Source organism: Panthera onca, chromosome B4, assembly GCF_046562875.1.
Source record: "Panthera onca isolate mPanOnc1 chromosome B4, mPanOnc1 haplotype 2, whole genome shotgun sequence".
In the NCBI taxonomy this organism is placed as follows: Eukaryota; Metazoa; Chordata; class Mammalia; order Carnivora; family Felidae; genus Panthera; species Panthera onca.
Window position 1 is genome coordinate 32,294 of NC_138345.1, and position 243,793 is coordinate 276,086.

Sequence of the window (243,793 nt, forward strand, 5' to 3'; positions counted from 1 at the left end):
TAAGCCGACCTCTAACCCTAAACCTACACTTCAGCTGCACCGTCCCAAGGGCCCTCACATCAGCCCTCGAAGGAGATCACAAGACCGGAATTGCTGCGGCCCTGGCGACCCACCTGGACCGAATCCTAGCCCTAGCTAAGGCTGTCTCCCCATGGGGACCCAATACCAACGTCTGACAAACCCACAAGCCTGGAGTCCAGAAGCGGTGCAAGCTCACTCAGCATTGAACCTGGAAGCTCACCATGTCGGTTCCCAGGCCCGCCTGGAGCTGCCCGAGAGGATTCCTGAGGCCTTCCCGACCAGGGGCCCATCGACTTAACTGGCCTTGGCAGCCAAAGATTGATCCTGACCGGCACCCTCCCTTGTGCCCTCAACTCAGCCCTTCGGGGAGACCAATACAATGCTTTGGGTTCAGAGCCTGGAGCCTCCTGGGACACAACCCTAACCCTAACCTGACCCTGAACCGGAACCCTCCACTGAAACCTAAGCCGGCCTCAAACACTAACCCTCCACTTGAGCCGCCCCGTCGCATGGGCCCTCACTTCAGCCCTCGAGGGAGTCCGCAAGACTGGAGTCGCTTCGGCCCTGGCGACCTCCCTGTACTGAAGCATAACCCTACCTAAGGCTCTCTCCCCATGGGGACCCAATATGAATGATTGACACCATGCACCTGGGGTTCAGAAGTGGTGCAGGCTCACGCGGCATGGAACCTAGAAGCTCACCATGTCGTTTCCCAGGCCCGGCTGCTGCTGCCCAAGAGGATTCCTGAGTCTACGTGACCAGCAGCCTAAGGAGTTGTGTGGGCTTGGAAGCAAAAAGCTAATCCTGACCGGCACCCTCCCTTGTGCCCTTAACTCAGACCTTCGGGGAGACAACTGCACTGCTGTGGGTTCACTGCCTGGAACCTCCTGGGACCTAACCCTAACCGTAACCCTGCCCGTAACCGGGAACCTCAACCGAAACCTAACCCGATCTCCAACCCTACAACTACAGTTGGCCCGCACCGTCGCATGGGCCCTCACTGCAGCTGACCAGGGAGATCATGAGACGGGAGTCGCTTTGGCCATGGCGACGTCCCTGGTTCCATCCCTAACCATTCCTAAGGCTCGACTCCCATGGAGACCGAATACCAAAGTCTGACAACACCACGCGCCTGGGGTCTAGAAGTGTTACAGGCTCACCCCCCCATAGAACCTGGAAGCTCACCATGTCATTCCCAAGCCCGGCTACAGCTGCTCGAGAGGATTCCTGAGGCCTACCAGACCAAATGCCCATAAGAGTATGGCCTTGGAAGCCAAAGACTACTCCTGACTGGCAACCTCCCTTGTGCCATCAACACAGCCCTTTGTGCATACAACTGCACTGCTGTGGGTTCAGGACCTGGAACCTCCTCTGACACAATCCTAACCCTAAACTTACCCCTAGCCAGGATCCTCCACCGAAACCTAACCCTAACTCCACCGCTAACCCTACACTTCACCCGCACTGTCACACGGGCCCTCACTTCAGCCTTCAAAGTTGATCACGAGACTTGAGTCCCTTTGGCCCTGGCGACGTCCCTGGACCAAACCCTAACCCTAGCTAAGACTCTCTCCTAACCCTAACCCTAATCCTAACCATAACCCTCAACATAACCCTAAACCTAACCCTATCCGCTAACCCCTAACCCTAGCCCTAACCATAACCATAACCCTAACCCTAATCCTAAACCCACATGTCAGGGGATCTAGAATCTTGGAACAGGGCCGTGTCAGATGAAATCATCACACAGTAGCAGACTCTTTTGGATTCATGCATCTGCCGAAATCCCAGCCCTAAACTATCCAAGTGCTCATATTCCCCCTGAAGTATGTTGGATTTGGAGAAGCAGTTAATGCTCAGACTGATTTGTCTTTACCTTCAATGTCTGTAACACTGCTTAACTGAGCAAGCATCTCCAGTCTATTAATGCTTTTAATTTACTCTTCAGTAAATCACATACTCCAAACTAATCCTAGATTAATCACACTACTGTTCCAGGCAAGAAGAGATGACAGGAATATATTTCGAATTTAGTTCATGTGTATTTTTATAAGAATCAGCGCTTGAGAGACAAATTTCCCAACTGAGATTGACCTCCAGCTGTCAGTCAAAGTAAAAGTTTGTTGTTGCTGGCGCTCATTTCTAGGGAAGGAGAGTTTGGGTGATGATGGGTAAGATGTACTTCTGGCAGAAGTCTTTGCATTACTCCAGTAAAAGGGGCTCCTTTCCCAGGGAAAGAGCTCATTTTTCCAAGTTTTTTGGAAAGAGATTTAGATCAGCAAATTGTAGCCTTTCCCAGACCAATTACTCTCTGACAGTCCTCACAACTCTCTGTATTTGTACTCTGCATGCCCTGTTGTCACAGTCTCTTCTTTCCACTTCTTCACTGATAAGCCTCAGAAGGGTCCCCCAGCAGCTGAGCTGCTGAGATCTCATGGGTGAGAGCAGATGAGAACCTACTGCCTTCTTGTATCAAAATAACTCTACTATTAAAAACAGGTTTTTATCTTTACCATAAATGAGTGGATTTGAAATCCCATCAAATGAGCACACAGCTGTGATTTCACACTAATCGATACTAAGGGCTGATGTCCTGTACAAATTCATGTTCACAGAAATATCAGTCCACTCTGCATTTCTACATCACCTACAGTCTTCATCACAAATGCTCAGTTATATTTTGTATTTTTCCTTTGATGCTTATTCCTATACATCACACTGTACTGACCAGTTTAAACCACTACATCCTCCATATTATCAACATAAGTATAACAAAGAAATCTTTAACATAGTATCATGTCCACTCACCAAATGATCAAATTATCAATAGTTAAACATTTTAAACCTGTTAAACTTCCTTGACAATTGTTTCCAAGTAAAGATCATTGTTAGGAGGCTCCTAGATGTACCAGCTTGCAAAGCGCCATCAGGCACATGTCAGGTTGCTACATCATCAGAACCAAGGCTGTATTTTTTTTTTGTTTATTTATTTATTTTGAGAGAGAGAGAGAAGAGCACAAGTGAGGGAGGGGAAAAGAGAGGGGAAGATAAAATCCCAAGCAGGCTCTGCACTGCCAGCACAGAGCCCAATGCATGGCTCAAAATAACAAGCCATGAGATCATGACCTAAGCCAAAACAAAGAGCCAAAGACTTAACTGACTACCCCCAGGTACCCCAAGGATGTCAGTTTTTAGAGAATGCAGGGTTTTGTTCCTTTTTCAATTTCTGCAAACTTATTTCATTTTGTTAGTCTTAATGTCCAAATGACCCATATTGTCTTCACTTTTCTAATGTATGACTTAGATTAGATTATTTCTTGGAAGTTCAATGTCAAATATTTCTCATTTTATTTATTTAAAAAAATTTTTTTATTTTATTTATTTTCTGAGAGAGAGAGAGCATACTGAAGGGGAGGGGCAGAGAGAAAGGGGGAGAGAGAATCCCAAGCAGACTCCACATCATCAGCACAGAGCCTAATGTGGGGCTCGAACCCACAAACTGTGAGATCATGACCAAAGCCGAATCAAGAGTTGGACGCTTGGGGCGCCTGGGTGGCGCAGTCGGTTAAGCGTCCGACTTCAGCCAGGTCACGATCTCGCGGTCTGTGAGTTCGAGCCCCGCGTCAGGCTCTGGGCTGATGGCTCGGAGCCTGGAGCCTGTTTCCAATTCTGTGTGTCTCCCTCTCTCTCTGCCCCTCCCCCGTTCATGCTCTGTCTCTCTCTGTCCCAAAAAAAAAAAAAAAAAAAAAGTTGAAAAAAAAAAAAAAAAAAGAGTTGGACGCTTAACCAACTGAGCCACCCAGTTGCCCCTATATTTCTCATTTTAATAGTTCCTTTATTTCTTTAACCTCCAATCATAAAATGTCCTTCTCTTGGGGCGCCTGGGTGGCGCAGTCGGTTAAGCGTCCGACTTCAGCCAGGTCACGATCTCGCGGTCCGTGAGTTCGAGCCCCGCGTCAGGCTCTGGGCTGATGGCTCGGAGCCTGGAGCCTGTTTCCGATTCTGTGTCTCCCTCTCTCTCTGCCCCTCCCCCGTTCATGCTCTGTCTCTCTCTGTCCCAAAAATAAATAAAAAACGTTGAAAAAAAAATTAAAAAAAAAAAATTAAAAAAAAAAAAAAAGAAAAAAAAAAATGTCCTTCTCTTGTCACACATACGAGTTGTTCTAGTTGTACATATGCCATCATGATGTGTCCTTTTTTTCTCTTTGGTCTCCAATAGGTTAGGTTAAGACTTGGCTCAGAGCATCCTATCCTGGTCCAAGTTTCTATGTTATATGTAACTGGTTGAGGAGGCATCAAGGCCGTATTCGTAGGTGCTTGTATCTTAGGTATGGCCAAAGGTCTAAGCCATATAAGGCTATTTTGATTCCATTCCACCAACACATCCTTAGGTACATGTTTTCCTTCTGTCATAGGGGACTTTCTATGGCCTATAGGCTTGCTCCATTCTCTCTCTTGGTACTGGGGAACTGCAAAAGGGTGGTAAGCTAATGTCATATTTCCTTCTTCAAGTGCCAATACTCCAATTTTACAATGACCCAAGAAATCACAGTCATTAGGATGTGTAGTATCTACCTCACTTCTGGCCAGGTTGTGTAGCATCTCAGACAGCAGGATAGCCCCCAAGATTAGAGCTGTTCTAAGAGTATTCCCCATATCAACCAATCTTAACTGTAACAGGTGTCAGTCTATAGTTACAGAAACATCTTTCATGTCATTTTTTTTAGTATTTTGTTATTTTTAGTGATTTCTCCAGCTGTTTTATGTTGAATTTCCATTACTTTGTTTACTTTCATGTGAAATCCTATTATATTTTATAATAAATTGCTAAATCTATCCATCTATGCCCAAAGATGACAAAGCTGCCGTGATACGTATATTATTGATATTGTTTGATTTCAAATCTGTTTTTGGCATAGATGGTAAGGTTGGAATGAATGAAGTTGGATAAAACTTAGCACATTTGGGGTATCTATATCTGTCTAGAAAAACCTGCATATTAAACTTTAAGTCATAGGCTACGATTGTGGCTCCCAATAAAATCGTGGGAAGTTTTGTTAAGAGAAAATCCCATACTGTTGGGGTAGAAATCTGTGGTGTAAGATTAAATACTGATATGTACCACCAAGTATAATATGTTTTATATGCTAAGTTTCTTGTGTGTCCTCTGTACCTATTATAAGCTGTGCATTTTCTGTTAAAGTCTGAATATAGTGTCCATTGATCTATAGGCCATGATCTAATCAGTGACTGTTGGATTGCAAGCTCCTTGGGAGCTTCCTAGATGTAGTCTGAAACCAGCCCTTGTTTGAACGGCAGGGAGAGACCAAAGAAAGAGGCAGACCACCCCAGATTGTTGGGTGGCAGGTTTAAGAAGCATGGAAACTTATATACATGGCTTGTATTGGCAGCAGGAGAAAGAATAGATATCCACACCTCCCTGTCCCTTCTTAGTGGTTTATATAGAGGCCATAAAGAAGTTCAGTCACCTATGCCATCCAGACAGTCTCAACACCACATCACTATCTCAAGACCATATCATTGGAGCAACCTCTTGGAGCAAGGAAGGAAAGTGAACCCAATTTCCAAGGACAGGGAAGGGGTAATTGCCTGGATCCAAGTCACAGCAAGTGGTGGTCATGTCATCTCAAAGACCTTTTCTTACACACCCTCATGACTGGCTCTTACAATCTCATGTGAATCTCTCTTCTGCAATGTGCCCTGACTGGTCAGGAAAGAGTTTCACTAGCATGGAGATGGTTCCTGTGGCAGCTATCTGGATGTGTTGGAGGCAGATGCCACAGCAATTATATAGGCACATGAAAGAGAAAGCACAGGGGCGCCTGGGTGGCGCAGTCGGTTAAGCGTCCGACTTCAGCCAGGTCACGATCTCGCGGTCCGTGAGTTCGAGCCCCGCGTCAGGCTCTGGGCTGATGGCTCGGAGCCTGGAGCCTGTTTCCGATTCTGTGTCTCCCTCTCTCTCTGCCCCTCCCCCGTTCATGCTCTGTCTCTCTCTGTCCCAAAAATAAAAAATAAAAATAAATAAAAAAAAAAAAAAAAAAAGAAAGAGAAAGCACAAATTAAGACAATGATTCTGGAAATGAGCAACAATTTTTCCACCAAGAGGTCCATGATCCCAACCACTGATTTATTAAATCCTCATGGCTAGGGTCATATCACTCAGGGCATTCCCTTGTTTCACCATGTAATTTAAGAAACATAATACATTATAAGACTCATCTAATGAGTATGAACACACAACATTCTGTTTGGATAATGGCACAGGTGCCTTCTTGCAAGGCAGCAATGATATCCAAGTCTATCAAATTTTAGAGGACAGCTTTTCCCGTTAGAGATTTTTTTCATTGTTCAGTAGGGACAAGACTTTTTGCTATCTCTCAAGGCTCACTGACTGAATATAGTAAGGGCTATATGTGCTCCAATGCCTGCAAAGCCAATTTAACCAACAAAGAGAGCAGCCTAATTATTGTACCAGTCAAAGACACGGTGTGTCCATCTGGCCTTAAGGATAGAGAAGTTGTCAATTGTTGTTTCCACGGGGCAGATTCTCCCCATGCCCAGGAAAACCCCAGGGTACAATGGCCCAGACACTCAGGTGGAGGCCATGGCCAAAGATTTTTGCCACAAATCCATGAGGCCCTATTCTAGAGAGAGCAGCTGCCCACATACCCAACAGTTGATTTCTTTGTCAGGCATATGAGCTGACCCACTGTAGAAAGGTTTAGCCTGCAGGTGCCCATACTGTGACTGAACACCAGAGGATCAGCAGAGTCTAAGGTCAAAAAGAAAGGTAATAAGTAGGAAATTGAATACAGAGGTCTTACCCTACTACAAGAATGACACTTGCAGCCTGATCTTTAGATGTTAATATGGCTGCACGTTTAAGAATTTGAGAAGTTTGTGCCTGCCAACCATGCTGGCCATGGTAGACAGCCCTATAAGGTTTGAGGAAAGTGACTGTGGGTGGGACATGGTGGACCAGGACCCCCACCACCTCCCTTTTTTTTTCAATGGTGTATGTTCCATTCTGGTTCAGTACACTTAATTAGGTCCAACTGCAGCAGGACAGCGGGGTCCCATTTCCAACTCCCAGGGGTGCAAAAAAACTCGCCCATCATATCAGGCTTTTCCATTGCAAATTCTGGTGCATAACTCCTTTCCAGGATGTGACAGGACTTGCTGTTCTCAGCAGCATAGCATATTGATTTTCAGTGAGAATCAGGGCATAGGCTGTGAAGCCACAACTTCCATACAATTACAGTGTTGTGTGCCTAAGCTGGGGCTTTCTGTCTGGCATTAGGTGGAACAGACCCTACTGACTTATTAGTGTATCCAGCCAAGGTGGTTTTACCTGTTAGTAATGCAGCCGGCTGTTTTAATATTCCATTTTTCCTATCAACACTACTGCTTATAGGTTATGGGGGAGATAGAACTTCTATTCACTGCCATGTGCTGTTCCCCAATCTTGCACTTTATGATATTTGAATTGTGAAGCCCCCATCCACTATCTATTCAGTGAGTATATCCATACGTGACACTCAGCTGTTCTGGTCTCCTAGTGTCTGCAGCCTGGTTTGCACAGCGTGCACAGGAGAAAGCTTGGGTTAGCCAAATGTAGTGTTCACTCAAAAAACAAACAAAAAAAAAAGCATATCTAGAATCTTTGCTAAGAAGGAGGAGGCTACTCTATTCAATCCGCCAAGCTCATCTCAGCTGAGAACCTCAGTGGATGACCCCAGACTCCTTTGGCAGTTGCCTTGGGTATTGTTTGGAATGTACAGGACATGGTGTTCCTGTGTTAACCCAGTCGCTGTACCTCAAGGGCAATCCAGCATCCGTGGCAAAAAGCTATCCCCTCCAGGCACTGCAATGGTTACTCTGTCTATGCCCCAATCTGCTGTATCTACTGAAGATTCCATTGTTAGGGCTCAGTCTCAGCTTGGGCATTTGATTCCTGATTGCCAGAGGCTGTCAGTGCCTTATGAGCCAGGATATGAAAAACAGTGAGGACCACCTCAGTCTCTTGAAGATGTCTTTCCACATATCCTAACCCCACAAAAGCTTATTTATGTTTATCCACCTCTCAACTTCCCACTGTACAAGCCATAGGGTTCATCACCTTAGGACAGCCCTACTGTCAGTGCAATAGGTTACAGGCCAGGGCTCTTGAGTGACTGACCACCAGCTAAGCAGCTCTGAGTTCAACCCCGGCTGAAAAGGCTGTTGTGGTGTGTTTGTGTTTCCATCCAGATGGTGTCAGTGTTGGCTAGATGGACAGTGCTATGCAGGTGGTGGATTGCATTGACTACACCCATCTATACACTAGGCATCAGCCAGAATTTCCCCACTCCCCCTCCACAGGCTACAGGGATGCCTTGGGAAGAGGAGCCAGGATATCTGGAGGGTCTACATACTCTACAGTACCTACTAGCACTCACATTAATAGATCCAGTAGGCGGGTGGACAGAATGCTCCTCTGCTGCAAATAGGCATGGCACATAGTACCAATGGGGGTTTCATCCATGACAGAGGTGGGTTGGTGGTGCACATTGTCACTCCACCCCTTGACAGGCAGGGAAGTTCTCACCACAAGGTTCTCTTTTCCTTAGTAATCAGCTCTACCTCAGTGGGCGCTGTGCATACTGCAGCAATCTGGCACTCTATGGGGGTATATCACTTTTTTTCCCTTCCAGAGCTGAGCCCAAAATCCTATGAGTACTCTCTCCTCTTGTTTCTGCCACATGGTCAGTCCATATCATCTGGAGTCACAGACACCTCTAATTCAAATGGTAGTTCTGCTTGGGAGATGCCCAGTGCTGTTATTTCCTTCACTAGTAGTTTTGCTCCTCAAAGGTGTTTGCTGTTCTGATCCCCAGTCCCACACATACCCTTTCTTTCTCAGGTGATATAAGGAACAGAAACGCTGTGCCTAGTGAGGAATATAAGCCCTCCAAAGTCCCCAAATCCCTATGAAGTCTTGCACTTTGTTCACATTCTTAACACTTGGGAGGGATTGCACATTATCAATCACAGCTTTTGGGACAACATAGTCTTGAATGACCAGACAGTTCCCAACCAGTTACAACAGTACCTGGGCCTTGAATTTTCAGGGGGTTCATTGCCCATCCTTCTCCCTCACAGATGTCCCAAAAAAGCTTGTAGGTTGTCCTGCAGCAGAGGCAATCTTCACATGTTAACATTTTATAATCAAGGTTATGGGCCCGTTTTACTGATGTGGGAAAGGAAAACAGGGACAGTCTCAGTCTATTATCCCATGACTCATGGTGAGTCTATGCAGGTAACCCTGGGGAAGCAGTTAAAATGTCTATTGTTGCCCCTCCTACATGAAGGCAAATTGATGTGAGTCAGTAACCAGACATATACTGAAAAAAGCATTTGCTAAGTCCAGCCGAACATGGTATACTACTGGTACCATGGCTAAAGTAGCTAAGATGGTGTCGGTGTTCAGCACAGCCTCGTGGATCAGGGGAACTACCTTGTTCAATTCTTGGAAGTCCACTGTCATCCATCATGAGCCATCTACTTTTTTACCAGCCATACTGGGCCATGAAAACTACTATGAGCCCACTCAGTGCAGCTCATGGATGGTTTCACCTACCTCCTATGTTCCCTCAGACAATTTCTATTGTTTGACAGTTACCATTCTTCACAGAAATGGCAGGTGTACTGGCTCCCAGTTCCCGTTTCCCCTTAGCCCTGGTTTGATTACTCTCACCCAGAGGTAGAATTCATCAATATAGACTTGCAGAGTTGCACTTAGGAGGATGTCAGTGGCCCATATGTTCTCTGGTTTGGAGAGATAAATGCCATATGTTCTTGGAGTGGATGGTAGGGAATGCCATATTTTCAGTGTCAGAGGACCTTCCTGAGAATAACTGCTTGCACTTCATAACCATCAATGGCATTAAGGAGGCCAGAACACCTGTGAAAGTCACCATGTATTAGAGACTTTCAGCTCCAGTATCTACCAGGGCAGTCAACTTTTGTTTCTTTCCAGAAGCCCAATGAATACTGAGATCAACATGAGGCCTCTGATGGCTTCCAGTGGCCCTCACCTGGTGGCAATCTTGGCCTGTATTCTGTACCCAGGAAAGGAAGGCACCCAGCCTGCATAGGACTATATCCCTGAGGGTGTTTCTGGAGGAGGTGAGGCATCAGGGATGGTAGGGGTAGATGGGGTAAATCTCAATTGCTGTACAGTTTTTCAGGCTTTTTACAGATTGACCAGCACAGTGTTGGCCTGTCCGTCTATATGTTTTGGGTAGGGAAGGGTACTTACGGCAATGTGGTCAAGCCACATTTAACTCAGGGTTATTTTTACCACATGCTTTACAGCCAATTGTGATAGACTTTTGGCTGTGTGTTTGATTTTAGAGGGAGAAAGAGAGTGCAAACAGGGGAGAAGGGCAGAGGGGAAGGGAGGGGGAGAAAGAGAGAGAATATCCTAAGCAACCTCCACACTCAGCATGGAGCCTGATGCAGAGCTCAATCCCACGACCCTGGGATCGTGACCTGAGCCAAAATCAAGACTCAGACACTTAACCAACTAAACCACCCAGGTGCTCAGACTTTTGGCTTTTTTAGCTTCCTCTCTGTCTTAGGTCTTTCCCATCGCCTGTACCCTTTCCTGGTATTTGTCAATTTTGCCCAGATCAGCAAGGCATTGCACAATATCATAAATGTCTTCTCCCACAACTGGGCTCAGCATGGATATCAACATCCCATAGCAGGTCCTGTGGGCAGACTGGAGAATCTTGGCTTTCATTGCTGCAGTGAATGTGGCTTTATCATGTCCTTTAAAGATAGGAATGTATGCCTGAAGATGGAGGCTGGGTTCACCTCGTCCTGCTGATCACTTAGATTCCACTACGTCTGCCTAAATAACCCAGAAAACCGCCAGAAGATTAGCAGAACAGACTCTCTGGAGCCAAGGGTAGACAAGAGGCCCACGGAGGAGAGTAGGAAGGGCAGAGAGGTGGTACGTGCTATACGGACTGGCAGGAGGGAGCCAGGGAAGTGGAGGGGCAGCCTGCCCAGCAAGGCAGAGCTCCCGAGTCTGGCTTGCAAAAGCAGAGGGGCCAGACTCCATGAGTTCTGACAGCCAGTGGGACTTAACATCTGGAATGTTAAAAGTCAACAGTTCTGCTCTCGGAGAGTGGGGAAGGCAAAAGGGCACGAGGAGGGAGAGTCGCTGAGCCCCAGAAGACAGAGCTCAGGTTGGGGGGAACAAAGGCGCTGCAAGCGCCATATCCCTCTCCCATCCCGCAGCTGAAATCCCAAAGGGAACCAGTTCCCATCACTGAAATTGCTTGCACCTCGCAAATACCAAACACTGCTTCTGTGGATCCATCCCTCCGACGGGTCTGCCTGCCTCCCTCCCGGTGCTGCAGGGCCCCTCCCACAGGGGACCACTGATGGCAAAGCAAGCTAAGCCTGCCCCTCCCGCCCCTGTGCACCTTGCGGATACACCCCGGCTAATCTGCCAGATCCCATCGAAGCAGCACCACAAGCCTGGCAGTGTGCAAGTAGCCCAGACAGGGGCCACACCACTCCATAGTGAGTCCTGCCCCTGGGAGAGGGAAGAAAAGGTACATACCAGCCTGACTGTGGCCCCGCCCACCAACACAAGTTACTCCTGACAGCACAGGGGAAGTGCTCTGCAGTTGGGAACCACCACAGGGACTACCCAAAATGACAAAACGGAAGAAGTCTCCTCAAAAGAAACTCCAGGAAGTAGCAGCAGCTAACAAATTGATCAAAAATGATTTAAGCAATACAACGGAACAAGAATTTACAATAATAGTCATAAAATAAATCACTGGGCTTGAAAAAAGCATAGAGGACAGCAGAGAATCTATTGCTACAGAGATCAAGGGACTAAGCAATAGTCATGAGGAGCTAAAAAATGCTATAAATGAGGTGCAAAATAAAATGGAGGTGGCCATAGCATGGATTGAAGAGGCAGAGGAGAGAATAGGTGAATTAGAAGATAAAATTATGGAAAAAGAGGAATCTGAGAAAAAGAGAGATAAAAAAAAATCCAGAAGTATGAGGGGAAAATTAGAGAACTAAGTGATGCAATCAAACGGAACAATATCTGTATAATAGGAATTCCAGAAGAGAAAGAGCAAGAGAAAGGGGCTGAAGGTGTACTTGAACAAATCATAGCTGAGAAATTCCCTGATCTGGGGAAGGAAAAAGGCATTGAAATCCAAGAGGCACAGAAGACTCCCTTCAGATGTAACTTGAATAGATCTTCTGCATGGCATATCATAGTGAAACTGGCAAAATACAAGGATAAAGAGAAAATTCTGAAAGCAGCTAGGGGTAAACAGGCTCTAACTTATAAAGGGAGACCCATAAGACTAGTGGCAGACCTATCTACTGAAACTTGGCAGGCAGGAAAGGAACGGCAGGAAATCTTCAATGTGATGAACAGAAAAAATATGCAGCCAAGAATCCTTTATCCAGTAAGTCTGTCATTCAGAATAGAAGGAGAGATAAAGGTCTTCCCAAACAAACAAAAACTGAAGGAATTCATCACCACTACAAGCCCTACAAGAGATCCCAAGGAGGATTCTGTGAATGAAATGTTGAGAGGACCTCAAAGTACCAGAGACATCACTACAAGCATGAAACCTACAGACATCACAACGACTCTAAACCCATGTCTTTCAATAATAACACTGAATGTAAATGGACTAAATGCTCCAACCAAAAGACATAGGGTATCAGAATGGATGTAAAAAATAAGACCCATCAATTTGCTGTCTACAAGATACTCATTTTAGACCTGAGGACACCTTCAGATTGAAAGTGAGGGGATGAAGAACTATCTAATATGCTATTGGAAGTCAAAAGAAAGCTGGAGTAGCCATACTTATATCAGACAACCTAGACTTTAAATTAAAGGCTGTAACAAGAGATGAAGAAGGGCATTATATAATAATTACAGGGTCTATCCATCAGGAAGAGCTAACAATTATAAATGTCTATGCGCCGATACGGGAGTCCCCAAATATATAAAACCATTAATCACAAACATAAGCAACCTTATTGATAGGAATGTGGTAATTGCAGGGGACTTTAGTACTCCACTTACAACAATGGATAGATCATCTAGACACAGGATCAATAAAGAAACAAGGGCCCTGAATGATACATTGGATCAGATGGACTTGACAGATATATTTAGAACTCTGCATCCCGAAGCAACAGAATATACTTTCTTCTCGAGTGCACATGGAACATTCTCCAAGATAGATCACATACTGGTCACAAAATAGCCCTTCATAAGTATAAAAGAATTGAGATCATACCATGCATACTTTCAGACGACAATGCTATGAAACTTGAAATCAACGACAGGAAAAAGTCTGGAAAACCGCCAAAAGCATAGAGGTTAATAAAGCATGGAGGTTACTAAAGATGAATGGGTCACCCAGGCAATTAGAGAAGAAATTTAAAAATATATGGAAACAAATGAAAATGAAAATACAACAGTCCAAACCTTTTGGGATGCAGTGAAGGTAGTACTGAGAGGAAAATGCGTTGCAATCCAGGCCTATCTCAAGAAACAAGAAAAATCCCAAATACAAAATCTAACAGCACACCTAAAGGAACTAGAAGCAGAAGAGCAAAGATACCCCAAACCCAGCAGAAGAAGAGAAATAATAAAGATAAGAGCAGAAATAGACAATATAGTATCTTAAAAAACTGTAGAGCAGATCAATGAAACCAAGAATTGGTTTTTCAAAAAAATAAACAAAATTGATAAACCTCTAGCCAGGCTTATCAAAAAGAAAAGAGAGATGACCCAAATAGATAAAATCATGAATGAAAATGGAATTATTACAACCAATCCCTCAGAAATACAAGCAATTATCAGGGAATACTATAAAAAATTATATACCAACAAACTGGACAACCTGAAAGAAATGGACAAATTCCTAAACACCCACACAAGTCCAAAACTCAAACAGGAAGAAATAGAAAAATTGAACGGACCCATACCTAGTGAAGAAATTGAATCAGTTATCAAAAATCTCCCAAAAAATAAGAGTCCAGGACCAGATGGCTTCCCTGGGGAATTCTACCAGACATTTAAAGCAGAGATAATACCTATCCTTCTCAAACTTTTCCAAAAAATAGAAAGGGAAGGAAAACTTCCAGACTCATTCTATGACACCAGCATTATTTTGATTCCTAAACCAGACAGAGACCTAGCAAAAAAAGAGAACTATAGGCCAATATCCCTGATGAATATGGATGCAAAAATTCTCAACAAGATACTAGCAAATCGAATTCAACAGCATATAAAAAGAATTAGTCACCATGATCAAGTGGGATTCATTACTGGGCTGTAGGGCTGGTTCAGTATTCGCAAATCAATCAATGTGATGCATCACAATAAAGGAAAAGAAAAGAACCATATGATCCTGTCAATAGATGCAGAAAAAGCATTTGACAAAATTCAGCATCCTTTCTTAATAAAAACCCTCAAGAAAGTTGGGATAGAAGGGACATACTTCAACACCATAAAAGCCATTTATGAAAAGCCCACAGCTAATATCATCCTCAATGGGGAAAAACTGAGAGCTTTCCCCCTGAGATCAGGAACATGACAGGGATGTCCACTCTCACCACTGTTGTTTAGCATAGTGTTGGAAGTGCTAGCATCAGCAATCAGACAACAAAAGGAAATCAAAGGCATCAAAATTGGCAAAGATGAAGTCAAGGTTTCACTTTCTGCAGATGACATGATATTATACAAGGAAAACCCAATAGATTCCACCAAAAGTCTACTAGAACTGATACATCAATTCAGCAAAGTCGCAGAATACAAAATCAATGTACAGAAACCAGCTGCATTCTTATACACTAATAATGAAGCAACAGAAAGACAAATAAAGAAACTGATCCCATTCACAGTTCCACCAAGAATCATAAAATACCTAGGAATAAACCTAACCAGAGATGTAAAAGATCTGTATGCTGAAAACTATAGAAAGCTTATGAAGGAAATTGAAGAAGATACAATGAAATGGAAAAACATTCCTTCCCTCTCTGTAACCTTTTTCCCCCTTCCCCTCCCACTCTGGTCTTCTGTTAAGTTTCTCAGGATCCACATAGGAGTGAAAACATATGGTATTTGTCTTTCTCTGTATGACTTATTTCACTTAGCATAACACTCTCTAGTTCCATCCACGTTGCTACAAATGGCCAGATTTCATTCTTTCTCAATCCAAGTCCTATTCCACTGTATATATAAACCACAACTTCTTTATCCATTCATCAGTTGATGGACATTTAGGCTCTTTCCATAATTGGGCTATTGTTGAAAGTGCTCCTATAAACATTGGGGTACAAGTGGCCCTGTGCATCAGCACTCCTGTATCCCTTGGGTAAATTCCTAGCAGTGCTATTCCTGGGTCATAGGGTAGATCTATTTTTAATTTTTTGAGGAACCTCCACACTGTTTTCCAGAGTGGCTGCAACAGTTTGCATTCCCGCCAACAGTGCAAGAGGGTTCCCGTTTTTCCACATCCTCTCCAGCATCTATAGTCTCCTGATTTGTTCACTTTAGCCACTCTGGCGTAAGGTGGTATCTGTGTGGTTTTGATTTGTATTTCCCTGATGAGGAGTGACGTTGAGCATATTTTCAGGTGTCAGTTGGCCATCTGGATATCTTCTTTAGAAAAGTGTCTATTCATATCTTCTGCCCATTTCTTCACTGGATTGTTTGTTTTTTGGGTGTTGAGAATGGTGAGTTCTTTATAAATTTTGAATACTAGCCCTTTGTCCGATATGTCATTTGCAAATATCTTTTCCCATTCCATCAGTTGCCCTTTAGTTTTGTTGATAGTTTCCTTTGCAGTGCAGAAGCTTTTTATCTTCATGAGGTCCCAATAGTTCATTTTTGCTTTTAACTCCCTTGCCTTTGGGGATGTGTCAAGTAAGAAATTGCTGCAGCTGAGGTCAGAGAGGTTTTGTCTTGCTTTCTCCCCTAGGGTTTTGATGGTTTCCTGTCTCACATTCAGGTCCTGTATCCATTTTGAGTTTATTTCTGTGAATGGTGTAAGAAAGTGGTCTAGTTTCATTCTTCTGCATGTTGTTGTCCAGTTCTCCCAGCACCATTTGTTAAAGAGACTGTTTTTCCATTGGATAATCTTTACTGCTTTGTCAAAGATGAGTTGGCCATACGTTTGTGGGTCTAGTTCTGGGGTTTCTATTCTATTCCATTGGTCTATGTGTCTGTTTTTGTGCCAATACCATGCTGTCTTCATGATCACAGCTTTGTAGTAGAGGCCAAAGTCTGGGATTGTAATGCCTCCCACTTTGGTCTTTTCCTCAATATTACTTTGGCTATTCGGGGTCTTTTGTGGTTCCATACAAATTTTAGGATTGCTTGTTCTAAGGAAGCTTGTTTAGGATTGCTTGTTCTAAGTAAGCTTGTTTAGGAAGCTTGTTCACCAGCTTCGAGAAGAATGCTGGTGTAATTTTGGTTGGGATTGCATTGAATGTGTAGATAGCTTTGGGTAGTATTGACATTTTAACAATACTTATTCTTCCAATCCATAAGCATGGAATGTTTTTCCATTTCTTTGTATCTTCTTCAATTTCCTTCATAAGCTTTCTATAGTTTTCAGCATACAGATCTTTTACATCTCTGGTTAGGTTTATTCCTAGGTATTTTATGATTCTTGGTGGAACTGTGAATGGGATCAGTTTCTTTATTTGTCTTTATGTTGCTTCATTATTAGTGTATAAGAATGCAACTGGTTTCTGTACATTGATTTTGTATTCTGCGACTTTGCTGAATTGATGTATCAGTTCTCGTAGACTTTTGGTGGAGTCTATTGGGTTTTCTATTGGAGTTAACAGATATAGACAGAACAACCCATCCCAAAATAGCAGAATACACATTCATTTCAAGTGTACATGGAACATTCTCTGGAATTGATCACATATTAGGCCACAAATCAAGTCTCAGTAAACTTAAGAAGATTAAAATCTTATCAAGCATCTTTTCCAACCACAACCATTACAAAACTAGAAATCACACACAAAAAAATGAAAAACCACAAACACATAGAGGCTAAACAACAGGCTACTGAACAACAGATGGGTCAATGAAGAGATCAAAGAGAATTTTTTTTAATGCCTGGAGACAAATGAAAATGGAAACACAATAGTCCAAAATATTTGGTACATAGCAAAAGCTGTTCTTAAGAGGGAAATTTAGAGTGATACAGGCCTATCCCTTAGAAACAAGAAAAATATCAAATAAGCAAACTAACCTTACACCTAAAGAAACTAGAAAAGTAAGAACAAAGACAAAAGCTAGTAGAAAGAAGGAAATAATAATAATCAGAGTGGAAAGAAATGAAATAGACTTAAAAAATAGAAATGATCAATGAAACCAGGAGTTGGTTCTTTGAAAAGAAAAATAAAACTGATAAACCTTTAGCTAATTCATAAAAAAACAAGAGATCTCAAATAAACAAAATGCTAACTGACATAGAAGTAAAAACTGACACCACATCAATAAGAGAATTATAAAAGATTAATATGAAAAATTATATGCTAACAAATTGGACAACCTAGAATTAATTCCTAGCAACATACAATCTTCCAAAAGATTGGAAAAAACTGATTACTACTGACAAAATTAAATTGTTAATTAAAAAAGTTTCCTGGGGTGCCTTGGTGGCTCAGTCAGCTGAGCATCTCACTCTTGATTTGGGCTCAGGTCATAATCCCAGGGACACGGGATCGAGCCCTTTGTCAGGCTCCATGCTGACAGTGTGGAGCCTGCTTAGGCTTCTCTCTCTCTCTCTCTCTCTCTCTCTCTCTCTCTCTCTCTCTTTCTCTCTCTCTCCCCCCCCTTTCCCTCTCTCTATCCTTCTGTCCCCTTCCCAGAGCTTGTGTGCTCTCTCTCTCTCAAATTAAAAAAAATCTTAAAAAAATAAAATAAAATAAAGCCTTAAAAAAAAACAACTCCCAACAAACAAATGTCCAGGATCAGGTGGCTTCACATTTAAAGAAGAGTTAATAACTATTCTTCTCAAATTAATTCAAAATAGAAAAGGAGAACTTCCAAATTTATTCTACAAGGCCAGTGTTACCCTGATACCAAAACCGAAGGCACAAAAGACAGAAAGACAGAAAGAAAGACAGAAAGAAAGGAAGAGAAAAGAAAAGAAAAACTACAGGTCAATATCCCTGATAAACATAGATGTGAAAACCCTCCTCTGTAAGCTACTTACAAACCAAATTCACCAATACATTAAAGGATTATTCACCCAAGATGTGGTTTATATATATACAATGGAATACTACACGGCAATAAGAAAGAATGAAATCTGGCCATTTGCAGCATCATGGATGGAACTGGAGGATATTATGCTAAGTGAAATAAGTCAATCAGAGAAAGACAGATACCATATGTTTTCACTCATATGTGGATCTTGAGAAACTTAGCAGAAGACCATGGGGGAGGGGGAGGGGGGAAAAGTTACAAACAGAGAGGGAGGGAGGCAAACCATAAGAGACTCTTAAATACAGAGAATTGAGGGTTGATGGGGGGTGGCGTAAAGGGGAAAGTGGGTGATGGGCATTGAGGAGGGCACTTGTTGGAAAGGGCACTGGGTGTTGTATAGAAGCCAATTTGACAATAAATTTTTTTAAAGGATTATTCATCAGAATCTAGTGTAATTTATTCCAGAGATTAAAGGATGACTCAATATCTGTAAATCAATCAAGGTGATACATCACATTAACAAAACAAAGAATTAAAATCATATGACCATCTCAATAGGTGCAGAAAAAAAGCATTAGATAATACTTGTTCATGATAAAACTCTCAACAAAGTAGTATTAGAGGAAACATATCAAAACATGATAAAGGTCATATATGGCAAACCCACAGCACACATCACAGTCCATGGTAAAAAATGGAAAGTTTTCCCTTTAAGATCAGGAACTACGCTCTTGGCATTTTTATTCAACATGATACTGGAAGACCAACTGTGACCCCCAGACAAGGAAATAAGATAAAAGACATCCAAATTGGTAAGGAAGAAGTAAAACTCACTACTTGCACATGACATGATACTATATATAGAAAATCCTAAAGACTCCACCAAGAATCTATGACAATAAGTGAATTCAGTAAAGTAGTTGGATATCAAAATAATATAAAGAAATCTACACTTCTATGCATGGATGTCAAAGAAGTAAAAATAGAAATTACGAAAACAATCTCATTTACAATTATACCAAAAAGAATAAAATGCCTAGGAATAAATTTAAATGAGGCAGTGAAAGATTTATATTCTAAAATTACAAAACAATGATGAAATAAGTTGAAGAAAACATAAAGAAATGGAAAGATAAACTGAGCTCATGGAATGAAAAAATTAATGTATTTAAAATGTTCATACTATGCAAAGCAATCTACAGATTCAAGGCAATCTCTATCAAAATACCAATACTATTTTTCACAAAAGTAAAACAAGTAATCCTGTGGATTTGTAAGGAACCAAATAGTCAACACTATGGAGATTCCTCAAAAAGTTAAAAATAGAACTATCCTATGATCCAGCTATAGCACTACTAGGTATTTAGTCAAAGGATACAAAAATACAGATTCACAGCAGTACACACACCCTGATGTTTACAGCGGCATTATCAACAATAGCCAAACTATGGAAAGAGCCCAAATGTCCATCGACTGATGAATGGCTAAAGAAGACATGATATATATATATATACACACACACACACACACAATGGAATATTACTCAGCCATCAAAAACAATGAAATCGTGCCATTTGCAATGAGGTGGATGGAGCTAGAGTGTATTATGCTAAGCAAAGTAAGTCAGAGAAAGACAAATATATGATTACATTCATATGTGGAATTTAGAAATCAAAACAGATGAACACAGGGAAAGAGGAAAAAAAGAGAGGGAAGCAAAGCATAAGAGTCTCTTTTTTTTCTTTTTTTAATATAATTTATTGTCAAGTTGGCTAACATACAGTGTATACAGTGTGCTCTTGGTTTTGGGGGTAGATTTCCATGATTCATCACTTACATACAACACCCAGTGCTCATGCCAACAAGTGCTCTCTTCAATGCCCATCACCCATTTTCCCCTCCTCCCTGCCCCCCATCAACTCTCAGTTTGTTCTCTGTATTTAAGAGTCTCTTACGGTCTGCTTCCCTCCCTCTGTTTGTAACTTTTTTCCCCCTTCCCTTCCCCAATGGTCTTCCATTAAGTTTCTAAAGTTCCACATATGAGTGAAAACGTATGGTATCTTTCTCCGACTGACTTATTTCACTTAGCATAATACCCTCCAGTTCCATCCAGGTTGCTGCAAATGGCCAGATTTCATTCTTTCTCATTGCCAAGTAGTATTCCATTATATATTATAAACCACATCTTCTTTACCCATTCATCAGTTGATAGACATTTAGGCTCTTTCCATAATTTGGCTATTGTTGAAAGTGCTGCTATAAACATTGGAGTACATGTGCCCCTATGAATCAGCACTCCTGTATCCTTTGGATAAATTCCTAGTGCTGCTGTTGCTGAGTCATAGGGTAGTTCTATTTTTAATTTTTTGAGGAACCTCCACACTGTTTTCCAGAGAGGCTGCACCAGTTTGCATTCCCACCAACATTTCAATAGGGCTCCCATTTCTCATCCTCACCAGCATCTGTTGTTTCCTCAGTTGTTAATTTTAGTCACTCTGACTGGTATGAAGTTGTATCTCAGTGTGATTTTGATTTGTGTTTCCCTGATGATAAGTGATGTTGACCATCATTTCATGTGTCTGTTGGCCATCTGGATGTCTTTGGAAAAATGTCTGTTCATGTCTTCTGCTCATTTCTTCACTGGATTATTTGGTTTTTGGGTGTTGAGTTTGGTGAGTTCTTTATAGATTTTGGATATATGTCATTTGTAAATATCCCATTCCATTGGTTGACTTTTAGTTTTGATGATTGTTTCCTTTGCAATGCAGAAACTTTTTATCTTCATGAGATGCCAATAGTTCATTTTCGCTTTTAATTCCCTTGCTTTTGGAGACGTCAAGCAAGAAGTTCCTGCAACTGAGGTCAAAGTTGTTGTTGCCTATTTTCTCCTCTAGGGTTTTGATGGTTTCCTGTCTCACAGTTAGTTCTTTCATCCATTTTGAGTGTCTTTTTGTGTATGGTGTAAGAAAGTGGCCTAGTTTCATTCTTCTCCATGTTGCTATCCAGTTTTTCCATCACCATTTGCTCAAGAGACTGTCTTTTTTCCATTGGATACTCTTTCCTGCTTTGTCAAAGATTAGTTTGCCATACACTTGTGGGTCCAATTCTGGGTTCTATATTCTATTCCATTGGTCTATGTGTCTGTTTTTGTGCCAATACCATAATGTCTTGATGATTACAGCTTTGTAGTAGAGCTAAAGTCTGGGATTGTGATGCCTCCCACTTTCATTTTCTTTTCAACATTATTTTGGCTACTTGGGGTATTTTGGGGTTCTATACAAATTTTATTATTGTTTATTCTAGCTTTGAGAATAATGCTGGTGCAATTTTTATTGGGATTGCACTGAATGTGTAGATTGCTTTAGGTAGTATTGACATTTTAACAATATTTGCTCTTTCAATCCATGAGCATGGAATGTGTTTCTATTTCTTTCTGTCTTCTATTCCCTTCCTAAGTTTTCTATAGTTGTCAGCATACAGATCTTTTACATCTTTGGTTAGGTTTATTCCTAGGTATTTTATGGTTCTTGGTGCAATTGTAAATGGAATCGATTTCTTGATTTCTCTTTCTGTTGCTTCATTATTGGTATAACAAATTTCTGTACATTTTTTTTTGGTACCCTGTGACTTTGCTGAATTCATGTATCAGTTCTAGCAGCTTTTTAGTGGAGTCTTTCAGGTTTTCCATGCAGAGTATCATGTCATCTGCAAAAAGTGAAAGTTTGACTTCTTCTTTTCCAATTTGGTTGCCTTTTATTTCATTTTGTTGTCTGACTGCTGAGGCTAGGACTTCCAACACTATGTTAAACAACAGCAGTGAGAGTGGACATCCCTGTCATGTTCCAATCTCAGGAGGAAAGCTCTTAGTTTTTCCCCATTGAGGATGATATTAGCTGTGAGCTTTTCATATATGGCTTTTATGATGTTAAGGTATGTTCCTTCTATCCCAACTTTCTTGAGGGTTTTTATCAAGAAAGGATGCTGTATTCTGTCAAATGCTTTTTCTGTATCTAGTGGCAGGATCATATAGTTCTTATCCTTTATTTTATTAATGTGATGCATCACATTGATTGATTTGCAAATAATGAACCAGCCCTCCAGCCAGGATGAATCCCACTTGATCATGGTGAATAATTCTTTTTATATGCTGTTGAATTTTATTTGCTAGTATCTTGTTAAGAATTTTTGCATCCATGTTCATCAGGGATATTGGCCTATAATTCTCCTTTTTATGGGGTCTCTGTCTGGTTTGGGAATCAAGGTAATGCAGGCTTCATAGAATGAGTCCAGAAGCTTTCCTCCCATTTTTATTTTTTAGGACAGCTTGAGAAGGATAGGTACTAAATCTGCCTTAAATGTCTGGTAGATTTTCCCTGGGAAGCAATCTGTCTCAGGACTCTTATTTGTTGGGAGATTTTTGATAACTGATTCAATTTCTTCGCTAGTTATGAGTATGTTCAAATTTTCTATTTCTTCCCATTTGAGTTTTGGTAGTGTGTGGGTATCTATGAATTTGTCCATTTCCCCCAGGTTGTCCAGTTTGTTGGAATATAACTTTTCATAGTATTCTCTGATAATTATTTGTATTTCTGAGGGGTTGGTTGTGATGTGTCCAATTTCATTAATGATTTTATCTATTTGGGTCCTCTCTCTTTACTTTTTGAGAAGTTTGGCTAGGGGTTTATCAATTTTGTTTATTTTTTCAAAAAACCAACTCTTGGTTTCACTGATCTGTCCTACTGAATTTTTGGATTCTATATTGTTTATTTCTGCTCTGATATTTATTATTTCTCTTCTTCTGCTGGCTTTGAGGTTTCTTTGCTGTTCTGCTTCTAGTTCCTTTAGGTGTGCTGTTAGATTTTGTATTTGGGATTCTTCTTGTTTCTTGAGGTAGGCCTGGATTGCAATGTATTTTCCTCTCAGGACTGCCTTTGCTGAATCCCAAAGGGTTTGGATTGTCATGTTTTCATTTTAATTTGCCTCCATGTATTTTTTAATTTCTTCTTTAATTGCATGGTTGACCCATTCATTCTTTAGTAGAATGTTCTTTAACCTCCATGTATTTGGAGGTTTTTTTTAACTTTTTTCCTATGGTTGATTTCAAGTTTCATAGAATTGTGATCTGAAAATGTGCATGGGTATGAACTCAGTTCTTTTATGTTTATTGAAGTCTGTTTTGTGACCCAGTATGTGATCTATCTTAAAGAATGTTCCACGTGCACTCGAGAAGAATGTGTATTCTGCTGCTTTTGGATGAAAAGTTATAAATACATCTGTCAAGTCCATCTGATCCAGCGTGTCATTCATGGTCATTGTTTCTTTATTGGTTTTCTGCCTAGATAATCTGTCCATTGTTGTAAGTGGAGTATTAAAGTCACTTGCAATTACTGTATTCTTATCAATAGGATTGCTTATGTTTGTGATTGATTTATATATTTGGGTGCTTTCAAATTGGGTGCATAAACATTTATAATTGTTGGCTCTTCTTGATGTATAGACTCTGTAATTATGATATAATGCCTTTCTTCATCTCGTTACAACCTTTAATTTAAAGTCTATTTTGTCTGATATAAGTATGGCTACTCCAGCTTTCTTTTGACTTCCAGCAGCATGATAGATAGTTCTCCATCCCCTCACTTTCAATCTGAAGGTGTCCTCAAGTCTAAAATGAGTCTCTTGTAGACAGCAAATTGATGGGTCTTGTTTTTTTAATCCATTCTGATACCCTATGTCTTTTGGTTGGAGCATTTAGTCCATTTACATTCAGTGTTATTATTGAAAGACATGGGTTTAGAGTCATTGTGATGTCTGTAGGTTTCATGCTTGTGGTGATGTCTCTGGTCCTTTGTAGTCCTTGCAACATTCCACTCACAAAGTCCCACTTAGGATCTCTTGTAGGGCTAGTTTAGTGGTCATGAACTCCTTCAGTTTTTGTTTGCTTGGGAAAACCTTTATTTGTCCTTCTATTCTGAATGACAGCCTCGCTGGATAAAGGATTCTTGGCTGCACATTTTTCCTACTCAACATATTGAACATTTCCTGCCACTCCCTCTGGTCTGCCAAGTTTCAGTGGACAGGTCTGCTACTATCCTTATGTGTCTACCCTTGGAGGTTAAGGCCCGTTTGTCCCTAGCTGCTTTCAAAATCCTCTCTTTATCTTTGTATTTTGCCAGTTTCACTCTGACATGTCATGGAGAAGATCAATTCCTATTATGTCTAAAGGGAGTTCTCTGTGCTTCCTGGATTTCAACGTCCGCTTCCTTCCCCAGATTGGGGAAGTTCTCAGCTATGATTTGTTCAAGTACACCTTCCACCCCTTTCTCTCTGTCTTCTTCTTCTGGAGCTCCTATGACACAGGCATTATTACATTTCATTGAATCACTTAATTCTCTAAGTCTCCCGTTGTGGTCTAGAAATTTTTTTTAGTTTTTTTCTCAGTTTCATCTTATTCTATGATTTTATCTTCTATTTTACTTATTCTCCCCTCTGCCTCTTCAATCCTCATTGTAAACACATCCAGTTCATTTCGCACTTCATTTACAACATTTCTTAATTCATCACGACTACTTTTTAGTTCCTTGATCTCTTCAGCAATAGATTCTCTGCTGCCTTCTATGCTTTTTTCAAGCCCAGCATTAATCTTATGACTATTATTCTAAATTCTTGATCAGATATATTGTTTATATCTGTTTTGAGCAATTATTTAGCTATCATTTCTTCCTGGAATTTATTTTGAGGAGAATTCTTCCATTTCATCATTTTGGCTAGTTTTCTGTCCTTTATGTTTTAAAAGCTTGTTATGTGTTCTGCACCTGCAAGCACTACTATATTAAAGAGGTGTCATACACTGTACAGGGCCTGGCCCTTCAGGAGATGTTTTTTGGAGTGTGTTACGTGCTCTCTGTTGTTGTAACTCTGGTTGCTTTATCTCCCTACTCGTAGTGATGGTTTCGACCCTCCACCAGTTGTGCTTTGATTTGTTCATTGAAATAACTCTGGGGGAAAAATGTTTAAAAGGGGTGGGCAATGGTGGTGGAAGAGGTCTTATCCCATACAAAGAGAGAAATGACAGGGGCAGGGGAAAAAAATAAAAGAAAAGAAAATTGACCACGTGGAGAAACTATTCAGCTTTATACAGAGAGAGAGAGGTAAATAAAGAAATATAGAACAGGTGTAAAGAGAACAGATTAAATATATCTGCTTAAACAAACTGACAACCAGAATAACCAGATTAGAGAAGGAAAGAAATAAAAATGAGAAAAAATATATATATTTATATTTATATTTATATTTATATTTATATTTATATTTATGGAGAATTATATTTTTATATATGGAGAATTTTCCAAGAACTAAATCAGAAAATGCAAAACCACTAGGTGCCTTGGAACTGGTGGTGTGCTGGTCTGGAGGAGGGGCTGTCTGTTTGGTCAATGTCAATCTTGTTCAGGTAGATACACAGCTATCTGGCATGAAGGGGCGTAGTGTAGGCAGGTCCCACCTCCACTGTGGCCCCTTGTCCTTTCTCTGAAGCCCTACCTTGTTGGTATGGGGAGAAAATGGTGACACTCCAGTCTCTCCTCCCCGGACTGGGTGTCCCAAACTACTCTGTTCAGGCTGACCTCACAGTGCTGTGCGGGTGTGAGCTAGCTGTTTTGGTTTTTGTTTTTTGTTATTTGTTTTCTGCTCCACTGTCTCCAGCACCTCCCTGGCACTCATCTGGAATTCAAACACTCGTCTTAAAGGATCCTGCTCTGCACTCCCCAGTACCAGGGAAGTGCTGCACGCTGCCAATAAAGGGCCTCTGGCTGGTGGGTGCAGGCAAGGATCTTTGTCCTTGGAACAGCTATATACTTTCTTCCCACAGCACTCAAGGGAGGGGATTGCTTTCTCCCACTGCAGACTGTGCCTCTGAACTAGTTACCGAGCCTGGGGCTGGCTCCCCAGGTGCATGAACAGGGCAGCTGGCCCCAGTCTGGAGAAAGCTCTGCAGTTAAAAATTGGATCTTTCTCCATTTTTTTTCCAATCCCCATCTGTGGTTTTTCTCTTGTCCAAATACAATCCTACACTTTCACAGCCTCTCTTTCTCTTCCTTTTGTCTCTCCACAGAAGTGGATCCCTCCCCTCTGTGTCTATGACACCCATTTTATCTCTCCCAGTTGGCAGTCACACACCTATAGCCTGCCAGGTTGTCTCTGTGGACCCCTGGAGACGTGTCTGTGTTACTCTGCAGCCTGGACTCTTGGAATTCCAAGTCCTCTGGCCTCAACACTTCTGTGTTTGAGGGATGAGGGAACTTCAGGTCCCCCTACTTCTCTGCCATGTTGGAATCTCCCCCCTGGAGTCTCTTAATGATAGAGAACACGTGGAAGGTTGATGGAGGGAGGTGGGGGGTAGATGGGCTAGATGGGTGTTGGACATTAAGGAGGGCACTTGTTATTTTGAGCACTGAGTATTGTAGGTAAGTGATGAATCACTGAATTCTACTCCTGAAACCAATATTGCACTGTATGTTAACTAACCAGAATTTAAATAAAAATTTGAGGAAAAAAAAGAAAACAAATAACCAAAGGAGTCTTGAGAAAGAACAAAGTTGGACATATCACAATCTCAAATTTCAAGATATATTACAAAACTATAGTAATCAAAGCAGTAGGTAACTTGCACAAAAATAGATACATGCATCAATGGAACAGGACAGACAGCAAGTGTCTCTACACCAGAAAGTCAAGGGTTATTCAACATACTAAAACCAAGCAAGCTATACACCACAATAATTGTTTAAATGAAAATGAGATCATATACATTGATGCAGAAAATGCTCTAAACAAAATCCAATGCCAGTTCATGATATATACACTCAAGAAAGTAGGAATAAAAAGTAATGTGTGCAATAAACCTACATCAAACCTCATGTTCAATTTTGAAGACTGAAAGGTTTACTCTGAAATCAGGAACAAGGCTAAGATGCTGGCTTTCAACTGTTACTCAATATTATGCTGAAAGTTCTACCCAGAACAATGAGACAAGAAAAATGGTGTCCACAAGTGAAAGGAAAAAGTAGATCTAGGTCTATTCAGAGACCAGAGATGACATCATCTTATATATAGAACTTCCTAAAGAATCATCAAAAAAATGATTAGAGATAGTCAACTAAGTCAACAGTTACAGAACAAAATATTGATACACAAAAATCTCTCCTATCTGTATACACTAGCAATGAATCATCTGAAGAGGAATTTAAGGAAACAATTTTATTTCAGGTAATGCCAATGTTAATAAAATACTTAGGAATAGATGTAATTAAGGTGCAAGACTTATACACTGAAAACTGTAATACACTGCTGAAAGAAATTAGAGGAAACATAAATAAATGTGAAGATATCCATAGTGATAAAAAGATTTACTATTGCTAGGGATTCCCAGCTAGTTCAGTTAGTAGAGCGTGCAACTCTTGATTTCAGGGTCGTGAGTTCAAGCCCCACATTTGGCGTAGAGCCTACTTTAAAATAAATAAACAAAACATTTTTTACAAAGATTTACTATTGCTAAGTGGAAATAGTACACAATACAATTTGCAGATTCAATGTGATTACCAGGAAAATTCATTAAGGCTCTGGGAAGAATGCACAAATTAATCCTAAAAGTCATGGAATTTCAAGGGACCACAAGATAGCCAAAACAGTCTTGGAGAAGAAAATCAAAGATGGAAGTTCATACTTTCCAATTTCAAATCTTAATACAAATTCAAAGTAATAAAATAAAATAAAATCTTAATACAAATTCAAAGTAATAAAATATCTTTACTGTCATAAAGATAATACATACAGATCAGTGGGACTTAATCAAGATCCCAGAAATAAGCTCTTCATTTATGGTCAACTGAATTTTGGCAAGGACGACAACATTACACTGCAGAAAGTATGGTCTTCTCAACAAATGGTGCTACACAACTGACTATCCATGTGCAGAAGAATAAAATTGGACATTTACCTCACACAACATACAAAAATTAACTCAAAATAGATTAAAGGCTTAAATGTAAAAGGTAAATATAAACTCTAGAAGAATCAAATGAGGATAAATCTTCATGACCTTGGATTTAGCAGTGCTCTTAGATCTGAAGTCACAATCAAGAAAAGAAAAAATAAAGAAATTTAATGTCATCAAAATTAGACACTTGGTATGTCACAGGATGCTATCCTGAAAGTGAAAAGACAGCCCACAGAATGGGAGAAAGTATTCTCATGTTATTTATCTGATAAGAGTCTGTTATACAGAATATGTAAAGAGCTTTTATAACTCATCAACAAAGACAACCCAATTTTAAAAACAGATGAAGGACTTGGATAGGCCTTTCCCCAGAAAAGACCAACAAATGGTCAATAGCACATGAAAAGATGTGAAACACCATTAGCCATAATGAAATGAAGTTTTAAACAACAGTGATATATACCCTTTTATACATGCTAGAATTGTTATAATCAAGAAAACTAAAAATAACAAATGTTTGCAAAGATGCTGAGTAATCGGAACCTTTAAATCTTGCTTGTGGAAATGTAAAATGGTGCACTCTATGTGTAAAATAGTTTGGCATTCCCTCAAAAAGATAAAAATAGATTTACCATATGGTTCAACAACTCTACTCCTAGATGTATACTCCCCCCGACAAAGTTGAAAAGAGTTACTAAAAAAAAAAAAGTGCACAAATATTCACAGCAGTAGTGTTCACAGTCCTCCAAATGTCCCCCAACAGGTGAATGGATAAACAAAATGAGGTAGATCCATAAATGGCAAAATTATTCTGCTATATAAAGGCATCTGTGGAAAACAATATGGGTGGCACCTAAAAAAAAATTATACACAAACCCACTCCAGCATCTATACCCAAATAAATTTAAAGCAAAGACTTGAGCAGATATGCATGTACCCTTACTCATAGTAGCATTTTTCACAACAGCCAAAAAGGTGGAAGCAACCCAAGTGTTGGCTGTTTTCACAACAGCCAAAAACGGGGAAGCAACCCTTCCCCCGCTGGGTCCCATGAACACCAACACCCCTCCCGCCCCCCGCCAGCGTCCCCGCTCTGGGGACGCTTTCTCCTTTCTCCTCACCTGCTCCTCCTACGGCGGGTCCTGAGGAGGCCGGGTTCTTGTCCCTGTGGACGCGATCCCACGTCCTCTCGAAGTCTCCACAGCGGGTCCTGAGGAGACCGGATTCCTGTCCCTGTGGACGTGGGCCCATGTCCCCCCAAGCCTCCACAGTGGGGCCTGTGGAAACTGGGTTCCTGTCCCTGTGTCAGCAGCCCCACATCCCTTCAAATCCTCCACAGCGGATCCTGAAGAGACCAGGTTCTTGTCCCTGTGGACGTGGCCCCAAGTCCTCCCAAATCCTCCACAGCGGGTCCTGAGGAGTCTGTTTGCAGCTGGTGGAGATGTGAGGCCCACCTTCCCCCAAGCCTCCACAGCGGGCCCATAGAGGCCGTGTTCCTGTCCCTGTGGGCATGGCCCCACGTCCCCCAAGCCCCAGAGAGGACTTCCCAAGTCCTTGGAAGGCTGAGCAGCTGGGGGAGAGCCGGGAGACCAGGGGCCAAGTGCGCATGCGCCACACGGGGGTGGGGACGGGGTTCGGCGCCCCCTGCGGGCAGTGCAGGTGATGCAGGACATGCTGGGCCTGTGTTTCAGTGGAGGCGCTGACCCCACCCTGGGCCCAACGGAATCCATTAAATTTTGGAAATTCAAACCGAAATGGAGCCCAATATCCCCTGACTTCTCCACAAATAGTTAAGGAGCAGTTAATTGGAAAGTGTATGAAATGAAATTAAATGTAGGCACAAAGTTTATAATCTTCTATTGCAAAACTGTAGATAAATTCAGAATTAAAACTATCAAAGTTATCTAAAAGAAATCATGAAAGAGAATCTATGTGACCTTGGGTTCAGTGATGGGTTTTAACACACAACACTAAAAAGCAATCTATAAGAGAAAAAAATTAGTAACATGAACTTTATAAAACTTGTACTCTGTGAAAGACCTTGTATAGAGAACCAAAAGGCAAGCCACAAACTTGGAGGAAATGTTTGCAAAATACATATCTGATAAGAAATTTGTATTCAAACTATACCAAAAACTCTCAGGACTCAACAGTAAGAAAACAACCTGGGTGAAAATGGGTAAGATCTCAACAGACCCCTGGACAAAGAAGATATACAGATAGTAAATAAGAATACAAAACTATACTCTACATCCTCTATCATTAGGAAATTACAAATCAAAACAACAGTGAGATAGTGCTGCACACCTGGTAGAAATGCTAAACTCCAAAAACAAGAACACCAGTTGCTGGATGGACAGGAACGATAGGAACACTCCTTCATGCTGGAGGTGCATGTGCAGCCACTGTAGAGGGCATTTTGGCTAAATAAGTCCCACCTTAGGATCCAACATTCATGCTTCTAGTATTTAAACAACTGTTTTGAAAAACAATTTGCAAACAAAAACTCACGTGCAGTTATGCACTGCAGCTGTATTCATAATGGTTAAACACTTAAAGAAGTCAGGATATCCTTTAATAGATGAATGCATAAGCAAATGGGGGTACATCCATGTGAAAGAAGCAGAATATGCCACCCTAAAATATGCTTCTCTGGCACAAGGATTATTTGGGGATCATTAATTTTAAGAAACTGCAGACACAGGGAATCTCTGAAAACTGAGTAGAAATTGCCCTTTGGTGAGCAAAATTTGCATTTATAAAGGAAAGCACCATTTGTAAGGGTGTCTCCCTTTCTACCAGGAATAAAGGAATGAGTAAATCTCAATACTGTTATCAAAGGAGAAAGCGCAAACTTAAATCTGTGTAACAACCATACATACCCTAGTTTACTGTGATTGGCCTGATGACCTCCCTTAACTGGCCTTCCCACCACCCAAACTCTTTTTGTCTTTGGCCAAAGATGGCCTGCGAGGTGATAGCTGGGCCATTTGGGGAAGTTACTCATCTTTCCTGAGTATCTCCCATCTATACAGGACATATACATGTAATTAAGCTTCTGTTTGGTTTTCTCCTGTTAATCTTCTATTGCAAGAAGGAGTCTCAACCAAGAGGCTAAAAGAGTAGAGGGAACATTATCTTATAAAGTATGGTAGCTAACAGTTTGGAAATCACCACATCTGTAATCTGGAATGGAGTGATGAATTACATAAATGGCAGGTAGTAGGAGTCATGTTTCTCATGGCTACAGTGGAAAGTAACAGATTAGCAAAGGGAGAAGATCACAAAACCTGTGTGGTGGTGGACCAGGTTGGAGACATCAGCATAAACTCATCTTTAGCTTAATATGGAAACAGACAATTCCCCATAGAAATTTTATAATTAGGTGTGTTTACATGCACATATAGGTAGGAATACATGCATATATTTCCTTGCATTGTCTGCTGAGCACATTTAGCTACCACATGTAAGACTTTAATACCATTCTGTAATAGAAGGGACCAGGGCTCTTTGAAGATATTGCTGATACTAGGACTAAGACAATAAATATAGGAGCCAGGATAATCTCAAAGTAACAGAAAGTAAGAAGGTACCAAGAAAAAAAAAAACACAAAGATGGAAATATGTCAAAGATAAACAGGAGCTGATGAAAAGTGCTCTCAGTAGCCAAAGCAGGAATGAACCTGTGGCGAAATATTGTAGTGCTGAAGTATAACCAACAGCCTAAAATAACTACGCAGGTGTCCACACTGCTAAAAATAAAAGATTTGTTAAAAAGGAAACTGTAGGCCCAAAATGGAGTCACTTGTGCTAAGAGACCCCAGTCAGCAAGCCAAGACTTAGTACTTAACCTAACTGGAATTTCACACACACGCCCCATGTAACCTTTAACCAGTCAACCTAGAAAGTGTACTGAATGGCTCCTTCTGGTCCCCTTAGGAAAGTGACCTTGCCTAAAACAATGCTTCCTTTGCTAAAAATTTCCTTTTTCCATTCCTTCTCTGATTTAAAAATCCTTCTCCTCCCTGCAGTTCAAAGGAACTCCTTTCTATTTCCTAGATGGGATGCTGCTGATTCATCAAATTGTTCAATAAAGCCAATGTAATCTCTTAAATCACTCAGTTGCATTTTTATTTACAAATTACATAGGATTTTGTTTGTTTGTTTGGTTGTTTGGTTGTTTGTTTACAAATGGGATTGACTAGACCTCTCCTATGCAGAATTCTGAACAACAGATGTAGACAGTCATCCATCAAGGAGGTGCAGGTAACTCCCCTCTTCTAAAGTGTGGGCTCCACACCGTGTCTTCTGGCTCATGAAGACACACCATATGCACATATGGGAAAAGAGTAACTCACGGTGGGGAAGCCTGAAGAACACTGCCTCAGCCGGTGGTCAACATGAACACGGACAGTGACAAGTGGCCTCCAGACCATGTTCCCTTGATGTAAAGTGAGGACAGAGCATTTTACTTCTGTGATCTGCTTCCTTAAAACCCATAACCCCAGTCTAATCATGAGGAAAACACCAAGTAAATCCCAATGTGTAACTTTCTACAAAACACCTCCAAAGTCATTGAAGAGACTGTCACAGCCAAGAAGAGCCTACAGAGACATGATGACCATATGTCATGTGGTGCCCTGCGTGGGATCCTGGAGCAGGAAAACGTAGAAGAGAGGGAACCTGAATAAAATAAGAACTTTAATTAATAATAATAAACCAATATTTGTTCATTAATTGTGACAATTCTGAAGAAAAATAGAGTAGAAATTAAAGGTCAAATAAGAGAAACCTATTGCATCAGACCGAAAGCCTCAGGCAACTGGGTGATTTCATAGTAAAAATACATATTAACAAAACTGACCCTTAAATAAGGGAGAAACATTAGCCATCCAAGTGTTGCAGGGAGTATGGCCAGAGTGGCAAAAGATGAGTCCGCAAACAAAGTGCTTTTAAGTGAAGGTCCTCATACTCGAGTTGGAATGAGGCCCCGACTCCAGAATGAAGCTTCTTTTTATTAGGATAATTGCTAAAGACTACGTGCATAAAGTCAACTAAACAAGCGTGTTAATCAGTCTAATGATTTAGCTTTTCAAGGTTGAATTTCAAGTTATTTGGTTTCTATAACACTAGGAAGGGTCAGGTGTGAAGGAGGATCCGGCCTTGGACAATGTTAATGGCTCTAGGCGATCCTTACCAGCCTCAGCCACATTCAGCTTTGTAAACATGTCCTAAGGCCTTGCACCTTCTCCAGCCCTTCCCTTTTGAAGTATTTTCCTTTGATGCTTCTCTCCTGCATCTCCCACATCCAAGGACCTCTTCCTCCTGCTGGTTCTCCTCTCAATGCTTCTGGGGTTTTCCTCTCCAGGTACAGAGAAGGAATAGGGACAGAGCTGTTCTACAAGTCCCCTGAGACCTGACCCCACCTGCTGTCTTCATCTCCCCAGCCATGGCCCCCAGTGAGAACACTGCACAGAGTGTCTCAGGGATCGTTAATTCTGATGTGTCAGCCAGCACTTTTTGGATGGTAAGGGACTGGACACACTTACTGAAGCACAGTAAATTACTATTTGTTAATATGGTGGAAATAGGATCACCTAGGTGACTCAGTCCGCTAAGTGTCTGACTTTTGATTTAGGCTCAGGTCATGATCTCATCATTTGTGGGTTCAAGCCCCATGGGCTCTGCGCTAACAGTGTGGAGCCTACTTGGGATTCTCTCTCTTTCCTTCACTCTCTGCCCTGTCCTTGCTCACTCGTGCTCGCTCTCTCTCAAAATAAATACATAACCTTAACAATATGGTGGAAATAAATTAATGCTTGCAAGTGGCAAGTTAAGAGTCGATTTGGACCCAGCAGATCCAGGGGCTCATACTCTCACAGTGAGACCTGAACCCTCTCCAATCCTCCATCCTTCTAAGTTTGTTTGGGGCGGCCCCATTCATAGGCACAGTCTCTCTCACTGTATCTGGGACCTCTAGCAACTCCAGGCTGACACCCACTCACCATCCATTCTACTGGGAAGGGTTTCTCTTTCCTTTGGGATCCATGAAAAGTCATGGCTTTCATTGTCTTTGGCCTGGCTTGGGTCACATCCTCATCCCTGAAGTCATCAGAGCACCCAGAGGATGGAGCATGGGGTTGGCTGGACTTGGATCATACACCCATCATCGAGGTGTATGGGATGTGGGGGCTGCCCTCTGGAGTTGTTGTTATGGGAGGCAGGTGAGATGTAGTCCCCAAAGGCAAGCAGAAGTGTGGACTTGGACCTGAGAACAGATGCCATGTTGGGAAAACAGCAGATTCCACATCACTGATGGCCGACTGCACAGCTGTGGAACCTGAAGCCCAAGGAAGGAAGGATTTCACTTAGGGTCAGGGGCTGCAGCCACCCACCCACCCACCCAGTGCTCTTGCTGTCCTCCCACGATTGCAAAAAGCAATTGTAATTACTGAAAAAGCAACTTTGCTGTTGGTAGGAAACTCAAGGCTCCTGCCTCAGGCATTGGGTCCTCAGATCTCAGAGGCTAGAAGCCACACAGACTTCATTCATGTCGCCAGGAGGAGATAGCCCAGGAGTCACACAGTAATTACCCATCCCCAAAGAACAAACTGGCTCATTTTCCACTCTCTTCTCCTTTACAAAGAGCAGAGAACAAATGAGAGGCTGGTAAGGAAATTCTTGCTCAATAAAGTAGATGGAGTCACATGGAATCTGCCGTAAAACAGAATCCATACTTGGCTGGCTTTCTGGAGGCCACGGGACTGGGTATATGGCTCTCAGAGGCCATGCAGCCTCAGTGAGAACCTGCCCACTGAGAGTCACAGGGGCTATGATTTCTTCAATTTTCAATGAGTATGAGTGTTAAAGATTTATTACAACCAGAGGACCAAAGGATTGCAGGGCTACACTCTGCTCTATGGTTGTTGTGGCCATAGCCACATTCATAGTTTGGAGGATTATTACCTGTCTAAACAGGCTGAGAGGCTGAGGAAGGAGGAACTTGTCTCAATCACATGTCTGCTAGGAATGGAAACGTCACAAGAGACTGTCTATGCTGCCTGGTAGCTATTCAATTACCTAGCAGTACAGGCAGCTTAGTACTTGGCCACGGAAATTGAAGGGCCCAGGGTGGCCTCAGCTGGAGGGCTATGGATGCCTTCCTGGGTGGTCACAGACCAAAGGCTATCCTGTTTGACACCACACTGTCTACTGCTGCCCACTAGGATGGGACAAAGGATCCAGCAGGTCTCAGGAGGTCACCACCAGCACTCATGAAGACAACACCCAGGGGCTGGCAGGTGGCTGCATCTGGTCTTCTCTCCATCCACATGTGTCCACTGAGTGGAGTGCTCTCACATGTGTCCAGGCTAAGGTGGCACCTGGGATGCACAGGCACAATGAGAACCACCATGAAAAGATAGGAGAGCATGGAGAAACTATGCAGGACCTCTGAGTCATTGCAAAACTCTAGACAGAGGTTGAATTAAATTTGAAACAGTCAATGAAAACAGTGGATATTCCACTCTTCCTCATTCAGACTCCAGGAATGGAGGTTACAGGGAAAAAATTGCGACCCCTGACTCATGTGTGACCACAGCCAATTTGAGTCCATCACAGAAGCCTCAGAGAAATGAAGAGAGGAGGATGGGGGCCAGTTATACTTAATCCTCACCCTCATCCTATAACCCCTAACCCCTAGCCCTAAACCTTCCAAAGCCCTAACTATAAACCCTAACCCTACCTCTGACCCTAAACCTTACCATAGCATTCATTCACATATCTTACCATGATATCCACATGTCCCTTCCTTTGCCTACAAGGGATAAAATGGTCCTTTTAAGACTCTGGGACAATTCCCCTCCTTCAATGACACCTGGTTTGGTGGGCATCTCATCACCTTTGTCCAGTTTGTTATGATCTGAGGCATTGTACACAACAAAAGGCACAATTGGGTCCAACTTGGTGTTTTTTCCACACATACCCCAAATATCTTCACCTTGTGTGTTTTCATAAAATGCAAACACTACATGACACTTTTTAAAAAGTGTTGACACTTTTTAACACTGTGCTTAGCAGTTTTTGGCACATGGAAAACATTCTTCTTTAAACAGTGTTTAAATACTCTGTTTCACAAGTTAGGTGCTGGACTAAATGTGTATAACCTTGACTCTTTGAAACACGGTGTTTAGTACTGTGTGGTGCAAATACCACTTTGTAATGCTTAAACTCTGTCTTTAATAAAGTTAGGTGGTAGAGAGGTTAAGTGTAGTTTCAACTCTTTGAAACACTGTTTAGCATTGTGTACTGGATTTAGCATTGTATTTGGAAATAAATCTTTAAACTTTGTGTTTAACAACAGAAAGAGGAGATAGACTGAATGTAATATTGACTCTTTGGAAAGTAGTGTTCATCAGTGTGTGATGCATGCAGAACATTCTCCCGTGAGTTGTGTTTCAATTCTTTGTCACATTCAGGATGATAGTGACTGAAAATAATGTAGTTTGATTGAAACCCTGTGTTGACCGTAACGTGGGATATTTAATATACACAACTGTGATACATTTCTAAACTCCTTGTGTAAGTAGGCATATGAGTGACAGTATAATATTGACTTGGAAACACAATGTTTAACTGTATGTGGCAGATGCAATTCATTTGTCAATTGTGTATATTTAAACACTGTGTAACCAACTGGTCGCATGAGTGATTGAGTATAATGTTTACTCTTTGGAATGCTGGGCCTAGCAGTGTGTGGAGCATATAATTTCTTCTGTGATACATGCTTACATTATCAGAATTATGAGCATGAGTAGTAAACACAATGTTTGCTTTTGAAATGTTGTTTAGCAGTAGTTGCTTCCACTAATAGTACTTCTGGGATACATGTTTAAATCTGTATTGGACAGAGGTAAGTATATTATTGACAGTATAATGTTGACTCTTTGAAATACTATCTTCTGGGGTGCCTGGGTGAATCAGTCGGTTGAGTGTCCGACTTAGGCTCAGGTCATGATCTCGCAGTTCATGGGTTCAAGCCGTGCATCGGGCTCCGTGCTGACAGCTCAGAGCCTGGATCCTACTTTGGATTCTGTGTCTCCCTCTCTCTCTGCCCCTCCCCTGCTCCTACTCTGTCTCTGTCTCTCTCTCTCAAAAATAAATAAATATTAAAATTTTTTCTTAAAAAAGAAAGACTATATTCAGCACTGTGTAGTGCAAGTAACACAGTCTTTGTAATATATATTTAAAACATATGATGAGTGTTTTTTCCTTGGGCTTCTTTCAAAATTTTTTCTTTGTCTTTGGTTTTCTGAATTTTGATCATGATAATCTTAGGTATAAATTTTTGGTATTTAACCTTCTTAGTATTCTTTTAGCTTCCTGGATCTGTGGTGTAGTGTCTGATACAGAGTCAATTGTGTCCCACTGAATTCTATATTGAAGTCCTAACTACCAGTACCTGGAAAAGACATCTTATTTGGAAACAGGTTCATTGCAGACGTAATTAGTTAGGATGAGATAATACTGCAATAAAGTGAGTCTCTAATCCAATATGATGGGTGTCCTTTTTAAAGGAGAAAATTTTGATAGTGACAAAGAAGGAGAATGCAGTGTGAGGATGAACACACCATTGTGATGATACCTCTACAAGCCAAGGCATGACAAGGGTTGCCAGAGAACCACCAGAAGCTACAGGAGAGGCTTGGAACAGACTTTTTCTCACAGCCTTCAAAGGCAACCCATACTACTCACACCTTGTTCTCAGACTTCTAGACTGAGAAACTACACAGTATTTTTCTGTTGTTTAAGCCACACAATTTGTGGTACTTTCTTGTTGCTGCTGCTGTTATTGTTGTTGTTTTTAAACATTTCTTCCAATTTATTTTTTAGATATAAGTGACATATCCAACATGGGAATTTTTTTTCAACAATTAGATGTAGTCTTCTATTTTTTCATTTTCAAATTTTTATTTAAATTATAGTTGGTTAATACACAGTGCAATATTTGTTTCTGGAGTAAAATCCAGTGATTCATCACTTACATACAACACCCAGTGCTCATCCCAGCAAGTGCCTTCCTTAGTACCCATCACCAATCTAGCCCATCCTCCACCCTCCTCCCCTCCAGCAACCCTCAGTTTGTTCTCTATCATTAAGAGTCTCTTATGGTTTGTTTCCCTCTCTACTCTTCCCCCCCCCCCTTCCCCTATGTTCATCTGTTTTGCTTCTTAAATTCCACACAAGAGTGAAATCATATGGTATTTGTCTTTCTCTAATTGACTTATTTTGCTTAGCATAATACATTCTAGCTCCATCCATGTCATTGTAAATGGCAAGATTTATTTAATTGTTTTTAATGGCTGAGTAATATCCCATTGTACATGTATATACCACATCTTCCTGACCCATTCATCAGTCAATGGACATTTGGTCTCTTTCCATAGTTTGGCTATTGTTGATAGAGCTGCAGTAAACATCCAGGTGTGTGTATCCCTTTGAGTCTGTACCTTTGTATCCTTTGGGTAAATACCTAGTAGTGTAACTGCTGGGTCGTAGGTTAGTTCTATTTTTAACTTTTTGAGGAACCTCCATACTGTTTTACACAGTGTCTAACAAGTTTGCATTCCCACCAACAGTGTCAAAGGATTCCCCTTTTCTCTGCAACTTTGCCAACACCTGTTGTTTCCTGAGTTGTTAATTTTAGCCATTTTGACAGGTGTGAGGTGGTATCTCATCGTGGTTTTGATTTGTATTTCCCTGATGATAAGTGATGTTGAGCATTTTTTCATGTCTGTTAGCCATCTGGATGTCTTCTTTGGGAAAAAAATGTATTCATGTCTTCTGCCCATTTCTTCACTGGATTATTTGTTTTCTGGGTGTGGAGTTTTATAAGATATTGCTATATTTTGGATACAAACCCTTTATTTCACATGTCATTTGCAAATATCTTCTCCCATCCTGAAGGTTGCCTTTTAGTTTCATTAATTGTTTCCATCACTGTGAAGAAGCTTTTTATCTTTTCTTTAAATTTTTAAATGTTTATTTATTTTTGACACAGAGAGAGACAGAGCATGAATGAGGGAGGGTCAGAGAGAGAGGGAGACACAGAATCTGAAGCAGGCTCCAAGGCTCCGAGCTGTCAGCACAGAGCCCAACATGGGGCTTGAACTCACAGACCGTGAGATCATGACCTGAGCCAAAGTCAGAAGCTCAACTGACTAGGCCACCCAGGTGCCCCGAAGAAGCTTTTCATCTTGATGAAGTCCCAATAGTTCATTTTTGCTTCTGTTGCCCTTGCCTCTGGTGATGTGTCCAGTTAGAATTTTCTCTGGCCGAGGTCAAAGTGGTTGTTGCCTGTGTTCTTCTCTAGGATTTTGATGATTTCTGATCTCATATTTAGGTCTTTCATCTATTTTGAATTTATTTTTTCTATATGGCATAGGAAAATGGGCCAGTTTCATTCTTCATGTTGCTGTCCTGTGGTATTTTGTTACAGTAGACCTAGCAAACTAATACAGTGACTATAACTAAATCTGGAAAATTCTCAATCAATTAGAAGCATTACCTTAAAATATTTATTTGACTTCTTTTTCTCTTCTCTTTCTGGTGTTTCCACTGAGTGTATATTACACCTTCCAAAATTGTTCCATGGTTCTTGGATATTCTCCTCTGCCTTTTTAATTCTTTTGTCTTTTTCATCTCAATTTTGAAACTTTCTATTAACTAATCTTCTGACTCATGATTCTCTCCTTAGCTTAGTTCAGCCTGTTAGCCCATCAAAGCCATTCTTCACTTCTCTTACAGTGTTTCCTTCCTCCTGCTAGGTGAACAGTTAGGTTATTGATTTGAGATCTTTCTCATTATTTTAAGGTAGAGGCTTACAACTATAAATTTTTCTCTAAGTATTGGTTTCACTCCATCCCATAAGTTCTGATATATTGTACTTTCATTATAATTAATCTCTATCACCAGGAAGATTTTGAAGTAGCAAGAGAGCACAATCCATCTTTTTATGTTCTCCCACGGTCAGACTCTTAACTCTATCATTCGGCCAGAAGTGAAATCACCATTTAATTCCACTGAGTAAAGAACTTCCTGGAGGAGGGGAAAGCACAAACCTCTTTCAAAGAGTCGTGTTATGTTAGGGGCACACCAAAAATGATTGAGTGCTTTCTGCACAGGATGGGGTAGAATAAATGAAGCAGTATACAAGTTTGACATATTGTGATATCCAGTTCAGTACTTACCAAAGGACTAAACTTCAACAACTTCAAAAAACTAAAAATAGAACTACCCTATGACCCAGCAATTTCACTACTAGGCATTTATCCAAGGGAAGGACTAAACTTCAACAGACTCAGCATCTAAGTGCACACAGCCTGACTGTCTTTCACTATTGTGAACATCTCCATAGCACAAGCAAAGTGTCCCTCCAAGAGCATAGACTCCCAGTACATGTGTCAGCGTTACAGTGTTCCAGGAAGAGGTTTGCTGAGTTCTTTGACTTTAATGATTTACTATCAGAGAAAATCAAAGCTAGCAAATACTGGAATTTCCTGTGCATGGGAAAGCTAAGCAATATCATCAAGAGGTTAGTGTCAGGCTACAGACATAACTGACTGAAAGCCAACCTATGCAAGACTTTGGAGGATACAAACGTGTTCTTCCACTGAGTATAAACTGCTACCTTCTACAATACTGTATGAATACATAGAATTAATAGGATTTTGAAGAATGACTGCCAAGTGAATGGTCACTATACATAAATATTTATCACATACATGTGTGTTAATTGAAGTACAAAATAACAAATACTAGTTCCTGATCTGACTATGGGGATAGTACCATTTATTATCTGCATTCTAAAGTCAATATCCAGTTGAAGCTAATGGAATAAAGTGCTACTGGAAAATACTGCTGCTGCTCAAGGTCAAAGTCATTCTTCCTTTATGACTGGGTATCTCTATTCAATAGCATTTATTTTAATTGTTAAAGACCACAGTGAAAATCTGGAGGGAAAAGTAACATTGTTTTTTGTTTAGCATAAGCATAGGATTTTAATATTTACAAATTTCCCCCATATATCATCTCATTTATGACTTAGATATTTACAGATATATCTTCTGAGAAAATTTTAATTTATCAAGGCAAATATCTCACATCAGATAAATGGCAGTTGTTAAATTAATGGTAAGTCAAGGCAAGGAGGTCAGAAAAGTGTTAATGGGAAGATGAGTCATCTACTTATGATAATGATTTCCATAGTGTTTTAGTATCACCTTCCTCAGTCACTTCCTAGCTCACTGTACTATACTATCTTATTTTCTTCACATCACTTACCATCATCTCAAATTGTATTTCCTATCTTTCTCCATGTCTCTTTTCTGTTTTCCCCTGCTAGCATGCAGCCTCCATGAGTATAGAACTCTTGCTTATTTTGTTCACCACCCTGCCTCAATAACCTAGGACAGCAATGGTCACATAGATGGTGTTTTCCAAAACGAGCCTCAAAATTTGGAGTTGTGGATATGACTTTTGGACTGCCCTCTCCCTGTTTTGAAAATGGTATATCAACATAGCAGAGAATTAACTAGAAAAATCCAAACATATTCACGATCTTCAATCTCCTTGTGCAATATGCACAGCCAACTCAAAACAGAAAGTTAGTCTACTTTCTATAGCTTCAGATTAAGAATCAGCATATTACGTAGTACGCACTAGATTGAGGTCAAAAAAGTTAATTTACCTCTTGGCTCTGGCACCTTCTTACTATGTAAATTTGGAAAAAGCAGTTACAGCTTCTGTGCCTCAGTTCCCTAGGGTACCAACACCTGTGTGATCTTTTTTCAATGTCATCTTTTTTCATTGTTTTTTAACTTGGTTGTTTCTACCCAGTAGGTTTATCAAGACCATTCACAACAGACTTAAACAGTATAAAAATATAAAAATGCTTATGATTTACAAGCTTAAATGGAAAAAACTTTTCTTTTGATCTTTGAGTTTTCATTGCAATCCATCTGGTCTCTGTGCCACAAACTCAAATGACAGACAACTCTTTATTCATAAGGGAGCACATTCAGTTGAGCTGCAATGTTGTCCAAGTTCTACATCAAGTGATTCCACCATAACTGTTCGGTGTTCCCTAAAGTGTGAACCTCAGTTACCTGCCCAGGATCTACCTGAATTTTCTCATTAGAGAAGAAGATGCCTGATCCTACCCTGAAATTAGAGTTACAATGCACTAACCAGTGAGGCGGGTTTTACAGTTTTCATGGTAAAAGAAGAAAGGTTTATAGTACATCCAACACTAAACTTCATTAAAATCCCTTTTAGACTGTTGTTTTTCTGAAATTCATCTCCTTCCTTCATCGCCTGTCTTCTTCTTCCCTTCCATTTCCCCCTCCCCCCACAATGCTTCCAAAACCACTCTCAGGCCTGGACACTTTCACCTCCAGCCCTTGGTTTCTGTGACCTCTCAGCCTAACAGAAGTCTGATGACGAGCTGACAGCACTGGAGGGAGAAATTCAAAGACCACGTACTGTCCCTCACCATGTCAGCCAAGAGACCCCTTCCACCCTGAAGTAGCTTCTCTATTTCCTCCCATAAAAACAGGGCAGGAGAAGGAAGGTTATGGTGTGCATTTTGCTAGGAAATAGCACTTTCTTCCAAACATCACACCAGCATTATATCATTGAATCTCATTGGCATGAGCCAGGGAGACCCCAACAGGCCCTGACAGATCTCTCTCAGACCACTTGACAGAAGCAATGTCTGAGCACAGAAATGAAGCACTTGTGATCTCAGTCTGCAAAGTCTCACTGATTTTAGGAGATCTGCTAGTCTCACTAAGAAAGGTAGATCATGGGGGTGCCTGACTGGCTCAGTCAATAGAACATGCAACTCTTGATCTGTGGGTTGTGAGTTCAAGCCCCACCTTGAGCATAAGCTTAATTTAAAAACAAACAAACAAAAAACAAACAAACAAGGGGATTGCAAACTATAAGATCCATCCAGGCTAACTTCTCGAAATGAAGACAGGTGGTTCTGATGGGAATGATGTCTTCACTTGTGCAACTTTACCCCCAACTCTCTCACAAGTGCATCTGCACAAAATTTTATAAAAGCACCTTTTCACTATACTTTATGCTACTTCAGTCAGTTTTTTTTAATGTGCAGATACACAGTGAACACCTGAAAGTAAATCTTAAGACATCAGGATGCAGGTTATTAGGACTTGGAATGGTTTCCTGAGTAAATGATATTGATTTTTAAAGTAGTTTTTAGGGAAAAGCAGAGTGCAAAAACAAGAAGATGAGGGTGTTGTGCCACAAAATAAAAGACACACTGACCCTAAACCAGTGAATTAATTTCTATTTAACCACAAAACAAAATTTTCCATTAAAATTATAATTTTCAGGTATTTTCAATAGACTTGTTAATTTTTTAGTCATAGCTGAAATCATTTTTAAGAAAATTATTTCATTTTGGTATAAGGTCTTAAAAAATAAGATGGGAAAATATTAGCCTAAGAGCCAGCAGTGTGGTTCAGCCATTAGCTTCTTCTTTGGTGGCGAAGAGAATCAGACAAGACACCCTTGATCAGCCACTCTAAATGTTTATAATGCAAAGACATTTGGGAAACAGCCCAGACTCTGTCCAGCATATCTGCCTCAGGGAACTTGGATGACCTGGGGACCATGACTAAGGCCTGGAGGACTTCACTAATAACCACTCACCCAAACTGTCACTGGTTTTGATTAGAAAATCTGGGAAATTTGGGTGATTTCTATTCTCAGATTTTATCATATGGACCTAATCCAAGTTTATTCCATAAGTCTAAAGAAAATGAAATACTATTTGGAGCAGGGAGACTAAAAACCCAAAGAAAACACTTTTGACTCAAAATGTGTATTGGTATAATTATTGACCATATCTCTGAACCCTGTTTAATCTTCTCAACATTGAAGAAATAGCTTCATGGGAATGCAAGCTGGTGCAGCCACTCGGGAAAACAGTATGGAGGTTCCTCAAAAAACTAAAAATAGAACTACCCTATGACCCAGCAATTTCACTACTAGGCATTTATCCAAGGGAAACAGGTGTGCTGTTTCAAAGGGACACATGCACCCCCGTGTTTGCAGCAGCACTATGAACAATAGCCAAAGTATGGAAAGAGCCCAAATGCCATCGACGGATGAGTGGATAAAGAAGATGTGGTATATACATATAATGGAGTATTACTTGGCAATCAAAAAGAATGAAATCTTGCCTTTTGCAACTACGTGGATGGAACTGGAAGGTATTATGCTAAGTGAAATTAGTCAGTCAGAGAAAGACAAAAATCATATGACTTCACTCGTATGAGGACTGTAAGAGACAAAACAGATGAACATACGGGAAGGGAAACAAGAATAATATAAAAACAGGGAGGGGGACAAAACAGAAGAGACTCATAAATATGGAAAACAAACTGAGGGTTACGGGAGGGGTTGTGGGAGGGGCAGATGGGCTAAATGGGTAAGGGGCACTAAGGAATCTACTCCTGAAATCATTGTTGCACTGTATACTAACTAATTTGGATGTAAATTTAAAAAAAATAAAAAATTAAATTAAAAAAGAAGAAATAGCTTCAATATATAAGTAGTGTCTAAAATGGTAATTTAATTCTTTAATATTTATGATATGTCAAGCATTTTTAGATTGAGACAGTTTAATATACAGTATTACTAAGTGAGTTAAGAATAATGTTATACAAAATCTTCAATTTTAGTATGAACACCTTTAGCACTTTATGAAAAACACACACACATACACATCTTAATGAAGGGTGTGAGACAGAGTTTTTTTCTAAATAACTAAACAAGGGCTGCCTGGATGGCTCAGTCGTTAAGCGTCCGACTTCGGCTCAGGTCACGATCTCGCGGTCCGTGAGTTCGAGCCCCGCGTCAGGCTCTGTGCTGACTGCTCAGAGCCTGGAGCCTGTTTCAGTTTCTGTGTCTCCCTCTCTCTCTGACCCTCTCCCGTTCATGCTCTGTCTCTCTCTGTCTCAAAAATAAATAAACGTTAAAAAAAAGTTTTTTTAAATTTAAAAAAAATAAATAAACAATAATGGAAAATTAGAAACTTTGTAAATTACTCATATTTTGGAAGCATTTAGTATATAAAACATCCAGTTTATAACCTGGCAAAGAGAATAACCCATGTCAAAGTAAAGACACATTAGTATTATGGGGTTTTTTTATTTTTTTTAATGTTTGTTTATTTTTGAGAGAGAGGCAAAGTGTGAGTGGGGAGGGGCAAAGAGAGAGACACACACAGAATCCGAAGCAGGTTCCAGGCTCTGAGCTGTCAGTACAGAACCCAACATGGGGCTCGAACTCACATACTGCAAGATCATGACCTGAGCTGAAGTCAGACACTTAATTGACTGAGCCACCCAGGTGCCCCTAGTACTATGTTTTAATGCTCTTTAAAAATCTGCATGTTTAGAGCAAGCAAAAAAACTTGTTACTGCAAGATAGAAACTGTTTTTAAGACTCTTTGATAATAATATTAAAGCATTAAACTACTGCAAGAGGAGATATATTTTCCAGTTTCACAAGAAAAATATTTCATGATCTGATTTATACAGAAAGAAAGAATTAGTCTTAAAATTTAGTTTTTTATTTACTTCTTCACACTGCTCATCAAAACATTGGACTCAGGGGTGCGTGGGTGGCACAGTCAATTAAGTGTCTGACTCCTGATTTCAGCTCAGGTCATGATCTCATGGTTGGTGAGTTCGAGCCTTAAATTGGGCTCTGTGCTGACAGCACAAATGGGATTTTTTCTCTCCCTCTGACTCTCTCTTTTCTCTCTCTCTCTCTCTCAAAATATAAATAAATAAACTTTAAAAATTTTTCAAATAAAAAGAAAAGCATTGGAGTCATGTTCAACATGACATAAAAATAAAAGTTTCCTGAAATGTTTCACTAAAAATCTCATTTTAATTGCTACTTTCATAATTGGCAACCACTTATTTCTTGAAACATTTAATGTGAAGAAGCACTATCTTGGACACATGTTTATGAGAGAGAAGCAGCATTAAAATAAAATTTACCTGAAGACATTAATAGTTACAGTGGCCTCATTTTAAGATACCTCAAAATGATGGTTCTGCATGCAATACACAAGAAGATGGTTCTTTTATATCCCTGCTATTTGTGTCATATGTATGCAGTACTGAAAGTATTGATTCATGACCTGTAGGTCTTTAGAGGAAGTACATTTAATAACTACTTTCCTGGATTTTTAGTCTTCAAAAGCAATTGCAAAGAACTTCACTGTTTTCTGGCCTAATGGTCTTACTCTAAATAAGTCAGCTGTGTCTAGATCCTGTAAATAAGTGGTTTTTGCTTCCAGACACTATATACTAAATATCTTCACTCCTTTATTCACTGAGACATAAATTTTGCATTTACTGTTTGCCAAGCACATTTAATGACAACTAAGATACAGTCTGTGTCCTTAAGGAGATTATAGACTCAACCCAGAGACAGGCATATAAACAAATAACTTTAATACATTAATTAAAGTTGTGTAGTGGAGTCCTAAAATGTGTCTTCTATCTACATTGATTGCATCAGCTCACTGGTTTGTAATTCATATGGGTCTATTGTCACCCAATAGACAGATGTCTAGCTCAGTGGTGTTGCATTACAGTAAGAATCAATTAAGTCACAGATGAACTCAAATCCTAACCTAAAAATTTTTTTTAAATATCTAATCTAAAAGTTATCATTAATTATTCATTAATTACTGGTATTAATCACTATTTAATAATGTTAATTAATCATTAATTAATCAATTATCATTAATTACTTTAAATATACACAGGCTTTAAATATTCTCTCCAATCTAAAAACAGGAATTGACAATATGGAAAAAAAAAAAAGATGATGCAAGTATAGGCTGGCTACAAGAGACTCACTTAGATCTAAAGACAGAAACAGGTTGAAATTAAAAGTTTGAGAAAAAGGGGCGCCTGGGTGGCTCAGTTGGTTAAGCATCTGACTTCGGCTCAGGTCATGATCTCACACTCCATGAGTTCACGCCCCGCATCGGGCTCTGTGCTGACAGCTCACAGCCTGAAGCCTGCTTCAGATTCTGTGTCTCCCTCTCTCTCTGCCCCTTCCCTGCTCATGCTCTGTCTCTCTGTCTCAAAAATAAATAAAAACATTAAAAAATTTTTTAAGTATGAGAAAAGATAGTCCATGAAAATCGTAACCAAAAGATGGCAGGGTGGCTATATTAATATCAGACTAAATAGTCTTTAGATCCAAGAAGATTACAAGAAACAAAGAAGGACTTATGTATTAATAAAAGGTTCAATACACCAAGAAGAAATAACAATTGCAAACATGAATGCTCCGAATGACAGACCATCAAAATATATGAAGCAAAAACTAGCAGAACTGAGGGGAGAAATAGTTCTACAATGATGGTTAGAGACCTCACTGCCCCACTCACAACAATGGACAGAACAACCAGACAGAAAGAAGACAGGGAAGGAAATAGATGCCTTAACACACAAAAAAAAATTCATAATAGTGTTATTTACAGTAAGTAAAATTTGGAAGCAACCCAAATGTCCACCCACAGATGAAAAGAAAACCAAAATGTGGTGTGTGTGTGTGTGTGTGTGTGTGTATAGATGAAAATTTTTAACCTTAAAAAGAAAGAAAATTCTGCAATATTGTACAACATGGATCAACCTTGAGGACATGATCCTAAGTGAGATAAGCAAGTCACAAAGATAAATGGTATGTGACTCTATGCCCATGACATACTTAGGGTAGTGAAAATCATATTGACAGAACCTAAATGGTTGTTGCCAAGGGTTGGAGGGCGGGGAGAATGGAAAGTATTGTTTAATAGGTAGAAAGTATTGTTTAATAGTTTTCAGTTTAACAAGATGAAGACTTATGGTGATGAATGGTGGTGGTGGTTACACAACAATGTGAATGTATTTAATACCACTGAGCTGTACACTTAAAAAGTGTTAAGGGGCACCTGGGTGGCTCAGTCAGTTAAGCATCCAACTCTCGATTTTGGCTCAGGTCATGATCTTGCAGTTCCTGAGCTCCATGGCAGGCTCTGCATGGTTAGTGCAGAGCCTGCCTGGGATTTTCTCTCCCTCCTTCTCTCTGCTCTTCCCCTGCTTGTGCTCTTGCTCTCTCAAAATAAATACACATTAAATTTTTTAAAAAGTGTTAAGATGGTAATAGTACGTTATATGCATTTTTAACACAACAACAACAAAAAAGAAAAAGTTAGCTTAGTAGTATTATCACAAGTACAGTTATAATTTGCTGTATAACTTTGGGCAAACAAATGTTTGTATATACTTTGTATGAAAAATAAAATATTTTTACCAAGTCAGATAAAGGGCATTCTGGGAAAATGTCTATAACAACTTTAACAAGTAAAGACAAATAGAAATCAGCAGTGTTCAAAATGGGATAAAAAAGAATGAGAGCATAAATCAATGAAAATATCAGTAGGAAATCAATAGAAAAAAATGAACAAAGCCAAAAGTTGGGTTTTTTTGAAATAGCAATAAAAATGATAAGCCTCCAGCCAGGCTAACTAAGAAAAAAAGTGAGAAGACAAAAATTACTAATATGAATAAAACAAGAGACAACGCTACAGATCACATAGACATTAGACAGATAATAAAGGAATACTTAGGTAATTCTTTGCCCACAAATTTGATAAACAGGAAGAAAGATTTTAAGAATATAAGATTCATCTATGCTGCCTACAAAATCTCATTTCAGAACTAAAGACACACAAAGACTGACAGTGAAGGGATAAAAAAAAGATTTCCCACAAAAATGGAAATAAGAAGTAAGCTGGGGTAGCAGCACTTATATGAGACAAATTTACTTTGAAACAAACACTATAATAAGAGACAAAAAGAGCATTACATCAGGATAAAGGGATCAATCCAGCAAGAGAATATAGCAATTACAAATATCTATGCATCCAACATAGGAGCACCTAAATATATAAAGCAAATATTAACAGACACATTGAAGAAAAGTGACAGCAATACAATAATAATATGAGATTTTAACATCTCATTTGTATCAATGAATAGATCATTATGACAGAAAATCAGTAAGGTAACAATGGCTTTCAACAACACATTTGATGAGATGGACTTAACAGATATATATAACAGATATATAAAGAACACTTCAACCAAAAACATCAGAATACATATTCTTTTCAAATGCATATAAAACATTCGCCATAATACATCACTTGTTAGGTAGGCCATTAAACAACTCTCAATAAATTTTAAATTTTGAAATTGTATCAAGCATCTTTTCTAATCACATTATGAAATTAGAGATCAATTACAAGAAAAGAATGTGGAAAACACAAAAACACATGAAGGCTAAGCACCATGCTACTAAATAACCAATGGATTAACAACAACAACAAAAATCAAAGAGAAAATAATAAAATACCTTGCAAGAAATGAAGATGCAAACACAACATTCCAAAGTGTTTTGACTCTCTCTCTCTCTCTCTCAAAAAATAAATAAATAAACATTAACAAAAAAAATTCACAAGGGTGCCTAGGTGGCTCAGTAGGTTAAGTATATGACTTTGGCTCAGGTCAAGATCTCACGGCCTATGAATTTAAGTCCAGCAACAGGCTCTGTGTTGATGGCATAGAGCCTACTTGGGATTCTCTTTCCCTCTCTCTCTGCCCCTCCCCCTTCTCAAAATAAATAAACTTTTTAAAAATGACTTTAAGAGAGAGGGATAAAAGGGGGACCTGGCTGGCTCAGTCCGTGGAGTGTGTGAACCTTGATCTCAGGGTTGTGAGTTCAGACCCTACATTGGATATAGAGATTACTTAAAAAATAAAAATAAAATAAAGACAGCTAGAGAGTCTTAGGAAATTGCTACATGTGGAGGAAAAGTTAGATAAGCATAGTTTAATGATACTAAAATTTGTAGGAAGAGTGCTTAACAGATACCTGGACATGATATTGTTTTAGATTTGTTCTGACTTTTCTATTACCTGGTTTAAAGTAAACACACTGCTCGCCTGGTGTCACCAATTCACTGTCAAAAATGCACTAACAAGTGACACATGCCTGCATCGTAATAAATTCCTTAAACTCCGGAGGACTTTGGACACTTGAAAGAATAGGAAAGTAAGAACTGATCAGAATGAAGGAAGCCGAGCCCCTCCCATAGTCCGTGAGGTCTCGACTCTTTGCTTTACTGTCCCTCTTACACAAAGGAATCAAGTTGATGATTTAACAATTGCTTAAATTTTAAATGATCAGTTTCAACCTTCACTGCACTTGAAAACCATACTGTCTTTAGTACATTTCCTTTGTCAGTCAAGCTGGTTCAGCCAGTTTCTCACTATTCGTAATCCAGGAAGGTCCACATAAAAACTGTCCTACTGCTGATATGTGTGTACCCAGGTACACGTTCAAATGTTTATCATCAAGGGTGAGTGATGCCCAAGGAGACAGAACAAGGGAAAGCAGGCACTATGAAAATTAACACAGTAAGTGTTGCCTATGAATATAGGGTAAAATATTAAATATGACAGCAGATAAAGTTAGTGTCTCAAGGAAATACAAGAAAAACAACCTGAATAGGGCAAAAATACACTAAAATGTAACAAGACTGACCATGTGTTAGTAATTAATTGTTAAAGTTGGATAATAATACATGGCAGTGAATCATTCCATTCCCTTGACTTTTGTTTATGTTTAAAATTTTCCATAATGAAAAAAAGAGGGGGGAAATCATTTTAAAAAAAAAGTCCAATTTGTGTTTTTTAAAGACCTTCTTTAAACAACTAAATAAAACTTTAGAACAGTGGTTAGAATGCATATAAAAACATTGCATTTGTGGATAAGCTTCCTAGGGAAAGATAATACAACACAGAGCATTGAATTAATGCCAGTGAAGAAAAGGCCACCAATTAACCAAGAACAGGTTGTGACTCTAACAAAATGGCTCAGCTCGGCCATTTTTGTGTGTCATGTTAAGCTTTTAACCAGATAAATGAGAAACTTCATTCGGGAACATTAGCATGTTGGTTTAAACACACACAGAAACACACACACACTATCCAGTCCCCAAAACAAGAGAAAGAGGATTCTCTTGAAACTGTAACGTATAAGCAAGCGGTTTGAGATAAATGTTTTGAGAAAGTTGGTTTGTGTACTAAGCCCGTTATTTCTTAAAACAGAGTGCTAAGAAACAATAAATGTTTCTAAAAAACAAATATGGTATCAATTCAAAGACAAAAGGGAGGTTCTTGTTAAAATGATTTATTGAATCCAATCTTTTGAAAATACACTCAAAGTGAAAACAATAGTGAAGTCTGGAAGAACAAACCGGGCTTAATACTTAATAGTTTTTGTTAGTAAAATCACATTAGTGGAGGGTAGAGGAAACCTTAGTACATATTATCCACTATTTGATCTAATATAAAATATATACAGTGCCTCAGGAAATTATGTCTGAAAATTCAATCTGCAGGGCACATGGGTGGCTCAGTGGGTTAAGCGGCCAACTTCAGCTCAGGTCACAATCTCACAGTTTGTGAGTTCAAGCCCTGTGTGAGGTCTGTGCTGATGGCTCAGAGACTGGAGCCTGCTTTGGATTCTGTGTCTCCCTCTCTCTCCTCCCCACCCCAGCTTGTGCTCTCTCTCTTTCTCTCTCTCTCAAAAATAAATAAATAAACAATTTAAAAAAAGAAAAGAAAATTGAATCTGCATTAGGGACTAGCTCTTCAGTGAAGTCCCTAAGCTGAATAGCAAATGTGAGTTGCTAAAGAAAATTATGATAAAGAGTTTTTGACATTAGGAAGACAATAAAAATGACGAGCGTGCTTATTTTGTTCCCTTGGATTCTCTTTCGAATGACAAAAGCACAAATTCCCAAGCATACTACCCACCTGGTCTTTGTTACTTTGCTCCCAATTTCTGATCACTTCCCCTCTCTTTAGTACCCCTGGGCCCTGTCTCTAACCTAACATCCAATTCTTATCTGAATTTTTGTCCCCTGAATCAACGCTGTCAACTCCTTAAATCTTGTTTAGCATAAAACAAAAGGTTTATTTAAACCATCTGTCTGATAAATTTTTTATTTTTTTTTAACGTTTATTTATTTTTGAGACAGAGAAAGAGCATGAACGGGGGAGGGTCACAGAGAGAGGGAGACACAGAATCTGAAACAGGCTCCAGGCTCTGAGCTGTCAGTACAGAGCCCCACGCGGGGCTCGAACCCACGGACCGTGAGATCATGACCTGAGCCGAAGTCGGACGCTTAACCGACAGAGCCACCCAGGCGCCCCTGATAAATTTTTTAAAGACCCCTAATTTAGAAGGGAGAAAAGCACTCTTAAGCAACAAAATAATTCAGTGATTTTCACAAAGAAGCTTAAAAGAAAACTTAGGAGTATGCCTGAGTGCTTATTTTTTCAGCTTTACTGAAGTACAATTGAGAAAATTATAAGATGTTTAAAGAGCACAACATGATGATTTGACACATGTGTACATTAGGAAAGCCCCCCCCCCCGCCCCCCGCATTTAACACATCCCTTACATCACATTACTTACTTGTGTTTTTGTTTTGGTAAGAATATTTACATTGTACTCTCTTAGCAAATTTTAGTTATAGGATACAGCGTTATCAACCCATAGTCACCCTGTTATATCCTCAGACGTTGTTCATCTTATAACTGAGTTTGTACCTTTTTACCAGTCTCTCCCTATTCCCCCACCTCACAGCCCCTAGCAATCACTGTTTTTCACTCTCAGTTTCTGTGACATCAACTTTTTTTTTAATCCTCATATAAGTGCTATCATGCTGCATTTATGTTTCTTTTTTTTTTTTTCTTTTTTGCTGCATTTGTGTTTCTTTGTCTTGTTTAGTTCACTTAGTATAATGCTCTCCAGGTTCATCCACATTACTACAAATGGCAGGATTTCCTTCTTTTTTAAAGCTGAATAATATTCCATTATATTATATGTATATATGTATACACCCACGCACACACTATTTTCTTCATCCATTCATTCACTGACACTTGGGTTGTTTCCATACTTTGGTTATTATGAATAATACAGCAAGGACCATGGGAGTAAATATTTCTTTTGGACATATATTCAGAAGTGGGATTGTTGGATCATAGAATAGTTCTACTTTCAATTTTTTGAGAAACCTCCATACTATCTTCCAGAGTGTCTACACCAGTTTGCATTTATTTCCTCCAACAGTTCATCGGTGTTCCTTTTTCTCCACATTCTCACAAACACTTGTTATTTCTTGTCTTTTTGATAATAGCCATCCTAACAGGTGTGAAGTGATAGCTCATTATGGTCGTGATTTGCATTTCCCTGATGATGAGTGCTATTGAGTACCTTTTCATGTGTCTGTTAGCCATGCGTATGTCTTTGCAAAAATGTTTATTCAGGTTCTTTGTCCATTTTTTAATTTGTTTGTTTGTTTAGTTGTTTGTTTTTCTATTGAGTAGTATGAGTTCCTTGTATATTTTGGATATACTCCTTATTGGATATGGGGCTTCTCCCATCCCACAGTTTGCCTTTTCATTTTGTTGATGGTTTCCTTTGTTGTGCAGAAGCTTTTTCTCATATTTCATTTGTTGGCATGTATAGTAGCAGAAATATTACTGTTGTTCAGGTTATAGTAACTTTAAATTGAAAGGTATTCAGCAAAAAAAGAACATGCAGAATAAATGGATTATAGCAATATCCATGGAGAAAAAGATTTTCTGTAATAAAAGAAATATCTTCTGACTTTTTGCAGCATTCAGGGATTGAAAATATTGAAATATTTGTTATCAACTTTCACGAGTTTTCTGTAGCAGATTTAACTTTGTTTTCCTAGAACCTTGATGATAATTTTCCAGACACACACAATCAACAAGTGATGCTGTGCCTCTTTTTTAAAAATTGCATTTATTATTTACCAAACAAGAAAAAAGTATTACAAATTTTAGAAATATTTCTTTTAAACAAATTAATAAGACAAGTCTTATTGTTTTACAAGGCAATTTTTAGTTTCCCAGAAAATTCATTAATGCGGAATGGGTTATTCTCTCTCAGGGTCAGAGCATGAACTTTTTCGTTTGAAGTAATACTGCTTGTTTATTTTTGCTTTTGTTGCCCTTGCTTTGGTGTCATATCCAGAAAAGAATTTCCAGGACCATTGCAAGGAGTTTACAACCTGTGTTTGTTCAAGGAGTTGTACAGTTTTGGGTCTTATGATCAAGTCTTTAATCCATTTTTAGTTGACTTTTGTGTATGGTGTGAGATAGGGGTCCAGTTTCATTCTTTTGCAAGTGGTAATCCAGTTTTCCCAACACCACTTATTGAAGAGACTGTCCTATTGAGATGATCATATAAATTTGGTTCTTCATGTTGTTAATATACTCTATTATATTGATTGATTTGTGGATATTGAACCATGCTTGCATGCTTTCATCTCTGGAATAAATCCCACCTGATTATTGTAAATGCTTGTTTTAATGCACCATTGAATAAGGTTTGCTAATATTTTGTTGAGGATTTTTGCACCTACGTTCATCAGTGATAATAGACTGTAATCTTCCTGTAGTATCCTTGTCTGGCTTATTATCAGGGTAATGTTAACCTTGTAAAATAAATCTGGAGAAGTTCTCACCTCTTCTATTTTTTGGTAGTTTGAGGATTGGCATTAATTCTTCTCTAAATGCTTTGTAGAATTCACCAGTAAAGTTATCTGGTCCCAGACTATTCTTTGTTAGGAGGTTTTTGATTACTAGTAATTGGTCTGTTCAGATTTTCTATTTCTTCATAAGTCTTTTTTTTAAATATTTATTTATTTTTGAGAGAGAGAGGGAGAGAGGGAGAAAGAGCATGAGCAGGAGAAGGGCAGAGAGAGAGGGAGACACAGAATCCGAAGCAGGCTCCAGGCTCCAAGATGTCAGCACAGAGCCTGATGCAGGGCTCGAACTCACAAACCATGAGATCGTGACCTGAGCCAAAGTCAGACGCTCAACCAACTGAGCCACCCAGGCGTCCCTCTTCATAAGTCTTGATAGGTTATATGCTTATAGGAATTTCTCTATTTCTTCTAGATTGTCCAATTTTTTGGTATATATTGTTCATAGTAGTGTCTTAGAATTCTTTGTATTTGTGTGGTATCAGTTATAATGTCTCCTTTCTCATTTCTAGTTTTATTTATTTGAGTCCTCTTTTCTGGGTAAGTCTAGCTAAAGGTCTATCTATGTTGCTTATCTTTTTACAAAAATGGCTCTTAGTACATTGATCTGGTTTTTTAGTGTCTATTTCATTGATTTATTCTCTAATATTTGTTATTTCCTTTTTCCTAATAACTTTGGGCTTAGTTCTTCATTTTCTAGTTCCTTGGGTGTAAAGTCATGCTCCACTGACTGAGTCAGCCAGGCACCCCAAAATATTTTTTTCTCAATGTGTACATTTATATCTTTAAACTTCTTTCTTAGAACTTCTTTTCCGACATCCCCTAATTTTTAAATTGTTTATAATTTATTAAAAGCAATTTTTATTAGGGATAATTATGTTTATGTACTCAGATGTTCACTTTCTTTTAAAATATTTACAAATCCTTTCACAATGGTTTAGTTACGGCTATGGACTGTCCATGTGATTTTAACAATAATGACATACTTACTTTACTCTCAGACAAGCACAGTTTGTGAATGGGGAAAGTGCCGTGGACCAAACTTTGTCATCCAGAATTCATATGTTAAAGCCCTAACACCCAATTTAGCTATATTAAGAATCAGGAAGTAATTAATATTATATGAAACCATAAGGGTAGGGCCCTGATCTGATAGGATTAGTGTTCTTAGAAGAGACCACAGATCTCATTTCCTCTCTATCTCTTTCTCTCTCCCTTTCTCTCCCTCTCTCTTTGACCCTCCCCCTCTTGCTCCCCTCCCTGCCATGTGAGGACACTGTAAGAAGGCAGCCATTTGCATGCCAGGAAGAGAGTTCTTACCAGAAAACTAATCAGCTAGCACTTTGATCTGGACTTCCCAACCTCCAGAAATGTGAGAAGATAGATTTCTGTCATTCTGTTAATAAATTTCAGTCTATGGTATTTTATTATGGCAGCCCATGCAGACTAATACAATGAGTAAATTAAAAGTGCTGGGAAAACAGGACAGCTACATGCAAAAGGAGACTGGACCACTTTCTTACACCATACACAAAAATAGACTCAACATGGATTAAAGACCTAAGTGCGAGACATGAAACCATAAAACTAAAAGAAAATAGGCAGTAATCTCTTGGACATCAGCCTTGGCAACATATTTATGGCTATATCTCCTGATGCAAGGGAAACAAAAGCAAAATAAACTATTGGGACTACATCAAAATAAAAAGCTTTTGCATAGTGAAGGAAACCATCAACAAACAACAAGGCAACCTACTGAATGGGGGAAGATTTTTGCAAAGATATAAGTAATAAGTGTTAATATCCAAAGTATATAAAAAATGTATACAATTCAACACACCAAAAACACATACTGATTTAAAGGACCTGAATAGACATTTTTCTAAAGACATACAGATGATCAACAGACACATGAAAAGATGCTCAACATTACTCATCAGCAGGGAAATACAAATCAAAACCATAGTGAGATACCACCTCATACCTGTCAAGATGGCTAAAATCAACAGCACAAGAAACAACAAGTGTTGGTGAGGACGTGGAGAAAGGGGAACCCTTGTGCACTGTTGATGGGTATGAAAATTTGTGCACTCACTCTGGGAAACTGGATAGAAGCACCTTAAAAATAAAAAATAGAATTACCATGTGATCCCATAATTCCACTACTATTTACCCAAAAAACTACAACAACACTATTTCTAAGGGAAACATGGATCCCTATGTTTATTGCAGCATTATTTACAGTAGCCAAGATATGGAAGCAGCCCAAATGTCCACCAACTGACAAATGGATAAGGAAGTGGCATACATACAATGGAATATTACTCAGCCACAAAAAGAATGAAATCTTGACATTTGCAGCAACGTGGATGGAGCTAGAGAATATTATGCTAAGTGAAATAAGTCAGTCAGAGAAAGAAAAATACCATATGTTTCACTCATATGTGGAATTTAAGAAACAAAACAGATGAGCAAACAAAAAAAAGAGACACAACAACAACAACAACAACAACAACCAGACTTAAATACAGAGAAGAAATTGGTGGTCACCAGAGGGAAGGAGGGTGGAGGGGAAGAAATGGTGAAATACAGGAAAGTAAGAGTACACTTGTTGTGATGAGCTCTCAGTAATGTATAGAAATGTTGAATCATTATATTTAACACCTGAAACTAATAGATCACTGTACATTAACTATATTTAACTTTAAAAAGTCCCTATCTTCCAACTAAATTTTATTTGTGTGCTTTCCTCAAGCTAGCCTTTGTTGTCAATTAATTTTATTTCCCCTTCCTCAATGCCAGTTTTATAAAGCCATATGAAAAGCAGAAGACGCAAAAGGAAAAGCAAAGAGCATACATAAAATATTAACTGCCTTTGTTATTCACGGTGCCAATACACGTTTTATGCAGATGAGGGTGAGTCTGGATGGAAGCAGGGTCCCTTGATTTAGCCCCACTTCTGTCCCACCCAGTCACAGTTGCAGAGATGAATTTTTTTATTGTGAAGACAAAGAGCACATGGAGTCAGAAAGATTTGGGGGCACGATATGTGAAAACCTACGTAGACATTCTGAACTGTGGTTTCTTTGTGTGTAAAACACAGATGATAATATCTACACCACAAAGTTGAGATTACATATGGCCATCAATAAAATGGCTGTTGTTATTATTATTAAGAGAAAGAATTTCATTCAGAGGAACTATGGTATTTGAATTGGGTTAGCAATAAAAGCTGGCTGCACTGCAAACCTTTACTGTCTGAGAACTACTCACCTGAACTACACATGACACATACAAATGCAGGGTGAGGGATGGAACCCTGAGGTTGTCTGTGCATTATTTTAATGGTGAAGAATCATATGAAGCCTCCACGCCGTGTGTAGAACCATGATTTTCCTCATTTCTAGAGCTGCTACCTGTGGCCTTAGACTTTAAAATCTCTGTGGGAGCGGGGCTTTGGTCCAGCCCTTGTTCCTAAGCACCTAGATCTGCCTCTGGTAGTCAGAGTCTGTTAACACATCCTTGTGATTCCGAACATTCAAGTGAGCTTGAAGTCTCAGGTTTTACTTACAAAGATGAAAATTTTGATCCTTTTCATTTTCAAAATCCATCTTTCTTGGATTAATCTCATTTTCATTAAGATATAACTTCGTTCTTATGATCAAAAAATAAATCAACAGTGACTGAAAACAAAAACTGCCCCCCCCCTTAGAACCTACTTGCTTATTAAGAACATGCTTAGAAGGTATTGCTTCCTGTGACATGGAAGTTCAGACACCCAAAAGAGCCAACTAAACCTGAGTGCAAAAGAAAAGAAATTGTGGACTTTTGTAGCCTATAAATCAACATGTATTAATAGACCCTACAAATGCAAAATTATAGTCATTTCTATGTATATGCAAGCCTACATTTTATCTCTCCTCTCCTTCATTATACTACTTATAAAGTGGTGCCACAGCACATCCAAAATGTCAGACGATACAGATTGAAGCACCCATGAGTAACTTATCATCTATCAAAAACAATTAGAATCTTGAAATAAGATATTTTGTCAGTAAATGAGGAAACAAGTCTTTTTTAGATGCTCTATTTTGACAAAGCTGGCTTGAAATATCTCAGAAAACTTCACATATTTACATAGAAAGTTTTAGAATAAATGTTACACATGTAAAAATGGAAAGGTTAATTACTAATTCTAAATACAACAGGACATGGCAGAAATAGAATTTTACATAAAAGATACTAATTTATTTCCCCTTTACTATTACCTGATTTTAAAAATAACTATGGGGTGCCTGGGTGGTTCAGTCGGTTAACCTCCGACTGCAGCTCAGGTCATGATCTTGCGGTTTGTGAGTTCGAGCCCCGCGTCCAGCTCTGTTCTGACAGCGCAGAGCCGGGAGCCTGCTTACGATTCTGTGTCTCCCTCTCTCTCTGCCCCTCCCCTGTTCACACTCTGTCTCTCAATAATAAATAAATGTTAAAAAAATTAAAACAGTAATTATAAATAATGCTGTATAAGTGAATAAGTAACACAAAGTAAATTTGTTAATTTCACTTCTATATCAACCCCGTCGTGTGTGCGTGTGTGTGTGTGTGTACAAGAAATTTGCATCTATGAGTATTACATAGGCAAGGCACAATTCTAGGAAATCTCCCAGCTGTCAATTAATGTACTTAATAGGGAAATAAAGAATACCGGGTAACTTAACATAATGACACGTGAGCCTTGAGATAAAATTCTCAGTTCTTTAATCCTCAGGCTTTTCTCAATTAAAAAATACAAAGGCAAAGCAAGGGACAATAGAACTCACCCACGCCCAGGAGAGAGGGAAAAAAAAAAAAAAAACAAAAAACAAAAACACCCAGAAGGAAGCGAGCAACTGCGATGTGTCTACTCCAGCAGGGCGGTACTGGACCCTTCTGACGAAGAGAACGACCCTCTCTCCCTGGTGGGGGGTGCAGGGGGCATTACTCGAAGGTGAACTGCTCGGTGAGCCCGCCCCCGCGCGTCCAGCGGACGCACCTGTTGTTCCGCGCGGCGCTCTGGGAGCTCAGTCTCCTCCCCAGGGGCGCTACGGGCCGCAGGTGGGCGGGCCGGCGCCGCACTCCTTGACCCCAGGCTTTGCTCTACAGCGCTTCCCGGAGCCCGTGCGGAGATGGGCGCCCAGGGACGGTCCGCACAGCCCTTCAGAGAAGAGGACGAGCCCTTGGGTGGAGGTGGTGCCCTTTTTCTGAAGCACAGCAGCCACTCAGAGCGTGTGCTGCCGTGAGAGGCTGTTCTGTTATCAGACACCTCTTGGCTGCCCTTAAGGAGAAGGCTTCAAAAAAGAGGGACAGGTAGATGGGAGCAGGAGGAGGGACAAGGAGCTCAAAGACTATTTCCTCACTGTGCGGCTATGCCTTACCTTATTTTATTTTATTTTATTTTCCTGTTTTATTTATTTTATTTTATTTTATTTTATTTTATTTTATTTTATTATTTTAGTGTTATTCTCAAGTTAGTGAACATACAGTGTAGTCTTGGCTTCAGGAGGAGAACCCAGTGATTCATCTCTTACATACAACACCCAGTGCTCATCCCAGGAAGTGCCCTGCTTCATGCCCATCACCAATTTAGCCCATTTCCCCACTCCCCTCCCCTCCAGGAACCCTCCGTTTGTTGTCTGTATTTAAGAGTCTCTTACGTTTGCCTCCTCTGCTTTTACTTTTCCTTCCCTTCCCCTATGTTCATCTGTTAAGTTTAAACTATTTTCACCTCATTATTTGAGGAAAGACAGGTGAATGGTTTTCAAAGACCTAACACTTGCCCTGTGCTTAGCCTTGCTCTCACATTCAAAATGTATTCTAGTAAGACTCAAACAGATGTAGTTTTCAGTTATTTTAAATAACTAATTTTAAACTAACAACTAATGAAGGTATAAGGGATCTAATTATAAGAGAAAAATACACCCTTGACAAACTGGGAGAAGCTTAATTTAACATTTTAGTGGTCTCTTAAATATTTATGGCCTCTTCTAACAAAAAGCATCAATAAGCTTTATGAGTCCCTAAAGATCTCTGCATGACAGAGGCAGGCTGTTTTTTAACTGCTGCTTTGCAGGTTCAAATAGGCACAATTCTGGAAAACGGAAGAGGAAAAAAAAAAAAACATGTTTCAGTTGCAAACTTTAGGACATAAAGTGACAAATATACTTGCACTAAAACAGAACAGAGAGAAAAAACACTTGCTTTGGAGGAATTGATATAGAATCTTCATTGATTTTATGAAGAAAGATTTGTAGTTGGGCCAGAAACCGGCATGTATTTTCCTGCTAGAAAATAAACTAGTATTTATTATAAACTATGGCTGTGTGTTTTCATTACAGTAGTACTTCTTGAATTTAAAAAAGCTCTCAAATCAGTTTACTTAAAAAGGAAATCCCCACTGAATGTTCATGTTTATGCATGTGTATGGGATATTTTCACATGTGAACAGAGGGTTGGGAGGAGAGCAGACTTGGGTGGGAGACGGCAGAGCTGTTGATAAGTGCTCTGCCCTGCATCCCTTCATCTCTAGAAAAGATACAAAGCAGAGAAACCCAGAGCCACTGTGCTGATGGGCCTAGGAAGTGAGAGAACAAAATGACAAATTAAAAACAAAACAAAACAAAAAGCAACTACATAAACCTGGAGAGAAGTCAAGAAAAAAGCAGGTGCACGTAGCAAGAAAGAAACACAAATCATATTTTCTGAGTGAAAAAAAGGGAAATAAAGATGAAATTAGATATCTATCACTTTCCCCCTTAATAAAGAAAAATAAAACATCTGATCCTTTTTCTTCCAAAATTTTATTTAAATTCTGTTCATACAGTGTAATAATGGCTTCAGAAGTAGAACTTAGTGATTCATCACTTACATATAACACCCAGTGCTCATCACGAGTGCTCTCCTTACTGCCCATCACCCATCTAGCCCATCCCCCACCCATCTCCCTTCATCAACCCTCAGTTTGTTCTCTATCATTAAGAGACACTTGGGGTTTGCGTCCCTCTCTTTCTCTATTTTTTCCCCTTCCTCTATGTTCATCTGTTTTGTTTCCTAAATTCCACATGAGTGAAATCACATATCTGTCTTTCTCTGACTTATTTTGCTCAGCATAATACTCTCTAGCTCCCTCCACGTTGCTGCAAACAGCAAGATTTAATTGTTTTTCATGGCTGAGTAATATTCCATTGTATACGTGTACCACATCTTCTTTATCCATTCATCGGTTGGTAGATATTTGGGCTCTTTCCATAGTTTGGCTATTGTTGATAATGCTGTTATAAACATAGGGGTGCATGTATCCCTTCAAATCTGTATTTTTGTATCCTCTGGGTAAACACCTAGTAGTGCTGGATCCAGGGTAGCTCCATTTTTAACTGTTTGAGGAACCTCCACACTGTTCTCCAGAGGAGCTGCACCAGTTTGCATCCCCAGCAACAGTGCATGAGGTTTCCCTTTCTCTAAATTGGTGCCAACACTTGCTGTTTGTTGCATTGTTAATTTCAGCCATTCTGACAGTAGTGAGGTGGCATCTCCTTGTGGTTTTGATTTGTATTTCCCTGATGATGAGTGATGTTGAGCATCTTTTCACATCTATTAGCCATCTGAAAGTCTTCTTTGGAAAAGTGTCTATTCCTGTCCTCTGCCCATTTCTTCACTAGATTATTTGTTTTCTGGGTGTGGAGTTTTAGATTTTTCTGTATTTTTGGATACTAACCCTTTAGGAGATAAGTCATTTGCAAATATCTTCTCCCATTCCAGTGGTTGCCTTTTAGTTTTGTTGATTGTTCCCTTCAGCTGTCAGAAGCTTTTTATCTTGATAAGGTCCCAATAGTTCATCTTTGTTTTTGTTTCCTTGCCTCTGACGATGTGTCTAGTAAGAATTTTCTCTGGACACTGTCAAAGAGGTTACTGCCTGTGTTCTCTAGGGTTTTGATGGTTTCCTGTCTCACATTTAGGTCTTCCATCCATTTGAATTTATGTTTGTATACGATGTAACAAAGTGGTCCAGTTTCATTCTTCTGCATGTGGCTTTCCAGTGTTCCCAGCATCATTTATTGAAGAGAGTGTCTTTTTCCTGTTGGATACTCTTTCCTGCTTTGTTGAAGATGAGTTGACCATATAGTTGTGGGTCAAGATCTGATCCTTTTAATCCTTCTGGAAATTGGTATAGTTCCTTATACATAAGTATATTGTTAATTTTCTTGTTTATATGGATATAACCAGTATAGCACATATTGAACTGAACATATACCCCCCTTAACTAAAGGAAAGAAATGCACCCCAGTCCATAATACCTCTGTGAAAACCAGCATCTGGAAGCAGGGAGAAACTAATCAGAAGTCTTCTTTACTAACATTGGTGCTGTGGGAATTCTAACTATGCCAGGTATTAATTTTCCTCAGTAGTTTTTAAGTACTCCTTGTTTCTACTTTGGTAGAAGTGTATTGTGTTGAGAGAGATTTAATTCAAAATTGTGTTCTTGTTTGCAAATCTTTAGGTATACAGACAACAATTTGAAGAGAAAGCCATCCTCATAACTGCTGTATGTATTACAGACCAGGTTGGAGATTCATTCCCCACGGCCTAAGGGGGACTGACCCCCACCCACACGTTCTCAGGAACATTGATACCAGAATCTCTCACTCCAGAGGCTGGGAAAAAACCACACACTCTTCCTCTGCTCACATCCCTGTGCACACACTGGCCCCAGATTTGTTCAGACAATATACTCATGTCTGCTGCAGACATCAGGGGAGGCAACCAGCTGGGCAAATAGGCTTCAGGCAAATATTTTTCTCATGAGTAATAATACATGCAGCACAAAATTCAGGGCCAGCTGGTCTCCCTGTTCTTAACCTCCTGACGTAGATCATTCATACAGAGTTGTTGGTCAGATTTTCCCAGAGATGTGACAGGAAGAGAACAGGGTAAAGTCTTTCAGACTTGTCCTTATATTCTTTTCTCTTTTCAGAGCTAGGAGGGGGAAGGAAGTAAGAAGGGCAGGCAGGCAAAACTATTGAGTGCTGTCCCTGTGTCTGTGTATTTTGGATAAGGAGAGCATAACCCATAGGAATACAGGGAGCTTGTAAGGGGGAACCACCAGTTCTATAAACGTGCCACCTAAGAAACTATTTTGGCCGCATGGCTTACCAGGGGGTATATTCATTCAAAACCAAAACAGGCATAGCTAATCCACTCTCCCAGCAACCACACAGCTGCAGTGACTACGGGGCCATTATTCCCTCCAGCCAGGCATAAAAACACAGGCTGAGTATACAAGGAGGTTTGTTTAATGGTTACAATTGGAGCCCGTGTAACCAAGACTCACAAGGAGTCAAAGGAGGGAATTCCTTATATTACTTAGAGACAGTGCCTTCTGGGAGCAAAATCTCCCAACATATTACCAATATACGCAGAGGTTTTATTCCTTTGTCTTTGGCGAATCCACTATCGAGTTCATTTCCAGGGTTAAGCAGATCTGATAAACACTCCTTTAATACCGATGACTTTCAATGAAGGACTTGAAACTAAACTTTACCCAAGTACATCAGCATACATGATAAGCACATTTATTTCCTTCTAAAGCACATCATTTGACAAGAATATATTTTAGTAGAGAAAAGCTTTCCGGGTCTCTTTCGTAGATATTGCACCCTTGTGGACAATGACTGGCAGTTGCAGGGGTTGCCAGTAACCTCCCAGCTCAGCGTCTGTCGTGGACAGAAGCTCACATCCTGATAAAAGGTTGTAGTATATCAAAATGTTACAAAAGGAATGAAAGAAACCTTTTGAGTAGAATGATGAGGTACATAAGTGATCTGCAGTCATGAGTAACTATAAAAAGCCAGCTGCTTATTTGATCTGAGAAAGGAATAAAAGTACCTTCATTATCAGATAGAGTCAGTTCAAATAAGAGAATTTATTTCTATTTCATGTTGTTACATTGAAAAACTTTTGAAACATATTCCCTGAATTATAACAGAGAATATTTATGTATTTCATAACCAGTGGAGTCTAACTAGTGCCTTCCTCTGTAGAAATGGCATTAAATGAAGTGTGCCTTGTGTGTGTTGTACAGGAAAGTCCTTTACTTTTCTGAAATTAGCAAACTATACCGCAGAAGCCTTATACTAGTTTTGATACCTCATCAGGTGTGCTATGGAATCTAAATGCAATGATTAGAATTATTATTTTATGGAAAATGTTATTTTGTTTTCTAACATACGTAGAATTATTTATCTTCTATCATTGAATTAAAAAACTTATTTTTTTTAAGTTTTATTTATTTATTTTGAGAGAGAGACAGAGAAAGTGAGTCGGGGAGGGGCAGAGAGAAAGGGAGAGAGAGAGAATCCCAAGCAGGCTCTGCACTGTTAGCATGGAGCCCGATGCGGGGCTGGAACTCACACACCGTGAGATCATGACCTGAGCCGAAACTAAGAGTCAGACTCAACCGACTGAGCCACCCAGGCACCCCATGAATTCAAAAATTTTTAATGATGTCTGATAATACCATTGTTTAGATGAGTGATAAAACTAATTAGCATTCTTTTTTTTTTAATATATGAAATTTATTGTCAAATTGGTTTCCATACAACACCCAGTGCTCATCCCAAAAGGTGCCCTCCTCAACACCCATCACCCACCCTCCCCTCCCTCCCACAGCATTCTTTTTTTAATGTTTATTTATCTAGAGAGAAAGAGAACATGTGTGCACGTGCAAGAGCAGGGGAGGGGTAGAGAGAGAGGGAGAATCCCAAGCAGGCTCCTCGCTGTTAGTGCAGAGCCTGATGCAGAGCTTGATCTCACCAATTGTGAGATCACGACCTGAGATAAAATCAAGAGTCCGAGGCTTAACTGACTGAGCCACCCACACGCCCCTTACTATTCTTTTTCCAATGAAAACAACTGAAATCCAGGGAAGGAAGAGAGCACTAAAATATTTTGCTGACTTTAGTGATAATGTAAAATAGGAATTGTACTGTTTTTAAAGTACTTTTTAAACACTTCCAATGAAACTATTATATAGATTTTAAACTTTGTTCTATTTTTTTTTAATTATGGATAAATTGCCTTGGTAAAAATTAACAGACATTAACCTCAGTCTGAACCTCATTTTAGGAGCTGTCTTCAGATCCAGACAAGGACAGGGTTGCTCACACCAGGAGGAAAGCCCTCCCTTCTGACTGGGAGCAGCAGCGTTGTCACCCGCAGACTTTCCTTCCACCTTACCTGAGACACGGGTCTGAGAGCAGGGCGATGGGTCCATGGAACCCAGACCTTCAGTGGGCAAATGCACAGGGGACATGTGCGAACATGCAACCACGTGACCATGTCACTTCCAGCCAGATTCTGTAGGTTTTATGTAAATCCTTCATCACACAATTAAGAGGCCTCCACAAAGGTGTGATGTCCTATAAAAGTGGGATTACAGGGGCACCTGGGTGGCTCAGTCAGTTAAGTGTCAGACTCTTGGTTTCAGCTCGGGTCATGACCTCTCGGTTGAGTTCGTGAAATTAAACCCCAAATCAGGCTATGCACTGACAGCTTGGAGCCTGCTTGGGATTCTGTCTCTCTCTCTCTCTTTCTCTCTGCCCCGCCCTACTCATGCTCACTCACTCTCTCTTTCAAAATAAATAAACATTTTTTTAAGTGGGATTATATATGTGAGCTGTCTCAGTTAAAGTGAGGAAACGTGAATAAGTGACAATTTAAAGACAACTTTTTCTCCTCTCCCTCATATTACACAAAGGGCACAAACGTGGAGTTCTGTTAATTTTCTTACTTAGGTTTTAATAGGCATTTCGTGTACTTCCTAAAATTGAGGTCAAGGAAACCAAGTGAATAGGGCACTCTGAGCAAGCCTCTCTAGAAGTGGTGTCCAGATGGACTCTGGTCGCCATTGTGTCCTGGGCCCAGTGTGGACACGTGTGCACATCTCCTCTGACCCAGTAAATCTCCTTGGACATTCACTTTGCCCCCTTCACTCCCCAGCCCACCCTACTCAGCCAAACCCATCACAGAACACCATCTCCCTGGCATCCCAGAGTTACTACTAAACAAGAACGGCTAGCAGAGAATGAAATTAAACACACACACACAGACACACACACACACACACACAGATTGTTTATTAAATTCCAGTCCTGGTTTTACAAAATTATAAATTAAATATATTTCACAAGTGCTTTTATTCATGAAGCACACCTGCTTAACATAGTTATATTAACTAAAGTCTTATTTAGTGTCTACCCAAAATTACTTTTCCAGCTCTGGCCATTAACAAAAACAATAATTTCTAGTTGTTCCCTTGGGCTTTCAATAACCTAACTATCCAGTGTTGTTAGCATTGCCATCCTAGAGGCCATGAATACACACCATTCAAAAATAATGCCAGCAAATAGAAAAAATATAAACGTAAGTGGATTTGTTAATTTAAGAATCTACTTCAACCATTGGTAAAATAATAAATTAAAATGAATAAGTTCAAAACACATTGCGTGGTTTTCCCCTATCTGTGGCAATGTTTGCAGACAAGGAAATCCCATGATGTCAGCCACTGAAAGGTGACATATTTTGATTTGGAATGTCACTGTAAAGAGGCAAAAGGGTACTTCCACACGAAAGGAAACACTAAAAGTTGGAGATGAATTCCCTTATTAACCTAATTGATTCCAGTAATGATATGCAACATTATTAAATAACTTCTGTTGTATTGAACTCTACTTACATATGATATTAGATTCAGAATAAAGTCTCTAAGATGGGATAGCAAAAGTAATGGGACACTAAAAGAAATCTTTCATCAAACGTCACTACCAATGCACTACATACCCTAGAGACAGCGGAATGCACGTGAGCACATTTCCAGCATTTCTCTTGATGCACACATGAGGACAGGATCATCAGCATTCTACCCTCTACACTGATAAATTTCCCCCGAACCATGGTTTTTATTTTTAAGTCAATTTAACACCATGAAGCAAATTTCTAAGGTTTGTGAGAATCTAACATGTAATTTGAATTAAATCATTGTGAGTTTAGAGTCACTTAAAGTATTAAGCATTTCTTGACACTTGTGTTACTAGGAACATTCATTTGATATATATTTTATTTTTATTGAGACATAGGAAGAATTCATCAGCTATATGAATAATTTTAGTCAGAAATCAGGAAAGAAAATATTAGGGTTAGAGCAGCTAGCCTAGCGAAACCATATGTCCAAGTCTTTCATTTAATTTAGCAGAAAGGGGACTCCTGTGTCCGAGGAAGCACTTTTGTGGCTTTCTCCACATGAAGGCTGGGGTACCTTGGGGAAGATACTTCTCAAGGTAATAAACATTTAACACTGAAGACCCCTTCCTCATGCTCTCTCATCATCAACAAGCCAAACAACTCGTAATCCCTCTGATGGTATGTTTTGCAGAGCAGAAAAACAAGGATGGAAAAAGATCACCCCTGTTGTGTTTTTAAGTTAGTTTGAGCAACATAAAGATTTAATTTTGTTGTGTCTGGTATGCCAATATTTAACCTTTTATTTAGCTTTAAGAGCTTTGCCTTGTATTAATTACATAGTGACAAGGAATTTAATACAAAGAAATCCTCTTTTCTCCTGATTTTTCCTGTGTTCCATAAAGGTGTTTCCAGCTAAAGAGCTTAGTTATTCCAGTAAGAAATAAAATCTACAAGAATTAATAGGGAAATATTATTCTGTTTATCATCTTTTAAATGAACAAATCTTTATTAGGCACTTATTATTTACCCAATAATCCTAAAATCTGTAGTTTGTTGGGTACCTAGTATGTCAGGTACATATACGTACAAACTAAATGTGCACGTCATCCAAGGAGTATGTATGTACCTTGTCCAGGACAGATTACATCGTGTAATGTAACAGTCACATTACATAGTGGGTACTAAACTATAATCTGAATTACAATCCTCCAGGTAGGTGAGTAAAATCAAACTCAGATATTTTTTTCTCAAAGTCTAAGTTCAAACTGGCATTCTCACTGCCTCTTTGAGAGGTCCTCATCCTCTCTGTGCTTGCTAATATTCAGGATTTTAAAGAACAAAGCCCAGTTTTGCCCCCAACAATTTTGAATATGCCAATGAATGTGGTTTCTGGTTCCCCATGTAAAGGACTTTGACAGTTACCACTCCATCCTAACAAGCAAATGCTAACTGGAATGAAAAAATCAACAACTCTTCTTGGATCTGTAGGAGGGGAGGGTACAGGAAAAATACCCGATGCCAGCCCATTCTAGCCATCTTGTTGCAACTAAAAGAGAAAAAAAAAAAACAAAACTTTAAAAAAGCGCTTGTATAGTTCACAGTCTGGAGGCACAGGCCCAGCTGAGACTGAGACCTGATCATGGGCATGACACTCCCCTCCCCCACTTCACCACATCACTAAAGGCCTGTTTACTGCAGCTCCTTTTACCCAGTGCATCATGTCTATCAGGAAAAAATTGAAACCCACACTAAAAGGGAAAAAAAAAACAAAAACACAATCTGAAGAGACAAGTATCAGAACCAGACATGGCAGGGATGTTGGAATTATCAGTCTAGGAATTTAAAACTATGCTAACAGATAAAAGAGACAGCATGCAAGAATGGATGGGAAATGTAAGCAGAGAGGTGGACGTCCTGAAAAAGAACAAAAAAGAAATTCTAGAGACCAAAAACAGAAATGAAGAATGCCTTTGATCGGTTTATTAAGAGACCGGACGTGGGTGAGGAAAGAACCTCTGGACTTCAGGATCCATCAGTAGAAACCTCCAAAACTGAAAAGCAAAGACACCAAGGACCGCAAAGAAAAACAAACAAACAAACAAAACAGAAGATCCAAGGAGGTGGGACAATACAAGAGTATAATCTACATATCATGGGAATGCTGGTAGAAGACAGAGAGAAAGGAATAGAATGAATATTTGAAATAAGAACTAAGAATTTCCCCAGATTAATGACAGACCCCAAACCACAGATGCAGGAAGCTCAAAGAACATCAAGCAGGACAAATGCCAAGAAAACCCCACTACACCTAAGCACATCATTTTCAAACTGCATAAAATCAAAGATAAAGAAAATCCTTGAAAAAAGCCCGGCAGGGGTGGGGGGTGGTGGAGGAAATGGCTTACCTGTAGAGGAATGAAGAGAGGAATCATATCACACTTCTCAGAAGGCATGCAGGCAAGAAGACAGTGGGGTGAAATATTTAAAGTGTGAGAGAAAAAAAACCCACCAACCTAGAATTCTCTACCCTGTGAAATTATCCTTTCAAAAGTGAAGAAGAAATAAAGACTTTCTCACACAAACAAAAATTGAGCATTTTTATTGCCAATAGACCTGCCTTGCAAGAAATGTTAAAAGAAGTTCTCTGGAGAGAAAGAAAATAATATAGGTTAGAAACTTGGATTTTTATAAAGAAAGGAAAAGGATTAGAGAAGACTAAGAGAAGGTAAGATAAAACCTTTTATTTTTCTTATTCCTAAGTGATCTAATAGATAACAGCTTATTCAAAATATTAATAGTAGCAATGTTTTTGCTCATGTATGCTTAGGTATATTATGTAGAGAGACTTGTGTATACTTATATATAACTGAAATGAATGACAGCAACGGGGTGGGAGACAGAAATTAGGACTATTTTATTATTATAAGGTGCTCACACTACCTCTCTAGTGTTATTTGAAAGTAGAATGGGATTAGTTATAAATGTATATTTTAAACTGGTAAGCCAGCACTACAAAAAGCTGGAAACAGTACAACTGGTATGCTAATAAAGGGGAGAAAATGCGAGCACAGAAAATGTTCGGTTAAAACCACAAAAGGTGGAAAAAGAGTGAAAGAGAAAAATAGGAACAGACTACAAGGGCCACAAATAGAAAACAACAAGGAAAATGGTAGATATTCATCCAACCATATTAATAATCACTTTAAAAGTCAATGGTCTAAATACACCAATTCAAAGACAGAGACTGTCAGAGTGGATTAAAAAGCAAGACCCAAGTATATGTTGTCTACAGAAACCCATTTTAAATATAAAGATGCATATAAATTGAATGTAAATGGATGGAAAACAAAGATACCATGCTGACACTGATCCAAAGAAAGCAGGAGTAGCTACATTAACTTCCAATGGAGCAGACTTAAGAGCGAGAAAGGTTGCCAGGGATAAAGAAGGGTATTATGTAATGACAAAGGAGTCAGTCCCTAAATGTGTCTGCATCTAACAAGAGAGCATCAAACCAAGTGAGGCAAAAACGGATAGAACTGCAGGAGGGATGGGAATACGCACTTTCATAGCCAGAGGCTTCAAGTCCCTCCTCTCAGAAATGGACAGGTCCATCAGGCAGACGGATACAGGTACAGTTGAGCTCAACAAGTGTCCATCCACTGGATATGATAGACATCTCCCGCCAGCAGTAGTAGTCCGTGGAACAACAAAGGTGTTCACTGTGTGGGTCCGCTTTCACGCGGGTTGTTTCAGTAGGTACAGGGCAGGCCTGAAAATGTATTTTCTCTTACGATTTTCTTAACATTTTCTCTTCTCTAACTGAATGTATGGTAAGAATACAGTATACAACACACAAAATATGTATTAATTGACTATGTATGTTATCAGTGAGGCTTCTGGTCAGCAATAGGCTATTAGTGGTTCAGTTTACGGGGAATTAAAAGCAGATTTTCAGTTGTGCAGACCATCAGTGCCTATGACCCCCACGCTGTTCGAGGGTCAGTGGACTTTATGCAACAACAGTAGAATACACATTCTTCTCCGGCTTGCACATAGCTTCCTCCCAGACAGACACAATCTGGGCATTAAAACATTAAACAACACATCTCTAAATAGCACATGGGTCAAAGAACAAATCTCAGGAAATATTTTTAAATATTTTTAACTAAATGAGAATAAAAGGACAATTTATCAAAATCTGTGGGATGCAGCCAAAGCAGTGCTACAAGAGGAAATGTTAGACTGAGTACATGTATGAGGGAAGAACAAAGGGAGCCCGGCTGGCTCGGTCAGTGGAGCCTGTGACTCCTGGTCTCAGGGTCATGACTTCAAGCCCCACGATGGTGTGGAGCCCACTTAAGATAAATAAATTTTTAAAAATTAAAAAAAAATTTAAAAAAGAAAGAATAAAGATCTAAAATCAATCTTCTAAGTTTCCACATTAGGGAACTCGACTTATAAATATAAAAATACAAGTTTTATATCAGTTTTGGTATCTAAATGTTACATATACAATCCCTGTGAAAGAATAACATATATTCTCTGTAAATATATTACTTATATATCTATATTTATATGTTTATATGTAATAGGTTATATATGTTACATATATAAATATATATTAAGTGTATTTTATTTATATAATTGCTATCTTAATTATACTTTAGTGGCTGGAAAGAGAGTATTTTCCATTGTTCAGATAATGTGCGAGGACACACGAATAAAGCAAAATTGTATATTAGAAGTGATGGCAAAATAAATGGGATGTTACTTTTTTTTTTTTTTTTGAGTATGTGTTTATCTGCAAAACAACAAAATCTTGACTTGGAATGACTCAGGCACAGAGTCCTGAGTCCCTTTTACCAAACATCTCTCTTTAATCATGTATCCTGTTGACAACAGATTATCGAACAGATTATCGATCGTTTCTTATCGAAAACACACGAAACGTTTTCCTTCAAATTTCTTTTGTGAAATAAGGAAAATAATCAATAATGACTCCAACCCACACCAGACTGGCTTCCATTGTGAAAACGTTTGTATGAAGGTTGACAATAAGCTGCAAATTTCCCAGCTGCACTTGTTTTATTTGACCTCTCAACAACTGTTAGCAAAGGAGAGCATGTCCTATGACCAGAACATTTCCTTATTTCTTTCTGTGACACCACATGGAACTAGTTTTCCTCCTTCACTCCAGAAAGAAGGAATAGATTCACATGAAGCAAAAGAAGGAACTAAAGAGAGGGAAGGAGAGGGAGGGAGGAAAATAAAATCTATTGTTCCAAAATATTTTGTAAAATCTAAATATCAAGGGAAAGCACTCATCCTATTTTTCTATGAGATTAAGAACAGCATACTTACATCAACTTTTAAGAATACATTTAGTAAATTTAATAGAGATAAAGAAAACATGATTTTAGTGAATTTCCTTAGGTTGCCTATGTGTGATGCATGTATAGTAAGTTGTTTTTAACTTTCCTTTTGTTTAAAAAATTTTAATCTTTTGTTCTGATGGAGAGAACAGAAATTTTAGCTCGAAGCAGGGTGGTGTATATGTGTGTGTGTGTGACATTACAGGTAAATACTGAGGAATACATTTGAAATGATATCAGGAATAGTCCAGACTCCAGATTCTTGTCAATAGATAACCCTGAACTAAGGTTTGAGTTGGGTCACTTGCCACCTGAGTCTAGGCAAGACGTTTTATCTTTCTAAATCTCAATTTCCCTCCGAGTAAAGTGTGAGTGATGAAGTTACCAATTGTTAAGAATTAGAGGAGCTAGCACAGGGAGGAGCAGCTCACTCCCTACTGCGCAGAGCTCAGAATATTCTAGTTTTAGGAATAAAGGTCCTTATGGTGCAATGAATAATCAAGAGCAGATTTATAGAAAAATTAAACTTTGTAACTGCAATTCCTCATCATCGTATATAGGATTTCTTACTGTCATGAGATAGAGGAGCTAAACATCACTATACTTTTCTCTGTAAAATATTGAAGTGACTTCTAGAAGTTGACTTTGAGGGAAAACTGACATGAAATGTTATGAGCACTTTCTTCTAATTGAACTCCAGCTTATTCTATTGGATTACCATTTTCCTAAAGGGCACACTTATGATATCTGGCTTCGTTTTCACTTCTATTTTTCAAAAATCCCACTCAGGGAATCTGAAGATAATGCTATCGTGTTAAACAATATGAAAGTGTTAATATTCATTTTCTTTGACTGAGAAAAATGACTTCAATTCAATATTACTATGAACGGTAGAGTTGTTCATATTTGACAGAATAAATGTATTCATAGAAATTTTAATTGGAAAGAAATGTTCTGTTAACTGCATTGTATGCTGCTTTTGAGGGTAGTCTCATTACTGTTAAATACCATTCACAGTAATACAGCATATCTTCTAACATCAAAAATTTAATTTTCAGTACAAGCTTTTTTTTAATTGAATACAGGATCCAAAAAGTTAAAATATAAAAAGGAAAAGTAAATCACATATAATTTTATTTTTCAGGAATTAACATATTTTGTAATTTATCTGTTTTTTAATTAATATGTATATTTATTTTTATATGTGTGATCACTTTCCCTAATGTATACCTACTTTTTCACTTAACATAAAAAACCTTCAGCAATAATTTCTTCAATGGTTACATAAATCCTATCTGGAATAAATCACAATTTATTTAGCTATGTTGCTATTGTGTATGTGTATGCATGCATGCGTGTGTGTGTGTGCGTGTGTGTCTTGCTGATGTAATAATAGGCTGTCTACACAAAGGATTCCAAAATGTGTCTAACATATAACAACTAAGCACCTCGAATAGAAACTCTTGGTTAAATATTAAGCAGAAATAAGTACAGATGCATTTAAAACAAACAGCAAGCACTGATTTCAGTTACAGACTTACCTAGAATGGAGGTACACACTGAAACAGTTTTATAATTAGTATTCAGTACATTGGTAGATATATGAGAAATTCTATAATTATCCCCAAATCTCATTGCAATCTATAGATTCAATTACCTTTTCTTTTGGCAACTGTCCTTTAAAAAAAAAATAGTCACTAAAAAGAACCCCCAGAGTGTGCTGAGTTTCACTATTTCATTTACCTTCTTTGCCCATATTCTGGAGGAGTTTTCGAAATAGGGAGAAGAAAAGAGAATGGGACACAAACACACAAAGACAACCTGGCCCTGCGTGGCTGTGTGTGAGGGTTGGCGGCAGCCCCGGGGGTACAGCAGAGCAGAGAGAAGGGGCTGGTAGATGGACTCAGGCAGAAACAGGAAGAAACGCATGGCTTCTCACATGCGGCTGTCGAGGGAGCAGAGCTTCCTGTGTTTGAAATTCTTCGTGCAATCAAATAAAAAGAGAGAGAAAAAAAAAACAAGGAAATCATGCTCCGTGCAGATTTGCTCTGGCTCAGTCTAAATACTATGCCTGAGCAAAAGTGACCATCAAAGTGTAGGTGCACAGTGACCAAGTTATTCAAGAAATACTTTTGGTCTGTAATAATTTTTAAGAAAGTAATTTACCACTACAGTTCTTTTTCATTTCCCCTAGGTTTTTACTTACTACACATATCTCCTGTGAGATCTAAAATGTTTTAAACATTTTCTTCAGGTCTTTAAGGGTTTATCACTGGACAATTCAGCAAGACACAGTTTCCTTCCCATATTAGAGGGAAGATTACAACACAGAAGGACATTTCATATTTCATGACTTCTAGAAGACAATCTTTTCATGAGCTATTTATTTAGAATTATTGCCTCTAATGTTCCTGTCCCCTGAGGGTTTTAAAAATTCCTCTCAAGTCTTTGGATATTACAAAACTGAAACGTGCGTCAAGGTAACACCACTTTTAATTTTATGTGAATTATCCAAATACTCTACCTAAAATGGAAGATCCTTCAAAATGAAGTAAAATTCCAAGGTAACTGACAGGAGCTACTCTGATGTTTTCTTAAATATGAATTTGTGTGGGAAGGAGCATCACTATCGAAACACAACCATCATGAAGCTGGAGGAAGAAAGTGAAGAGAAAATCTTAGGTACAATATATCATAGTCTTGGCTTGTCAAGAAGCTGAGAGTATTTCCCACAGGTTCTCATTTGTCACCACAAATGGTAGTAATGACAGAAAATGGTTTCTGTAGAATGTAGCACCAAGGAAAGCCTTCTGTTCAGAGTTCCATGTGATTAGCTGTGCTCACCCACCATTGCCAAGAGAGTAAACCTTAGTAATAACGGGTAAGTGCAGGTGTTTCCTATTTTAATGTAAACCCACTACATGAAATCCTTCGTAAGATGATGGTGTAGCATGTAACTAACTTTTGTCCTCCCTGAAAAGTGACAAGATATTGAAAACGTCTCCCTGAGGAGAGGCTGGGGGATGTACATAGACATATAAATGTGCATTTCCTGGTGTATTAAATGTTTAATGAAAAGGAGGGAGAAAGGCCTCCATCTGGAGCCAACGGGTCTGCTGGTGCCTGTGCGGAGGCCAGGAATGATTTAAATCCAAACAAGCCAACCACCAGAAGTGCGGGGAAAAGAGAGAAGATAAAGCAGGAGTAGAGAGAAGGGTGCATGAACCAGAAGGATTACCTGATAAAAGGGCATTCACGAAGTCTCTTAGAACAGGTGAGTTGGGAGCAGGCAGGAACAACAGGCTTTCCAGGAACAGGTGAGGGGGTAGAACTGGACTTCCACGTAAAATTTTAGCTCTCGTGGGAAGCTTCAAGCAAAGTTAGTAAACCTCCATTTGCAAAGGAGAAACTGCTGCTTGCCAAAAGTTATATAACCAGTCAAAGGCAACGTTTGGGAAAGTGCCTGCTGGGCTCGGTACAGGCTGAAATTTAAAATTCTTCTGTTCCAGGTTGTGGCAACTAGGACATCAGAAGCCGCGATGGTCCCCGGGACCTGTCTGAGGGCTTAGCTGTTGGAGGGTCAGTAGGGCTCAATGAGGTGGGGGTGGGGAGGGGAGATGCTGCTGTGACTCTCTCATCTGCACATCCTTGTCCTCAGGTTTCTGGCTTCTGTTCTCCTGTGTGCCCTGTGTCATGGTGACAGGGGAGCACTTAATGTCTGAGTTTACTTGGTAAAGTAGATATTACTGCCCCCATTTTATGGATGACAATACCAACAGTAGCTATTAATTATCAAGCAGTTACTCTGGTTGGGCATCAGGAGGGAACAGTGCATTTGCTTTCTTATTCAATCCTCACAATGATGCAATGAACTAGAATAATATTCCCATTTCACAGATGACAATAATGAGACTTGTCCAAGATCAACAGCTATAGAATGCAGGAGTTAGGGTTCTGATCCAAGCAATCTGGTGCCAAAAATCCATGCTCCTGACAGGTAGTGGCACTGAGGTCCTTCCTCAAAAGTTCTCAAGGTTAGTTGGAATTTGAATCAGGCACTCCAATGCCAAAGCCCACGCACTTTCGCTGTGTCATGTTAGAGAAGAGAGATAGGAAAAAGGCTAGGAGGGAATTTTGGAGGAAAAAAGACACATGCATACACAAACAGCCTTTCCATCTTGTATGATGAGCTTCCAGTGAAAAGACACAGGGTCCTGCTTTCCTTTAAATGCCCTGAGGCAAATTAACCAGGGTGTGGGAGGACCCACTTATTTTTTTTTTTAACATTTATTTATTTTTGAGACAGAGAGAGAGCATGAACGGGGAAGGGTCAGAGAGAGAGGGAGACACAGAATCTGAAACATGCTCCAGGCTCTGAGCTGTCAGCACAGAGCCCAACGCGGGGCTCAAACTCACAGACCGCAAGATCATGACCTGAGCCAAAGTCGGACACCCAACCAATTGAGCCACCCAGGCGCCCCTAGGACCTACTTATTTTTTTTTTAATGTTTATTTATTTTTTAGAGAGAGAGACAAAGAGAGCAGGGGAGGAGCAGAGAAAGGGGAGACAGAGAATCTGAAGCAGGCTCCAAGCTCTGAGTTGTCAGTACAGAGCCCAACCCGGGGCTTGAACTCACAGACCGTGAGATCATAACCTGAGCGGAAGTCTGACGCTCAACAGCTCAACTGACTTAGCCACCCAGGGCCCCCCAGGATGGCCTACATCTAGTAGCACTGCATATTCACAGACGGAAGCAGGAGACACACAAAGGATCCTGAAGAAATGCCTGGGTCAGACCCTGAAACACAGCAGCCCAGAGGAACAGGTCCAACGTACCACACAGGCAGTAGGGGACTCGGGCTTTCCAGGGAAATAGATCTCTTATTTTATTTACTTTATTTATTTTTTATTTATTTTTTTTAATGCTTTATTTATTTTTGAGAGAGACAGAGACAGAATGTGAGTGGGTTAGGGGCAGAGACAGAGGGAGACACAGAATCCGAGGCAGGCTCCAGGCTCTGAGCTGTCAGCACAGAGCCTGACGTGGGGCTCGAACTCAAGGACTGTGAGATCATGACCTGAGCTGAAGTCGGACGCTCAACCAACTGAGCCACCCAGGTGCCCCTAGATCTCTTATTTTATACTGGAATGTTTCTGAAATTAAAATATGCACAATGCCCATTTCAGTCTGAGTCACAAAGGATGACAACTTCAATGAATACTAATTGCCATTACCAGGTTTGGTCTGCAGCTTTTTACTTTCGAAAACATGATTTTTAATCATCCACAGACAGTTAGGCACTGAGAAACTAAGCAACACTAACTAAACTTGTTATATAGTAATTTGACATCAGAATGCTAATTTACTTTTAGGGAAGATAAGGAGAAACTATATTTCTATCTAAAACATCAATATCTAATATAAAAGACTGGCAAAATCCAATGGGAAGCCAGAAAGGTGCAGAATAAACTCAAACCAAATTAGTAAAATGAAGGTACAGTCTTAGAAAACATTTTATTGGCCCCTGAGAGACATTATCACTCTGCCCTCTATAATGGCCAGCACATGGACACTCACGTTAGTATCTCCCCTTTATTAAAAAATGGTTCTTATCCTCTTGGGGATGGGGAGCTGTAGTACACTTAAGAGATGCTGTTCACCTAGACCACACATTCCCATGGATGCGAGTTTTAGTATCATTCCTTTCTTTCCCACATCAGGAAGTGTCCCTAAGGTGAGTGAGTAAAAAAAAGGGTATTATTACAGGTATAACTTTCAATTTCACTCATATGCCACACTTTATTACCAGTAACAAATTGCCATGCTAATATCTTACATTGCAAACATATATGTTTTGTGGTATTAAACACACACAAATCTTTACTTCTTGATTCTTTCTGGATTGGTGAATTTTGAAATGGGTTTCTCAGAGATACCATACGTGCTGTTTCTGCCTGCGAGATGTTCCTCCTCTGTTCTTGATCTGTTTTCTACAAATAATGCCTGGATAAGATTTCATTGCCTGGCTATCATGACAATGTAGTAATTAAAGCAGTAATTACTTAAACTCACTTTGGATGAGTTAGTAATTGGTAAGTAGTACATTTGTAAGCCTTTTCTCATGATGACCTTCTCCTGTGACAACCACCTCATCTATTTTAGAGTCAGTTTCATTAACTTCAATTACCTAATAGTTCTATGTTTTGCCTTTTCATGTAAATTTTGGGATGTGAGCTATGTATAGATTGCAGCCACAGATCTCTATACATTAAAGAATCAGTGGAAAATAAGAATCTATACAACTTAATTTTATAGTTACTTTTCTGAAAAGTAGATATTCTTTTAAAAAAAATTTTTTTTAATGCTTATTTTTGAGAGAGAGAGAGAGAGTGCACAAGCTGGGGATGGGGGGCAGATAGAGAGGGAGACACAGAATCTGAAGCAGGCTCCAGGCTCCAAGCTGTCAGCACAGAACCCGAGGTGGGGCTTGAACTCACAAACCATGAGATCATGACCTGAGCTGAAGTTGGTCGCTTAAACAACTGAGCCACCCAGGCACCCCAGAAGTAGATATTCTTTTAAGTGAGGAATATATACACTGTGTCATTCCATAAATGGGGAACAACCAGTCTCTCAGGCTAGTATTATTACAATTTTTTTCCTGATTATAAGCAAAGATTCTTTAAAAATAAGATACCCGTGGGGCGCCTGGGTGGCGCAGTCGGTTAAGCGTCCGACTTCAGCCAGGTCACGATCTCGCGGTCCGTGAGTTCGAGCCCCGCGTCAGGCTCTGGGCTGATGGCTCGGAGCCTGGAGCCTGTTTCCAATTCTGTGTCTCCCTCTCTCTCTGCCCCTCCCCCATTCATGCTCTGTCTCTCTCTGTCCCAAAAATAAAATTAAAAACGTTGAAAAAAAAAAAAAATAAGATACCCGTAACCCAAAGCAATATGCATTAACATTTTCTTCCACAGTATTTACTTGTAGTATTTAACAAAATGGAAATCATATGTATACATTTTTTTTAAGTAGGCTTCATGCCCAGCACAGAGCCCAACTCAGGGCTTGAACTCATTACCTTGAGATTAAGACCTGAGCTGAGATCAAGAGTCAGACTGGGACACCCAGACACCCCTGTTTAAGTGGTTTTATATATTTTTTCAAGTAACAGGTTTTTTTCTTTTTCTTTTTTTAAATGTTTATTTATTTTTGAGAGAGAGACAGACAGAGAACAAGCAGGGAAGGGGCAGAGAGAGAGGGAGACACAGAATCTGAAGCAGGCTCCAGGCTCTGAGCTGACAGCACAGAGATGTGTTAAGAAGCCCCGACAAGGGGCTCCGACTCACAAACCGTGAGATCATGACCTGAGCTGAAGTCAGACATTCAACCAACTGGGCCACCCAGGTGCCCCTCCAATTAACAGTTTCTAATGCTAGATGTTTTAAATCCTTCCATTTGACTTTACTGATAACACAAAAAACATTGTGATGAACCTCATTCATTAGTTCATTAAATATTTCTGAGTTCCAAGTATTTGGAAAAAGTGCCTCGCCCCAGGCCATTTCATACCCCACCACCCACAACCTGACTCCTCTCTCCCTTGGTTTCTCTCCCAGCCCCCACCCTAGGTGGTGAGATTCAGTGGTCCACTATGCCAGACCTGTTCTTTTTTTGTTTTTTAATGTTTATTTAATTTTGAAGGGGAGAGAGACAGAGTGTGAGTTGGGGAGGGTCAGAGAGAAGGAGGGAGACACAGAATCAGAAGCAGCCTCCAAGCTCTGAGCTGTCAGCACAGAGTCCTACATGGGCCTCGAACTCACGAGCAGGAAGTCATGACCTGAGCTGAAGTCTGACTCTTAATCAACTGAGCCACCCAGGCTCCCCCAGACCTGTTCTTAAATATGTTGAAAGTGAGAAAAAACAACTTGGAGAATCATGTTCTCTCTCAATAAAGCCATGCTTGCAGCCCTATTGTCTTGCAGCAGATTAAAATTTCTTATTTGGAGTAATCAGCAGCTTAGTGTTAACTTTTCTTCTATGTCCATTCGCGCTGTGGCAATCCTAATGGCCTCCAAGGTATGCAGGTGCTGGGGGCTAACAAACGACCTTGTGCGTGGAAATGCAAAGGTGAAAACATATTAATGTGCTCCAAGAATATCAGCCCAGGTATACATACTTGTTCTGTTATACACACACAAACACACACAGGCATCCAGGGACAGGGAGAACATTACATAGACCTCTCAAAGTTTGGGAGACCTGCATTTACAAGATTCTTTACTTCACAGCCCTCGAGCAACCTAAGTACAACATGATCTGATTAACATGTAGTTTTAATTAAGATGTGTTAAGAAGGACTATGATACTTGATGAACAGAACCACTAGTATGTTATTTGAAAGCAAAACAGTAATATCCTGACAGTGTTCTATCAAGTGCAATGAAATCACCAATCTTATCTGTGGCATTTTTCCATTTAACCATATTTATTGGGTGCCAGGGTATTCTATGGAGAACAATCCTCTCATCAGACTGGAAACACTAAATCTAATAACACTATATTTACACTGAGGTAAATATATCATTAAGATAGAAAAATAGGCCAATTTAAATTGGGGGCTCTGGAAGGTCCTTTTGGAAAAAGTGACAGTCCAGCAGATAGATACCTGATGAGTAGGATTATCCCCAGGAAGATGGGAGAAAGATGCTCCAGAAGACCCTCCTTCTGGAGGTGCAAACTCTGTACCATTCTGAGATGGGACAAAGGTCAACAAGACAGGAATGAAATGCACAATGAATTTAAATTTAGGAGCTAAGTAGGTGCCAGAAAATGCTGGGCCTTGCAACCCCAAGAACAGGATTTTATTTTATTCAAAATGCAGCAGAAAATCGTTGGTTTTAAGTAGGGACAGACATGAACAATGTGTTCATACATTTTTGCCTATCTCGCAAATAGAGTCTTTATGATAGGTTTCTAAATGTGGATATCTGGGGTCAACGCCAGGAATATTTTTCAGGCTCTTGCAATCTCAAGAGAGTTCATAACAAGTCAGTTCAGTGATGAATGAGTCTCCATGTCTCTCACCCTCAATAATATGACCACTGAAGAATTCTGCCATTTGAAAAAAAGCAGTGTTGTGTTGTTTTGTCGTTTTATTGTTAATTTGAATATTGGTCAATATTTGCTAATAGTTTATGGTTCTTCTTTTATAAATCACCAGTGGCTTTTGTCCCTTCTTTGAGGAGGATAATGTTGGTACACATATATACATATATATTTAATTTTTTCAATATTTATTTATTTTTGAGAGAGAGAGAGAGAGAGAGAGAGAGAGAGAGAGAGAGAGAGAGACTGAGCATGAGTGGGGAAGGGGCAGAGAGAGAGGGAGACACAGAATCCGAAACAGGCTCCACAGGCTCTGAGCTGTCAGCACAGAGCCCTACTCGGGGCTCCAACCGTGAGATCATAACCTGAGCTGAAGTCTGATGCTCAACCAACTGAACTACCCAGGTGCCTATATGTTGGTGTATATCTTACTGATGTGAAGTAGCTTTTTATATCTAAGAGCTATTACCCTAGTTCTCATTTCTTGCATATATATATAGTACTAGTTTGTTTGCTTTTTAAATTTTACTTGCACAGTCTTTCCACTTACAAGGGTAATCTGTTATTGAAAAAAAATTCTTGTAAGTTGAAAATGTAGTTACTATTACTTTAAATCAAAATATATGCTATGTATTCTGGAGTCCCCATTCATGAAAAACACCAAGTCTCATTGAGACCTGTCTATTTCACTCGTTTACGTTACTTAAGGTAACACAATGTAATACTTCTACTTACCAGTTTCTCTATTTTGTGCTGTTCATTTGCATTCCTGAAGCTTTTTCATACAGTTAGTTATTCTGCATTATATACTTAAGACTACGTTCTGAAAGCGTATATACAGTACTCAATATTTATATGTCAATCTTTAATGCAAAACAATCTTTAATGCAAAACTATTATGTTGAAAAAGGCAAAATAAATAAAAGCAATGCATTTCAGTAGCACCTCCCTGGACTCATTATTGCTACATGCTAGCAAACCGGGAACACTCTGAGGCAAGAACTCAACAGGAGACCCCAAGGCTATAGCTGTGAAGTAGCCCCAACCCTACCAGTCCCAAGAAATTGGAATTGGTCCTCGTAGGTGAACAAAGCAGGAAGGAGGATATTAGAGAAACTCTTTAGAGGTATAAAAGTTGTAGCTCCCATGGGCGTATTAAGTAGGTCTGTATTTGGTTTGGACTTACAGGGTTCATAAATTTTTATACAGCCAAATTTACTACTCATTTTTTTTTATAAAAATCACTGCTTTAGGTCTCATATTCTTATTCACCTTCAATATTACAAATATCCACCTATAGTTTCTTGAACCTATTGAAAAATGATTTTTAGTTTTTACAATGACATTTAGGTCATTTGGGTTTTTTTAGTGCAAGGTAAGGATATAATTTGATGTATTTTTTGAAGAGACAAAATTTCCACATTAAGTTGTTGGATAATGTATGCCTTTTCTATTCAAATAATATTTCTTAAAGCAGAAGCTGGACAAAGCAATACGCTGATCAGGTCAAGTATTAGTTAAGGGTAGAAACTGGTGGTAGGATTTGGGAAGGATTAGGCCTGTTGTGGGTCCTTCCTTGGGAGGTGCTAAATCTCTGAAACATGTCCTAGTTGATGCAAACCACTCCTTATGGCTGGCTGCTCTTCCTTCTCCCCTCTTCTCTGACACCTTTGCCCTCTCTTTGCAGTCAGATGGTAAATTCATGGTATAATCTGAGTTGTATGGAAATAACTATTTTGGTATTCTGGGTCTTCCTCAACTCCCTCCCCCCACCCCCAAACTTAAATTATTGACACCAAACCATTGGCTCAGACCATATCCCCTCCTCCATATTCACTCAGCTGAGAGAAAAATGAGGTAAATGAAACTGTTCTGAAGGGAAAATGGAACCAAGGGCTAAATTCTAGGCAATTTGGGGAATTGTCCAAATTTGGAGTTTGGGGATAAACTATTTGGGAATTTGAGGATAAACTAACTTAGATTAGATAGAATGAGAGATAAGATCTGAGTATGAACACTGAAAAGATGCCTGAACTTAACTGGAGGAAAATGTGGAATCATGCAGTCACTTCTTTCCTAAAAGGTAAGCTTCCTTTTTTACACATACATGAATTTGTCTTACTTGAGCAGCCTCCGGGAAATACACAGAACCATGCAGTCCTCTATTTTATAGATGACTTAAAAAAAAAAAAAAAAAAGATGATTTAAAGCTGTTCATTGTTAGAATATCTGGGCCAGTGTTTAAATATCAGGTATGACTTGATTTTTTTCTGACACCATTTAATTCCTCTCCTGGATCATAAAGACATATATTAATCTGTAAAAATGATTTAAAATTATTTTGTGACATCTCTTGATCTAACCAAAAACTCTGTGAGATGCATCAGATCCAGGGTTGAGTGTGGAAAGACTGTTTCCTTGAGTGGTGTGCATCATAGAACACCTATTCAAGTACTACCCATTTCCAAATTCTTAGCCTTAGCGACCAGGTATGAAAGAAGATTGATAAATTGGATTAGAATCCTTAAATTTCTTGAACGGTCTCTTCCTAGTGATTTTCAGTACATATGTACAAGGAGAACCAGAGTAAGAAATTTTGGCTGATAGGTCGGTCTTCCTTCCAAAGTCCTACCGGAGAAAGGTCATTATGGAGAATATGTGAAATCTGTAAAAGTCTGTTTATCTCTGAGTCTCAGTAAAGCATCCACTGGGATCTCCTCTGGTTAGATGTAGGATTACAAACTGAAACAGATACTTCTCCTTACACCTGTACGGGTGTAGCCAGGTGGACAACGGGTGGTCCTGTTCCTCTCGCAGTCCTGGCTGTGCGCGCCTGGAACGAGGAATCTAGCACCTCCCAGCAATTGTTTCTGACGGCCGAGCTGGAAAGACCTCGCCCGCACGTTCGCGGGATCTGCCGACCTGCGGGAGCCGGCGGCCCTGCGGGCGCGCGGCCCACCGGAGCAGACGCGGCCGCCTCGCCCCCAGCCCCGCAGGTCGGAGCCTGACGATGCTGCGAGCGCCGGGCGCTTTGTGCGCTGGGCCGCCGGCTCCCGCGTGCCCGCACGTACGTAGCCTTCACGTGTGTGCTGCTCTCGAGTGCATGTGTGGATATGTAAGAATATGCTGAAGCAAATTCGGAGACAGGCGCCGAGGACAGGACCGAGGGAAGGTGGGTGTGGGCGTGCGCGGCGCCGGCTCGGCCGGGAGGGAGCCCGCGGCCCGCACCCCGCGGCCCGCTCCCCCGCGCGGCCCGCACCCCGCGCGGCCCGCCCGGCCCGGCCACACAATAAAGTCCGGGGGCGGGCGGGCGGAGGTGGAGGAGGCCGGGCCGGGCGAGCGGCCGCCCCGCGCACCCACCGCCATGTGAGCGGCGCCGCGGCCTCGCAGGACGCAAACTTTCCCCGGCGGCGGCGCCCCAACTTCCCGCCCCCAGGCCTGCCGCGCGGCGCCGAGACCCCGTAAGTGCGGGCGGCGGCGGGCCCCCCGAGTTCCCGGTCCGGCCGCCGCGCCTTCCCGGCCGGGAACGCGCGGGTGTCCGCGGCGGTGGCTTGTCAACATGGCGCCCCTGAAGCGCGGAGTCGGGGAGGGCGGCGGGGAGCCGGGGGCCCGGGGAGGCGGAGGCCGGGCCCGCGAAGCCGGCGGGCAGGCCCGGCAGGAAGGCGGCGGCGGGGCGGGGAGGCGGCGCGGAGGCGGCGCGGAGGCCGGGAGGCGGGGAGCCTCCCCCCCACCCCCCCCCGCGCCCCGCAGGCCTGGGCCCGGGAGGCGGCGGCGGCGGGAAGGAGGCGGCGCGGCGGCGGCGGGGCCGGGCGCGGAGGGGGAGGGCCGGGCGCGGCGGCGGCGGCGGCGGCGGCGGCGGCGAGGACCGGAGCATAATGGTGGGAGACTCGGCCGCGGCGGCGCGGGGCGCGGGGCGCGGGCGGGGGCGTCCGAGCGGTGGCGCCGTCGCTTTGTGGAGCCCGGCCCCGGCTGCAGCCTCTCGGGCCGCCGGCGCGGTGCGCTCGCCGCCCGCCCTCCGAGAACCGCCCCGAGTGGCCCGCCGGGCTTTGTGCAGGCGGGCGGGGGCGGCGGGGCCTGCGGGGATCCCGCCCGCGCCCCCTCGCCCTCGGCGGGTCCGGGAGGGGCGGGCCGCAGCAGGAGGACCGTGCAGGGCCTGCTCGGGCCGGAAGCCGGGGAGTCGCGTGAGCGCCGCCCGCCGGGCCGGCCCTTCCCGCGCGGCCAGGCCTGGGGCCCTCGGGCCGGGGTCCGCGGATGCGCGGCCCTGTGAGTGGGGGAGGGCGGCGGCGCGCTGGCCGTCGCGGCTCGTTGTTGGAGGGCGGCGGCCGCGGCCGGGGCAGGGCGGGCCCCGAGGACCCAGGCGGGGCCGGGTCCGCGTTCTGTGGGGTAGCCTCGGCGGCCGCCAGGCCTCCGTCTCCTCAACAGGTCCTCCCGGGCCTCGGCGCGGCGTCCGGAGCGGGGCCGCCGACTGCAGGCCCGCCCGGGACCCCGGCTTCCACGTGGACGGCCCCTCGCGCCCCCCACCCCCACCCCCGTGCGACCCGCGGTGCGGTGTTCGTGGGCCCTGGGCCCGGGTCTGGCTGGGCGCTCAGGGCAGGTGCCTGCAGGTTGGAGGGACCCACGGGTGCCCCGAGGTTTAGGTCCTGGGCCCTTAGGTCCGCTTCATCCGGTGTTTTGCATCCTACAGTAAGCCTGCCTAAAAAGAATTTGGTCTGTTGAAAAGCAGAAAGTAAAAGGCTTGTTTTGTTTTAAAGTGAGAAATGAAGTAGTTGTAGCTTACTAAATGTGGGATGCATAACCTTTTCGGGTTTTGGGGTCATTGACTCTAAAGGTTGGAAGTTATTGAGGAGACAGTCTTGGTTGTACTTTAAAAGTTTGCTTTCTGGTAAGCACTGTCACCTTTGGTTTTTCTGAATTCTAATTTGTACAGTAATTAGATAGAATATGAATTTTGTACAGGCATGTTATTTTCCACGTCTTTGGCGAATTGGCGCTGGTTATGGTCATTTTTGGTGGATTCTTTATAGGATGGTTAGGCTAGAGATTCAAAGAGTAGGAGATGTGGGATGTGTTTATGAGAGAATCAATTTATTTTTTTTTTTCTTAACTCTACCTGTGGTTAACAGAGGATTTCTGTCTTTTACATGGTACTTTCTCCCCATAGATGTTCATGAGAAAACTGAATCTCCCTTTCACATTCTGTAAAGTGGGCAATTTATTTCTGCAGTTACCTGTTGCAACGTGTTTAAATACACCTGTAAATGATTTACAGAGGACGATCACTTAAAATGTTAATTTTCGCTTCTGAGCTCATGCTGAATATTCCTGGGACCTGGTTATGTTGGTACTTGGAGTGGGGTGTCTTTTTTCCGATTTCCTTGAATTGACACGTGTTTATGTAAACTCTTTCCTAACTCTACCCCTTTTTCCTTAGGGGTTGTTCAGGTAATTCTCTCACGAGCACTGTAATAGAGACACCCATGCATTTTGGCATACCTTGAGATTTTAAGTTAATGAAGAATTCCGGCTTTTGTAATAGAGGTATCAGATGCTGCCTTCATATTGCTTAAAGACCTAAACCTTTGGCGTCCTATTTCCTTTACCTTCCTTTACTATCCATCCATTAAATTCTACATAGTAAATGTCATTTAGGTAAAGAGGGTGTATCTGGAAAAAAAAAATGGAGTTAATGGTCAGACTTTGCCTTATGATAGCTAAACACTTTTCACTGTTTGAAAACCTTAACTTGGACTTAACACTGAACTTTTTTTAATAGGGTGATTAGATTTTTTTTTTTTTTTTTGGTCATTTAGATCAGAGAGGTGGCATAGCAAAATGATCCCTGAGCCAGATGACTTGGGTCTGAATCTCCTCTGTCAAAGTAACAGCAGGCAAATTAATTACACTTACCATGCCTGGTCTCAGTTTCCCCATCTGGAATACAGGAATGATAGTAATTGTACCTACCTCATAGACCTATGGGTGCACAATAGTCTAATAGTGATTAGACTAATTCAGTTCAGTTGAGTAAAATTCAGGCTAATAATTTAAACTCATGTGTACAGGAGAGAAGCTCTGAAATTACAGCACATCGTGCTCACATGTGTCTTGTTTACCGATTTGTGGTGTTGTGCACCTCGGAATCTGTATTTTCAACTTTAGTCATTTCAGAAAGTTGGAAAATAAGCATTTGTTTGTTGTAGTCCTTGTGGTTCATTTACTTGAAGCAGTGTTAAGGGTCTTTTCATCATTACTTTTTTTTGCTTTTACTCTTTTTTTTTTTTTTTACTGGTAAAGTATACATAACAAAATTTATCATCTTAATTTTAAAGTGTATAGTCTGGTGATATTAAATTCACACTATTGTGCAGCCATCACCACTGTCCATCTCCAGAGTTCTTTTCATTTTGTAAAACTTAAAATCCAGTCATACAAACACTGACTCCCTACCTGCCTCCCCCCGTGCCTGGCACCCACCTATCCTGACTTCTGTATCTTTGATGAAGAGTCTGGGTAGCTGAAGTACACGGTGTGAGGTCTTGTTGTAACTGTTGGTAATCAGTGAATCATTTTCTCTTTTCTCACATCTGTCACCCTGTCTGTAACTGCTTCAGGTCGTATGTTTTATATTTACTTGAAGCAGAAGGACTTTCTGAATAAAGAATAACTGCTTGTCATCTCTTCCTTTGGAAGAGGAATTCATAACCTTCACCAATATCTTTACTAGAATTTTGACAAGTAAAAAATAATTGAGTTTAATTTTTACCTGTATGTATTGAGCAGTAACTTTAAGTTACTCTTTTTGTGGTGGCGTCAAAATTTAAAAAACAAATCTGCTTTGGTGCAGTGATTTCGTGACAGTCATTAGTGATCTAAAGGTTCTCTGTATCATCAGTGGTTTTGGTCTTGATTTTTGAAACGTTTGGTATCTACAAGTTCATCACATAAATGAATACCATAATAATATGAACCAAATGGTGTATATTCATTGAGTCTTAGCCATTGTGCAAAGTCCTTTACATATGCTGTTCCACTTTTAGAAATCCCACAGCACAGCAGTCTTTGTTTTAATATGAGAGGCCCCACCACCTCCTCCCACACCCCATTCCAGCGTAGGCTCTTTAACAAGAAGTGGGCAAACGAGGAGTTTTGTGAGAGAATGTGCTCTGTAGAACCTAAGTTTGAGGATCCCTGTGAGAGGAGGTAAAGTGATACAAACGAAGCTTAATGGGAGGGAGAGAACAATCCAAATCTAAATACCCAAGAGTATGGTCTTTTTGAGTAGTCAAGTCTTAGCTGTATTATTTTAAACATGTCGAACCGCCGTAAGGAAAGATCTTACCGCACATGTGTGTGCCTGTTACGAATAATTTTTCAGGCAGAAAATTCTTAAAAAGTTGTTTATTGTGAAAATGCTGTATTATACTTAATGTGAAAGTTATTTACAAGTGTAAATAGTCTATGTTTACTTGGACGTTAAAAAGTATTTGTGTAGTAGTTCATTATTTAGTAGGGACATTTAGTATATTGTTAGATACTTATTTACCTCAATTTTACAACTAATCTATGTGGAACTAATAAACATTTAGACATTTAGTCTTTCATTGTATTATATTTTCTATTCAGTAGTAAAAGGTTAAATGTTTGCCTAATTTTACGTGAATTTGAAGAAATTACAAAGGTAACGGGATACTGTTAAGTCCACATTTTTCAGGCATCCTAGGACTCCTCTGTTCTTCAGTGTTGAGAGGAATATATCTCGCAGATCACATTATATTGGAAAAATGTGTATTGATGAAAACTTGTGTGGTGGTTTATTTATTTTGTAAACTGAGTAATATTTAAATATAGTAGGTTACCTAACTTTGTTTTAAATAAATGCTTTTGTAGTTCACATTACTCCATAATTACTGTTTCATAAGATTACATTAAAATGTTGTATGTTCTGACAATAGGTAGAATGTTTTAATATCTCGTTCATTAAACATTGTTCTTTATGGAAACATAAACATTGTTCTTTATGTTTTAGACACTTGCTAGGTAACAATTACTGAAGCAAGTGAAAGGTGACAGAAGAAAGTAAGGATAGGTGCTGTGGAATAGTATATTGCATTTGAGTTAAGATTACTTTTGAGGTTTTAACACTGATTTCAGATTTATTCTGATTTGTAACTTTGTGATTTTATTATGTTCATCACATGAGGATTTTTAAAAACAACTTTGTTGTGATTAATACTTTTTTATGTTCTTCAGATATTATCTAAGTATTTAGTGAAAGGTAGACCCGCTTAAAAATTTTAATATTTTCCCCAGTTTGATATGCTTACATGCTAAGTAAATTTAAAATATAACGAGGGAAGAATCTTCTTACCTAGGTAGGCATGTATCATGTAAACACAAAAATATTCAAAATTTCCAATGGATTTGTGGAAAGTTAGTCACCTAATGCTAATTCTCACAATTGGGATTAAAAAATGCTAAGTTTTTTGTTTTTGTTTTTTTTTTTTTTTTAATCAGGAAGATACGGGGATTTATAGCAGGAGAATCTGTCATAGATATATTTTAATTTGCTGTGTATTGACATTAGGTCCTTTGAGAAGTTCACCTTCCAGGCAGTTTTAGAAAGCAAGGTTCTGGGGCGCCTGGGTGGCTCAGTTGGTTGGGCGTCCGACTTCGGCTCAGGTCATGATCTCGCGGTCCGTGAGTTCGAGCCCCGCGTCGGGCTCTGTGCCGACAGCTCAGAGCCTGGAGCCTGTTTCAGATTCTGTGTCTCCCTCTCTCTGACCCTCCCCTGTTCATGCTCTGTCTCTCTCTGTCTCAAAAACAAATAAACGTTAAAAAAAACAATTTTAGAAAACAAGGTTCTATCATCTACACCATGCTTGTGGCAGCACCGTTTTCTTAAGGTGTCACTTAGTGAACACCTGCTTTACTAGGCAGTTATACTCTGGTTCAGTCTTCGCTACAGCACAAGGAGAGAAGTGTTATTACGGTATGATTATATGATAAATTACATTGCTACAGTACAGTTGTAAGTACCCTGTGACTTACAAGGAGACAGCTGGACCCAGTGGGTTAAGCACCAGTGCCAGAGGTCACACAGCATACATGATCAAATGGGTTTTGAGTTCAAGTGTATGACTGCCACACTTATACTCTATTTGGCTGCTGTTTCCCTAAAACCTACCAACTACTGGGCTCTTTTTACTGTTATACCTTCATCCACCAAATGTACATTTATAATCCTGAAAAAGCACAGAGTAATAAAAGAATTTAACACTATGCCTACTCTCCTTACAAAAAGTAGGAGGTGGGAAGAAAGGACTGTTAGGTACCTCCTGGTAATCAGAACTTTCCAAATGCAAAGTTCTGGTTAATTCTAATCTCTCTGGTAAATGACAGCTAGTAATCTGAGAGCAGGCATCAATGATTGGCTCATTGTCTTGCTGTCACTATTGGCAGTCACACTATGAAGATAACTTGGTGCAGGTGTTGGGGCCAACTTACAATCTTCATTTTAATACTTACATATAGAAGAGAAATGTCTGAGAATTTTCAGAATTCACTCCAACAATAGAGTGTTCTTGCTATATGAGAGGGAAAAGTCATTGTCTTGAGGAAGCTTTTAGCATTCCCTTTGCTAAATAAGTTCAATTTGGATGGAAGTAGCTAATTTCTTGGAAGTAGCTGTAAGTACTGAGGCTTCAGAATTCAGTAGGTGTTTACTATTATCTAAAATAAAGTAATATGAGAACCATATGGTGAAGAGAGACCTAGATGAATGGAGTTGTAGCCTGCACAGATCCAGACCATCTTGATACTCGTCAGAAGGGATGTTAGAGTGGGATATTAAACATGGTTTTCCCATTTAATGGCTGTAGAAAGATTTTTAGGAAGAAGGCTTAATGAAAGGGTAAGCATGGAAACCATGTTGGCTTGAAAGCTGCTGTGAACTCTTTAGTTTTTTTTGTAGATTCTTATCTGCCTGTTGATTTTTTTTCCGTCTCAGAAATGCACCTGAGAAACGGTGTCTGGGAGATCAAGTCCTTAATTTTTGGGTTTTGACATGTAGCACGTCTCCTTTACCCGATTCTTTCAGTAGGAACAAGTGAGATTAATGTATTTGGGATTTCCACTCATACCATATTTAATTTTTCAGGCATTTTATTTATCATTAGAGGTGTTGTCTTTTTAAATTATAGAGTACATAAAGTTTAAGGTGATTTATTTTTCTATTGTACTTATAATTTAACCTATTTTTAAGTTTATTTTTGAGAGAGAGGCAGAGAGGGGGAGAGAGTGTGCACGTGCACACAAGTGGGGGAAGGGCAGAGAGACAGAAGGAAAGAATCCCAAGCAGATTTCCACGCTGTCAGCCCAGAGCCTGATGCGGAGCTCGATCCCACGAACCGTGAGATCATGGCCCCAGCCGAAATTAGATACTTAACTGAGCCACCCAGGTACCTCTACATATTTCTTATATTTTAAAACATTTAATGTGTAATGTCAAAAACCTGTTTTCTCTTTTTTGAAATACCTTCTTAGGTTACTACTCTGCACACCTGTATTAACACAATTTTAAGAAGTCTCTTGTAATCTCTAGTCATGTTGGATTGTTTCAGGTAAGAAACTTCTGTTTGAATAATTTGAAAGTTAAATTTTATTTTCTGAGGATTATTAGAACTAGCTTCTAGTCCCCATTATTTTCAGGTGAACAACCTGAAACAACCACGAAGCTGAACAACCACGAAGCCAGTTTAAAGTTAGGCTTTCTCTTGGCTCCCTACTTCTGTAGAAGCCAGGGTACACGGCAGCTGGTTTTTAGATGGGGAGGAAGCAGCCCTGTGCACACTTCATTTCCTACTGGTCCCCGGCTTCTTACTGCTTTTTCTAGTTCTACATCATGTGACAACACACAGCTTTTAGAGTGTGTTGTCATATTTTCTTACCTATAAATAATTTTCTCAGTTTTAGAGTACCAGATATGTTCAAAAGCAATTATTAAATTGCTGTTGTTAGAATTGCATTTTTTCCCCCAAGAGAACACTTTTAATAAAATGAGGCACAATGTTTAATAAGGCAAAAATTCACACAGAGGGTTAATATAACATCACATTCTCTTGTGTGTCCTGTGGGGAAAAAAGGAGGTATAGAATTGAAGTAGCTTAAATTTTTTTAGAGCCTTTACCATTACAAAGTAATATATAAATTTGATGTACCTAACTATCTTGTTCTGAAAATAAATTTTTTTTAAAAATATTTATTTATTGTTAAGAGACCGAGAGAGTGTGAGCAGGGAAGGGGCAGAGAGAGAGAGGGAGATACAGAATTCGAAACAAGCTCTAGGTTCTGGGCTGTCAGCACAGAGCCTAATGTGGGGCTCAAACTCATGAACCGTGAGATCATGACCTGAGCCAAAGTCAGATGCTTAACCGACTGAGCCACCCAGGCGCCCCTGAAAAGAAAATTGCTGAATCGTGTTGCTGAATTACATTTATTATCATAAAGTTTTAAATATCTATATATTTATAGATATTCTTAATTCACAAGATTTCAAATACATAAAATTAAGAAATCAGACACTGAAAAGTAATTTGACTAAAGTAAAAGTACATATATTTTCCATAGGCGGACCTCAGGCAGTCAGGTCTCTCCATGATGATATTGTTGCAAGGTGATTGTTGAAATTAATATTCCTTCTCAACATACATCACATCAGTGACCACATCAATGTCAACCATTTAAATTTAAAAGGATTCTCTTGAAATATCTGTTGTAGACAGAAGAACTAACCAATTTAGTAATGTTTTTGTAGTACCAGCAATAGCACTTTTAATCTTATCTCAGTTTCTTTCAACTACAATTTAGAATAAAACAGTTGTATCCCATTTATTCACAGCCAAAGAAAGTAAGTTCTGCTGAGTGCCCATAGTCAATCCAACCATGGCTCTCTGGTACAATGGTATATAAATAACCTTCATCAAACTAGTAAGTTTTAATATTTACTAGATTGAATACTGTACCTTAGGACAAATTGAGACTGTCAAGTCCCAGGTAAAAGTCTAGTAGCACCCACGTCAGTATTACCCTGTGAGTGTTCAATAATGTTTGGTGTTAGTGAACTGGTATTTTCTACCTCAATTCTTAATATGGACCATAGAGAGCAAAATGGAGATGCTGACATGAAAAATGTTAGAACATAGCCCCTTGCAAGCTAGTGTTACAAAGACACCACTTACAAAATATCCTAGGCTTTACAGCAATAAAATCTTTGTATCATGCTATTGATTCGAAGTTGGTTAGAAGGCCTAAGATATTTTGTGAGTGGTTTCTAACCAACTTCATATGAATTGTATTTTAAATAGCATCGTCTTCTAGAGTTTCACCTTGAAGAATAGAGTGGGGATGTTAGACGGGTGTAGGACCGGGAGTCAGTGTTTGTTCTTCAGTAGAGGTGCCGCTTCCTAGAATGATTCTAAATACAGTAAATAATAGGAGCGGGATCACAGGAAGTTTGATTTATAGGAAGTAATTGAGAAAAATCTGAATTCTTTCAAGTGAAATGCTGAACTGAACGCTGGCTGTTGCAGCATCTGCCCTCCGTGTCTTGGACCCCGGGTGGCGGGAGGCTCTGCTTCTGGTCTCTTCCCTGCGCTGAGGCCTGGAATCTGTTACCAGGCAGTGCACGGAAGTCTCTGTGAACGTGTCCTTCACTTTCTCCCCTGGGGACTACAACAACCCTGTCATTCAGGAAATTTTGGAGTCCACTCTTATGCCCTGCTGTGCTTTATGTAAAACTTCTTTAGCCAGTAATTGTTTATCCTTCCAACAGTGGGTTTTTGTTTTTGTTTTGCTTGTTTTCAGTGAGCAAGTATATTGGTTAATATTAATAATAGTTTGTAACCTTTGGTTGGGTATCCACCTTTCACTTCCTCATTCCACTGCCAATGGTGAAGTCAACTCAAAATTTACTTGACAGTTTGTGGGCATTTACGTTCTCCGCCGAGTCTCGTCTTCTCCACCTTACTGCCAGCCGTCAGTGGTTTGTCCCTCAGTTGAACTGCATTAGCCTCAGCTGGTTCGTATTCTGTTGCTTGTTTTTATTTAAACTTTACCCCATAATCGTCTTGCCAGTTCCTTGACCTGAGAACCCTGACGGAGATTTTGGTATAATTCCTGGTATGGTGCTGTACATGGCACGTGGAGGTAGGCAAGACTGCCTGCGTACTGTAGGCACTACACCACCATCTGGGCTCTAAATCCTGCTGGATTTCTCAGCTGAGCTCATTTTCCACTTTCTGTCCTGACTTACTAGAGCCCTTTCTCCTGGGCGAGAGCAGGCTTGTGTGGGAAGTAACATGCTGCACCTGCCGTCCTCTTCACCTGTGCCCTGCACATCTGCCCTCCAGAAGCCTCTCACCTGCTGTCAGACACATGTGACATCTCCCACCATCACAGAATAACACAGAGCAGCAGACATCGTGCTGAACTGCACACCTGCTCTGGTTTTCTTTTCTCCTGTACTAACCTTTCTGAGCACCCGTCAAAAGAACCGTTTCCCCTTTCGTTTCTCCACTTCTTCTGGTCCAGTGTCCTCCACCATCGGGTGATTGAAGCTGCTCCAGCGAGGTCACGGTGACGTGACCTGTCGGGCTTCATTCTGTGGTTGTGAGGCACGGTTGACCATCCCCTCCTTGGTTTCTGAAATGCCACGCTCTTGAGCTTCTCTTGAGCATTTCTGACTGCTGCTTCTGTGTTTGCCAGATGCTGCTGCCCTTTCTTCTCCTCTTTCTCCTCTTTATTTTAGAGGGAGACTGTGCTCAATCCCACAACCCTGGGATCAGGATCTGAGCCGCAATCAGGAGGCAGACGCTCAACCGACTGAGCCACCCCTGCACCCCCAAGATGCTCTTCTGCCTAGAAGTGAATGTGAGGTGCCCCTGTGCTCTGCCCTCGGAACCCTGTTCTTTTCCTGCCTGGCTCCCTCCAGAGTCTCATCCCTGCTCATGGTCTGTTATCATCAACATGGTGGTAGTTACTGTATCAGCTTAGATGCTTTCAGTTCAAACTCGGAGAAGACCGTGGCTCACACTGGAAGTCCAGGGATAGGACGGACTGTGGGTCATCCTGTCAGCAGCTTGGAGGCCTGTCTTTCCCTTGTGCAGTCACCCCTGCCCCCAGCAGCAGCTTTATTCTGAGACTAGTGTCCCTCATGGTTGCAAGATGGCTGCATCACGTCTAGAACTACTGATACTCAGAGAAGGAGGAGGCTGTTTTTTAGGGGCAAGGGCATCTGTCCTAGAAGTAGAAGTGAGGAGGGTGGAATTACTATGACTGATACTGAATAACCCTCCGAGCCAAAAAGCTGTTGGGGAACTAATCGCTTTCTTTGGCTGGACAATTCTTCAGTGACTTCCCAGTGTCTTACGTTATAGTCTCGAATCCTTCATAATGGCTTATGAAGCCCCTCCCTGCAGTCTGGCTCATGCACACAGTACCACCTTTGATGCTACTCTTTGCTTCAGCCTTGCTGGCTAATTTTAAATGTCTGGAGGCTTTGGGTTAAATGTCACTTCTTCAGGGAGAGATGAGGGACCACAACCTCTTCCAAAGTGCTTCCATACTTTTTTTTTTAGTATTTTTTAATGTTTATTTTTGACAGCGAGAGAGATGGAGCATGAGCGGGGGAGGGGCAGAGAGGGAGACACAGAATCGGAAGCAGGCTCCAGGCTCTGAGCCCTCAGCACAGAGCCTGACGTGGGGCTCAAACTCACAGACCACGAGATCATGACCTGAGCCGAAGTCGGACGCTCAACCGACTGAACCACCCAGGCGCCCCATACTTTTTTTTTTTTTTTTTTTTTTTTAAAGTATGTACAACGTGGGCCTTGAACTCAGTCCCTAAGATCAAGAGGTTCCTGAGATCAAGAGCTGCACACACTCCACTGATGGAGCCCCCTGGGCATGTCTGGCTGCAGCCATTTCTAATGCTGATGTGATGGGATTATTTTAGAAAACAATGTGCCTTCATTAACCACGGTTCATAATTACATGCTTCTTGTAGTTTCCTGGGGACTGCCTCCCCTCCCCCTCGTTCCCAATAACCTGTAAGTTTACAGGTTAAAATCCTTCTTAACACAGTGGCCTAGGAGTTACTAAGCACAGGCCAGAAATGTGAATGAGACCAAACCTTTTTTGACACCTTTCTTCAGGGTTGCAGGAAACACATTTTAACCAAACTAAAACTGAGAGTACTTCAGGAACAGAGGTTGTATTAAAATAACGGGTATTTGGCACTTCAGCTGTGGAAAGTGCTCATCAGTGTCTGTTGTTGTCTGTGTCCTCTGTTGCCATACACTTTGCTATGTGTAAGGTAGTGGTTAAGATTTCATAGTTTCTGGAAGATGTAATAAAACATGGAATTCAAAGATATTATAAGCTTTGATATGTTTATTACATCAATTCAATATAAAAAACAAGACAAGAATGTGTATTACCCAGGCCTGCTCAGAGGTTAGATGTCAGCTGAAATGCATTCTTTTCTCGATGTTTGCCGCTGTTGCAAGAGTGCGTGCCGGGAGCCCGCGTGCCACTGTCTCCCCCTGCTTTGTGTGTTTGCGATCTGTGAGCTGCAAAATGGTCCCGTAACTTCTTAGTTCTCCTCTTGTCATTCATTATAATAAAATTCACGTACAGTAAAATAAGATTTGCTCCTTCATGAGAGTAAAAGATCCTTAAGTGGACTGCTAAATAATTGAGGGTTTAAAATTTTTTTTTTAATGTTTATTTTTGAGAGAGAGACAGAGCCAGGGAGAAGCAGAGAGAGAGAGACAGAATCTGAAACAGGCGCCAGGCTCTGAGCTGTTAGCACACAGCCCGATGTGGGGCTCGAACTCATGAACTGGGAGATGATGACCTGAGCCGAAGTCGGACACTTAGCTGACTGAGGCACCCAGGCGCCCCAAGGGTTTTAAAAAATTCTCATTGAGTGTCATGTAATCAGAATCTACACAGTGGAAAAGTTCACCTGCAAAGTTTGGTCTAATTTCATGCATTAAAGAGATGATATTTTATAGGCAAACGTATTAGGAAGAAAGAGAGGTCTATATAAACCGATTAAATTCCTTCAAAGATTTATTTGTTTTAAAGTTTGAGAGAAAGAGCGTGTGCTAGCAAGTCAGGGAGGGCTGGAGAGAGAGAATCCCAAGCAGGCTCCACACTATCAATGCAGAGCCTGACATGGGGCTCAAACCCAGGAACTGTGAGATAATGACCCGAGCTGAAACCGAGTTGGATGCTTAACTGACTGAGCCACCGAGGTGACCCTTCATTCAAACATTTATTGGGCGATAGGTGTTACCTGTAGTATAAGCTCTCTACAGCGGATGACATGGACCTTCCTGTTGTCCCTCTGCTGTTGAACTCCTTAGCACAGTGCTGATGTGTACCTAAATAGTTCATACTCTGTCGCTTCTGAAGTACAGAATTGTTATGTGTCCTTCAAAGTTGATGTTTACCAGTGTACAGTCTGCAAATTATGACAGATTCCTCTTGGAAAAAAATATTTGAGAAACAACGCCTTTTGGCTAACTTAGCATGGGCTGGTATGGTTGCTGTGTTGTAAATAATGGCTTCAAAAAATAATTCTCGACACAAACATTATGACCCTGTTCATAGTTTTTTAAGTTCCTGAAAGACCGTGATCATGTCATTTTAACTGACTTGTTAGGAAATAATGTTATGAGTGAGTTATAGGACAGGGAATACTCTGCCATGGTGGCAGTGATCAGCCTTGGCTGTATATCTAACTGGAAAGCTCATAAAAGCTTTGGTTTTCTTCATCTCCCTGCTTAAAATGGTTTGCAGGATGTTCACTTTATCATGTTACAAAAATGACTATTTAAAACCTCTGAAAAGTAAAGATTACATTTTATTATAATTATAGTCCATCTTTTTATTCATAGTAATGTTATGTCAGGTCACCACAGACAGGGAATTCACCAACATTGATCCTTTGCTTCTGAGGGAAAAACACAGGGTTACGTTCCTGCTAGCCCTCTGCTCACGTTTTTGTAACCCGAAATGCCATTTCTGTTCTACAGTGTCATTTGCTAAAATCCTTATAAAACAAGCCAGTATATGCAGGCAAATTTAACCTTTTTTCATATGGTGTCACTTTTTGAAACCTGGCAGGCAGCCAGCACTACCTGAGGAGGGTCTAGCGTTTTCTTGACCCCAGGTAACTGGACTGTAAATTTCTTGGACTTTCACCTCAGAACAATGCCGTCCGCTACACTTTTTGATCTGTTATCACCTCCTGGATCCATGAACGCAGCTGCTTTTCCATCTTTTGAGCACCGTAGATGTTACCGTAGCACTTTCTGGAGTAGCCTCAGGCACGAGTGGGCGCACTTCTCCTGCCTGGTTCTGGGTGACGGGGCAGGTGAGTTGTTAGGGACAGCCCTGTGACCGGCTGCCTGAATGAGGCCTACCTGACACGTGCACCCTCTCCGTGAGGCAGCCACAGCCTGCTGTGCTCAGGAGCCCTCGCTTAGACTGTTCAAGCTGGGAGATCACCAACAGCGCGCAGAAATGCAAAAACCATGCATTAAGTAGACCGCAGAAAGGGCACTGTTTACTGTCTGGGCTGGAACAGGAGGCGGAATGGGAGCGGGGAAAGTGTCCTGTCCTGAGTGACTGCGGCCACAGGTACGGATTTCAGCAAGAGGGGAGTTCACACGTGTGAGTTCTACAAATGATGAGAATCTGCCGTAGGTAGGTATCTGAAGTCTTTCTGTGTCAGGGTTTTTATGTTCGTTTCATGTTTGTATCTTTTATTTTTACCTGAAAGTTCATGGCTACAAGTGAAATATGAGAAAATTCCTCTTGTTTTGACTTCCTTTAATTGGACATCTTTTCCTAGTAGTTTTATCTGCAGAGAACACAGATGAGCACTTGTGTAGAAAAGGGTTACACATGTTAAAAAAAGGAAGACCTATTTGGCCTCAGTGGCAATCGTAAGAAAAGCACAATAAGACAGGATACAATTTTTGCACCTTTGTTTTTGACTGAAAATGAAAACAAGGGTCGTTGGAACGTGTGGCTGTTGATCTTGGGAGTGTGAGTTCGAGCCTCATGTTGGGCATACAGAGAGAACTTAAAAAAGAGTGAAAAGACCAAAAATCTAGAGAGGCTAACTGATATCCATAGTGGTTAGAAATCTAAAAACTCATACCCTTTATTTAGAGGAGAACTCCTACCCTCTTACAGCATGACCCTGGGAAACCATCTGTCATCAGGGTGGTGGTCTGATATTTGGTGGATATTTGAAACAGCTTTTAAAGGAAAAGTGCATCTTTTAAGAAACATGCATACTGGGAAGAGGTTAGTGGGTCAGTGGTGAACAGTAAGGGAGGAGATAGAAAATTAACAAAAGTCAAGCGCACATATGTAAAAAGCATGTCTGATTTGCAACATGAGCTCACCACAGGACATGTGGCAATGTCTGGAGACCTGGGACATTTTTGACTGTCATGCCTTAGGAGAAATTATTGGCGTCTAGTGGGTAGACGTCAGGGATTCTGCTAAGAGCCCCACAGCATAGACGCCTGCTCTGTGACACCCCGAGGTAGGTAGGTAGGTAGGTAGGTGTCTCTGTGCATGGCGACGACCCTGGATTATTAGGGAAACGTGTTTGCTATCTCTACATGCTGTCTAAGCAGCTAGGCTGTGTCTGATAGATGTTTGATTGCCAGTCACCTTGCTTTAAGGAAATTTTAGTGCTTAAAAAAAAATCATCATCAGGGGCACCTGGGTGGCTCAGTCAGTTAAGCAGCTGACAAGCTCAGGTCGTGATTTCATGGTTCATGGGTTTGAGCCCCGCGTCGGGCTGTGTGCTGACAGCTCACAGCCCACTTCAGATCCTCTGCCTCCTTCTCTCTCTGCCCCTTCCCTGTACTCTTTCTCAAAAATAAATTAAAAACATAAAAAAAAAATCATACTTATTTGGAAGATTTATACATCTTGTTTTTAATTATTTTAAGTTCCAGTATAGTTAACATACAGTGTTCTATTAGTTTCAGGTGTACAATATCATGACTCAACAGTTCTTACATGTCTTGTTTTTAAATAAGGATAAACTGTTTTTGTATTTTAGTTGTTTTACTTATGAGTCCTGTAACAGTAACTCTTTGGAAAAGCTTTTTTCCTTGTCAGGTGATTAATTTCTTAAGATAAATATAATCAGATATGATACATACTTTAGCTTAAAGACTTATTTAAATTAGAAAGAAAAAACAACTAGTGCTGTCACGTTTAGATAGTGTGAAAACCATACATTTGGAGGTAGATTGGTGGATTATATTCTTTTGCGAGACAGCATAGTATGGTCTGCATTTTCATCACTATCCAGCACATGACTCCGAGTACCTACCTAGTAAAAGCACAAAGTAGTTTGAGTCAGATTAGGAATACAAACAAAAAATACCTTCATATTAATATTTTAGGTTATGTAGGTACAGATCTTTTCATTGATACTTGAAACTTGGCAGTATATAATCTGACATTTCTTTGATATTTTTTGGTGGTAGAAGAGGATATTATAGAGAGTTTTAAGTTTTTTTAAACTGAATTTTATAATTAATTGTTGTTTTCTGTTATTAAGGATCAGCTACTATGTACAGTATTGAGTGTTTGATACCTAGGTCTTGGGAACTTGAGGAAAGTAATTTAGATTTAAAATACATGGCAGGGGGTGCCTGGGTAGCTCAGCTGGTTAAGCGTCTGACTTCGGCTCAGGTCACGGAGCCTGCTTCAGAATCCGTGTCTCCCTCTCTCTCTGCCCCTCCTCCACTTGCCCTTGTGCTCTCTCTCCCTCTGTCTCAAAAATAAGCATTAAGATTTAAAATCTGTGGCAAAGGGGCACCTGCGTGGCTCAGTCAGTTAAGCATCCAACTTTTGGTTTTAGCTTAGGTCATGATCTCACGGTTCCTGAGTTTGAGCCCCACATTGGGCTCCTTACTGACAGTGTGAAGCCTGCTTGGGATTCTCTGTCTCCCTCTCTCTGTCTCTGCCCCTCCCCTGCTTGCTCTCTCAAAAAATAAATAAAGTTAAAATATATATATATATATGTGTGTGTGTGTGTGTGTGTGTATGGCAACATGTTAATTATTAAAACACAGAAGATTCATGTAATTCTACTTTTGTAAGACTCCTCATGTGAATAAGCTGTGTCCTTTGGCTTCTGTGACTTGTGTTTTAAGTGCGCAGTTCAGTGGTTTCTAGCACATTCTCAAGGTGGCGCAGCGCTTTCACTCTCTAATCCTAGAGTATTTTCACAGCCCAGAAGGAAACCCCGAATCCATTAACATATTCCCCATTCACCTCTCCCAGCCCAGGCAGCCCCTCCTCTGCTTGCTGTCTCTGTAGATGGACCCATTCTGGATGTTTCCTGTCATTGGGGTCCTAGGGCATGTGGCCTTTTGAGTCTGGATTCTCTCACTGAGCATCATGTTCAAGGTTCACCCATGTAACAGGTGTCCGTACTTCCTTCCGTTTTATGGTTCAGGAGTTTTCCGTTGTATGAGCAATAACCTAGTAGATAGACCATATTTTATTTACCCAGTCATCAGTTGATGGATATTTGCGTTGTTTTCATTTTTTGGCCGTTACGAATCACGCTGCTATGTCTATATCCGCACAAGTTTTGTTGGACATAGGTTTTTCTTTTTGATTGAGATCTAATTGCCATACCAAGGTGTACTGTGTGTTGATTTGATACCTTATGTATTTCCATATGATTATACCATGGAGGTAGCCAACACCTCTATCACATCTCATAGTTATGATTTCTGTTGTGGTAAGAACATGTAAGATCTGACTGCTCAGCAACTTTCAAGTGTACGATATAGTATTGTTAACTGTAATTACAGTGCTATGCATTACACCCCCAGAACTCATTTATCTTCGAATTGGAAGCTTATACCATTTGACCAACATCTCTCCAATTCTCTTGGTCATTTGCCTAGAAAAATTGCTGGGTCATATGCCTCCTCTCGAGAAACTGCCACACTATTTTCAAAAGCCACTGCATCATTTTACCTGCCCACTAGCGTTGTGTGAGGATACAACTTCTCCCCATCTTAGCTGGCACTTGCTTTTGTCTTGTTTTTTTGAGTAGAGTTTTCTTATGAGTGTCAAGTAATATCTCACTTTGGTTTTGATTTGCATTTTCCTAGTGATCCGATGATGTTGGGCGTCTCTTCATGTGGTCGTTGGTCATTTGTTTATCTTCTTTGGAGAAATGTCTCCTTATATCCTGATATCTTTTTGTATCATTGCCCATGTTATAAGTGGGTTGTCTTTTTATTATCAAATTGTAAGAATTTTTTTTTGTAGAGTATGCATAGAAGTCCTTTTTCAGATATATGATTTACAAATAGTTTTTGTCTTGTGGATTGTCTTTTCACTTTCGTGATGGTGTGCTATGAAGCAAAACTTTTAATTTTCATGAAGCCCATTTCTTGGTTGCCTTTTCACATGACCTCTCGTTCTTTTTTACACCTGCTTTGTACTCCACTGGGTGGGTGCCCCATGCTATGTTTAACCAGTCCCCTATTGATTTAATATTACAGATAGCGCTATAATAAATGGCTTTTTGCGCATATCATTTGTGATTGTGTCAGTGATATTGCTAGCCCAACTAGTAAATGCATACATGATTTTGGTGGTTACTGCCACCTTCCTCACATGAAGACTGTGGTGTTTGTGTTCTTACCAGCAGGGTGTGAGGAGGGTTGTTGCTGTGCTGCTGTACAGCAGAGGATCTTGCCAGGCTCTTCTACTTCCAATAGTCTGATAGGTGAGAAATGGTAAAATGGAGTCTCAGATTACTCTTCTAAAAGATTTCCGTAAGCACTTGGGACTAAATCTCAACTTTCTATCTTCATGCATTAATCTCTTTTCATGTGCCAGTCCTGCACTTATTAATTATATTTACTAATAATTAGTTATGTATTAATTCCTGGTAGGGTTAGCTCTTCCTCATTGTTTTTCTTTTTGTGAAAATTCTTGCTATTCTTCCTAATGAAGTTTTATGAAACTGTTTTCTTTCTTAAGAAAATAATTTTGAATATTTGATTGAAATTGTATTAACTTCTAAATTAACTTAGAAAGAATTGGCATTTTGATGATCCTGAGCCTTTCTACCTGAGAACATGGTATCTTTCCAGCTATTCAATTTTACATTTGTGTTTTTCAGGAGCATGTTATAACTCTCACCATATTGGTTTGTGTATTTCTTTAAGTTTATGACTACTAGATATTTCATTGTTTTTAATCTTTTGTTATAAATGGGATATATTTTTGTTTCTTCTAAATTGTGTATATGAAGACACTGCTGCATGTTAATTTTTTATCCTATTAAATAAAGTATTTTGATTGAATTTTTTATTCTTCTTAGTTTTCTGGATACATAATCATACCATCTGTGTGTGCAAATAGAGGTATTGCTACCTTCCCCCCCCTTTCCTGTTCCTCTGATTGCTTCCTCTTGTGTAACTGCACTGATAAGTACCTCCAGTGCAGTATTAAATGAGAACAATGTAGTGAGGACCCATAATTCTTTATTTACTCTAGCAGAGAATTCTCTAATAATTCATTAATGCTGACTTTGTTGCTACATGCATGTATATGTACACATAGTTCCCTCAGTTCATTTTTTTTTTACATGAATGGATGTTAAATTTTGTCAAGTGCCTTTTCAGCATTTACAGAGGTGATCATATTCTTCTTAGCTCTTCTCACGTTAATTATGTTAATGTATTTCCTAATATTGAACCATCATTTCATTCCTGGAAAACTGCATTTATTTTAATGTGCTGTTTGGTTCTGTTTGCAAAAATTTTAGTTAAGATTTCTGCAAGGATATCCATAAATTTATGTGTATTGTTTATTGTTTATAATATAAGTTTGTGTGTTTATTGAATCTAAGAAATTCTCCATTTCACCCTGATCCCTCTTATGTTTCTCTCTGATGTGGACTGGATACTCCGGTTCTGCCTTAGAGCACTCGCTCCAGGAATTTGCTGTCTGCTTCCTGTGTTCAGTCCTGTTTCCTACATAGCACAGGGTTCCCGGGTCTTCCTTAATTATGGTGTATTTATTCATATTCATAGCTTCCTGAAAAGGGGTGCATAGGGCATTCTTTTCTGGGTTATGTGCAGATGGAAAATCTCTTCGCAGTAAATTCAACCTTCACTAGTTGATTGTTTGCATAGTTACAGAAATTTGGGTTGAAAATAATTTTTCCTCAGCATTTGTAAGGCATTCTCCCATCATTTCCTAGCTTCTACATTGCTGTTGAGAAATCCGAAACATCTCAGACTGTGGCAGCCTGGGGGCTCTGCTGCTTTCCGCTGGTGTTCTGACCTTTGAAGGCAGCGTGCTTTGGCCCTCCTCCCATTCCTGTGCTGGGCACCTGATGGGCCCTTTCCCCTGCACATGCCTGTCTTCATTGCTAGGTTCTTTCCTTGAATTATTTCTTGGATAACTTTCTCCCCTCCAGATACTCTTTCTGAAACTCTTGTTATTCGGATATTGTATCACCTATAAGATTTTCTCCTCTGGTCTCCTGTTGTGCGTTTCTTGTCTTTTTCTTCAACTTTATGGGACATAGCCTAAACTTATCTTCTATTCCTTTAGCAGGGTTTGTTATTCATCATCTTTAAATATTTTCTCAATATTCCTGCTTACAATGTTCTATTTATGGGTTCATAGATACATTCTCTTTTCCATCTCTTTGATATTTGTTATGTGTATTTTGAAAATCTTTACTATTCCTGCATTTTCTGTTTAAGTATCATGTCCTCTCCCACCTCCCCTGGTTTTCTGTTTGCATGATACGACCTTTTTCTTTGTTTTATTGAGAAACTGTTCACCAGTGTCTGGTGATCCTTGGCTGTCCGTCCATACTTAAGGGTGAGGCACTAGAAAGATATATGAAATTCTGCATATGGGCTTTACAGTAAGGATGTCAGTGGGCCAGATGGCTGCTTCTTAGTTTCCCTCGGACATCAGTGTCTGTGATAATTTAATTTCTCCACAAAGTTCTCATCTGGCCTCTTGCCTGAGCCTGAGATTGGGTACCTGGAATTTAGTGGTAGAAAGGAGCTGCCAGGTATTTACAATTCATCGTGTAGCTTTTTATTGAACCTCCTGTTTTTCGCTTGTATATCACCACCACCCTTGTTGCTGCCAGATGCACTTTCTGGTTCTACCTATTCATAGACTTTGTCTCCTGTTCCCTCAGGGATGCTGATGGGTGGATGTCTGATTGAACCTGCCTGACGGCATTACAGATGCAGGAGTCTAATGGCTTCTTATCCAGTCTATTAAGTAAGGCCATTTATTCAGCATCCCTGGTTATCCCTGCACCTGCTGCCTCCTGTTCCCAAATTTTCCTGGAGTTGTAGGCCGGTGGCTTGCTTCTCATTACTACACCCCTGTGTAAATTTGATCTTTCACTCTTTGGCCAGAACATTTATAGTTGATTTATCTTTTTATCTTTTTTCATTTTTTTGTAGAGTATATGTTCTTCAAAGATATTTGTTTTGTTTGTTGCTTTTAGAGAAGAGGATAAAATAGAAAAATCTTTATTCTGTCATCTAAGGATTACTTTCTTAAATCAGATTGTTGCCTCTTCTGTTCTTCTGAAGTTTAAAATCCTGTTTGTTGCTGCCTATTGAAATTATGTGGAAATCCACACTGGTGTGGTCACTCTGGACTTCGGATCTCAGCATACCTCTCTGTCTCTTTGCACGTTACAGTCACTGTGCGTTCTGCCTTCCTCCATCCCAGGCTTTCTCACATGACTAGCTCTTTTTCATCATTCAGGTCTTACCTCAAATAGAATCTCCCTAATATTCTAGGATCATCAGGATTGGTTAGGTTATACTACCATAACAAGCAACCTCCACATCTCAGTGGCTTTAAAGAAGAGTGATTCTTGCCCATCTGACACGTCCCTTATAGATGGTCTGGGAACACTGCTGTGCACTGTCCTCATTCTGGGACGTAGGGTGACACAGCAGCCACCATCTGGCTTTACCCATGGCATAAAGAAAAAAGGGCATAGCCTATCAGAGAGAGAGAGAGGTTCTAAATCTTCCCAAATGGAATTGGTATAGATCCTTTTTACACAGATTCCATTCGCCAAATCTAGTTACGTGGCCAAACCTAATTTAAGGGCAGTGGGGGAGTTCAGTCCTGCTAGTGCCAGGGACAAGAACTACAAATATCTGATGAACACTAATGACACTGCCATGGCAATGTGACCAGCCAGTGTAAAGGAGCTGTACTAGGCAGGGTTCTCCAGGGACACAGAACCCACAGGACACATGCACGCACACACATGGAGATTGGTTTTGCTCTTTGTTTATGGAGGCTGGGAGGTCCCCAAATCTGTAAGCTGGAGACCAGGAAAGCTGGTGTTGCGTTCCTGTCCAAGTAAAGCCAGGGGAGCTGATGGTGTAAATCCCCGTCCCAAGTCAGAAGATGAGATGAGCTGACCAGCCACCCTAATAGGCCCAGGCCCCCCGTGGATTGGAGGAGGCCCACTTTTGTGGGGAGGGAAGTCGCTTTACTGAGTGCACCCATTCAGATGTTGATCTCACCCAGAAACTGTGTCTAACCAGCCTTGGGCTGGTGGCCTGTGAAATTGACACATAAAATTAATCGTCTCAGGAGGCCTCACCATTGCCTTTTATTTTTTTTATAGGACTTGGCACTGTCTGAATTCATCTTGTTTTTATGTGTATTATCTGCCCGCCCCCCCTTTCTGAGTTGTCCACCACGTCCTGAGTACCTAGAGCAGTGCTAGGCAAACAGGCGCTCGTAAACCTGTGTACGTGATGACCCAAAGGCTGGTTTTTAACAGGAGCACGTCATGAAAGCCTTTGCTGCTAAAGAGACTACCGTAAGACTGCTTCTCTCTTTTCTTTCCTGCCCAGTAAACAAAATTAGGTATGCTTTGTGTGAACTGCTGTAGACAGCTAACAGTAGTTTCCTTTAATATTATAGAGTTAGTGGTTAAGTGTTCGAAACACTTTAGTAAAAGTAGTTAAGAAATCACCTCCCATTTGTAATGACATGGATGGAGCTAGAGAGTATTCTGCTAGGTGAAATAAGTCCATCAGAGAAAGACACACACCATATGATCTCACTCATATGTAAATTTAAGAAACAAATAAGCAAAGGGAAAAAGAGAGGCAAACCAAGGTACACTGTTAACTATAGAGAACACACTGATGGTCACCAGAGGGGAGGTGGGTGGGGGATCAAGGATGCACTTGTTATGAGGAGCAGTGGGTGATGTATGGAAGTGTTAAATCACTGTATTGTACACCTGAAACTAATATAACACTGCCTGTTAACTAATTGGAATTAAAATAAAAACTTAAAACCACTTCAATTAAGAGAAAACAAAGTTATGCCAAGAATACAGTGTATGTGCTTGTAACTTCATAAACTTACACTGATGACATCAGTTTATATCACTGGTTAAAATTTTCGTCCAGGGGCATCTGGGTGGCTCAGTGGGTTAAGTGTCTGACTCTTGATTTCGGCTCCCATTATGATCTCGGGGTTCGGGAGATCAAGAAACGGGTCGGGCTGTGCACTGACAGCAGGGAGCCTGTTTGGGATTCTCTCTCTCTCCCTCCCTCTCCCTCCCTCCCTCTCCCTCCCTCCCTCTCCCTCCCTCCCTCTCCCTCCCTCCCTCTCCCTCCCTCTCCCTCCCTCTCCCTCTCTCCCTCCCTCTCTCCCTCCCTCTCCCTCCCTCTCCCTCCCTCTCCCTCCCTCCCTCTCCCTCCCTCTCCCTCCCTCCCTCTCCCTCCCTCTCCCCCTCCCTCTCCCCCTCCCTCTCCCCCTCCCTCTCCCCCTCCCTCTCCCCCTCCCTCTCCCCCTCCCTCTCCCCCTCCCTCTCCCCCTCCCTCTCCCCCTCCCTCTCCCTCCCCTCTCCCTCCCCTCTCCCTCCCCTCTCCCTCCCCTTCATCTGCTGATGCTAACTCTCTCTCTCTTTCTCAAAATAAATAAGTAAACATTTACAAAAAATTTTCCTTGGCCCAACAATGTGGAAATGCAAAGTTAGTGGTGTTGTCTAAAAGCAAGTATTTATACCTCTTTGCTATATATTTTTGTGAGATACTTATATGTCTTTGCTTTATAAGGAGAGAGACATTTATGTTCTATTTAATTAATTTTACATTACGAAACGTTTAAAAAAAAGTCTTTATTATCTTTCAATCTTTTATATCTTACCAGTTCTTTTTGTGCCTGTACCAATCACTAGTTACTAGTTTTACTCCCTCTTGTTTGCAGATGACATTCTTATGAAAGGAAGTTTGTTTTTTCCTTGAATAAAAAGTTTTCACATTTCACAAAATTTAAGCTTTTTATATTTATGCTGTTATAAGAACTGTAAAATACTAGAGGTTTTAATAAAAATTTCCGTACATTAATATCCATTAGATTTGGACACATTACCCACTTTGGGTAAAATTGAAATTGTTTAAGGCAAGGCAGAAAAACTAACAGTTTGGGTTTCACACTGCAGTTCCCAAATTTTTAGATCAAGATGGTATGCCCATTTTGTTTAATAAATTGTTTAAAAGAGAAGTTATAACTCAGATCGTTCATAGTTTCATAGTTTGATTCTTTGCAGACTTCCATTTTTATGATGAAATCTGTAGAGATGGCAAAACTGTAGGTTGTCATTTTCTGTGTGCTTGTTTCTGACATGTTCAAGATGCAACATGAAATTTCTTTTTTTTTTCTTAATGTTTATTTATTTTGAGAGAGAGACAGAGCATGAGCAGGGGAAGGGGCAGAGAGAGAGAGAGGGAGACACAGAATCTGAAGCAGGCTGCGGGCTCGGAGCTGTCATCATAGAGCCTGATGTGGGGCTGGAACCCATGAACTGTGAGATCATGACCTGAGCTGGTCAGATGCTTAACTGACTGAGCTACTCAGATGCCCCTGTGAAATTTCTTGATGCAGATATAATTGACATAGAACACTGTATTAGTTTCAGGTGTACAGCATGATGATTCCATCTATTTATATATTGTGAAATGATCACCACAATGAGTTTAGTTAACCTCTCTCACCTCACATACATATTTTTTCCCCTTGTGATGGCATCTTTTAAGGTTTACTCTCTCTTAGCAGCTTTCAACACAACACAGTAAAGTATTGGTAACTGTGGTCGCCATACCGTCCTTGACATCCCCAGGGTTTACTTATCTTAGAACTGGAAGTTTGTACCTTTCAACCTCCTTCACCCCTCTTCTGTTTCTGAGCTTGTTTGGTTGTTTTCAGATTCCACACGTAAGTGAGATTGTAGAGTGTCTGACTTATTTCATGTAACATAATGCCCTCAAGGTTCATCTGTGTTGTTGCAAATGGCAGGGCATCCTTCCATTTTTATGGCTGAATAGTATTCCAGGGCGCGCGCGCGCGTGTGTGTGACGTTTTATCCGTGAACACTTAAGTTGTTTTTGTGTCTTGGCTGTTGTAATTTATGCAGTAATGAACAAGAAGGTGTAGATATCACTTTGAGATAGCAATTTTATTTCCTTCCAATAAACACCCAGCAGTAGAATTGCTGGGTCACGTGGTAGTTCTGTGTTTTCTTTTTTTTTTTGAGCATCTTCCATACTGCTGTCTGTAGTGGCTGCACCAGTTTACAACCCCACCAACAGTGCACAAGGGCTCCCTTTTTCTCCACATCCTTGCTGACACTTGATATTTCTTGTGTTTTTGATGGTAACCATTCTGACAGGTGTGAGGTGATATCTCATGGTGGTTTTGATTTACATTTCCTTAATGATTACTGAAACGTTCAGCACCTTTTCATGTACTTGTTGGCAGTCTGGATGTCTTTTTTGGAAAAATGTCCACTGCAATTAGGCAAATATTGCAGTAGAGTGAAATGAATTTTTTGGTTTCCCTGTGCTTGTAGAAGTTATGTCTACAACATACTGTGGTCTGTTAAGTGTGCAATAGCATTATGTATGAAAAAAAAATTATACATACTTAAAAATATTAGTGAAGAATGCTAATCATCACCTCAGCTTTCAGCAAGTCAAAATCACTGGTCACAGATCACCATGGCAAGTAGAATAATAACAAAAAATATTTTGAGAATTACCAAAGTGTGGTACAGACATGAGTGAGCGAATGCTGTTGGAAAATAGCACCAATAGACTCACTCTGTGCAGAGTTGCCACAAATGTTTAATTTGTAAAAAATGCAATATCTGTGAAGCACAATGAAATCAAGTGCAGTAAGAGAAGTTGCCTATATTGAGACCCTCTGCTACTTTTTTAATTGGATTGTTTTCTGTTGGGTTGCATGAGTTATTTGTATATTTGGGGGATTAACCTCATATCAGATACATGATTTGCACATATTTTCCCCATTCTGTAGGTTGCTTTTCATTTTGTTGATGGTTTTGTTTCTTGGGCAGAAGCCTTTTGGTTTGATGTAGTTCCACTTGTTTATTTCTGCTTTTATTGCTTTGCTTTGGTGTCAAATAATATATATGTATATATATGTATACATATGTATACATATATGTATATGTAGAATATATATATATGTATATATATATATATACACACATATATATTATATATATATATATATTGCCGAGAGACCAGTGTTTAGGAGCTTGCCCCTTGTATTTTCTTGTAGGAGTTTTAAGGTTTCAGGTCCTAGGTTCAAATCCATTTTGAGTTGATTTTTGTGTATGATGTAATGGTTCATTTTTATTCTTTTGTAGTGGCTGTCTTGTTTTTGAGACTGTCTTTCCCCATGGTGTATTTTTGGCTCCTTTGCCATAAAGTAATTGAACATATATGTGTGGGGTTTTTTTCTGGGTTCTCTTTTGTGGTTCATTGATCTATGTGCCTGTCTTCATGCCAGTACCATACTTTTTTGATTACTATAGCTTTGTAATACCATTTTTGTCTATAAGATCTTTTCTTCCGGTTTTTCTGAGAAGTAATTGACATACAGCCCTGTATAGTCTAAGGTACACACCTAATGATTTGACCTCTAGATTGTGAAACGGTTACCATAAAGTTTAGTTAATATCCATCATCTCTACAGATATGAAAAGAAATAAAGGAGCAAGAAAAAGGTGATTTTCCTCATGATGAGAACTCTTAGGATATACTATCTTCACAACTTTCAAATGTACCACACAGCAGTCTTAGCTCTCCAAATAATATAGTTTGCAGTCAGGAAGTGTGATGCTTCCGGCTCTGTTCTTCAAGATGGAAAGGTTTTAATTACGCATGTGTACCCCAAATTTCTATTGAGATATATTTATTTGCCTCCACAGGCTACTTAATTTGCACTCTTTGGGGATTATTAAATTCACACTTAGTCGTATGACAAATACTTGTTGACTACCTGCTGTGTGTCAGGCTTGTAGGACATCATGCTGGACATTGGTGAGCCCCTATTCTACAGAACACACATTCTGGAAGGAAGTAGAACAAGCCATTACAAGAACTGTGCTGTGTGAGAACGGCCCTGACAGCTACAGGGTAGATGGCTGTGTAAGCTCATGGCAGCAGCTTTTATATTTCAGGAGCTTGAGGCTGACTGCAAGACCCTCATCATTTCCCCACTTTATGTGATTGAGCGGTAGAAAATTGAGTACTGCCCTTTCACTGTTCTTTATTTTTTTAAGTTTATTTATTTTGGGGGAGAGAGAACGAGCATGAGCAGGGGACGGGCAGAGAGAGAATCTCAAGTGGGGTCCATGTTGTCAGCACAGAGCCTGACATGGGGCTCAGTCTCATGAACTGTGAGATCATGACCTGAACGGAAACCCAAGAGTCTGGTGCTTAACTGACTGAGCCACCCAGACACCCTTACTAACTATTCTTTTATTATTGATCTCAGTACCATGGAGTATTCCCAAACACAAAATGAGTGTTTTCCTTAGTATTCACTAGATTTGGAAATGTCCATTATTTTCAGATCTGACTAGAATTATTGCTAATTTGCATATATTTCTGTTATGTTCATAATAAAGGGTAATTACTCCTTTTCTGGTTTGGATTCATCTCCTGGCTTTCCAGAGAGGTTATCTATTCCTTCCCTCTTGGATAGTCTACCTTAGCCTTTCCAGTGAATCTTAACTGGATCGCAAACATTTTCAGGTCTTTTGCATTTGAAATAAAAGTTCAAATGTGTCTTGGCAAAACCTGACAAATTGAACATATATTCTTTCCTGAAATCCAATTAAAAAGAGTAAAGTTCCTAAATGTATGAGGACAAAATGTATGAGCTAGACTAGGGTGTAGAAGAGCTGTCGTGAGCATTGTGTAAACTGGAAAGAAGTGGGTGAAGTGTTTTCGATTTAGCAGGCAGGGTAGCTACGTGCCTGCAGAGGGAAGGACCAAGAAGCATGCCAGTTGTGTCCCAAAATAGGGGAAATCTCAGGAATTAGAGTTAGTGGGGTGGTGGGGCGCCTGGGTGGCTCAGTCAGTTGAGCGTCTGACTTCGGCCTGGGTCACGATCTCACAGTTCGTGAGTTCAAGCCCCGCATCGGGCTCTGTGCTGACAGCTCGGAGCCTGGAGCCTGCTTCGGATTCTGTGTCTCCCTCTCCCTCTCTGCACCTCCCAGCTCATGCTCACACTCTGTCTCTGTCAAAAATAAATAAAACTTAAACAAAATTTTTTTTAAACTAAAAAAAAAAACCTAGAATTAGTGGGGTGGGGAGTGGGTGGGGTTAATGACAGGATGATTTGTCCTCGTCTGCACAGTACTGTGCACAGCCCGCTCACTACCCTCCTCTGTACTACAGACCTCATGGAAAGGACAGTTCTGATCTAGGTCCACCTGAAAGTGGGTGAGGCCACGTTGAAAACGGGGGTTGGGAGGAGGTCTAGACTCCCACTTCTGGCCATGAAGGACCACTTGCTACTATGCTTGTGTTCCCATCGCAGACCGTGGGGAACATGGGTAGGATCTGGGAAGCAGTTGTTTGCAGGCCCTGGATGATGGGCAGCGTAGGACTGATCCCTGAGATGAAGAGACAGGAGGTGAATGCCACCATTGCCCTGTTCTCTGCCTGGGGAAGGTCCTACTGGAGCCCCAGTGGAACATGGGGTCCTGGGAGCTAAGAGGCAGGGAGTTGAGAGTTGAAAGTGTGGGTTATTGCATGGAGAGGGGGCGACTTATGTCCCAGTTAGGAATAGTGTTTGCTCTGTCCTGAAAATACAGACATTGAGTATTGATTTAACCGGAATGATTTTCTCGAGCAGATAAAAGGAAGGATGAGGGTGGGGGAGGAATGTGTGTGAAAGAGATGAATTGACATAGGATAGGAAGTCTGTGGATGAGGTAGGATAATCATGTTATTTATGGATACTAAAGTAAGTACCAAAAAACAAGACTAAAAGTGGTTGACCGTGATCTCTTTAGGGTGGGAGTGTTGGCACTGTTTGGTTAAAAGAAATCTTACACACATATTTAGGTACAGTGAAGATAAAATTCAGATAAACCACAGATCACATGACATCCGTTTCTTTCCTGCTACCTCTTCTGGGTCTGTCTTCTGGAGTTTGTTCTGTCCCTCCACCTCCCACTTACTCCTAAGCCGCTCGTCTGGCTGTGGGCAAAACTGCTCTTGCTGCGGGTCACTAGTGACCGGCCTTGTGCTACACCTGGTGGATGCTTTTCAGTTCTTTTTGTGCCTTCTCGGCAGCACTCCTCCCTCCTTGAAGTCCTGTCTGTGCTCACTTGCCTAAGACAGCTCTCCCAGATGTGCTCCTCAGTCAGGTCAGGTCTTCCCTCCCCAGCCCGCACGTCCTTCATCCCGCTATCTCATCAGCAGATGTTGGTCCAGTGTCGCGCTCTACTCCGTTCTGTCTTGGGCCGTGGGATCTGCCGTGATGGTTTCAGTCAGCGTGTGCTTTCGGCTCCGCAGCACCCTGACCGCACCTACTCCATGCCCCCCTTGGGAGGTCTGAAAGAGACCTAGGACTTGGTAGGTCCAGACCCAGAGCCCACAACACTCCCCTCTGCAGTCACGGTCTTCACCCTAAACTCCACACGCCAGTTGAAAACACCCCAATGCAACATGCTGTGTAAGCCAGAAACCTTGACATTCGCCTCACCCTCATTCACAGCCCAAAGCCAAGCCCTGGTGATCTTTTCTCCTCTGATATGTATGCCGTAGCAGGGGTAACCTAAAAACCCATTATTTTCCAAAGCTCCTGTTGGCCTTCCTTGCCGTTTGCCTTTTTTTCCTTCAACTTTCTCCCTCCTCCCCCTCTGCCTCGTCCTTTCCTTCTGTCTTTCCCTTCCCTCTGCCCTCTTTTTTACCCACCCCCTTCCTCCTCTTTAACCCTTTTTGAAATCAAATTTGCTCTTCCTGGTTGTATAGGCTAGAGCTCCAGTTCACATACAGGGTGTTTTCTTTCTGGGCTAATAACAACTGGGGAGATGTTTCTGTAGGTCTCCTCAGGGGTGGTTCGTGTTCTGACCGTGGCATATGGCAGTGACGACTGTGAGGGTTTGTGACAGTGAGAGGACTGTTTTTGGTTTTATTCTGAACAAGGCCATTGATCTTCATGCAAAGCCAGGAGTAAGCAGAGGTGCACTGGCTGGTTGTGGCACCTCCATGGACTCTGCAGATTCAGACACAAGTGTTACCGCTGGTTTTCAGTGTGTTTGGCCGAGGACAGAAGCTCTGCAGACAGGGCGGTTATCACTGTTACTGTGAGAACGGCTGGCCCTTCTTCCCTCACGCTCCTCTCGCACCCAGGACAAGGCACCTTCTGTGGCTCCCTTGAGGGGCCCCTCCCGCACAGGCTGTGGTCCCTGAGGGTTTGGCTGGGCCCCACAGAGCACTTTGTCTCCAGTGTGTGGCCCGGCGCCGTGGGTGTGCGCTGAGTGTTTGCCACCAAGGGAAAGTACATGTGACATGATGTGACAGCAGTGGTCTGAGAGCCTTGGCTGATGGTCTGCTGTCCACCTGCGGGGAAGCTGAATTAGCGTCCTGCATCCTGGTCCTGGCACTCTTCGTGCTTGATGTAGTTTTTATCAATAAACAGTTTATATGGATTCCATATTAGTTGCCCATCAGAATTTCTCATTCCTTTTCAGACTCATTTGTGAAGTTGAAGAAAATACACACATTCAGACTCCATCCCACAGTCTTTGGCAATACATGCACTTTAAAAGGAGACTTAGATTCTATGAACATTTATCTTTATGGCTAGGTATTATTTCTCCTAGAGTGGGCTGTTAAGTATATAAAATTCCATGATGCATAAAATCAGGAAAAACACTTGACTTTGTGCCTCTTACGTGTTTTCTGCAGAGAGTGTGATCCTTTTTAAATATGTGGGCAAGATCACATGATGGTTCTGGTGGTTCCTTGTTGGCTGGTGTTGGATGATGTATCTGCTGGAACTTGCATCTTGGTTTTGCTAGTACTGAACACTAATAGATGTCATAAAATTTATAGTACTTTAAAAAAGGATTTCAGGGGCACCTGGATGTCTCAGTTTGTCAAGTGTCCGACTCTTGGTGTTTGCTCAGCTCATGGTCTCACAGTTCGTGGGATTGAGTCCTGTGTCGGCTCTGTGCTGTGTGGAGCCTGCTTGGGATTCTGTCTCACTCTCTCTCTGTCCCTCCCCTGTTTGCTCTCTCTCTCAAAATAAATAAACTTAAAAAAAGTTTTTAAATAGTAGTTAAAAACTCAAATATAGTTATCTGTACCTTTAACTTAATAGAAAAAGGTAATCTACTGGCGGTAAATGATTATTGCAAAGAGTACTATGAAAGGCATTTAAAAACCCAGGAATCAATTAAAGGATTCCTTTTTGACATTCAGATTCGTCGCATTAAAGAAATTTGTATCCTGCTGAAATACACATAAAATTTACTGCAGTCCATCCCATACCTTTTCATCTTGTAAAACTGAAAATGTACCCATTAACCGCTAACTCACGTCCCTCTGCCCCCAGCCCCTGGCACCCACCACTCCACTGTCTGTGACTGATTGTGACCATTCCGAGAATCAGAATGGTGGGGGATGTGTCTTTTTGTGACTGGCTGGCTGGTTTCTCTCAGCATGATGTACTCGGCTTATTCATGTCGTAGCATGTTGCAGAATTTCCTTTTTACACTGAATAGCATTCCCTTTTATGTAAACGCCACGTTTCGTTACGCATTCATCTGTGGATGGACACTTGTGTTGCTCGCGTGTTTTAGCTATTGTGAGTAATGCTGCTGTAAATGTGGGTGTACAGATACCCTTCAAGACTCTGCTTTCAGTTCTGTGGGGTATATACCCAGAAGTGTATGGCTGGATCATATGATAATTCTATTTATAGTTTTTTTGAGGATCCTCAGTACTGATGACCACAGTGGCTGCGCTATCTTACATTTCTACCAACAGTGCACAAGGGTTCTCTTTTCTGTGTCCTCACTGCTAGTTTTCTGCCTTTTAAAAATTAGTAGCCATCTAATTATTGTGAGGTAGTATCTTATTGCAGTTTTGATTTGCATTTCCCTAATAAATCCATTACGATTTCAGGTAGTAGTGTTTTAAAAATTTTTTTTAAGTTTCTTTATTTATTTTGAGAGAGAGAGCACATGGGAAGGGCAGAGAGGGAGAGAGGGGATGCCAAGCAGGCTCTGTGCTGTTAGTGTGAAGCCTGACAATGGGGCTCAAACTCAGGAACGGTGAAATCATGAACTGAGCCAAAATCACGAGTTGGACGCTTAACTGACTGAGCCACCCAGGTGCCCCTCAGGGGATGGTCTTTTAAGTTAACCAGTCCGTTTACAGATCTGATGGTCCTACTTCAGGAATTAGTGCAACATACTCCTTTTAAAGCTTCGTGTTCCTTTTAGCATCAATTCAGGTCTTAGAACATAAAAGATTAAATGAACCCCAAGCACCTTGGTTTGATGTTTTCCAGCTAAGCTGTTTAGCGGGCAGATGAGAGTTTCTAAAGGCTCCTGCCATCACCTACTCACACCTTCTCAGAGCCCGCACCTTCCTTCTTTGTCGTGCATTTTGGTTTTAGTGAGAAAAGGAAGCATCACATAAATTTAGGACAGATGCACTGTTATGATAATTCAGAAATTTCTTGAAAGCAGAGTTTGCCATTTCCCTTGAAGGAGCATGAAATAGGTGAGGACGAGCAAGGTGATACGTCTTCACCATTCCCCAGCTGCCCACAGAAGATCTCTGGAGATTACTTTCCCTTCTCTGATTGGCAGGGTGTCCTTGGAATGTGTCTGATCGCATCCGTTCTCTTCGCAAAAGCTCGGTGTGGCTTAGTTTAAAGGTAGTAAGACACACAGACTTAGGCTTTTGTGTATGATTCAGTCTTTTATTTCAACATCTGTGTTACAGATTTCCAATTGGCAAATAAATATAAAATCTAGATGGAAATGGTTTGGTGTTGTTAATTTAAAATTTTAAGGCAATTTGAAAGGAATACAGAATTGTTAATAGCTCGTGTTTATAAGTTCCAGTTTCTTTCTTGCAGTTATGTGAAAAATGATAGGTGTGTATCAGTGTTTGTGATTTACTTAAATAACAAATGTTAGTTTTCAATGGTATTATTTATATCGTATTACCTTTCTGCCTCTTAAAAAATTTGAAGAAAGACCTATCCGTACAGGAACGTGAATATGGCATCATCAGCATAATCCATGGCTCAGTGAATTATCGCTGAGTAAATATACCCATATAATCACAACCCAGGTGGAGAAACAGACTCCTGGCAGCATTGCAGAATGTGGAGGAAGAGTGCTTCCTTCTCGTCACTGCCCTGGTCCTAGAACTTCTGTGATCAGCTGTTTTTGAACTTTTTGTATTTGGTTCTCATGTATTATCTTGTGAGTGGTTTTCCAGAGAATCATTAGTTAGTTCATTCAGTTTCACTGTTAATGTAGTTGTTATGTTTCATGGTATGACTAAACCACAATATTTTTATCTAGTCTACTGGTAGTGGAGGTTGAGTTACTTCCAGTTTGGGGTTTTTACAAATACTGCTGCTTTGAAATTCTTGTACATATCTTTTGGTGACCATGTGCGTGCATTTCTGTTGGGTATATATACCTAGGGTAGAATGTTCAACTTTAACATATAATTTCAAACTGTTTTTGAGAGCAGTGTACCACTTTATACTTAGCAGAGTACGTCAGAGTTCTTTTGGATCTCAGTTTTACTGGCCTAATGATACCTCTTTTTAAACGAATTCTTAATTTTAATGTAGCCCTATTTAGCAATTTACTGTTTGTAGGTACCCTGTATAAGAAATCTTCCTCCCCCCCCCAAAAAAAGGAAACTTTCCCCATTTCAAGATCATGAAAATAGTATGCAACATTTTCTTTTAGAAGCTTATGTGTCTGTATCTGTAATCTGTAGGGAATTAATTTTGGTGTATGTTGTACTGGTTGTCTGATTGTCTTTTCCCCATATGGGTATCTAGTTGATCTGGCATTATTTATGGAAAGCATTACCTTAAATCCACTGCTCTGAGTGCCGTCCTTGTCACATAAATCTAGTGTCCATGGATGCATGAGGCTGTTTTTGGGTTCTTTGTTAGTTTCCATGAATTTATAACTGTTTTGATCTCTTGTCTTAATTGCTGTAACTTTATAATAAATTTTGATACATGGTATCAGATCGTCCAATTATAGCTTGTTATGGGTCTTGTTACTTACTTGTTGTTTTCATTTTATTACTGGCTATTGACCATTTAAATTTCTGTATAAATTTAAGAATCCTTTTGTTAATTTATACACAGAAAATTCTAGAATACTGATTGGATTTGTACTGAATTTTAAATCCATTTGGGGAAGAATTAACATTTTAATAATACTACTCTTTCTAATCTGTGAATATAATATATTCTTCTATTATTTAAGGCATTTTTACTTTTTCTCAATAATGTTTCATGGCTTTCTGGATAGAGATCTTGCATATCTTTGGTTACGTTTCTGACTTTTTTGGCGACATTATAAAATTGTAATTTTTTTCATTTATTCATTGTTAGTTGGGTTGATCAATGAAAGGCAAAACTGCAACTTGCAAAATAAAATGTGTGCATTTATTTGGGGTCTTAAGGATTGCCCTCTGGGAGACACAGAGTTGACTAAAGTCAGTAGTTTGCTCCAGAGAGATAGAGGAGGTTAGAGTTTTTAAAGAGGAAAGAGGGAATTTACATAGCTGGGTTTTTTTCTAGTTTTGGTTATTTTTATTTATTTTATTTTAGTTTTTTAAATTTTTAAATTTTTATTTTTTATGAAATTTATTGTCAGATTGGTTTCCATAGACATCCGGTGCTCATCCCAACAGGTGCCCTCCTCAAATGCCCATCACCCACTTTCCCCTCTCCCTCACCCCCCATCAACCCTCAGTTTGTTCTCAGTATTTAAGAGTCTCGTATGGTTTGCCTCCTTCTCTCTCTGTAACTTTATTTTCCCCCTCCCCCTCCCCCTCCCCCCTGGTCTTCTGTTGAGTTTCTCAGAACCCACATATGAGTGAAAACATATGGTATCTTTCTCTGCCTGACTTATTTCACTTAGCATAACACTCTCCAGTTCCATCCACGTTGCTACAAATGGCCAGATTTCATTCTTTCTCATTGCCAAGTAGTATTCCATTGTATATATAAACCACATCTTCTTTATCCATTTGTCACCTGATGGACATTTAGGCTTTTTCCATAATTTGGCTATTGTTAAAAGTGCTGCTATAAACATTGGGGTATAAGTGCCCCTGTGCATCAGCACTCCTGTATTCCTTGGGTAAATTCCTAGCAGTGCTATTGCTGGGTCATAGGGTAGATCTATTTCTAGTTTTTTGAGGCACCTCCACACTGTTTTCCAGAGCAGCTGCACCAGTTTGCATTCCCATCAACGGTGCAAGAGGGTTCCCGTTTCTCCATATCCTTGCCAGCATCGCTAGTCTCCTGATTTGTTCATTTTAGCCACTCTGACTGGCATGAGGTGGTATCTCAGTATGGATTTGACTTTATTTCCCTAATAAGCAGTGACGTTGAGCATATTTTCATGTATCAGTTGGCCATCTGGATGTCTTCTTTAGGAAAGTGTCTATTCATGTCTTCTGCCCATTTCTTCACTGGAAGACCCTGAATAGCCAAAGTAATACTGAAGAAGAAAACCAAAGCGGGAGGCATCACAATCCCAGACTTTAGCCTCTACTGCAAAGCTGTAATCATCAAGACAGCATGGTATTGGCACAAAAACAGACACATAGACCAACATGAAATAGAATAGAGACTCCAGAATTGGACCCACAAATGTATGGCCAACTAATAATCTTTGACAAAGCAGGAAAGAATATCTGATGGAAAAAAGACAGTCTCTTTAACAAATGGTGGGAAAGTCCTAGAGGAAAAAGCAGGAAGAAACCTCTCTGACTCAGCAGCAGCAATTTCTTATTTTACACATCTCCAAAGGCAAGGGGATTAAAAGCAAAAATGAACCATTGGGACCTCATGCAGATAAAAAGCTTCTGCGCTGCAAAGGAAACAACAAAACGACAAGGCAACCGATGGAATGGGAAAAGATATTTGCAAATGACATATCGGATAAAGGGCTAGGATCCAAAATTTATAAAGAACTCCCCAAACTCTACACCCGAAATACATAGTTGTTTTGAACGAAGTGTGATTGGTACTGGTCTGGCTACCGTTAAACAAATCTATACCTGATTGCTTGCTAAGACTACTGCTAGGCAGGAAGTCCATTTATGTCCCTTCTAACATGCAACAGATGCCTTGGCTTTTAAGCTGGGTTCAGCAACAATTCTGAGACTGAGACCTGAGGTATACTTGAGCCCACTTCCTCTCTGTTCTCCTGGCTCTTTTATTTATTTATTTATTTTTATTTTATTTTTTTTAATTTTTTTTTTTAACATTTATTTATTTTTGAGACAGAGACAGAGCATGAATGGGGGAGGGGCTCTCCTGGCTCTTTTAAATCACTCTCTTAGTGCTTTCTTCATTGTATTCTCTCCGTTCTATATAAATAGGTAGTTTTCTGTACAGACCTTCTACCCATCCACTAATACTCTCAAAGGCATTTATTAATTTAATTCATATGTAGATTTTTTGGATTTTTCCATGGAGAGAAGCATGTTCTCTCTGAATGACAGTTTTAATTATTCTTTTCCAATCTGTATATATCTTTTTATTTTTGCCTTATTGCACCAACTGGGTCTTCTGGTACAATGTTGAATAAAAGTGGTGAGTATGGGTGCCTTAACTCATGCTTATTTGTAGAGATAAAACTTTCAACATTTCATTGAGTCTGGTTTTTCTGCCGTTGGTTTTATGTAGATACACTTTTGCAGATAGAGGAGTTTCCCCTCTATTCCTATTTTGCTTTGAATGTTATGAATGGTTGAAGAATTTTATCCAATGTTTTCCTGCATTTATTGAGCTGAATTTATGATTATTCTTTATGATTATTAATGGGTGAATTGCTAGGATTCTAACAACCTTGGTCACACTGTATTGTACTCTACATATGTCTGGACTTGATTTGCTAATATTTTGATTAGGATTTTTGCATTCATGAATATGAATGACCTAAGGCCTATAATTTTCTCTCAGTGACCCTTTCCAGGTTTTGATATCAAGGTTACATTGATGTCACATAACAACTTATGGGCATATTTCCTCTTTTTCTTTTGTCGGAAAGAGTTTCTGAAAGATTAGTGTTTTTTGTTTTTTTTCTTCTTGAAATGTTTGGTAGAATATAAGGCGAAGCTATTTGGTTCTGGAGTTTTTCTTTGTGGGAAAGTTCTTAATTATGAGTCCAACCTCTTTTAATAGTTAAAGGCTTGTTTGCGGTTTCTGTTTCTTTGTGTCTGTTTTGGTAGTTGTTTGGTAGCTTAACCAAGGATTTATCAATTTTGTCTGTCTTTTCAAAGAAGCAGTCTTTCCTTTTATTGAGTCTCTCTTTTGTATGTTGTCTAGTTTATTGATTTCTGTTCCGTGTTGTGTGTAATTCCACTGTTGTGGTTTAATTTTTTATTTTAGATTTTCTTGAGATGGATGTTTAGATTATTGCTTTTTAGCGTCCCTCCCCTTTATGATATATGTTTAGGCTATAAATTTCTTTTTAAGTACATCTTAGAACTTTTGATGATTAGTATTTCATTCCTTTCATTAAATTTCCTGATTCTTATGGTGATTTTTTTCATCGACCTATAATGTTATTTAGAATATAGCAATTTGGGGGTTATCTTTTGTTACTGATTTCTTCTTCAGTTCTATCATAGGCAGAAAGCAAACTATAATTTCAGTCCTTTGAAATTTGTCAAGACTCGCTTTACCCGGTGTGTGATCAATTTTGTAAACATTCCATGTGCCTTTGAAAGGAATGTGTGTTCTGCATTTGTTGACTGCAGAGGTTTATGTAAATGAGGTCAAGTTTGTTAAATGTTTTTGTAAATCTTCTCTGTTTAGTAGTCTCCTTTGTCAGTTATTGAGAGAAGTATGTTAAAATCTGTTATGACTGGATTTGTTTTTCTTTCAGTTTTGTCAGTTGTTTTGCTTTCTATGTTTTGACACTATGCTAAGGATATAAATCTTAAAATATTTTCTAATGGGTTGAATCTTTTTATTATAATGAAATTACCCTGTTTTTCTTTAGTAACACTTTGTTGTTATGCTCTTTCCAGCTTTCTTTTTGATAATAATTCTGCATGGTATACGTATATATATTTTTACCCTTTACAAACTTTTTGTGTCCTTATATTTGAGATCTGTCTTTTGCGAGCAGCATACAGATGAGTTTTTGTTTACTTCCAGGCTCAAAATTGCTATCTATTACTGAAGCTACACTGTTTAGATTTAATGTAGTTACTGATATATTTGGGTTTTAATCTGTCATTATAATATGTTTTGTATTCATCTTGCTCCTTTTTCTTTCTTCTTTGTTGTGTTGGGAGTGGTGTTCATAAAGCAGTATTCTTTAACCTTCTGATAGCTTGGTGGTTATATGCTCTTTTAGAGGCGGTATCTTTTGTCCTTGATGTATCAATTTCTAAAATTTTTTTAAATTTTTTCCAGATAATGCAAAGAACTTACATATGAATTATGTGTTCAAAATCTAGAAGACATTTTTGTTGTTTTATACAATCAGTATTTATTTAGATTTACCTACGTCTGTCCCCTTCTCGTTGCTCTTAGTCTCTTTCTGCAATTTCTGAGTTGTCCTCTGGGATTCTTGTTCTGTCTGAGGAATGTCTGCATTTGTGGGACTGCTGTCGTGAAGTCTTGGCTCATATACATGATACCTTACTCAGCTTTCAGTTTTGCAGGCAGAACAGTTTTGATTGGCAGCTCTTTTCTTGGAGATCTTTGAAGACAGGATTTCTTTATCTTCTGACTTCCACTGTTTTTGAGAAGTCTGCTTTTGAGGGTAGTATGTCTTTTCCTGTGGTGTCTTAAACCCTTCGCATTTATCACTGGTTTCCAGCAGTTTTACTGTGAAATGCCTGGGTGGAGTTGTCTGTGTTCACTTGCTTTTGCTTTCTGGGAAGGATTCTTGATTCTGAAGCTGAATGTCCTTCGCAGTTATGGAAGATTATCAGCCACTCTCTGTTCCGCTTCCTTCTTCCTTTCTCTGTTCTTAGGGTCACAGTGGAATGCAAGTCAGACCTTCTCAAGCCTATCCATGTATGCCTCATGCTCTTGTTGATCCATGCTTTCTTCTGCATGCTTTCTTTTGAAAATAGTTTTCAGGTTCACGAACTCTCTTTTCATCTGTATCTAATCTGGTATTGAACCCTTCATTGAGTGCTTTAGTTATTAAACTTTTTCAGTTCTGCCCTTTTCATTTAGCTTTTTGTATTTCATGTTCTCTGCTGCAGTTTTCAGTCTTGTAATTTCTTGAACATATCAAGTATTGTTATTTTTAAAATGTTTTTTAATGTTTATTTTTTTATTTTTGAGGGAGAGAGAGTGAGCAGGCAGGGGAGGGGAGAGGGAGACAGGATCCAAAGCAGGCTCCAGGCTCTGAGCTGTCGGCAGAGAGCTGGACACAGGGCTGGAACTCACAAACAGTGAGATCATGACCTGAGCCAAAGTTGGACACTTAACCGACTTGCCACCCAGGTGCCCCAACAAGCATTGTTATTTAAAAAAAATTTTTTTTATGTTTACTTTTGAGAGAAAGAGAGTGCAAGTAGGGGAGGGGCAGACACACACACACACACACACACACACACACACACACACACACACACACACACACATCTCCAGCAGGCTCCAGGTTCTGAGCTGTCAGCACAGACGCGAGGCTCGAACTCAGGAACAGCAAGATCATGACCCAAGCCAAAGTCGGGTGCTTAACCGACTAAGCCACCCAGGCGCCCCAAGCGTTGTTATTTTAAAGGCCATGTCTAATCCCTCACCATCTAGAACTCTTCCTGCAGTTTGTATTGTTTTTGTTTTGCTTTTCTTGTTTTGGTGATACTGTCTTACTCTTTGTGGATTTGGTTATTTTTACGTGTGTTCCAGATCCTGTAATGAAAAACTATAGGTGTGAATTGAAACTCAGGAGGATGTTATCCAGAGAGGGTTTATGTTTGCTTCTGACTGACAGACGGCTAGGGTCCCCAGTAGTCCTGGATTACATTAATCTCTTCAGAAGTTGAGATGATTTGAAGTTTAAGAAAATGGTAATTTTGTAGTTAATTAGCTACTTTCATTTTTTGCTAGGTAATTATTTTATGCGTGAAGAATGAATTCTTTGTAGTTTTCTTACTTGTAGGATGCAGCACTTTGGTGTCTGAATTTAAAATTTGGGGGGATTACAATATTCCCCTCCTCGTGGTAGGCACTCACTGCTGATTTTAATCGTCTTAGCCTTGTGTCTGCTGAAAGCTTTGCTGCTTTCAAAACTGCCAGGTGCTTGTATAGGAGAAATGTGACTCTATACACAGGATTTACCTCTTGGTTTTCTGTTTTCCTCAATCTTAAATTCTGTAAGTTTTCAGTGCTCTGTTTGATGCCTTCAAATAGGTTTTTTTCTTCTCAGTTCATCTTTTCAGGTTCTCATGAGCAGGTAATTTGCTATTACCAAGCTACAGCATTCTGAAGTAAATTTTATTTCAGATTTCCAACAACTAATGAACATATTGTATGCCTAACTAGTCATACACAACTCAGTTTTCTTCGAAGTAATTACATGTATGTTTTTTTAAAGAACAGGTATAAATTAATAAGTTCATGTATCTCAGTTTTCATAGATTTCCTTTCAAATATTGTTAACCAAAATATGGCTGTAGCAAATAGTTGTTTTACTTTTTTTTTTAATGTTTATTATTTTTGAGAGAGCGAGAACAGGAGAAGGATAGAGAGAGGGAGACACAGAATCTGAACCAGGCTCCAGGCTCTGAGCTGTTGGCACAGAGCCCGATGCGGGGCTCAAACTCACAGACTGTGAGATCATGACCTGAGGTGAAGTCGGACGCTTAACTGACTGAACCACCCAGGTGCCCTTGTAGCTAATAATTTTTATAATGCTGGGGTAAATACTACTTCTTTGATGGTTCGTGGCAAACACTCATTCAGAGACTGATAAAAGTCAAAGATAAGTCCTTTGAAGGGAATAAATTCAGATTCATAAAAAGTATTCATTGTGGGGAGCCTGGGTGGCTCAGTCGGTTAAGCGTCCGACTTCGTCTCAGGTCATGATCTCGCGGTCTGTGAGTTCGAGCCCCGCATCAGGCTCTGTGCTGACCGCTCAGAGCCTGGAGCCTGTTTCCGATTCTGTGTCTCCCTCTCTCTCTGACCCTCCCCCATTCATGCTCTTTATCTGTCTCAAAAATAAATAAACATTAAAAAAAAAATTTAAAAAAAAAGTATTCATTGTATTGTTTCTATTTTTCTCACATAACAGATTATTTCTGATACGGGTCCATTTTATTATGATTAAAATATTTTTTATTTTGTGAAATGATGGTAAAACCAGTGTCTTTGGTTTGCTGTGTGTAACAAAGTGCTACAAACTGGGTGGCTTATAAACAATAGACATTTATTTCTCACAGTTCTGGAGGCAGGGCGTCCATTCAGGGTGCCGGCAGGGTTGAGTTACAGGCCTTCTAACCCAGTGGACTATTGAATTTTCCTTCTGTCGTACATGGTAGAAGGACCAAGAGATATCTCTGGGGCTACTTTTATGAGGACATTAATCCCATTCATGAAGTCTCTACTTTCCTCATCTTCTAAAGGACACACCTCCTAGGATACCATCACTTCAGGCACTAGGTTTTTTTTTTTTTTTTTTTTAGCACATGAGTTTTGGGAAGCACATAGATGGACACCATGACCAGGTGAAAGTTATAGATCAACATTAGGAAATCCATCAATGTAATACATCACATTAGTAGAAGGAAGGAAAAAAAGTATTATATCAATTGAAAACTAGGACCTGTAGGACCTTCCTCAACATGATAAAGGGCATTGATGAAAACCCAAACTAATACTATACTCAGTGATGAAAGACTGGAACCGTTCTCCTTAAGAGCAAGAGCAAGACAAAGATGCCCGCTTTCATTACTGCTGTTCAACATCGTACTGGCAACCTTGGCGAGAGGAATTGGACAAGGAAAAGAAATCAAAGGCATTCAAATTGGAAAAGAAGCAATGGAACTGTATTTGCTAACATGGTCCTGTTGTTTAGAAAATTCAAAAGAAATCCACAAGAAAGTTATTAGAACTAATAAGTTCAGCCAAGTTGTAGGGTAATCAGTTGGGTTTCAGTACACCAGTAGTGAACAATCAGAAAAGGAAATTAAAGCAATTCCATTCACCTTGGCATGTAAAAGAACAAAATACCTAGGAGTAAACTTAACCATTGGAGGTGAAAGACTTGTACACTATAAATTATAAAACATTGCAGAAGGAAATTAAAGAAGACCAGAATAAATGGAAAGACGTCTTGGGTTCATGGATGAGAAAACTAAATACTACCCAAAGCGGTTTAGAGTTTGGCACAATCCCCATGAAAATTCCAATGGCCTTTTTTTCCCCTCCAGAACGAAAAAGCCAATCTTGAAATTCATGTGGGATTTGAAAGGGCCCTGGATAGCCAAAACGATCTTGAAAAAGAACAAAATTGAAAGACACACACTTCACTGTGTCAAAACTTGCTTCAGAGCTACAATAATCAAAACAGTGTGGTACTGACATAAGGATAGACGTATGGAATTTAGAAATCTGAAATAAATTCATACACATTTGGCCAATTGATTTGTTTTTCATTTTAATTTTGGCATAGTAAACCTATGGTGTTATATTGATTTCAGGTGTACAGTGCAGTGATTCAGTACTTATACACACACACACACACACACACACACACACACACACACACCCAGTGCTCATCATGACAAGTACACTTGTTAATCCCCTTCACCCATCCCCCCACCCCTCCCTTCTGGTAACTATCAGTGTCCTCTGTAGTTAAGATTCTGTTTCTTGATTTGCCTCTTTTTATTCCCCTTTGCTCATTTGTTTTGTTCAGTTCCACATATGAGTGAAATCATACTGTGTTTGTTATTCTCTGATGGACTTATTTTGCTTAACGTTATACTCTAACTCCTTTATTATGGCTGAGTAATAGCCCATTGTGTATATATACATCTTCTTTATCTGTTCATCTATTGATGGACACTTGGGCTGCTTCCATCATTTGACTATTGTGGATAGTGCTGCTATAAACATCAGGGTGTATGTCCCTTTTAATTAGTGTTTTTGTATTCTTTGGATAAATGCCTAGTAGTGTGATTAGTGGATGATAGGGTAGTTGTTTAGAGAGACCGCAAGTGTGGGAGAGGGGCTGAGGGAGAGAGAGACACTCTTAAGCAGGCTCCACACTCAAATTGGAGCTCAGTGCAGGGCTTGATCCCACAACCCTAGTATCGTGACCTGAGCCAAGTATCATGACCTGAAATCAAGAGTCAAATGCTTAACAAACTGAGCCACCTGGGTGCCCCTCATAGAGTAATTCTGTTTTTAACTTTTTGAGGAACCTCTATACTGTCTTCCAGGTTTGGCCAATTGATTTTTGACAAGGGAATTAAGTCCATTCAATTAGGAAACCATAGTGTCTTCACAAGATGGTGCTGGGATAACTGGATTTCCACATATAAAAGAATGAGTTTGGATTCCTTCCCTATACCATAGACAAAAATTCAAAATGGTTCAATGACTGAAACAGAAGAACTAAAACTGTAAGACTTCTTAGAAAACAACATAGGGGTTAATCTTTATACTTTATACCTTAGATGTTACTTTGGAATTGACATGAAAAGCAAGAGCAATGAAAGAAAAGATATATCTATTATACTTTATCCAAACTAAAAACTTTTGTGCATCATAATCATAGGATATTATCAAAGTGAAAACATAACAAAATGGGAGAAAAGATTTGCAAAATATATGGATAAGGGGTTAATATTTAGAATATGTAAAGAACCCCCTCAACCTATCAACAAAAAGATGACACAGTTAAAAATGAGCAAAGGCCTCCAATAGACATTTCCCCAAAGAGGATAGATAACCAGTGAACACGAAAAGATGCTCAACATCTTTAGTCGTTAAGGAAATGCAAGTCAAAACTACAATGAAATACTATTTCACACCTACTAAGATGGCAACTAAAACCACATTGAGATGCCATCTCACACCAGAGTGGCTAAAATGAACAAGTCAGGAAACAACAGATGTTGGCAAGGATGTGGAGAAATGGGAACCCTCTTGCACTGTTGGTGGGAATGCAAACTGGTACAGCCACTCTGGAAAACAGTGTGGAGTTCCCTTGAAAAATTAAAAATAGAATTACCCTACAACCCAGCAATAGCACTACTAGGAATTTATCCAAAGGATACAGGAGTGCTGATTCATAGGGGCACATGTACCCCATATAGCAGCACTCTCAACAATAGCCAAATTATGGAAAGAGCCCAAATGTCCATTAACTGATGAATGGATAAAGAAGGTGTGGTTTATATATACAATGGAATAGTACTTGGCATTGAGAAAGAATGAAATCTTGCCATTTGCAACAACGTGGATGGAACTGGAGGGTTTTATGCCAAGTGAAATAAATCAGCCAGAGAAAGATACCATGTATTTTCACTCATATGTGGAACTTGAGAACCTTAACAGAAGACAATGGGGGAAGAGGAGGGTAGGGAAAAAAGTACAGAGAGGGAGGCAAACCATAAGGAACAAACTGAGGGTTGAAATGGGGGCTGAGGGGAGGGGAAAATGGGTGATGGGCTTTGGGGAGGGCACTTGTTGGGATGAGCAGTGGGTGTTGTATGTAAATGATGAGTCATGGGAATCTACTCTTAAAGCCAAGAGCACACTGTATACACTGTATGTTAGCTACCTTGGCAATTACATTAAAAAACAGAATGGCAAGTGTCCGCTGGGAAGTGGAGAAATTGGAACTTTCGCATGTTGCCTGTGTAATGTAAAATGGTGTAGCCACTGTAGAATACAGTTTCGTAAAATGTTGAATGTAGAATTAATGATCCAGCAGTCCCACTTCTGCGGATACACCGAAGGGAATTGAAAGCAGGACCAGGACACACACTTGTATGCCAGTGTTCATTGCAGTTTTTCACAGTGTCCAAACTGCAGAAACCGCACACGTGTCCATCAGCACGCGAATGATGCCACTGAACTGTACACTTAAAAATGGTTAAGATGGCAAGTTTTATGTTACATATACTGCACCATAGTTTAAAAAATTAATACTACATACCCCAAACCTCTGAGTTGTAGATTTTTGGTGGGTGAAACAGAGTATGTGAATTATATCTCAATAAAGGTGTTATAAGCAAAGGGTTAACCTCTATTTTCCTACATACATTTTGTTTTTTAAAGTAGTATTCTGTCAAATCCGGGAGTCTGGAAAGATTTTTTTTTTCCTTACTAGTATAACTAATAAAATAATTGAAATACGTTTGTTGTTATTAGGAATCGTGATCAGTATTTAAATGGTGTTACTTTCTGTTGCTAAACTAGTATAATTTGCTTTAAATAAATCTGTTAGGAAATCTACTTCGAGTGTCTGTTTTGCCAGCTCTCCACGTTCTATACTTGTTACATATGGAAATCGGACAGCAACTGATTGCTTTGGGGTATTTGAGGGAATATAGTTGCTCTTTAGTCTTGACACTTGGTAGCCAACCACTTATTATCATAGACTAGACTAGCTTTATTTCTTCTCCTTTTATTTTTATTTATTTGTTTAATTTCAGGGCTTGTTGGGGAATGTATTCAATCAGTAAGTGCTTATATTGTATACTTTGTGGTACAACTTGTTAAGGGCCTAAAGTTTGAAATATATGGCCTGCTTTTAGAAAACTTGATGTTGGGTAATGTATATAAAATAATTATGTAGCGATCAATAGAGACATGGAATTAATTGTAATTGTAGATTTTACATATGTGAAGTTGGTATAATAAATAATAACTGAATACAATTTAATTGTAACTTTAACTGAATAATAACTAATAATAAAGCCAGTTATAATAAATAAAATTGTGAGAGACTAACAAAAGACCAAACACATCAAAGAAACTAATGCTAGTGTAGATTAAAATTTTATGTATGATTAGAAAGGTAACACCGTTCATTAGAGAAGAAAGAAATCTTTCAGTAAACCATGCCAATGCAATGGATTACCTCTCTGGGGTAACCTTCTATATTTTACCCCACGGTTTCCGTTTGGGCATGTAAGATGCTTGGATTTGCCACTCCATCCTAATGACAAGAACTGAACTGAAAAACCAACAAATCTACTGAGATTATGAGAGCAGGAAGGCCACAGGACAAATGGCTGCCACAGAAGTTGGAGAGGCAGAAAGGCAAATAGAATCAAAACTTACCAGAGCAGAAACCCACCAGCAGAAACATCTGCAGGAACCATTGCTGGGTAAGAAAACCTGAATGTGATTGATGAACTCCTGGAGGCTCAGCGTGGACAAGTCTGAGTTAAAAATCCAGGGGGACCAGCATCATAGGGCCCCCCCACACTTTTGTAAGACTTATCTCCAGGAGCTCTCCCAGGTCCTTCTAGTGAATATAGGACAAAAAATGCCCTTGTGGTTCCATTGCGACTGGGGTCAGGGGGAGAGGAACCATTTTAAAGTCTGCCAGAACATTCTGTTCTTAGCAAGGCCTGCCCGCTAGAGAAAGTTTCACCAGAGCCTGACTGACCTAGGGAAGAGAAATACCCAAGTCCAGCTCACTCCTAGCAATCCTGTTCCACCTAATGGGGTAAATAAAAGTGAAAAGTACTTGTCAAGTTCACAGTGTATGGGCACAGGCTCACCAAAACACTGAGACTAATCCTGGGACTATAGAAAGCATTCCCTTCCCACATTTTACACTGAATTACTAAACACCTGCTTATGCAGTTCCTTTTACTTAGTACATTCCACCTCTCTCTCTCTCTTTTTTAATGTTCATTATTGAGAGAACATGTCGGGGAGGGACAGAGAGAGAGAGAGAGAGAGAGAGGGAGACACGGAGCTGTCAGCACAGAGCCTGACATGGGACTTGAACTCAGAAACCGTGAGGTCATGACCTGCTTGGATGCCAGCCAACTCAGCCACCCAGGTGCCCCAGTGTCTACCTTTCAAAGGAAAATACAAGGCATACTCAAAGGCAAAACAAACACAGGACTTTAACAAGTATCTGAACCTGGGTCAACATGGCAAGGATATTGGAATTATCAGAACAGGAGGTAAAAAAAAAAAAAACAAACCAAAAAAACAACTGATTAATAGGCTAGGGACTTTAATGTAAAAAAATAGAAAACATGCAAAATTAGATGAATACTGTAAACAGATAAAAAGTCTAAAAACACCAAAAAGAAATGCTAGAGTACAAACACATTGCAATGGAAATGAAGAGTACTTTTGATGGGATCAGTAGACTGGACATGGCTAAGGAAGGAATCTCTGAACTTAAGGATATGACAATAAACTTCTAAAACTGAAAAGCAAAGAGCAGAAAGACTGAAGGAAAAAAAACATGCAAGGACAATGGGACAACTACAAAAGGTATACGCAAAATGGGAAAGCCACAGGAGAAGACAGAAGAACAAAAGCAATATTTGAAGCATTCATGATGACAGATTTCCCCAAATTAATGTCCAACCAGATCAAGAAGCTCAGAGAATACCTAGCAGAATAGATGCTGTCAAAACCACACCTAGGTATATCATTTTCAGACCTCAGAAAATCAAAGATTAATCCTAAAGAAGCCAAAGGAAAGAAAACACCTTACTTATAAAGGAGCAGAAATAATAAATACATCAGATTTCTTCTCCGAAACCATGCAAGCGAGAAAACAGAGTGAAATATTGAAAGTATTGAGAGGAACCTGCCCCCCCCCCCCACGCCCGCTCCCCTCCATCACCAAATTAGAATTGTATATCCTGCAAAACTGTCCTTCCAGAAGTGGAGAAATACTTATGAAACAAACATTGACAGAATTTGTTGCCAGTAGACCTGCCTTGGAAGAAATGTTAAATGAAGTTCTTTAGAAGGAAAAGGATACATGTCAGAAACTCAAACATACATAGAAGATCATTGGAAATTGAGTAAGGGTAAAATAAACCTGTTTTTCTTATTCTTAATTGATCTAAAAGATAAGTTTGTTCCCAATAGCAACAATGTACTTTTATGTGCTTGTGTGCATCTAGATATTTATGTATGCTCATGCATAAGTGAAAGGAATGACAACAATGATAAAAGGTACAGAAGAGAGGTATTAGGAACATTTTGTTAATAGGTACTTCTACCTGTAAATCTAAATAGTGTTATTTAAAAATAGACATGGTTAGTTTTAAATGTATATTGCAATATTTGGGGCAGCCACTAAAAAGTAACAACAAAAAAAGTAAAATTAATATGCTACTATAGAAAAAAATAGATGCATATAAAGTATTCAAAATGACAAAAGAGAATATGGGTGGAAATCAAAAGCAGGCACGGGGAACAAAGGCATAGAAAACAGCAACAAATATGATAGACATTAATTCAATTATAGCAAATAATCACCTTAGACAACATGGTTAAAATGTAACAATTAAAAGACGAGATTGTCAGAGTTAATTAAAAAATAGGACCCAACCATGTGTTCTCTACAAGAAATCCATTTTAAATATACACTAATAGTGGGGCGCCTGGGTGGCTCAGTTGGTTGAGCCTCCGACTTCGGCTCAGGTCATGATCTCATGGTCTGTGGGTTTGAGCCCTGTGTTGGGCTCTGTGCTGACAGCTCAGAGCCTGGAGCCTGCTTCGGATTCTGTGTCTCCCTCTATCTCTCTCTGCCCCTCCCTGTTCATGCTCTGTCTCAAAAATAAATAAACATTTAAAAAAAATTTTTTTAAATATACATTAGTAGATGAAAATAAATGGGATAGAAAAGCTAATACCATGCTGACACTAATCAAAACAAAGTTGGAATAGCTATACTAATTTCAGATGGAGCAGACGTCAAAGCAAGGAATATTAATGGGTATGAAGAGCATTATGTGAAGAGATTCATACTCAAAGATGGTATAACAGTTCTTAATGTGTATGTGCCTAACAACAGTGTGTCAAAGTATTTCAGGCAAAAACTATTAGAACTGCAAGAAGCGGTAGATGAATGCACTGGTATATTGGAGATTTCAACACCCCTCTCAGAAATGGACAGGTGCAGTAGGCAGGAGATAAGCACACAGTTGAACTCAACAATATTAATTGGATATCATCAATATCTATAGACTACCTCATCCTACAACAAAAGAATATACATTTTAAGCTCACATGGATCATTCACATCCTCAGCCATAAAACTCAATAAATTAAAAAAATTTAGAAATCATACAATATCTGTTGTTAGACCACAATAGAATTAAAATAGAAATCAAGAGGGGTGCCTGGGTGGCTGGGTTGAGCATCTGACTCTTGATTTTGGCTCAGGTCATGATCCCAGGGTAGTGGGATTGAGGTCCCATCGGGTTCTGCACTGAATGTGGAGCCTGTCTGGAATTCTCTCCCTCCCCCGCCTCTCTCTCCCTCCCCCTCTACCCCTCTCCCTTTCTTGGGTGCACTCTCTTAAAACAAACAAAAATTCAAGAAAACAGAAAAATCGCTTTAAATCTCAAAATACTTCAACATTAAACAACATATAGGCTGGAAAAGAAATCTAAAAAAAATTTTTAGATTTGAATTAAATGTAAATGAGAATGAAAATATATCTTATCAAAATTTGTAGAATACAACAAAAGCAATGCTTACAGGGAAATATATAGCATTGAATGTATATATTAGAAAAGAAGAAACATCTAAAACCAATATTCTAAGCTTCCACCTTAGGACACAAGAAAAAGAAAATTAAACCCAAAGTAAGCAGAAGAAAAGAAATAGCAAGAATTAAAGCAGAAAAATGAAACTAAGTAGGAAATCAGTGGAGAAATCAATGCAGTCAAAAGCTAGTTGTTTGAAAAGATCAATAGAATCAGTAAGTCTCTATACAAGCCTTAGAAACAAAGACACAAATTATTAATCTAAGAAGTAAAAGAAAAGCTATCACTACTGATCCTCTAGACCATAGAAGTATAGTAAAGGAATACTGTGAACAACTCTCTGCCCACAAACTTGATAACAGATGAAATAGATCAATTTCTTGAAAGGCATAATCTGGCAAGACCCCTGCAAGAAGAAATAGATAACCTGTTTACACCTTTATAAAAGAAATTGAATCAGTAGTTAATAACCTTCCAAAACAGAAAGCACCAGACCCAGATGGGTTCTTGATTGTTATGCATCTATTAAAATAGTGTAATTTTTCTTTAGCCTGTTAATAGATGCATAAAAATCATTTGACGAAATCCAGCACTCATTTATAATAAAAACTTCAATCAAACTAGGAATAGAAATTACCTACAAAAGTTCTACACTAACATCATCATACTTAATGATGAGAAACACAGGTTTCTTGATGAAATCAGGAACAAAGCAAGGATGTCTCTTCTTACCATGCCCTTTTCAACATGGTATTGGAAGTCCGAGCTAAAGCAATAAGACAAGAAAAGGAAATAGAAGTAAAGAAATTTGGAAGAGAGAAAACTATTTTTGTTTACAGATGACATGATTGTCTACACAGAAAATCTGAAAGAATTGATAGGTACCTGGAACTAATAATTATGGCAAAGTTAATATATAACAATATATAAAAGCCTATCACTCTCTTATATATCAGCAATGAACAAGTTGAATGTGAAGTTAAAAACACATCACCATTTATATTATCGCCCCCCAAATGGAATACTTAGGTATAAACCTAACAAGATATGTGTAAGATCTGTATGAGGAAAACAAAATTCTGATGAAAAAAAAAAAATAAGTGGAGAGAGAACCCTTGTTCAGGGATAGGAAGACTTAATATTGTCAACACGTCAGTTCTTCCCAACTTGATCTATGGTATAGATTCAGTGCAGTCCCAATAAAAATCCCAGGAAGTCATATTTTGGATATCAACATAGTGGTTCTGAAATTCATATGGAATGGCAAGAGATCCAGAATAGCCTACCCAATGAGGACAGGGTGGTATTGGTAAAGCAACAAATACATCAGTGGAACAGATGTCAGAGCCCAGAAGTAGACCTGCGTAAATATAACCAACTGATCTTTGATAAAAGAGCAAAGGTAGTACGATGGAACAGATATAATCTCTTCATCAGATAGTGGTGGGACAACTGCATCCATATGCCAAAAAAAAAAAAAAAATGAATCTAGACACACCTTGTACCCTTCATCAAAATTAACTCAAAATGAATAGAATCATAGACCTAAAATGTAAAACTTCTAGAAGATAACATAGGAGACAGCTTAGGTGTCCTGGAGTATGGCAGTGACATTTTAGTAACAACACCAAGACACGACCCTTGAAAGTAATAGTTGATAAGTTGGACTTGATGAAGATTAAAACTTTGAAGAGAATGAGAGGACAAGCCACAGACTGGGGGAATATTTGTGAAAGACACCGGCTAAAGGACCATTACCAAAATGTACAAAGAACTTTTTTTTTTGAATGTTTATTTACCCTGAGAGAGCAAGCACGTGCAGGGGTGTGAGGCAGAAAGGAGAGAGAGAATCCCAAACAGGCTCCACCATGTCAGTGCAGAGCCCGACTGAGGGCTCAAACTCACGAACCACCAGATTGTGACCTGAGCTGAAATCAAGAGCTGGATGCTCAACTGACTGAGCCACCCAAGTGCCCTGAAATGTACAAAGAACTCTTAAACAAGTAAGAAGATGGATGCGATTAAAAAATGAACAAAAAATTTGAACTTACATCTCACCAAAGATGAGATAGAGGTAAAAAGTAAGTGTATGAAAAGATGTTCAACATCCTATGTCATAAGAGAATTGCAACTTAAAACAACATTAATTTTCTCACTACACATCTGTTAGAATGGCTAAAATCCAAAAAACACCAATTGCTGATGAGAATGTGGAGCCATGGGAACTTAGTCATTGCTGGTGGGAACGCTAAATGGTGCAGGCACTTTGGAAGGCCGTTTTCTTACAAAACTAAACATACTCTTACCATCCAGCAGTTGCCCTCCTCGTTATTTATCAAAAAAGCTGACCATGTACACATAGAAATCTTTACAGGGTTGTTGATAGCAGCTTTAATTCATAATTGCCAAAATATGGAAGCAACCAAGATATTCTCTAGTCAGTGAACGGATGAACTGTGTTATGTCCGTTCAATGGAATATTATTCAGCACTAAAAGGAAATGAACTGTCAAACCGTGAAAAGATACGGAGGAATCTTAAATGCATAGTACCAAGTGAAAGAAGTCAATCCAAAAAGGCCACGTACTGTATGAGTCCAGCTATAGGACATTCTGGAAAAGGCCAATGATGGAGGCAGTAAAAAAAAAAAAAAAAAAAAAATCAGTGGTTGCCAGGAATTGGGGACACGGAGGGATGAGTAGGTGGCACACAAAGGATTTTTAGGCAGGGAAACTATTCTGGGTGATACTTTGATGGTATATACTTGTCTTAATGTGTATGTGAAAACCCGTAGGGTGTACGGCACCAAGAGTGAACCAACCATGAGCTGAAGCATGGGCTTTGGGGAAAATACTGGTATGCCAGTGCAGGTTTCTTGGTTGTAACAAATGTCATTTCTGGTTTGGGGTGTTGATAAGGTGGGGGGGGGCAGGTGCATGGGGACATGGGATTCCTGGTATGTCCTGCTGAGTTGTGCTATGAACCTAAAACTGATCTATAACACAATGTTTATTAGTGTTACATTATAAAAAGTTATTCTCAGACGGATTAAAAAGTCAATGTTTAAAAAAATTAAAACACAGGTGCCTGGGTGGCTCAGTCAGTTAAGGGTCCAACTCGATTTCAGCTTAGGTAATGGTCTCAGGGTTGTGAGATTGAGCTCCATGTCAAGCTCCATGCTGGGTGTGGAGCCTGCTGAAGATTCTCTCGCTCCTTATACCACTCACTCTCTCTAAAAAGCAAAAACAGAACAAAACCAGGGAAATACATTTGAATATTTTTTCTGACTTGAATGTGGAAGGACTTATAATCAGAAAAGTTAACATAAAAGAATTCATGGTTAGCTAGATTTCCATATAATTTCATTTAGTGTTTACTAAGAGAGAAAAGTATTTTAGGAATAATCTTAATATATAAAGACATTAATATCTAAATAGGAAAATGCTATGAATAGGCTATCAATGAAAAGTAATTTGAAATTACTAGTAGATTGTGGGAAAATTTCAACCTAACCTAAGTAATCAATACACATTATACAATTGGATTTAGTTTTAAGTTTCATGGAATATTTGATGTAAATATGTCAAAATATTTACAAAACATATTTGTTAGACAACATAAGACAAAAATCTGGACCCACTCACCACTGGAAGCAAACTTCAGAACACACTTGATTACGTGTGTCCTCCCAGTGTGGTCCTGTTGGGTACACTGTTTTCTCAGCCTCCCATTCTTTCAATTTCCTTTTCACGTTTATCACTTCTGCAATAAAAAGTTTGCCCATATATGTATTTATCTGCAAGCATTGCATTACTTAATTTTGCTTATTTTTAATTTCCTGATTGATTTCTCTTAGTCTCTTTTTTCCCCGTTTGTAGCATTTGCATGATGTTAAAGAAGATACGGGGCGCCTGGGTGGCTCAGTTGGTTAAGCATCCGACTCTGTTTTGGTTCAGGCAGGTCATGATCTCACAGTTTGGGGGATCGAGCTTTGCGTCAGGCTCTGTACTAACAGCATGGAGTCTGCTTAAGACTCTCTCTCCCTCTTTCTCTGTCCCTCCCTTGCTCGTGCTTTCTCTCTCTCTCTCTCTCTCTCTCTCTCTCTCTCTCTCATAAAAAAAAAAAAAAAAAAGATACACAGATGGAAGGGATTGCATTAAATCTGGATTTGTATGGGTAGAGAATATCAGTATCACCTGGGGGCTTGCCACAGTTACTTGGACCAACTCAGACCCATTAGGATGGCTCGTATCAAAACCAGAAAATTATAAGTGTTGATGAAAATGTGGAGAAATTAGAACCTTGTGCACTACTGGCGGGAAAGTAAAAGGGTGCACCTGCTGTGGAAAACAGTTTGGTGGGTGTTTAAAAAATAAAACATGTAATTGCCAGTTCACATGGCAGTTATGCTTCTGGGTATATCAAAAGCAGGATCTCAAAGACATATTTGTACACATGTGTTCATAGCTATGTTATGTGCTAAACGTGGAAGTAACCCAAGTGTTCATCACAGATGAGTGGATAACAAAATGCAATGTATATGTGCAATGGAATAATATTCAGCCTTAAAAAGGAAGAAAATTCTGTAACCTGCTACAACGTGGGTGAACATTGAGGACATTTTGTTAAGTGAAATATGTCAGGTACAGAAGGACAAAAACTGTCTAATTCCACTTCTAATTCCACAATTCTAAGGTACTTAGATTCGTCACAAAGTCGAAGTAGTACAGTGGGTGCCAGGCATTGGGGGAGGAGGGGAAGTACTTAGGGACTAACGGGTGCAGAGATTCAGTTTCACAAGATGAAGTGAGTTATGTGACTGGATGGTGGTGACTGCTTCAGGACATTGTAGATGTGGTTAATGCCAGTGAACGTACATGTAAAAATGGTGACGCTGGTTTATGTTATGTCTATTTTACCACAGTAAGAGAAATTGGGGGGAAAATTAGTGGGAAGTGTTTGGTTTTGTATTTTTATTTTTTAAACTATAAGCCTCTTGAGAATCACTTTCTGAAGGAGTTCATCTTCCTAAGGGGAGCCGAAAAGATTGAGGAGGTTTTTTTTGTTTTTTCTTTTTTTGTCTATCATGTCCCTCTGAGGCCACCTTGGAAGGTAGATGAAAGATGAAGCCTGTCCCTTCTTAGTGGAACTGATGGATCTTCTGAGGAATTTATAATTATTTGCACAAGGCAGTAGTATGTCTGTAAGAGACATATTAAAAAATTAAAATATGGAAGAGTTGAGTTTGCTTTAGTGTGATCCTAGAGGAAAGGTCAGTCAGAGACAGTTGCATGGACAGTTGCTCAAGTCCCAGCAAGGAGAGGGCAGAGCACAGCTTAACCAAGGGGACCAAGGTCCAGTGTTTCGGGCAGACTTTGGAATTTTGAGGGGTTCAGTTTAGTAGTAATATGCATTCAGGAGAGAGGGCTGCAGACTTGGGTGTGTTCACATCAGTGAAGACCTTAAATGAGAAGCTGTCTGTACATGGGAACTGAGACACTCATTTCCTAGGATTTTATTGATGAACAGACAAATTGCTATCTGTGTTTAATATCTAGCCACGTTATTAATCACGTTAAGTCAACAACAGAAGGACTTTTATCTGTTTTACTGCTATATTGCCAGAGCATCTACAACAGGCATGTCTGAACTATGTTACCAAACAATGATTTTAGATTTCATAAGAAGGAAAATCTCTGGTTGTACTTTGGTGCTTTTATGATGTGTCTCAGACATCATCGTGCTCTCCTTTCATGGGTCTGTGTTCTTTGCAAGGCTCTCCTTGGGCTCCTGAGTGTCTTCCTTGTGATGTGTGTACCTATGTTGACTCAGTTCAGGCAGATCTCAAAACTCTTTGGTTTTAACTTTACGTGTTTTCTGAAGTGTGTGCTGCTTAATTCTTGAGTCTTGAGTTTAACCATTTCTAGCAATTAAGTGACCTCACTTGTAGAGTTTCTGCTATTAGTGTCCCCACTGTATTCTTTTGGTTGTTATGTCATATAAATAGTTATATTTACTATATGGCGTTATTTTAAAACACTAGCTTTGGTTTTATGTATTTCCTGTAGTTCTGAATAAATCATTCTTAATTTTTCATATATGTACTTAGAAAAAATGCAAGTTAAATTACATGTTTACAATGATATGATTACTTACTACTCTTAAACCCTTTGTGTCACATTGTCCTCTCTTTTACTTCTACATGTCATAAACCTAATGAGATCTAACAATTGTATCTTTGCTTTAAACAGCCAGTTATCTTTTAAAGAAATTAAGGAAATTCCTCTTGTGTTCCCCCACATATCTACCATTCTGTAGTGTTACCTAATCTAGAAGTAGTGTCCCCTTGTGTAGATTCTCCTGGCATGTATTCTGGACCATGTTGGTCCTCTCTGACCTTACAGTAGTTCATGTATATATCAAAATTCCTCTGCCAGTTTTAGGCCATTTCTGGCAAGGACTACAGTTTTTTCATTTTTAGATAATTCAGTGTATCTATCGAGCACAGAAAATACTTACTTTTTTTTCTTTTTTTTTTCCTTCTTTTTTATTTTATTTTTTTCTTTCAATATATGAAATTTATTGTCAAATTGGTTTCCATACAACACCCAGTGCTCATCCCAAAAGGTGCCCCCCTCAACACCCATCACCCACCCTCCCCTCCCTCGCACCCCCCATCAACCCTCAGTTCTCAGTTTTTGAAAATACTTACTTTTAAGTATGTAAGTAGGGTTGAAGTAGTGTGTTTTTGACTGAGCATCTGTATAACCTGACAACGTATAGTACCATAGTTCACCATTAGATGTCACTCTGTAACATACTTTACATTCTTGCCAGACAATTCCTTACCGAAACGCTTGTCAGATTCAGAAAGTTGGCATTGCTTAACAGCGCACTTACACTGATACATAGTGGTTTCTCTCTAAACACACATTCATAAATTGTAATTGTTACTACCTTTTAATTCTACGTCTAAGTCTGTACTGAACCCAACTGATTTTCCTTAGTTTTCTTTAAAATTTGGATGCTGGCTTTATTTTTTGCTTATTTTCTATGTGGAGCAAAGTCTGCAAATATTACAAGTAGTGGTGGGAAGAAGTAGGATATTCAAGAATACCTTCAAACGTGTTCAGAATTCTTCTGTTAGTAATGCAATTTGAAAAATACCTTATTCCAGGAGGCTGACTGACCCCACACTCATGGGCGACTGCTGGTTTTGTTTGGGTGTGTCAGAGAAAGAGGGAGAACGGACTTGGCTCTGAAGAGAAACGTAGAGGCAGAGAACACGGAGACCTGTAGGCTCTGCTGGCCAGTCCTGGAACACAGGAAAGTGCCAAGAATGAGATTCCTTCACTCATTCCCACCCTTACAAGATAGGAAAGGTCAGGTCAGGGGGGGTTTGATGTTCACCTTATCCCTAAGGGTGGCCAAATGCTAACCCATGTGACGATGTAGGGATCAGGTGTCTCAGGGCCGAGGACACTGCTGACAGTCCAGCCCCTCTGTGCCCAGCTGGGAGTCCGGTTGTATGCATGAGCCTCTCCTGCAGCACTGTTGCTCAGTTGTGTTCCCCGCACACCTGCCAGAACACAGCCAGTGACCATTTTCCTCACTTCGCTCAGAATATTGAAATTTGAATGAAACAGCGATGTTGTTTCTGAGTGATACAATGAACAACCCCCCCCTCCCCGCCCCCGCCAGCCCAAGCACGTGAACATTCACGCAGATGCGGATCCACCCATGTCCTCTGGGACACCAGCTCCCAGCCTTTCACACCTCAGCCAGAAATAACTATCTTACAGTTTCTGTTTATGGTTTTATTTGGAAAAAAAAAAAAAAAGACTGTCATTTATCAGCATGGTTTTATAAAATTCAAAATTTAAAACCCTGAGTATAATAAAATACCAAAGAATAAGGACATTTGAATCCATTTATATTGATCTGTCAAATTATACACAATGTATTATCAAAAAATGAAATTTTATGTTCTGCTTTTGCTTTAGAATAAGATATGCATTTTTTTTTTAATACGTTAGTATAGGATGACTACTAACCCTTATCGGGAAGACCTTTTTAATTCTTTGGTCTTAAAATGACATTTTTTAATGAAATAATGAAGCAAATGACAATTTTTGTGAAGTAATTGGTAATGTCGGTGTAGAAAATACAGTAGAAAGGGCGTCATACTCCAGACTACAGTAGTGTCCTCACCAGGAGTTAGGACGTGCTGAGACTGTTACTCACTTATACTGATAAAGGTGCATCTTGTAATCCATATATTTTTTCCTTATGTTTTTGTGTATTCCTACAGTTAAAGAAGTGAACAGGTCATGGCACGTTTAACAAAAAGACGACAGGCGGATACGAAAGCTATCCAGCATCTTTGGGCAGCCATTGAGATTATACGGAACCAGAAGCAAATTGCCAACATTGACCGTATTACAAAGTGAGTAATTTAAGCAAAAATATCCTTGTGAAGTTTCCTATAAGATTTTTGGGGGGCAAAGGTCTAAAACCAACTTATTTATTATGCTCATCAAGGCATTACAAAGTAACAGTCGCTTTTTGCCTTATATGTAACTTATTAGAAAAATAATACAGAAGCATAGGCAACTTGTGTTTAGATGTTTTGTAAAGAAATATTAGAGAAGTAAAATACCAGTGTGTACTACTTACAATAGCTTTTTAGTTCTCAAAGATTTTTTAACTCTTGGGAACAGATCTTTATGTCTTTTTTATCAAAAAGGCTTTGCTTTTGCGTAAACTGTCTAAAACCAGTGTGCTGTTTGTTGAGTGTTCACTGTCACACACGTTGGTCCCTAGTCCACTAACCAGGACTTTCTGACCATTTCATTCTGTGTTTTGGAAATTACATTACTTTGGTAGACCAAGATTCAGGATAGACAATTATCAGAATACTTTATGAATTCTCTACTTACCTGTTATATACTGATTATAACAGAGTCTTCAAATGGAACTTGATTTTGTTCCTTTGTTTCTCTGAGTATTTTTAAGGGAATAAAGCTCAATCCATCTTTTTTTAAATGGTTGAATGATATTTTTTGGTAATTTAGATAGAATTTCTTTATTTTCTACACATTCCTTAGATGCTATGTGTAAAAGTGGAAACAAGTGATTTACAGAAGTTCATTTAGTGCTTATTTTTGCCTTTATTAATAAGTAACAAAATTGAATACCACATATTTTTGTCTCTTACCTACATTCTGTTAAAGATTATAAAGTTTACTCGAGAGGGCAGGGACCAGAGAAGGAGAAAGAATAATGCCATGTGTTGCTCTAAGTCCGCATTTAAAGTTGCTATGTACATGTCCTAGCTCCTGAGGGCCACTAGCATAAAAATATTCGGTAACACTTGTATGGAAAATAAGAATAAAATAAAGAGCACATTATAATTAAATTCAAATTAGCATGTTTTTATAAAACAAATAATTTGGGGGTGTTTTACGAAGTATAGGTTATAGTGAGGTGGTATTGGCATAAAAACATGTTTTCAAAACCTCAAGAATAACAGCCATACGTATTTTCCTGTGGTTGGGATTTTTTAAAAACATAGTTTATGTCTGTCAAAATTACCTACAGAAGGATGTGGAAATAAGATGCTGCTCTTTGGGTTTAAATTTTAAACTTCAGGTCATCCCAGTTTGACAGAACTGTCCCGGTGTTGGAGGTGCTTCTTCCTCCCTGGGCCGGCACCTGCTCTGGGAGCCTTGGAGGCGTCTCCTGGTGCCAGGCGTCCATAGTTGGACCGCGAAGGTTGCCGCTAGTTGATGGCAGTGGTGGTGCAGGTGCCGCGCAGGTGATGTGACATCTGTGTGCGTTCTCGTGAGAGAGAAGAGGTTCGTAAGGAGGAGCGCACACCGTGTCGTGCCCTTTCTGCATTAGGGATTGTTGATAAGCATTCTCTTTTCTCCCTTCTCTGTCAGCTCAGCGTTCAGGCTGCCAAGGCTGACTTTTCTCCATGACCTCAGGTCCGTAGATCTTAAGATACATATGAATAAATGTATTCACCTACCAAAAATTATTGTTTTATTAGTGTCATCTACAGATGAAAAGAAATTAACCAGCGGGTAACTGTTTAAGAGTGGTGGCCGGTGTCTCTTCCACTTCGTCTGAGAGGACCTTCTTCCTTTCTGTTACGGGTGCGCTTGATGGTACAAAGAAGAACCAGACAACACTGTTTCTGGCACAGCCTGTGTGTCATTAGTTTCCTACCAGGCCATCAGCCCCAAGGAGGAGCTGTCTGCCTAACCGCCTGGCCTGCTGCCTTAGCTCCTGGGTTGAGCTGGTGTCCTTGTCACCACCCTGGCCAAGGCAGGTTGGGAGAAGCATTGCCCCATGATAGGAAGACAGGTGGCTGTTCTGTATTCTAAATAGGTAAATACTTTTCAAGTCTTAGATTAACTTAAAATCGAGTTGCTCCGCTTACTTACAGCGGAGGCTGAACATAGAGTTACCTTTTAATTTTTACACGTATGGCGAATTCCTGATGGCTGTAGCAGAGTTACTGCGAAGAGGGCATATGTGGTCATCAAGGTCCTTCTGTGTTATGTCTGGTGATGGACTCCATTGTAGGAATGGAACCTGTCTTCAGTCAACACTTTTTAACAGTTTTGGGCTTTGGGATCATGGTTCTTTATGATATTTTGAAGCCTGGCAAACCCCAGACACTGTAGTTAACTTCTGTGCAGTGTTTTAGTTCTGCTTGTTTTTGTTTCTGTTTGAAAGTCTCTTTGAGGTCACCTTCAATCTAAAGGTTTTCATTCATCCTTGTTGTTGTTTTCCTTCGCAGTTTATTGAAGAAACTGGTTCATTTGCTCTAGGTTTCCCACAGTCTGGCTTTTGCTGGTCGCATCCTGTGGTGTATTTGCTTCTCTGCATTTTGTGGAAATTGGTAGTTTTCTGGAGGCTTGGGTGAGGTGAGACTCCTTTGCAGTAGCATGTGGTCCTACCAGGAGGTCATATGCCCATTTCTCATGCGTGAGATTGGCAGTCGTGATGTACAGCGAGTAGTACCCGTAACTCATTAAGGATCATCAACAGGATTACTTCCATAAGGATGTAAACTTGCCTCTGCATCCTGTGTGGCAGCCCCATGGTGTGTCCATGTCCAAAGGGAGAGTAACTGACTCTTTCCCTTTATTTGCCAGTGTTTAAAATGGCATCCTCTCCTGGTAACCAGTTAGTTTTTTTAAAGGGCCATTCGGAATTCATGTGTTTAAATACTTTTGATACGTTTCAGTCCATTTCTGACAAAATCCTTATTTATGCTCAAATTTTTCCATCTTTCACCAGTTGGAGCCTCTCCACATTGACTCCTAAAGTGGCTTTCTGCTTCTTCTTGCAACAGGGTTTTTCAGGCTCATCTGTTTTATACCCTTGGAACCATTGATTTCTCCAAGGGGCTCTGATTTCCTTCACTTAGAAATTGTATTTCAGAAGCATGTCTGGCCCTCAGTGTGCTCACTGCTGCTTGGTTGATCTTTCCAAGCCTTTTAGAGGGCAGAGGAAGTATATATAATTTTAAGACAAAAGAACACCCTATTAATGAATACTGATATTTTCCATTTGAATTTATGACTACTAGTTTTTCCCAAACTCTTCTACCAAAAATGTTTCTCTCTTCTTACATAGTAAAGACATCATGAATCATAACTAGTCGGTTGTTTTATCCAACATTATATGTCAAGCTATTGCAGAGTAACCACACCAACACTAAAACCAATAAATAGTATGTTTGATGGAAACCATCTAAATTACTTTACCCATTGTTTTCAAACAGTTGTACTGATTCTAACCTGCCAGAGGTGAGAGCGATTACATGTTCTACTTTCTTCCTCACAATTGGCATTTGGTCTTCGTCTACAAACAAGTATTCATTTTATGGTTACCACCAGCCCTTCTCTTGGTATCCACAATTCATTCTCTGGTAGATTCTTTTTATTCTTGTTCCCCAAGTTTTACTGAGATGTAATTGACGTATAATATTGTGTTAGTTTACAAGGTGCATGACATAATGATTTTGTGTTTGTACCTATTGCAAAATGATCACCATGGTATGTTCAGTTAACATCCATCACCTTGTTTTTCCTGTGATGAGAACTCAGATCTGCTCTGTTAGCACCTTTCAAATACATAATACAGTGTTATTAACTGTAGTCAGCATGCTGTCCGCGACATGCCTGGGACTCATTTATCCTATGACTAGAAGTTTACAGCATTGGCTCCCTTCACCCATTTCACCCAACACTTGCCACCACCAGTCTGTTCTGTTTCTGTGAGCTCAGTCTTTTTAGATCATACAGTGTTTGTCTTTCTTCATCTGACTTCCTTCACTTAGCATAATACCCCCAGGTCCTTCCACATTGTCACAAAATGATAAGATTTCCTTCTTTTTGGCAGAATAATAATTCCGTTGTATATACACCACATCTTCTTTATGTATTCATCTGTGGACGGGCACTTAGGGAGTTTCCATGCTTTGGCTACGGTGAGTTTGCTGCAGTGAACATGAAGTGCACATACGTTTTTGAGAGTGTGATTTCATTTCTTTCAGATAAATACCCAGAAGTGGGATTGATGGATGGTACAGTAGTTGTGTTTTAATTTTTTGAGTAGCCTCCATGCTGTTTTTTCAAAGTGGCACAAACATCTAGGAGATTCTTAAGGTTTCATGAGAAGTGATTTTCAAGTTCTTGCTGGTTCTTAACAGTTGGTTGCAGCCTTTTTTACTGGAAAGTCAGTTTGGCTGGGTATAAAATCCTTAACTTCTTTCTTTTTTAGAGTTTTTATAGGTTATGTATGCTGCCTTATAGAGCCTCTCGTGGTTGCCATGTACCCTAGGAAAGAAGCCTGTGCTTCTTTACCAGTTTCTTTTAATTACCGCTCTCTGTTTTTTTTTTTTTTCAACGTTTTTTATTTATTTTTGGGACAGAGAGAGACAGAGCATGAACGGGGGAGGGGCAGAGAGAGAGGGAGACACAGAATCGGAAACAGCCTCCAGGCTCCGAGCCATCAGCCCAGAGCCCGACGCGGGGCTCGAACTCACAGACCGCGAGATCGTGACCTGGCTAAAGTCGGACGCTTAACCGACTGCGCCACCCAGGCGCCCCTCTCTCTCTGTTTTTAAACAGCTAGTGTTCTGTTCAAAAAAGGAGTAGAAAAGGAATTATAAATGAGAGAATCATTGTTGAGATTTATTGTGTATTTCAAGTATTTAAAAAGTATAACTTCCAGAAACTTCTTTAACAGGTTCTATTATTTGGGATGGAGAGTACTTTCACCAAAGGAGTCCTTCTGAAACCAAAGTACATCTATGGGATTAAGTTTGATTTTTTAATTAATGGTGAAGCTGTCTCTCTGTTTTAAAAGTACAGATTTATAGATTTGATTTCATGATAATATAAAATTCCATAGTTCTCATTTGGGAGCTACATAAACACAGATACATTTTGACCTCTCATTAAAAAAAATTTTACAGTTTTAAAAATCAAAGGATGTTTTCTGATGTTTAGTCATCATAAAATTGAAACAAATAAGTCACTTTATCATAAAAAAAATGAAGTACAGTAGTCAGTTGAGATGAAAATAAGCACAGGCAAGGGTAGCTTCTCTTTTAGTTGAAAAGTTTATAAAGGCTAACTTGTGAGTGGCACATATGGATTCGTAAGTTCTGTGAAATTTGAATAGGTGTTGTGAAACTAAAGCTTTGAAATGTTTGACTACTTGATATTTATATGAAACAAATATAACAATTTTATGCTTCAGATCATAATGTTAGCTCTTGTTTTACAGTTTTTAAGTCAAAGAACAAAGATTAAGAGTCAGGGGCACCTGGGAGGCTCAGTTGGTTAAGTGTTCAACTCTTAATTTTGGCTCAGGTCATGATTTCACAGTTCGTGTGTGCACGTGCATGCTCTCTCAAAAATAAGTAACTAACTTAAAAAAAATTAAGACTCCTATGACAACAAAATCAGTAACCAGTGAAATTTAGATTTTCAATCCCTGAGATTCCCAATAGTATTCCTAATTCATTATCATGTTATTTTTCTAAATTTCACCTATATGTTAACATTCCATAAAAGTAAGTCACATGTGTCACCTCTGTTTCCTCTTAAATCCAAACATACTATTCATATCTAACTTGGATAATTATAATGTGGCATTGGAATTTTGTAAGTATTCTAAGTAGTAGTTGTGATTTAAAGACCCGTTGAAACAGCATGGCCTTTATGTTCACCTACATGTTCCAGCATTATGGGCGGCTTAGTGCTGTTGGGAGAGGTCGGCTCACATCTGCTCAGTGCTGGGAAACGCAGGTGTGTCTGAGCTGCCTTGAGCACCCCTGTGATGGCCTGTGTTCAGAGGTGACTGTGCTTGTGGCTGATGTGATCAGGCCAACCCTGGGCTGGTAGACTAGTCCCATTCAAATTAATGTTTCAGGTTAGGGCATCAATTAATTACATGTGTTGCTTACTTTAGGGTCACACCCCACTTATAAAATGTGACCTCTGAACTCTTGTGACATGTTTGGCATTGAAATGTGTGAGTTTTCCTGGAGTCCTTCCCGTCGCTATAGGCAGACGTAAGCCTGCACTGCAAGTCCCTGTGCGAGGGCTGCCTTTGAAGTTGCACTGGGTACACTCTTTACTCACTTGTTTAAAATTAACTTATGAAACTTCTAGCAGCTATTATGTCACAATTGTGCTCTGTCTCTATGTCAGCTGATTTTCTTTTCTATCTTTGTTTTTTTGTTTTGTTTTGTTTTTTGTTTTTTGGTTTTTTTTTTGGAGGGGAGGCAGACAGTACAAAAATATGGAATGTTTCACAGATTTTCATGTCACCCTTGCATGGAGCCATGATAGTCTTCTAGTGTGGTTCAGTTTTAGCACACATGCTGTGGAAACAAACACTCTGTCCACTCCCTCATTGGATTTGTTGGAGAGGAAGGTGATGGCCCCCGTCTGCTACTTTGGAAATAAGTTACTTTGAAAAACTACCATCTAATAATAGACTGTGGATGTAATCCCAAGAATTCTTCCCAGAATTACTAACCACATACCCTTTTCAATCTACAATGATTTATTTTTTATTGCATTTCTTTTGTGATAGTGGATGGGCAGGTAACTTTACCACCGTTACATCCTTATTTTTATCTTGCATAATAACAGCCTTGCAGAGGAAGTAACTGATTCTGAACAACCGTAATCTACAATTCCACAGAGAGCTTTCTCCTGTGTGCACAATTCTTGGGCCCTCCTCTTGGCTTGGATTATTGGCTAGCTGTTTTCATGGTTGACATTTCTTTGCAGTTCTGTGAAGGAAATATACCGCTAAGGCACAGAAAAGTGTAAACAACCATTAAAGTATAAATTAGTGTTACCAAGTAGTAGAGGCCCCCCACATGGAATAGGGGCCAGCCCTTCATGCTGGCTGTCCGGGTTATCCGCACTCCATGCCTTAGTCAAGGGGTCGCTGCAGTCAGGAATTTGTAGAAGGTGTGGGATTAGCTGCACCTGGGAGTTTGGACAGGATTCAGGCAGAGTTGGATCAGACGGACTGGAAGACTTTTAGGGAAGGGAGATGAGAAGGCAGAGCATCAGACAGGGAGGGCTGCTAAGGCCAGCACAGAGGTTTTTAACCTGTAGCCAGAAGGGAATAGTGAGTTTGTTTGGAATATGGAAATAGAGTAAAATACACTCATTTTTCCCTCCCCAGATAGATCGAATGTTCCTCTTCAATGTTACATGTGTGCGGGCTCTCCCCTGCTCTGGCCTGGGTCTGAGCCCTCCTCATATCTTGCCTGTGCAGTGGCAGCAGGTTCCTAATTGGGCTTCCAGCTTCCCACTCTTGCTGCTGCTCTGTTTCTTCCCATCTTTGGAATCAGAGAGATTTTTCCAGAGCACCATCTGACCACACGCTGCATGATTGAAAGCTTTTTTCTGTTGTTCATGAAGCCTGAATTCTTGTGCGAAGTTGATACTCTCTGGGCCTTCCTCTTCCCCGTCATCTGCTGCCATGACCCACCTGGTGTGCTGCTCTCGGCGCCCGGGACCCCTGCAGACCCTCGGATCCACTGTGATGCACACTGTGCCCGGATGCTGACTCCTCTCTCAAGTCGTGTCCCTGAGGAGGCTGTTCCTGACCCCTTCAAGTGAACTCAACCCTCATACTTCATCAGTATTTTTCTAGATTTTAGATCTGATTATATTCTTCTTAAGATCCTTTCTTTTAGGGGCGCCTGTGTGGCTCAGTCAGATAAGTGTCCAACCTTAGCTCAGGTCATGATCTCGTGGCTTGTGAGTTCAAGCCCGTGTTGGGCTCTGTGCTGACAGATCAGCCTGGAGTCTGCTTCAGATTCTGTGTTTCCATTTGTCTCTGCCCCTCCCCTGCTCACACATTGTCTCTCTCTCTCAAATATAAACATTAAAAAAAATCCTCTTTTATTTCCTCGTTGTGCACAAAGTGCCAATACCTGAACAGGACATTTGTGTGAGCCCTTTGCAGTCAGACCCTGACTGTCCTCCTTTTCATGCCCTGTTGCTCGCCACTAAGGCTTCGTGTGATGAGACTCTTCTCCGTTTTCTGAGCTATTATTTTTGATTCTTTATTTTGTATTTTTCCTTCTTAATCGACAAAACATACCCTTTTAAGATTCAACCAGATAACCGTCTCCTGTGAGGTATTGATTCATTCCTCACTGTAACCAGCCCCATTATCCTTGTTCTTGGCTCACATAGTGATATGTGTGAAATTCAGTTTTATTATTTATTATAGTCTCTTACTACTATAAAAGCATTTCCACTTCCTGTGCTGTGAGCACCTTGAAGGTAGGGCACACATCTTTCCTCTCTTTAGATCTTAGTATGAAGCCAGTAGCTAGGGAAAGGAACTGGGAGAAGGTTTCTAGGTAACCGTAAGTATTCAGTTGCATGAGCTGAAGATGTGGTTTCCAGGAGGCTTAGAATTGAGAAGCAGCCCTGTGCTACTTCGTAGATTTGTGTGAATTCTGCCCACTGCTCCATGAGGTCTGTTTTCCTTCACCTTATTTTGCTGATGAAGGTCTTGAGACCCAGGCTTATGAGATCTGGCCTAAAGCCATGTGGGTTGTCAGTTGCAGAAGAGAAATACGAGTATAGATCTATCTGATGTCGCAGTCCAAACTTTTAATCTTCATTGTTTCCTTTTGGTGTTTGTTGGGTCTACATTTGTATCCTTGCTGGTGTTGAAGATGTTAATTTACTGTCATGAACATGTGCTTCCAGATTATCATGTAACAGCAGCTCCAACGTTCATATTAACCCTGCTTTATGGGCGAAGAACGTGAGGCTGTACAAGCAAATTATTTGTCTAGATTGTTAGGAATAACCTTTCTTCAGAGTATATTCTAAATTTTAAATAAATTCATTGATGAAGGATCTAGAAAGGTGTTCTTTAGGTTATGAAGTTTATTTTTGTCTGGTGCAGTATTAAAAAGAATTGTTATATACCCATCTATAAAACACCTAGTGGCAGAACAATGATCTTTGTTGTTTTTTTTTTTTAATGTGGTAAAGTACACACACATATAGTTTACAGTCTTAACCATTTTAAGCCTACAATTAGGTGGCATTAATTACATCCAGACTGCTGTGCTGCCGTCTCCACCATCCATCCCTGGAACTCACTTCATCTTGTGAAGCTGAATCTCTGCACCTGTTAGTCACTGAGTCCCCATCCCTCCTCCCACAGCTCCTGGCACACACCATTCTGCTTTGACTTTGTGACAGTGACGACTCTATATCCCTCAGAGGCGTAGAGTCATATAGTAGCTGTCTTTTTACAGCTGGTTTCCCTCAGCATAATGTTCTCAATAACACACTCTGAATTTTCTTCCCCTTGAAGGCTGAATAATAGTTGCATGGAGTGTGGCCACATCAGTTATCTATTCACTTCGTGATGGATACAAGGGTTGCTTCCATGTTTTACTATTGTGAATAATTCTGCTATGGACATGGGTGGACAGATCTCTTTGAGACCCTGCATTCAGTTCTTTGGGGTATATACCCAGAGGTGGAGTTGTGGGGTCATAGGCAATTCTGTTTTTAATTCTTTTGAGGAACCTCCATACTGTCCTCCACGGTAGCTGCACCAGTTTGCATTCCCACCAGCAGTGCAAGAGGTTCCCTTTTTTAACATCCTTGCCAACACTTGTTATTTCCTGTCTTTTTTATTTTAGCCATGATGACAGGTGCAAGGCGGTATCTGATTGTGGCTTTGATTTACATTTCCCTGATGATCAGTGACATTCAACATCTTTTCATGCTTATTGGTCATTCTTGTATCTTTGGAGACCTGTCTCTTCAACTTCTTTGCCCATTTTTGAATCAGGTTGGTTGGTAGTTTCACAGGTTCTGTATCTCTTGTGGATAGTAATTGCTCACCAGATCCATGATTCACAAATGTTTTCTTTCAGTCTGGGAGTTGCCTTTCTACTCTGTAGACCGTGGCTCCTGTCGTACAAAACTTTAGAATTTTTATGAAGTCCACTCTCTTTTTTCTCTTTTGTTGCCTGTGTCCTTGGTGACATCCAAGAAATCATTGCCAAATCCAGTGTTGTGAAGCTTTGTGCTGCATATTCTTCCAAGAGTTTTACTGTCTGGGGCCTTACATTTAGGTCTTTGACCGATTTCGAGTTAATTTCTGTATGTGCTGTTAGGGAGGTGCCCAGCCGCCTCCTTTGTGTGTGGAGATGCAGTTTTCCCAGCTGTGTTGGTTGAAAAGACCGGGTTCCCCATTGAGAGGTCTTGGCCCCCTTGTCAGAAACCCTTTCATTGTATACGTGAGGGTCTCTTTCTGGGCTCTCTCTTCGATTGCATTAGTCTGCATGTCTGGTTATGCCAATGCCACGTGGTTTGCCTACTCTAGCTTCGTGTAGTAGGTTTGAGATGAGGAAGTGTGAGTCCTCCAGTTTCTCCTTAGTTTTAGATTATCTGGGTTATTTAGGGTCCACTGAGATTGCACGTGTTATTTCAGGATGGGTTTTCTATATCAGAAAAAAATGTCAACGGGATTTTGATAGGAATTGCACCGAATCTGTAGATTGCTTTGGGTAATATGGACATTTTAACGATATATGAATTCTTCCAGTCCACAAACATGGGATGTGTTTCCACTTACGTCTTTACTGTCTTTCAGCAGTGTTTGGCAGTCTTCATCGTGCAAGCTTTTCTCCTCCTTGGTTAAGCTAATTTCTACATATTTTATACTTTTTGATGCTATTGTGAGTGGAATTATTGTCATAATTTTCTTTTCAGTGTGTTCATTCTTTTTGTATAGAAACGCAGCTAAATTTTGCGTTTCACCTTGTGAGCTGCTACTTTGCTGAATTCATTTGTTATGACAGCTTTTTTGTGGAGTCTTTAGAGTTTTCTGTGTGTAAGATAATAAAATCTACAGAGGTCATTTTACTTCTTATTTCCAATTTGGATGCTTTGTATCCTTTTATCCAAATGCTCGGGCTGAGGTGCCTAGTGGTATGTTTACTAGCAGTTGTAGAAGTGGACGTCCTTGTCTTGCTCGGGACCTTACAGGAAAAGCTCTCAAGTTTTCACAATTGAATATGATGTTTGCTGTGGGCTCATCATCTATGGCCTTTGTTATGGTGAGGAGGTTTCTGTCTGTACCCGGGTGGTTGAGTGTTTTCATGATGAGAGGATGTTGAATTTTGTCACACCTATCTACTAAGATGCCTCCGTTCATTCTGTTAGCATGGTGTCATGTGTACTTAGGTGCATGTGTTTAGCCATCCCTGCATCTATAAAGCACCCAGTGGTAAAGCATTATTATTGAGGATATTTTAGTGTAAGTAAACTAAATAACCAATTGGCAGGACACTTGGAAAACAGGAAGCAGAATAGTCACCTATAATTTCTCTGTCCACAGTCAAGTAAGAGACCCGCTTTGATCTATTTCTTGTCATTTTTTTCTATGCTTGTGTTTTTGTTGACGTTGATTAACCTTTGACCACGTTGTTCCATGGTCACCATAAATTATTATGGTAGCAGGTGTGTGGTATTCCAGTAGGGGCTGGGGGACACTTCTGCAGCACACCGAGAGGGGGCGAGGGGCACGCAAGGTAAACCACTGTAAGGTTCACATCCTGTTAGTGTATTTGCCTTCCAGACAACCACAGGGGGTTGACGCTATTAATGTTATTTTGTCACTAGGCACTCTGAGATGCAGAGAAGTTAAATAACTAGCCCAGGGCCATGTAGCTAGTTGATCATAAGAGCAGCTGCTCGGGCCGAGGTCTGTGTGACTTTATAGGTCTGGCTTCTCCCACTATGCTTGTCCTGCCCCCCATGCCTCCTCTGTCCAATTCTTACGCGTCCAAGTCTTCTAGTTGTATAGATACGTAGTAATGCAAATATGGGGTGTAAGCCGGGAAGGATAAACAATAATCAGTGCAGGAACCCTGGTTTAGAACATATTTGGTGCCAAGCCCTGGGCTGAGCACCTGACAGTCATTCCAGCCCTATAGCTAACTGTGTGTGATCACCTGCGCATTTGTATCGTGCTGGTGTTGTTTTGTCCTCGGATGACTCGGGTGTTTCCAGTGTTTACACTGTGTTCAGTAGTCTCCTTAAATTGTTGTCTTTCTGCCTGTTTTGATGATTTCTACATGATGGTCACTTGGGTTGTCCCCAGCTTCCTTCTGCCACACATGGCCCCCTAGTGCTCTAGTCCTTCACCAGCACAAACATGAGGAGTCAATTAGTGTGTCTGTCCAGGAGCAGAGTTCCTCCTTGATTACAGGACGCACGTGTACCTATTTGGCCTCAGTCTCGAGAGGATGCCCCACTCTGCAGGGCATGGGGTTCCATGCCCACGTGTCTGCTGCTACTTGCCATTGTTCATCTGCACACATGCTGTCGCTGAGATATTTTAATTTACGTTTCTGTATTCATTCATGAGATTAGGCAGCACTTGGTGTTCTTACAAGGTTGGCCTTTACTTTCTGTGGATGCCTGTTCTTATCCTTTGCCTATTTTCCCAGTGGGGTACTTGTCTTTTTCTGTTGATTTGCAGAACCTCTTGTTCTTCTAGACATTAATTCCTTTATATATGTCACGCTTTGAAATGTCTTTTCTTGTTCTGTTGTCTGTTAATTTTTCCCATACTGTTCTTTGTTGAACAGAGATTTTTATTTTGAGGTCATCAAGTTCATTGCTTTTGGCCTAATGTTTTGTGCTTTTGAAATTTTATTTAAGGAATTCTTCTTAATATGGCTGCAAGAATATTCTGGAGTATATTCTTTCATTAACTTTAGAGTTTTACCTTTCAGAGTTCTTTAATCCATTCATTGTTTCTTTCCCTGATGGTGGTGGGAAAGGGCCCAGTTTTAGTTTTTATTTTTCTCTTCTATGCTAAGTTTGTCTTCTCTTTTGGAATTTAAGCTTTAGGATGAGAGACGCCTGTCGGTATTTTAGGGCCTTGTATTTTGTTAGAGTGCCATCATTTGCCCACTCAGTGAGCATGGTAGTAGGTAAGGGTTTGTTTCTGTTTTGTGGATCAGTGAATGCCAAGAACCAAAAAATAGGAGGTGGCACGTGGCATTGCCTCGTTCACGTGGTTGCTGGATGTTGAGTGACCGTGGGCTCTTTGCCTGCAACCTGTTGTCCTGTCCACAGAAAGCCTGAAATCTTGAGTGGACCAGCACCGATTGTGGAATCAGCTCTCCTGTGAACTAGCAGTATTTCCGCGAGGAAGTCCCTTTCCTTCATTTCTCTGCAGATTGATGCCCCCATGTAACCTCCATCTTAATGAAGATACAGAAGGTTGTTCCCTGTCTCCAGCTGCAAGCAGCCCCTGATCTGCTTTTCACTGCAATGATTAGCTTTGCTTGTTCTATAGTTTTATAGAAGTGGAATCACACAATCCATTCTTTTCCATGATTGCCCTGATTTCTTGGTCAGCAGGTTTTAAGATTCATTTGCTGTGTATGTTGGTAATTCATTGCTTTTCATTGCTGGGCAGTATTCCAGTACATGGATATACCACAGTTTTAAAGTCCGTTCACCTGCTGAGGGACATTTAGGATGTTTCCATTCGGGGGCTGTTATGATAAAAGCTGCACTGTGCTCTCACGTGCAGGTGTAGATGATGTGTATTCAGATAAATGCCTAGGGAGGGAATATCAGTACTTGGGTAGGGCACTGATGGAAGTTGTGCTATACATGTGAAGCAGACAAGCCAGGAGAAGAGGGTGGAGGGTGGACATTTTTTAATGTGTGTGTGTACATTGTGTTCATATGTGTATATCAGACATGCACCATGTATTTTTTCAGAATGTCACTCGTTCCACATATATTTTGGGAACAATTAGAAAAAGATGTAAGCACAGTAAATAATAGAGTAAGGTCGGCTGGTAGATGGAGATTGAGGAGGAAAGGAGAAAGGAAGGTCAGGCTGCAGAGTGGAGCCAGGAATAAAGATACTGCAGGTGAATTGTCCCTGAAGCCCCACAGCTTGTAAAGGATGTGTTACCGACCTGGCCTTTAGTTTTCTAGTAGCTAAAACCAGGGGAAGCCTCAGATTTTAACAATGTCAGTAACGGAGTCAGTTGCTGAGGTGAACACAGCCATTTCTAACAGTAGTAATGCCAGAAAGAGATTTATTCTTAATGTTTTCATAAAAGTAACCATTTTATGTCCATTGCAAAGCTCGTGTCGGTTGGCAGAGTCTCGTCCCGTGTTGCATAGTTACAGGCTGAGGCCTCAGATGCAGTTTTAATTAAAAGGTCCTTGTTACATACACGAGTGAGGCGGAAGGGTGCCTGCTGCTGCTTGTGCTGTTTCCAGCTGGCAAGGCAACCAGACCTGAAGCTGGCAGCACATTTCCATGTCAGGCATGAAGCCCACACTGCCCCTCAGCCTGTTGTGAGTTGTGCAGCCCCACACAGATCAGGTTGCCTCACGGTGACACATGCACTGCGAAATGATGTTGTTAAAAGTTGGTGAGTGTGGGGACATGCCTGATTGAATAGTGTAAGAAAGTACCCTGTAAGATGTATAATTCATCATTACCGAAATTGAGAGTTCTGAATGTAAACTCTTTCCCTTTTTATATAATGGGACCGGTGTTAACAAGAAAGTAAGCAGTATGTGTGTCCAGGAAAAATGTGTTTTTTTCCTCCAAATGAAAACTTTGCTTCAGATTTTTAAAGTTTCCATCTAACTGTAAAATAACTACAGATTTTACTTTACTGATTTTAATTAAAGTCACGGCATAAATAATGAAGTAATAATTTACAGTGTACTGTTTGGTGTAATTAAAATAGAGCAATTCTTTTTTTAAAAATTTTTTTGGTGTTTATTTTACTTAAAAAATTTTTTTAATGTTTATTTATTTTTAGAGAGATAGAGCATGAGTGGGGGAGGAGCAGAGAGAGAGGGAAACACAGAATCCAAAGCAGGCTCCGGGCTCTGAGCTGTCAGCACAAAGCCTGACGCCAGCCTCCAACCCACGAAGCTCTAAATCATGACCTGAGTCAAAATCAAGAGTCGACTCTTGGGGCGCCTGGGTGGCGCAGTCGGTTAAGCGTCCGACTTCAGCCAGGTCACGATCTCGTGGTCCGTGAGTTCGAGCCCCGCGTCAGGCTCTGGGCTGATGGCTCGGAGCCTGGAGCCTGTTTCCGATTCTGTGTCTCCCTCTCTCTCTGCCCCTCCCCCGTTCATGCTCTGTCTCTCTCTGTCCCAAAAATAAATAAAAAACGTTGGAAAAAAAAAAAATTTAATAAAAAAAAAAAAAAAAAAAAAAGAGTCGACTCTTAACCAGCTGATCCACCCACCCAGGTGGTCCTAAATTTAACTAGTTCAGAAATGAGGGAGATAGGATTCAAGGGTTATGGTTAAACAGGAATTCTGAAAGGAGGCAGAAAACGTAGCACATTTTGGCTCTCCTTGTTGGGTTTTCCCCAGAGTCACCCTGGAAATCCATGGTGAACAGTTGTCTGGTATTGAGCAGGAGGGCAGACGTCTAGAAGGACCACCTTCCGGATTCTGGCCTTGGACCTGCAAAACTAACAGAAGCCTGCCTCCTGCGCGTGGGCTGGCTCCTGTGCGACAGGTGTGTGTGAAGCAGGCGAACGGGCTTGGGGGAGACCCACCTTCCTCTAGTGAGGTGCTGATCGCTCTAGATGCTTTGTGGTGTTAGTGTTGTGTCCTGGAGAAGTTCCACACCTCTTATGTAGTCAGATGTTGTGGCCCTTCTCTGTTGTTCCCATGGCTTTTATACTCAGAGTGTCCTTTAGCATCGACAGATCAGATCAGCGTTCACTTAAACTTGTATTTTGTTTTCCAGTCCTGGTGTTCTTAGTGGAGTCTTTTCAGCCCCCGAGCACGTGCCTTGGGGCAGCTGTGGCAGGTGTCAGTTAGACAGTGAAATTAGAGGCAGGGCCAACTATATTCAGATTGTCCAGAAGACACTCAAAACAGGTTTGTTATATTTTCATCCAGATGAAGACCTCTAGATTCCAGGATAGTGTGGGGCTGTTCGTGAAGGACGGGACACATGTTCATTATGTCTTTTCCATCAACAGAAGACGTGTCAGATTGGGTCATATTTATACTGGTGTCATCAGTGTGTCATTTCCCAGTATGTGTATTTCCAACAACATGATACAAGTGGCTGAGGTTGGAACTTGCAGTCTTGGAACTTGCAGAATTACCTCGGGGGAGGTGACCCACCGTAGGATTTGGAGCCTGTTGCTTGGATGCACTTGAGGGCTGAGCAGCAGTTGGGAACTCTTTGGGGACAGACTGCAGGAGAGGGGATGGGTAAGATGAGATAAACCTTACTGAGAAACCCCAGAGAAATCAAACATAACATTTAGGAAGTATTAGACCTTTACGTACTATTTCATGATTCATCCTAAGTGAAAGTAGAATAGGAAACTAGTTGGCCACCGTCTGTGCATCTCAAACCCAGTCTGCTAGTTTTGTGTCTTTATTTGATGGAGATAAGTCCCTGTGATGGGTCAGCAGCGTGTAAGAAAGTGAGAGGCCTGGCAGGACCTTAGCCTGAGTTATTAACCCAAACGTTTTCACGTGGAGCAAACTTGCCTGAAGACCTGAGAAAAGGAATAATGAGCTGGCACCCTCTGTTGTGTTTAAGGTCCTGCTCACAGCAGTCAGTTCTAGACTCGTAACTAACTCATGCAGGCCAGTCTTAGGCTTGTCCGTGTCCTTGCGATGGCTCGTCACTTAATCAGCGTCTACAGCTCTCCCAAGTCCTTCTTCCTTTTTAAGAAGAGGCGAGAATCACTGCTGTTTTAACAGAACAGAGTAAGGAGTTGTTCACGTTTAGGCATTATTTTATGAGCTGTGTTTGTTGACTCCTGCCAACTTACTGGTGATGTCTGTCACAGTAAACGTTAACCAAAGGTCTTGCGTTACTCGCTAAAGTTTTGGATGTGCTGCGTAGACCACACACACAAAAGAAGCCCTTCAGCACAGTGTTGATAGGTATGTAGTTCACCTTTGTCCTACCTGGTATGTCGTTTTGCTAATTCATTGTTTCCTGTTTTGAGTTTTGTTACTCTTAGATTTTGCAATCTTTTATGTGTTTAAAGCTCTCTTTTGTTTCTTCTATCATTTTAGTTCTTACTTGGCCCTTAATAGAATATATAGACACTTTATTCCAGTTCATTCTTATTTTTGCATTACACTTAAAATTTGATTTATTCAGGATTTATGGTACAGATCTAGATTATTTTTATCCAGATTGCATTTAGTTAGTTTACTATCACTTGCTACATATTGTTAAAATTTCCCTTCTTTTGTAATGCTTGCCTCTCATAATGAGATTTTTGTGTACTTGGACGTATTTCTAGGTATTCTGATCTTTTGTTTGAATGTTTCTGTCCAGTGCATTGTTTTTAAATGGTTGGTACTGTCGGCAGTAATAAAATTTTATGCCAACCTGATTATTGTCACTTTCCCTAGAAGTATTTCATAATAATTTCTGTGGGGCAGAGTTAGTCGTTACTCATTTTTCTTCTTAATACATTTTTATGATATCCTTTCTTTCATTTGTGGATGTTTCTTAAGCTCATAAAGTCCTATACTGAGGCATCATGAATTTGGTCCCTCAGAAAAAAAAGCCCGCATAAAGTCTATAGTCTCAAGTGCCAGTGTACTACATTCTACAGTGTTAATTATGACATTAAGAAACGATTACCTGTCGGGGCGCCTGGAGGGCTCAGTTGGTTAAGCGTCCAACTCTTTGATTAAGGCTCAGGTCACGATCTTGTGGTTCACGATGTGGTTCACAGAGCCCCACATTAGGTTCTGTGGTGAAAGTGTGGGGCCTGCTTAGGATTCTCTCACTCTCTCTCTCTCAAAATAAATAAACTTAAAAAAAAAAGGAAAAAAAAAGAAATGTGTACTACCTGTCAACTGCACTTACTGTGGGAACCGTTTTGCAATCTATATAAATATTGCATCCTTATTTTGTGTACCTGAAACTATGTTATATGTGAATTATATTTCAATTTAAAAAATAAGTTTTTAAAGGAAAAATGAACAACTTTTGATAATCGTACTTTTTTACTTAAGATGTTAACATTAGGTACAGTTGGGTGAAGGGCATGTGGGCAGTCTACTACTTTTGCAACTCTTCTGCAAGTCTAAAATAAAAGATTTAAAAGGTGATATTGAAATTCTGTTACTCCTTTATGTATCCGAGAAGCATTTATTGAGTGCCAATTTTATGCAAAGCGGTATCTAAAATAATTTTTCATCTCCTAATTTTCTGGCTGCATCTGCAGATAGTTCAGCAAATAGGTCCTAAGGCCTTCACGGGAAGTAAATAGTACCCATCTGAGAAGATTCCAAGGCTAATGTAACAGTCTTACATGTTCCTAGCCTTTAGATGACACTTTTAGATGCGTACTCATCACTTATTCTTTATTCTAAATAACCTAAACCCAGACCTCCCATTGAGAAAACAAAAGCCCTTCCCTCAGAGCTGCGCTATTCCCAGGATGTGCCGGTCCTGGGAGGTAGCACTGTTCTGCCTGGATGCGATTCTCGTGTTCAAGTGCTTCACCCCTGCCTTCTCCTGGTCGTCTTGTCCCTGTGGAAGGGGCTTCCTGAGTCTACCCCGTGTCCTTCCTCATGTGCCCTGTGTGTACCCCTCATTCCCCCCTGGACTGGAACAGCTTCCTTTTAGCCCAACACACTGTTGTCACTAAAGAGAAGAAAATTCTTACTGTGTCTTACTGCACGTTTTGTAGCTGTGTGCATGCTAGTGTGTGGTTACACTCAGCGGATTAAAAAACATCAAGGAATGATGTGATGCCATTCTTGTTAAAACAGCATACTGAGACTGGAAAAGAATTTTCTTAATAAGACATAGCTACCTGTATGTATCCTTAGCACGCAATCGTATTTGTAATTTATTTATTTTGATAAAATACATCTATCAATAACCTTCAGCAAGTGTCATGTTTAATGGTGAACTATTATAATCTTTGCAAAATCTAAGAGCGGGATACCCGCCATCACAGCCCAGTGGTGTTGTGCTAGAAGTCCTGGTCAGCACAGTAAAAAAAAAAAAAAAAAAAAAAAGGCAAGTTTAATAGACTTACTTAAACAGTTCAGTAGACTTAAACAGAAATACTTTAATGAGCGTTTAGCAAGGTTTCTCAGTATATACTAGCAGCCATCAGCCAGAAAATAGTATATAAAATAAATTCCCTTTTTCAAAAGAAACAAAAAATAGGCAATACCTAGGAAAAATCACAAAAAATATGCAAGAATTTTAGGGAGAAAAATTATAAAACTTTGTTAAAGACACAGAAGATGTAAATGAACAGATGTACCAAGTCTGTCAGTATTGTAATGATATTTGTTCTCAAATTAATGAAAATGTCAATATTTTTCATGGATCTTTGCAAATTGATTTTAAAATCATTATGGATAAATAAATGTCCAAGAAGAGCCAAGATGAGTTTGAAAAGAAAGGAGGGGGCTGCCCAAGATGGGCAAGCTTGTGTTGGAGGAGGGAACTTCCACGCATTGCTGGAGAGGTGGTAAATGGTAGCTGGCTTTTAAAAGTAACAACAGTCTTCAGATGGACTGATGGACATCTAATAGATGGACAGTCAAGTTCTGAAGAGGGGACCATGGGAAAATGTCTTCATCCTACCCCTGCTTCTGAGCCACTTAGTTCTACTTGAACTTTCTCCACTGTTCCTGGATCTACCTCTGGAGCTCTTATGCGTGTACAGAGATGATTATATAATGTTTTTGAGAAACTGGACCGTTTCATACCATGATTTTATTCACTGATTTCCTTTTTCTTTTCTTTTTTTTTTTAAATTGAGGCATAATTCACAAATAACGTTAGTTTCAGGTACTCACCATAATGATTGAGTACCTGTATATTCAGTATCTGTATAATTGATTCAGTATCTGTATAAATAGTTGACCCCTTAACGGTGCACTTCTACACGAGTTTTTTTTTTTTTTTCAGATGGTATATATAGTATTGTAAATGTATTTTCTTTTTCTTCTGATTTTCTTAGAGACATTTTCCTTTTTCTAGCTTATTTGATTGTAAGAATGTAATAGGTAGCCCATATAACATGTAGAATGTGTGTTAATTGACTGTTTATATTGTTAGGTTTCTGGTCAGCAGTGTGCTGTTAGTAGTTAAATTTTGGGGAGTCAAAAGTTCTGTGTGGATTTTCGACTGTGCAGGGGGTCGACGCCCTTAACCTTGGTGTTGTTTAGGGTCATATGTACTGTGAAATAATCACCACAATAGGTCTAGTTAACATTTATCACCTTGCATGGTTAGAAAAAAATGTTTTTCTTGTGATGAGGACTTTCAAGATCTACTCTCTTAGCAACATCCGAATATGCAGTACAGTGTTGTTAACTGCAGTCGCCATGCTGTGTGTGTTCTCCCCCATGACATTTATTTTGTGACTGAGAGTTTGTGACCTTTTGACCCGTTTCACCTCCATCCCTATACCCCACCACTGGCAACCACCAATCTGTTCTTCGTATCTGTCAGCTTGGGGAGTGTGTGTGTGTGTGTGTGTGTGTGTGGTTTTGATTTGCATTTCCTTGATAATTAGTGGTGTTCAGCATCTTTTGTGTACCTGTTGGCCATCTTTATTTCTTCTTTGGAAAAGTGTCTATTCAGATGTTTTGTCATTTTTTAATTGGATTGTTACTTTGCTCTTGAGTTGTATGTTCTATATAGATGTTGGATATAACCTCATGCCCAGATTTTTTAAACATAATATATCTTAGAACTTACATTGTCCTAATAAGATCGACAACACTGCTTCACTTTTTTAACAATCATATAATAATTTTTGGTATAGCTGTAGTATTACAATTTATCCAGCCCCCTAAGATTTACTTTTAGATTCTTTCTAATCTTGTTGCCAACAATGCTAAAATGAATTTCCTGTCTTGTATATATATTATTTCACACATGTCTGAGTGTATCTATAGGATGAATTTCCAGAAGTGAAACTGTTGGCTCTGAAGGTGTATACGTTTCTATACTTGGTAGACATTTGCCCCACAGTGTAGCGCTCTTTTACATGGCACCTGTGATATACTTCCCATCAAGTCCTGTCTGTCTGCACAGTGTGCCAGACCTATGACAGTCACAGAATGCTGTTTTGTGGTCTTCCTTATTAATTAGGATTTTTTTAAATATATTAAGAATATGTAGAATTTAAGTTCGGTCTTTCAGTCTGTGTGTTCCAAATATATTTCCCAGGTTAGCATTTGTGATTTTAACTTTGGTTATCATGTTTTTTTCCCTATGTAGAAATTGCTGATTTTATGTAAATTTTTCAATCTTTTCTTTAAATCACTCTGGTTTTTGTTTCAGATTAGGCAGGTTTTATTCGCACCATGATTGCTCTCCCGTGTTTTCCTTGTCATAATTTTGTGGTTTTGTTTTCAGTACCTAAATCTGACCTATTCAGAATTTACTTATGGGCACAGACTAAGGCACGGCCCCATCTTTATTCTTTTTCAAGGTAGCAAAGCCCCCTGTCCCAGTGTCCTGTGTTCATTGATTAATCTTTCCCACACTAATTTGAAATGGCACTTTTATTATAGTCAAAATGCGTATTTGGGTCTCTTTCTGGACTTTTATGTTTGTTCCATTGGCCTACTGTTCACACAAAAGTTTAATTACTTTGGCTCAACAGTGTTTTAATACCTTATATTTCCCTGAAAGAATTTTCCTGGGAAGTTGTTTTTTAATTCTCTACAGAACTTTAGAATTAACTTGCCTACTTTGTGGTAGCATTTTATTAAATGATCTTGGAGGCAATTTGGATTTTGTTGTCTTCCATTCAGATATCAGGCATGTGTTCATCCTCTCATGTCTGTTGCATTTCAGCATTTTCTTCATACAGATCTTGTCTTTTCTTCTGTTTATCACTCTGTATTATCTTTCTTATTGCTGTTGTAAACAATTGTGGTCTTATTTTAAATTTCTTAACTTTTTTTTTTGGTTTATATGAATGCTGCTGTTAATTTTAGTATATTTGTACTCAAATGAATAATTGATTACATTATTTGGTTATTTAAAATAGTGTGTCAGCTGATTTCCTTAGGTTTTCTAGATATATAATCTGCAAATAATGATTATTTTAAATCTTTACCAACTTTTACACTTTATTTCCTTTTTTTAGGTATGTTGGTTATTACCTTTGGCATAGGGTTAAAGGCATCTTTGAATATTCCTGATCAGGTTAAGGAAGTGTTTACTCATTCCCTTTTGTTCGGGGCTGGATGGTGAATTTTACTAAATGGACTTTTAACACATATATTTCTCACTTTTGATCTATTAATAGGATGAATCGTATTTCTAGATTTCTTTGTAATAAGAAATCTTTGGAGAAATCCTAGAATTAAACCCTTGTTATAGTATATTCTTTTGATATTTGAATGTGTTAATATGTTAACATTTATTTTATATTAATAATATTAGACTATATTCACATACTTAATTTAGGATTTTTATCTGTTCCTATGGGATACTGGTTTTCTTTTTCTTCGCTATTTTTGTAGGGGTTTGTTACTATTAGTTTGCTAGATTTCTTGCATTCCCTCTTTATTAAGTACTGGAAAAGTTTATATCATACTGGAGTTATCTGACCATTAAAAGATTGATAGAAGTGCCTTGTGAAAACGTCCCTACCTGGTGTTTTTCTGAAAGAGCTCTTTGCCAACTTCCTCCATTAATTTCTTTTGAAATTGCCCATTTCAAGTATTCTATTTTTTTCTGTGGTCAAGTTTTGGTCATTAATATTTTCCTAGAAAATTATAGTGTTTATCTTCTATTTTGGCACAGAAATAAACAAAGTAGTTGCTTATAATTGTTTTAACTTCTTTGTTACTTATGGTTATGGCTCCGTAGACATGTCTTAGTATGTATGTTTTTCTGATTTGTGTCTTCATTGTTGATTAGGTCAACTAATGATATCTCTATTTTTCTCTTAAGGAAGGGCTCCTGGACTGTTAGTTTTCACTTTTTATCTTTTAGGCACTGCTTTAGCTTTTTAGTTATGTGCTTAGATTTTTTTTTTGCAATTTTTAGATAACCTTTTTGATTGACTTATTCATGAGCGTTTTCCAGTTCCATTATTATTAATACCTTGTTTACTTTCACTGCAACTAGCAAGTGTCTGCCATCACTTTTGGAATCTGAAATAAGGCTGTTTTTGTGTCCAATTTTATGCTCAACTGTAAAGAATTTTCCTTGGACCTGTTGAAGCTATGTTTGGGTTTCAGAATAAATTTAACTAGATCTGCCTTCTGCCTTGTTAATTAGGTCTTCTGTATGAATACTTAGGTTTGTCCACTAGATGTTTTGTGGATGGAGAGGAGTCGCATAATTCTGTTTTCCTGTCAATATTTCCTTTATTTCTTACAGTCTTTGCTTTATAACAACCTATGCCCTGTTTGTCTTTTTTTTAAACCTGATTTTTCCCTTGGATTCCAAATCCTGTCCATTACAGTGTCGATCCTGTTTCGTTTGGGTTGCATTTTTATGATGTGCCTGTGCCCGTTCTTGTCCAGTTGTCTGAGTCACTTTAAAAGTGTGTCCTGTAGACCGTGTATTTTTAGTGTTGTGATTCAGTCTGTCTTTTTCGTACTGTGGAGATTAGCCAAACTGTATTTATTAAACAGACAAACTTGGTTTTGGTCCTGTCGTCATGTGTAATATATGCTTCCTGTTTCCTTTTGGTGTTTCTGTGCTTCATCACATAATATGTTTTTTAGGAGTTTCTTCAGATCATTTAGAAGGTTTGTATTTTTGTTCTGAGGGTTACCTTTGTGAATTGAGATGGTGTACTTGAGCTCATTTCTGTTGGCTCCTTCCTGTAAACAATGAGGAAATTAAGACACAGTCACCTGGGTTCATGTCCCTTCCCCCATCGCACCTGGACTTGACAATTTCTGCACTGACTCTGCACATGGAAATAGGGCTGCGCCTCTGGCAGCACAGGCGGCACTGTGGGGCTCCTGGGCCTCTCCTGCCGGGTTGGATGTGCTGGGGTGTCGCTCTGTTGAGGCCAGCGTGCGTTCACCACCGTCCCCACCCTCCTCTTCCTATCCTTGCAGCTAACTGCACTGATAGATGGAGCAGCACCTTGTGAGAGTTGGTGGTCTCGTAAACAGAAAGCCGTGATCTTCTACAGACTGCATGCACATCAGTCCTTCTGCCGGGTTCACTGCTTTGCTTTTTTGAAATTTATCCTTTGAATTTAGAAGGGTCTTCTATGATACATTCTTGCATTTTCAAAATGATTTGTTGTGAATGCTTTGATACTTAAATGACAGATTAATTTGGTATAAAATTCTTGTGTGCTAGTAAATTTCCTTAAGGACTGTGGGTGCGGCCCCACGTCTTCTCCGTGCCAGGTTCTCTGGAGCATCCACAGATGGCCTGACTTGCCACATAGTATGTTTTTGTGTCTGGATGTCCAGAGGAAGCTCTTTGTCCAGTAGCTTACTGGAGGAGGCTTTTGGGGTTTGAATGGAGGGAAATGGAGAACAGCACAAATCCAACCATATGTGTAACATTCTATTTCCTTAAAAAACAAGCGATGAAGCAAAGATTCCGTAGTGTTAACATGAGTTCACTATGGTTGGTGGTTACAAGGGAACCTAAGTGTTATTCTCTGTGGTCCCGAGTACATTTGAGATATTGCATTTCTAGAAATTAAATGAAATGCCACGTGAATGTAAGCCAGGGAGTGCCTGTAGGCTTTATTGATTGAATCCAAAGTCTATTTCATTGAAAATCACATTTTTGCTTTATTGATCCCAACATACATTCTTGTTTCTTTATGTCGACAGCCATTCGTGTAATGGTTATATGTTCCTTAGTGTCATTTCCTAAGTTTTGAGTCCAAGTATTCTTTTATATTAAGAAGTCCTGTGACTAGAGATGATAAAATTCTAAATTTAGAATTTGAAGAGTGGGAGTTAGTGGTAATTACTCTAGAAGCCAGAACTACATGAGATGTTTGACTAAAATCTGTTAAGGGATTTATATTGTTGGTTAAAGACTATTTTTTGAACAAATATTCCTCTAAATATACAAATAGAATTAAGGTTTAAAATACCATGGTAATTAAAAGACTTAAATATTCAGGACTTTCTTTCTTCAGTAGGGCCCTTGTAAGTGCGAGTTGTAACAAAAGAGAAATCACCTCTTTTTTTCTTATTTTTATTATTATTTTTTTTAGTACTAAGGGGTTTTTAAATTTGCTTTCCCTCTGTGCTCAGGTATATGTCTCGAGTCCACGGTATGCATCCAAAAGAGACCACCCGTCAGCTGAGCCTGGCTGTGAAAGATGGTCTCATTGTGGAAACCCTAACAGTGGGCTGCAAAGGCTCAAAGGCTGGTATTGAGCAGGAAGGATACTGGTTGCCAGGAGATGAGATTGTAAGTATATTTTATTTGATAAATGTGGAGGTGCTGATTTTAAGCTTTTGAATATCATTTAAATACAACCCGTAGAAATTGATTTTTAGAAGTTTAGTGATATTTCACTTCAGTATTTTTTATTAACCTTAAGGGCATACTTGTGCTGGATGGATAATTTCGTTCTTCTTTAGGAGAAAACTCAGTTCTACAGAGAGCCTGCTTTCTCTGTCTAGGTTACCTTGAATCTGTAAAATGAAGTCCCTTTTAATGTACATGTAATTAATGGTATTCCTATTTTCTTCAGTAAATGCTAGTAAAGAATGTTTCAATGTAGGATAATGTCAGTGCCATCTAGACAGAGTGAAAAGGAGGATGGCCTTCCCTGGGAAACTGCTCACTTCAGGCTGGGTGATGTCCACGCCGAGAGCCACCTGTCCATAGGGTTTCTGCAGGAACAACGGTGGCCACGTTAGGGTCCCCTGGCCTGTGTCCTCACTGACCATGACCATAAGCTGGTTTGGTGGCACTCTAATACAAATCAGGAAAGACAGAGTTAAATTTTCTTTATAGTTTTGCCTAGTTCTTACTTTGACTCCTCTTTGAAGTGAGGACATTTTAGTCTTCTCTTTCCTTTTACGTTATACTTGGATACTCAGGGGCCCATGGAGAAGTGCATTTTTTTTCTTGTGTAAAAATTGGCTTCCTGTGTAATATTTTTATCTTCCTACCTTTATATGCCTCTGATACTTCTTGATTAGAAAAGTCTTAAGTTTTGCTGAGGAACATCATTTAAAGATGGTAGGCTTCAAATATAATAGATACTAATTTTTTTTAGTTTCTGAAAGGAGTCGATTTAGTAAGTAGGTGTTTTGAGAGTGTTTATCATGAATTCTCATAAAAATGACACAAAACCTTAAAATTTGTTCTCTGTGGAAACATTTCCCAAGAATTGTGAATCGTCTTTCCTTTTCTGGCTCCCGGGTGGATGTATGGGCGCACACGCCCGCCGTCAGGCCCGAGGGGCATGCTTTCTGGGGGCAGCTGGTCCATGGGGGCAGCAGTAAGTTTAAACATTAGGGAAGTTGTTCAGTTTCAGTGCTGTGTTTGTCAGTTGAATCTGTGCCTTCAAAGTTTTAGGAAAGAAAATTCACATTTTCCATAAACACAAAATGTGGAAGAAAAAATGTTTAATGTCACTGGTATCATCTGATGTGAGCACTAGAAGTGCTCTTGAAATCTTAAGTCAGAATGTTTCCATCATGGTGATTTCTCTGTTCACTTCCTTTCAGAAAAGTAGAGCTTTGTTGCCAATGAAGAAACTGTGGGGGCCAAGTCGTAATAATTATAGCATGAGGTGATGTAAATCTCCCATCAGACATTGATAATTGATACCTTTTTATACATTGAATATAATCCAGGTAATAGAAAATGTCTAATCCCAACACACTGGGAAGTTTACATGTATAGATGTATAGTATAGTATAGATGGCGATACTGGTAATTTTTGATATTTATATATAATTAACCGATAGTAAGTGCAACTTAATCTAATCCGTAGGATTTTGGTTTGTGGACCATGTGTACATTTTTCATGCAAATGATTTTATTTCTCCTTACTTCCCGTAAGTTTTCTTCCCCTCCAAGTTGGAGGTTCTCTGTTCAGTTTACTTCAACAAGCAGTTAATGAGCTATTATACGTTCACCACTGCATTGGATTCTGTGTTCTTTTTATTTTTACATGTCCTTAGTCTACATATTTATAGCATCATCCTTTTCTTTTTCTTTTTTCATTTTTCAAGATGAAATTTTGTATGTAAATGAAACAACCAGTGTACAGGTTTTATTAATTCTGGTTGGTTCTTATAAACATTTTATGTACTAAGTATGCATGTTATATGTATGCATGTACACAAGTACAACTAGGTGTATAAAATTGTGCCTAGTTTATAGAATAAGCAAATAAAATAAAAATTCGGAGACAGTGTATTGCAGCAGAAAGAGGGTCAGGTCTTATATTGTTAATAGATGGGGTTTCCACCCCATCTCAAACATTTATTTTGTTGTGTGACCTTGAGGAAATTTCTTAACCTCTGATCCTCATTCCTCACCTATAATATGGGCGTATTAATATCTATTTCACTTGATTGTTTTAAGGATTCAGTGAAATTATCTGTATAAAGCATATAGCTGTGTACTCAAAGCAAATTTTGGCCAGTGAACAAATATGCTTAAGAAATGCCTACATACAGTTTAGCAAAAGCACATACATTTCCTCCTAACCATACAAGCAAAAATTCTCATCAGGGTCTTTTTACTTTTTAACCTGTATCTTTAAACACAAGGAGCTTTGTATAGAACTTTCCCCAAGACCCTGGATTTGTTTGAGGTGGAACCACAGAGTGATGAGATTGTGTATCTTAGACCCATGACTGGGTTAGCACCTGTTCCCTAAGGGAGGTCATGCTCCCATTTTCATACACTAAGGATACCCTAGAAGGACATGGAGCTGACGTGTGTCACGCAAACATCTCGAACTGCGTGGCCCGTGCATGTGGGCCACTGTGTCTGGGCCCATTCTGAACCACAGAGCTTGGGAAGTGCACCCAGTCTGCACTACCAGCAGTGCCCTCCCATACGGCACGTCTCTCCCCTAATGAAGCCAGTCTTGGGGAAGGGTCGCCTGTTCTGACTTGCACAGAAGCGCTCTGTAGGCTTGTGGCCACCCCGCTAGTCCAGGCATTGGGTCTGGGGCCTCCTTCATACCTTCTCCACCTTGTACATGGTGGAATCCTCTGAACACTTGAGTTCTTAAATGGAAAGGTGTAGGTTATTATTAATCCTGTTGACTTTCCGACTCCCTACCAAGAGAAGAAAAAGTCAATTAGATGTATATGGCCTTGGGAAGGAAATGCATTAAGATTTTTTTGTTATTTGTCTTAAACCTTTAATTGGGGGTTAAAATACTCTTTACTCAGGAAGTTCTGTCATTTGAAAATGGGTAGTAAACTCTTCTTTTCCTTCTATAACCTCTAAAAGTGTTAGCTGTACCTCAGAGGTGGGGAAAAGGCAGATTTTCCTTAGTAAGTCCCCAAGGTATATTCCTGGTTAGCACGGAGCTTGGATGGTCTTGTCTTCAGTCCTTTATGGTAGCAAAGACCAGGTAGTTCTGATCTGCTCCTCCGTGTTTGAGCAGAGGGCTTGTTGGTGTCATGTTTTTATTCCACCTCGGCTACCTTTTCTCTTGCTAGTTATTTTTACAAACTGATATAATTGAAAGATATGGATATCATACACATTATTTTTATTAATTCCAGCAATCACGTAATAAATGTCTAATGCTAATAGTATGTCAGGATATAATTATATATAATCTGTTTAAAAGGAAGCCTGTGTAAGTCAGGACAGTGGCCTCCATTGTACTGAGGTGCCTTCTGCTAGACTGGAGTGATTTCTGATCCAAACCAGCACGATAGCCCTGCTGAAGTGGTGACTCATTTGGAGAAAGTGATAAAATTGGGTAGAGATAAGCATCCTAATGGTGATATTTAAGTATGACCATTTGAGAAAGCAGAATAAAAAACCCAATTATTAAAAATGAGGCCATTCTCCATTTTAAATGGTTTGCTTAAATATTAGTCAACAAACTAGCAAAAGTATCTGTACCAATCAGTTTTAAAATGACAATCCCGCGAAACCGGGAGACACTCTTGTAAATTTTCTACGGTCCTCTTATACTTCCAGATTTGTATGTCATTAATACTCATGGGATCCAAGGAAGTCATTTAGAAATGTTTTTCAGAGCTTTCCAAATTATATTAATAAAGGCCAGTAGACCCAAGGCATAGAGTGAAATTTTGTGATATCTGACCATTCAGCATTTTGTTCTATCAAGGCTTTTTGAGTTTTTAAAGAAATACTGCATGTTCTCATAGACTGCTTCATCATCTGCTTGCTCTAGAGAAGTATACACTAATGGTTACATTCCATTCATACTTGATCATGATGGTTATCTCCTTTATTCTCACATCATGAGAACTGTATTTCTTGAGCAGAATTTCACCATTTGCTCGGCTAAGTTTGGTATTTAAGGTACTAAGGTAGCTCCCTTTGTAATAAAGACAACTTAATTTCTTATGAGTTAAACTTTTAACTCATAAGGTGCTCAGTAAAGACAGAAGGTCTTATGAAAGTATTGAATGTAGTACAATAGGGCAGGTATCCCTGAGTTATGGATCATTTGCAGATAAATGTATCAAATACACGTTTTGATATTGTGGCAGTTAATACTGTTTATTTCATGCTTCCTGCTTTCTTCACGGCTCCTGGCACAAAGCCATGACTCTGCCCTGTTATTTGACAGGTATGTTTGATCTGACACTAAATAACTTGGTTACAAGTGTAGAAGCTGACTTAAAAGTGCCTAGCAATGACATTCTGTATGAAAGCACTCTTTATTCACCTCTCAGATCTGGACTAGGGTCTCATCTCTTCTTTCTTGATTACTGCCATTTGAAAATCCATGCGCTTGTAGGACACTGCCACTTGGAACCCTTCTGCTGTTCAGATGCACCTGTAGGCAGGAGCTCAGGTCTTGGCTGCTTCAGTCTGAGTGCTTCCTTCTCAGAGAGTCCGGCTGCTCCTGCTGAAAAGCAGGACCTCGTGCTGCTTTTTAAAGTAGGCCTAGGTGAAAAGGTAGAATTCTTTAGTTTTTGCTTTTTCTCATGTATTTAATGTTTTAACACTTTCAAAGGAGCATAATTAGGGGCGCCTGGGTGGCTCAGTCGGTTAAGCGTCCAATTCTTGATTTTGGCTCAGGTCATGATCCCATGGTTTGTGGGATTGACCCCCACATTGGGCTCCGTGCTTATAGTGTGGAGTCTGGGAGCTTGGGATTCTGTGTTCCTCTCTTCCTCTCACTCTCACTCTCACTCTCGCTCTCTGCCTCTCCCCACTCCTCAAAATAAATAAATAAACTTTTGGGAAAAGAAGCATAATTAATGGAAATACACATTTTGTGGTTTCTTGAAGAGATCACAAGTTATCTTGGGGATGCATGGATTTAGTGTTAATTTATAGAGGGGCAACATAGACACATTTTCCCCATAATCTTTTGCTTCTCCAGGTTCAAAGTGGCTAGTCTAAAAGTAGATGTGGTTTGTGTACTTCTCAAAACATGGCTAAGGTCACATCTTTTAGGTAAGACACAGGAGTTATGCATCTGCGTTTATGTCTTCTCCTTCAGAAATCACACCATTATACAGCCATGGCAACAAAGGGTTCTCTTGCTTTGTTCTTGAAAAAATATTAAGGGAGGCCTGCTGAATTCAACAGCTTGACTGTCCCAGCCCACTTCATAAATACAAGTATTGAAGTAAGAATTTTTTTAAAGACTAGATCTTTGCATTTTTGTTGTTATAGTTGTCATAAATTAATCAATCCTATGTTTTAAGTTCCCTAAATGCAAAATTTCATGCCCCTTGGATACTGTTGATTTTTTTAAGTGAAATATATTCTATTGTATTTATGCTGATTGTGTGCAGAACTACAGTTTCTTTCTTCCAAAGGTCCGTTACCTGTCTCAGATACAGAAATATACATAGTCACTGGGGCACCTGGGTGGCTCGGTCAGTTGAGCATCTGCATCTTGATTTTGGCTCTGGTCATGATCCCAGGGTCTTGGGACTGAGGCCTGCATTGGGCTCCATGGTGAGCATGGGGCCTGCTTAAGATTCTCCCTCTTTCCATCTCTCTGCCCCACTTTCCTGCTTGCACACATTCCCTCTCTCTCAAATTAAACAAAAAAATTAAAAAAATAAATATATACATAGTCACTTATTTACTAAATGTTAAATATCTGTGATTATTAATCAACTAGAAACCAATTATAATGTGGTTCTATGTGTATTCAAAGTGTAACATACTTAGAAAGTCTTGAATTGGTAAAGAATTTCCATATTCAGTGGAATATTTTGGGTCATGCTGTCCTATATTCTTTTAAGCTTTGATTGACTGATTGGTTTTGTGTGTGTGTGATTCCTTTTTTCCCCTCCTAAATTCTATTTCACTAAGCAACGTACACTGTTGTAATAGTTTTACTTTTGAAAAATAATATTTAAAATACTGGAAATATTTAATCACCAAATTCTTAGCTCTCAATGATATTTATTAACAATTTAATAACAGAATTTGTTTATTAACAGAATTAAGGCTACGATTGTGGAGATTTACTTTTGTATTCTCTCTATGTTAGGATACCACAGACACATATTTGATGATAAAGTAAGGTTTATCTGTTCATTATGTATAAAGAGGGAATTACTTTAAAAGTTGGAGTCTCTCTTGAGTGTGGTGAAGGGTGGATTACAGTGTGGGAGGCCTAGTTATAGACACAGCTCTCCCACTGAGCCCTCTTGTTGCTGTGTTGTCTCTAAGTCAAGTTGGCACTATTTCTGGCTCCATCTAGCTTACAGAAACATGTCAGCTGTCACAAGGAACTTGAAGTCTTGGAGGAAACTCGCACACGTATTACTACAAACGTCACACCGTTTTGTGACTTGTCCTCAAGTCCTGTTTGTGCACTGTAGTAAACAGATTGTCTTCATCAGCAGAGGGCACCCACTGAGCATAGTAACTCATTCAGTCCTTACAAAAACCCCATAAACTAGGCAGCATTACTTTGTTCATTCCCAGGTAGAAAATGATGCAAAGAGAAGCTAGGTATTCTGCCCCAGATCATACAGCCCATGAATGCTGGAGCCGGGATTTGAGCCTGTGTGGTGGCCCCAGAGTCTTACCCAAATGCTGTTAATGGTGACAGATGTAGGTCAGCAGGCTGCTTCTCTATAGATGGTGGAGTGTTTTCTCCTGGTTCGGAAGACAGCCTGTGTGGCTCTCAGTCTGTGGTCAAGTATTGTATTTACTGCGTTCACATTCATCACTCCTGACTTGAAAAAACAAACAAAAAAAAACAACTTGAACCAGTTTCAGATCAAAAGGACATATATTCATGGTCTTGTGCAAAGTTTTAATGGCACCGAATTTGTTAGTAAAATGTTTTTCTAACATCACTATAGGTTTCCTGGCACATGAATTCTCTTTGAATTTTCTCTTTGTTCATTTGTAGCTTTTGTGTTAGTGTCAAAGTTTCCTCTCCAACAAGTAATTACCCTTGAGTTTGTGTGCAACTGTCTTTTCATTGATGATTAGACATTCATAGATTATCAGTTATAACATTTAAAAATTAATGTAAGTTGTATAGCAAATAATAGTTTGTGTACAAAAATCCCTTTAGCTCTGTTTATTGCCTGATGTTGAGCAAAGTTATAGTAGAGAGACCAAGATTATTTTGTTTTTATTTTGAAAGGCCTACAGTATGCAGCCTTTCTCCAGGACAGCAGCCCCAAACAAGGTGAACTGATTTTGCACTATGTTATTTTACTTTAATTCTGCTTTTTTTTTTTTTTTTTTTTTTTGGCATTACATTTCTATCTTTTTTTTTTTTAAGGCTTAGTTTACTCTTGTTAGAATTATTCTTTAAAATCATACTATCTTTACACCGCTTCTAGTTTTGGTTTTATGCTAGTAGGTTTGCATTTTTAAAACTTTCTTGAAGTACTGGAATGTCATTTCACATACTACACTGTTGTTCAGGCTCTATCTAGAGTAGTTGCTGACATCTAGTGAAATCCAGTGAATATACACGCTTAGCTTTTTGGCACACTTTGAGCATTGGTCACAAGTCCTATATTGATGGATTTTGTTTACTAAAAGACAAACTGTAGGCAATTCTGCCTGTAACAAACATGCTTACATTATTTATATCCATAGCAGTGTTTCCTGGATTCAGAATCTTTTGAACTTGACTTTTTGCATGTTTCGTATGTTCTGAACAGCTATTGCAGTTAAAAGAATGAACAGCGCATACATGCTCTTGTATGAATACGTGTCCCCATGTGTCTCCCCTGCATTTGGGTTACACTTTCGTTCCTATAACGGTTGTGAAACACCAGGCCGAGTACAAACTCCATTGAAGAGAGATGCACTGCCATCTTCACGTCCTGGCTGGACGGGCGAGGGGAGGCTTAGAAAGAAGCAGGAGGTTCTGGAGAGACCTGAGCTGTGCGCCAGCCGTAAGCTCTCTTGCTCTCTGGTCTTGGGGATCTGAGAATTACAGGAAGATGAATTAGTGTAAAAACAATACAAGTGATGAGAGATGGTGGTTTCTTTTGTTTATGATGAGTCACATAAAAGCCACCAAAATCCTTTAAGGTGTTTCTGAACAGCCGTGAAGAAAATATTCTGAAAGAGTTTGTTTCAAACTGGAAAAGAGTTCTGTTAATTAAAAATGGAACAACGTATGTTTTCCCTACTGAAACCTAATTTGTCAACAGTTCATGAGACAAAAATTACAGTAGCTGAAGTACAGCTTCCCACATGAGCCATGCGAGGTGGGTGCCCCAGTGACCACGGTTACAGCCAAGCACCACGCACATGCTCTGTCCCAGTTGGTGAGCTAGATTCCTTCTGCCATATTTTATGTCAGATCAGTATCCTCAGATTTTTTTTGGTATTCTGACTGAAATTACTCCACCAGAGTAATTTTGCAGAGTATGTATATCCGCAGCAAATCACCAGAAATGGTCATGCTTTTTTCTTTATTACTTTGGTCGATAAAGACCAAACTTTTAATAAAAAGCAAACCAAAAATTTATATTTTTGCACAATATACCATAGCCATGAGGATGGGTAGAAAGTGTAGGAAGATGGGAATTTTAGAACATTAGTGACTCTCTTCTCTTTTGAAGGAGCGGGTAGTAGGCTTCTCATAAGGAAGGTCAGGCAGCAATGCGTTTGGACCACAGGTGCCAGAGGAGCTGCGCTTTCTAGACAAGTTGTTGGAGTTGTTACGGATGTAAGAGAAAATGAGAAAGCTGCCCAGCCTCAGAAGCAGACTGTAGACTGGTTTATGACAGAAAACTGATGGCAGAGCTGAAGCCTGGAATTTCAGGATCCCCGTTGAAAGTGGCCTTGATTATGCAAAGTGTAGTTTCAAGCCTTGTCCGTTTAGTTACTGCATCTACAAGAGAAGGTTGGGAGTTAATCCTAACACAGGTATTTTTTCATAAAAGCTGAGAGTGAAATATGAAAAATGAATTAATGAATTCTAAACTAAGACAACTTGTAACATCTTCCTGTTTATATTTAAATGCCGTTGGCCGTACAGACACGGAGCTAACAGAAAATGTTGAAGACCACCTGTGCACCTGTAGTTATGTTCTTTTACTTCCAAGGATAGTCCCAATAAGAAAATAAACCTTCCTTTTTTGGTTTTTTTTTTTATGGTAATGTCCTTTGGAGAATGTGATTAAACCTTTAGTTTCACATTTTCAATTTATTTTTCCAAATTCAACAGACCCTGAAAATTTGACAACTGTCAGAACATGGACATTCTGATTAATGTTATTTTCAATAAAGCATCCAATACCATGGATGAGAAGATAAGAATAGTGAGCATCACCATTTATTACTATTCTCTCTGTTCCCACAGTGTGCTAAGTACTTACTATATTTAAAAAAAAAACGCAGAACAAAACAGAGGTTTGTTTATTTGAAATATTAAGCTATAGGTGTTGGTGTGGGCTATTCAGTTAACTGGAGAAATTATTCCATAGATTATATTAAAAGATGAAAGATAATGTTAGAATGGGGATTGGCTTTGGACTTACTTCATTTTGGGCTGGTTTTACTATCAGATCACTTTAAGATATTCTGAATATTAATACTGTTTAGGAAAGACATTCAAAATTTAAAGAAGCAAATTTCTAGGTATTTTTTCCCTCTTGTTTTAACACAGTTAATGTCTAAAATTGTTTTTAATGCCTAACTTGTGATGGACTTTAGTTTCAATTTTGTTCTTAGTCATTGCAGATATTGACAAAATGTCATACGAAATTATTTTGTATTTTTTGTAGGACTGGGAAACAGAAAATCATGACTGGTATTGTTTTGAATGCCATTTGCCTGGAGAGGTGTTGATATGTGACCTGTGTTTTCGTGTGTATCATTCCAAGTGTTTGTCTGATGAGTACAGGCTTAGAGACAGCAGTAGTCACTGGCAGTGCCCAGTTTGCAGGGTGAGTACCAATGAGCTTTCGTGTCCTGGTCAGAGGGTTGGAATTCATTAATGAGAGCTGCACAAAGATACCCCAGGTGGTGTGCCAGGTGAAGGGATAAAGTACTGGAGGGTGGGGGGTGTCTACTGGAATGACGGTAAATGAACACAGCACTCGATGCATATCACAGAACACTGACACATTGAGGGTATGGATTTTAGAAAGTTTTAATCACATAAAAATACACTTTCTTCTCTTGCATTACACTTGCCCCTGGACTGTGTGACTCCTTTAATGCATAGTCTTTGGAAAGCAAGAACCAGTCTCCTGTCCCAAGTTGGGTTCAGTCAGTGCTCTCTACTGCTCAGAAAACACAGCTAGCAAAAGGCACATTGTTGGAAACATTTTGTATCTACTTCCCATTTTATATCCATGTAATGTCGCCCTTATTTTTTGTCATATCATGGGTTAGTTTATTCCTTGCTTATATTTTATTTGGAGGGTGGAGGGATGGGATAGTTGTATATAAAGCATTCTAATTATTTAAAGCAAAATGAAATAGTCTGGTAGGTAAAATAGGTACTTTCCACAATTATTTTTGTTCCTATTATTTCCCCAGTGAAAAGTATACCTGGCTGTGCTTGTTGGTTGTAGAGTGTGTGTGTGTGTGTGTGTGTGTGTGTGTGTGTGTGTGTGTGTACGTACACATGATGTGTACATTGCATATGGCATTGATGGTGATTCGTAAGGAATGATTTTATTGTAACTTCTGTTTTGTGTTTATAATTATTACGATATGTATTCGGAACCATGCAAATTGCCCAGATTACTCATGGGCTCAGTTTCTGAATATATTTTACATTACTTGAGTAAGTTAAATATTTGTTTATATTTTTTAAAAAGTTGTGGCTTCATAATTTTTCCCTTCTTTAATACTGACCCTAATTTCCTGCCAGTACGATGAGCTTCTAATCTTCTTTTAGTCACTCTGGCTTTGTATTATCTTAGTATATTTCATCTCACCAGCACTACTGTATGTACTCGGTGTTTTACCTCAGTATACTTTTTCTCCCACTGCTACTACACGTCATCAGCATATTACCTTCCTTTACTTTATCTCAGCAGCATACTTTCTTTACTCAGTGTATTACCTCAGTATAGTATATCTCCCCATTGTTTTACATACTCAGTGTATTACCTCAGTATGCTTCAGCTCATAGCATTGCTGTGCCTACTCAGTGTATTACCTCAGTGTAGTGTATCTCCCAGCACTACTCTACATACTCGGCATATTGCTTCAGTATACTTCATCCCACAGCGGCTCTGTACTCCTCCATATGTACCTCGGTGTACTTCATCTCACAGTACCACTGTACTGGATACTCTCCGTATATTGCCTCAACAGAGTTCTCCTCACCAGCACGACTATACATACTCAGGGTATTACCTCAGGATACTTCATCCCACAGCACTACTGTACCTACTCAGTGTATTACCTCAGTGTTACAGCTTCACCTCACAGCGCTCTCATACCTGGTCAGTGTCTTACCTCAGTATACATCATCTCACTAGAGGCACTGGATGTACTCGTATTTTACCTTGATATACTTCATCTCACAGTACCACTGTACATACTCAGGCAGACAGGAGACCATTAGGGTAGCTTTACAAATACAGTGTGTAATAATGACTCATAATCAAATGCCTAAATGCTAGATCAGTGATAAATCCCTGAATCTGCCTAGATGAGTATCAAGCCTCAAGTTGTGGACTTCCTCTTAGATGTCTGCAATAATTTGTGACGTCTCCATGAAATTAGTTTCATTGGTGGTGTGGGAACTGCATTAATACCCATATTTTATTTTTGTGGATTTGGATTGTGCATTTTAAAAGCAAATATATATCTTCTGTTTTCTGATAATAATGACACTTGAGGAGGTTAAGATACTAATGAGACCTTAAGAACAAAAGCATTAAGGTAGTAAAAATAGAAAAGGACGGGTCCCTGGTCAGATAGGGACTCTGAGACTTAGGAAATGCAATTCTGGACACCATGGTGTCTTTACAGCCATAGCTTTTTAATATTTAGTTCTTATTTTCATAGTAAAGACTTCAAAACCGTTGGGATTTTTGAGGATGGGTTAAACTTTATTGTGGATATTTTATATTCCTAAATGGAAATGCAGCAATTATACCTTTGAAGAAAATGTCTAATACTACTTTTGTAGGAACCCACTGTCAAGTTGTCAGATTCCATTCTCTATGTGTTTGCTCTGCTTTTACTGATTAGATGATTTGTTGTTGTTGTTAATTTCAGAGTTACTGGATAACAGAAATACGATAGCCACAGTGCACCCTATTCTGTTTTTCTTTTCTAACCTTGGTTTTCCTTTTGTCTTGTTAGTCTGGACTTCCTCACGTTGTGAGGCAGCTCCACTTGCTGTGGTGATGCGGTGTCTGTCGATAAACACTCATGACTCACACGCTGCTTTCCTAGACGGGGAGCCACTGTGATGAGGCTCAGAAAGCCTGTGTCTGGGTCGGGGTGGTGAGCTTTATTCTGAGCTTGAAAATTTCTGAAGAAATAGTTACTACTGTGTAGGATCTGTTCTGTTCTTTTAATTATTATGCTCAAGAAGCAGATAGGTGCTAACAATTTCTGTCCTGGGAGAAGGGACCATAATAACCTTGAAATTCTAATGGGATTTTAAATCTCTCTAAGGTAAACCTTCTGGTTGTTGTTTTTTGTTTTTTTCTTTAAGTGTCAAAACTTCAAGTTTACTTGAAGCCATTTTTGTGATCTAATATGAAAGTAACTGAGCAGACTTAAATGTTCTTGCACTTAATGAACAGAGAGTCTGTACCCTGGGACCCAAGAACATAGTTCCAGATCGGAATTTTGATCTCCAACCTCTTACTCAACGTTTGGAAAGAATATAGATTAAGTAGATATACTAATGAGGAATTTTGAAGATAAGATGCCCAGAGCCAAATTTTAGTGCAGGTGGAAGTAGTAAATGGAAGCTCTGTTCATTACCTAAAAATGAGTATTTCTAATATAGTGATCAGAAGACTTTTGTTTCTACGTAATCTCTATCCCTTGCAGCACTGAAAATGTCACTGAGAATTGGCTCTCTGTTGGCCAGCGGTTAGCTGTTTCCAGATTTGCTTCAGTTCAAACAGCTTTATCTCATGTATCTGACTATTTACAAATATTTTAAGAAAGTGAAAAAAAGTTTTCTGAATTTAAAATAATTTTATTAACATTAATAATAAATCTCAAGAATATCACAACCCTGAGGCTATATCTTTGGAATGTCTGCATTTCTGAAAGTAGTTAAACCGTACAGACACAGTAGATTATTCTTGAAAAGTAGCCTATGAATGTCATGTTAGCATTTTGATTTGGAAAAAACACTAGTAACATACTGTTTTACACTCTTATAGAGAACTCTCATTAATTTTAAAAAGGGGGACTTTAAAATTATTTCTTTTATAGTTTGCTGTGAAAAATTCAGGTAATTTAGCAGAGGATAAAAAAATAACATTTCCAGCAATGCTATCACATAGTAGGTGAATGTTCTCACAGACCTCTCCCGCGTGCGTGTGAACATGTGCATGTGCACGTGCCTGTCCATTTGTGTCTGTGTCACTTAACGTGCATGCCTGAATGTAGCCAGATCGTGTCTGTTTGGCAGTAGTATCCCAGGCTCCTCCGCTAGCAGGGTGCACTGTGACGTACTCACACAGTGCCCTGATGGCGTTCATCTGTGTCACCCACTCTGTCCTGACCGGCAGCGCCTTTCCAGTCACAGGACACGCACTGCTGTGTCCAGAGCTGGGCCGCACTCATGCTGTCGTTATATTCCAGTGTATTTGAATTTTATATTCCTGAAAGAGCCATGAAGTTTTCAGGAAAAGATGAGAAAACCATAACTTTTAAGTGAAAGTAGCTTTTAAGATTTTATTTGCCTGAAAGATCCATCTTTAAAACACAGTATGGGCCATTGTATTTTTTTTAAAAAAAGACGCACTTAACTTACACATATTTATGTAATTACATCTGGCCACCTTCACAGGATAAATGTATTGAAGTGGAATTCATAAATGTAAAGGGTGAGCACATTGTGTGATAAAAATCACCAAATTGCCCTTCAGAAGATTATACCCGTTTAGACCACCATGAAAGTATTTTCCGATGCTTTTTGTTACCAATTTGATAGGATACAAATGGATGTCTCATTTCAAAGTTGCTTCATTTTTTTATAGTTTCCACATTACAAATTCACTTTATGCTTTAATGCTTTGGTTATGGAAGGCAGGCCTGTGCATGTGCACGAGCCTCTGTGCATACGTGTGTGTATGTGCATGCATACCTGGTGTGCATGTGTGTATGTGCATGGGTGTGTGTGGGCATGTGTGCATGTGCATGTATGTGTTACCAGGGGCTTCTGTGTTGTATGCTCACGTGTATACATGTGCACGTGTCTGTTGCATGTGTGTACATGCATGTGTGGCCGTGTGCAGATGTACACGTGTGTGTGTGTGTGTGCACCGTATGCTTTCTGGCCTCCACGCCTGCTGGCGAGCATCATGATACTGTTTGAGTGATGATTGCATGAACTTTTTTTTTAATATGTGGGCAAAGTAACACGCTCTAGGGCCACTCCTTAGGTTGGCGCATGCTGCCTGGTAGACCTTTCTGTGGGGTGGAATGTTCTCTCCTTGCAGTTCTGCGGGAGCACCGGCCACGTGTGTTTAGTGAGCATTTGAGCCCTAGATTTCAATTTGGCAGAGACCTGGCAGGGATTTCACAGGCCTACTAAACGTGAACCAAGACTGAAACGCCACTAGGGGGACACCTGCAGTTCCAACTTGGGTGGGCACCAGCTTGTCAGTGCCCGCTTGGTTGTGGGTGAGCTCCGCTGGGGACATTTGCACTGTGACTTCTGTTTGTTGAGGGAGCTAAAGAGAAAATCCTGATGAAAGCTGCTTCCTGAAACTGGAGATAGAAGTTTACTTCCGAATCTGTTTTTCTTTCCTTTGGGGTCATGGGCAGGACAATTTTCTTAAATTCCCAAGATAGGGAGATGACTTCTGTAAAGTTCAGAAGGAGTTAGAACAAAATGCTAAAGAAAATACTTTGAAAACATGCATTCCCTGGACGTCTCTGCCAAGGAACGGTAACTGTCCTTTCTGGCCAGTCTTACTTAATGTGGGAAATTCAATATTTTCACTGTGAATGAAGGTGAGTCAGGTTTTCAGCCATATTAACAAATCTGGAATGGAGATTTGATTTTTAAATAGAAGCAGCAGTTTTTGTTTTTGCTTATTTGTCTTACGGTAGACAATCAAAAGTATTATTAAAAAATGCAAAATGAACATTAGTCAAATATTCTGTGCTGTTTTTCAAGACAGCTGGATCATATGATTTTTATACTAACAAAAATAGGAAATTTCTTTTAAAAAGGTCTTTGTCTGAACCAAGTCCTCTCTGAAGCTCGTTTGCTATTCATTAACAGGCCTGACTAGGAAAGGGTGATGGGAAAGCCTAGGGATTTTTAAAATTGGATATAGCATCTGAAACTGTAAAATCTCATGTATTGTTTATCTAATCTCTTTATAAAACCGCCTGGACCCAAACAAGAAAAAAAACCACACATACTTTGTACATTGTCTTCCCATGACGAATTTAACAACATTATGGTCAGAAAGGCTTGGATATGAGTGTAAAATGTCTTGTGGTGGTATGTTCTTCCTGATGTATTTATTTATTTATATTTATTTATTCATTTATTTATTTGTAATTCATTTTGAGAGAGAGAAAAAGGCAGTGTGTGGGGGAGGAGCAGAGAGAGAATCCCAAGCAGGCTCCACGCTTTCAGTGCAAGCCGGACACAGGGCTTGATCCCATGAACTGCGAGATCATGACCTGAGCTGAAGTCAAGAGTCAGATGCTCAGCAGACTGAGGCACCCAGGCGCCCCTCCTAATCTTTTATTTTTAACTCTGAGAGATTAAGAGATAATGAGCTAGTTCCTACATCAGGATGGTTACAACTTAACCTGGACAGTGTTTCCAGTATTGATGAATTTAAAATAACTTACAAAGTGTGCATAATCTCCTTATGTTGTCAAGTGCCCCAGGTGGGAGGGCGAGGAGGAAGGAGGAGGGAGGGGCAGGGAGTATTCCTGACAGCTTCGTCAAGCAGAGAACCAAAAGCTACTCGTTCCCTGACCCGACAACAGAGAAATGAAACTTATTTGCAGAGGAGAACAGAGAGGTGTATCCCACTGAGGAATACACGCTGCCTCTGTGTTTTGAATCTCCTTCTTCTTCAGTGTTGTGTACAAGGGGAAGGAACAGGTAGATGCAAAACCTATGTTCCATGCCACAAAATGTTCCTGAATGTTCCTTCCCTGTTCTCCAACCTTGGTGACCCAGAACTAAAAGTTACCCCACAAGTGCATGGAATATTGAACCATAAAATCCCTGATGACATGCATGGCACCCCCTCTCTGTGGCTGATATTTTAGCGGTTTCTTTGTGAATATGTGGATGTTTTTACCATAGTGGTCAGCTTTGTGGCAGGTAGGATTAATTTGAGACTGTGCTTTAATAGACTGGCAGCTACAAAGTTGATTGTATCATCTGAACTTAAAGGCAAATCTCCTAGACCTCAATCAGACAGGAAGGAGTTGACTTTGTAAAAAATAATAAATACAGATACAGCTGGAGTCGGGATGAGCTAGTCGGGAAACACTGTGCATTAGTGACTCTGGACCCACCTTCCAATGAGGGAGAGGCTTGTGAGCAGAGAGGTGTCTGTCCGTGTGCTCCAAAAATCCACCTCGACCTGTTCGTAGTTGGAATTACCCTCCAGATTCTGTTACCTGTGGGTGAGAAGGCATATTCATGGCAGCTTAAGGGAGGTTTTTAAACTTAAATTGAAATTCTTCTAACCTGAGTTAAAAAGCTCTCCAGGAAGGCCAGTGCACATGGCTGCGGGATTTAGGGTAGAGTCGCGGGGACCACGCAGCTGAGTGCGGGCACCCCACCTGCAGGAGCAGGCCAGCCGCGCTCTCTGCTGTTGTCACTGACGACCGCTGTGGCGTTCTGCCCTCTGGTCTTGCAGAAGAGAGTTAATTTCAGTCTGTTTCTGCCAGGGGTGAAAAGGACTGAACACAGGTATATTTTTAGAAAGTCATCCTAGTAATTGATCGTCGCTGAGGGGCTGCTGGGGCCCCCTCTGGTATGAATGGAGAAAGGGCCGCACTTTGAGCCACTTCCATGGCCGCTTCCAAGGCTGGCACTGCTGCTGTGGAAGTTTCAGATGCCGGGGTTTGTTGTAAATGATGATTCTTTTGTATTCCGTGATAACAAACGGTTGTGGAGGATAGCAGGGCCTCTGATTTCCATAACAAGATAGGCAGTTTATGTGCAGATAAGATTCATTGTGATTCTTTTCTGTTCTGTGATTACAGACAGTCATTGAGGAGAGCTTGGAGCTTCTTGATTCCTCAAATAATGCAGGCGGTTTATAGAAACACTAGAGGCCACTTGCACCCAATTACCTGGTGCTTGTTTAGAACACAGCCTCGGGCCAAGGACTTTTCAGCACGTGCCCTAGATGTCCGTGAGCTCACTAACATTTAAGGGAGTCTGGTGGTTGGAGGCCAATGGCACTATTTAGGTGACATCTGACAATAATACGGTTTATTCACCAGAAGTAAACAGAATGGTTTATAGTGGCCAGAGTATGCCGACACAGCTGGGTTGTGAATAATTGTTTCACATTTAGAAGGATTTTGTATGGTTGAATTCCACTACATAGAGTATTTTTCCCGGTAAGCAATGAAGTTACTAATGACTACCAGCAGTTCAGTCCCACTAGCATTTATTGAGCACTTACTGTATGCCACATACTGCACAAAGCCCTGGCCCAAGACCAGGCTCAGCTGGAGCACCGTGGACCCTGCTTTCACAGAACAGAGTCTACTCTGGGGTTGGTAAACCCACAGCCCGTGGGGCAAACCAGGCCTGCCAGATTGTGTACTGTTCATGAGTTCAGAATGGGGTTTACATTTTTAAATGGTTGAAGAAAAGACCACTAGTCTAGCTCTGTAACAGGAAAGAAGTTCTGGGTATTAGGATTCCCCAGGAAAGTGAGATACTCTTGACCTGTTTAGTCACAGACTGGGGGACTTGGATTTGGTGAGCTCAAGCAGCACACATACATGATCTAAGGGAAAGCCTCCTGGATCTCTGCATGCTTTTTTCGTCTGGGTACTTGGTGGACTGGAGATGCCGTTTCCACACGTTCATTTTCTGCTGGAACATGTGCTGCATCTGAAAAGCTGGGTCTCTGAGATCAGTCTTGAGGGTTCGTTCATGTGATGGCACTTGGGCACTATTGTCTGTAATTAACTGTGGATGAGCCTTGACCTGGTCTAAGGTTGCTCGTACCTTTTTCCAGCCAGAACCGCCATCAGACCCAGAGTGTAGCTGAATTACTTGATTCCTGTTTTCCCTAGGCCATCCACCTGGCCTTACCCAGCTTGCTCTGACCCAGCAAGTGTTTGTGCTGGTGGTAAGAATCCCTTACTCAAGAAGACGTTTAAGATTTTCTGTTGTTTCTCCCCAGAAAGGAAGGCAGCCCCTTGGTAATCTGTCATGTGTTTAAGAGCGTCTTTAGTGGGCATCTCACACATTTGAATCAGCTTCAGCCGTGTGATCATTCTGTTTTGAAAATGGTTGCAACAACTTTGGCCAGGTAATGCAGAGGCTCTCCTGTTTATAGATATTGACAGAATGATCCCTGTATGCTACCAGTGATGTGAACAGTCCCCAGAACTTTCTGGGCTTTATCTGAGCTGCATACTGTTGGAGAGAGGCCTTTCCTGACGAGTCCTGAGGTCTGCAAGTAGAGAATATGTACAGTTCTTTATGCCTGAGAAAGGATTGGATCTGAAGTAATCTGCAGATATTTAAAGCATGATTTTTGTTTTTCTGACCTTGTTGTTAGAGCTGTCTGCTTAGTTATGTTACAAACAGAAATAGCATTTACCTTAGAAGCTCTTCCTTTAATTTCTGTCAAAGTGGCTTTTTCTCAAGCCCACTGTCTTGTTTTGCTGGCAGACTTAGTTGAGACAGCACTGACGATGTCACACAGGCAGCTCACAACTCCAAGAAATCCCCGCAGGTCTTACGGTGCAGCCCTCAAACAGAGGCTACAATGCTCCATTCCTCTCTTTTGTGAAATACTAAGAGGGAAATGTCTGAAAGCCCACAAGTTTAGCAAGTGTGGAAGCATCTTATGACAAACGTTTTGTCTTCAGGGATTGTGGGGAGAGGCCATGTCTGTTCAGGGCCCTCTCTTGTTGGTGTGGGCTCCCCCAGAGGGCCCCACCCACGGACGGGCCCGTGGGTCTGGGGAACAGGTGCCTGCAAGCCCCTGGGACTGCCTGGGGGCAGCGGCTGACATACGCCCAGAGCGCTCGTGTTACAGTCTGTGCCCTGCTTTTTCAGGAGAACCCATGTTTATCACCAAAAAAGATACTTGATTTATTTTCTAAGGCTCTAAAGAACCAAAAGGGGTTAGGTTGTGACTAACAGTGAAGTACTTCATATAGCTTGATGTCGAGATCACCACCAGGAAAAACCATGTTCCTGTGCAAATGTGGGCTACCCAGCAGCCCTGGAGAGAGGGCGGCCATGCCGTGGTCGCTGCAGTGACAGACTCTGTCCCCAGAATCCCCTCTGCACAGCCACCCCAGGCCGAGCTGGTGGTATTCGCACGCAGACCTAGAGAGCAGAGTGTCCCCAGCCTGCTTCATGGAGGGAAGGTCTGGAACAATACTTAGCATCGACATGATGTTTCATTACGTGAAGTGTTGTGTATTTCCCTCAGTTACCTGTCATCTATTAAAAGAACCATAACCCCTCAGATAGTATTACAGGACCTGATGTAGGTTGCTATTTCATTGGAGTTTACACAAATTTATGATTTCATGATCAGATTGATATTTGGGATCAGCAGTTTTAGCAGCACATCAGCATATTTTGGAGTTCACATGATCGAGTATGTAGCTAGAAGCTTTCGTTTTTGTTCTCTCTTTTAAGAGAATATAGCTTTCCCGAGAGGTGAGGAAAAAAGCAGCCTTCTTGGCTTTTTACCCTTTGTTTTTTCCATATTTGACAGTCCACCAGGCTGTTCATTTAGCGTAGAAAGTAGCGCATGGAAGGATGTCCGAAATCATGAAGAGCTGACCGTAACTTCCCGTCCCCAGAGAGCTCCCTGCACACTCGTCCCGTGTGGGGTGCAGGTGCCGCACCGCACCCTCCTCAGCGGCGCCGGCTGGCGGGAGGGTGGTTCTCACGTGCTGGCGTGGGTCTTGTCAAAAGTGACGGCCCACCAGCTCCTCCCCCACAAAGACTCTCAGCCTGGAGCCCAGGAAGTGTCCTTGTGCAGCCAGCAGCGGTCGCCACCACACATCACAACTCCTGCGGGATCAGCGAATGAGTGGACAAACCGGTGTAGAGCCCGGGGACCTTCCCCCGAAGTCCCCAGTCCCGTGCTCAGCGGCGAGGCCCCACTCTGGGCACGGACGGGGTCGATGCTCTGTAACTGGCATGACTTAGAAGCTGTGTGCACAGCATGTGCCAGATGAGCACAAGAGAAGCAGTGACTGCCCGCGCCAGAGTCCAGGTGACCAGTGGAGAGGGGGCCACCTGAGACACGAAGTGCGGGAGACCACATCTCCAGAAAAGAAAGGGCCCGTTTTCTGTCGAGATGGGTTAGGGTCGTGTGTGTGGATAATCCGTTCCCTGGAGCCCCAGCGAGGCGCTGGTAGTTTGTGGTTAGCTGAGAAATGTTTGCTGCTTCGTCCGGTCCGTTAGCACATCAGGATGACCTCTGGCACACACCGTTCTTCGGGCCTAATGATGTCACTGGGTAGAGGGCCGTCACCTGGTGTCCGAAGCGGGGTGCGCGGTTGTGAAACACCGGCCCGGGCCTGGTGGGCTAGGCGGCATGGCCGCCTCCGTGGGGCTGGGGGTCTGCCCTGAGGCCTCAGTCTCGACAGAGGAGGTGTGTCCTAGCTGACATTTATTTTCTGAGACGTAAATTGAAGAACCTAATTAGTTTTCAGGTCAGACTCATAGAAATTGAAGTTATTACTGAACAGACCCTGACACGTTAAAAGATAAGTAGGTATGCCTGCCTGCACTGCACTCACTCATAGGGGACGCGGATTTTTAATAACCTTTTAGACAAAGAATAACGTTGTGCTGAAATTCACCATTCGATATTACTAATAATGCTCCCTAAAGGGTTTCAGCTGACTTTTTTTCTTTTGTAAAATGAGTGATTCTGTGTTATGTCATGATCGGTATTATGTCATTTGTTTTATCTGAAAATTGTGGAAGTTTTAAGTTTTAAAATACTTAAAAAAAGTGCATAGTTGTCTAAGGTATTATGTCCAGTACGACATAATATTTTCCATTTCTTTCTCACATAAAGCACTGTTTTTACCATGCGCATTTCAAAGATTTCTCTGTATCAGATGTGCTGGAAATAGTGCGTGTTTTGTACAGTCCTTGCATACCGTACAAAACCACGTTTTACATCTGGCCTTTTCTATTGTTAACAGAGCATCAAGAAGAAACACACAAACAAACAGGAGATGAGCACGTACTTGCGGTTCATCGTGTCCCGCATGAAGGAGAGGGTGAGTCCTGCACAGTCTCCGGGCCGCCCTGCCAGGCTCCCTCCCTTCATGCCTTGCAAGTTAGCACGTGACACGTCAAGATTCACAGAGCAGGATGGGGGTGGAGAACACCGCCGTCGTATTTCTTTTGTGCGTGATGGCGCCACAAGAGGCTTTTATTTTTTTGTCTTGTCTTTGTTTTCATGGGCATTCCTTTAGCTGCATTAGATTAGACGTGCACTTTTCTTTTCCTGCTGATACATTTCTGTTGTTTCGTCTTTTATTTTTCAAAATCTTGAATGAAGGTACAGTTGATCTACAATATTCTTACTAGTTTTGGGTGTACCGCATAGGGATTTGATATTTATATACAAACTCCATGCTCACCAGTAATTATAGCCACCACCTGTCACCATGCAAAGTTACTACAGTATTACTAGCTATATTCGCCATGCTGCACTTGTCATCCCTGTGACTGACCTGTTTTATAAGTGGAAACTTGTGCTTCTTCATCCCCTTCACCTGTTCTGCCCATCCCCCTCCTCCTTCCCTCTCTCAACCACCAGTTTCTTGGTTGTATTTAAGAGTCCGTTTCTGTTTTTTGTTTGTTTTGCTTTTCAGATCCCATGTACAAGTGAAGCCATGTGGTATCTGTCTTTGTCTGACTTCACTTACCATAATACTTTCTAGCTCCATCCATGTTACTGCAGTTATTGCCCAGCAATATTGTGATAATTAGTGTCTAAAGTAAAGTGGCGTTGTCCAAAATAACTGCTCTTTCTATCAGAACCCAAAAAATGCCACATTGAACTATATAGTGCATGTACGTTTTTCCAGTTAATTCTGAAGTGTTTAGAAATTGTGTCACCTGTCTCTCAACGACCTTTCAGGCTATAGACCTTAATAAGAAGGGGAAGGACAACAAGCACCCAATGTATCGGAGGCTGGTGCACTCAGCGGTGGACGTCCCCACCATACAGGAGGTAAAGCCAGGCCCTCTGTCCGGTTTCTGATACACCCGTAGCTCCCAGCTGAGCGCGATCCTGTTGCCATTCCCCCTAGGGTGTGTGCCTGCTCGTCCTCTACTTAGAGCCTAAAAGGTGCAGCCCCTACAGGGGCATTTGCCGCTACTGAGATGCCTTGTGCTTTTACTGTGCGTGCAGATCAGGTGTCCTGTTCGAAAAGGCCTGGTATTAAGCCAGCTGTAGATTCTGGACACTTGCTGATCCCGGGAGAGGCGTGTAGAGCCTGGTCAACTGAATGTTTCGGATTCGAGGACTCCTATCTGCACATGGTTTCCTAGCACTAGCAGGTACTCAGGAGTTTTTCTCAAGGGAACATTGGAGTCTAGGACTAGAGTCCTGGGAAACAGCAGAGTGAACTTGAACAACACAAAGATTATGTAACCAGAAAACAATTTTCTCAGAGTTCTTAATTTTACCTTCTGTAGCTGAGTATTGTAATGGGTTTGTTAACATGTAATTACAAATTGCAGTAAAATCCACTAGAACATTTTAACGCATTTCCCAGTTAGGGCCGCTGAGTTACTAATTCTGTACTTTATGCATCCTTTTGAATTTCAGATCTCGTGGTGGGCCACAGTAGCTTATAGGGAGACCATAGGAATAATTTTAAGTTATTTTACAAGTTTCTTAGTCCCCTTGGCAGCTGAGAAAGACTGCAGGCGATTACTTCAGTAGGAAATGAGGGTAAATGAAGGGTGTTTTCCCTCTAAAGAGGCTGGCAGAGTCCAAAATAAAAACAAGTAGTTTTCATTTCACCTCCTGCCCCAGGTTCCTGTCCTCAAGCAAAGCCTCTTCTCCTAAACCCCAAGGTCTCTACGGGACAGTCCTTCCTGCCCCTGCTTCTGCTCCTTCCAAGCTTCCCTTAGTCTGATCCCGGCGGATCCGTAGAGAACACCAGCTGGACTGATGGTGTCTTAGCTTTGTACGTAGCAGGTGCTGTTCATGAACAGAAAGTACTGTAAGGAAAATACAGAGGAAAGCATGATTTTTATCCCATCAGGAGCTTACAGTTCAAACCAGAATACAGGCCGTGATCGTGCAAATCTCAAAAATCACAAAGATGCTTTGGGAAACCTGGGTTCAGTTTCTCCACCTGGGTGTAGATCAGGTCACCAGGGGAGCTCTAGACGTTGCCGGTGCCTGAGAGGACTGAGCCCGGGACGGTCAGAAATTCACAGTGGGACTCAGTATCTGTAACTAAGCCTGTGACCCTTGATGCCAGAAGGGAGGCAGGTTCCTCCAGCAGGGGATATCTCGCAAGCCTTCTTGAAGAAAGCACCACTGAGGTGGGCCTTGGAGGATTTCAGCAGAAAGACAGGATCTTAGTTGTTATTTAGAGGCCTTAGTATTCTAAGTTCTTTCCAAGCTGATTTCCTAAAGCGCTACCAGGATAAGAAAATGCCTGCTTGCTACTTCTAAATAACTCGTCATACCCTTCTTCCAAAAACTTTGCCTGCCTGCAAAAAACCCTCAAATTCCCTCCATAATCCGTCACGTATACGCGTCTAGCACAGCAGAAAGCCTTGCCTTGACCTGGTGTGTAGAGGAACAACTCGGACTTTGTGGGAAAGCGTCACGTAGGCCAATGGTTGTTGCTTTCAGTCTCTGTAAGACTGTGCTAGAAAAATGGTAGGTGTGTAGTTACCATCTGCACTGACCACAGCCTTCGTTCTCCGCCCAGCAGCAGTGAGAGGCCCCGGCTTTTGGCGGAGCTCAGCTGCTGAGTTAGTGCAGAGGAGGGTGGGGGCTGCCCGCGGTCCAGCGCTCTGCTCTCCGCACTCCAGCCGCAGGTGGGCTTATCGGTGTCCTCACACGTGTCCCATACATTCCGTGGGACACGGGAGTGGACATAGCGACCTTCTGGAATGTTCTGCCGTGCCCCTTGCGCTAATAACCCGTTAGCATAAGGCAGACAAACATTCTAGCTATTAACGCTTTGCTATTTTGTTTCTCGCCCTCTGCAGAAAGTGAACGAAGGGAAATACCGCAGTTATGAAGAGTTCAAAGCTGATGCTCAGCTGCTTCTCCACAACACAGTGATTTTCTACGGAGGTTGAAGGGTTTTTTTCTTTTCTGTGCATGCTTCTCTGTACCACTTAACCTTCGTGTTGGGAAATACCTTTTATAAAACATTACATTCAAAAAATTGATACTTTAATGATTTGTAAGTAATAATGTCAGGGTTTCAACTTTGGTAATGTGGTTAAAGTTTATAAAATTGACTGGCCAAGAATTCTAGTACTAAATGCTGAAAATATTTTTATTCTTTATAGTTTTATATATAAGCTTAGTTGAGAGGCTTTTTATAAGCAATTCTGGTCCTTTTCCATTAATGTCCCATCATTTGAAGGAAAAGAAAGAGGGCACTCTATATGTAGAGGATCCGTAGTCTGTTGAATATAACATTACAGCTGTCTATAGAAATGTTGTTTGGCTGCCTGAACTTTATGTTATTTTTAAAAAATGTTTATTTATTTATTTTGAGAGAGCGAGAGAGCAGGGGAGAGGGGCAGAGGGAGATGGAGTCCCAAGCAGGCCCCATGCTGCCAACACAGAGCCCGACGTGGGGCTCGATCTCATGAACCGTGAGATCATGACCTGAGCAGAAATCAAGAGTCAGATGCTTAACTGACTGAGCCCCCCAGGTGCCCCTGAACTTCATTTAAAATAGACATTTTCATTTTAAATGGTATATGTCCACTTTAGTCACACTGAAAGAAAATGCAAATGGTTGTACTACTTTTGATAGTTTTGTGTTTCTGGATTTGTGGTAATAGATACTGTCTGCCTTTCATTACAGCAGACAGCGAGCAGGCTGACATAGCACGGATGCTGTATAAAGACACCTGTCATGAGGTACTGCTTACTCCCAATAATTAAATTCTTGCTGTTTTCCAGACTAACTTAGTTTAGAATTCTACTCTTACATATGTTTCAGTTTTGCCATTTCCTTTAAATATAATTTTATTTCCATGTTTGAAATACATGGGAAATAATGCAAATCAAGGAGGGAATTTTCTCAGAGAAATCCTAGGAGTTAGATTTAGTGGTTAAGTAACTTGTACAAATAAAGTATGTTTCCTTTTCTGTAACTGCTCTCAGGGATGTTGGTTACATACTGCAGGCAAATGTCTTGCACTGGGCAGACACTCAATAAATGTTGCCCTCCTTTTCATTGCCAAATAAAAGCATAATTAACATACAGTGTGATATTAGTTTCAGTTATACAGGGTAGTGTTCTGACACTTGCATACGTCACTGAACTCCCCCAAGTGTGGTCCCGTCCGTCACCTCACAGCGTTATTACAACGCGACCAATTGCACTTCCCGCCCCCCCCCACCCCCCGCTCTGTGACTTACTAACTTTGTAATTGGAAGTTTGTACTCGATAATCCCCTTCACCCATCCACCCCTGTCCCCTCCCCTCTAGCAACCACCAGTTTGTTCTGTGTTTAGGAGTTGTTTTTATTTTTTTTATTGTTTGGTTTTTTAGATTCCACATATGAGTGAGCTAACATGGTATTTGTCTTTCTCTGACTTATTTCAATTGGCATAATATTCTTAACTCCATCCACATTGTTGCAAACGACAATATTTCATTCTCTTTTTATGGCTGAATAATATTCTAGTGTGTAAGTGTGTGTACCACTCTTTCCTAATCCATTCCTCTACTGATGGACATCTGGACTGTCTTCATAGTTTGGCTGTTGTTGATAGTGCTGCCTGTAAACATCGGGGTGCATGTGCCCTTGAAATCTGTATTTTTCTATCATTTGAATAAATACCTAGTGTGCAATTACTGGATTGCAGCGTAGTTCTACTTTTAAGGTTTTGAGGAACCTCCATACTGTTGTCCAGAGTGACTGTACCAGTTCGCGTTCCCATCAACAGTGCATGAATGTTCCTTTTTCTCCACGTCCTCGCCAACACCTGTTGTTTCTGTGTTGTTAGTTTTAACCATTCTGACAGGTGTGAGGTGGTATCTCCTTGTGGTTTTGATTTATATGTTGCAGATGATGAATGATGTTGAACTATCTTTTCATGTGTCTCTTGGCCATCTGGATGTCTTCTTTGGAAAAGTGTCTATTCATGTCTTCTGCCCATTTCTTAACTGGATTTTTTGTTTTCTGGGTGTGAAGTATTATGATTTCTTTATAGATTTTGGATACTAACCCTTTATCTGATATGTCGTTTGCAAATAATCTCTTATTCTGTAAATTGCCTTTTACTTTTGTTGATTGTTTCCTTCGCTGTGCTTTTTATCTTGGTGGGGTCTCAATAGTTCATGTTTGCTTTTGTTCCCTTTGCCTCCAGAGACACGTCTCATAAGTCCCCCCAATCATTGTCAAAGAGGTTACTGCCTGTGTCTTATTTTAGGATTTTGATGGTTTCCTGTGTCACATTTAGGTCCTTAATGCATTTTGAATTTATTTTTGTGTGTGGTGTAAGAAAGCGGTCCCATTTCGTTCTTCCACATGTGGCTTTCCAGTTTTCCCGTCACCACTTGTTGAAGAGACTGTTTTTTTTCCATTGGATATTCTTTCCTGCTTTGTCGAAAACCTGTTGTCCATATAGTTGTGGATTCATTTCTGGGCTTTCTATTCTGTTCCATTGATCTGTGGGTCTGTTTTTGTGCCATACTGCCTTGATGATTACCGCTTTGTAATACAGCTTGAAGTCCGGAATTGTGATGCCTCCAGTTTTGCTTTTCTTTTCCAAGGTTCCTTTAGCTATTCAGGGTCTTTTGTGGTTCTGTACAAATTTCAGAATTGGTTTTTCTAGCTGTCAAAATGTCAAATGGTATTTTGATAGGGACTGCTTTAAACGTGTAGATTGCTTTGGGTAGTATCAACATTTTAACAGTAGATTTGGTCTTCTAATCCATGAGCATGGAATGTCTCCATTTTTGCCATCTTCTGTTTCTTTCATCAGTGTTCGATAATTTTCAGAGTATAGGTGTTTCACCTGTTTGGTTGGCTTTGTTCCTAGGTGTCTTATTGGTGGAATTGTAAATTGGACCAATTCCTCAATTGTTCTCTGATGCTTCGTTATTGGTGTATATAAATGCAACAGGTTTCTATACATTTATGTTGTATCCTGCAGCTTTACTCGATTTATCAGTTCTAGTAGTTTTTTGGTGGAGTCTTTCAGGTTTTCTACTTAGAATATCACGTTGTCTGCGAATAGTGAAAGTTTGACTTCTTCCTTGCCCATTTGTATGCCTTTGTATGCCTTTTATTTCTTTTTGTTGCCTGACTGCTGTGGCTGGGACTTCCAGTACTGTGTTGAATAAAAGTGTTGAGAGTGGACATCTCTGTCTTGTTCCTGATCTCAGCAGAAAAGCTCTCAGTTTTTCTCCATTGAGGATGATGTTAGCTGTAGGTTGTTCACATGTGGTCTTCATGACCATGTTCCCACTACACCTGCTTTGTTGAGGGTTTTTATAATGAATGGATGTTGTACTTTGTCACATGCTTTTTCTGAATCTATTGAAATGATTATTTGATTTTTGTCATTTCTCTATTAGTGTGGTGTATCATATTGATTGATTTATGAATGTAATCACCTTTGCATCCCCAGAATAAATCCCACTGATTGTGGTGAATGATTTTTTTAATTCTTTATTTATTTTTGAGAGAGAGCGAGACAGAGTGTGAGTGGGGGGAGAAACAGAGAGAGAGGGAGACATAGAATCTGAAGCAGGATCCAAGCTCTGAGCTGTCAGCACAGAGCCCGACGTGGGGCTTGAACTCACGAACCACAAGATCATGACCTGCGCTGAAGTTGGACGCTTAACCGACTGAGCCATCCAGGTGCCCCATGAATGATTTTTTTAAATGTTTTGTTGGATGTGGTGGTGGTGGTTTGTTATTTTTATATCCATGCTCATTAGGGATATTGGCCTATAGTTCTCTTCTTTTTATTGTCTTTATCTGGTTTTGATACAGTGCTGGCCTCATAAAGAATAGTATAATCCATTCATCTATTGATGAACCCTTGGGCTGCTTCCATATCTTGGTTATTGCAAATAATGCTGCTGTAAACATTGGGGTGCACATATCCCTTTGAATTAGTGTTTTTGTATTCTTTGGGTAAATACCCAGTAGTGCAATTGCCTAGAATTGTTGACTAGTTCTATTTTTAATTTTTTGAGGAACCTCCACACTGTTCTCCAGAGTGGCTGCACAAGTTTGCATTCCCATCAACAGTGCAAGAGGGTTCCCCTTTCTCTGCATCCTCACGTACACCCTTTTTTTCTTGTGTTAATTTTGCCATTCTGACAGGTGTGATGTGATATCTCATTGTGGTTTTGATTTGTATTTCTCTGATGATGAGTGATGTTGAGCGTCTTTTCTCGTGTGTGTTGGCCATCTGGGTGTTTTCTTTGGAAAAACATTTATTTAGTTCCTCTGCCCATATTTTAATTGGATTTTTTTCTTTTTGGTTTTGAGTTGTGAAATTTTTTTTAAATATACTTTGGATATTAATCCCTTATTGTATATGTCTTTTGCAAATATCTTCTCCCATTCGGTAGGTTGCCTTTTTATTTTGTTGATTGTTCCTTTGCAGTGCAGAAATGTTACCCTCTTTGTTACAGTTGTTTTCTTTTAAAATCTTTTTTTTTAATGTTTGTTTATTTTGGGAAGAGAGAGAGTGCCAGTCGGGGAGGTGCAGAGAGAGGGAGACAACAGAATCCGAAGCAGACTCCAGGCTCCCAGCTGTCAGCACAGAGCCTGACGCGGGGCTCAAAGTCACAAACCGCGAGATCATGACCTGAGCTGAAGTCGGCGCTTAACCGAGGGAGCCACCCGGGCACCCCAATGTTACCCTCTTTGAATGAAAGATCCTATATAGACTTCACAGCAAAACACCCCACAAAAACAAAAAAGTTCCTATTTATACAATAAGTAAAATACATATTAGCATATTAGAGGTTTTATTTGTGTGTATAGTCTTTTTTATTTGAAACACTCACCTGAAAATTTATATAAAAAGTCTTGTTTCCTGATAAAATTTGACCTTTGTTTTTTCATTCATTCCACAAATATTTATTGAGTGTCTACTATGTGCTGTGCAGGGTGTTAGGAGAGATAAAGTGGTGATTGAAGTACTGCTTTTTGCTCATGGGGCTATATTCTTCAGAATATACATTCTGAAGAAAGAGGCTCAAAAAAGAAACGGACAGAATATGTTTCTTCACAAGACGTGAAAGAATGTTATGAAAGAAAACAAGGACTAAAACAGAATGAGGGAATGTAAGGACTGCTTTTATTGGTAATGGTACTTAAGATGGGTAGACCAGAAAGATCTGTCTGCTGAACTAGCATTTAATGTGCATATGAACCAGAAGGAGGGCGGGAGCCAGGCTGGGAGTGGAGGCCAGACCTCCTGAGGAACTGTCTTCTGCTCCAGGCCCGCCTGGGACCATGGAGACGGTCTGAACAGGAACGTGGCAGGCTCTCCTAGTATTCATTGAGAAATGAAAAATGTAATCTTAAGGAGGAAAATTCAGGACTATCTGTGCACATGAGAGAGAATGCTAATTTACATGGATCTGTTTTATACAGTTTGATGCTCATGTTTTGTGTAGGCTAAAATAGTTGCTTTTCTTTTTTAGCTGGATGAACTACAGCTTTGCAAGAATTGCTTCTATTTGTCAAATGCTCGTCCTGACAATTGGTTCTGCTACCCTTGTGTATGTGAAATTTTGTGATTTTCTGTTTTTTACCTCTTAAGTGTGTGATGTACTATTCTAAGCAAGGTTATTTCCAATTTATTTAAGGATTATAATCCTTCCTAGGTATTTTTCTTTGTATCATAGTGTATACATGGGCTTAGTGAGCATAAAACCTGAAACACAGGGGAGATAACTTGGCATCATTACCCGTTTTTGACTTTAAAATGAGGAACTTCAGAATAAACCCTTAATAGATAATATAGTGAACTTCTGCTCTTCCCGTTTTTTTCACAAGAAAGATAAGGCTTCCTGTATGCTTGTGGCTATGTGTGGTCCCCTGGAATGACAGGATTTCAGGAAGGTCCCGACTGGTCTGTGCCTGTGGTCGGGGCTGCGCCCAGCCCTGGGCGTGCGAGGCTGCCTGTGGAGGACGCCCCTGTGCTCCTCAGGTGCTCTGGGGTCTCTGTGACTCCCTAAGCCTGGAGCGGGACCTCAGACTTTCACATCTCTCACAGGCTCCCAGGTGCTGGAGTGCACCTTACAATGCAGTGAGGGTGTTGCGTTCGCCACTGTTACTCACGGGGGTCTCGCCTTGGAGACTGGCTCGTCCCTAAGTGCTGCAGGCTGTGTTTTCTGAGAGATGAGGGTCCGTATCTCTGCTCTTATGCAGACTGTAAGTTTTTGGTGCTTTACTTGAAGGCAGAATCAATCCGAGAAAAAAAAAGCTCTATGGGTTTAGGAGTTAAAAAAAAGAAGTGTTTTCAAAATACTGCACTATAATTCCTAAGTTCAGTATTAATGACATGTGTGCATTTAATGCTTTGAAAATAACTTGGTTACATAAAACGTTTTATTTCCAGATACCTAATCATGAACTGGTTTGGGCCAAAATGAAAGGTTTTGGTTTCTGGCCAGCCAAGGTCCTGCAGAAGGAGGACAACCAGGTTGACGTTCGCTTCTTCGGTCACCACCACCAGAGGTAAGCGCAGTCCTGCGCCCACCGGGGCTGACCTCTGAGTGACCCTGGGGCATCCATCAGATGGTCCTTGGTATCGGGAGGGCAGAAGCAGTCTGTAGTTCAGTTTGGAGAAACAAATCACATCACCTTGGTGTTTTGTTGTTGTCGTTGTTGTTTTTGCATGTATTATCCATCGCTCTATTTGGTTAATTATCTTTTCCTTTTTTCTTGAGAGTTCAATAGATAAGTGCAGGGGAAAAAATTAATAAAAACCAGGAAATCTAGTACCCAGAATAGGAAATTACTAATACTTTGCCATTTTTGCCTTTTGTTTTGTTTTGGCTTTTAAAGTTTTTATTTAGTTCCAGTTAGTTAATATATGGCAGATCAGCATGTAGCCCGACGAGGCAGCTGACGACAATTTTTGGAAATGGTGCTCGTAGTTTGGGCTCCCGACATGGTGTGACGCAGCACAGGCTCGTGCTGGGATTGCGTGGTGAGGCGGGTGTGGAAGGGCTCTAAGAATGTGGCCACTTCGTGGTTTGTGAAGACAGGATGCCATTTCAGGCACCTTTTCAAAGCTCTGTTAAAAGCCACAGACAAAAATAATCGACGTGGGAGCAGGAGACCATGTCGATCTTGTGATCTAAAGATGTGCATAAGAATTACATGAAGGGAACTGCCAGACATGGTATCCAGCCTATATTTTGAAGTTCCTGTTGCTAGGGAGATGTGTACAGCCCAGCTTAAAACTTTACATTTTCATGATACAGTATCTGTATCCCAACAGTAAAAAGTTTCTATTACTGTAAATTTATTTTTTTATTAAAAAAATTTTTTTTAGGGGCGCCTGGGTGGCTCAGTCGGTTGAGTGACCGACTTCGGCTCAGGTCATGATCTCATGGTTTGTGAGTTCGAACCCCACGTCAGGCTCTGTGCTGACAGCTCAGAACCTGGAGCCTGCTTCGGATTCTGTGTCTCCCTCTCTCTCTGACCCTCCCCCACTCATGCTCTGTCTCTCTCTGTCTCAGAAATAAACAAAAAAATTTAAAAAAAAAAAAAAAAAAAAAAAAATTTTTTTTAATGTTTTTATTTATTTTTGAGGCAGAGGCAGAGCATGAGCGGGGCAGGGGCAGAGAGAGAGAGGGAGACACAGAATCCAAAGCAGGCTCCAGGCTCCGAGCTGTCAGCACAGAGCCCGATGCGGGGCTCGAACTCACGAACCATGAGATCATGACCTGAGCTGAAGTCGGACGCTCAACCGACTGAGCCACCCAGGCGCCCCTGTAAACTTATTTTTGCATAGTTACGTATTTCATACAAAGAATGTGAACTATACTATGAAATCATAGCTGCCTCTTTCATTGTGATATCAAAGCCTTAAAGTATTGTTCTGAGTAACATTGTCACTAATAGCCGTGACTGGACACTGATGAAAGTTCACAGATACTAAAAGTAAAGGGGAAAAATAGCAAGTCAGCTACATGATCTAAAGGCCTTTCCAAGTATTTAAATGTCTGTTGTGCCTGACGTTGTGAGGGTCTTATGTAACTGTCATCACTGTGAGAAACTATGGAACAAGAGACTTTATTCCTCTCCATAGTGAATTTTTAGTCTTCATTTAATTTAAATAGAAGTTTAGTGGCAAGAAACCTGCGGATAGTCTAAGTTTCCAAAAACGTAGTTCCGTTCCTTCAGAGATAGATGCATCCCTAGCTGATGCTGTCAAGGCAGGAGACATGGGTAATCCCACCATTGACTACAGAATGAATGCTTTGACTGTATGGATTATGAGGCAGCAGCACATTGTATTGGGTGTGTTACCGCTCCCCATCAGAACAGGGATGGAGGGGTGGGGAGGACTGGACAGGGGTACGGAGGGCGGCCTCCGTAGCAGTGGAGAAGGCCGGTGGGCTCCACCGTGGCTCGTGCTCTGGCATCTGCTTGTCCTGCTCTGGTCTCAGACACGGTGTTCAGTCTCTCTCAGCCTTGTTTCCTCACTTGTAAAATGAGGGCTTCCGTAGCCCCTCCTGGAAGAGTTTCTCTGTAAGGGTTAAAGAAATGTTGGTACGTTCCGATCTAAGCATGGTGCCTGGTGTGCAGCAAATACTTAATAAAAGTCAGCTTATAGTACAAATATCCAAACAGGGAGGAAGTTTCATTAGTTAACCTAGAGAAACCAAGAATTCAGTCACTTTAAAAAAAACACACTACTAGGTTAGAACTGAGAATCGCAACTTTTTAGCAGATTAAAAATTTTTCATCCATTTTCCGACAGCTTTATAGTATCTACAACCATAAGTGGTATTTTGATAATGTGAGTTAATTTGTCTTATGTCATTCATTATACAATGCAGATAGTATTTTAAAATAATATTTGAGGTAATCTCCTTGGGTCCTTGGCATGTTTGTGATCTGAAGAGAAAATTACAACATAAAATTCCATTTCCAGAGAGTTTTTTTTTTCTTCCAAACTTACTACTTCCTGGAATCTAAAAAATCTAAAAAATTCTGGACAGATGGCTCTCTGAGGACTTTAGTTTAGAAAATACAGCTGACCCTTGAACAACAAGAGGATGGGGGTGCCAGCTCCCCCCCCAGTCCTAACTCACCTATGACTTTTGACTCCCCCAAAAGCTTAACTATAGCCTTTCTGATAATGTAAAGTTAACTCCTGCTTTGTATGTTACATGTATTATATGCTGTATTCTTACAGTAAAGGAGGAGAAAATACATTTACAGCCCTGTCCTATGTCAAAACAGTCTGTGTATGAGTGGACCCGTGCAGTTCAAGCCAGTGTTGTTCAAGAGTCAACTTTAACAGGCCTACAGTTTTACTATAAATTCAGAATCTTTTCTTTTCCTTCTCTGGTTACAGTGTGCCTAATAAAATACTTGAACTAAATGAGTGATGAGGACATACCTTATAAGTTACACTGTATCTTACTGGCATATTTGATTTATTAAAAGCAATCTTTATACAGTTATAATAATGAGTTTTAATTAAGCAATATGTTACCAACCAAGAGGAGATGGCTAATAAAGGCCTAGCAGCAAGTTTTCACTAACACTGTTTTTAGCGTCGTAACTGTTTTTAGGTGCACATCTTGGTGGTGTTGAGTGCATTCATACTGTTAGGCAGCATCACTACCAATAAGTGTTCTTTTGCCAGTTCATCCTATCTTCGTACAGAGGCAGGAGAAGGAAAATGTATATAAATCAATGGTCTTACACTAGTCCCCACTGTGTGCTCGGCACAGAGTGTGCTGCCCCTCCCCAGGGCTTATGCAAACTGTGACCAGGAAGAAAGGTGGCTGTGACCCCACTCACTGGAAGCGGGGTTTTGCTAGGATTTGCACGGTTGGCCTGCCAGAGGAAAAAGTAGCAGGGCGGTCTGTGTCAACAAGGCTGAATCTCTGCTGCAGGTGGCCAGGGGCCCCGGGAGCCGGCAGGGAGCCGCAGGCAGGAAGGAAGCACACCATTCTGAGCTCATTTGCCATCAGGTTACCGAGCCATTTGATTCCGCGTGTGTTCAGAGCCTTCAGGATTGACAGATGTGCAGACAGAGCCAAATTAGATTCTGCCTCTTTTTATTGGACTTACCCTGAATCGTAGGGTGTCTTTGTAGATCGGATTGCCAGAGATAACCAGAGAACCTCTTTAAAAGTGGCATCTGATCCCCTGCAGTCATGGAGGGGATCATAGGAGAAAGGGAACGTGTGTGTGAACCACACTGACACTTAATTACGTCTCATGTTAAGAGCAGCCTGAATCAGTTTTCTTGTATCCAAGGGATAAACAGATTATTTAAGGAGAAAAAAAAATACCAACAGGTCACAAATTCGTTCCAGGTAGTCAGCACTGTTAGTGACAGAAATGTGTCTCAAAAACAGTTTTTCAAAAGCGTACTTTACTTTGGTAGGGGGCCTAATGAAGCACTGATGTCAGATGAGACACTGTGGACGTAATATTTACAGATCCTTACGTGGCAGGTCACGGCTCCAGCTGTCAGCGTATTTAATCTGGAAAGCCTGTGGCCTCACGTGCACAAGCGAGTTCCAAGTCTGCACTTGTGGTTTGTGTGTGTGCACCGTGCTTCCCTCGACCCTTTGGAATAGTCATGAGGCCGGTGTTTGTGACACTCCGTCCCTGCTGGCCGGAGTGGGGGGCAGGGGGAGCTGACCCGGCACACAGTTAAACAGGAGACAGACAAGAATCAGTCTCTCAGTGCTCGTGTGCTGTTCCTCACTTGTCCTGGCTGCTCCAGAGAGCGTCTCCCTAACTGTGGCTCGTGCACCTTGCTGTTTTTGGCCTTGTTTGGGACATTCCCTCTGCCAGTGGCTCCTCTTACGGGGCCTGGTATACATCGTCCTTGTCCTTCAGGCCCGGCCGCAGCTGTCTTCCTCTCAGGAGCACCCTGTCCCTTCACAGCTGTGACAAACCCAAAGAGCCTTCATGGCAGAGGCTGTGTGGGTGCAGGTGCCATCCTAGAACTAGGATGCTTGCACCCGGGACTCCGGCCCCTAATTCATAGCTCTTACCCAGCGCATCTGGGCAGCGTCTCCTCCAGCGGTCCAGTGAGGCCGGAACATGGTAGCGGCCCCGTGCATTATTGGAGGAGCTGCAGTGCCTTCTGCTGCCACACGGTGGAGTCCAGTTGGGTGACTGGTGCCCAGGGAAACTTTCTCGAGAACTAAATCGAGGTTTACATCCGGTACTTTTGGGTCAGTACCACACTTAATGCAGAGAACCTTACGCTCCTACCTGAGCACCTGGCTGCTGAACAGTAGATGCTGCGAGCCTGAATGTGATGAAACGTAACATGGGGAGGCAGCGTTTGCCCTCATCTTGTGCTCACGTATCTGCAGACACACGTACCTGTGGTTGTGGTCTGCACAGAGCGAGTCTTGAGTAACGGAGTGGCAATGGGAGGAGACGCTGGAAAAAGGACTTAGGAACAGGCTAACTGGGCTGAAGAAGGCCGTGACGGTGCTGAGGGGCTTTGAGGTATTTGAGAGTCGGCCCTGTTCCGAGAACCTGTCCCCTCCTTCCTCCTCCATGTGGGTCTCCCCTCCCCCGGCCATTGCAGAATCTCCCAAGGCCTACTTTGCAGTGGGGAGAATCTGCTGCCGTTTTGGGAATTTCCAACTGTATCTCTGCTGTTACTTGAAGGGCCTGGATTCCCTCGGAGAACATCCAGGACATCACGGTCAACGTCCACCGGCTGCATGTGAAGCGCAGCATGGGCTGGAAGAAGGCCTGTGACGAGTTGGAGCTGCACCAGCGCTTCCTTCGCGAAGGAAGGTTCTGGAAGTCTAAGAATGAGGACCGAGGAGAGGAGGAGGCAGAGTCCAGCATCTCCTCCACCAGTAACGAGCAGGTGGGTGTCCCCGTCAGTCACGGTGAGCGTGAGCGCTGCCAGTGCACGTTCCGATGGTTCTCCTTCCTTTCGTACAAAGGGGTAACGGGCTCTGCCAAAGGTATCAAAACCAGTTCAGGCAGACAGATAAGCAACCTGCTCCTGCCTCTCTTCCGTAGGCACATTAGTGCCCACCACCACACCTGTGCGGGAGTTCCGTGGGTGGTGACCACGTGGCCGCAGGTGTGCTAAATGCAAAAGGGGGCGGGTTACTCGCTTCTTCCCTGTGGGCCATGGCCAGTGTTGTCAGCACAGAAGTGTTTCACGGCATCTGGAGTAACGTGCTGTTGTTTTTATGATGCCCACAGCTAAAGGTCACTCAAGAACCAAGAGCAAAGAAAGGACGACGTAATCAGAGTGTGGAACCCAAAAAGGAAGTAAGTGGCCCGCCTTGCAGTGTCCAGGTGGCACTGCGACAGGAAGTATCTCCCAAGTTATGGTCAAGACAGTTGGCTCCAACGTACGGCACTTGTGAAAAGGCACTGCCGTCAGATAACATCAACCAGGTTGGAACCCGTCTTCTATCAGTAGAATAAGCCACACACAAACCAGAAGTCTCCTATCTCAGACCAAGTCTGGCTAAGTGGGAGGGCACTTGGCTGCATTTCCTGCAACTCTGCTGGTTTTCTAGTAGCATGATTAAAAACAAAGCACTTGTCCACTACATCAGTTGGGTCAACATTGAAAAACTGGAGGAAACGAGGGTTAAGCTCAGCCTTTTAAAATGATATAGTCTGTTAATGCTCTAAGTCCAAGGATTAATCTTAGCACAATTCCAAATACTTGGTGAGAAGTGGTTTAGAATTTTAGGATATCTGTTAATGATCTAGTCCAAAGAAGTGAGTCTAAACTGATAATGGTTTAAGTTTTAAATGATATTTTTGCTTAGGCTACCTGAAAAGCAAAGACCATAGTATTATATGCAATGACATTATAAATGAAGATCCTATTTAGAATTACCGTCTCTATTAATTGAATGGAAGTTTTGAGGGTTTAATTGTGGTAAAATCTGCATAACAGAATTTCCCATCTTAATTCCAGGTTTCTTAACCGTAGTTTATTACGTGGCTATTTATGTGTATCGCTATGTTTTTATCCTAACAGAGCTTGTTCTTGAACTGGCGGACTGGTGGCTTTGTTTCACATCTGAGCACTGTCCTTATCCTTTAGGAACCAGAGCCTGAAACTGAAGCCGTGAGTTCCAGCCAGGAAATCCCCACGATGCCTCAGCCAATCGAAAAGGTTTCTGTGTCCACTCAGACCAAGAAGTTAAGTGCCTCTTCACCAAGAATGCTGCACCGAAGCACACAGACCACCGGTGATGGAGTGTGTCAAAGCATGTGCCACGACAAATACACTAAGATTTTCAATGACTTTAAAGACCGAATGAAGTCTGACCACAAGCGAGAAACGGAAAGAGTTGTACGAGAAGCTCTGGAAAAGGTAAAGCCCCCCTCCCCGCCCCAACGAGGACCCTGAGTGTGATGAGAGTTTTCCCGTGGTGGGTTATTAGCAGCTTTCACATGGGCATCCGCCAGGCTGCTCCTTTGTAAAGCCAGGAACATAATAAGACACCTTTGATAACATTTCAGTTAATAGTAATAACTTGTGTTTCTTCATCGAAGGCGTTGGGAGCTCTTGATGGGTTGGAGGGAAGAGGGGTATCCTCGAAGTAGACGCAGTGTTAGGGTTCTCTTCAGGGTGATGGTCCGTGTGAGCTGAGGGCAGACTATTACGGGCTGACCTTTTCATTTCAGCTCCGTTCCGAAATGGAAGAGGAGAAACGACAAGCTGTAAATAAAGCTGTAGCCAATATGCAGGGTGAGATGGACAGAAAATGTAAGCAAGTAAAGGAAAAGTGTAAAGAAGAATTTGTAGAAGAAATCAAGAAGCTAGCAACACAGCACAAACAACTGATTTCTCAGACCAAGAAGAAGCAGTGGGTAAGTATCCGTGTTTTTCTGAAAATGTACCACCCAGTGTACTGTAGATGTGATGAAAATCCGTTCAGGAAGACATATGTGGAATGTGCAAAGTTCATACCTGAAGTAAGATCAAATGTGAAATCACCAGCTTTAATTAATTTTAAAATTTTTATTGAAAAGTCCTCTCATCTGTGAAGCCACATGACGAGTATTGCTCAGGATTATTTTGTTAAATTGGGATTGTGAAGTGTCAGTACAAATTCAGCACATCTAGTTCACGTGACATGTCCGCTGTGCGGGGAACGTATGTGGATAGGCTGGCCGGCTCTTCCGTCTGCCTGTAACTCCTGGTAGCCAACCTCTTGGTCGTGAGGCTATAAATGTCAGCATCCCAACAGCAAGTTAAAAATTTTCACATTTTGCTGCCCAACGTTTATCCATTAGACTCTTTTCAGTCGGTTTACTTTTTGATCGTAACAGCTCACTGGTCTGTAACTCCACTTAGAATCTGACGAATTGTCCCCTTTCACAGTGTCCTGTTTCAGTGTCTCGTCTTCCCCTAGAACAGGAGCTCTGGGCGCATGTGTCCACCCATCTCAGCTAACTGGTGGTGGAAACGTTTTACTCCCAAAAACTCATCACTTGTTTTTTAAATTTTTTTTAATGTTTATTTATATCTCAGAGACAGAGTGCAAGTGGGGGAGGGGCAGAGAGAGCGGGAGACCCAGAATCCAAAGCAGGCCCCAGGCTCCAATGGGTTTGAACCCACACACTAAGATCATGACCTGAGCCGAAGTCAGATGCTCAGCCGAATGAGCCACCCACGCGCCCCTAGCTTGTTCTTTTTGATAAGTAACTGTAAGAAGTTTTGTGATTCTTCATTTGATCCAGACTACATTTTTTAAAATATAATTTATTGTCAAGTTGGCTAACATATAGTGTATACAGTGTGTTCTTGGTTTGGGGGGTAGAGTCCCATCTCTTACATACAATACCCAGTGCTCATCCCACCATTTTCTGAAGAAGGTCTTTACATTACAGTAAATGTTTCCTCAGAAAAGTAAACATTATAAATACTCTGATAAAGAAAAAGGGGAACTTCACATACAATTCAGGAGAATCTGTAAAGATGACCTGATAGGAAAAGCAGATGAATGAGATAAATATCACTAGATGGGAATGAAGGTGTGCTCAAAATAATGACCAGCACGAAGCCCCAACACTACGTCCATGATTCTATCTTCATGCAAAGACTAGAGAAAGCTAGAAAGTGGGCAGTAGATATATGGGAAGAACCCCCATAAGTTTACTAAAGGATCAAAATGGGAGAGGAGGCTGGAGTAGGGAATGAGGACACTGCTTTTTCTACTATGTTCCAGCTGTGAACGAGCAGAAGCTGTGCTGTTAGACCTGCTGTTTATCTGAGTCCACACGGAAATAATGCTATGCAGTATTTCCTTTCTCAGGGATGAATGGTGCTCTGCTGTGTGTACATACATACTGCATCTTCTCTGTTCACCCATTCGTGGATGGACACTTAGTGAATGCGGGGCTATGGGTATCTTTTCAGTATCTGGATTTCATTTCCTTTGGACACATACCCATATGTGGGATTTGCTGGATCAAAGAGTAGTTTTGTTTTTTTATTGGTTGAGGAGCCTCCACACTGTTCCCCAAAGCACCTGCAACACTTTGCATTCCCACCAGCAGTGCACGAGGGTTCCCCTTTCTCTGCATCCTCGCCAACACCTATTGATTCCTGAGTTAATTTTAGCCACTCTGACAGGTGTGAGGTGGCATCTCATCGTGGTTTTTATTTGCATTTCCCAGATGATGAGAGACAGGGACCTGCATAGATCTTTAGAATTTTTTTAAATTAGGTGATTGGTTTTTTTCCATTGAGTTGTAGGAGTAGTTTATTTGGGGCCTGAACCACATATGTCAGATACAGGATTTGCAAATATTTTCTCCCATTCCATAGGCTGCCATTTCATTTTATTATTTCCTGTGCTGTGCGGCAGCTTTTTAGTTAGATGTGTCCACTTGTTTAGTTTTACTTTTGTTGCCTGTGCTTTTGGTGTCAGATCCAAAAAAATCATCGCCAAGACTGATGTCAAGGAGCTTTATTGCCTGTTTTCTTCTAGGAGGTTTATGGCTTCAGGTCTTACATTCAAGTCTTTAATCCATTTTGAGTTAACTTCAGTGTTTGAGCAACGAAAGTGAACCTAGTTTCATTCTGCTGCACGTGGCTGTCCAGTTTTCTGCCTTTCATTGACGAGACTGCCTTCTTCTGTTGTTCTCTTCCACCCCTTTGTTGTAAACTCCTCAGGCGGACAGTGCAGGTTTATTTCTGGGCTCTCTGCTCCACTGAGCTGTGCATCTGTTTTCATATCAACACCAGATTGCTTTCATTTATACCCATTTTTTAAATGAGGAATTTTATGAGCTTATGAGATTATGAACAGAGTGACTAAAGAAACACTCTGCTTGTCATGTCTGGTAGATGGGTAAATACAATTAAATCTCACATTACAAAATAATAGAACGTTGCCGGACAGAAAGTATGTAGGTATGCCAAAGTATTTCAGATGCCAGAAAATGGATGTTAAGATGAGATACTAACAACAGAATGTAGTACGGATAGTACACTCTTGGAATACACCCACAAAGAAAGGGAGAGATCAAGAATGAAGGAGTGCACGCCTAAATAAATGTCAGGGTACTTGAGAGAAAGGATGGCACTGCCTAAGACACGATTTAAAGGTGGGGAAATGAAGAAAGAAGTTAAAACACCTGGTCGAGACTCACATGAGTAATTAGCACATGCCCAGGATTTAAACTCAGATGGGATTCATTTCAGCTGTTTCCAAAATTAAAACATGCTGTCCATGCTTTTCTAATAGTAACTTTACTGAAATTGCAGTAAGGATCACAGGAGACATCTCAAAAGATTGATTTTGATAAAAAAGCACAGCGTATGCAATGAGGAAGAACGAGGGTAGAATCTTAGGTACCACAATGTAGACTGCTCCGCCTGGTCCCATCCCTGGGACTCATCCACCTTTATAGGTCATTCTGTCTGTATGGACCACCTCCAGGTGCCGACACCAAGTGCATCCTTCTCTTCCTCGCCAGTACTGGTTCATCCTCACTGTGTGTGTCTCGGGTCTCACTTTTCTGTTGCCAACTCAGCTTGAAACTGTAGTGTTTATGTTCCCCGAGTCCAAACAGCCCAAACTAGATGAATTCTTCACCTTTGTGTAGACCAGTTTTTCACCCTCAGTTCTGTTCACATTTGGGCCAAGAATTTCTCGTACACAGGCTGCCCTGTGTACCATAGATGTTCAGCAGCATCCCCGGTGTCCACCAGGAGTACCTGTTCTCCCCACCCAGGTTGTGACAATCAAAATGTCTCCAGATGTTGCCCAATAAGATGAAGGCTGAGAACTGAGCACTAGTTTCGGGTCAAAAGTGACCTTGATAATAGCATATCCAGTGGAGAGATACAAGTGAAAGAGTGCCTTCGGACTAAGAAAGCAAAGAGAATAATTGGAAGTAGGAAGTTTGGCAATTCTTGCAAGGAGTTTGTGAAGGGGAGCAGAAAAACAGGGGGGTCGATTGAAAGAGATGTGAGATGGAGTATTTTTTAACTGTGCTTAAACACACATAACAGTGAAGACGGTAAATTTTAAGTGTGCGCTTCAGTGGTATTAAATATACTCCTGTCGTACAACTATTACCACAACTTTTTTACCTTGTAAAGCAGAAACACTTTACCTGCTAAATAACTCACGCCCTGCTCCTGGTAACCACCATTCTGTTTTGTCTTCACGACCGCGACCGTTCTAAGTATCTCTTATAAGTGTGAGCAAATATATTTGTCCTTTTATAACTGGCTATTTCACTTAGCATTATGCCCTTAAGATTCATCCCTGTTGTGGCACAAGGAAGGTATCTTTTCTTTTTCGGGGTAAATAATGTGACACTCTGCATATGCACTGCACTCAGCTGTGCGTGTACTTGCCGATGGACGCTGGGGTTGCGTCCATGTGTTTGCTGTTGTGAATAATGCTGCTCTGGACATGGGTGGACACATCGTTTTGAGACCTTGCTTTCAGTTGTTTTGGGTATGTAGCCAAAGTGGGGCTGTGGAATCTTATGGTAATTCTGTTTTTAAGTTTTTGAGGAAATACTCTACTGCTTTCCACAGCAGCCATACTATTTTACACTCTTACCAACAGTGCACCATACATGGGGTTTCAAATTCTCTCCCAGATAGTAGCCATTCTGACAGGTGCGAGGCAGTATCTGATTGTGGCTTTGATTTACATTTCCCTGATGATCAGTGACATTCAACATCTTTTCATGCTTATTGGTCATTCTTGTATCTTTGGAGACCTGTCTCTTCAACTTCTTTGCCCATTTTTGAATCAGGTTGGTTGGTAGTTTCACAGGTTCTGTATCTCTTGTGGATAGTAATTGCTCACCAGATCCATGATTCACAAATGTTTTCTTTCAGTCTGGGAGTTGCCTTTCTACTCTGTAGACCGTGGCTCCTGTCGTACAAAACTTTAGAATTTTTATGAAGTCCACTCTCTTTTTTCTCTTTTGTTGCCTGTGTCCTTGGTGACATCCAAGAAATCATTGCCAAATCCAGTGTTGTGAAGCTTTGTGCTGCATATTCTTCCAAGAGTTTTACTGTCTGGGGCCTTACATTTAGGTCTTTGACCGATTTCGAGTTAATTTCTGTATGTGCTGTTAGGGAGGTGCCCAGCCGCCTCCTTTGTGTGTGGAGATGCAGTTTTCCCAGCTGTGTTGGTTGAAAAGACCGGGTTCCCCGTTGAGAGGTCTTGGCCCCCTTGTCAGAAACCCTTTCATTGTATACGTGAGGGTCTCTTTCTGGGCTCTCTCTTCGATTGCATTAGTCTGCATGTCTGGTTATGCCAATGCCACGTGGTTTGCCTACTCTAGCTTCGTGTAGTAGGTTTGAGATGAGGAAGTGTGAGTCCTCCAGTTTCTCCTTAGTTTTAGACTATCTGGGTTATTTAGGGTCCACTGAGATTGCACGTGTTATTTCAGGATGGGTTTTCTATATGAGAAAAAAATGTCAACGGGATTTTGATAGGAATTGCACCGAATCTGTAGATTGCTTTGGGTAATACGGACATTTTAACGATATATGAATTCTTCCAGTCCACAAACATGGGATGTGTTTCCACTTACGTCTTTACTGTCTTTCAGCAGTGTTTGGCAGTCTTCATCGTGCAAGCTTTTCTCCTCCTTGGTTAAGTCTGTTCCTATTTTAGTTGTCTTTGATTTGAAACAGAATTTTTTTCATGCTTTCCTTTTGAGATTGCTCGTTGTTCCTGTTAGAAATGCAGCTGATTTTAGGACCTTCCATCCGCCTCCTTTGCTGAATTCATTTGTTCTCATAGCTTTGATGTGGAGTCTTATGCATAGAAAACTCTAAAGATGGAGCCATATACAAACCAGGTAAGTTTAGTTCTTTTCAAGTAGGGGTGTCTCTCTTGTTTGCCTGATGCTGTGGCTGTACTTCCTGTAGTTGAATACAGGTGGTTAAAAGTGGGTGCCTTCTTGCCTTATTCCTGACTTTAGAGGAAAACTTTCAGTCTTACTGACTCTGATGTTTGCTGTGGGTTTTTCATATTGTGGCAGTTTCCTTCTATTCCTCTTCTGCTGAGTGATTTTTATCATGAAACGGTGTGTTGCATTTTTGTCTGATGCTTTTTCTACATTAGCTGAGATGATCATGTGTTTTTTTTTCCTCATTATGTTGATGTAGCATATTACACTGATCGATTTGGTGGTGTATAATCCTTCTATTCTCCTGAATTCCATTTGCTAATATTTTGTTGAGGATTCTATCCCAGTGTCCATAAGCCATGTTGATCTATAGATTTTGTTTCTTGTAGTGTGTCTGTCTGCCTTTGATATCTGGGTTATGCTGCATTCATAGCATGAATTTAGGGAAGTGTTTCTGGGGTGTCTGGGTGGCTCAGTCAATTGAGCATCTGACTTCAGCTCAGGTCATGATCTCGCAGTTCTTGAGATCGAGTCCTGCGTCAGGCTCTGTGCTGACAGCTCAGAGCCTGGTGCCTGCTTTGGATTCTGTTTCTCCCTCTCTCTGCCCCTCCCCTGTTCATGCTTGCTCTCAAAAATAAATAAACATTAAAAAAATTTTTTTTAATAATAAAGGAAGTGTTTCTGCCTCTTTGCAGTTTTTGGAAAAGTTTGGGAAGAATTGCTATTAATTCTTGTTTAACTATGTGCTAGTATTTAGCATCACCAGCAAATCCAGTGCTTTTTTTTTTTTTTTTGAGATTTTTTAATTAATAATTCAGTCTGCTTAAATTTGAGTTAGTCTTAGTAGGTTTTGTGCTTCCGGGAGTTTTTCCATTTTATCCAGGTTATTCAGTTTTCTGATGTGGAATAGTTAATGGTACTCTTAGAATCCTTCATATTTCTGTAGAATCCACAGTAAGATTTCTGATCTTAGGAATTTGAGTTCTCTCTCTTCTTAGTCCATCTAGCTAAAGATTGTCCATTTTGTCAATGTTTTCAAAGAACCATCTTTGGATTTCATTGATTTTTGTCTGTTTTTCTGCTCTAATTTATCTCTGCTAAACTCTTTATTATCACTTCACCTTGTAGGACTTCACCTGAGTACTTCTTGCAGGGCAGGTCACAAGTTCCCTCAGCTTTTGTGTATCTGGGAATGTTAAAATTTATCCTTCGCTTTTACAAGGACAGTTTTTCTGAATATAGGATTCTGCATTGACAGTATTCTCTTTTAGCACTTGGAATATATCAGTCTTCTGGCCTCCTGGTCTGGTAAGAAATCTGGTGGTGATATACTGATGATCCTTTGACATGTGACAGTTTGTTTCTTTGTACTGCTTTCATGATTCTCTTTTAACTTGGGCTTTTGAAAATTTGGAGAAAATGTGTCTTGATGTGTGTCTCATTGAGGTCATCTGACTTGGAATTTGTTGAGTTTCTTGGATATTTACGTTCATATCTTTTATCGGATTGGCAAGTTTTCAGCCATTATGTCTTCACATTCTCTCTCCGCGTTCCTCTCTCCTCCTGGACTCCCATAAGGAGTATCTTGGTGCATTGGATGGTGTTCCCCAAGGTCTTTCAGGTTCTGCTCATTCTTCTTCTGTCTTGTTAATTTTCCGTTGTCCTGTCTTCACTCAGATCTGTCTTTGAATTCCTCTAGAGAATCAGTGTTTTGCTTTAAAGGACTTTTCAGTTCTGGATTTTCTTTCTCATTTCTTTATTTTAGAGCATGAGCGGGGGAGACAGGCAGGGGTGGGGGATGGGGCGAGTCTTAAGCAGGCTCCATGCTCAGCACGGAGCCTGACACGGGGCACAATCTCACAGGATCCCAGGGTTAAACCCTGTTAACTTTAACTCTCTCCACATTTCTCTTTAACACTTGTCCTAAAGATACTCAAAGAATTAGATAACATCTCTGCCATTAAGGGCCTTTTCAGGGACAGCCTTTTTCTCAGTACGCCTTTGTTATTTTTGTTGTTATGGTTGGACACTGGAAGCTAATAACGTGGTAACTCTAGAACTCCTTTCTCCCCTCTTCAGCTTCGCTGATTTTTATTGTAGGCTTGGTGCTGAGGATCAGTTTGAGGCATAAACTTAAGGACTTTTTGGGTCTTTTCTGAGTGTTTCCTTGAACATGCACTCTTATGTGCAGTTAGTTTTACATATACACTGTTGCCACCATGCAGCTCGTGGTAGGGGGCAGCGGCTAAAGTGCTAAGAGCTGAAATTGACTAAAATTAACCAGAAGTTACTGTCCACAACTTACCCTGGGAATAGCCAGCCTTCAACAGACTCCATAGTTGCAAAATAGTTCCTGAAGACTGATTCTACCAATGCAGTTGTCCACATGGGGAGAGATTCCTGGTGCTTCCTGCCCTGCCATCTTTCCAGAATCCTCTCTATTTAGGTTCATATGCTAATGGGAATGAGCAGTAGAGGTGAGAGGTTTCTGTGCCAGGTAAGCTCACATTTGCTGCTGACTAAATGCTGCAGCTTCCATTGCCCTGTTGTTCCTGCCGTTCAGCTTGGTGCATAAAGCATACTTGATGTTCTTGGTGATACGGCTGAAGGTTGAGCCACAAATATCTTTAAAAGCAGAGCTTCGCAGGTCTCCAGTGTTAACCGCTCTCCAGTTTAAACGCGGCCCTGATTTCTCGTCTGCAGTGCTACAACTGTGAGGAGGAGGCCATGTACCACTGCTGCTGGAACACGTCCTACTGCTCCATCAAGTGCCAGCAGGAGCACTGGCACGCCGAGCACAAGCGCACCTGTCGCCGGAAAAGATGAAGGCGGGTCTCGCGGAGCACCAGCGACGAGTCCTCTTCTCAGACAAAGCGGTTTTTGTTTCCAAGAAGCCAAAATTGTTTAGAATTTGCTTCCCATTTTGCACCAGCCTTTAAACACTTTTCGTGAAGAAATTTTGCACAGTAGTTTAAATCTTTTGTTAATGCTCCTCCGGAGTTTTTCAGGGGGTAAAAGTAACATCAGTGGAGGGTATTATTTTAAATAAATTTTAATTGAGAATTTGTTGCATTTTCAGCAAATTTTAAAACATTTTTAGGTTTTACAGAGATTTTAACCTTTAAACAACAGATCTTTAAAAAACAACAGGTGAATACAAGTGAGTTTAACAAAGAAACATTTAAAATAGATCTGAATGTAAGAACTACAGAACTGTTTCAGAAATAAAACATACTACCTTGATGTGAAATTTATTTCTTAACCTTGTTGAGCTGGTTTTGTTCAGCTTAATTTACTGTTTAAAGGCATTATCTATCTATTGGTTATGCCAGTGGGTATATGATTGAATTTAGGGAACAGGGTTGACACAGCAGGTGCTAGTCCTGCGTATTTTTTCTTAAATATTTCCCAATTGTGTTTTTCATTATTTCTTTTCAATATATAACTTTTATAACAAATTATTAGCTTTGATCTTGTAGTTTAAAATTGCAGGGAACTGGGGTAATCTTTTACTGAGCTGGATCTTAGAGAAAATGAATATTTAAAATTTAAAGTTTGCACATTTCATCTTTGTCCTAACGTGAGTGCTTGTAACAAGATAAACAAAAAATAAAAAGCCAAAAACTACCTTTCTCCATCCATGAAATTATAGATGAGGCATACAAATTTCTTTAATGCTTCCCTTCCCTCCCCAAATATCATCTGATTGCCTATTATCTGGTGTCACCTCGTATATTGTAAATTAATACTGAAAGGAAAGAAAGCACTTAAGTTTCACAGAGGCCGTTATGTTTGTAGTAATGGGTCATTGCCTACTAATGAACTCCATCACTGTACACAGAATGAAGAATAATGCATGTTAATTTTCTTGTATTAAAGATGCCGTGATTTGTAAAAAGTCTGTATTTTGCGGAATGTCTGGATTAAGAAGCATTACCAATAGGAATGGATCGATAGTTGAATAATGATTTTTTTATACATAGATATATAAAATACAGCCAGGAAAATGTTAAATTCCTTTTTTTTAAAAAAAAAATCTCGCCATTTATGTTTCTCAAAGACTGATCTTAGACCAAGTCAAATTCCCATCTATCATTTAGTTATTTTTTAAGGTTAGAGAAATAATTTGTAAATATTTATTTAGACCTTTGATATTTATTAAAGCAATTACACACCATGGAAGTGAAAGAATCAGGAGGAAAACCTTTTAAAAAGTTTTCTCCAGGTTTGTCAGGGTCACTCTAAAGATGAAAATGTAACTAAGTCTTCTGTGAAAGAATTCTCCATCCAGTCCTGATGCTGTTGAGGTGGTGACACAAGCTAACGCAGGCTGCTGCACCTGAATTAGGCAGTGACTGGGCATCTTGTTCCCTCCCTGTCACTGTGATGCGTCCGCATCGCCACGGTGCCGGTGCCGTGGTCTGAGTGAGATCGTAACCGAGAACACTTACCTTCTCTGATTGTTTTTCAAGTTTTAAAACTTCGATCCACCCCTATGAGAGCAAGTATTGTGGAAATATTTTTGGTGTAAAATCATTCCAGAGTATGTACTATTTACCTGATAGCTGCATGAAAGTAAGATTCGTGTTACTTTGGCTTTTTTGTCTCCGTTGACACGGTTGCAACATTTCCAAGTTACTACAGTGTGAAAACTGTGTGTTTAAAAAAAAAAAAAAAAAACAAAATTAAAAAAAAGAGATTGTGGCCTGGTTTTGTAAAAGTTTTAGGTAAAATTACAACTGATTGTTTTAGGAATCACTATTAAAATTTTTTCTGCAAATCATAAAGCTATATCAAGGTGTTGAGCTTGGCCACTATGCACATTGTAATTACTCATTGTGGCTGTCCAGTTCTATGATGCATTCTGGCATTTTGTAAGCTGCTCTGACTAGCAATATATAGATTCATTTAATGTGTTAACATTGGTTAATAAATGTATTTAAAAAAACTGGCTTTAATACATTGTTGATCTCACCCATTCCCCTATACCGAAGCAGACATGGCCATCTGACATGGTAACCCTGTACTATGGGTTATCCCCTGGTGACCTCAACTTTCTGTGGACAGTGTCTTAAACATTCACTTACACATTTGAGTTTACTTTTATCAGTCCACAAAAAGACTGAAAATACTTGGACCAGTTCTTGAAACTTTTAGGTCTCATACAAAGCCCATTTTCTTACTTTTTATGCTGTAGGCTGAGCGTTCACCACATCTTGCTTCAAACCCACCTGTGATGCCTGTGTCCATGCAGGTCGGTGTCACCCTCCTGACCAGACCGTGATGCAGAGTGTGGCTCGGCCCTTGTCTGTGCCTTCAGCACCTAATTCAGTGGTTCTCAGACTTCTGACGTGAGGATCACAAGAGAGCTCATCAGGACATTGCTGGGCCCCAGCACCTGCACTGCTCACAACTTCCCAGGTGTCAGTGATGGGGTCATCCTTTCTTGAAAATATACCTGTGTTCACAAAACAGACTGCGTCAATTTTAGTATTTTACAGATTTCTGGGGCCCATCTACAGGCTCCCCACCCCTGGAGGGATCCAGATCCCTCGGGTTAAGAATCTCAGATCTACGGGATTGGAGAGACAGAAGTCTGACAGGCAGGGAGACAACAGCAGTCCTGTGACTGTGACCCAAATCAGACCGTCTCACAGTCCACGTGCATGCAGATCACCTGGGAATCTAAACTGCAGAGTCTGACCCGGGGGATCTGGGGTCGGTGGAGCAGGTGTGGTGCCACTTTCGTACTTCAAGTGATGTTGATTCTGCTGCCCAGGGATCACAGCTGAAAGGTAGGACATTGAAGGGCACGTAAATTAACAAAACCACTACTGCGCTAAAAACCACAAAATAATGCTGTCAGATGAAAGCCTGTAACGGGCACATAGGTAATTTTAAATTATTTAATAACCATGTTAAAAAAGTAGGTGACATTAGTTTTAACACAACTTAATCTAATATAGCCAAAATATTTCCGTATTTACTATACCCTTTAATGAGATATTTACATGCTTGTTTTGCACTAAGTGTTCAAAACCCAGTTGTGGATTTTAGGCCTTTAGCCATCCCCGTTTGGACTAGCCACATTTCATTCCCTGATGAATGATGACTGATGGCTGATGACTACCCTTAATGGACAGAGCAATCTGAAGGAAGGCCTCTGTCTTCCCGAGGGCGTGCCCCATCACTGCCTTACCTGTGGACAATCTTCACTAAGCGCATGTGTATTAGAAGGCCTACGTGATACCGAGGAGCTGACAAGAAAATCTGTTTTTGCCAGAATTAGAGCTAAGGGTAGGTTCTTGGTTGTTTCAGAGTCTGAGATTGAGAGTTTAGAAATCACCCAGGCAACACATTCTAAAGTGACATTTCAATTAGGCAGCTCTGGGAAGGCATCCTAGAAATCGCTATGGGTCTAAAGGGTGGTTTGAAAACTCTTACCCAATCTAACTTCTTAATCTCACACTGGAGAGAAAGCTGAGGCCCAGAATTGCTCAAAGTCGAGATCCAGGTTCCTAATATCTGCCCCTTGAAGACTGTGGGTGGCTTAATAAAGTCGTGCAACGATAACAGCCCTGCCTTCCAGGAACGGGGCAGGGTATAACCGAAGGTGTAGAATGCTAAGGGAACTCAGATGACACAATGTAAACGTCATTAATGTAACAAATATTTGATCTACAGCATCTGTGTTAGATGCTGAGTATATAATAATGAGAAAAGACATTTCCTGTTCCCATGTAGTTTCTGATCTAGTGGGGGTATCGAATACATACAACGTTCTACTTATAAACCAGAGTTAGGTGCAATGAAGAAAAAACTACAAGACTGTAGGATACACACACAGCACAAAACGTAGAAGGGGGACGAATTAGGGAAGGCTTAGAAATCTTAGGTGAGGAGTTAGCTAGAGAAGCAGCAGTACAGAAGAACCACTATCGATTTGGGGATGCCTCCTTTTTCTCCTTCGTATGTTTACTATGCGCATTACTTTTAAGATCATAAAGTTATAAAAAGTCTTGCTGAAGGGGTCTACAGGGCTTTAAAAAGTTTGTTTTTTTTTTTTTCCTTCTGGGTGAAGAAAGAGATTTGATGTGGTTACGGACACCAAAGGACAGGAAGAGGGGTGACTGTTAACCACCAGAGGATAACCAAAGGATTAAGTTCACAGTGACTAGAGGAGACAGGGGATGGTACAGGAAGTGAAGATCTGGGAACACGACACCTGAGAGGTTGGTTAATGAACGAGAAAAGAAAAACAGACGAGGTAAGTTAGGTTTAGGACAAGAGGAAGAACACTAAACTGATGTCAGCATCATGGTGGGTAAGATGTTCGACAAAGAATCAGACCTCTATCTGCCAACCAAAGTGCGCTTATGGCTGCGGTGGGATCTAGCACCATGTGTCCAGGACCCAAGAGAGTCTCATCCACCTGTGCATCCGATAATAGGCAGACACAGCTCCCTCTGAGCAGGAGGAGCAAGTGAAGCCAGTGGGGAGCAAGGATCCTGCCCCAACCCTTCTTGCCACAGTCAGAACAATACCTGGAGAGTGTTGACCCGGGCAGATTCCCCAGAATACAGAGCAACTGCAGACACCCAGGAACCCCAAAAGCACTTTGGTTCCCAGCTTTGCACCTCGCCCCCAACTCCCCCGCAAGGAAAGACAGCATGGGACTAACTGGAGGCTGCAGTGACCTCTGCACAGGTGAGGAGGCACACGGCCAGGGGAGCCTGGCCACCCCAGTGTTGCAGGACTCAGCCGCAGAACCCACAGTCCTCTGTGACTGGCAGGAGGAGGAGAGGAGGACGGAGGCAGAGAATGTCACAGGGCAGTGAGTGGATGCAGTTTCTGATGGCTGCACTCAGCAGGAAGTCCAACCTGTAGCCTCTGGGGGCACCACACATGGGGACCTCTGCACCAGGTCCAGGGTACCCCCAGTGCCCCAGAGAGAAACCCACGCGACTCCCTGCTCTGCAGCCGCTCCTTATGTTCCTGAGCTCAGCAGCCAGAGCAAGCTCTGAGACCAGAAAAGAGCCAGGCTATGGGGCAAGGGAGAAACCACAAGCATCACTCCCGCCAGAAAACAGGAGAGCGGTTTCCTTTCAGTAGCCAGTAAGATGAATTGTAAGAACCAAAGACAACATAGAGCTTAAGAATTCTGCCACAAGAGGGAACGAGAAGAGTGGAACAGGTGTACCATCCAAAGTCAGAGATAACCCAGGTAATAACAACACTAACAACCAGAACTTACTGAAGGCAGTCTCCTACTTCAAATGCAAGAGCAGCATTGCAAAAATACAAGGAACATGAAAAAAATCAAGAAAACCATCAAAAGTTAATTCTCCAATAATCAAGCTTAAAAACGTGGAATTTTGTGATCTAGTTAATAAGTGAAAAAATAGCTGTTTTGAGGAAGCTCTAAGTGCTACAAGAAAACTCAGAAAGACAATTCAGTGAAATGGGAAAAAAAACACAAGTTTAAAATAAGATACTTCCCAAGGAGATAGTAATCACAAAAAAAAAAAAAAAAAAAAAAAAAAAAAAAGGAACCAAGTAGAAATTGTGGCTTGGAAGAACTCCACAAGTGAAATGAAAATGCAATAGAGCACATCTTCAGTAAAGCAAATGGAAGACAGAGTACCTGACTTATAGGATGGGAATTTTGAAATAACCTGATTAGCGGAGAATACAGAAAACAATGAAAAAGATTGAAGAAAGCCTACGTGCCTATGGGATTCAATAAGAAGAACAAATACTAGGGATGTGTGGGTGGCTCAGTTTGTTGAGCGTCCAACATCTGCTCAGGTCACCATCTCCTCTTTCATGAGTTCGAGCCCTGCATTGGACTCTGTGCTGACAGCTTAGAGCCTGGAGCCTGCTTCAGATTCTGTCTCCCTCTCTCTCTGCCCCTCCCTGCTCATGCTCTTTCTCTCAAAAATAAATAAACATTTTTTTAAAGAACAAATATTAGAATAATTGGAATTCCAGAAGAAGAAACAAGGGAGGAAGGGGCAGGAAATTTATTTGAAGAAATGATAGCTGAAAACTTCCCAAACCCAGTTGGAGAGAACTGGACATCCAAGTTCATGAGGCTAATAGATCTCCCTAATATCTCAATGCAAAAAGAACGTTTTTAAGGCACATTAAAATGAAACTATCAAAAATATAACAGAGAAAGAATTATAAAAGCAGCCAGGGGAAAAAAGATAAGCTACAAAGGAACACTTCTTAGGCTATCTCAGTGTATATCTCAGCAGAAACCCTGTGGGCAGGAAGGAGACTGTGTAATGACATATACAAAGTGTTGAAAGAAAAAACTGCCAGCCAAGAATGCTTCAGCTGGCAAAGTTATCCCTCGTGTATGAAGGAGAAGTAAAGACCTTCCTAGACAAACAGAAGCAGGGGGAGTTCATCACTAGACCTGCCTTACAGGAAATGCTGAAAGGCTGAGATGCCTGGGGTGGGCGTCTGACTCTTGATTTCAGCTCAGGTCATGATCCCAGGGTTGTGAGATCGATTGAGGCCTGTGTCAGGCTCCTCGCTGGGTGTGGAGCCTGTAAGAGTCTCCCCCCTCTGCCCCTCACCCACTTGTGTGCATGCTCTCTCCCAATAAAAAATAAAAGAAATGCTGAAAGGATTTCTTCAAGCTGAAGTGAAAAAAGACTACTTACGACATAAAAACATATGAAAACATACAGTCAGACTTAGAAAACTGTAATTGTGTAATAGGATGGTATGTTAACCACTGAACTATAGCATAAAGGCCAAAGGAAAAAAAGTATTAAAACTAACTAAAGCTACTATAATTTGTTACTGAATATATAAAAAGAGGTCATGACAAAAAAATTGAAAACGGAGAGTAAAAAAATGAAGCTTTTGTATCTAATCAAAGTAGCATCTGCTTAAAGTGGACTGTTTTACCTATGAGACGTCCAATGTGAGGCTCCTGGTAACCACAACGCAAGAACCTAAGTAAACCCACAAAGGTAAAGACAAGGAAACAAGGAATACCACCACAGTAAATCACAAATTTATAAAGGTCGGCAAAAGCACAGTGAAAAGGAAACAATGGAAGTACAAAACAACCAGAAGATAATTAATAAGACGGCACTGGTAAATTCTTACATGTCAATAGCAGCTCTAAATGTAAAAGGATTGAACTGGCCAATCAGAATGTATAAAGTGGCTGGATGAATTTTTAAAAACAAGACCCAACCCCATGCTTCCTACAAAAGATTCACTTCAGGTCTGAAGACACAAATAGGCTCACAGTGAAGAGACAGAAAAAGATACTCCATACAAGTGCAAACCAAAAGAGAGCAGGGATGGGTATCCTTAGATCACACAAAAGAGACTTTAAGCAAAAAATGGTAAGAGACAATGAAGGTCAATATGTAAAGGAGTAAAGTCATCAGGAAAGTAAAGCAACGGTCAATATGTATGCACCTGATACCACAGTACCTACAAATACTAAAGCAAATAGTAACAGGTCTGAGGAAAACAGACAACACAGTCAAGGTAGGGGGAATTAATACCTCACTTTCAGCAACTGATAGGTCATTCAGACAGAAGATTAACCAGGAAACATTACACTAGAGCCATACATTGGACCAAATAGACATTTACAGACACTCTATCCGACAGAAGCAAAATGTACATTCTTCTCAAATACACATGGAATATTCTCCAGCACAGAACATATGAGCAACTATTAGCAAATTTAAGAAGACTGAAATCATAACAGGTATCTTTTCCAACCACAATTGTATGACACTAAAAATCAACAAGAAGAAAGCTGGAAAATCTAGAAATACCTGGAAATAACACACTCTGGAACAACCAAAAGGTCAAAGAAGAAATCAAGAGAAAACTATAGAATATCTGGAAACAAATGAAAATGGAAACAACAACACACACCAAAACTAATGGGGGGGAGGAGGAGGGAGAGGAGCACCCCCACACCTCCCCCTCCCCCCGCCCATTTTAGGAGGCCAGCATTACCCTGATCCCAAAGCCAGATATAGACATGACCAGTAAGCCATACACCAAGACTGCTAGTGAATTTATAGGGAACAGTTGCTGTTTTTTTAACTCCAAATATTTAATTTAAAAAATCATAAACAAAATCAATTACCATAATTTTAAGGATTATAGATCTTTCTGAAAGGCTACATAATATTTAATCAATTTTCTTTCCCTCTCCAAGTACTGCAATTTGAACATGCCACAAGCTTTATTTCATATTGAGATGTTTTCTTTTTGTCAAAAGCTTTTTTATCATGGCTTGCTCCTTCTCAATTGTCAAAAGGCATCAAGAAAAAAGCTTAACATTTTTAGACAACACCTTCTAGGGAAATGTTAGTTGAATTCTCATGGAAAAATGCCAAAACAAGAGGATGCATTTTGATTCAGGTAATAAGATGCCTTGAATATATATTCGGTTGTGCCACAGATTTAAAATTTGTATGGAGACCATTTTTGTGACTTTATTTCCACAAGAATTCAGGTGAAGCAAACAAAAAGTAGAAGGTTTGGTTATAAAAGTTTTAATATATTTCCTAGTCAAGGCCTGCAAAAATGTTACATTTTGATTTTCCCTAAAAAGTGACATATTGCTGAGACTATACCTGTTGAAGACCACGGTATTAAATATATTTATGGGTAGAATTGTTGGGATTAGTTGAACAAGAAACACCCCATGGGTATTTTATATTCAACTTCTCTAACAACTCCAAGGGCAGGCCCTCTGATATGGTAGCTTAGCATGAAAGGGTAACTTAGATATTGGTAAATCACAATATAACCTCTGCAGAAACCATGCATGGGAATATTTTCTTGTGGGAATAGTAAGAACTTGTTATTAATGGCAATAGCATTATTTCTTTTCTATTTGCATTTGCCAAACTCTGCCTGACAATGCTTTTCAAAACATGATGTGTTTATCTTAAAACATATTGATGTTAAAAACCATAATGTCATATTAAGAGCTTTAGATAATTATCGGCTCCAGATTTTATTAGTTTGCTTGCATACTCATGTACTTTCTGATTGAATTCGGCTGTTACATTAGGTGTATTTTCCTACAATTAAGTAAAAGTTTAATAAGTTCTCTTCCAATGATGAAGAACCTTCCATAGCTGGTTCCTATACTGTGTTGATATAAAATCAATTGGCCTTGATGAACCCGATATTCATATATCCTTTTTAAGAATCTATTGAGATTAGAGTTCCTTTGTCTCTTTTTTACATCCATAAGTCAATTATTTTTGAAGGATTTTATCTAATCCCATTTTATTCTTTTTTAAAATTTTTATTTAAAATCCAAGTTAGTTAACATATAGCGCAATGATGCAAGAGTAGAATTTAGTGATTTATCACTTACATATAACATCCAGTGCTCATCCCAACAACTGCCCTCCTTAATGCCCATCAGTCATCTAGCCCATCCCCCACCCAATACCTTGCCAGCACCCTCAGTTTGTTCTTTGTCTCTTATAGTTTGCCTCCCTTTCTGTTATCTTATTTTTCCTTCCCTTCCCCTGTGTTCATCTGTTTTGTTTCTTAAATTCCATATATGAGTGAAATCATGATATTTATCTTTCTCTGACTCCTTTCACTTAGCATATTATATTCTAGGAATATATATATATTCATATATATTCATATATATTCATATTATGAATTCATATTCATAATGAATATATATATTCATAATATATTGATATTACATATATATTCTAAGAATACATATATATAGATTCATAATATATTCTAGTTGCATCCACATAATTGCAAATGGCAAGATTTCCTTCTTTTTGATTGCTGAGTAGTATTCCGTTGTGTATATATATATACCACATCTTTTTTATCTATTCGTCAGTTGATGGACATTAGGGCTCTTTCCATGCTTTGGCTATTGTCAGTAGTGCTGCTATAAACATTGGGGTGCATGTGCCCCTTTGAATCAGCATTTCTGTATCCTTTGGATAAAAACCTAACAGTGCAATTGCTGGGTTGGCAACAATTATTTTTAATAATGAATAGTTCACATGAAATATTGTATCAGTTTCAGGTATATTCAATATTTATGTACAGTATGCTGGTCATTACAATAGATCTAGTTAACTTTTGTCACAAAAATTGTTACTGTATTATTGACTACATTCCCTATGCTGTACATAACCTCCCTGTATCTTATTTCATAACTGGAAGACTGTAACTCTCAAGCCCTGATACCTGTTTTTCCATCCCCTTCTCCCTTTCCCTCCCCTCTGGCAATCAACAGTTTAATTTTCTGCATTTATAAGTCTGTTTCAGTTTTATTTTCTTTGTTTTTCTGTTTTTAGATACCACATGTAGGTGAGGTCATATTTGTCTTCCTCTGTTTTTGTATTTGTCTTCCTCTGTTTATTTCACTTAATATAATACCCTTTAGGTCCATCCATGTTGTCACAAATGGTAATAATGCTCCTTCTTTATCCGTTCTATCAATAAGCATTTAGGTTGCTTCCATATTTTGGCTGTTGTAAATAATGCTGCAGTGAACATAGGGGTGCATATGTCTTTTCAAATTAGTGTTTTCATTTTCTTCAGATAAAAACCTAAAAGAATATTGGTTCAGATGATATTTCTACTTTTAGCTTTTTGATGAACATCTGTTCTCCACAGTGGCTGAACTAATTTACCATTTCCACCAACAGTGTGCAAAGTTACCTTTTCTCCACATCCTTGCCAACACTTGTTATTTCTTGTTTATAGCCATTCTGACAGGTGTGAGGTGGTATCTCAGTGTGGTTTTGATTTGTACTTCCCTGCTGATCAGTGATGTTGAGCATGTTTTCATGTGCCTACTGGCCATCAGTATATATTCTCTGAAAAACTGTCTATTCAGTTCCTGCACCCACTTGTTAATCACACTGTTTCTTATATTGGGTTGGAGATCTTTGTGTATTTGGATGTTAATCCTTTACTGGATGTATTAACCCCTTATTGGATCATTTGAGAATATTTTCTCCCATTCAGTAAGGTTGTCTTTTTGTTTTGCTGATGGTTTCCTTCGCGGTGCAAAAGTTCTTTTGTTTGATGTAATCCCATTTGTTTATTTTTGCTTTTGTTCTAGTTGCCTGAGGAGACAGCTCCAAAAAATATCACTAAGACCAATGTCAAATACTGCCTATGTTTCTATGGGAATTTTATGATTCTGGGTCTTACACCTAAGTCTCCATTCCATTTTTATTTTTGTAAACGGTGCAAGAAAGTCATCCAATTTCATTCTTTTGCATGTAGCTATCCAATTTTCTGAACATCATCTATTGAAGAGACTGACTTTTCTCTATTGCATATTCTTGTCTCCTTTATTGTTAATTGACCATATAAGCATAGATTCATTTATGGGCTTTCTGTTCATTGATCTATGTGTCTATTTTTGTGCCAATATCAATACTGTTTTGACTACAATAGCTTTGTAGTTTACTTTAAAATCTGGTATGATGCCTCCAGCTTTGTTCTTTTTTTTCTCTAGGTTATTCTAGTTGTTCAGGGTCTTTTGTGGTTCCACACAAATTTTAGGATTCTTTGTTCTAGTTCTGTGAAAAATGCCTTTGTATTTTGATACAGATTGCACTGAACCTGTAGATTGTTTGGGGTAATATGGGCATTTTAACAGTATTAATTCCTCCAATTCATGAGCATGATGTAGTTTTCTATTTATTTGTGTCATCTTCAATTTCTTTATTCAGTATCTTACATTTTTTTTTTATTTTAGCATGCAGATCTTTAACCTCTCTGGTTAAATTTATCCCTAGGTTTGTTTTTTTTTTTTTTTTTTTTTTTTTTTTTTTGATGCAACAACAAATTGGGATAGTTTCTAATTTCTCTTTCTGCTACTTTGTTAGCAGTGTACAGATATGCAAGAAACTGCTGCTATATATTTATTTTGTATCATGCACCTTTACTGAATTCATTTATCAGTTCTAATAGTTTTTGGTGGAGGCTTTAGGGTTTTCAATATATAGTATCATGTTATCTGAGAATAGTGAAAATTTTACTTGTTCCTTTACAATATGGATGTCATTTCTTTTCTTGCCTAATTAATGTGGCTAAGACTTCCAATAATGTTGAATTGAAGTGGCAAGAGTGGGCATCCTTGTCTTGTTCCTGATCTTAGAGGAAGAGCTTTCAACTTTTCACTGTTGAATATGATGTTATCTGTGGGTCTGTCATATATGGCCTTTATTATTTTGAAGAACATTCTACACCTACTTTGTTGAGAGTTTTTCACATAAATGTATGTTGACTTTTGTCAAATGCTTTTTCTGCATCTGTTGAAATAATCACGATTTTTTATCCTTGTGTTATTCACATGGTATATCATGTTGGTTGATCTGCAGATACTAAATCATCCTTGAATTCCTGAAAGACATCCCACTTGATGAGGATGTGCGATCCTTTTAATGTATTGTTGAGGTCAATTTGCTAATATTGTGGTAAAGATTTCTGCATCTATGTTCATCAGCGATACTGGCCTGTAATTTTCTTTCTTCCCTTTCTCTTCTTTCTCTCTCTCCTTCCCTCCTTCCTTCCTTCCTTTCCCTCCCACCCTCCCTTTTTCTCTCTTTCTCTTTCTCTCTCTTTTACCCTCCCTTCTTTCCTTCTTTCCTCCCTCCCTCCCTCCTTTCCTTCCTTCCTTCCGTGGCTTTGTCTGGTTTAGGCATCAGGATAATGCTAGCCTTGCAGGATGAGCTAGGAACCATTCCTTCCTCTTCAATTTTTGGAATAGTTTGAGAAGAATAGGTATTAACTCTTCTTTAAATGTTTGGTAGAACTTACATGGAATCTAAGAATCAAAACAAATGAGCAAGGGATAAAAAGAGAGAGCAAGCCAAGAAACAGACTCCTAACTATTGAGAACTGATGGGTTACCAGAGGGGAGTTAGGCAAGGGGTGGGTAAAACAGGTAACTGGGATTAGGGAGTGCACTTGTTGTGATGACCACAGGGTGATGTATAGAATTGTTGGATCACTATATTCTACACCTGAAACTAATATTACACTGTATGTTAATTATACTTGAATAAAAAAAAATGTTTGGTAACTGACCTGTGAAGCCATCTGATCCTAGGCTTTTGTCTGTTGGGAGTCTTTAGAGTACTGGTTTAATTTCATTACTAGTAATCAGTCTGTTCAGATTTTCTATTTCTTCCTGATTCAATCTATGAAAATTGTACGTTTCTAGGAGTTTATTCGTTTCTTCTAGGTTGTCCAATCTGTTTGCATATAACTGTTCATAGTTGTCTTTTAAGATCCTTTGTATTTGTGTGGCATTTTTGTAACTTCTCTTTCATTTCTTATTGTATGTATTTGGACCTTCTTTTTCTTGAGGAGTCCTGTTAATGGTTTATCAAGTTTGTTTATCTTTAAAAAAAACCTGTTAGTTTCCTTAATATTTTAGGTTGTTTTTTAGTCTTTACTACATTTACTTCTGCTCTGATCTTTATTATTGTTTTCTTTCTACTAACTTAAGGTTTTATTTGTTTTTTTCTAGTTCTTTAGTAAAGTTAGATTGTTTTCTTGTGTCCTGAAGTGAGCTTGTATAAACTTCCCTCTTAGAACTACTTTTGCTGTATCCCCTAGGTTTTGGAGCATTGTGTTTTCATATTTATTTCACAAAATACCTCACCAAATTTCTTCTTTGATTTATTCACTGATCCACTGGTTGTTTACTACCATGTTGTTTGGCTTTCACATATGTGTGTGTGTTTTCAATTTTCTTCTTGTAGTTGACTTCTAGTTTCCTACCATTGTGGTTGGGAAAGAGTCCTGATATGATTTCAGTCTCCTTAAACTTACTGAGTTTTGTGTGTGACCTAACGTGATCTATCCCAGAAAATGTTCCATGTGCACTTGAGAAGAATGTCTACTCTGCTATTTTTGGATAGACTGTTGTTAAGTCCATCTTGTCTAACGTGTGGTTAAAGCCCATGCTTCTTGTTAATTTTCTGCTTGGATGATCTACCTATTCATGTAAAGTCCCCTACTGTTATTATATTACTGTCAATTTCTCCCTTTGCTTCTGTTAATAATTTGCTTTATATATTTAGGTGGTTCTATGTGGGGTGCATAAATATTTACAAGTATTAATATCTTTTTGTTGGATTGATCACTTTTATCATCATGGAATCTCCTTCTCTGTCTCTTGTTACAGCTTTTGTGTTAAAGTCTATTTACCCTAATATAAATATTGCTACTCCAGCTTTCTTTCAGTTTGTTTGCATGAAGTATATTTTTCCATCACTTAAATTTCAGTCTGTATGTATCTGTAGGTAAAGTGCATCTCTTGTAGGCAGTATTTGGTGATCTTTAATTTTTTTTAAGTCCATTCTGCCAGCTATGTCTTCTGGTTGGAGCATTTAGTAGGTTTACATTTAAAGTAAACAGCGATTGGGGCACCTGGGTGGGTCAGTAGGTTGAGTGTCCAGCTCTTGATTTTGGCTCAGGTCATGCTCTGAGAGTTCGTGAGATTGAGCTCCACGTCAGGCTCCACACTATCAGTGTGGAGCCTGCTTGGGATTCTCTCTCTCCCTCTCTCTGTGCCCCTCCCCTGTGCTCCCTCTTTCTCTCAAACATTAACAAATAAACACTTAAATAGTGATAGGTATTCATTTGTTACCATTTTGTTAATTATTTTCTGGTTGTTTTTATAGTTCTTCTGTTCTTTTCTTCCTCTCTTGTTCCTTTCCTTAGAGACCCTATAACTTTCTTTAGTTACTGTTATATGTGGGTCCAATGCTCTTATTTTTTGTATATCTATTATAGGTTTCTGATTTGTGGTTATCATGAGGTTCATAGATAGTAACCTATATACACAGCAGTCTACTTTAAGTCGGTAGTCATTTAAGTTTGAATGCATCCTAAAAATCACTACATTTTTATCCCCAACCCATGTTTATGCTTTTGACATCATATTTTCACATCTTTTTATTTATTGTGTGCCTTAACTAATTATTGTAGGTTTAGTTGATCTTGCTAAATTTGTCTTTTAACCATCATACTAGCTTTATAAGTTGTCTATCTGCTATGTTTTCTATATGTTTGCATTATAACCAGTGAGATTATTTCTCTCATATATTTTCTTACTTCTAGTTATGACCTTTTCATTTCTGTTTAAAGAATTCCCATTAATATTTATTGTAAAGCCAGTGTAGTGGTGATGGAGTTCCTTCAGCTTTTACTTGTCTGGGAAACTCTTTCTCTCTCCTTCAATTCTGAATGACAACCTTGCTGGGAAGTATATCCTTGGTTTTAAGTTGTTTTTTTTTGTTTTTTGTTTTTTGTTTTTCCTTTTAGCACTCTGAATTTATTGTGCCACTCACTTCTGGCTTGCAAAGTTTCTGCTGGAAAATCAGCTGATGGTCTTATGGGAATCCCCTTATATGTAACTAATTGCTTTTCTCTTGCTGCTTTTAAGATCCTCTAATTTTTGGCATTTTAATTATAATGTGTCTTGATGTTGACTGCTTTGGGTTTATCTGTGCCTCCTGGACCTGGATATCTGTTTCCTTCATGAAATTTTCCCTTCTCAGGTTAGGGAATATCTTAGCTATTATTTCTTCAAATAAGTTTTCTGCCCATTTCTCTCTCTTCTCCTTCTGGGACCCCTATAATGAGAATGTTAATATCCTTGATACATCCCAGAGGTCCCTCAAACTATCATATCTTTTAGTTTTTTTTTTTTCTTTTTGCTGTTCAATTTGGGTGATTTCCACTACCCTATCTTCCAGATAATGGATCCATTATTCTGTATCATATAATCTACTGTTTTTTTCTTCCAAGAGCATTTTTCATTTCTGTTTTTGTATTCTTCAGCTTAGATTGGTACTTCCTTATATTTCTTTATCTTTGTGTAACTTCTCACTGTGCTTATAAACCACTCTTCTCAGTTTGGTAAATATCTTTATGACCATTACTTTGAATCCTTTATTGAGTAGATTGCTTATCTCCATTTTGTTTAGTTCTTTTCCTGAGGTTTTTGTCTTATTCTTTCATTTAGAATCTATTCCTCAGTCTCCTCATTTTGTCTGACTCTTTGTGTTTGTTTCTATGTACTAGGTAGTACAGCTATGTCTCCCAATCTTGAAGACAGTGGATTTATGCAGGAGACATCCTCTGGGATGTAGAAGTGCAATAATTCCTGGACACCACAGCCAGGTGCTCCAGAGGTGTCCTGTGTGTGGGCTATATGTGCCTCCTGTTGTGGCAGGGCCATGACTACTGCTGGGGAACTACTGGACAGGGTTATCACACTGTTAGGTATAAGGCCCAGTGAAAGCATAGGACTGTGGGGGACTCTCAGCAGGGCAGGGACCCCTGGGATTAGCAGCTTAGAGGAAGGATCCCAAAATGGTGGCCACCAGTGCTGGAATCTGCACAGCAGAATGAGATAGCAAACATGGCTGCTGCTAGTGTCTCTAGCACTAGCACAAAACAATACACACAAAACAAGACAAAAGCAAGAGTACATAATTCTCACCCCCCGTGTGCTGAAGAACAGTTGTTCTTCAGATCACTATTTCCAAGCTCCCTGCCAGGGCTGTTGGCCTGCCTTCTCTCTAGGAGCAGGGCAGTGCCCTCTGGGATCTATCCCAGCCAAGCCAGCTGACCTTTAAAACTCCAGGCTTTAAGTCCCACCAACTGCAATAATTCATGACATTTGGCCCCTCTCATTTTCCAAGCCAGCAGCTTTGAGCATATGTTCTCCTTGTGTTCATCAACAGACGAAGAGAAAGCATTTGACAAAACTCAATATCCATTCATGATATGAATGGTCAACAAAGTAGGTTTAATGGAAACATATCGCAACATAATAAACATCATATACGATAAACCCACAGCTAACATCATATTCAGTAGTGAAAAACTAAAACATTTTCCTCTACGATCAGGAACAAGACAAGGATGTCTATTCTCACCACTTCTATTTAACACAGTACTGGAAGTCCTAGCCACAGCAATCAGACAAGAAAAAAAGAAATAAAAGGTAAAGCTTCCAGGGAACATGGTGGAGCAGGAGGATCCTAAGCTTATCTCATCCCACAGACAAACCCTGATAACACTCACATCAGTGTAAATCACCCAGAAAACCACCTAAAGACTGGCAGAACAGACTCTCCCCAAGTAAATGTACAGAACAGGCTATAACAAAGAGGGTAAAAGGGGGAGAGGACGTGGTTTGGAACCAAAATGACCCGAAGGACTGTCCATAGGAGGGAGGGACACTGCAGGCATGGAGAGAGGAGACAAGCAGACCCCACACTGTCCACTGCAGGCACAGGGGACCCACACTAGGAAGATGAATCTACATCAGAGCTTAGAAGACCAGAGAGGCTTAACTTCATGAAGTTTTTTTTTTTTTTTTTTAAATCAGTGGGGCTTAACATTGGGAACTTTAAAATTCAGTGGGCTTGGCTCTGGGAGAGAGAGTGAGTGAGCGAGCGAGTGAACAAGCGAGCGAGCAAGCAGGAGGACATGGAGTTCCTGCACTTAGAGAAAGCACAACAAACAACCCCACTGAGCTACAGCATAGGAGCAGCAGTATGAAAACCCCCTGGGGTACATAGGATGATTTATTTACTAATCTCAGATTGTACACAGGAAGGGCATGGATCTCTAGATTTCTCCAAGAATGAAAGAGCTGTTGGGTGACGTTTACATGTCGCTCCACTCCAGCCTCAACACATGGACATCTGCAGGAACCAGCACCAATACCCTCCAACTAGCTTTGCTAAGAGTGTGCCCTGCCCCAGCATTCTTCTGTGGATCCACCCCATTCAACCTGTCCCACTCAGTAGGTGTCCATTTAAAGGAGCACCACAAGCCCTGAAAGTGGCCAGGACCACCCCAAAATGACTCCTTCCCTGGGGAGACAAAGAGCTAAACACACATACCACTTCAACGGCAGCCATACCAGTGGGCTGGGGGCAGACAAGCCCCTCAGGGGATAACACAGGGTGGCCACCCTGCAGTTCAGTGCCACTGCATCTCTGCCAGACATCTGGCCTAACCCACTACAAGCCCAAGGCAGCCCAAGAAAAGAAGAAAAATTTCACAGGTACATATAAATAAAATAAAAGTAGTAGATTAATCTCCTGTAAAACATATGGGGGTTAGGGGTGCCAGGGTGACTCAGTTAAGCATCCAACTCTTGATTTGGCTCAGGTCATGATCTCAGGGTCCTGAGATGGAGCCCCATGTTGGGCTCCATGCTGGGTGTGCAGCCTGTTTAAGATTCTTCCTTTCTCCCTCTACTGCTTATGTGCTCTGTCTCTAAAACAGAACAGAACAGAACAAAACCAAAACCCAACAAAACAAAACCAAAAACCCCAGAATGTGTGGAGGTTAAAGCATAAAAGCAGTAAAATCAAGTATATCTACAAAACTCAGTCAAGGGATTCACAAAATATAAGGATGTAAAGTATGCTAGCATATACATAAAACACAGGGGTGGGGAGTAAAAGTTTAGTGCTTTTAGAATAGGTTCAAACTTGAGTGACCATCAGCTTAACAGAGACATTATATGCATAAGATGTTACATAAAAAGCTAATGGTGACCACAAATCAAAAACCTATGGTATATATGCAAAAATTAAAGGAAAAGGGACGCAAGAATATCATCAAAGAAAGCAATCAAACAAAAGACAGAAAAAGAAACAGAGAAGAACTACAAAAATAACCCCCAAACAAGTAACAAAACAGCAATAAGTATGTATCTATCAATTAATTTAAAGGGACTAAATGCTCCAATCAAAAGACATAGATGACTGAATGGATAAAAAAGCAAGACCCATCTATATGCTGCTGCTAAGAGATTAATTTCAGAACTAAAGACACATGAACATTGAAAGTGAAGGGATGGCAAAATGTTTATCATACAAATGGAAGTTAAAAGAAAGCTATGGTAACAATGCTTATATGGGGCAAAATAGACTTTAACAAACATAAAGTTATCAATAGTAATACAAAAATAGTAGGGGGCTTTAACACCTCACTTACATTAGTGGGTAGACCGTTGAAAGAGAAAATCAATAAGGAAACCGTGGCTTTAAGTGACACAATGGACCAGATGGATCTACAGACATATTCAGAACATTCCACCCCAGAGAAGCAAAATACACATTCTTTTCAAGTTCATATGGAACATTCTCCAGAACAGATCACATGTTAGGCCACCAAATCAGTCTAAACAAATTCAAAAAGTAGAAGTCATATCACACATCTTTTCCAACCACAGTGGTATAAAACTAGAAATCGACCACAAGAAAAAAATCTGGAGACAACACAATAGCAGAGAGGTTAAATAACATGCTACTATACAATGAACAGGTCAACCAAGAAATCAAAAAGTAAATAAAAAAACTACAGGGAGACAAATAAACTGAACACAACATGGGTCTAAAACCTTTGGGATGCATCAAAAGATATTCCAAGAGGGAAGTCTATAGCAGTACAGGCCTACCTCAAGAAGCAAGAAAAATCTCAAATAAACAACCTAACATGACACCTAAAGCAGTTAGCAAGAGAACAAACAAAACCTAAAACCAGAAGGAGAACAAAAATAGTAAAGATTAGAGCAGTAACAAATGAAATAAAACAAAAACAGAACAGATTAACAAAACCAGGAGCTGGTTCTCTGAAAATAAAATTGATAAAACTCTAGCCAGACTCATCAAAAAACAAAAGTGAGAGAGAGGACTCAAAATCAGAAATGAAAGAGGAGACATTCCTTGCTTCTTGACGTAGGCCTGTATTGCTATATACTTCCCCCTTAGGATCACTTTTGCTGCATCCCAAAGGTTTTGGACGGTCATGTTTTCACTTTCATTTGTTTCCATATATTTTTTAAATTTCTTGCATTTCCTGGTTGACCCAATCACTGTTAAGTAGCATGTGGTTTAACCTTCATGTACTTGTGGTTTTTCCAATTTTTTTTCCTTTTGGTTGACTTCAAATTTCACAGCCTTGTGGTGAGAAAATATGCATGGTATGATTTTAATGTTTTTGTATTTGTTGGGGCCTGCTTTGTGACCTAGTATGTGATTATGGAGAATGTCCCATGTGCAACTGAAAAAACGTGTATTCTGCTGTTTTAGGTTGGAATGTTCTGAATGTACCTGTTAAGTCCAGCTGGCCCAGCGTGTCATTCAAAGCCATTGTTTCATTGTTGATTTTCTGTTTAGATATCTGTCCATTGATGTATGCGGGGTGTAAAAGTCCCCTATATTATTGTATTATTATCAATTCGTTCCTTTATGGTATGAACTCCTTTAGTTTTTGTTTCTGGGAAACTCTTTATCTCTCCTTCTATTTTGAATGACAGCCTTGCTGGATAGAGCATTCTTGGCTGCAGATTTTTCCCATTCAGAACTCTGAATGTCAATCATATCACTCCCTCTGGCTTGCCAAGTTTCTGTTGAGAAATCTTCAACTAGCCTTATGGGACTTCCCTTGTAACTTAAGGACTTCTTTTGTCTTGCCGCTTTTAAGATTTTTTCTTTATCACTATATTTTGCAAATTTAGTTAAATATGTCTTGGCCTGCTTTTGTTGATTTTGATGGGAATTCTCTGTGCCCCCCTGGATCTGAATGTCTATTTCTTTTACCAGATTAGGGTAGTTTTCATCTATGATTTCCTCAGATAAATTCTTGCCCCCTTTTCTATCTGCTATTCTGCTGTGACTCCTATAATATAAATGTTTTTATGTTTTATGGAGTCACTGAGTTTCCTAAGTCTATTCTTATATTGCATAGTTCTTCTTATTCTCTTATGTTCAGCTTCAGTATCTTCTATCATTTGTCTTCTAAATCACTAATTCATTACTCTGCTTCTTCCAGCGTGTGTTCATTGCATCAAGACTGATTCCAATATCAGTTTTTACATTCTTCATTTCTGACTTTCATTCTTTTCTCAAGTCCAGTGAGAATCAATAATGATTGTTGCTTTAAATTTTCCATCAGTCATGTTACTTACATCTGTTTTCCTTAGATCTCTGGCCATGGCCTTATTTTGATCTTCCGTTTCGGATGAATTCCTGTGTTGGCATTCTAAGTCTCTGCCCTCTTCCCTGTGTCAGAAAAGCCAGTTATGTTTCCCACTCTTGAAAGTAATGGCTTTATGAAGGAGAAATCATATAGTGTCCAGGTTCTGAGATTCAGGAAGTGTCTCAGAAAATAATGTTTTTTAAAAAAAGAAATGAAAGGCATCCAACTGGAAAGAAAAAAGTAAAACTGTCACTATTTTGCAGATTATGTATATTCAGAAATCCCTAAAGACCACAAAAAAACTATTAGATCTAATACATTAATTCAATGAAATTGCAGGATATAAAAGTAACAAAGAGATCTGTTGTGTTTCTATACACTAGTAACAAAGTAACTGAAAAAAATTAAGAAAGCAATCCCATTTACAGTTGTACCAAAAAGAATAAAATAGGGGCTCCTGGGTGGCTCAGTTGGTTGAGCGACCGACTTCAGCTCAGGTCATGATCTCATGGTTTGTGGGTTTGAGCCCCGCGTTGGGCTCTGTGCTGACAGCTCAGAGCCTGGAGCCTGCTTCGGATTCTGTGTCTCCCTCTCTCTCTTCCCTTTTCCCATTCACACTCTGTCTCTCTCTCTGTCTCAGAAATAAACATTAAAAAAAATTTTTTTTTTAAAAGAACAAAATACCTAGGAATAAAGTTGACCAAGGAAGTGAAAGACCTGGACTCTGAAAACTCTGACATTTATGAAAGAAAATGAAGACAACACAAATGGAAAGACATTATCATGCTCACGGATTGGAAAAATTAATGTTGTTAAAATGTCCACACCACTCAAAGCAATCTACAGATTTAACACAATTCCTTTCAACCAGAACCAGAACAAATAATCCTAAAATTGTAAAACTGTAAGACACAAAAGACCCCAGTTAAGCAAACATCTTGAGAAAGAAGAACAAAACTGGAGTATCACAATCCCAGATTTCAGGATATACCACAAAGCTATAGTAATCCAACAGTATAGTACTGGCACAAAAAAAGACACAGATCAGTGAACAGGATAGAGAGCCCAGAAATAAACCCATGCTAGTGTGGTCAATTAATATACAAGAAAGCAGGCAAAAACACACATTGGAGAAAGGACAGTCTCTTTAATAAATGGTGTTGGGAAAACTGGACTGCTACATGTAAAATTATAAAATGGGACTTCTTTCTTACAACATACACAAAAATAAACTCAATGCAGCTTTAGTGACATATTTATAGACAAATCTCAGGCAAGGAAAACAAAAGTTAAAAAAAAAAAGAAAGAAAGAAATGAGACTACACCAAAATAAAAAGCTTTTCCACAGCAAAGGAAGAAATCAACAAAACAAAAATAAACCTTACTGAATAGGAGACAATATCTGCAAATGATACATCCAATAAAAGATTAATATTCAAAGTATATAAAGAACTCCTACAACTCAATAAAAAATAATAAAAATAGGCATAGGACCAGAATAGTTATTTTCTTTTTTTTTTTTTTTTTTTTTTTTTTTTAAATTTTTTTTTTTCAACGTTTTTATTTATTTTTGGGACAGAGAGAGACAGAGCATGAACGGGGGAGGGGCAGAGAGAGAGGGAGACACAGAATCGGAAACAGGCTCCAGGCTCCGAGCCATCAGCCCAGAGCCCGACGCGGGGCTCGAACTCACGGACCGCGAGATCGTGACCTGGCTGAAGTCGGACGCTTAACCGACTGCGCCACCCAGGCGCCCCCAGAATAGTTATTTTCAAAAGAAGATGTACAAACATCTAGAAACACATGAAATGATGCTCATCATCACTAATCATCAGGGAAATGCAAATCAAAACCACAATGAGTTATCACCTTATACCTATCAGAATAGATAGTATCAAAAAGACAAGAAATAACAAATATTGGTGAGGATTTGGAGAAAAGGGAACCCTCATGCACTGTTGGCGGGAATGTAAATTTGTGCAACTGTGGAAAACACTACTGAGGTTCCTCAAAATATTAAAAATAGAAACACCAAATGATCTAGCTTTTCCATTACTGGTTATTTACTCAAAGAAAACAATAATGCTAGGACAAAAAGATATATGCATCTTATGTTTACTGCAGTATTGGGTATGGATGCAGTGTTAAGTGTCCACAAACAGATGAATGGATTAAGATGCCCTCGCCCCCCACACACAGAGGAATATTACTCAGCCACACACACACACACACAAAAGAGATCTTGCCATTTGTGACAGTGGGAACGGATGTAGAGGGTATTCTGCCAAGTGAAATGATCTAAACAAAGACAAATACTATACAATTTCATTTATATGCTGAATCTAATAAACAAAACAAATGAATAAACAAAAACAGAAACAGACTCACAAATACAGAGAACCTGTGGTTTCCAGAAGGGTGGGGGGGGGGGTGTGGTGGGTAAAAATAGATGAAGACAACTGAGAGATACAAATGTCCAGTTATAAAACACACCAATCAGGGGAATGAAAAAGAAAAGTACAACACAGGGAATATAACCAAGAATATAATAACTCTGTCTGATAACCGTAACTATACTTACTGTGGTGAACACTGTGTACGTACACAATTGTCAAATCACTGTGCTGTGCACCTGAAACTAATGTAACATTATGGGTCAACTATAATTTAAAAATACCAAAGTTTTAAAAGTTACGTTTTCTCAAAAATGAAAATTTAGGCTTTCCTACTAGCCCACGTGGTAAATGGTGGGATACTGATGGCAGATGACGGTGATCTTTGTCTCTTCTTTCTCCTTCCCTGATGGCATCGTTCCTAGCGGAGGTCTTCACACAGGCACACATAACGTACCAGTCCATTTCTTGCTTTCCAGCTTTATTTCCCTAATTAGATTGTTGTCGTCGGCAACTTTGTGCCTCCTGGAACTCCGTTTCTATACTCACTTAAGTGCTCTGAACATGGTAGGAACTCCTTAAAGGCCATTAGACCCACTGACCTCATTCTCTGAACACCAAGGGGCCATCAAGCCCGTGGCTGAGCTGAACTGAGTACCTGTGTCAGACAGAGATCTGGAAGGACAGGCTGGAAGAAACAAAGAGGCAGCAACGGGGGAAAAGAAGCCATTTGCAAAAAATCATTTCCCACAGGTCATGCTTTCGCAGGATCCTTTTACACAGAATCTTTAACATATGAATACCTGATTATTTGACTTTAACTTTAAACTAACCAAATGGAGAGTTTCACTATTCACATTACAAAGGATCATGGGGTCTCTTTAAAGATCTCCCTAAGTGCCTCTCCACAGGTCCTTAAACAGGTGACAGAGTCAAGGACCAACAGCAAATATGGTTGCCTCTGCTGCTAGATTATCAGTTAGGTACTAAGAGCAATTCTGAACTCTGCTGTTTAAAAAGAATCTTGACATTTGGGGGGATTTTGTTGCATTTTAGGAAATTGGAGCCCTGGAATATTCTGTTCGGTACAGGACCCCCAACACCCTTACTCCTAAGTTAAGGGAGGAGTGTTGACTGGGAAAGTGACAACCATGTGTTGGTCCTGACTCCTTTACCCACCAAGACCCCATCGACCTGACACATTCACCCTTGTGCAACCACTGCACAAGCGAAAAAACAAAAAAATCTAAAACACAAAAACAAAAACAATGCCCCAAACAACCCAAAGCATGTCTTCAGTTACCTTCTGGGTTTACTTTGAGAAATAAGTCACTTCCTCTCTGAGCAGGTCCAGCTCCCCAGGGGGGTTCTCACGTCTGGACGCAGGTTTGTTACAAGAACTAGCTGTTTATGGCAAGGAAACAAGGTTAAATGAGTGCTCGACTTCATGCCCACATTTCAGCTAGAAAATCAGTTTAAAGAACAGTGTACGTGGGGCAACTGAGACCTTGGCGATCATCTCGTCTTACCCCTTGGTTTGGAGACAGTAAAGCTCACGTGATCCCCTCTGTGCGCAGCCAAGACTACATCTCAGTCTCCGACCAGCTGCCTCTCAGCCTCTGCCAGACCTCAAACCTGGGAGAACGATGGGGCTCCTTCGCTTTACCCCGCAACTTCATATGGTTGGTGCTCAGATATTTATTGATAAGGGAACAACAGAGAAGTTGGAACATTAAAGTGTTTAAAGACCGAACTACCAGACGCAGAAACGAACTCCTGTGGAAGGAAAAATCGCAGTCAAAAGTTACTTCTCACAAGTTTCCTTACTACTTTGCATCTTAGAACAGGAATCAGCTGACGATGACCTCAGGGCCAAATCTGGTTGCTATTTGTAGGACCCAAAGCTAAAAATGGCAAAGCTTCTAAACCCAAAGCTTCTGAATAGTTGAGAAAAGTCAATGGAATAGTACTTCACGATGGGGAACTGAAACAAAACCCACATTTCTGTGTCTGCTTACTTGAGGGCTGCCTTTGTGTCGCACCATCAGCAACGAGCGGTTGAGACAGAAACCGCCTGGCCGGCAGAGCCCGCACCACTTAACTCCCTGGCCCTTCCACGGCAGGCTGGCAAAGATCTGGTTAAACCCTGGCTGCAGCTGGGGCCAAGACGCGGCATAACCGCTGTGCCTTGTTAGCTTTTCAGGCATAACTGCCCGCCGGCGATTAACGGTTGTCACCAAACGAATCCCTACAGCCCGTCCATGCCCGCCAGCTCCATCTTCAGAGGCGCCTGTCCATCTCCAGGAAGCACAGTGCTGGTGGCACACGTCCACTTACTTTCAGTCTACGCAACCGCTTAAGTCAACGCCTGGGTGACAAAGACCCCGGACGCACTCAGAACCTGGTAGCGCCTCTTGATGACAACACTCTGTCCCCGAGAATCACTGCTTGCTGTGCCCTAGTCACTGACCACACACCAGAGCCGGGGACTTCAGGAACTTAGTCCTCGATGGAACGCCGTCTGATGGTGACCAGGGCGGGTTCCACCTGCCGTTGCCTGGCGAGTGTGCGAAGGGACACCTGGTGGACGCAGGAAGCACAGCCACGGGTCAGGGACTCACCAAGGGTTACCGCACAAGACCAGGCCGGTCCCGGGTGCCTTGGGGGCCGCTCTGGATCCACGTTCAGGCTTCAGGGGCACACTGCTGCTGGGCAGTGACCCGGGGTCTGCTGACGTCCTCCCGAAGGGGCAGCCAGCATGCATCGGCGGGGGCTGCCATCCACCCGTGGCTCTCGGCACAGTCCCTTCACAATGCAGCGAGGACGGGGAACATTTCCCCTCGGCTCCGCTCTGGCCTAAGCAGGGAACGGGCTCCAGTCGCTGACCTTTGCCCCGACCTGCCCCCTTACCGCACCTGCACGCTCTCATCCGTGGTGCCCGCTCTCGAACGACGCTGCTTCGCCGCTTGCCAGAGCTCCCTACCGTGCTGTTACCCGGGGAACCAATCCCCCATTCGAGAACCGCGCCGCCCCTCTCTCAGCACCTTCCCCTTTCCCCGTGGCTGTCCCCCACCGCCTTTCTGGTACTTCCAGCCGTTGGTCAGGTGGCAGGGGCACTTGCGCTCCAACGGCGGGTCATTACAGTGCACACGTGTGGCAACAAGGCCTGCGTGGCTGTCAGCCCTCGCTGGCACCTCGTGTAGGACGAAAGTAAGTACCTCTCGCCGTGCCTCCAGCAGCCCCTACCGCCTCCCGAGCTGTCCGCCTCCCACCGGGCTCGAGCCCTG

At 40.3% G+C, this 243,793-nt stretch overlaps 1 protein-coding gene and 1 long non-coding RNA gene across 14 annotated transcripts; one reads left to right on the forward strand and one right to left on the reverse strand.

The window, feature by feature from the left end:
* Nucleotides 1–85,196: 85,196 nt before the first annotated feature.
* Nucleotides 85,197–218,864, forward strand: ZMYND11 (zinc finger MYND-type containing 11). Of its 13 annotated transcripts, none has more exons than XM_060659421.3 (16): nucleotides 85,197–85,388; nucleotides 144,040–144,174; nucleotides 169,568–169,727; nucleotides 177,073–177,117; nucleotides 179,681–179,842; nucleotides 191,472–191,549; nucleotides 192,419–192,511; nucleotides 194,518–194,605; nucleotides 195,354–195,409; nucleotides 200,172–200,249; nucleotides 201,092–201,210; nucleotides 206,362–206,569; nucleotides 206,917–207,114; nucleotides 207,779–208,051; nucleotides 208,366–208,551; nucleotides 216,781–218,864. In XM_060659421.3, exons 2-16 carry the CDS (start codon nucleotides 144,059–144,061, stop codon nucleotides 216,901–216,903), a joined length of 1,983 nt encoding a protein of 660 aa, XP_060515404.1. In that variant the 5' UTR covers nucleotides 85,197–85,388; nucleotides 144,040–144,058; the 3' UTR covers nucleotides 216,904–218,864. The 13 variants fall into 13 exon arrangements, with proteins under 13 accessions (XP_060515404.1, XP_060515403.1, XP_060515402.1 ...); XM_060659420.3 differs by having other exon boundaries at nucleotides 85,383–85,493; XM_060659419.3 differs by lacking the exon at nucleotides 85,197–85,388 and adding an exon at nucleotides 85,508–85,782.
* Nucleotides 218,865–219,191: 327 nt separating this feature from the next.
* Nucleotides 219,192–243,504, reverse strand: LOC132695173 (uncharacterized). Its single transcript, XR_013557003.2, has 4 exons — nucleotides 242,036–243,504; nucleotides 241,810–241,910; nucleotides 219,755–219,865; nucleotides 219,192–219,535 (listed from the first exon to the last, which is right to left on the reverse strand). It is a non-coding gene; the product is annotated as an uncharacterized LOC132695173 (long non-coding RNA).
* Between the last annotated feature and the right edge of the window lie 289 nt (nucleotides 243,505–243,793).

Excerpts from the sequence above, each read along its gene's own strand:
- ZMYND11 (XM_060659421.3), top strand. The coding sequence starts at position 144,059 with ATGGCACGTTTAACAAAAAGACGACAGGCGGATACGAAAGCTATCCAG. Across the intron at positions 194,606-195,353 it reads CACAGTGATTTTCTACGGAG|CAGACAGCGAGCAGGCTGAC; the intron begins GTTGAAGGGTTT and ends CTTTCATTACAG. Across the intron at positions 200,250-201,091 it reads ATTGGTTCTGCTACCCTTGT|ATACCTAATCATGAACTGGT; the intron begins GTATGTGAAATT and ends TTTTATTTCCAG.